The sequence below is a fragment of the Sarcophilus harrisii genome, chromosome 6 (genome assembly GCF_902635505.1).
Source record: "Sarcophilus harrisii chromosome 6, mSarHar1.11, whole genome shotgun sequence".
Classification (NCBI taxonomy): domain Eukaryota; kingdom Metazoa; phylum Chordata; class Mammalia; order Dasyuromorphia; family Dasyuridae; genus Sarcophilus; species Sarcophilus harrisii.
This window is the reverse complement of record NC_045431.1, coordinates 175953966-176196367: the sequence shown is the minus strand read 5'-3', so window position 1 is coordinate 176196367 and position 242402 is coordinate 175953966. Positions and strand designations below refer to the sequence as shown.

At 43.0% G+C, this 242402-nt stretch overlaps 1 protein-coding gene and 1 long non-coding RNA gene across 5 annotated transcripts; one reads left to right on the top strand and one right to left on the bottom strand.

Annotated features, from left to right (window-relative positions):
* Nucleotides 1-76253: 76253 nt before the first annotated feature.
* Nucleotides 76254-242153, top strand: RBPMS (RNA binding protein, mRNA processing factor). 4 transcript variants are annotated; one of them, XR_004230034.1, is made up of 11 exons: nt 76727-76785; nt 116736-116960; nt 157154-157231; nt 159783-159821; nt 161334-161396; nt 197254-197404; nt 217096-217226; nt 227008-227144; nt 229302-229371; nt 235767-235872; nt 241059-242153. XR_004230034.1 is itself a non-coding variant. In XM_031941626.1 (9 exons), exons 1-9 carry the CDS (start codon nt 76672-76674, stop codon nt 241062-241064), a joined length of 789 nt encoding a protein of 262 aa, XP_031797486.1. In that variant the 5' UTR covers nt 76254-76671; the 3' UTR covers nt 241065-242153. The 4 variants fall into 4 exon arrangements, 1 of the variants encoding a protein (XP_031797486.1); XR_004230032.1 differs by lacking the exon at nt 116736-116960 and having other exon boundaries at nt 76254-76785; XR_004230033.1 differs by lacking the exons at nt 76727-76785; nt 116736-116960 and adding an exon at nt 143514-143882.
* Nucleotides 146244-150092, bottom strand: LOC116419747. The gene is made up of 3 exons (XR_004230035.1): nt 148744-150092; nt 148448-148556; nt 146244-146889 (listed from the first exon to the last, which is right to left on the bottom strand). It is a non-coding gene; the product is annotated as an uncharacterized LOC116419747 (long non-coding RNA).
* Nucleotides 242154-242402: the final 249 nt, after the last annotated feature.

Sequence of the window (242402 nt, the reverse complement as noted above, 5' to 3'; positions counted from 1 at the left end):
TCCTGCTCATTTCACTCAGCATCAGTTCGTGTAAGTCTCTCCAGGCCTTTCTGAAATCATCCTGTTGGTCATTTCTTACAGAACAGTAATATTCCATAATTTTCATATACCACAATTTATTCAGCCATTCTCCAACTGATGGACATCCATTCAGTTTCCAGTTTCTAGCCACTACAAAAAGGGCTGCCACAAACATTCGTGCACATACAGGTCCCTTTCCCTTCTTTATAATCTCTTTGGGATATAATCCCAGTAGTAACACTGCTGGATCAAAGGGTATGCACAGTTTGATAACTTTTTGAGCATAGTTCCAAACTACTCTCCAGAATGGTTGGATTCGTTCACAACTCCACCAACAATGCATCAATGTCTCAGTTTTCCCACATCCCCTCCAACAATCATCATTATTTTTTCCTGTCATCTTAGCCAATCTGACAGGTGTGTAGTGGTATCTTAGAGTTGTCTTAATTTGAAATGCAAGCAATTCTAATGTAAAACCTCACACCTATCAGACTAATTATTATGACAGAAAAGAAAACTGACAAATGTCTCAAATTGAGACACTAAAGCACTGTTGGTGGAGTTGTCAACTGATTCAATCATTCTGTAGAGCAATTTGAAACTATGTCCAAAGTTCTATAAAACTCTTGGACCCACAAAGAATATGAACAGACAATTTTCAGATGAAGAAATTAAAACCATTTCTAATCATATGAAAAGATGCTCTAAATCATTACTGATCAAAGAAATGCAAATTAAGACAACTCTGAGATACCACTACACACCTTCAGATTGGCTAAGATGATAGGAAAAGATAATAGTGAATGTTGGAAGACATTCCAACAAGATGTGAGACAATTGGGACACTGGTACATTGTTGGTGGAATTGTGAATACATCCAATCATTCTGGAGAGCGATTTGGAACTATGCTCAAAAAGTTATCAAACTGTGCATCCCTGTTGATGCAGAAGTGTTACTACTGGGCTTATATCCCAAAGAGATCATAAAGGAGGGAAAGGGACCCACATGTGCAAAAAAATGTTTGCGGCAGCACTTTTGGTAGTGGCTAGAAACTGGAAAATGAATGGAAGCCCATCAATTGGAGAATGGTTGGGTAAATTGTGGTATATGAATGTTATGGAGTATTATTTTCGGTAAGAAATGACCAGCAGGATGATTTCAGAAAGGCCTGGAGAGACTTACACGAACTGATGCTGAGTGAAATGAGCAGGACCAGGAGATCATTGTACATGGCAACAGCAACACTATACAATGATCAATTCTGAAAGACAAAGTTCTTTCCAACAATGAGATGATTGAGACCAGTTCCAATGATCTTGTGATGAAGAGAGTCAACTGCATCCAGAGAGAGAACTGTGGAAAATGAGTGTGATTCACAACATAGCATTTTCACTGCTCGCTTGCATTTTGTTTTCTTATTCATTTTCTTTCCTTTTTGATCTGAGAATTGTATAAATATGTTTACACATAATGGATTTAACATATATTTTAACATGTATAACATATATTGGATTGCTTGCCATCTAGGGGAGGGGATAGGGGGAAGGAGGAGAAAATCTGACAAGATTGTAATACTCTCTGAGGCAGACAGGGAAGGCAGCCTTACAGTCCCACTCTTGTGGAGGTCTTGGGAAACCCTATCTTATGTAGCCAAGTTATGATGTCAAACCCCAAGGATTAAATTACCCCTATAAATCTGTCCATGGGCTACGCCATCTTTGCTGAATCCCTTTTGGAGTAGCTCACAGTATCTTTCTCCTTCTTATATCTAAGTCTTTTAAAGAGTACTAAACTCCTCTATGGATTTAGCCTGTCAGTTAATGACACACTCCAACCTCATGGTATATTCTTTTTCTCCTGGTTAACTGGGAACTTGTCCTTTCCATTGTTAATTGTTAAAACCCCCTTTCTTTGTTGCTATGTGTTCTCCCAAATCTATTTCATATTTACCATTCCTGGTATCTATTTTACCTCTTAATTTTGTCTCTAACCTCTTTCCTTAAATAAAGGTATCTTTTAGTAAAGAAAAAATCATTGTAAACTGTTCACATGTGCCTTGCACATTGTGCCTCATATTTTGAACTAAGGCTTGCTATCTGAGCCCCATCATTTGGTGCCATACTGTAAACTTCATCAAGTGGACTGGATTTGCAACCACCAAATTTTCATAAACCAGGTTTTGGTCAAATTGGGCAGGGAAGTGGGAGTTAAGATACCAGGAACAGGCTGGGTTTAGAGTCATAAGACCTGGACTTGAATTCCACTTCTGTGACTGTGCCAGTTATGGAGCACTGGGCAAATCCCTGCTCCTCTCTGAGCCTCAGTTTCCTCAGTTGTCAAAATAGGAGCTTGTTTTAGATAACTTTCTAGCTCATAATTCCATGGGGTATTCATCCTAGGAAGACCCTTTTCCCATTCCATCTCTCACCTTCTTGCCCTCTATTTCCTTCAATGCTCAATGTCCCCACTGGAGTACCGTTCTCCAAACAGAAATATTGCAGGGCAGAAAAGGGACAGCACTGAACTTACACTGAGCCCAAGGAAGCAATCCTAAAGGGTCTCCATGCTCACTACCAAGATCCGCCAGCAGAAACAGAGCTCAGTGGTAAATGGTCTTTCCATTCTTTACGATGGTTAGAGAGAAAAGATTGAGTTTAGAGTCACAGAACCATGGTAACCCTTATTGCCAGTGGCAGATTTCTGCCATACGCCCTCCCAGAGTCATTCCTAAAATGACTAAATTGAAAATTCCTAAATTCCTAAAATGAAAAAATTCCCAGAAGCAATCCTAAAGGGTCTCCATGCTCACTACTAAGATCCGCCAGCAGAAAAAGAGCTGCCATATGCCCTCCCAGAGTCATTCCTTGAATAGTCCATTGATAGCAAGGAAGCCCCAAAGCACTATTCCATAGTCAACTAAGTGTGCAATAGTTTTATGTCTTTAAAAAAATGTACATCCCTTAATTAAAAAATACTTTACCTGGAAAGACCTCTGTAGCTGATGCTGAGTGAAGTGAGTAGAATCAAGAGGACATTGTACACAATAACAAGATGTGGGTGATGATCAATTGTGATGGACTTGGATCTCAACAATGAGGTGATTCAAGGCAATTCCAATAGACTTGTAATGGAGAGAGCCATCTCCATCCAGAGAGAGAACTACGGAAACTGAATATAGATCAAAGCACAATATTTTCACCTTTTTGTTTGTTGGTTAGTTGTTTCTTTCCCTTTTGATCTGATTTTTCTTGTACAACATGACAAATATGGAAATATGTTTAACAGGATAGCACATATTTAACCTACATCAGATTGCTTGCTGTCTCAGGGAGGGGAGGAGGTGAGGAAGAGGAGAAAAATTTGGAACAAAAAGTTTTACAAAAATAAATGCTGAAAATTATTTTTACATGTATTTGGAAAAATGAAATACTGTTAAAAATAAATTTTTATTGCTAAAAATGTTATTCATCATCTGATTAATTGATTAATTAATCATCAATCTTCAGTGAGTTGCAATCTTTGCTGGTGGAGGATCTTGCCTCAATGTTGATAACTGCTGATTGATCAGAGTGGTACTTGCTGATGACTGAGGTTGTTACTGAGAGTTGGAAATTGAAATAAAACAACAATGAAGTTTGTTGTCCTGATTGACTCTGTCATGAAAGGTTTCAAATGCTTTTATAGTGTTTCATCCACGGTAGAACGTCTTTTAAAATTAGAACCAATCTTCTAAAACCAAAATAACCAAATTGCTTTATCAACTAAGTTTATGTAATATGATTAATATTATATGTAATATTATTCAATATTGTTGTGTCTCAAGGAATAAAGCGGCCCAAGGAGAAGGAGAGGAATGAGGGAATAACCAGTCGGTGGAGCAGTTATAACACAAAATTTTATCAATAAAATTTTCCATCTTCTATGGGCACAATTCACAGAGCCCCAAAACAATTACAATCCCAAAACATCAAAGACCACTGATCACAGATCACCGTCACTTATATAATCATAATGAAAAAGTTTGACATATTTTAAGAATTACCAAAATGTGATACAGAAATGTGATGTGAGCACATGCTGCTAGAAAATGTTGTCAATAGACTAGAAGCAGAATTGTTCCCAAATTTCAATTTGTAAAAAAAAAAAAAAATTTTTTAAGAATGCAGTATCAGTAAAGCACAGTGAAACAACATATGTCTGTACCTGACATGTAGCAGACACTTGATAAATGCTTTTTGATGGATTTATTGTCTTGCACACTGTAGGGTCTTCAACATTCCTTATTTTTAAGGATTTATTCATTTATTTTTAATTTAAATTTTAAGCAATAATTTTCAATTTTCAATTAAATTTATTAATTTAATAATTAAGGATTAATTAGCATAGGGTAGCCAGGTTTCTGAGAATTGTTTGTACAAGTTGGGAAAGGTTACTTCTCAAGAGATGGAGGAGTTGCTGGGCATCCCTTGCCTTGGCCAGCCAATTACAATTTATTCTCTAGTAGCCTCTCACTATTCCTCGAGTGAAGGGCCAAGGGATCCCCATGACTGAGTCCTCAACACATAGGACATTTTTTAGACTTTCCGTTGGGTAATCTGGGGACGGGAACTTGTAGAAGACCAGATCCAGGCAGCCTCCATTTCATTTTGGGAAATCTGTCGACTATAACAAGGCTGTGTCCTCCCACTGGCTCGGGAACCTCCAGTCAGAGAGAGTCACTCTTTCCCCTGGCATTTCAGGGGGAGTCCCTGTTTTCTGTCCTCTTCTTTTCAGTCTGTCTGAATACTCAGCCTGGCCATCTCCTCCTCCCCCTTTCTCTTTGGCTTCACAATAATCACTTCCTCCCATGAGAGGCAGCTGGGTTCCATCACCTTATCAAGCCAGCATTCAGAACTAATTAAACAGAAACATGAATGGAGTTTTAAAGACTAGAGATAAGTTTTGAGAAGGCAGCCCACTCTCCCTGGGAACAGGAAGTAAGAAAAAGTAAGTGAAGAGGGTGAAATGGCAGCAGATGAGAAAAAGTCATCCTTCTTCTGACGACTCTAGTCTCTGTCTCTCCTGTCCCTCCCCCATGTCTTTATATGTCTGTCTCTCTCTCCCTCTCTCTGTGTTTCTGGCTCTGTTTCTCTCTGTTGCTCTGCTTTTCTCTGTTTCTCTGTGTCTCTGTGTGTCTTTATTTCTTTCTCTCTCAGTCTCTCTGTCTCTCTCATTCCTAATGACATTCACATGGCTCAGCCACTCCTTCTCTACATCACTGTGCCATCGTGGAAGCAGCAGCAATAAGCCAGTAGTAACTGGACCCTCCCCTCCCCCCCTCTCTCTTTCCCTCTCTCCCTGTCTCTGTCTCTCTCTGTCTCTCTCTCTCTCCCTCTCTGTCTCTCTCTGTGTGTCTCTCTGTCTCTTTTCTCTCTCTGTCTCTGTCTCTCTCTCTCTGTGTCTTTCTGTCTGTCTTTCTCTCTCGCTGTCCCTGTCTCTCTCTCTCTCCAAGATCAACTAAACACGGGGCAGAGCTCCCACACCTCTGCAGGGGAGCTCAGGTCACAGGTCCACATCCTTGCTCATACATCCTTGCTCATTTCCCAAACTTCAGAGATTTCCACTTTCCAAAGCAAGAGAAAAAAACCTCCCTTTTCTTTGACTCTTGCCTTCCCTCCCTTCACTCTGTTGACAGGACACACCAAAGACTTCCCCTCCAAGCCAGCAGTCCTTGATCTCTGGTAGGCGTTTGTCCTTGGCAGGAAAGGGCACCAGGGTTCCATTTGTATGTGCTGAGTCCCAACGTGCTGGATGGGCAGAATGGAGTCTCCAACGCAGTCTCAGATCAACAAAGTGGGGCAGAGTGAGCAGAAAAACCCTGCCAGGGGTCTGGCATCCCAGGGATGTGCACAGCCACCTTCTCCCACCTTTAGTTTCTGTCAAGTAAGTTCACTCTCCACGTGGCTCCAAACACCTCTTGATGCCGGGGTCTGATCGGGTTTCTCCTTTGCTTATTCCCTGCGGGGGTTAAGTTCCAGTTCCTTTGTTGGCATTCGAGGTCCTTTGCAAACTCCAGTGTTATCTCCAGCTTTGGATGAATCCCTTCATTTATCTCTTCTATAAAATGAAGGGATTGGACACGAGGAGGAGTCCTGACCCCCTACAGGGCCCTGGACAGATTTCAGGGGCTGGTGAACTTAAGTGGGGGGAAATTGTGTTTTTATTTTAAGCTCTGAATGAAATATAGCACTTTCTTCAATTATGAATTAAAAAGAAAACGTGATGCTGAGAAGGGGCCCATGGGCCTCATTCGCTGCAGGGCTGAAGGCGTTAGTGGTACAAACATGAATAAGAATGCCCTGTCAGGCTAAGTTCTAAGGACCTTCCTAGCTCTGAACTGTATACATCTCTCTGTGTCTGTCTGTCTGTCTCTCTCTCTGACTTTCTATGTCTCTCTTCTCTGTCTCCTCTCTACCTTTGTCCATCTTTCTGTGTCTCTGCCTCTTCTCTATCTCTCTATCGCTGTCTCTCCCTCTCTGTCACTGTCTCTCTGTCTCTCTTTGTGGGTCTCTGTCTTTCTCTTCTCTGTTCTTCTCTCCTCTCTACTTCTGTCTCTCTGTCTCTGTCTCTGCCTCTGCCTCTCTTCCTCTCTTTCTCTCTGTCTCTGTGTGTGTGTGTCTCTGTGTGTCTCTCTGTCTCACTGTCTGTCTCTGTCTCTCTGTTTCTCTGTCTCTGTGGGTTTCTCTCTCTCTCTCTCTCTCTCTCTCTCTCTCTCTCTCTCTCTCTCTCTTTCTCTGCCTCTCCCTCTGTGATAGTCTCCCCTCCTCATTTATATCTCTGCCTCTTTCTCTCCTCCCTCTTCTTACTCTGTCTCTATCTCTCTTTTATCTCTCCCAGTAAGCACCCTGGTTCAGGCACATCAATAGCCCTTTGCCTCTGAACAAGCCCTGTTTTCTTGCTCCTTTGAGTGGTTGGAATCCTTATTTCACATCCTATCATTGATGCTTACTACCTAGGTTGCCTTAAGTCATAGAACTTCTTTGGACTCCGTTTCCTCACCTGTAAGATGAGAGAGTTGGATTACCTGGCTACTGGGGTCCTTTTCTGCCCTGAGTTTAGAACTCTATGACCCCACTCACATACACAGTTTGCATTTTTACCCATCCTTTCAAGCCCAAATCAAATATCACCTCCTCCAGGAAGGCTTCCCTGATCCATGCTCTTACAAACACCTCTATACCATCCCTTTCTAACTGATATTCTTATGGTGTTTGAGGATTTGCAATACTCTTTTTTTCTTATAATAGTATTTAATTTTTCCAAATGCATGCAAAGATGGTTTTCAACATTCATCCTTGGAAAACCTTGCTTCCCAATTTCTCTACTTCTTCCTCTGTTAGACAGCAAGTAATCCAATATAGGTTAACCATGTGTATTTCTTCTAAACTTATTTCCATACCTGTTATGCTGCACAAGAAAAATCAGATCAAAAGGGAAAAAGGTGAGAAAGAAAAAAAAAGCAAACAACAACAATAAAAATAGTGAAAACACTATTTTGCAATTCACATTCAGTCCCATAGCCCTCTCTCTGGATGCAGATGACTCTTCATCACAAATCTATTGAAATTAGCCTGAATCACCTCATTGTTAAAAAAATAAAAAAATAAAAATAAAAAAAAGCCAAGTCCATTACAGTGCAACGTTCTTTATGGACCAACCCATGTGAAGCAGATTATAGATATTATTATCCCCATTTTACAGATGAGAAAAATTAGTCTCAGAAGATTAAATGATCACTTGCTCTGTGGTAACAGCTAGAATAAATGTCTGAGGTGGGATTTGAACCAGATCCATGTTTAGCTCTCTACCCTCTATATCACACTACACATATTATTGTTGTTCATTCATTTCTGTCGTGTTCAATTCTCCATGGCCCCATTCAGGGTTTTCTTGACAAAGATCCTGGAGTGGTTTGCTGTTTCCTTCACCATCTCACTTTACAGATGAGGAAACTGAGGCAAGCAGGGTTAAATGGCTTACCCAGATTCAGAGAGCTAGTAAGTTGGTTTTTTGGTGTGTTTGTTTTTGCTGAGGCAATTGGAGTTAAGTGACTTGCCCAGGGTCACACAGCCAGGAAGTGTTAAGTGTCTGAGCTCAAATTTGAACGCAGATCCTCCTGACTTCAGGGCTGGTGCTCTATCCACTGCACCAAGTTTTTGTTGTTGTTGTTTGTTTTTTTAAAGAACATTTTTCAAATTTTCCAGCTTTCCTAGGAGGAATTCCAGCGTCTTTCCTATCACCACAAAAACTCATACCAAGATCTTCTGGACCAGCAAGATCCCTGGATTTGAACTCAGGTATTCCTGATTCCTGGCCTGGCGCTCTCTCCATTGAGCCACCTAGCTGCCCAACATACTGCATATAATAAGTGCTTAATAAATGCTTGTTGACTGACCAACTGTCTCCTCTGATGTAAAATAGAATTATAGATTTTTCACCAAAAGAGACCCTTAGAGATCCCCTATTCCAATCCCTTCATTTTATGGAGGAAGATACTGGGATGCAGAGGTTGACTCATCCAAGTCCACACGGCTAGCAGTTTCACTGATCCAGGGTCTGACCCATCCCACTTGACCACATTGCCTCTTTCCATGTAAGATAGGATTTTGCTGCTGTTTCTCTGAGTTTGTGTAGTATCCACCTCTTAGACGGTGCCCTATAGGAAATGTGTCTTAATTAACTCTCTCATTGCTGAGCCCCGGGCTCTCCCCACAGAAGGAGCTTTATCACAGTCTGCTGTTCTTCCTGCCTAGCTGGAGCCTAGTAAGGGCATTCTCTGGCAAGAAAGGCAGCCTGTGAGTCCCAAAATGGGACCTCAAGAGGGATTGCCTCTGATTGGCACAAAGGTCTTTGCCCTCAAAGATGCCCGAGCTTTGATCAATTGTCCTTAGCTGCCATCTGGCCAGCTTACTCTACCCCCTTCCCTCCAGCCTTTGGCTCTTACTGGAGTATGTGAAAAGCATTGAGAGAATCTCCTGGGAACAGATTTCCCCCTCTCCCTTTAGGCATTTTGAGTCACAGATCAGGTACCACTTTCTCTGGGCCAACTTGACTTACATGGATAAAAAAGATAATTGTGTTGGGTTTTTTAAAAAGAACATTTTTCAGACTTGCCAACTTACCCAAGGAGGAATTCCAATGTCTTCCCTGTCATCACAAAACTCATGCCAAGGACCTTCTGCACCAGCGAGATCCCTAGGCCCACCACAGTGAAACGTTTAAATTGTGGGCACCTGGGCCAAGCTTTCCTGAAGGTTTCCATATACTCTTACAAGAGCCAAAGGCTGAGGGCACTACACAGGGGGACCTTCCATTCTATACAGCCCAAGATTTGAGGCTCTGAAGGTCTTTTCAGACCACAGATGATTTTGGGTGGAGATCACAGAGATTCTAAGAATTCAGAGAAAGGAGAATTTAGCAAAGAATGACTTGCAAGGTTTAAATCACACAGAAGATATGGAATTGAAGTTAAGCCTTGAAGGATGAGTGGAATATCTCATCATGGAATATCATGCATAGAAAAGTGGACCACTCCACAGTGGACACAGTTAAGAGGTGGTGATTTCATCTCTTTTCTGGGGGACAGTGAGAAAGAAAGAAAAAAAGAAACAAAAGAAGGAAGGAAGGAAGGAAGGAAGGAAGGAAGGAAGGAAGGAAGGAAGGAAGGAAGGAAGGAAGGAAGGAAGAAAGGAAGGAAGGAAGGAAGGGTCTGGTTCTAGTGTCAAAAGACTTGGCTTCAGATCCTGCCTCTGATCCTCACTGATTGTACAACCTTCATTCACCTCTCTGAGCCTCAGTTTCCCAATATGGAAAATGATGAGGTTGGATTAGATGGCCTCAAATGTTCCATATGATCCAAAAAGAGAGAGATCCCTAAGGTACAAAAGTAGTCAGGAAAGCCTTCACAGATATGATGACATTTGAAATGGGCCTGGAAGAATGAGAAGAATTTCAATGGGCATAGAGATGAATAAGACCTTCTAGATCATCAAGGTTCCAGGTCCCAGACAGACTGAAAGTCTGAAACAAATGTCTGTGCTCAAGAATATCAATTTACCTATTTTTCTTGTAGTTCAATAGGGTCAGAGAACAATTTATCAAATTAGGAAAAAGGTAAAGATCATATTGTGGAAGGTCTTGAATACCAGACTAAGTAAGGCTTTGGGATTTTCTCCGATAAATAATGTTGATAGTACAGTGGGATGCATAGAAGTTCTAAAGAAGAATCAGGACCTAGTCAGAAATGTGTTTTAGGAGCTTTAGGACCAGCAGTGAGAAGGGAAAATCAGAGGGAGAAAAAAACTGGAGCAGGGATTTTATTGCAAATTTATTTGGGGGTGGGAGTGGGTCTAGACCTGTGTTGTCATTGCTATGGAGAATTCTTGGGTGAGAAAAGGCCTTCTACAAGTGTAGGTCTGTGAAAGTTTGCCACTGGTAAACTTAAAGGTGCTGGGATGTAGCTCCAGAGGACAGGAGAGATTTGGGTGGCCTGAGTTAGGGGGTATAGGTCATTCCTGTTGCTTCAGGCTACGGCTCCAGAAGAGAAGAGGTGGTCACACAAGACGAGAGGGACAAGGTGAGCCACTGAGGATCCTGCTTTTGATGGACAGAGCCTAGGGCTGGACAGCAGCCAGCAGCCATCATTCACCTGAGAGACAAGAGTGAGGCATAGGGGAGACCAAGACTGGCAAAGAAGAGGGAACCAGGTGTGAGTGAACTCCAGGAGGACTGGGCCTAGGGCCAGGAATTGAGAGTAGATTAGGCCAAAACAGCAGGAGTATTATGGTCAATAAGACACTCCAATCTGAGCCATGGCATTAGCGCTGGGTCAAGGAAGCTCTCTGTCCTCCCAATGACTTCTTGTTTCACCTCCATCTGTGAGGTGACAGATGGAAAGTGAGGGGACAGAGGAAAGACACTTGTCCCTCCTTGACTGTGGCCAATGGATTCAAAACTTGGAAGCCTTATTCTTTTAATTACTCTCTCTGTCTCTGTCTCTCTCTGTCTCTCTCTCTGTGTCTCTCTGTCTCTCTCTCTCTCTCTCTCTCTCTCTCTGTATATATGTATTTTTCTTGGGTGACTTGATTAGGATCACACGGCCATAATATATTCAGACTAGGACCACCTAGATTACACATTTCCTTTCATCTAGAAAGAGCTTCTAGTCAAACCTCTCATGTTCCTTACAGGGGAGCAAAGTACAGGTCCAAAGGGCTAATTGACTTGTCCAAAGTCTCATAGGCAGAACACAGCAGAGTGAGACATAAGTAAATATGTCCTTTCTAAAAATCAGAGTTGTCCATAAGTGGCATGGACGACCCTATGAGGTAGTAAGTTTCCCATAATTGGAAGTAGCAAAGAAGAAGCTGGAGGACTATCCTGGGAGAGGGACTCCTGCCTGGGATGGGAGTTTAGACTTTCTCCTCAGGTCCCTTTTCTTTCTCTCTCTTGTTTTCATGTGTTTAATCCAGCCCAAAGCCACTAGCCTTCCTAAGGAAATTGAGCCCATTTGCTAAGAAGATGGAGGCTGCCCTGGCATGTTTGCAGCTGCCTAGGACGGTTGTGTGTGGTGGAATCAAGAGACCCAGATCCCAGAGGAACCTGGACAGTCATCTAGCCCCAGCCCCTTTCATGAAGGGGTCCCCATTGCTTCTGGCTGCACCCTCTGGGACCAAGGCTTATTTTCTCTAGGATAAACATTCCCATTTCCTTCAACCAAATCTCCTGTAGCACAGACCCAATACCCTTCACTAGTCTTGGCTACCTTCCTCTGATACTCTCCAACTTATCAACTTATTAAGCCAGACTCCTAGCTGAGGTCCGCCAAGGGTGGAGGACAGAGGGGCCATAGTTGCCCTGCTTCTGCAAGCTCTGCCCCTCCTGATGAAGCCCAACATGGCATCAGCTACACCTCCCTGTTGATTCAAGGGGAGCTTGCGGTTCACTCAAAGACTCAGATCCATTTCAGCATGATGGCTTCCTCATCTTCCCCTTGGGATGCTTACTCTTTACCCCAAGTGGAGGACTTGACATTTGTCCTTATTGAATGCCATCCTGGTAGCTTCAGCCCAATTCTCTGACAGGCAGGATAATTTTGTGGATCATACAGATGCCGGCCTAGAAGATATAGGAGCTGTCCTCTAGCAAACTAGTGACAGAGACCAAATGTATTAACCAGCAGAGGGCTGACTGACAGTGAGGCTCAGTAACGTATCCAAAAATGAGTTCTTTGCTTTGATGTAGACTGTCCCTTAAAAGTTCAAAGACTCTATGAATGGAGGTAGCAGAGTTCGAGACGTGGACTGATGAGAATCCATTGACTTGTGCTCACCAGTGCTCAGTTGTCCATAGGAGAATAGGTTGACTTTTCCAATGAGCAAGTTGAGAGGAATGAGGGATGTGGAGCAAAACAGACCCTGTATCAGTCTGAAGCAGATATGGGCTGCAAAATGGATGTTTGTAGAGAAGGAGGTCCTGGGTATTCCCAGGGACCAAAGTTCATGGTCAAGTGTCATTCTTAGCTTCTCATTCTTATTTACCTCCCATGTCCAATCATTTGCCAAGTTCTATTGTTTCTATATTCAGAATATATATATATATATATATATATATATATATATATATATATATATATATCCCTTCCCACTTCCTCTGATACTCCCATCATCCCAATATAGGCCATCATCACCTCATATCAACACTGCTGGTCGGTCTTCCCTGCCCCGAGTCTCACCCCATTCCCATGAGCTATCAAACAGATCTACTTTAAACTCAAATCTGCCCATGGACTTGTTCAACAAACTACTGTGGATTCCTGTTACTTCCAGGATCGAACATAAAATCCTCTAGCATTCAAAGTCTTTTTCAACCTGTCCCCTCCCACCTTTCCAGTCTTCTTACACCCTCCTCCCATCTCCTTGTGCTTTATGATCCCAGTGACACAGACCTCCTTGCTTACCTAAAATATAATATTCTATGTCCTGACCCTGGAAATTTCACTTGCCTCAGATGCTTAGGTTCAGGGCAAGCCACAACCTCAATTTCCTCATCTGGAAAGTAAGGATAATAATAATACCACCTCATAGGATCATTGTGAAGATAAAATAAAATAATCTATGTAAAGGTCTTTGAGAACCATAAAATCCTTCATAAAGCTATCATTATTATTGTTAGGAAAGCTCACATAGTATAATCCCTCTTCTCTATCCTTTTTTTGTCCTTGGTTGCTGGGCCAATTAAGATGTAATGTATGTGTAATGGGAAAGGAATTCAAATTCAAGCTAAATTTCTCACCTCACCTCCTTCCTCTCCTTCTCCTTCTCCTTCTCCTCCTCCTCCTCCTCCTCCTCCTCCTCCTCCTCCTCCTCCTCCTTCTTCTTCTTCTTCTTCTTCTTCTTCTTCTTCTTCTTCTCTCTCTCTCTCTCTCTCTCTCTCTCTCCTCTATTACAGGTGTATATTTAGGGACACTGGAGCTTCTGATTGTCAATTTTTTGCCAGGTAATTTAGGTTAAATGAGATGTCCAAGATTGGATTTGAATTCAGGTCTTCCTGGCTTCAGGATGGGTGTTCTATTCACTGCACCCTTGGTTGTTAAATTTTCAGTGTGAACATTTGCAGAAACTGGCAAATGTTACAAATCAGAGTTTGATTGTCTAGATTTAAGAAAGTGATGAAATGCAATGATTAATAATGCAGAATTAACTTTAAGGCATATTGTGCTATATTTTTGAGAACTGGTTGTTAAACACTTACCAGCACACCCTTGCTTACTTACAACCTTAAATGGTTTAAAAAGAAGCTTCAGCCAGTCCTGCACAGTGTCTGGCACATAGTATGTGCTTAATAAATGCTTCTAGACTTGATTTCCAATCTAGCCACATTGTTTGATGATCCCTGGTCTCTGTGCAGAGTCATTCTGTTAGGTTTGTAAGATCCAGCTCCGTTCCCAATGTTTCTTCAATGATCACATAACCAAGGTGTGTACTTATTTAAAAAAAAAAAATGTACCAGGAAGAATGAATCAGAAAAGAAACAGAAGTGAACCAAACACCCACTGGGGAAGAGAGCTGACCAGCCCAATGCCCAAAGGCAGCCTAGGGTATTTGATACCGAAGAGATGGAGAAATATAAATGGTGCCCAGGGGAAATATCTTGTGGTTGGGTTGAGAAGAGTTGGTCATCACAGAATGATTTCAGAAAGGCCTGGAGAGACTTATGTGAACTGATGTTGAGTGAAATGAGCAGGACTAGGAGATCATTATATACTTCAACAATACTATATGATGATCAATTCTGATGGATTTGGCCATCCTCAGCAATGAGAGGAACCAAATCAGTTCCGTAATGAACTGAACCAGCTTCCCCCAGCGAAAGAACTCTGGGAGATGACTATGAACCACTACATAGAATTCCCAATCCCTCTATTTTTGTCCTCCTGCATTTTTGATTTCCTTCACAGACTAATCGTACACTATTTCAAAGTCGGGTTCTTTTTGTGCAGCAAAATAATTGCTGTTAACGTGTATACATATATTGTATTTAACATATTTAACATGTATTGGTCAACCTGCCATCTCGGGGAGGGGTTGGGGGTAAGGAGGAGAAAAGTTGGAACAAAAGGTTTTACAATTATCAGTGCTAAAAAATTACCCATGCATATATCTTGTAAATAAAAAACTATAATAATAACCAAAAAAAAAGAGAGAGAAGAGTTGGTTATGTCTTACGGAGCTTTAATAAAACAATGGAGGAGTTTGAAAACTGACATCTCACTAGCAGGCATCACTAAACTCTCTGAGAGGGGTGTGAGTGAATTTCTGCTGGGTACCTGAGCCGGGTCCCCTAAATCACAGCAGATGGAACTCCAGGAAGGGATAAAAGGTCTTCTATCTGATAGATGAAAGGTCCTGACTAATCCAAATGTCATCTCCAAGCTCCCGGCATCTTTGAAGAGATTTGAGAAGCATATTTCCTATATTTTCCAAGGCTTCTGTGACACTGCGCATTTGTGTTCTGGCCTTGGACATCCCACCCCAAATCCCTTACGTGAAGGAGGAGACTCATCCAGGCTGCTGATCTTTGATCAGAACAAACTCTAATCAATTCTGAAAAACCCAAAGTGGAGATGACACAAGCAAGAAACGTGTGTAGAAACCACAGAAGCTGACAGGACTACTCATCATAATGACTGACCACTTTACAAATCAGACTTTTGGTTAATGTGGTGAAATAAATATAAGCTGAACCACATGAGGAGAAGGATTGGAGCAGATGAAAGAAATTCCATCGCACGGCTTCTTTCACATGTCCCGTTGGTTTCGGCTCCCTCTTCAGACTTGAAAATCAATCAGCTCTTTGATCTCAGAACAGGAATTTTCCCTTGTACTTTAGGTGAAGCGGGAATGGAGGAGAATGTGTCAGCAATGTGTGCCCCAAAGATATCAAGGTTCAATGAGCAGATCGAGTCTATTTCTACACTGCTGCCAGACTGGGGTAGTCACATGAACCCTGAAGTCCTTGGACCCAAATTCAGGGAAACCTGAACCTAAAAACAAAGGCGTGAATGCTACTGGATGGACACCCCAAGAAGGATAGACTCCAGACCATGGAGACCCAGTCGCAAATGTCATAGGTAGAGAGGAACCATGATGCCTTCACTGAGCAGTAGCTCTGAGGCAATCAGCCAGAGGACACAAAATCTTAGGAACATGTAAGGAAGATGTTCGATGAAGATATGAAATAAGGTGCTTCAAACCCAGATAATTGGTTAAGATTATAAAGAACATGGGATGGCACTGAGTGATAACTGAGTGGTCCCATGGATCCAGCGGTATGCTGGAGTCAGCTAGTATCTACTCAGCACTTGACTGCTAAATTTTCAGTGTAGATGCTTATGCCTCAAAAATCAGCAAACACTATAAATCAGGCTTGATTTATTGGAACTTTTATTATCTAGAATTAAGAAAGTAATGGAAAAATAGCAATAACACATATTAAACTTAAAAGCAGCAGGCCATGGGTACATTTTCCTTCCAATCTACTTAGTCTATTTCCAAAGATGATTAGAGAGAAAGGAAAAGGACTTATATGTTCTACAATGTTTATTATAGCAGCTCTCTTTGTGGTGACAAAGAACTGGAAATTGTAAGAATGATCCAAGACAACTCTGAAAGATTTACGATGAAAAATCCTATCCCTCCCCAGAGAAAAAAACTGATGGTATCAGAATATTTTGAGTTGAAGCATACTTTTTAAAAACTTTTTTTTAGGATTTCTTTTTTTGCTCTCTATATTTTTCACAACATGACTAATGTGGAAATATTTTGCATGACTACATATGTTTGAGCTATATCAAATTGATTGCATTCTCAACAGGAGGTGAGAGGGAAAGGGGGGAAAATGGGAAGGAAAGAAGAGAGAGCATTTGGAATTCAAAGTTTTTTTATAATGAATATTAAAAATTGTTTTTACATGTAACTGAGGGAAAATAAAATACAAAATAAATTAAATTAAATAAAAAGAGAAATTATGAGCTAAATGATTTGAGAAAAATAATGAACAAAAGGAGCAAATCCAAGAGAGCATTGTATACAGTAACAAAAATATTATTTGAAGAACAACTTTGAGTGAATAAGTTATTTTGTCTATTATAAACATCCAAATCAACTACAAAGAACATATGAAGAAAGATGCTATCTGCATCCTGAGAAAGAACTGATAAATAGAGGTATATATAAAAAATTACATATGTGTGTATATGTATATAAATAGACATAATATGTGTGTATACCTATTTGTATTTATTGGTAGCCATCTCTAGGGTGAGAGTAAGGGAGAGGAAAAAAAGAAATTTACATCATAATTTTGTTGTGTATTTGAAAGAAATAGCAAGTTGTGCATAGTAGATTTGCAGTTCATTTACAAACATCTTATTTAGTGTGCTATATTATGGAAATACTTGCCCATAAATTTAAAATGAAATGACATAAAATAAAAATATTTTCTAAGTACCTTCTATGTACCAGTTACTGTGCTAAGCATTAGGGATACAAAAAGAGGCAAAAGACCTCAAAGAACTTACATTCTAACAGGGGATAAAAGAAATAGGAAATAATTAACAGTAAGAAGACACAAACATTAAGAGGGATTGAACAAGGTGGGATTTTTGTTGGGACTTAAAAGAAGCCAGAGAAGTCAATCAGAAAAAATGCCCAGAGCCAAGAGAAAATCTTTATTAAGGTCTTGTTGGTGAAATTGCCAGGGACCATGGAGGGAAAGAAGGGAAAGGCAGTGACCTGGTAATTAAAGTCCCAGGAAAAAGTACTGAAGAAACAGTAAAGGGATTAATAAAGGTAACATGCAGAACTACCGTATAAACATTTTCCCCCCTGAGGCAACTGGGGTTAAGTGACTTACCCAGGATCACACAGCTAGGAAGCGTTAAGTTTCTGAGATCAAATTTAAACTCAGGTCCTCCTGACTTCAGGGCTGGTGCTCTATCCACTGCGTCACTTAGCTGCCCCCATATAACATTTTAAAAAAAATATTTTAAAATAGTATTTTATTTTTCCCTCAATTACATGTCAAGAAAAATGTTAGCATTTATTTTTTTACAACATTTTGAGTTCCAAATTTTTCTGCTTTTCTCCCTCCCTCCCTTCCACTCTTCTGAAGATGGGAGGTAGTATGATATAGTTTATACATGTGCTATCATGTAAAGCATATCTCCATATTAACCACAGTTGTGAAAAAAGAAACAGATTGAAAGGGGGGGAAACCTTGAGAAAAAATAAAATAAGTAAAAAAATATTCTTTGATTTGCATTCAGAGACATTAGTTTTTTATGTGGTGCATTTTTGATTTCCTTCACAAGCTAATTGTACAATAATTCAGAGTCTGATTCTTTTTGTACAGCAAAATAATGTTTTGGTCATGTATACTTATTGTGTATCTAAGTTATATTTTAATATATTTAACATCTACTGGTCATCCTGCCATCTAGGGGAGGGGGTGGGGGGGGGGTAAGAGGTGAAAAATTGGAACAAGAGGTTTGGCAATTGTTAATGCTGTAAAGTTACCCATGTATAAATCCTGTAAATAAAAGGCTATTAAAAAAAAAAAAAAACAGTCTTTATAAGGCTTTTATTTTTTACTGGCTTTGGAATACTACTTTTTTTTTTTTTTGTCTTTGCCCTCAAGAGCCAGTTGAGAAGTAAATGGGGTTATGGTGGTGCTTATTTGTTGTAATCAAATTTTCTCAATAATCCAAATACTGTACTGGAAAGCTAAATATATATTAAATAAAAATTGTTATGGACCTAAAAAAAAAAAAAAGTTTTTTATGTGGTTATGGATATCATTTTACTTCGTGAGTTTTTTGTACTTGTCTTGGATCATTGTGTTGCTGAGAAGAAGTAAGTCAATCATAGTTGATCATCCTGCTATTTTAAAAATTTTTAAATAAAACTTGCTATTTTATAAGGTATCAAATATCCTGTGCCCCAGATGTTATGTTATTAGCAGCATCAAATTTTAATTACTATAAAATAGTTCTTCACGTCTAACATTCACTTATGTCAATAATTCTCCCTGTCCACAAAGGTGTGTAAAATGGTATTTGAAAAATCTATAAACAAAAGTAGTACAATGTGTAACCTATATCACACTGCTTGCTGTCTTGGGGAGGAGAAAGGTAAGGGAGGGAGAAAGAAAAAATTTGGAACTTAAAATCTTAAAAAAAAATGAATGTTCAAAACTATTTTTATATATAATTGGAAAAATAAAATACTATGGTAACAAAGTAATTATTGATATAGGCCTCCAAAGGAATGGATAAGTGGAAAGACCCTCCTTACCATGCTGCTCTCCCCAATTAATTTCTTTTCTCACTTCCTGCCTTGGCTCTGGGAACTCCTAAAATCCATCCCGAATGGTTGAGCAGTAGGAAAGCCACCCCGTGGGGTTATCCATTCCCCTTTGCCTTTCCCTTCATCTCCTCCCCTGGTCTGGGCATCCAGAATCCATCTAAGAGACTGCCTGAGTTCCAAAACTCAGGAACTTGGAACAAACTGGGAGTTATCAACTCTATCCTTTCCCCGGGGGATGGAAGACCACCAGTCCTTACTGTATGCCTTGTCTCTATGACCTGAAGTCCCCTAACACTGCCATTTTATCTAAGGCCTTCTGGGCCCCCCTTTTGAGATGGTAAGCAATTTTTTTTGGTAATGGTATTTTCTTTTTTTCCCCAATTACATGTGAAGGTAATGTTTAGCATTTATTTTTTTTAACAAGATTTTGAATTCCAAATTTGTCTCCTCTTCCTAAAATGATAGACAATTTGATATAGATTTATATATGTGCTATTATGTAAGACACATTTCTATATTAGTCACAATTGTAAAAGAAGAAACAGAACAAAAGGAATAAGAAAAACATAAAAAGAATAAAGTAAGTGAAAAAAGCATATTTCAATCTGCATTCAGAGTCCACCAGTTCTTTATCTGGATGTAAACAGCATTCTCTTTTATGAGTACTTGGCTTGAATGAATGTTGATGAGAAGAGCCAAGTCATTCATAATTGATCATCACACAATGTTGCTCATACTGGGTGCCGTGTTTTATTGGTTCTTCTTATTTCACTTCGCATCAGTTTTCCAAGTTTCTCTGAAATCTGGCTGTTCATCATCTTATTTCACAATAGTATTTCACTACATTCATATACCACAACTTGTTCAGCTATTCCCCAATTGATGGGCATCCCCTCAAGTTCCAACATTTTACCAGATGGTAAGCAATTTGATATAGGTTATAAATGTTGTGCTAACTATTCTTAACATACAATTTTAATAAATGCCTTTCCTGAGGACTAATTGAATTTACTGCTTGATAGTTAATAGAAAGAACATTGGTGGGGGATCATGGATTACACTTAGAAGTTAAGAGTTCCACCCCTGGAGGAACCCATTAGTGTAAATCCAAGAGCAGCCCAGAGGAATTATTGCACATACTTCAAGTAGCAAAAAAATGTTTCCTTCTGATAGGAAATACCAAAGACTATTGTAGGTTCATAGGCAGGCAAAAAAGAGAAGGAAAGAAAAAATATTGCAAGTCCAGCCAAACTCCAGGCATTTTCGCTGTCCTCCATGCCTGGAATGCTCTCCCACCTTCTGCCTTTTCTGACTTCCCACTAGCATCTTGGAATCTTTTCCAATATCCCGTAAGGCTAGTGCTTTCCTGCTATGATTTATTTCCAAGTTATATTGTTAGTATCTTATCTGTTATATAGTTATTTGTATGTTGTGTCCCCAGTTAGTCTCTCAGCTATTCAAGGACAAAAACTGTCTTTTGCTTTTCTTTGTATCGCTAGCACTTAGCATGGTGCCTGAGATATCATAGGTATTTAAAAAAAAAAAAAAAAAAAAAAAACTAAGTGATAATCAGTTCTTCTCCCAGATAAGCTATTTCTGAAGGACTGTGTTCAATCTAGGTGCCACATTTGGAAGAACAATGCCAATCTGGAGAGGATTCTGAGAAAGATGACTTGAATGGTCAAGGGTCTCCAGACCACATAGATACCTCCTGAAGGCATTGTTGTTGTTTAAGCTTGTGAAGAGGGATTTTGAAAGATAAGAGTATGGCAGGAAAGGAGGACTTGGCTGCAGAGGGAAAAACCAGGATGGGAGGAGTTATGTCCTGAGACCAAATCTTGCTTTTGACTCTACTTGTGTCATTTAAGGGGATTGGACTGGATGACCTTCAGCTATAAGATCATCTGACCTTCACAGACCATTTCAACACTCAGATTCAATGATCTGATAAGTGGCTGATTTTTTTTTTTTTTGGGGGGGGGGGTTTCATCCACTATATGTGTAAAGACAAACCCAGTTTGAATGTTCAGCTACAGCATTTACAGGAACAATCCTTCCTGGTAGCAGAAAGTACAGGCTTTCTGTGCTGCCCTTCCTATCCCCACTGTGACTACTCAGGTTGTGCTTTTCCCACGACCTCCACCACAAAAATATACTTCCCCTCTGGCTGCTATGTAATAAGTGCATTGCAATCTATTCTAGTTCCTTGCTGCTTCAGTTTTGGTCCATGGTCAACATGACCTCTGCTTGCTGGTCTTTTTTGGTAGTCTCTGTCTCAGAAACTGGGCTCTGGGGACAGATCCCTTTGCATGGGGCTCCCTGGTTGAGGCACACCCTTTGTGCTGCTCCTGACCATATGATGGATAATGGTCTGAGAAGCTGGACTGATTATTTTTCTTGGTGATAGAATTCTGTGGATTCATAGGATGAAGAAGACTGGGGATGGAGGGCAGAAAGATAGAATAGTAGAATCTAGAGTTGAGAGACCCAAAGGTCATTTAATTCCAAACTATAGGAGAGCAGAACCCTTTCCCCTTTCTTTCTCCTTACAACTCTTTGGAATCAGAGGATGTGGATTCAAGTCCCACCTCTGTCTTTTACCTGTGGTCCATGGGAAGCTTTACTACCTCTCTGGATCTGAATTTCCTCATCTGTAAAATGAACAGTTTGGACAAGATTATCTATTAAGTACTTCCAGCTCTATAATAATAAAGATTAATATTATTATTAATTTATATTAATATTAACCAAATGAGAAAATATTTATAAAACATTTAGCACAGAGCCTGGCACATAGTAGGTATTTTATAATGCTTGTTCCTTTTCCTTATTGACTGATGAAATACTGCCAAAGTATCACAAAGTGATACAAAGTTTTACAAAAATGAATATTGAAAACTATCTCTACATGTATACATGTAGCTAGTATTTACATGGCTATGTGCCAGGCACTGTGCTAAGTGTTTTTGGTTTTGTTTTTCTTTGGGGGGTGGGGGGTGTTAAATAACTTGCCTAAGTCATACAGTTAGTAAATTAGTGTCTGAGGCTGGATTTGAACTGAGGTCCTCCTGACTTCTGAGCCAGTACACTGCACCATCTAGCTGCCCCTGTGCTGTTTTTCAAATATTATTTCATCTGATTCTCACAACAACTTTGGGAGGTAGATGCTATAATTATCCCCATTTTACAGCTTTAGAAGCTGAGGTCAGCAAAGGTTAAATGATTTTCCCAAAGTCACAAAACTAGTAAGTATCTAAGGCTGGATTTGAACTCAAGTTTTACTGACTCCAGGGTCAAGCCTCTCTCTACTGTGCCACTAGGCTAGATACCCCACCTATGGTCATCTAGGTTTTGCTTAAAAGTTTCCAAAGACAGGGAGCTCAAAATAGCTCTTTCCAGTTTGGGAGAGCTCTCATTCGAGAAAGTTTTTCCTGACTTCAATCAAGACTAAACCTGCCTGAGGTTGAGGGTTCTGCCAGGACAGAATATTGTGTACCTTAGAAACCTTCACTGTGCCAGATGTTCTCGCTTATTTCTTTCTCATTGTCAAAGGGAAAGGCTCAAATATCTGTGATATAAAGACAAAAAATATCAGCAAAAAAAAAGTTTAAATAACAAAATGCTATATAAATTTAGGGTATTATTATTGACCTGAAAATATTCAAAGTATAATAAAAAAAAAAAAAGTTGATCAACTGTGATGGACTTGACTCTTTTCAACAATTAGGTAATTCAGGCCAATTCCAACAGACTTGTGATAGAGAGAGCCATCTGCATTCAGAGAAAGGATTATGGGCATCGAAAGTGGATCAAAAAAAAATTCATCTTTTTGTTGTTCTTTGCTTGCTTTTTTTCTATCTTATTTTTTTCTTTTTGGTCTTATTTTTCTTGTGCAGCATGATAAATATGGAAATATGTTTACAAGAATTGCACATGTTTAACCTATATTGGATTATTTATTGTCTAGGGGAAAGGGGGAAGGGGAAGGGAGGGAGAAAAATTTGGAACACAAGGTTTTGCAAGGATGATATCGAAAACTATCTTTTCACATATTTTAGTTTGCTTGACTGATTCTTGTCTCATTGAGTCATTCATTTCTATTTGTTCAATTCTGAATTTCAGTGAATTATTTTCTTCATTTACTTTTTTTACTTCTTTTTGCAATTGTCCAATTGAATTTTTAAATGAGTTGTTTTGTTCCTTGGAATTTTTTCCACTTCATGAATTCTGTTTTTTAAGGAGTTATTTTTTTTTTTCTGTTTTACAAATTCTGTTTTTTTCTGGGAATTGCTTTCTTTTTCCATTTTATCAAAACTATCTTTCAATGAGTTACATGCCTTTTCCAAACCCTCTTGCAAAGTTTTTCTTTCCTTTCCCCATTTTTCTTATAGCTCTCTTTTAAGATTCTTTATAATTTCTTCTAGGAGAGCCTTGTGTGATGGGGACCAGGTTATATCGTCTTTTGGGGCTTCATCTAGTCTCCTCAAGGTTTGAAATCTGTTCTTCTCTTTCACCATAAAAGTTGTCTATCATCAGAGTCCTCTTTACCTTTTTACTCATTAAAAAAAAAGTTAAGGTCTGCCTTTAGGGCTGGGGAGGTTTTCTAGGTGGCTGCAGCTGTGCTGGATCAGTGTTGATTCATTCTCCGTGCTAAATGGGTATGGCCAGGTCCCGTGAGTTTCTGGTATTTGGGGGTTCACTATTGATCTTTTGTGTTTGTGTTGGATGTTTTATAACTTCTCTGCTGATTTACTGGCTTGCAGCCAGGGCACAGTGGCCAACACTGGTGTAGATTCTCTGCCATGCAGAGACTGCACCATCCCAAGGCTCTGTGCTGTCTGCACATATGCACAGGCATATATACTCAGCAGCTTGTGCTTCGCTGCCTCCTTCCCATTTCCAATTGAAACAGACTTTTCTGGTGATCTTCAAAATTATCTTCTGCTGATAATTTGTTGCACTTTCAATATTTGTGGGTTCTGCCAATCCAGAGATAATTCAGAGACTGGATTTTGTAATTAGTATGAGGGTTGTAGAGATCAAAAGCAAACAGAGCATCATTTCTGTCATCTTGGCCCCACCCCCAGAAGTCCTTTGCATGTATTTTAAAAATAAAAAGCTATAATTAAAAATTTTTTTAAAAACCTGCCTCTGTGTCTCTACTGCTCCTGGCCCTGCCCTCTGAGGTCAAATCTTATCCTTCTTTATCAAGACTTCTCTTCAAATTCCTCTGCTCAAGTGAAATGTACTGTGGACAAAGTAAAAGTAATATTGTAAGATGATCAGCTGTGAATGACTTTGTTTTCTTAGCATTATAATGATCCAAGAGAATTCTGAAGGACTTCTGATTAGGAATGTTATCCATACCCACAATAAGAAATGATAATATCTGAATGCAGATTGAAATATACATTTTTTACATTATTTTTTTTTGTTTTTGTTTTTTATTTTATTTATTTATTTATTTAATAGCCTTTTATTTACAGGATATATGCATGGGTAACTTTACAGCATTAACAATTGCCAAACCTCTTGTTCCAATTGTTCACCTCTTACCCCCCCACCCCCTCCCCCAGATGGCAGGATGACCAGTAGATGTTAAGTACATTAAAATATAAATTAGATACACAATAAGTATACATGACCAAACTGTTATTTTGCTGTACAAAAAGAATCAGACTCTGAAATATTGTACAATTAGCTTGTGAAGGAAATCAAAAATGCATGTGGGCATAAATATAGGGATTGGGAATTCAATGTATACATTATTTTTCTTGAGGGTTTTTTTTTGTGTGTGTGTTTTCTTTCACAACATGACTATTATGAAAATGTTTTGCATAACTACACATGTATAACCTATATTGAATCGCTTGTATTCTCAATGGGGAGAAAAGGAAGGGAAAGAATCTGGAACTCAAAGTTTTAAAAATGAATGTTAAAAGGGGCAGCTAGGTGGCACAATGGATAGAGCACCAGCCCTGAAGTCAGGAGGACCTGAGTTCAAATCTGGTCTCAGACACTTAACACTTCCTGGCTGTGTGACCCTGGGCAAGTCACTTAACCCCAATTGCCTAAAAAAAAAAAAAAAAAAAAAAAAAAAATGAATGTTAAAAATTGCTTTTACATGAAATAGGGGAAAATAAAATGCTAAATAAAAAGTTAAAAATAAATACATTGAATAGGAAATTTATTTTAAAAATACAACAAATTCCTCTGCTCCTCATGGCCATTCTTAGTCCATAGTTTTCCCCTGGAAAGAGCCAACCAAAAGGCTTCTTTTGGACATATGAAAACCTGTGGTACACAGGTGTTACCAGGACCTGATAAACTTCAGCCCTGGGACTTGGTAACCTCTGACCCCAGAAGCAGATGTCAGTCCTATGAGTTGGTGGACAAGGTTTTTGCCCATTTCATGTAGAGTAGTCCTGGGTATATTTGAGTGAATAAAATGAAGTGAGGACAGGGAACAAATGCAATGATAATAGGCATAATTTAAAGCAAGGTGGGGAAAACTCTTATCATCTACGAGAGCATGTCCTATTTCAACCCTTCTGACAGGGGAGGAAACTGAAGTGAAGAGAGAGGGAACTCTTCCTAGATCCTATGCCTGGGATAAGTGACAGAGCCAAATTTCAGTCTAGATCTCTGGGTGCCAAATCAGGAGTGTGTGATTTAGCACCAGACCACTGTGGAGTATTGCCTCTGTACAGGAAGCCCAAGAAAATATTTCTAGAAAAACCTTGTCCTCTTTAGGGTCAGGTACCATGTCCCTTTGCTCAAGGAAAAAGTGTTATCTTAACCCCGATAAGGCTTCCCTGTTAATAGGGGTGCCCAGGCTCCTATTAGTTAAAGCATATCCCACCTCAGCATATTTGCTTTAAGGGGGAGCTTCAGGGAGGAGTTCAGGATATTTAATGCATTGGAACATGTTCTAATAAGGCCCTCTAATATACAACATGATATGATATAATGTAATGAAATTAATATAAGAATCTTCCAACATGTACATTAATGGACTAACTTTAAGATGACCATACATGAAATTATAAGCCGTGGTCTAGGCAGGGAAAAATCACTGAAGTGGATGGCTAGATCAATATCTTTTGAGGGTCTGTGGATTTCCTTGAGGACAATTGGGAGGACAAGGGAACTCAGTACCACTAACACAATGTCAACAGCAAACTGGAAAAGCCCTGCATCCATAGGGAGAGCCCATCACACACAGCTTATAGGAGGACTCCATCATAGGGACAGCCTATAAGACAAAGTCCATAGGAGCATCAAATGTTAAAGCTAGAAGGAAACTTAGAGCTCATCTCATCCAATTCCTTCATTTCAATGGGAAAAACAGAGCCCTAGCCAGAGGCATCCTCCAAGATAATGGTTCCTAACTTGGCTGACCACATATGTCACTAAATCAAATAAATTAAAAACATTAGTTAGGAGTATGGGTTCTTTCCACCTAAATTATTTGTCTCTCAAGAGCTGTGACCTTGTTGATTCTCATTTTACCCATGAAACTGGGGCAAGGAGGGTTTTCACTTTGCAGAATACATAGAGTCCATATTCTTCATTGTAGGCTGACTTCTAGGGAGCTTTCTGAAGAGAGTAGTCCTTCCCACCTCTGGGTCTCTATGTCCTCCTAGTAAAACAGAGGGCTTGGTATTGCCTAAGAGATTGCTAGTCAACAGATATGAACAAAACATTTCCCAAAAGAATTCCAAACTTAAGAACCACATGAAAGAACTCACCAAATCACTGATAATTAGAGAATTATAAATCAGAATAAGCCAGTATTCTTACTTCACACCCAGCAAATTAGCTGGTCTAACACCTGCCTCAATTCACACTGGTACCGATAGGTTGGGTCTCCAGAAGAGTGGCTGCTACTCCTTCCAGGGCCCTAGGTGGGAAACTGTGAGTGTTAACCTAACATTTGCTCATGTGATCCCATCTATGTATTTCTCTTTAATTAGTTAGATCTTTTTAAAAATTGTATTTTATTTTTAAAAATACATGTAAAGAAAGTTTTCAACATTCACCTTTGCAAAACCTTTTCTCCCTCCTTCTTTTCCTCTCCCATCTCCAAGACAGAAAGCAATCCAACATAGATTAAACATGCAATTCTTCAAAACACATTTCCATATTTGATAGACTCAGTTCTTTAGCAAATGTATTTACTCAAATGCCATAGCAAGGATAGTACTTATCTTTCATTTCCCCCAAACCAGAGACAAACTCTCCAATAAATATATGTAGAGTCCATTGAGCAAAGAGTGAATATGAACTACAAAGACGGGTAGAGGAGCACACAATAGCCAAGACAGCTTACTACTCTGGAATTCCTTTCTTCAGAGGGTCCTCTTAAAGTCCAAAATTGCTTCTCCTGTCTCAGAGTGGTTGTGAGGATCAAATGAAATAAGAATTGTAAAGCACTTAGCATAGGTCCTGACACCTAATAAGTGCTATATAAATGGTTTTTATGTTTATTTTAATATTTTTTATGTCTATCCTAAATCTTTGACTCCTTTTCCCACTCTAATCCATCCTCCATTCAGTCACCAAAGTGATTTTTCTTTATAAAGCACAGGTATCATCACATCACTCCCTACTTAACAACATCCAAAGGCTCCCTATTGCCTCCAGGATCAAATACAAAATGTTCTGTTTGGCATTCAAAGCTCTTCATAACTTGGCCCCCTCCTACCTTTTCTTCTTTTCTAACATGTCCTATTTGTTGCAGTGACATTGGCCTTCTGCCTGTTCCATGAACAGGTCACTCTCTTACTCTACTCTGGGCAGTTTCTCTGCCCTAATTTTTTTCTGAGGGACATGAAGGTGACCTTTAAGTTTCAGCTACAATATTGCCTTCTACAAGAAGCCTTCTCCAGCTCGTCTTTAAAAAAAAAAATTAATGGTATGTTATTTTTCCAATTATATGTAAAAATGGTTTTCAACCTTCATTTCTGAAAGATTTTAAATTCCAAATTTTTCTCCCCTTCTCTCACAAAACAGCAAACAATCTGCTGTAGGTTATACATGTACAATCATTTTAAACATATTTCCTTATGAATCATGTTGAGGAAAATCAGAACAAAAGGAAAAAGCCACGAAAAACCAAAAAACCAAACACAGTTCTTCTTACTTCCAGTGTCTTCCCCGTGTTAATTATTTCTTGTTTGTACATATTTGTTAGCATGTAGTCTCCGCTATTAGATTGTAAGTTCCTTGAGGACAGGGACTGCCTTTTGTCTCTTTTTGTATCCCAACTATTTAACAAATGCACATAGTAGGTATTTTAATTATTTATTGACTGACTCCTCACCAACTATCTGCCTTTTTTTATTCTTACTTACCAGGTTACCATTTTACAATTACTGTCTCATGATAATAATTATGATCTCCATTTTACAGACTAAGAAACTAAATTTAAGGGACATTAAATTACTTGTCCACGGTCACAGAACTAGTAAGTAACTGAGACTAGATTTGAATTCAGGTTTTCTGCCTCTAGGTCCGCCACTCTAACCACTCTACTGTCCTCCACCCCTTCCCCATACATCTGATTGACAGAGTGAGGGAGATGGTATCAGAATTCAGAAGATTTTTGCAAACTGACAAGAAAGCCTATGACCTTTCTGTTTGTCCCTCACTGGTCATAGTCCAATAAAGACTTTTTCCTTCCTTATGTCTCCTTTCCTATCTGGTCCCTCTTTCAAAAGAGTAAACTTTAAGTGGGCAGGGACTGGGTCTTATCTAAACTCCTTATCTCAGCCAGAGTGTACAGGACTGGCATTTAATCAGTGTTGTCAAACGGTTTAAATAGCATTGCTTTGGAGACAAACTTGTACTGCCATGAAGGTTCAAGATGTCAGATGTTGACTGAATGTGGATCAAAGCATAATATTTTCACTTTTTTGTTGTTGTTTGCTTGGGTTTTTTCCCTTATCATGTTTTTTTTTTTTCCTTTTTGATCTTATTTTTCTTGCACAGCATGGCGAATATGGAAATATGTTTAGAAGAATTGCACATGTTTAGTTTATATTGATTTGCTTGCTGTCCTGGGGAGGGGTGAAGGGGTAAGAGAGGGAGAAAACTTTGGAACACAAGGTTTTGCAAAGGTGAATGTTAAAAAATAAAATATTATCAAATAGTCAACTGTGATGTTATATAATAAGCCTGAATATGGAGTCCTAGTGCAAGAGTTCAAATCCTAACAAATTCACTGTTCTGAGCCTTGCTAAGTGGGGAGGGGAGCTAGACAAAATGATCTCAAAGATCTCTTCGAGTTCAACATTCAGTGATTTCAAATGAAAGAAAGCTTTTTATCCTGCTCCTTCCTTGGGAGATGTAGCAAAATTAAACTAAAAACAGATGAAATAAGTTTGGAGCTCACCAGCCATAAACCTGTACATGAAACAATGTCTCAAGAGTATGGCTTGCTGGTTTAACAAACTCACCTCCCTACTTATCTACATCTTACAAACTCATGATGTCCCCTATCCTCTCTGCCGCTGATGAAGTTGCTCTTCCCCTCACCAAGGCCAGCCCTCTTTATCAACCCTTGAGTCCATCCCCTCCTGTCTACAACAGCAGATTACCCCACGATGAAGATTTGTCATTTCTACCTTCATAAATGTGCACCTCCTCCTCTTCTCTGATACTACCCCCTCCCCTGGGCTCAGGCCCTCTATCACCTCACACCTGGACTATTCCAATAACTGCTTTGGGATCTGTCTGTCTTGAGTCTGCTGCATCCTCCATTTAACAACCAAATGATTTTCTAAAGACATTTTTGATCATCATCTCCTCTACTCAATAAACTCCAGTGGTTCCCTATTGCTTCCAGGATCAAATATAAAAATCCTCTGCCATTTAAAGTCCTTTCCAGTTTTCTTACATCTTAATCATCTGCCATCTGGCAATACTGATCCCATAGCAGTCCCTCACATAAGATGTCCCCTCTCCTCACTTTTCACTAACTCAACACTATTGTCCCTCCTCACCCCTGCTTCTAAGCTTCCCTGATTTCCTTCAAGACTCAACTTTCAAGATTGAAGCATACTATTTTTACTTTTTTTGCTGTCTTTTTCTTTCTCATGGTTTTTTGTTCTGATTCTTCTTTCATAACATGACTAATGTGGAAATATGTTTAATATGATTGTACATGTATAACCTAGTCAAATTGATTGTCATCTTGGAGAGGATGATTTTTTCTCTTTAGGGAGAGAAAATCAAAACCTTATAAAAGCAAACATTGAAAAGTAATAATTTTTTTTAAAAGACAGCTCAAAATCTACTTGTAGGAAGTCTCTTCTGGTCCTTCCCCTGCTAATGCCTCTACCTTTACCCTGCCCCCCACTCCAATATGACTTTTCATTTATACTACATATAGTTTGTAAGTTAATTGCATTTTGCATCCCTCTTGTTAATATAGTTTCCTTTTTTACCTTTTTTTTTTGTTTGTTTGATCCCCAGTGCTTAGCACAGTGTCTGGTGTCTGGCACATAGCAGGTACCTAAATAAATGCTTGTTGATTCACTAATTTAGAGATTTACTGACTGACTAACTGCTTGTCTGACCAGTATGCCCACTCTTTAATCTTCAACTTCAACCTATCTAAAGCTTCCTCTATCTGTAGAAAAAGGCCATCAGTAAACCTTACCATCTTCCCAAGGTACTGTTCTGTTTCTCCTTCCTTTTCTTGAAGCTGCCTGTTCTCATTACCACATCATTTCTCTCTCCTCCCTCATTTCTCAGGTCTCTCAAGTCTGCCTTCATCCACTGCATCAGCAAAGTTGCCAATGATTTTGTCTGGTCTGATGATCTTTCCTCAATCCTTCTCTTTCTTACTCTCCGTGCACCACTTGGACAGCATGGAACCTTCTCCTGTCCTAGAGAGAGTCTTGGCTTTCTGGAAATTGTGACTCTATCTCCTGGTTCTCCTTCTACCTGTCTGAGAGCTTCTCCTTTTTTGGCTTATCTCCATATCACACTCTTTAACTGTGGATGATTCCCAAGGTTCTCCACTGGATCCCTGCTCATTTCTTTCTACTGCATACACTTTTTAAAATGACTTCATCAGCTCACATGGGTTTAATTATCATCTCTGCTAATAACTCACAGATCTGTCTTTCCAGCCCTAGTTTCACTCTTCAGTTCCAATTCCATAGTATCAACTGCCTAGTAGACATTTCGAGGTGTATAACTCAGAATTGCATTGTTGGTGGAATTGTGAAATGATCCAGGAGAGCAATTTGGAACTATGCCCAAAGTACTGTCAAACTGTGTATGCCCTTTGACCCAGCAGTGTCTCTACTGAGTTTGTATCCCAAGAAAATAATAAAGGAGGGAAAAGGACCCACATGTGCAATAATGTTTGTAGCAGTTCTTTTTGTGATAGCAAAGAATTGGAAAAAAAGTAGATGTCCATCAACTGGGGAATGCTGAATAAATTATGATATATGAATATAATGGAGTATTATTATTCTATGAAAAATAATGAACAAACTGATTATAAAAAGACCTGGAAAGATTTACATGAACTGATGCTCAGCAAACCAAGCAGAACCAGGAATACATTGTACACAATAACAGCAAGAATGCATAATGATCAACTTTTAAAGACTTGATTCTTCTCAGTGCTTCTGTGACCCAAAGCAATCCCAATAGACTTTGGACAGAAAATGCCATCTGCATCCAGAAAAAGAACTAAGAAGACTGGATAAAAATCAACACATGCTATGTTTACTTCTTTTTTCTGTTTTTTTTTTTTTTTTTTTTTTTATCTCTCCCATGGTTTTTCCCTTTTGCTCTGATTTTTCTCTAAGAAATATAGAAAAATATTTGTGAAATAATTCACAAAACAATATGTATTAAAAATAAATAACCAAAAATAAACAAGAAAAGAAAGAAAGACATCCCAAACTGAACTCATTATCTTTCCCCTAACTCTCCCTCTTCTAAATTTCCTTAATTCTGCCTAAGGTACCACCACCCTCCCAGTCACCCAGGTTCGAAGCCTCAGAGGTGTCCTCTGCTCCCTATTCTCCTTCCTCTCATACACCCTATCACTTCCCAAATCTTGCAATTTCTAATTTTATATCATCTCATATCCATGCCCTCTTCACTGTGACTTGGCCTCTCATCTGGACTATTGTACAGCCTTTTGGTTATTAACGTCTTCCTAACTCTAGTCTCTCTTTTCCCCATTCCCTCTTCCACACAGCAACAAAAGTGATTTTCCTAAAAAGCATGTCAAGAGTTCTAGGAGGCAAGATAGTGGAGTAAGCAGTAAGTTCCCATAATTCTTCTATATTCATCTCCAAACAACCATAAAATAGCATCCCAAAACCAGCAAAAAGATGAGATGAAATAATCTTTTAGCCCAAGAAAGTTTCTGTCTTTTTACTGATGAGGAAACTGAGATACAGAGATGTTATTTGCCCAGCAAGTAAGATTTAAACCTAGAGTTTCTAGCCTTTGAATCTAAATGGAGCTAGGGATTCCAGGAGCCAGAGGTGAAGAAAGATAATATTCCAGGGACCGGGGAATAGCCTGCAAATTGAATATTGTGCATGGGGAGGGGCAGAGAGGGGGATAGCAAAGAGACTAAGCTCAATGGGATGTAGAAAATGTGACCAGCAGTGAGGTGAGATCTGTCTGAAAAGATCACTGGAGCTACGTTGTGAAGGGTTTTATTTTTATTTTATTTTTAATAGTATTAATAGTATTTTATTTTTCCCCAGTTACATGTCAAGAAAATTTTTAACATTCATTTTTATAAGATTTTTCTTATAATCTTTCTGAAGATTATAAGAATCTTCATTCAGTCCATCAGTTCTTTATCGTGATTATGAAAAGCATTTTCCTTGTGAAGGGTCTTATTTTTATTTTATTTTTAATAGTATTTTATTTTTCCCCAATTACGTGTCAAGAAGATTTTTAACATTCATTTTTACAAGTCCATCAGTTCTTTATTTGGTTATAAAGAGCATTTTCCTTGTGAAGGGTTTTATTTTATTTTTATTTATTTAAAAAAATGTTTTTTCTTATGAAGGGTTTTAAATGCCAAGCTAAGGAGGGTCAGCCCCTGGAATCACTGAGCAGGGCAGTCCGGTGCTCCTGGGACATCACTTTGGCCACTCTGTGTAGTGGATGGACTGGAGCGGAAGAGGCTTGAGGCAGGGAGGCTGGACAGGAGGCTATCATGCCCTTAGCCCCTGGCCCCGGGGGAGGCAGCTCGGCCGAGGAGGGCCAGGCCCGGAGAGCTGCTGCGAAGGCAGAAGGCGGCTGTTTGGCGTTAATGTAAACTCTAAGGGTGCAAGCCGGGAAGCAGGGCTCCCTTTCGGAGCAGCGTTCCGGTAGCGGCTCTGAGCTCAGCGGGGGGAGACTGCAGCCTTTACATTTCCTCCGCATTAGTTCATCTCAATCACTCCCTTCATGGAAATAATGGAAAACTTTCTGGTCCGGCATGTGGTGCGAGGTTTTCCCATGACGCAGAGCTGAGGGGGGTGGAGGAAGGGGAAGGGAGGAAGCAGCCTTCGGAGAGCCAAGGAGAGGCCCATGTATCCTGAGGGACCCGGCTGCAAAGGTGGGGATGGGGAGACCTCCACTTTCCTACCTGTGCAATTCTCCTCTACTGCCCTGTACGCTGCTGGCTCAGTCTCTTATTTCAGCTCTCCGAGAAGACAGGAACCTCCCAGAGGGCAGGGATAGACACTAATCTTGTTTGAATTCCCTGAAACTCCTGGGACAGATTCTTGTGCTTGGTAAATATGAGGGAGGAAGGGGAGGGAGGCAGAGACAGAGGGAGGGAGGGAGGAAAGAAGGGAAACCAGAGAGAGGGAGGAAAAGAAGGGGAGGAAGGGAAGAAGGGGGAAAGAAGGGAAAGAAGGAAAGGAAGGAAGGGAGGGAGGAAAGAAGGAAAGGAGGAAAGGAAGGAAGGGAGGGAGGAAAGAAGGAAAGGAGGAAGAAAGGGAGGGAGGGAGGGCAGAGGGAGAGAAGGGGGGGAATGAGACATACTGGGACACTAATGCACTGTTAGTGGACTTGTGAACTGATTCAACCATTCTGGGGAGCAATTTAGAACTATGCCCAAACGAACTGTGCATACCCTTTGATCCAGTGTCTCTGCTGGGCTTGTATCTCAAAGAGATCATAAAAAAGGGAAAAGGACCCACATGCATAAGAATGTTTTAGCAGCTCTTTTTGTAGAGGCAAAGAACTGGAAAATAAGTGGATGCTCATCAGTTGGAGAAGGGCTGATTTATGGTTATGGTATATGAATGTGATAGAATATTATTGTTCTATAAGAAACGATCAGCAGGATGAATACAGAGAGGCCTGGAGAGACTTACATGAATTGATGCTAAGTAAAATGAGTAGAACCAGGAAATTATTGTACATGGCAACCGCAAGATTATACCAGGATCAATTCTGATGGATGTGGCTCTTCAACAGTGAGTGATTCAGGACAATTCTAATAGACTTGTGATAAAGAGAGCCATTTACATCTGGAGAGAGGACTACAGGGGCTGAATGTGGATCACAACACATTCCTTTTTGAGTTGATTTTTCTTGTGAAGCAGGATAAATGTGGAAATATGTATAGAAGAATTGCATGAGATTGGGGGGGAATAAAATTACAAGAAGGTGGATTCCAGCTACAGTTAGGGGAAAGTTTCTAACCAGAAGAGCTGCCTAAAAGAGTAATGTCTTGCTTGCCTTGGGAGGTTGTGAATTCCCCATGAGTAGAGATCTGCAATACAAGTTAGATGATCATTTGTGGGTTTGTCATGAAGGAGATAAGGAGCGAGTTGGAATCAAATGACATCTGAGGTCTCTTCTTCCCTCAGATTTTGGAATTCTGTGATTTGTGAACATAAATTTTAGATGTTTTGGGATTGTTATCCCAACTAGTTAAGATGAAGCAGATTGATTTTTCTTAAAAGACTCATAAAAAGAATTCTGACACATCATGTTGCTGTTATAACATAACATTCTGATGAGTTAAGTGGTAAATGAATCAGAAACATATGGAATCCACCCCCCTTCCAAAGACATGAGTGAGCCTTCAAAATTGGAAGGGGAAATCTATACAGCACAGAGAAGCCTTGGGTCCCAGAATGATTCAGCCGCTCCAGTGGAAAGAGAATGGGTTCAAGGTCAGAGGATCTGACTTCATGGACATGCTTATGTGACCATGGCCTCTTCTCCTCCCTAGCCCTCAGTTTCTCTCTCTGTAAAAGAAGGGATTGTGCTAGATAATGTCTAAAGTACTCTGCAGTTCTAAAATTTTGTGTAATATAGACTTCAAAGACTTTTCAAAATGAATTAATCCTGGCTGTTCGCTGTAGTCAACCCAAATCATCAAATGTTAAGAAAGCATCTATTGTGGGAATTGATGTTTGCTAGCTAGGGCTCATTCATTTTAAATCTCGAACATTCTTGAATTTTTGTGTTTAGGAGCCTGAGCTCTAAAGACATAGAAGGTTTATTAAGTCTTTTTGTAACCCTACCCCTGGGCACAGAGCACTATACAACAGAACATGTGTTCAATGGATATTTGTGCATATTAATGGTGCTTCTGGTATACCTAATGCTGATCAGCCCTTCTTCCACCCTAGTCTTCAAGAATCATTGGACTTGTTATGTAGTCGCTCTTTTTTGTGATGGCAAAGAACTGGAAATTAAAAGGATTCCCCTCAATTGGTGAACCGCTGAGCAAGTTGCATATCATTGTGATGGAATACTATGGTACTATTAAGAAATGATCAGAGGGATGTTTTCAGAAAAACCTGGGAAGACCTATATGAGCTGATGCAGTATGAAGTGAGCAGAACCAGCAAGATTGTAAATGACGATCAACTGTGAAGGACCTAGCTATCCTGATCAATACAATGATCCATAATAATTCCAAACAACTCATAGGAAAGATGTTCTCCACCTCAGAGGGAGAATTGATGAATTCTGAGTGCAGATTGAACATATTCTTTTTACTTTCCTCATTTCTCTTGCATGTGTGTGTATATATGTATTTTCTTTTGCAACATAGCTACTATGGAAATGTTTTGCATGACTTCATATGTATAATAAATATCATATTGTTTGCCTTCTCAAGAGGTTAGTGGAGGGAAGGAATGGAGGGAGAAAATATGGAACTCAAAAAAATTTTAAATGAACATTAAATATTTTAATGTCATTAGGAAATATTTAATGAGACAAATAAAAATACATTTAAAAAAAAAAAAAGAATTACTGGGCTTGAACTCCAAGAAGAGTTGAGAAAGTGTACCTTCCCACCCTTCTTTGCAGAGGTGGGGCACGATGGGTGTGGAATGTTTATACAGACACTGTCAGACATAGTTGAGGGATCAGTTGATTCTAATGAACTGTTTTTCTTCTCTTTCTTTTTATTCCTTGTTACTAGGGATGACTGACTGGGAAGGGGTGGGGAAGGAGGGACATACTCAGAAAAAGATAATAAAAACACAGGGTGTCGATAAGCATAAGATTTCTTGAAAGCGTAGTCTGCAATAAATGTCACTAAACTGATCAAGCTCTGCCCCAGAGAAGAGATATGAAAAGGCACCTCCCTTCTCCCTTTTCTTTGTAGAGATATTAAGTTATGGATCTGGAGGGGTGGGAACATAAGTCAGACTTTTTCGTTATATTAGTTTTAATAAACTTGTATGAGGAATATTTAAGGGAGGAAGAGAAGGATTCATCAGAAATGTAATACATGTAAATACATATATTTAAATCACTACACTATGGGCAGCTAGGGGCACAATAGATAAAATATCAGACCTAAAATGAAGAAGACTCTTCTTTCTGAGTTCAAATCAAAGTCCATCAGACATCTACTAGCTGTGTGATCCTGAGCAAGTCACTTAACTGTTTGCCTCAGTTTCCTCATCTGTAAAATGAGTTGGAGAAGAAAATGGCAAACTATTCTAGTATATTCTCCAAGAAAACCCTAAATGGGATCACAGAGAGTTGGACACGACTGAACAACAAACAATAAACTAATCATACCCCTTGGATCCAGTCATCTCAATACAGGATATACAACCTGAGTCAAAGAGAAAAAGTTCCCAGCTATACCAGAATATTCATAATAATGTTCTTTGTGGTAGCAAAAACACAAACAAAAACAACCAACCCTAGAAATAAAGGGGATACACATTGTCTGAGAGCCAATTGTGGTATATGTGAAGGGAATGGAATGATGTAGTGGGAATCTTCTCTTCTGATTTCCCTGCATCTCTCTCATTCCCCCACACACACCCCGCCCAACCCCAACACACAGGCAGGTAAAGTAGCCAAAGTATGATTGACTCCCTCCTTGCTCTCAGAATTCTGAGAGGGTCCCCTGAAAGGTGTTGGGACTATGCTAATGCTATCTGCTAAAAGCCCCCATACTGGCATTTCCCCACATCATCAAGGGCTGCTAGCTACTGTTTCCCCAATATTACTGGCAAGTGATTGACATCTTTTAGCCTTTATATAGGGATTATTTGTTGAAAAGATAGAGAAAAAAAAAAAAAAAAAAAGAATCTCCTCCCCTCCCCAAACTGGGCTATACTTACCTCTCTATCCTCTCAATTCTTTGGGAGAGAGTTATGGGCAATGACTACTATAATATCAGTGAAAACATACTTGAATGAATGAGTGAGTAAATGAATAAGTGAGTGGATGAATAAAAAAGCATTTATTAAGTCTACATTATGCTTTGTTAGGATTTGGAATATAAATTGAAAACCAAAGCAATCTTAGCCCTTGAAGAGTTCACATTTTAACTACACTTAGGGCAAAAATATCCACGGAAGGAAAGTGGATAGAGATACTGGGCAATAGATGGACAGGAGCACATCTTTTCCAGACATGGTAGTATTATTCAGAATTACATGGTTTACCCTCCCCATCTTTCACTTGTTACTTTTTTCATTTTCTCTCTTTCTCTCTCTATTTCCTCTCCCCTTTTATTTCTCTTTCTGTCATTGTTTCTCTGTCTCTCTCTTTCTCTCTCTGTCTCTCTCTCTCCTCCTCCCCCTCTTATTTCTTTTTTTCCTCCCATTCCCCTCTCTCCTTTCTCTCTTCTCCCCTTTATCTGTCTGTCTCTCTGACTCTGTCTCTGTCTCTCTGTCTCTGTGTTTATCTGTCTGTCTGTCTCTCTCTCTCCTCCTCCCCCTCTTATTTCTTCTATTCCTCCCATTCCCCTCTCCTTTCTCTCTTCTCCCCTTTATCTGTCTCTCTGACTCTGTCTCTGTCTCTGTGTTTATCTGTCTGTCTGTCTGTCCTTCTCTCTCCTCCTCCCCCTCTTATTTCTTCTATTCCTCCCATTCCCCTCTCTCCTTTCTCTCTTCCCCCCCTTTATCTTGTCTTACCTCCCTTCCCCTCTTACAAGTCACTCTACTACCAGAGCAGACTCTCAGAATGAGGAAGCGCTGCAGTAATCAGAGACAACTCATTCTACAGATGAAGTGGCAGCCCAGAGAGGTTCCATCCACACAGCTGCTGAGAATTAGGAAGAAGCAAAAAGAGTAAGTCCATGGCCTATGACTCTACCTTGAAGGCTCTTTCCACAGTACTATACTGGTTCCCCTGAGCTCCTTATACTGATGCTCCTGTGGTACAAATTTCTGGTCTTCGATGTCCTGATTGCCTCTCCAAGATATCAGCATCATGGCCCCCAGAACTGGACATAGTGCTCCAGGTGTGGTTAGACCAGGGCTACGTGTTAGGGGCTTGTATCTCCCCTTGCCTTGATTACCCTGCCTTTCACCAAATTCTTTGACCCTACCCAAGTCCATTTCCAGTGACCTGAGGACCCACCCTCCCCTGAAAGGCTTTTTTGCTCTTCTCCCAAAGGTCTGGGAATAGCTAATAGCTTCTGGCCCACTGCCCCCAGAGCCTTGGGCCCTCTTACAGCTGTCCTTCTTGGCCCACATCCTCAGTCCCTAACAAAAGCTTCCTCAGTCCACCTGAGCTTCCCCTCCTCCTTCTCCTCATGTTCCAAGGCTGGCTCTGAGCCCCCGGGCCCCCTTTCCTCCTCTCTCTCTGCCCGGGCTTGCCCTCTGAGTATCTTCTTTGTTCCCCTTGCCTCACCTGGTCTTTGCCTGTTTTCTAGCTGTCCCCTCTGCCCAGAACAGTCAGCCAGCCTCCTCTAGGCCCATCCAAGGATAGTCAAGGCCTTCCATGTGTATAGATCCCCTTGACAGCCCAAGCAGTGCTGTTCTCGGGGGCCCTGCCCACTTATGCAAGCTTCCCCCTGAGCACAATCTCATCCACACACATGGGCAAAAGCAGAAAAAGGGCAAAGACTGCAGCCCAACTTTGAGCTGGACCTGCTGAAGTCAGGCAGGCTCACATGGCAGGTCCTTGGCTAAGTTTTAGGGATGCCAGGAAAGGCCAAAAGGGCGGGGAGCATGGAGGGAGCCTACTGCCCATGCCCTCTGTGCCCTTCTCCCCGCCCTCCCCACAGCCATCTCTTCAAGACAGAGTTTCAGAGGCAAGTCAGGTACCAGGAGGATCCTATTGCAAAGGGAAAGAGGTCAACTCTTAGGATGATCTTCCTCTCAAGGCATTCAAGTCCCCATGAGCTTATTCTCCAAGCACCTCCTCGCTTTCTTGCAAAACTGCCTCCCCCTTCTTTCCCTCCCTTTCTTTTTTATTTTTTTGTCATTATTTTTGAGCTGGCTCTCTGGGATGAGAGAGAGAAAAATGAAGGTGACATTAAAAATAAGATATTAATTAAATTAATTTTTAAAAAAGATTTGATTCTCCTGAGGTCATAAGATCATAGCTAGAAGAGATGATATATATATCAACCCACTAATTTTACAGACCAGGAAAATGAGACCAAGATCACACAAGTGTCATAAGTGAGACTGGAATAACAGCCTCCCATTCCAGGTCAGTGTTTTTCCCTTGTAGCTCCCAGAAGCACAGAGAGGAAGGGAGGGTAGAAGAAATCTTAGAGCAACTGGGCCATCCTTCAAGGGAAGACCCTGGCCCAGAGTCACAGAGGCACAGGTAGAATACAAGCCCAGCTTCCTGGCCCTAATTCACTTTATTTTAATTCAGTTCAACTGCAGCAACATTTAGGAATTCCAGGGCTGTCCTTCCTGATAGAAGGGTACCTTGCCCTGTGGGAGCTTTTGGGAGGGAGAGGAGGACCACAGATTGAAATCAGTCTCTATCCCCATTTGGCAGGTAAGCAAACTGAGGTTCAGAGGGACAAAGTAGTTTGTGTAAGATTAGCCAGACAGCAAGTATCAGAAGTAGGTTTCAAACCTAGGTTTCCGGACTATAAAGAATTATAATGTTCTTTCCACCATACCAGACTGCTCCTAACCTTAAGTTGATCCTGCTCTCTGCCCAAAGAATGGAAGGCTCACCACCCTGACATCATCATTTTCTTCCAAAGCCATCTGATAAGGTAGAAGGAACCTCAGAGCTCTTGAAAATGGGGACAGATTCTGTCAATAAAAAGTTATAAAAATAAATAAATAAATAAATAAAACAAACAAACAAAAAAAAAACAACCAAAAAAAAAAAAAAAGAAAGAAAGAAAATGGGGACAGATGTGTAAAGAGCTTTATTCAAGACCTGGCACATACCAGGTGCTGTAGAAATTCTTGCGTTCTCCCTCTCTGACCAAACTTGGCACTAGGATACAGAAAAGATTTCTCCTTCCCTTAAAAAAAAAAAAGTGTGGAGGGGAAGGGGTCTATGGGTGAAGAGTAGGGTATACTCTGGCAGACATGGTCAATGTTTTGGTTGGTTTTGCTGAACTGGTTCTTTTTTTTATTCTTTGTTTCTAGGAATGATTTTCTGGGTAGGACAAAAGGAAGAGGGAGGTATTTATGAAGGAATAACAGGTAAAAGCCAAAGACATCAAGAAATAATTAAAGAAAAACAAAAGCGATAGGTACAGGGATCCTGAGGGAATGGCAGATCCAGGTCTGGGACACAGCTAGACGCATTTAGGAAGAGTAACTCTCCATCCATGTGTGTCAGGCTGGCCCCGGGGCACTGAGCAGGCAGGAGCCCAAAGCAGAGCTGCCAATCCCTCTCTCCCTCCAAGATGACTCCAGCTTAGATCCTGCCAGACCAGGATGAGAATGTCACTCCCCCAAGGGTCTCATTTTTCTCTCCTTTCATAGGGTTAGCAGCAATGGCTCTTGTCCCCTGGGCAGCTGACACAGCAGGATTCCCACAGGGTTAAACGAAAGGGCACAGGACATCTGGGTCAACTGGGTGTGAGCAAAAGACCCTGTCTACACTGACCTTGACAAGCAGCCCTCCAGTGATGGGGAGCTCACTACCTCCTCCTTGAAGCCAGCTCTAGGAATTAGGAAGTTTTTCCTTTTATGGAGTTGGAATGTGTCTCTCTGCACTTCTGGCAGTTTCCCAAGCTCCAAACAAGGTGAATCCTTCTTCCATGTCAGCTCTTTAGACACTTCGAGTGTGATCCTCATCATCCCCATTGTCCTATCCTGGCAATATTATTCACCTAGCCATCACTGGGAGCCATCCTATATAGAAAAAATTGGGGGTCTTTTTGTACAGCAAAATAACTGTTTGGACATGTATACTTATTTTATATTTAATTTATACTTTAACATATTTAACATCTACTGGTCAACCTGTCATCTGGGAGAGAGGGTGGGGGGGAAAAGGGGAAAAATTGGAACAAAAGGTTTGGCAATTGTCAATGCTATAAAATTACCCATGCATATAACTTGTTAATAAAAAGATATAATAAAAATATATAATTTATATATATATATATAACATAATAAAAGATATAATAAAAATATATAATTTATTTATATATAGTATAATAAAAAGATATAATAAAATATATAATTTATATATAATATAATAAAAAGATATAATAAAATTAAAAAAAAGAATTGGGGGCAGCTAGATGGTACAGTGAATAGTTCAAATATGACCTCAGACATTTAATACTTACTGTGTGACCCCAGGCAAGTCACTTAATCCCAATTGCCTGGGGGAGGGGGGAGGAGAAACAACTGTAGTTAAAAGGTATGTACATATGTATATATGTTTTATGTACAAAAACTGTACATAAAAGATACTGTATATATGTTTGATCTATATTGGATTGCTTGCTTTCTAAGGGAGGGAGGTGGGGGGAAGAGGGAGAAAAATTTGGAACACAAAGTTTCGCAAGGGTGAATGTTGAAAACTATTTTTGCACGTATTCTGAAAACAAGAAATTATTATTTTTTAAAAGATATGGTATACATAAATATACAAAGTGAGGCACTTAATAAATTTGAAAGCCATGTGTAAGTGTCAACTATCATTCTTGTTGGTAGTAATCCAACTATCACCTGCATCTCTGGGACATTTCCCAGACCTTGAGAAGACCATCTCCACTTGGCGTTCACATTCTCTCTATTAACTCCCTCCTTAACTCTGTTCTCTGGTTTCCCACCTCATCATCCCACCAAAACTGTTCTCTCCAGTTACCAAAGATCTTGTTACCAGCCATATCTTAAACATTTATTCTCAGCCCTCATCCTTCTTGCCTTCTCTGCACTATCTGCCATTTTTCACCATCTCCTCTCTTCTCTGGCGTTTTTTGCTTTGTGGTTTCCTGACTCCCCTTCTACCTATCCGACTGCTCCTTCTCAGTCTCCTTGGCTGTCTTTGCCATCCATGTCCCATCTCCTAACTGTGGATGTCCCCCAAGGTTCTTCACTCAGCCCTCTCTTCTCTCTCTCTCTCTTAGTGATCTCATCCAGCTCCCATGGGTTCAATTACCATGACCGTGCAGATGATTTCCAGATTGAGACATTCATTCCTAGTCTCTCTACTGAGCCCCAGCCCCAAATCAAAAAATCGCCTCTGAGGCACATAGAACTGGCTGTCCCCCACACATCTCACTCAGCACAGCTAATGATCTTCCTCGTCCCCAAGCGTCCCCCAGATTTCTGACCTCCAGGTCATTCCGGACTCCTTACTCTGATTCATCCCTTATATCCATCATCTGTTAAGTCTCACCATTCCTATCTATACAACATCTATCCCTCAAGTAGGCTTCTCTCCATTCGCACAGCTGCCACTTTGGCTCCAGCCCCCATCCTGAGTGTTTCTGTAGCCTCCTATTTGGTCTCCCTATCTCAAACCTCTCCTCATTACAGTCCCTACTCCATACAATAGCCTAAGTGACCTTCTTCAAGTCCAGGTCTGATGATATCACCGCCATGTTCAATAATCTCCAGAGTCACTCAAGCGGCTCCTGGTTACTGCTGGAATCAAATGCAAGTCTCTTGTTTGTATTTGATTGCTTATTTAGCATTTAAAACCCTCCATAATGACTCCACCTTTCTTTTCTACTCTTTCATATCTCTCCCCTTCTTGCAGGCTGTACTCCATAGGCCTTTTTTCTTAATGGTGTTTTTATCTTTCACCTCGGTGAGTTTGCATAGATTATCCCTAATGCCTAGATTGCACTACCTCCTAGAAAAAAGCTTATCTGGGAGTGAGGGAAAGGCCATATAAGGGAAAAGCCAGGAAGCCAATAAGGGACATCTTACAGAGGCACTGGAGAGGCCCGTGGGGAATGGGAACAGGCAATTAACATTTGACCATGTGAGGACTAAATTTAGGGTAGCATTCTGCCTTCTCCCAGGTCCTAGAAGGCTGCTTGGCACAGTGTAGGTACTCAATAAATACTTATTGATTAATTGATTGATCTCTCTTGATCTACCCAATTATTGTCACTCTTTCTCTCTCTTGAAATCACTTTGTTATATTTTTTATTATTTACTTGTGAATATGCTGTATTCCCCTACCAAAGGATCTCAACCTTCTTGCTATCTGGACCCCTTTGGTAGCCAGTCTAGTAAAGCCCAAAAGGGATCCTTCTCAGAATCTTTTTTAACTCATAATTGAAGGAAATGTTAACTTTCAGTTAAGAGGTTAGTGAAAAATATCTAATTGTTTCCTATCCAAGTTCAAGGATCCCCTGAAATCTATCCACAGACTCTTTACAGGTCGGAGGATCCAAGATCAAGAAATGTGCCCTCATAAGATATAATTTCTTTGAGGATAGGGATCTTTCATCTTTGTTTCTGTAACACTCCCCAACACACACACGTAAATATTTCAATTCCAGCGGCTAGCATAGTGCCTGGCATGAAACATGTGCTTAATAAATCCTTGTTGGGAAGTTGGTATAATTTTAAAAGAATTCTTACACTACTATAACCATTTTAAGAACTTTCAAATTAAAAAATGAGCTGAGACTAGACTGGAATGCTAAGGTCAATTTAAAGGGCTTTTTAAAAGAAAAAAGTTGTCTTGGGAGTTAAAGGAGGGCAATACAAGGGATAGATTATGAATGAGCAGTGATAATGGATGACAGAGATGGACTACTCATCACTTTTGAAGATGAGATGAAGCTTGGAGGGCTAACTAACATATTGGATAAATAAATCTCCTTGGGGAAAGATCTCAGCAGATTAGAAACATGGGCCAAGTCTAACAAGATCAATCAAAAGGGGAAAATGTAAATTTATATATATTGTTTGCAAAAGTCTGACAGGGGAATCCCATTATCTTGAGGTACCCCATTCTACTTTAAGGCAGATCAGTTTTCTTTGTGTTGTCCATATACCAGCAAGTACAAGCCCCTGGCAGATGACTTTAAGTTGTCAGAAGATCCTCTGTTAAGCCAAACACTTCTGACCCAAGGCTCCATTCTCCTAAAAAAGTGGAAAATCAAACACAGTTATTCTTTCTAGTTCTCTATTTTCTTATTATGCTAACATAAAACACAAACAGCATGGAATCGGGTACAGCATTTAACTGGATTAAAAATGAAAATATAAAACAATAGAACCTTTTTCTGCACCAAGTCTTCAAATATGTACCCTCTCATTCACCATCCTCCCATAAAGCCCAGGAAAGAAATTTCTCTGTTCCATGGGCTCACCTATAAACTGGGAGGGAAGGGGTCAGATACTGGTAGTCTTTAATAGCCACTGTTGGGAGTTCAGATGCCCCTGGCAGCTGGTTGGCATGGATTGGTTGCCATTCTCCTCCTAACTCACTAAGGTTTGCCCGTATATTTCATCTTAGTTCTATTCCTGGCCAGCTACATGACTTGGGATTGTAAACTGCTTCATCATGTGACTAGGTTTCTATTTTCTTCTCCTTGCTATTTCTGATGTAATCACCCTATATAAAAAGTGACTAGTTCTGGGAACTGAATTCTTTAGAACCTTCATTAAGCTTGTTCTTAAATCCCAGGGCTTCATGGGAAATGTAGTCCTCTTTCTTGGATATGCCTCTATTTCCCTTAAATCACACCTTCCTCTTTACCATCTCCTCCTTTTGCTTTTACTTTTGCTCTTTCTAGAGAGCTGCACAGAGCAGCTCTCTCTGTCTCTGTCTTTTTCTTTGTGTCTCTGTCTCTGTCTCTCAATCTCTCTGTTTCTGTCTCTTTGTCTCTGTCTTTCTCTGTCTCTGTCTCTGTCTCTCTCTGGCAAAGCAATTGAGGTTAAGTAACTTGCCCAGGGTCACACAGCTAGTAAGTATCAAGTATCTAAGGACAGATTTTAACTCAGATCCTTCTGCCTCCAAAGCACCATCTCTCTCTTAACATACTTAGTACCTGAGCTCTAGCTGCTGGCCAGCTGGATGTGACATTTCTTAGCAAATGCCATCCAGATACTGAAGGATTGTTGGAGAACCAGCGGTAGAGCTCTTGGATTTGATTCATGAAGGGAAGTCCAACTTTTATGGGAAACAATTGTGGAAGAGGGATGGGAGGAAAGAAAAGGACTTGAGGGAAGGAAAAAATATAAATGTATAGGTAGGACTTGTAAGGAAAGCCAGGGACTGGACTTGGGGAAGATAAAATTGGATAAATTGAGGAATAATACTAAAAAAAAAAAGCTCATATTTTATAGTGCTTTAAAGTTTTCAAAGCACTTTACATAAGGCATTTCATTTGATTCTCATAGTTCAGAGAAAGAGATGCTATTTACAGGATCTCCATTTACACATAAACTGTCACTCAGAGAGATTAAATGACTTGCTTAATCACAAATCTATTAAGCATGATTTGAACCAAGATCTTCTTGATTCCAGTTCTAGCATGCTGTCCATTATACCATGAAAAGCAATCTCTGCAACTAGGCATTGATCCACACTTAACACCGTACACCAAGATAAGGTCAAAATGGGTTCATGACCTAGGCATAAAGAATGAAATTATTAATAAATTAGAGGAACACAGGATAGTTTAGCTCTCAGAGTGGAAGGGGAAGGAATTTATGACCAAAGAAGAACTAGAGATCATTACTGATCACAAAATAGAAAATTTCGATTATACCAAACTGAAAAGTTTTTGTACAAACAAAACTAATGCAGACAAGATTAGAAGGGAAGCAATAAACTGGGAAAATATTTTTACAGTCAAAGGTTCTGATAAAGGCCTCATTTCCAAAATATAGAGAGAATTAATTCTAATTTATAAAAAATCAAGCCATTCTCCAATTGAAAAATGGTCAAAGGATATGAACAGACAATTCTCAGATGAAGAAATTGAAACTATTTCTAGTCATATGAAAAAATGCTCCAAGTCATTATTAATCAGAGAAATGCAAATTAAGACAACTCTAAGATACCACTACACACCTGTCAGATTGGCTAAGATGACAGGAAAAAATGATGATTGTTGGAGGGGATGCGGGAAAACTGGGACAATGATGCATTGTTGGTGGAGTTGTGAACGAATCCAACCATTCTGGAGAGTAGTTTGGAACTAAGCTCAAAAAGTTATCAAACTGTGCATACCCTTTGATCCAGCAGTGCTACTACTGGGATTATATCCCAAAGGGATACTAAAGAAGGGAAAGGGACCTGTATGTGCACGAATGTTTGTGGCAGCCCTCTTTGTAGTGGCTAGAAACTGGAAACTGAGTGGATGCCCATCAGTTGGAGAATGGCTGAATAAATTGTGGTATATGAATATTATGGAATATTATTGTTCTGTAAGAAATGACCAACAGGATGATTTCAGAAAGGCCTGGAGAGACTTACACGAACTGATGCTGAGTGAAATGAGCAGGACCAGGAGATCATTATATACTTCAACAACAATACTATATGATGACCAGTTCTGATGGACCTGGCCATCCTCAGCAATGAGAGCAACCAAATCATTTCCAATGGAGCAGTAATGAACTGAACCAGCTACACCCAGCGAAAGAACTCTGGGAGATGACTAAAAACCATTAAATTGAATTCCCAATCCCTATATTTTTGCCCACCTGCATTTTTGATTTCCTTCACAAGCTAATTGTTCAGTATTTCAGAGTCTGATTCTTTTTGTACAGCAAAATAACTGTTTGGTCATGTATATTTATTGTGTATCTAATTTATATTTTAATATATTTAACATCTACTGGTCATCCTGCCATCTGGGGGAGGGGGTGCGGGGTAAGAGGTGAAAAATTGGAACAAGAGGTTTGGCGATTGTTAATGCTGTAAAGTTACCCATACATATAACCTGTAAATAAAAGGCTATTAAAGAAAAAAAAAGCAATCTCTGCGTCAAGATTCTACTTCTGGATTCTGTGAGAGAAGGTCAAAAAGAAAACACCAACTTCAAAAATGATTAAGGGATTGAGACCTGAAAAGAAAACCTTAAGAAAGAAAAAGAAAAGAAAAGGTAGCTGGCAAGGCTAAGAAAATAGGGAAAAAGAAGAAAAATAAATTGATGGTTAAACTAAATTGGTGAAGCAGATTGGAATGGTGGTGGAGCAATGAGGAATACTGCATGATAGAGGAACTATCCCAAAAGATGAGAGAACTAGCATATTAGATTAAATTGATTAAGGTAAAATTCAAGTGAAATAAATGTAAAGTCTTACATTTGAATTTGAGAAATCAACTTCAGAAGTACAAGGTTAAAGACCAGTTATTCTGAAAAAGATCTGGGGCTTTTAGTGAATTACAAGCTTCACAGCAATATAATGTAACAGCCAAAAAGATGAATGCATCTTGGGCTGCATGAGAAGGGATGAAAGTTCCAAGAAGAAGGAGGATACTGTCTCTCTGCACCACTGATCCATGGGAAATCTATATCTTGATTGTTGGGTTCAATTCTGGCCACCAAAACTTTAAAAGGATATTAATAACCTCATTCAAATGAGAATAATCAGGATGGTGTGAACCTTGCATCCATGGGCATAAGATCAATTGAAATAATTGACTGAAATTACCATAAATTCAAGTTTCTGAAATCTTATCATGTGACATAGGGAATAAACTTGTTCGCCTGTCTTCTGGAGGCAGAACAAGGGGAGGAGGTTCACAGATGTAAAAATAGCTCCAAGTCAGGAAGATCTTCCTAACCCTGAGAGCTACCTCAGAGTAGAACAGGTTGCCTTTGGAGGTGGTGAGCTCCCTGTCTTGGAGATCTTTACACAGAGGCTAGCTGGTCATCCAGCAGACAAATGAGAGCAGGTATTGCTGTATGAGATGCCACCTAGGTCTTTTCTAATGTTCGCATTCTGGATCTCCTGGCTTTCCACTCTATAGCCATCCTTATGACTACTGAATTTTGCCTCTTCTTTGAGCTCATAATTTCCAGGATATGTGGAGGCTGCCCCTATTCTTTCTCTTACCTGGGGGGCAGGTGATTTCAAGACACACCTGGGTCTCAGAGATAAAGTTATGGAGAGTTCCATATATCAGGAAATCCCTGGTCCCATCTCTACCCTGTAGTAATAATTAACACTTATCTGTAAGGTTTACAAAGTACTTTACATAGATGCTATGGTACGCTTCCCATATTCCAGACAAAGAAAATGAGACTGAGAGAAGGTTTACATAACTGCTTGACAGATCTTCCTGAGTCCAATGATTCAATTCCTATTGTGTCTCCTTTACCATTCTTTCAATCCATCTCTCTTTCTCCCTCCCCCTCTCTTTCCCTTTCCCTCTCCTTATCCTCTCCTTCCCTTCTTCTTTCCTCTCCCTCTCTCTCTCTCCCTCTCTCTCTCTCTTTCCCCCTCTTTCCCTTTCTATCTCCCTCCCCCCGCAACCTGGATGGAGTTAGTAAGAGTGAGAGAGAAAATGCTTGCTCTTCAGGCTTCTAGCTTCAAGAGAGAACACGTATAATTTCAATAGCCAAGCTCTCCTCAGGTCTCTGGAGGATCAAAAGAAGTAACTGCCTTGTTAAATCATGTCATTTCTACTGTCAAAAGTCTCACGTGTGTCCCATTTTCTCCATTTACATACTTGCCACTCAGTACAGATCATCACCTCATCATCACTTCATCCTTGGGCTATAGTAACTCTCACTGTTCTCCTTACCTCAAATATCTTCCCACTCCAATCCATTCTCCAATCAGCCACCGGTTATTTTCCTAATCGTCTCATCTCCCTACTAAACTGTAGTGGCTCCCTACTTTCTCCAGATTCAAATATCAAACACTCTAACTTTGAAAGCCATTCAGTTTGGCTCCTTTTTATCCTTACAGTTTTTTTTTTTTTAACCCTATTTCCCTGGACTATGTAATTTAACAACATGGACAAACTCCTTTTTCCTTCCATAAAACACTTGTGTCCCACCTGCATGTTTTGGGCCATCCTCTGTTCCTGCCTGAAATGTTCCTCTTTCTGTCTCTCCTTAGTTTCTTTGAGTTCCTTCAAAATTCAGCTCAGATCCTACCTTCTGTAAGAGGCCTTTCTGAGTCCTATTCCCTCCCACAGCTACTCCTTTAGAGATTATCTCTCATGTCCTCTCTATATTTTTCATGTAGTTACTTATATGTGATCTATCCAATTATTCTATTTTCTTTGAAAGTAGAGATTGTCTTTTGCCTTTCTTTGCTTCCCTTGAACTTAACACAATGTCTGGCACATAGCAAGCACTTAATAAATGTTTATTGATTTAAAAGATTTAGGAACTGGGATCAGTGATCACATCAATCACAAATCTATTGGGTTGATGATAAAGCATGCTACTTATCACCTGACACAGAGGAAAAGGACTAACTATGCAGGAGATATACATTCTCACTATGAGAATTCTGGGTTGGTTAGGGTTTGTTTTGTTTTGTTTTTTGTTTTTGTTGTTGTTGTTTTTGTTTTGCTTGACTATCTTTATTTTTACTAGGGTTATGATTTTATTTCTTTCCCTACAAAATTTTGGGGTGAGGTAGGAATGAGAGCAGGAATAGGGGTATGGGAGCAGGGAAAAAGGTAAAGAAAAAGAAAAGAAAGAAAAAAGGGTCATTCAAGCATTTTGTATTTAAAAAAAAATTTTTTTTAAGTGAAAATACTATGCTTTGATACACATTAAGTCTCCATAGTTCTCTCTGGATATGGATGGCTCTTTTCATTACAAATATATTGGAATTGTCAAGCATTTTAATTTTTTATTAAAACTTTTTATTTACAAAACATATGTATGGGTAATTTTTCAACACTGACAATTGCAAAACCTTCTGTTCCAACTTTTCCCTTCATTCCTCCTATCCCCTCTCCTAGATAGCAGGTAGTCCAATACATGTTAAATATGTTAAAATATGTGTTAAATCCAATATTTGTATACATATTTATTTTTTATTATAGCTTTTTATTGACAAAACATATGCATGAGTAATTTTTCAACGTTGACCCTTGCAAAAACTTCTGTTCTGACTTTTTCCCTCCTTTTTAATAACTTAAAAAAATAAAAATAAAAATGAAGAGGAAAGAAAGAGATGACCAAAAGGAATCACAGACAAGTAGGATAGCTTTCAAAGTTATATTTATTTTTCTGTTCTAACTATAGAAGGAAAGGTTTGTTTTATTTAATATTTACTAAGTTCAGAATAAAAGAAAAAAAATTGAAATGAAAGAAATGTTGACTAATTTAAATTCTGATTTTCCCTGGGAGATATCCATCTTGGTATCCCCTGTCACTAGATCCCCAAGCTAGAACGTTTAATATAATAATACCAGTTCCCTTATATACAATACTTCCCAACAACTCTAGAAAGGAGTTGGTGTGAGAGTGATTATTCCCATTTTACAGATACAGAAATTGAGGTTCAAGGAGTTTAGATCATTTGTCCAAAGTCACACAGATATTGAGAGACAAGAGTCAGCATTCAAACCCAGCTTTCCTGACTTGAAATTCTCCACAATTATTTTTTCAGTGAAATCGTTTTAGAATCAGAGAATGTCAGTCAACAATCATTTATTAAGTGCCTACTATGTTCCAGGCCCTGGACTAAGCACTAGGAATGTTATTTATCCTTTGTTTCTTTTTAAAAATTTCTTTCATACAAGAAGTTCTTCCCGACCATCCCTTGTACCCTAAAGAAAGGAACAGAATGAAAGGCAAAAGATAATCTCTGTTTTATTTTTCCAAATACATGCAAAGAGAGTTTTCACCATTTACCTTTGCAAAACTTTATATTCCAAATTTTTCTCCCTCCCTCTTTTACCTCCTCCTTTCCCCAAAATAGCAAACAATCTGATGTAGGCTAAACATGCACAATTCTTCTAAACATATTTCCATATTCATTATGATGCACAAGAAAAATTAGATTAAAATGGGAGAAAAACACAAGAAAAAAAAACAAGCAAACAAATAACATAAAAAAGGTGAAAATATTATGCTTTGATTCACATTCAATCTCCACAGTTCTCTAGATGCTGACAGCACTTTCCATCACAAGTCTTTTGGAATTGCCTTGAATCACCTCATTGTTGAAAAGAGCCAAGACCATCACTTGTCCTTTGTTTTGAAGAGGACCAATGATATCACCAGGTGATATCTTGACTCATCCATTTTTTAAGTGAGGAAGATTTGCACAAAGTCCTTAACCTTACTCTCTCTTCTAGTGTTGTCAAAGTCCAATGGAAAGGCAAAAGTCAAGATGACTGACAATGTCCCAGAATGCAAAGGATGACTCTACAGCACCTGCTTCTTGGCTACCTTCATGGCCCTTGGAACAAATTGTTCTCATACATCCATACTGCTCTATGAAGTCTTCAATGCTTGGGGCACACACACCCTTAATTCACTGAAGACTTTGTGGTTCATTGATTGCCCTTAATCTGGTTTAGATAGATGATATGGTTTAGCTGAAATGGCTTACCAAGAAGTGGCTGCCAGCATGCTACCACTTCTCGGAGCCACAGGGGAGAGATGCATTAATCAAGTGGACACCAAAGGTGGATCAGCAGCCCTCCTACAAGAGGTGCTAGTTCTCCCTGAAAATCCGATGCAGCCTAAAGAAAGGGACAGAATGAAAGGCAAAAGATAGTCTCTGCTTTCCAGGAACTCACAGTCTAAAGGAGTAGACAACATATAAATCACTATATACACATAAGATAAATATAAAGTAGCTGGAGTATTAGAGAGATTAGAGAGACTTTCTTATTTTATAGGGGACAAAACCGAGGCCTGAAGAGGTCAAAACATTTGCCCAATGTCGTGTGTCAAAGATCTTCAATGTGAAATCACTACCAATTGAACCCGGTTCCCTGGAATGCATCCCCTGATGATGGATGAGAGAATACCATCATCCACATGGCCCAGAAATAGACAAGACCATTTGGCCTTTGCTTTTTGCAGCTCAATCCTGCCCTGGAGTGCAGGCACCTGCTTTGTCTCACTTCACAAAGTCTACTCTGGGCTCTTTGTCGGCTCCGGTGCCTCCCGAAGACCTGACCTAGCTCAAGGCTGATTGGCTGGATCGATGCTGCAAAGTGATGTGGGAATCCCATTCTATCCATTTCTGTCCTGCTAAGTGGGATGAGGAATGTAAGGAAGAATGATGCTTAAGTCAATAAGCAGATAAGCATATGACTGTGTTTTAACAGAATCCAGATGTTTGGGCAGCCTGTTCAAGGAGCCCCACTTAACCCTCTGGGCTAGCTCCCATCCAGTCCCAGGGTTCCTTGCTTTCAGGAGCAGAGGGTTTGGTAGTTGCCCCTCCCCAGCAAACCTACCCCAGGCTCTTTCCCCTCCATGCATCTCCCTTTCTCTGCCAGGGGTACATCCATGCATAGATCTGGGAGATATGTCCTGCTCCACAGCCCAAATTACTCCTTGCTCAAAGACCTACAAAATCATCCCAAACTCCCTGCTTGGAATTTAAGAGGGTCTTCTTGTCTTTTTCACTTGGAGCTATGCCCAAAGTGCTATAAAACCGTGTATACTTTTTGACCCAGCAATTCCACTATAACCTAAGGAGATCAAAGAAAAAAGAAAAGGACCCATAAGTACAAACATATTTATAGCAGCAACTTTTGTTGTGGGAAGAGTAGTCCCTCAAGAGTCAGATCTGGACTTCAGCTACTCCCAAGCTAATTCTTAACTGTTTTCACAACAGTAACTCAAACCATTCTGAAGAATAATTCATTATTGTCCACTCTCTACCAGGAGATATGTAGGATTCTTTTAGAGATTTCCTTTTCCAACCCTTTGCTTTACATGAGAAAACCGAGGACCAGCCCAAGTAATGTAGGTAGCAGGTGGGATAGCTGGAATTTGAACTCAAGTCCTCTGACTCTTGATCCAGACACTCAACTACCCAGGTCTTTTTTACTCTCCCAGTAACACTGAGACATCACATTTATAAGAACAGTGATAAATTGTGGAAAGGGAAAATAGCAAAGGCTGATGAATTTGGAGTCGGAAAAGATCTATATTAATGAAAATGACAACACTACCTAAATTAATTTATGTATTCAGTGCCATATTAATCAAATTACCAAAGAATCACTTTACAAAACTACAAAAAAAAAATTAGTTTCTCATCTAGAAAAAAACAGTCAGAATTATCAAGAGAAATCAATACAAAAATGTGAAGAAATTTGGGACTAAAAATGTTTTAATTAAAAAAGAGAGAGAAGAACTACATTTAAATGTCAACTCAGACAGTTGACTGTGTGAGGTTTAGTGAAATCATTTACCCCTCTGAGACTTAGTTTCTACCCCTCTGAGGCTCAGTTTCTTCATTTGTAAAATGAAGATAATAAGGTCTACAATATTTTGGGTTGTCATGAGAATTGAGTGAAATAAGGTGTAACTAAAAATGTCATTTCTGATTTCCCCTGCAGCTATTCACCAGGATCTGTCCCCCATGGGTATTTGCCATCTGCCTAGTTGATACTTGCTTTTCCCTACCAGGAACAGAGACTCTGAATATGACCTCTAGAGACCATGTTGCCCCCTATCCATAATCCACCCACTATGGAGCATGTCTTGGGAATGAAGTGACCAAGTTGTATGAATCTGACCTAGTGAAAAGCTCATCTCAATCCACTGTAACCAGCCAATCTCAGTCCAAATTTCACATTCCATGCAACTATCCATCAGGATACCAAGCCCTACCCAGTGAGGGTTTGTCATCTGTCCCACTTCTTCTCTTCCCACTTCGTTTCTTTGCTGGGGATATTAATCAAAATAATACTGCCCTTGCTGCTGCCCTATAACTCTCTCATCTTCCTACCTTCCCTCCGCTGCTACCCCCTAATTCCTGTGATTGCCTAGGTCAAAGCTCCCTTGCTTGGTAACTTTGGGATGTGTTCTGTCCCCCGACAGGAAAGCTCTTTGAGGATAGAGGCTGCCTCTCTTATTTTTGTATCTCTAGTATCCAACACATAGTAGGCACTTGATAAATGCTTTTTTGGTTAATTATTTATAAAAATCAAGATTGCTACTGCTGCTATAGCCATAAGTCCCTTCTTCTTCATAGTTGTCTCTCAGATTGTGTATATCCCTTTAAGAATTCCTGGCCATCATCATTTGGGGATTGGTTGAATAAATTATGGTCTATGAATATTATGGCATATTATTGTTTTATAAGAAACGATCCTCAGGATGATTTCAGAGAGACCTGGAGAGACTTACAGGAACTGATGCTGAGTGAAGTGAGATCATTGAGATCATTGAATACAGCAGCAACAAGATTATGTGATGATCAACTGTGATGGAGGTGGTTCTTTTCACCAATGAAGTAATTCAGACCAATTACAATAGACTTGTGATGGAGAGAGCCATCAACATCTAAAGAGAGCACTGTGGGGTCTGAATGTGGATCACAACATAGTATTTTCGCCTTTTTGTTGCTGCTTCTTGCTTTTTTTTTCCTATCTTTTTTAATCTGATTTTTCTTGTGCAGTATGATAAATATGGAAATATGTATAGAAGAATTAATTGCACATGTTTAAGAGATATTAGATTACTTGCTGTCTAGGGGACCGAATAGGGGAAAGGGAAGGAGAAAAATTTGGAACACTAGGTTTTGCAAGAGTGAATGCTGAAAACTATCTTTACATGTATTTTGAAAATAAAAAACTATTATTAACAAAAAGAATTTGGGGGCATGATCAAGCCCACCTTCCAGTTCCAACAGTTCCACATTTTTCTCAAAATTAAGAGGGGAATGAATGCTTGTCCTTCTGAATTGCAAATCCCAGAATAAAAATCAGTTCTCAAACTCCAAACCCTTATTACACATATCGATGTGGGGTGGGTGGTAATGGTGGTGCTAGTGTATATCTATATAGTGTGTATACAAACATACATGTATATAGTATATATATATATATATATATATATAATGTATAATGATATATATAATCCATGTTCCAAAAGATATATTATAATATGTGTACACATATGTGTGTATCCTATTTCAAAAGATTCTAGTACAAGCTATAGAATTGATTACAGTCTTTTAAAGAGCAGAAATACTAGGAGAATAATAATTGCACCTACCATTCAATGGTTTCAATGGTAGTTATTAAAATTGGTAAAGATTTTTTTTCATGTTACAACAAGAGAGAGACGAATTAAGGGACAGAAAACAAGTGTGAGTATAATTCTTGTAAAAAAATAACTATACCCATTATCTTGAATGAAGCAAACGTTGTGGGACTGTGTTCTTAGAAGTGAAGAAAAATCATCTGCAGTTAGAAGGAAAGTTTGAAGTGACTCATCAATGTGCCCATTCTCACAGGTAGGGTATTGTAAATAATTATCTATATCTTTGTTTAATAATTGACACCACTGTTAATAAATTAAACATTTAGTAACCTTAATATTATTTATTTTGGGATTTAAAATAGAGATATGAGAGAAGTGTGCTGGTAAATGTTTTAACAGCTAGTTCCCCAGAAAACAATATATACATGACACTTTTCAATTTTATCTGTATTACTAACATTTTCTCTATCACATTCTTAAGTCCAGAAATCAACAAAAGAACAAATCAAGTTCTGATTTGTAACATTTCTGAGATATAAATGTTCCCACTGAAAATTCAATGAGTAATTCTCATGAGCCAGTACAAGCCAGTTCCAGCATCTTCCCAGATTTGAGTACCAACCATTGAAAAGATGTTTATTAAATAAATAATAACTGAGGTGAGGACCTAAGCTTGGGTGAGTAATTACAAGATTTGTTGGAATTTAATCAATTGATGAGAAAATGCAGAAATATAAGCTAGCTTACCCTAAAGCAAAAGTTCTCTGTAAGTATCCTGACCCCTTTGACAATCTGAAGCCTAAGGACCCCTTCTCAGGGCCATGTTTGTTTTCTACGAAGGAAAGATGACATTTCTGTTAGGGGTGAGTAAATATAAATATAACCCAAGTCCCCTAGCCCATTGGTATGAAACTATTTTCTCATTGGTGAAGAGCAATGTCCTTAGCCTAGAGGAGGGATGAGGCAACATGGACTGGAGTGAGAAAGAGAAGGAGTTTAGTCTCTTCAAAAGTATCTCTATGCTCTGGAGTTGTTTCAGACCATAGGGCTCCTTGAAGCACTTCTGATTTTCCATTTTGAGAGAATATGGAAGATCCTGACTCCACCTCAGGTCACTGAAGGAAGAATAAGACTCAGGGAAGAAACTGATAGGAGAGGAGCTATATATAGTAGATGTGAGCTGTACCTACTCATTGCCAATAATGAATTAACTCATGTGAATTCTCCCTCTCTGACTGAGATTTCCATTCATTTACAGGTTCTACTCTTGGTCATGACTTCCCATAAATATTCCACAGGAAACCACCTAATTGTAAGCTGGTAAATATTTAACAGTGGGATTTACAAATACACACACAAATATATGTGATACACATTTATATTTCATCTGCATTATTCACATTTGCTTCATTATTTTCTTTAGTCAATACAATCAGAAAATCAAGCCCTGATTTGTAGCATTTCCTGTTATTCAATGCTCACACCGAAGATTTAACTCTTGACTCATGAGCTGGCTCCAGCATGCTCTTGGTTTCTTCCATCGTGCTTGTTGGACATTTCTATGGCTCTCTTGACATTGTGTAGATGCCACTTAGTTATGCTTTATTCTCCCCATATGACTGACCCAGTTCCTTTTCTAGTCCCACATCTCTCTAACAACATCCTTTTCCTTACTTCCCCTGAAGCACAGGGCTTTATGGGCAATGAGCAGGTGTAGCCTGTCCAAACCCACTGGGCATCTCTCCATTGTTTTATTGATATACGTATCTAACAATAATAGCTGATGTCTACATCTTGTAAAACATTTTATATGTTTTATATCCATTTGGATATATTGACTCAGAAGGAAGCTGTGATGGGTAATATCACAGCAGAAGTGGAGTGGGCTTAGAGCCCTCTAGACCAGATATCTACCTGATCAAAAATAACCATAATGGTCCTGACAAGATGGGAGTCATTAGCTACTAGGGTGGTCCACTCCACTTTGGGATTGCTTTATAGCCTTCTTTGATGGGGACCGTACCCAGCTTCCAGCTAGCACAAAACTCTTCCTAGTACAGATGGCAGTCTCTCCATGTCTTAATTGTTGAGTGGAAGTGACTGAAAACATCATCATCATACAGATTCAAAATTTCATTCTGGTCTTCATGTGTTATTGCCCAGCCCAGACTTTAAGCCTGCCCAGCCTCCAACCAGCTTTATTAGTACAGATGGCAGCCACTCCATGCCTTAATTGTTGAGTGGAGATGGCTGAAAACATTCATCATCTGGTGTTCAAAATTTCATTTTCGTCTTCATGTGCTGTTGATGGGCCGAGACAATAAGTCTTCCTAGCCTGGGAGCTCCTATTGAAACAAGAGTTCTATTGGCCACTTCTACCCCACACCAGACTTAGTGGAAGTAGAGACAGAGACTGCAATGTACATGCCAACAAAGCTGAAGAACAGTTGGTGCTTAATAATGCTTTGTCAGCTACAAGTTTAAGTTTATTATATATACTTGAAAATGGCAACCCAGAATAACTTGCTATCAATCACATAGTATTGGGAACACAGTGTCCCATAATTCAGAATTTTTCTGGATTCAAAAGGAACTTTCTTCCTCTTTCTCATCAGTCCCAGTGAATTTTTATTGAACATGTACCCTACTTCACTGTAGGGCTAGCCCTATGGGTGATGGGGTATGGGTGGCTGTGGGTGTAACAGAGATGGGTGAGAAGGATTGGAATACAACTAATTAAAAAAAGAAAAACCATAGCATCCTGAGTAATTTCATTTGGACTGTCACTTTCCAGAAATAAATCTTTCTTTCCTTCTTTCCTCCTTTTCTTCCTCTTCCTTTCTTTTTCTTCCTTTTTTCTTTCCTTCCTCTCTCTCTCTCTTTCCTTCTTTCCTTCCTAACCTCCTTCCCTTTAACCCCATCCCTCCTTCTTGCTTTCATTCTTTCCTTCTTTTCTCCTTCCATTTCTTACTTTTCTCTTTTCCTTCTCATTCCTTTTTCATTCCTCCATTCCTCCTCTTCCTCCCTCCTTTCATCCCTTTCTTCTTCCTTTCCTTCCTTCCTTCCTCCATCCCTTTTTTCTTTCCTTCCTAATCTCCTTCCCTTTCATCCAATCCCTCCCTCTCTTCTTTTTTCTTCCTTCCTTCATCCTTCCTTCTCTCATCCTTCTCACTCCTCTTTCCTTCCTTCTCTTCCTCCTTCCTTTTATTGCTACCTTTTTTCTTTGCTCCCTCCTGCCCTTTCTCCCATTCTCACTCCTTCCTTCCTTTCTCTACCCCATCTTTATTTTCTAATCTCCTTCCCTTGCTCCCTACCACTTCCTTGTTCCTCTTTCCTTCCTCCCTCTTTCCTTGTCTTTTATCTTTTCCTTTTCCCTTCCATCTTTCTTTCCTTTTTTCTCTTCCTCTCTTCTTTTGTCTTTCTTTTCTCCCTACTTTCCTCTCTCCCTCCTTCCTTCCCTCTATTCCTTCTATTCATCCTTCTTTCTTGTCTTCCTCTCTCCTTCTCTTCCCTTTTCCATCCCTCCTCTTTCCTTTCATTTTTTCTTTTTTCCTTCCCTCTTCCCTTTCTCCTCCCTCCCTCCCTCCCTTTCCCTCCCTCCCTCCTTCCTTCCTTCCCTCCATCTCTCTCTCTCTCTCTCTCTCTCTCTCTCTCTCTCTCTCTCTTTTTTTCTTCTTTTTTTGTGAAGAAAAGTTTCTCTTTTATCAAAACTGATAAAAAATAACCAGATAAGGAAACATTCCAAAGCACAAAAGAGAAAAGAAAGTAATCTCATTTTGACCTTAAATTAAAAGGAGCAATTTCTGCTGAAAAACTGAAAAGCATTTTGGCAGAAACTAGGAATACTCCAACATCTCACACCATATCATTGAATGGTTGAACAAGTCATGATATATGATTGTGACAGAATAATAGTATGCTATAAGAAAATACAAGCAGGATGGTTTTTAGAAAAAACCTGGGAAGACTAATGCAAAATGAAGGGAGCAGAATCAGGAGAATATTATAGAATAGTAACAGCAAAGTTGTATGGCAGTCAAATGTGAATGACATAGCTATTCTTAAACTTACCATGATCTAAAACAATTCTGAAAGACTTATGATGAAAAAATGTTATCCATCTCCAAAGAAAAAAACTGATATATTTTAACTACAGACTCATGAATTATGAAGCATACTATTTTCACTTTCTTTGTTTTTCTTGGTTTTTTTGTTAAACATAGCTAATGTGGAAATATGTTTTGTTTGACTTTACATCTATAATTGACATCATATTGCTTGCCTTCTGAATGGGTCGGGGAGAGGCTGTAGAGAGAAAAGAATTTGGAACCCAACATTTTTTTAAAAATTCATGTTAAAAATAAATTGCAAATAAATAAGCATTATTTAAAAAGAGCACAATTTCAAATGCAAACTAAACAAAGCAAGCATTTAGCAGAGAGAAAAGGATTCTCTTGGGATTAGAATGGCTACTGTAACATCTGGATGGATATATAATTACTGTTACTATACTCTGTGTGTCAAGTCAGGTTCCTGGATTTCTCTCCTCTTGGCAGTTTCAGTCTTAGGAAACAATGAAGTTTGTCCATATGTCATCACTGGGAACATCAGAATTTGGCTCAGTTATATAGGATTAAACTATGATTAGTCCATAAAAGCTACCAATAGACATTTAACTTTGGTTGTAGTGACTAGACCTGGTGATTTCACTCCTTTGGAGAACTCCCCCATGAGGAAATTCCCCTTCCTTACCAGTGCAGGCAGGTACTTCCCTGCAAGGTGTCTCATAGCCAGTGGGTATCAGAAGTGGGCATGAACACAGATCTTCTTGACTTTTAGAGCTGGCCAGTACCACATTACAAATCACCCAACTGTGAATCACAAGGAAGTAAGACCAATCCCTTTTCCCACCAGGCATAAACAAAACTTGTATCACCAAGAAGAAAAGACTTGGGAACATTGGTGGAATTGGACATATTGGCTCAGGTCCATTCATGTCCAGCTGCTGGCCTGGGGTGATTTGCTTGCTTACATTGTCTCAATGTTTACTATCTTTATTCTGACTCCTGAGTACACAGCCCAGAAACTCCCAATCCTGGTTTAAGACTTGTCAGCAATTATTGCCTAGACCCTCACTTCTTAAACTGCAGTTTGTGATCCGATGGAGTCTCGTTACTCAATGTGGGGGTCACAAAATTATCATTTATTATCAGTAAATATTTGATTTGTATTCCTATTTTATATAAATATATACATAGCATCATGTAAAAATTTCTTGGGTAAAAAGTGGTTGAGAGTGGGAAAAGTTTAAGAAGCCCTGACCTAGATCTTTGCCATCGGTTTTATGTTTCAAACCCCATCATGTGGACTTACAGGAGTCCCATCTGGCCAATGCAACTCCTTTGCCTTCCTGAAATCCCTTTACCCCCCTATAAATCTCATTGTCCTCAGCTTTGCTCATATGCCCTGATACCCTAGGTATTATAGGAATTTGAGTGTTTTCCTGTAATAATACTTTTGTGAACAAGTGTGCACATACCCCCCCACACACACACACACACATACGCACACACACGCACTATCTAGCCCACACTGAAAGCCTTTCTAGCCAGTGAGACCCTGCCAGACTTTGGTTTCCACAGTCCCAGAATGTGATGACCACTGCCTCAAAAAGGGAGCTCTTCTGTCTTTACCATTCCAATGAATTGACTGTTTACTCTTTATAGAAATAGAAATCCTACTATCTAACCACCTCTCTACTTAGGATCAATGTTGTAGAGTAGTTCCTTGCTCAGTAATTATGCCTGTACAAAGAGGCGCACAGACAGTACTAACCAGTTTCCAAGTATGAATCCCCGTTTTTTTCCTTACATTTTGTTGTTCACTTGTTTTAGTTGTGGTCAACTCTTCATGACCCCATTTGGAATTTTCTTGGAAGAGATCCTGGAGTGGTTTGCCATTTCCTTCTTTAGCTCATTTTATAGATGAGGAAACTGAGACAAACAGGGTTAAATGACTTGTCCAAGATCACGGTGAGGCCAGATTTTAACTCAGGTCTTCTTGAATCCAGACCTGACATTCTATCTCTTGCATCGCCTAGCTGCCTCAATTTCTTTTTATTTATGTGATTAAGTCACTTAATATTCTTCAGTTTCCTCTGCTATAAAATGAGAATTAAATCTCTAAGGTCTCATTCAGTACTGATTTATATGAATAATATGTTTGACTAGTTGGCCTAAACCAAAAGTATGCCATAGTCAGCTTAAACTGGTTTATGAGAGCTAATTGTTAAAGAACATTTATACCTCAGAAATTAGCAAACACTACTAGTCAGGGCTTGATTTATTGATTTGTTGATTTGATTGTTTAAACTTAAGAAGACAAAAAAATAAAAATAAACCTAAGAAAACGATAGAGAAATATGTTAATAATGCAGATGAAATTTAAAGGTGTGACATGTGTACATTCCCCCTCCTCACCCCAGAGTTGATCATAAAACATTTACTCATCCATCATTATGAACTACCACCATCCTCTATGTTGAGACCAATGAGAGATGATACCAAGCCCTGGTGCTTCCCCCTTGATGTCTCCAAGTACTTGCCCATTCTGGGCCTTTATAACTCCCCTGATCCCTTTCCCCATGCCTTTGGAAGACATTTTTCTCACTCTCTCCCTTACTCCCCCTTTCCCCAAGACAGCAAACACAGATTTCATCTTCTTCATCAAGCCTTTCTTGCTTTCTCAGATTGTAGTCCTTCTTTCCCTCCTCTTGTATTATATCTTCATCCAATGGCAATATAGTATCCAAGTCCCAACTATTCCAACATTTTGGTTATGACACTTTGAGATATTCAGATTCTCAAGGATTGTCTTTCCCTTCCTACCCTTACCCCGATTTAAAATAGTAGAGGGAGTTTCCCCATCTGAGAGTTCCTAGGAGAAATCACAAGTCCAGTCTCTATTCTTGTCCCTAAGTGCATATTTTCTCTCACATTAAAATGCATATTCCTTAAGGACAGATATATTTCTATGTAATGGGCTGAGGTTTGAGCTGATGCACTGAGGTCCCAAGTACATGAGGCTAAATAGTAATTGGGCTATACTCTATTAATATACATGATTGGATAAAGAATGGTCCCTGCCCACTCTCCGTGCAAGTCCTGATGTGTTGTATAGGAAATGACGATTTTGGTGGGTGGAGGCAGAGAGAGAGGGAGGAAGACAAGCTGGGAGAGATTGGGCTGGGTTCGAGACTCCGAGCTGCTGGTTGTGTGGCTGCTGGTCGAGCTAGCTTCTTGACTCAGCTGCACACATTGCTATCGCCGATTCTCTTCCACCTCCGATCCTTCTTCACTGAGAATAAAGACTGACGATTTTCCCCTAACCTGAATTCCTGTCTCGTGCTGATCTTAAAATACACGATCTTCACATTTCTACTTTTGTCTTTGATATACAGTATAATAATACTAATATTAGTATTATTAAATTATAATTTAATAATAAATTCTTAGCATTTAGAAGGTGCTTAGTAAATGCTTGTTTGCAGAAGGTGCTTAACAAATATTTGCTTACATTGACAAGTTAGAGGACTTTCCCAGAATTATATAATTAATATGTGGCAGCAGTGAGACTTGAACACATATCTCCCTGATTCCAGATCCAACTCTCTCTCTTTACTATGCTGCCTCAAGTTTCTGTGCTTAACAAAAACTTGATAAATGAATGAAAGAATGAACAAATAAATGAATAAGTTCTATGTAAGGGTCGATGCTGTCAAATTATCTGTGCATATGTTTTGAAAATAAAAAACCTTATTAAAAAAACAAACAAGTCTATTGGAATTGACCTGAATCACCTCATTGTTGAGAAGAGCCAAGTCCATCACAGTTGATCACCACATAATTTCGTTGTTGCTGTGTACAATGTTCTCTTGGTTCTGTTCACTTCATTTAGCATCAGTTCATTTGGCATAAGTTTTTCCAGGCTTTTCTGAAATCGACCTGCTCATCATTTCTTATAGAGTAATAATATTCCATAACATTCATATACCACAACTTATTCAACCATTCTCCAAATGATAGAATGCTCTCATACTTCTGGAATAAGTTCTCTGAGCAGGAACACTTAAAATTAAGAAAGATATTAAAGTTTCAGCAGTTTCAGGAAAAGAAGCATATCTTTCTTTTCTATTCAAAAGTGAGAGAAATACACAGAGAAAAAGTCCCCTTCCTGAGCCTGGGTAGGGTGCCAGTCCTAATGCAGACATGTGTGTAAATGAACTAACACTTCTTCAGCTGGTCATGGAGTTTTCCCCACAACAAATCCCACAAAGCTGGTATTACAACATTTTCCCGCAGAACTATGGAGCTAGCATTGGAGGATTTAGGAGTGAAATTTATTCCTTCCAAATCTGAGATTCTGTGTCTGTAGGATTTTGCCTGGAAAGTAATTCCCCTAATCAGAAACCTATCCAGAAAGGACTGCTTTATAAAATGATAGGCAGAGACTTGGTGGTGGCAATTGAACTTGAGGTGGGCAGAAGGGGTAGTTAGTCATTGGAATAGAAATTTCTCAAAATGGCAAATGACCTGGACTTTGAAATGGGTGGGGAATTCTGGGGCCTTAGCTACCCTTTCAACACAGTACAGTTTTAGCTTTGTTGAGAGAGTGGCTTTGTGGGGCTCAAAGGCAATCTCTGTAAGATAGTTGAGATGAAAAATCCAATCTCAACTGTCTTACTATCAAGGTACTACCAAGCCTGGAAAGCAGAGTCATATCAAGACTCACCTGATTCGTATTGATAGCTTTACTGGAAATAAAAATGAAGTAACTGCCTGTTAGTTCACACCATGGATGTATCAAATAGCAAGAGAAAAGACTTGCAGCTAATTAGTTCCCAGGATGGCTACCTATTCATGTGCTAGGGGAGGAGGTGAGGAAGGACCTCCACTTGCCAAAAAGTAACCTTGGCAAGGAGAGTGAGTGGAAGTAAGATTGTAAAGGATTCCTAACATCCATACTGTCTAGAGATGTTGGAGTATACTGAAATGAGATTGCCCAGGTCACCACAGAGTACAGGATCTCCTGTGGTCCATCAGAGGTCACACCAGGGGTCAAAGTTGAATCAGGGCTGAGGAGTCAAATGAGGTGATGATTGTCATAGCAACACCCACACCAGAAGTCTCTGGGGGGAAATGCATGAGGAGCAATAATCTCTGGAGGGAAGCCCCCACAGAGGTGCCATACTCTAAAAAGAGCCAACTCTCTTGAGCAAAGAAACAACTCATCCATCATTGATGACATGTTCCAGAACAGACTTGGTGGTGACTCTGTAGGGAGACAAAAGAACTCAATGACTTTCAGTTGGAAGGCACCTTTTAGCTAAAAGTATTCTCTTCACATCTCTCTCACTTGTTTTTCAGCCTTTTTCTCAGTCATATCTAACTCTTTGTGATTTTATTTAGGATTTCTTGACAAAGATACTAGACTGGTTTGCCATTTCTTTCTCCAGTTCATTTTTCAGATGCAGAAACTGAGGTGAAGTGATAGGTTCAGGGTCACACAGCTAAATAAGGTTCAGATTTGAACTCAGGAAGATGAATCTTCTTGTTTCAGGCAGTACTTTCTCCACTGCCACCATTTGTATTTTAAGTGTGAGTCCATTCTCCCCAATGACATTGTACATGCCAGGAGAGAGTGTCTTAGGGAACTGTTTTTCTAGAGTTCTATGGGTTGACTGATAAAAAGAAGACCACTGTATAAGGGCTTGTGAGTGACAGAAACTAGAAACTTCAGAAAACTGAAGATCCTTCAAGATTACCTCTGCAACCTTGAGGGGGAAAAGTAATCATCTCCTGGAAATCCAATGGGTCAGTGTAAATTGGGAGAGTAACCTTAGGGGGGAAGCTACATACATTAATAAGACAATAAGCACAATGGCAAAGATAGGGAAAGGAAAAAAAAACCAAACCCTTTGGCTACAGGATAACATGGTATTAAAAATAAACAAAATAATCATTGCCAGAAATGTTTAACAGAGTTACATATTAAATGGAGACCTGGGAATCCAGTGGCCTAATCTTCATACCACAGAGAATTCTGTTCGGTGAAGGTGAGATATACTTCATTCTCCATACCTGTGTGCTCTGGTCTGTGGCAAAGGTGCCAGAGATGGGTCAGAAGCTGTACACCACGGTGCCCATAATCTCAGAAAGGAGGAAAGTCCCCAGCACAGTCATAGCTGACATGGGAATGAGGCATCTGAGTGGGAATGAAGACAATCCTTCAATTACCCAGAATCCTCAAAGTTGGAGGTACCTTCAGAAACTGTCTCAGAGCATCCATCCGTCTTCTACACTCCTTTTGTTCACTTGTTTTTTCCTCCTCCTCGCTCTCTTCTCTCGAAGTCACGCTTACTTCCAAGCCCTGGGAATCCACTGAGGTCCAAGCCCCAGTGATGCTGGCTGTGAGGTGTGTGTGTTTACACAAGCGAACTTCTCATGTTTACACAAGTGAACTTCAGTCCGGGGGTGAAATCATCACAAAAGAAAGGGCAGCCCTTATTGTAGAATAAAGATCTTAGAACCCACACTCGGGGTTATACGAATAACAATGATGCTAATAGAGTACATTTCCTTTAGCTCTTTCATCTTTCGATCAATCCATTAACATACATTTATTAAGCATTTATTATGGGCCAGCCGCTTTGAGGTACTTTCTTTATAATTCTGTGAGAAAGGGAGTGCAAGTATCATTATGCCCATTTTATATGTTAGGGAGACAAGTTTCTATGGGAGAGCTACATTCCCCATAAACTTGTCAGGATTCACAACAGATGATGTTACCTTGGAACCAACTGTGGTGTGATGGGACTATTGACCGCACCCCTGATGGGAAGCTGGTTGCAAACTGCCACAAAAGAGCCAGGATGCTGGAGGATTTGAACATAGCATCAGCAGATCCAGAGAGCAATGGACACTGGACCAGAAAGCTATAATCAGTGGCTATGAATAAATCCTGATGCTAATAGGCTTTGTCTCTTCAGGCTGGGAAGCACAACTGAGAAGACACCTGTAGTTATTGCTCATTAGCACAGAGGAAGTACATCCTCTGTTAACATTTCCTGGTCTCATGTCCATTTTTCTATTTTCTCTTTTCTCTTCCTACTCAAAACTTCCTGTATTCTAGTCCTCTTGCAAGAGCTCGTCCCTATCAGGCGTCCTGCGTCCAATCAGAATACATAAAGGAGCCAAGACACCATCTGCTGATCTCCACACAGGCTTTTAGGGAATATAGTTACCAATAAAAATGTGTTCCCTAGGCAAGACAGAAACCAGAGGCTCAGGGAGGTTGAGACTTACCCATCACATAACCAAGAAGTATCAGAGTGAAGAAGATGGCACAACTATTAAGAGTTTTAATGTAAAGGTGGGGGGAAGGAGGGGAAAAGTTGGAACAGAAGGTTTTGCAAGGTCGTTGAAAAATTACCCATGCATATGTTTTGTAAATAAAAAGCTATAATAAAAAAACCCAAACAAATAAAAAAGAGTTCTAACGTAGACTTCAAGGAACACCTAGAATGATCATTCCAAATCACTGGCTACTGTTGAATGTAGGAGACATGCTCCTGAGTAACTGGGAGGTCAATCTTCCCTATATTATCCAAAAATATATAAATATTTAAGAGTCAAGACCTAACATATAGTCTATTATCCCAGGGCTTGGAAGTAGGTGAGAGGAGGAAGAAAGAGTGAATGAACAAAAGAAGTGTAGAAGACCGGTGGACAGTCTTGTCTGAGACTGTCGATTTCTGAGAGTACATCCAACTTTGAGGATTATGGTTAATTGAAGGATTGTCTTCATTCCCATTCAGATGCCTTCATTTTCATGAAGGCTCTGACAGTGCTGGGGACTTTTCTCCTCTCTGAGATTGCGGGCACTGCTGTGTATAGCTTCTGACTCATCTCTGGCACAGTGGATAGTATGCTGGAGTAAGGCCTGGAGTCAGGAAGATCTGAGTTCAAATCCCATCTCAGACATTTACTAGCCATGTGACCAGGGGCAAATCTGTCTGTTAGGTTTCCTTAATTATAAAATGGGGATAATAATAGCATCAAGGGTAGTTGTGAAGACCAAAGAAAATAATATTGTAAAGCATGCAGTACAGTGTCTGGCAAGTAGTGGACTTTTAGTAAAGGTTTATTTAAAATAATTTTTCTTTTCTAAATGTTCATTTCCTTCTTTCCTGGTCTCAGCTCTGCCACTGATTCACTGTGAGACCTTGGCCAAATAACTTCCCCTGTTTGAGTCTCCGGGTTGCCTTTGATCTCCTTTAAGCTCCCTGTTCTCTCTAATCTGTTCTGGTTCTATATTCCAAGCCAAGGACCAATCAGATAGGCTGGGGCTCTTTGAACTGTAGATTTCACGGAGTGTGATCATGCATCTCGGGCAACCTCTACCTATTCCACAATTCATTTGTGTCTGTTAATGTTTACAGATGATCTATTTGCCTATTTGGAGACTTCCTTTGGTCATTCTGCTGTTTCAATATGGCAGATTGACCCAGAAGTTGAACCTGGGATAAAGAGATGCCTGTAGGTGAAAGGGCATTGGAATGGAAGGGGAAAGAGGTATCTGAGGAGATTTAAAGCAAGAATGTGACCCTTGTTCAGCCAGTTTGGAAGGATGAGAAGAGTGGAGCTAGAAGAGAGCAGACAAAGTAATAACATTCTGTTTTTCTTCTGCTTTCTCTACTCAGGAAAACAATCTTCAGCCTGGGAAGTAAAAATTAGTTACACATCCCACTTCCTTCAATCCATTGTCATATAATTTGGCAGACCCCTATAAGCTTTGGCCTAGAATCCCCACTGCTAGAACTTGACTATGAAAAGATCAGTGTTAGAAAGAAAGGTTTCATTGATCCACCTACTCCCAAATGTTTATGGCAGTATTTTTCCCTGTAGTAAAATCCTGGAAACAAAGTCGATTCTTATTGAATTGGGATATGGCTAAATAAGCAGTGGCACCTGGATGCAATGGAATATTACTGAACAATAAGAAACAATGACTGTAAAAAGTGAAGAGAAGTACATAGAAAGATTTACAGACTGAGGCCCTTTTTTGAATGGGTTATTTTCTACATACTTTCCATGTATGTACCTGTTTATATGTTATACATACACATAAGAAGAGAAGTTCCACCACGGCTGGGTTTTTTTCAATGTTGTCACTATGATGGAAAAGGGAGTCATTGAGTCACTCTTTCAATTGCCTTTCCCCCCCTTAAAATACTTGTCTTAATAAGGCGATAACTCCTCTATAGATGAAGCTATCATTAATGAAGAAAGGGCATTAGAATAGGTCCAAAAAGTTATCGAAAGGCACTGTATGAAGTAGATTGAGACACTACAGAAAGTTTGTTGAGATTAGTTGGAGAAATTCATTCTGTATGTAATAGCAAATTAGGTTGGGCATCTGGCAGTCCTAGGGCCCCTGAGAGAAAACTGTTGTGTGTGTGGGAGGTGTGAGTCAGGGAGGAAAGGAAGGAGAGCCCCTCTATCAACTCCCCACTCTCTCCTCCATCCAGGTGACCAAAGGAGACCTTATGAACTTTGGAAGGTTGGAGCATCTGTATATCCTAACAGCACCCCCAGAACAAAGAAGGAGAATTTGCATCAGGAGCGAGGTGGGGGTCGGGGGAGGCAGCCTCAGGACCTTTTTTAGGAGAGCTTCAAGGGATCCAATGCAAAGGGGAGAATCGAGTGTGAGTTGCCCTTTTGGTTCATGTGCTTTCTAAGCCTGAGGATTCTGTGTGTATCTGTGGTAGAGAGTGTCCCAGGCAGTTGGAGCACTGTTTTGAGCCAACTATACTTATGATACCACTTTAATTAAATCCCTAAGAGTGACCTAAGGCTCATTGATTTAAAAATATCTATTGATAATTGGTAGGGAGAAGAACAATAGGTTTAGAAAACCATTCCTTGGATCAAAGCATAGTATTTTTATCTTTGTTGTTGCTTATTTGCTTGTTTTTTTTCCTTTCTCATGATTTTTCCCCTTTTGATCTGCTTTGTGTGTGCATGCGTGCGTGCGTGTGTGTGTGTGCAGCATGATAAATATAGAAATATGTTTAGAAGAATTGCACTTTTAACCTATTTGTTTGCTTTCTGTCTTGAGAAGGGGGGAAGGGTGAGAGAGGGAGAAAAATTTGGGACACAAGGATTTGCAAAGGTAAATGCTGAAAAGTATCTTTGCATGTATTTTTTTTAAAAAATAAAATATTATTAAAATAAAAAACACTTAAAATGCAAAAAACTCCACAGTATCAAAAATAAAAAAAACAAGTCTTTATATTATCTATTCTACAAAAAAAAAAAAGAAAGAAAAGAAATAAAGAAAGAAAAGAAAACCATTTCTCCTTTGCTCAGCATCTTCTAGAACTCTGAAAGAAGAAGAAGCAGTTGTTCCAGGGAGTTAGGTGGCACAATAGCTAGAGTGCTGGAAGACCTGAGTTCAAATCCAACCTCAGACCTTAGCTGTGTGACCCTGAGCAAGTCACTTAAACTGTCTGCTTCAGTTTCCTCATCTGTGAAATGAGGATAATAGCAACTAATTCCCTATATAAACTATATAAATGTTTATTTCTTCCCCTTCCCCTTTCTTCTTTCGAAGGACCAAATCTCCCTGTTTGAAGTTGGGAGAATGAATCGAGATTATTTGCTATATTATCTTTTCATCCCCACTGTTTAGAGCAAAGCCTCGCACATAGTAGGTGCTAAATAAAACTTATCTGACACCTCAGAGTCCTCTCAGCTTAAACAAGCTATGGTTTTCTTTGTTTTCACGAGCACCACTTTCTTTGTTTCAGAGAAGCCGCTGAGGTTTGGATGGGATAGTGGACTCGGATGTAGTCACTAAGACTTCTGTTCCAATACTGCCTGGGACACCAGCTGTAGTTCCAGACAAGTTGCTTGACCTCTCTGAGACCATTTCTTCTTCTATAAAAGGGAGATAATAATACCTATAATACACATACTCACAGAGTTGTCCTGGGACTCTAATGAAATGTACAGGCCTAGGCAGATTTTAAAAACTTTATGTCAGGGATCATTACTAAAATCCCAATCCTGTCCATGCACAGATATGAGTTTAGGATGACCTTACCTACCAAATTTACTAAGATTCTGGATTCTCCTTTCTCCACCCATTCCTTTCTCCCACTGAGACTGCCCTCTAGCCTCTAAGCATTCTACATTTTTTACTTTCTCCCTTCAGGTTTGATGGCGGATAAACTCATTTACACTAATGTGTGAATGACTGATATAATGTGTTTTTGGGAAACGCAGTCTTTGATCGGCTTGGGGCAAAGGAATTCAATAAACACTACTCTCTAGTGTGCAAGGATAGAGTTAAAAGTCTAACAGGGGAATATGTACTGAAACACAATACACCAAATTACACCCAGAGTCCCGGGAAGAGCTGCTGATTGAGGAAGATCGTTCTAAGTATTGAATAATTTCTGGCAGAGGTAAGTGGAGTGTAGGTGTGGGTGTGGGAGGGATCCTGAAATCATACCCAGTGCAGTCTCCTATGCTGCTTATTCATGAGATCAGCCTGCAGTCGACCCCTCCTTCCCGCTCCCCCTCCCCTAGGTTTTTCAGAGAATCCTCTCCGACTTCTCTTCCCCCCGGGCACTGTCTTTCTTGAAGGAGAGCCCCAGAAATTATGTCACTTGTGATCAAAGGGAGGAGGTTTCATCGGGAGTAGGGGCCCATGGTCACAATTCGCCACTTGAAGAGTTCCTGATCCCTGGGGTTCCAGCCAAAATCGAGCTGAGAAAGGAGCCAAGTGATCTCTCTATCAGGCTGAACAACAGAGTCCTGGGTGTGAAGTCAGACAATGTGGCTTCCTGGACCATTTCGGCTGCTTTCTCTTTAAGTGATTAAGCCATTTAATCTCCGCGTTTTTTCCCTTGTAGAATGGGCATAATGATCTCTGCCTCGGCTCGCCAAGGGCATGGAAAGGGGAGTCACAAACTTTAAAGGGAAAGGTGGGGGGACGCGGAGGCCGGAGAGGTTAAACCGGCCACATATACATAATAAAGGCAGGAATGTGGCTAGGCCGGGCCGGAGGAAGGTAACCACTGAGTCCTGGGGCTTGCTCCCCTCCCCCTTCCTCTCTTCATCTGCGGGGGAAAGTGGAAGCTTTCTGAATGGGGAAACTTGGTGTTTGCTAAAAGCGCAGTCTTGAGAGGGGGCTGATTAGATGCAATTTAGCCATTGAGAGTAAAACTGGGACGTCCGTGAAACGCCCACCTTAACCTAGAGCAGTTTCCCGCAGACTCACAGGTGAGCCCAGGAAGCAGAAAATTCAGTCTGAAGCCATCGCCAGCTCTGAAGGCATTCTTGAACCTGAAGGAATCGCCTATTTAGCTAAGAGGGAGCCTTGTATGAGTTCCGAAAAGCTTTGGTTTCTGGGGCAAAGATTCACTAGGCTGTTGCGCGGTACAGAAAATAGCAGATTGAAGAGTCGACATACCCGAATTCAAATTCTGCTTCAGACACTTCTTAGCTAGATGATCCTGGGCTAGTCATATCATCTCTCTGAGACTTAGTTTCCTCATTTATAAAGTGGGGACAAAATAGCGCCTCCCTCCCGGTGCTGTTATAATAAATGAGAATATGTATAAAGAACTCTGCGAAACGTAAAGTGCTACGTAAACACCAGCTATTATTGTCAAAAGTCTATTCTAATCAAAATGCAGAAATAGCTAGATACTTGGAAAGGAATAGACCAGCCAGGCTCTGACAAATTAGCTGGGAAGGCTTCCCCTCGACACCTCTTCTCTCTCCACAAAATGTTATTGGTCAATGATTGGGAGTGAGGACTGATACTTTCTCCAAGAGCTGGGATAAATGCTGGGGCTTTATTAGAGAGCATGACACAGTCCACTCTTCCTAATCGGAAAAGAGCGCACTCAGGCTCTAGCTGAAGGCAGAAACTGGAAAGGGACAGAAGCTGCCCGGCCCCAAGCCTTAGAGTGCATCCTGTAGCCAGCAGCAGTGACTGTTCTTAGGGGGAATGTAGTAGGGGGCAATCTAGGGGAAGCAATTCTGTGAAAGTACCAGGGCACATGGGTAGCCTGGTGGCGTCAGAAGCAAGAACAGCCCTCCATGGTGTACCAACATATACGTACCCCTCACGAGTGTGTCCCGGCAACAATTTCTCTTCGTGTACGTCTCTCTGCATCTGTTCACTGTGCGTCCTCTCTCCCCACTGATGGTGTAGTGAGGAAAAGATACAAAGATTTATATAGCCCCTGCTAAGGGCCAGGTACTGTGTTAAGTGCTTTTCACAATGATTGCATTCGATCCTCACAACAGTCCTAGGAAGGAAGCGTTATGGGAGAGTCCTCCTCAAGTTTTTTTTTTTTTTCCCCAGAATTCATAATTTTTATTTTTTTAAAATATTATAGCTTTTTATTTGCAAGATATATGTATAGGTACTTTTTCAATATTGACCCTTGCAAAACCTTCTGTTCCAACTTTTCCCCTCCTTCCCCCAACCTTTTCCCCTAGATATGCCTCAAATTTTATGGGGGTAATAATCTTATTGCTAATTTTCTGCTTATGTTATTTCATTAGCTGTATTATATTACTAGTTTTGTTTTGAAGTAATTGTGCCTGATGAAAGGCAATCTATTGATGGGGGCTCTTGTGGCTTTCAGTAGATGCAAACCCTTACAATGGTGGATTAGTCCCAGTCTATTAGCTGAGGCTATAGAATATGAATTATATTTTTGGATCATAGACTCCTACAATATAGTGCTGGGAAGGACCTCACTTATAGAGCACCTGTTCATTTTTCAGTTGTGAAATTGAAACCAAGAAGGGAAAAATGCTTTGTTCACTGTTATATAGTTAGGTACTAGTATGGGCCTTTCAGGTTCTGACTCTCCTTTGCCACAAGGATTTGAACTCAATAGTATGATGTCCCCTAGTTGGGCTGTATTGCATCTTGTCACCTGGAGAATTAAGGTTTCTTTCTTGTACCATCTGTAGTCTTTAACAGTGCACTGAGCACATAGTGCAAGCTTGATAACTATCAGGGACATTTATAAAGAAGGAGTATAAGAAAAAAGGAAAGCTCAAGGACTGGTAAGGGTACCCTGCCATTTAGGCTGGGTTTGAGTCCTATTTGAACAGTTTCCAGAGGAATCAATCTGGGCATAGTACTATACCTGCCTGGACCTCCATTTGCACGATTGTAAATGGAGACAATTCTTTCACCGTCTGCTATGAACAGCAACATTAGGAGCTTCTTTTCTAGCAGTGGAAGTTATGATCATTATGATTTTTTCCAGAAACCAGGGGGTTTTCCCTCCTCAGCCGGCAAAGCTTTCCCTGCGTGGATTTCTCCGCAGGAGCATGATTTCTTGTCCTCTTTTAGGCTCATCTTTCTCTGTGCTCATGCCTTTTCCTCTATCCCCATGGGCCAAGTACTGGGCCAGGTTTAGTACTCTCCTCATGCCCAGCCGAGCCTTGACTCTGTCAATACAAGGATCTGATCACAATGTCCCTGCATCACCTCCTCCTCCCTGACCCTTGCCAATGACTACAGATCTCCCAAGGGGACCCAGCCCATGTACCACTGGCCTTCCACCTTGGTCTTGACCATGCTGTGACTACCAGGGTGGCCCTTGGGATGTCTGTCTGAGTGCTCTCACAATATGACCAGTTTTTCTGGCTGTCTCTCTTTCTTTTTAAAAAATTTCCTGGGGAAGGGCTTTTATATGACATGAAAATCACCATGGTGAAAATCACCATTAGTGATATTCTGCATCTGCTTGTCATGCATCTTTCCAGGGGCTTTTGGGGTGGCTCTGATCTGAATTCTCTGATTTAAGCAGCATTCTAGGCATAGGTTCCCCAGAGCAGTTCAGGCCTGCTGTCCAATTTTAGGCCCATTTTCAATGTTCAGGAGTACCAAGTGAAGAACTGATGTACAATGTGATTGCCCATCAGGCAGCTAGGGGAAGGAGTGGAAGCAATTCTAGAGCCAAATTTTGCCTTACACAGTCACTTAACTGTTCTCAGCCTCAGTTTCTTCATTTGCAAAATGGAGGTATTAATAGTATCTATCTCTCAGGGGTGTTGTGATGATCAAAGAAGATAATACAGCAAAGTGCTTTGTGAACGTTATAGGAATATCTAAATGCTAGCAATAGTATTGTTATTTTAACTATTATATCATGTGCACAGTAGGCATGTTTCATCCACTTGGTTTTTCCTCAGTGGATTGTTGGACAGAGATTCCTGTGGATCACAAATATGGAAGCTCCGGAGTATTCAGGTAATGGCAGTAACCCAGGAATGTGGGCTTCTCCAGCCCAAAGCTGAGGTCCCCTCTTACATCCCCAAACCCAATTTCTGGGTACTTGGAATCCAGAACCATGACGATGTTCAGAATCCGAAGGGTTAGCACAGTACTCGGCACAAAATCGGCTTTTTAATATTTATTGACTGATTGAGTGAAGAAGGGGCCTTTGAGATCATCTGGTTCTCCATCGATTCAACCTGTTCAGAGTTGAGTCCAGTTTCGGGGATTGGAGGGAGACAAAGCAGTGATTTTCTGAGGAATCACGGGATGCGTAGGGGGCCTGGAACTTATCTTTGTGAGCACTTGGAGGACCCCAGCTGGGATGGGGGAGGAGGAGGAGAAAGAAGTGGAGGAGGTGAAGGAAGAGGAGGAGGAGCCTTCCAGGCTCGGTCTCGCTCCCCCACCCCCAACTGCCTTCCCACCCCACCCATCATTACTTTCAATTTCCTCTGTATAAGTCTTTGGGTGGCGGCTTATTTGGGTTGCCTTATTTCTAGCTCCTTCTCTCCGTTGGTTACCTTCAATTTCTCCCGTCTGTATTGTTTTTATCAAGTTGGTGCCGATCTTCCCTTTCAGACCGGGAGATCCAAGAAAGCAGGGGCTGTCTTTTGCCCTTGCTTCATAATCCCTAGCGCTTAGTAGGCGCTTAAGATTGGATTATTTATTGACTGACTGCTCGTGGGTCCTTGGCTCTAGATGTGGTCCCTAGGATCTCCTTTGGTGTCAGTGTCCGGCACCTGGCATGGTGCCACCTCGAACCCAGGCGGCCTACACCCCACCAGTATGGAGCATCTTAAGTACGGGGTGAATTGCGCTGAACCGAATCGGGCCATTGCAGCTTAGGTCCGCTCTGGTCCGGGAATCCCAGACTTAGGGTTCAAGCTCGAGGAGTGCGCCCAGGTGACTTTGGCCCAGTCCCTCCTCGTGGAGCCCGCAGGGTGGGCCTCCAGGTTGGGGCACTCTTAGATCCCAGGCCCAGAAGCCACTCCTTTTCGGGGCGGCCGCGGGGGCCGGGCTTCGGACTTTCCGGTCCTTTCCCCTCGGGCCGCAGCCCCGGAGGGCGGGAGGGGGAGGGGCTGCAGGGAGGGGGAGGAGGAGGGGCGCTGGCTGGGGGTGGGACGCGACGACGCGGACGCGGCCGCAGCAGCAGCGGCGGCGGCGGCGGCCTGGGGGGCGGGAGGCTCGCACTCTCCCACTTCCCGGGGCTGGCGCACACTGGCCGGCCACAGCCGCCTCTCCCAGTCCCGGCGGCAGCGGCGGCGGCAGCAGCTCAGCTAGCTCCCGGAGCCCACCGCGCAGTTCTTCCCAGCCCTCGGGGCTGCGGTCACCGGCGCCCGTCGGCCCCCACCGACCCTGCGGGGCTCTCACCTCTCGGATCCCGGCCCTCCTTCGCTCCCTTTCTCCCCGCGTCCAAGTCCGGGCCCCGCAGCGGCCCCTCGGGGTGCGCGGACCGACGGACGGACTGTCGGGCGGCCGGCCGGCGAGTCAGACGGGACCAGGCAAGCGGGGACGGCCGTCGGGGGGCGAGCTCCGGGCCCCGCACCCAGACCCCCGCGCGCACTGCCGGCCGGCTGGGGCCCCCCGGGACCATGAACAGTAGCACCAAAGGCAGCGGTGGCGGCGGCGGCGGCGGTGGCAGCGGCAGCAGCGGCAGCAGCGATAAGGAACCCAGCCCGAGCGACGGCGGCCTCCCGGAGGAAGAGGTACGGGCGGGCGGACTCGAGCGCGCCCATGGACGGAGGGGGGGGGGGGGGGGGGGGGGGGGAGACGACTGAGCCGGGCCCCTGGGGCGAGAGGTCCGGGGCTCCCCTTTTCTGGCCGGATGACCTGGGGCTCTCTGGAGTTGGTACAGACGGGAAGGGACGGATCAGAACCGACGGGATAGGGCGCCCGAATCCGATGGGACGGGCACGGGAGGGAGTCGGGGCCTGGGCTCTTCACGGCCTAGACGGACTGACCGGCAAGCGGCCCAGCTGTGGGCTCCCCTCCTACCCTAGCCTGTCTATGGCTGGGGGAGATTGCCCCGCTCGCCGATCTGACCTTCGCGGATCTCTGTCGGCCGCCCGGAACGTGTGGTGACCCAGACAAGTGGTGCTGCGGTCACCCACGGGCATTTCCGTCGGGGTGCGTGTGTGTGCTTGTCCGATCCTGGCGGGGGCCGGGCCGGGCGGGCTGAACTTGGAGAGTCGAGCGCCTCTCCTTCCTCTTCTCTTCCCCCTTCTCCCCCCAGCACTTGGAGATTAATAGATAACTCATTAGGTACATTCCTCCCGGACGCTGCTCTGGCTCCAGGACCGCCGTCTGCGCCAGGGGCCTGGGGAAGTGCCGGCGCTGGGCGGGTGCGGGCTGGGGCTAGGCGGCAGGACGCCCGCACGTGGGAAAGCTCTGCCCTGCAGCAGGAGCCTGCATTTCCTCAGTCACTTGGAAACAGTGTAACTTGGACGCAACTCCCCCACCCACCGCCAACCCCTAAATGACTGCCTGGCCTGCGGTGCTCCGAGAGCTGACCCGGCGCTCCCCGGCTGCCCCCCGGAGACCGGCTTGCCCCTCGGGTGGAGCACTGTGTGTGGCCCCAGAGCCCCCAACCTTATCTTTTGGGCTGGCTTAGCTTCGGGGAAACTCTGCGCCCTCTGCTTCATGTTCCGTGCCTTTCCGATTCTTCTGCCTGCTCACCCTCGGGCAGAACCTCCACCACTGTAGGCGCAAAATAAATACTTGTAGTCGGAAATGCATTCAGCCCAAGGATTGACTGGACTAGATCAGACTATACTTTTCTTTTTTCTTTTCTTTTTTTTTTTTCTCAGTAGCATTTTATTTTGTCAGGTGTAAGGAGTTTTCAACATTGATTTTAGTAAGATTTTTCGTACCAAATTTTTTTCTCTTCCCCCCCTAAGACAGCAAGGAATATGATATAGGTTATACATGTACAATCATTGCAAATATATATTTCCACATTCAGATTATACCTGTAGCAAAGGGGATCCACCGGGGCTGATACCACCCCGGAAGAACTAAGTGTGTGAGGCTTGGGGGATAAACATGAACTGTATCTCCAGACTTAAGGGCCTGGGACTTGCCACTAAAGTCGTAGCTCTTCAGCTCTGGGAAGGTTGTATTGTGCTTGGAGATGGGGACACTTTTGTTGAGGGGGCCAACAGTTCCTCCCTAAAATCTGGCTTTTCTTTGGGAGGGGTCAGGGTAGGCCCCATAAATAGTCCCCTCTGGGAGTTAGAGGACACTTTAGCCTTTGCTTTTGCACTGAAGTTTGCGGTCAGACTTCCTGGGTGAGAGCTTCCTTCATTCTTATGGTCTCAGTTTGGGGCGGTTTTGATTTTTGTATTTTCCCAAGAGATGATTCCCACCCGAAGGTTACCATGACCTCACCCTGACTCCCCTTCCCCTCCGCTTCTTTTCTTGCCCAGATTTCCTCAACTTGGTATTACCGAGGTTTCTTCTTGGGGGTGAGGGACGCTGATGGTGATTGTGGGGAGTCGGTCTGCCCTTGGGTAGGAGATCAAATCCCCCACCCACCTGCCTCCAGCTGCTTTATTCTTTACCAATAATTACTTCAATAACTCTTTATCATAAAACGCAAATTTATGCCATCTTGGATTTCCCTCATAAAGGGATGAGTGGCGAATGGCTTCTTAGTCTCCCTGAAGCTGGCCGCTAGGGCTAGGGTGGATCTAAGAACAAATTGAACCAGATCAGTTTTCTCAATCTCTTTGTGTGTGTCAAACTGGACCACCCACTTCTGTTGAAGCCTGTGGACCCCTTAGGTGTTGGAATTCATAAAATAAGAGGATTACAATAGAAACCAAAGGTAAGTGAAAATTGAGTTTACACACTTTCTAAAATCCCTTCAGCTACCCCTTGGGAGTCCCTGGATCCCCAACAATGGGCCTCATTTAGTCAAATCAGTAGTGGGTCCTTGTCACTGAGAGGGAGAATGCCCAGGCTGGAAAGAATTTGGGACTGAGATGAATTCTGGGCTGAATTTTGGGGGAAAAAAATCAACCTTTGATTTCCTGAAAACATAAGCCCTTTAATCATATTTGTTTGAGGGAGAGATTTTTATTCCCCCCTCTGCCTTACTCTCCCTTGAATTTCAAAACTGGCAGTGAATCTTAGTCCTGAAGAAAAGTGAAAGAAAATCTGGACCCGGGTCCTCATGGATGCAATTTGTCCCCACCTCCTGCGTAAACCACAGTCTTTTGAGAAGTGTTAGTAAACCTTTACTAAGTAAATGGGTGGGTATATATTATACCGTTTTCTCTGCTTAGGAATAAATGTTTGCTCAACATAGGACTCATTTAGCACAATGAAGTCAAAGAAGCTACCAAGCACAGATTCTTAATCTGATGGCCATGGACTTTTTTTTTTTTTTTTTTTCCAATTTTGATAACTGAATTTCAAGATAGTTTCTTTTGAAATCCTATGTATTTTATGCATTTCAAACCAATATTCTACAAAAATATTCATAAGACTTTACCAGACTTATTCCAAGTGGGACCAGGATAGACATGGATACAGATACACACACACACACACACACACATATATACATGTTTAAAGGTTATCAACTCCAGGATCCTTCAGCCTCCATGGGGTATGGGAACTGACTTACAGTTAGCAAATCAGCATGATGTCTCCTTCCCATAAGGACAAGTCCTGCTGAAATGTGACCCCTTAGGGATATGTGGTGGGCCCTAGATGAGCCCTGCTGGTGCTGCTGTTTTGCGAGGGCACCAGGCCCCCTCTCCTTCAATTGGACACATACTTCAGACTATTCAGGACTGCAAATAGCTGATGCACAAATTTAAATTTAGTGGTGGGGAGACAAGCAGTGTCATTGCTTGGCAGTCAGTGATGGATTTGATAGTGCATCACCTCAGCGGCTTCATTTCTTGTAGTTTAAAAGGACCCAGATTTTTCACGCTCCTGTAGCTATGGCTTCAGAGTTCATGTACTTTTGGGGAATTCCAAGCCATTGGATGGGGATTGGGAAGCAGGGATGCTGGGAAATTTACCAAATTTCAGAAGTGTCAAAACAACTACTAAGGGCTTGCTGCTTTGAGGGTCTGAAGTTTCTTACACCTGGAACCAGGCTAGCTTGTATTTTACTTTGGATGTTGTGCTCAAATTCCGTGGGGAAAGAACTTTATTTTAAGACTTGGCCAGCTCGTTGTACATGATGAGGGAGAGGCTGCCAATCTCTTGGGCACCAATAACCCAAAGGGGTTTGTATGTGTGTGTGTCTGTGTGTCTGTGTCTCAAGACCTGTCTAGGTGTCTTGGTCTGTGGCAACAAGAGCACAAACAAATCTGAAGTTTATTTGTAACAAGTTAGGTGCAAGTGTGTGCAGCAAAATCCTCTTGGAAGTTGCAATAAACTATTCATAGATATTCTTTCACTTTGTCTTCTGGCAGAAAAATGCCCTTGAACATGGCCACATTGGCTTTTCATTGAGAACCCCTTGGAATTTTTATCAGATTGAAGGTGGTTTCTTGAAATTTGTTAATGATATAAATGATATAAAACTATAATGATGTAAGTTTATTGAGGCCTACAGTTTTTAACTTGGGGGCTGAGAACTTTTCAATATATACATATATATATATATATATATATATATGTATAATTTATTTCAGTATAATTAGTTTCCTTTCTAATCTTCTACAGTCAACAAATCAATAAGTTATCATAATACAATGATTATTATATTATTTTTAATATAATACTACTACTATAAGAATTATAGTAGGCATTATTTTATGCAATTATAAAGACTCTTCTGAGAAGGGACCTCTATTGATTGCCTACAGAGGTCCTCGACAGAGAAGGAGTTCAGAAGCTCTGGTCCCTGCTGTTCCAGAGCCTGAGCTGGAAACCATTCATTCCATTTTTCAGGTCGGTCAATAAGACCCAAATTAGCCAGGGTAATTTTTTTTTAATGGAATGTTGTCCAACAGATATTTCTCTCTCTTTTTGTTCCTACTTTTTTATTAAAGCTTTAATTTTCAAAACATATGCATGGATAATTTTTCAACATTGACACTTGGGAAAACCTTGTGTTCCAAATTTTCGCTTCCTTCCTCCCACCTCTTCCCCTAGATGGCAAGTAATCTAAAATATATTATACATGTTAGAATATATGTTAAATCCAATATATGTAAACATATTTATATAATTATCTTGCTGCACAAGAAAAATCAGATCAAAAAGGAAAGAAAATGAGTAACAAAACAAGATGCAAGCAAACAATAAGAAAAAGAGTGAAAATGGTATGTTGTGATCCACACTCAGTTCCCACAGTCCTCTCTGGGTGTGGAGGGCTCATCATTACAAGCCATTGGAACTGGTATCAATCATCTCATCCAACAGATATTTCTCAGTGGGGTTTTATATCTTTATCATTGCTGGCAAATTAGAAGACTGTTTAACCTTGAGTAAATTGGAGTTGATTGTGTTTCAAAACAAATTAGACCATATGGGCAAAGACAATGGTACTCTTCCAGGTTTGGTTCTGTAGTTCTCCAGAAATCCAGATATGGATTCCTAAGACTAAATTCTCTTTAAGAAGATGGCTTTTGGGGTGTTTGCAAGGATGGTGAAAATGTAACTGGCTCAGGCTTCTGGACTTCAGGGCCACATGCATACCAACCTCTCTGAGCTCTTTTGATGTTTTGGACTCTTGGCTCCAATGTATTGAGCAAAGCATGAAGGTGGGAAACCACACTATGGTTTTGCCCTCTAACAGAGCCTGGTGACATGGGATGCACAGCAGAGTTGATATGTGACTCCTTGGAAGCCTTTGTTGCTGGGACTTTGGAGGAGAGTCTGACTCAGTTTCCTCCGCCTGTCTCCCGAAGGCTGAAGCCAGTTCCCCAGGGAGATTCCAGGAGGGCTGAAAGATTTTCTCAGAAAGTAGAGATTCTTTCTGGGGATAAGAGTCTTTGAGATATGATTGGCTAAGGTCAGGGCAGGCTGACAATGGGCATCTCTGGCTCTCATGATGAAGGTATGATGTGCATATTTTAGTGATGCTGGAGTGGAGCTTGTGTGAATGCCATGGGCAGATGCCTTCCCTGGTGTGGCCCAGGGAAAAGGAATTCAGCCTGGGATCTCTCTTTAACCCCATGTGATTTCAGAACATCCCCTGAGACTGGGCGCAGGGTGGATGGCCCTGACTGGGACAGCCTTGTTCCTCTTTGTCTCTTCCTGTTCATTTGGCCACTGGGTAATAGAGGGCTGGAGTTGGAGTCAGAAAGACCCGAGTTCAGATTCCACTGCAGATAGTATGTGATCTTGGGTAAGCTGTCTCAATTTCTTCTTCTGTATGAAAAATGGGATGAGAGCATGTGTTTTACAGCGTGTGTTTTGAGAATCCCATTTGATTCAAGAGTTTTGGAAACCCTTACAGAATTAAATAATGTCTCATTATTTTCATTTTACTTTTAGTTTTGCCACCATGCTTACTGAGGATCTCATTACTTCATATCTGCACTGATAAATGAAGCATAACCTGACTCCCCTACTTCTGTTCATCTTTCTTAATATACTTTAGAAGGCATATGGCTTCATAGGGCATAGAAGGAAGCTGAGACTGGACAGATTAATCTATCAGGTGGCTAAGGAAGATAGAGCCAGGATTCGAATCCTGGTCTTTGGATCCAACATTCTTTCCTCTACATCATGCTATGCCTTCTTAAAATAGTCTTTGAACATAGAAATTCCCTCCACAAAAATCCTCATTGGCTCCCTATTGCCAAATGAATCAAAGCCAGCCCAGGGTGCTTACCTAGCTAGGGCCGTTGCTTCTCATTTTAACTCCTTTTGGGTCCTTTCCTCTTTCCAATCCTAGAAAACCCTGTTTCCTCCTTCTCCTGGTTCTGGGTTCTCAGTGTTTTTAGGATTCATAAAGCACAATCCAAATCTTAGAGTAGTGCATAGTGAGATGGCTGGCATCTGAGCCAAGTAGAGTTACCTTTCATCCATATTGGTCACCTCTCAGAGACCCTGGACAGCTCTTTAAAGTTGGACAATGTAAAGACAGTACTGTGGATGAAGTCAGGGGCCCTGGGTGTGAGTCCACTGAATTTTTGTGGAAAAAATCCTTACCTCTCCCTGGGGATTAAATTGTAAAATGGGGATAACAGTACTTGTATTCCTTACCTAGTACAACTCTTCATTTGACAGAAAAGGAAACCGAGGCACAGACAGGATAAATGACTTGCCCAGAGTCACAGAGTATCAAATATCTGGGGTTGGATTTGAATTCAAATCCCCCTGGTTCAAGGGCGGGTGTTTTATCCATTGCACTATATTTTCTTATAAAAAATTTTTTTTTTTTTAAAGTTTCATTCAGTCAATCAAAGACATGTTTTATTTTTTAATTCTTTTTATTCTAAAGCTAATGAGTGCCAAAAAAGAAAGGACATTTCGTTTCCATATACAAAAGAGGATTATATGTGACAGCACATCTCTATTATATACAGCTTGCTCTTTTTAAAAAGTTTTCTAATACATCCAACATGTTACCCTCAGAGCTGGCCTTCTCGTCGGGTGCTTCCTTACCAACGCCTTCTTTTCCCAGCTGTGGATTTTGAAAGCTGCCTCAATAACCCTCTTTTAGTCCTCCTTTTTTGGCAGGCATCATTCTTGCTAATTGTTCCCTCCCTAAATCACCACCCTAGAAAGAGGTAAAAAAAAAACAAAAAAACAAAAAAAAAGTCTTTCTCATAACTCATAAGCAGTCAGGCAGAACGGAACTATACACGGACCCTCTCCCCAATATGTATGTCTCAGTTTGCAAGTAGGCTGTGCCACCTTTCTGTCAGGAGGTGGGTGGCCTCTTGCATCATTGGCTCTCTGATTTGGGGCTTCCTTATTGTCATTGTGTAAGTCGTTAAGCCTTTCCAAGTTATTTTTCTTTACATCAGGAGCTAGAGACAAAAAGTGGGACCATCCCTATTCCCAAGAATTTCTTTTTCCCTCTCTCTCCCTCCCTTCCTCCCTTCCTCTCTTCCCCCCTTTTCTTCTCCCTTTCTCTCTCCCTCTCCCTCTCTCTATCTTCTTTCCTCCCTCCCACCTTCCCTCTTTCTCTTTCCCTCCCTCCTTTCCTCTTTCCCTCTCTCTTTCTTACTCTTTCCCCCTTTTCTTCCTATCAAAGTCAGTTCCTAAAAATCTTCAAACCCTCTCTTGGAACACCTAGGTGCAGTTGAGGCAAAACATCAACATATCACCCTTGTCTGACAACCTATGCCTTGTTCCCCACCTGTTATCCACCACTTGTGCCCATGGACAGTAGGTCCATCTGCCAGGGTCGCAGCTGGATGCCACTTGAGCACCGAGGTCAGGCTTGATATGAGCTCGCCTACCATGCCTGCCTCATAGCATCCTGCCATACAACTCATTCATTTCCTGTTGAAACAATTGTATATTCCAGTGCATCCCATTCATATGCCTTAGTTTGTTCAGCCCTCCCCTCCCTTGCAGGTCCTTCTGTGCTACTAGGAAGAGCAGCTTTAGGAGAGCTTTGGGGCACTGTGGGGTCTTTCTCTTGCCTTTGAGACTCCTTTGTAAAGGCTAAAAGTTGTTCTTCATCCACACAGTACCTATCTGAAGTATCTCAGAATTGATAGATGCTGGCAGTCGGATCCAGCTTCCAAAATTGTAGGAATGTCAGTCGGGAAAAGGATCTTGGTGGCTCTGGGCTCTGAAGGCCGAGAGCTCCTGGCCCAATCAATGCCCCCGTACCCTAAGACCCGTTTTCCCCTACTACTGGAATTTTGAGGCTTTCGTTTTGTCTGGCTTTATGGATGGTGCATGTTAGCTTGCAAACTTAGATAAAAACATCAATTCTGGCCTGTATTTAGTATATTTTAATGCTTTATTATAAAATCTCTCACCATCCAGTATAAATCATTTAACTGTCTTTGTAACTCCTTGCCATCCACTACATAAGTCCTCCTGGTGTACATTTCCCTTCTCCTGAAGGTGTCCATCTCCTTGGGGTCCCTTCATTCTCCTTCGTTTTCCCTTTCAAGTTGGCTCCTTTGTATACTTTGTCTTTGCCTCTGTCTCCCTGCCAAATTGGTTGATTTCTTTGGGATATCACTTAGAAAAATCAATGATAAACTTTCCAAAGTTGTGGGGAGAGTTCTGGGGTGTAGTTAATGGCCGGAAATGATCCTGGGGAGGGGACAAAAGAAGGACTTCTTCTTCTTCTTCCTGAATACCCGATCCCTTTGTGTTGGGTGAGGCCATATGCAGATAGCCTGAGTGAAAACAGGTCCCTGCCCCTCCTTAAGCTTTTGGAGGGAGAGGAAAGGAAGGAGAAGGGGAGGTAAGCCTCTCTTTCCCCTCTTTCACTGGGCTTTGCCGGGGCTCTGCAGGAATAGGATCATTGGAAGGGGACTTACAGTGAGGCTGTGGGAAGGCCGTCTCTGCGTTCTCATGCTCTCATGCCCATTAAGGGCACAAAAATCCACAATCACAAGATTGAAGCTATTGAGCAAAGTCAGACTTCGGCAGCTGGGCCCTTGAATGTCCTTCTGCTGGAATCTTTAGTCTCTCCTATGTCTGGCCTGATTGAGCTGTTGAGCAACACTTTGGATCATTCCTATAGATGTGCTCAGATGATCCATTTGGTTATTTTCTGGGGCTCTCCATGGTGTCCATTAGCCTACATCTTTTTTGTAGCTAGGCTGGTGTATTTTCTTTGATTTTTTTTTTTTTTTTAATATTTTCTAGTTAAATAACATTTTATTGAGCTCATCAGAACCAACCTGTTTACTTTCCAGCCTAGGAAACTGAAGTCTACAAAGTAGATGAACCTTTTCCTGGGTCATACAAGGCAAAGGGTCAGAGCAGGAATTTCTGGTGCCCCACACAGGCCCCACACACATTTTTCATGAAATCCCCTCATTTTATTTCTTGCCGTCGATGTTTTTTAAATTAACAGATCAACTGCTGGCCTAGTCAGGACCAGGACAGTGAAGTGTGGGCTAAGTTGGATTTACAAGTATGCTGTGGATTATTTCTCAGGAACATGTCCATCTTCTGTCTCTGGCTCCCCAACACTCCTGCTAAGAGCCTGTCACACACTTAGTACTTAATAAATGCTCTTGAAATGGAGTGGATCTTGTAGATCATTTTTGGAGATATGGCTCCTATTTTAGGGGCCGTATATGCTAGAGTTCTTGAGCAGTCTGCTATCACCCCACCCTGGCAGAGTAGAAGGCTACTTGCACTGGTTCAAAAGGAAGGCACTGTATAGGGTTAATAGCAAAGGACACATTAAAAAATGTTCCAGGGATAGTGCCTCCCTATCCCTCAGGTCACTGCATTTGACTCCCAGCTCTAAGGCTTGTGAGACCGAGAGTGAGGCACTGGGCCAAAATGATGCAGTTGGACCCTGTGACCTTAAGGTTATAAAAACCTAAACCATAACTAAAACTTTTAAAACATCTTTTTTATTTTTATTAAAGCTTTTTATTTTCAAAACTTATGCATGGATAATTCTTCAATATTAACCCTTGCAAAACCCTGTGTTCTAGTTTTTCCTCCCCTAGATGGCACGTAGTCCAATATATGTTAAATATTGTAGAAATCTATGTTAAATCCAATATATGCATACGTATTTATACAATTATGCTGCACAAGAAAAATCAAATCAAACTAGGAAAAAATGAGAGAAAATCAAATAAATGCAAGCAAACAACAACAAAAAGAGTGAAAATGCTATGTTATAAACCACACTCAGATACTCTCTTCATCACAAGATCATTGGAGTTGGCCTGAATGCAGGCCACTTTATTGTTGAAAAAAGCCACATTCATCAGAATTCATCATCATATAATCTTGTTCTCTGTACAATGATCTCCTGGTTCTGCTCATTTCACTCAGCATCAGTTCATGTAAGTCTCTCCAGGTGTCTCTGAAATCATCCTGTTGGTCATTTCTTACAGAACAATAATATTCCATAATATTCATATACCACAATTTATTCAGCCATTCTCCAACTGATGGGCATCCACTCAGTTTCCAGTTTCTTGCCTCTGCAAAGAGGGCTGCCACAAACATTTTTGCACATGTGGGTCCCTTTCCCTCCTTTAAGATCTCTTTGGGATATAAGCCCAGTAGAAACACTGCTGGATCAAAGGGTATGCACACTAAAACTTTTTTTAATGATAAAAACAAAGCAGTGTAAAAGTAAACAGGAAAGAGGGCTATTTCTGATTTCCTGATTTATTTTTACCTTTCCACATTTACCATTAAAAATATTCAGAGACACAGCCAAAATGGATTCCACTGAAAGCTGCCCCCATCCCATTACTAAATGGTTTGGACTGTGCGTAGGGTTAGTATGGAAAGTGACCGTTAGTTCCCCTGGGAGTTTCTTTTGTGTCACTGTGGATGTTCCATTTTCTCCACAATTGGCAGGGTTTGGAGGCTGTCTGTTTTCAGCTGACTTGCTTCCTGCCTCTGGGGTGACCTTCCTACCTGTAGGGTGCCTCTCCTGGGCCTTGTTTCCTTGGAAGGTTTGGGTACAGCTGGAATGTTGCAAGAGGAGAGATTTCCCTTTCCTGTTTGGAGGCAGACCCTCTCCCCACCTATTACACATTGGGTCAGGCCTTCTGGACTCTCTCAGGTCATCTCTGCAAAACATAAGTCTCTTTGAAGGCAGCAGGGTCTGTGACAGCTTCTCCCTATTTGTGTCTTGCATGTAGAAGGTGCTTGATAAATGCTTGTGGGATTGGATTGGGAATAATTTAGAAAAGAATCTGAGAGTTCACCTCATTTCAGTCACTGGAATGGAACCTCCTTTTGGGTAGATCCTATCTGTGTACCCCCAGAAAATCCTGGGGTAATATGAATTTCCCATTAGGTGCTTAGTAGCCAGTTATTATTTATTTTCCCTTTCAGAACTAGCCTGGAAGGAAGCATGGGAGGGGCATCCCCTTTTTGCACACGTCAGGTCCCAGAAGACTTTGGAGACCCTGAAGTAGCTGTGTGTAACTGGAACATCCTGCCTCTGGGTTAGTCTTTCTGAATTGCTTATCCTTGGTTAGGATAGCAGAGAAAGTTTAGCTTAAGAGCTTACTTTTTCTCCTTCTCAGTTTCCACCTCTGTAAAATGGAGATAATCCTTGCATCTATCTCACCAGATTGTTGTGAAAATCAGATAACATTTGCAAAGTACTTTGCAAAAAAAAAAAAAAAATGCTAGCTAGGGTAGAAGGGAAAACAGGAAAATTTACGTGATAATTTTGAAGTATATTTGAAAAGAATAGCAAAGTTGTGTTTAGTAGATTTGCATTTTTGTGTACAGTCATCTTTTTTTATTGTACTGTATTATGGAAATGCTTGTTTTATTTCATAAATATGTATTAATGTAAAAAAAAATTTGATTTACTTTTTTATATCACCAATATTTCTCTTCCTTCTCTCCCCTCTCACCCTCCCACCATCCCATGTAAAAAAGAATATTTTTTGGGAAAGAAAACAAAAAACTCCCAAACAGCCAAACAAAACAGATCAGTATATTGGAAAAGTCTGAAAAATCTACAGCATGCTCATCCGTGGACCTCCTACTTCTGCAGAGCAGTAGGAAGATCGTACCTTCTTCCATCCATTTTTGGGGCCAGGCTTGTTCTTCTTAATTTTAATGTCAGCTATTAGTATTTTTATTCTCTTCTTTCTAATGTTTTTCTACCCTCCCCCACTTTATTTTGTGTGTGTGTATGGGGGCATTTTAAAGATGAAGAAACTGAGGTTCTGAAAGTGTTGAGCCCAGATCCCTGTCTGGGTTTCCTGATGCTAAGCTTTAAGTTTTTCCCTCTCCTTGAAGTTTCTTGGATTTCTTTATTAGCTTTTGCTCAAATTGATGGAGCTCCCACAAAGCCTTGTTGGTTGACCGCTGTGAACTTCTCCTTTTCCAAGGAAGCCAGGCCTATCCGTAGGAACCGCAATCTCCTCTCTGATAATTAGAAACATGGCCTTATTGGTGGAGAATGTCTTTGGGGGATGACTGGTAACAATGGAGAAAACATACTTGGATCAAATATAGAAACATAAGTCATTCGCTAGCTCCCTATTTTTAGATCTCATGTATATAAAAGCAGAATGAAGACCATCCATAGATTTTATTCTGTTTTTTAAGGAAGTTGAGCTGATGGGTTGAGGGGGGTGCCTAGGAGAAGGCTGCTGAACGACGTAATTCCAAGGAGGATTCTCCGAAACCTTAGCCCAGGGCTCTGGGGATCTAGAACTTGGGCATGGAAGGAGAAATTAGCTTTGGCTGTTCCAAGGTTTAGGGATGAAATGGTTCTCGTTGAGAGTGCCTGTGTCTCTCAGACTGCCTTCCCAAGAATACCGTAGGGCCTGCCTTGGTTTCATTGAGGCTGTTTTAGAGATTCCAATCCAGTTGTGATTGTTGCCCTATCTGCTTCTAAAAAGGCTGTGAAATGATGGAGTTAGAGGCTAAGAAACTGGACAGATTAAAATACTTTCTTCAGGATCCCAGGAGGCTGCACTTTTGTCAGCTTGGGATCTCTTTGTCCCTGTCTCTCTCACACCCTGAAAAAGTCCAGAAAGTCCCCAGTGGGCTCAGCTTTGGACTAATTCTAATAAAATGAAATTTGATAAGACATAATGGCTTAAATTAAAAAAAAATTTTTTTTTGCTTGAGTATAAGATGGGAAAGGTGTGGGCCGGACAGCAGTTGTTTAGAGAAAAAAATCTCCGGATGGACTGATTACAAGCTCAGTAGGAGCTGCAATTTGGGTGAGCATTTCCTCTGAGTTTTACCATTCTTTAAGATGGCCTTTTAAATACAGGAAGATGGCTGCCAGTACCCGTTCAAAATCCAAATGTGGATCAGAGAAATAGAGTGATTAGATTAAGGTGACACAGTGGTCTGCCTCAGACAATTACTCTGTGAAGCTGGGAAAGCACTTAAGGACCCCCTCCCATTTTCTTTTTTTTTTTTTTCTTTTTTTTTTTTTTTTTTTTTTCTCTTTTTTTTTTTTTATTTATTTAATAGCCTTTAATTTACAGGATATATACATGGGTAACTTTACAGCATTAACAATTGCCAAACCTCTTGTTCCAATTTTTCACCTCTTACCCCCCCCCCACCCCCTCCCCTAAATGGCAGGATGACCAGTAGATGTTAAAATATATTAAAATATAACTTAGATACACAATAAGTATACATGACCAAAACATTATTTTGCTGTACAAAAAGAATCAGACTCTGAATTATTGTACAATTAGCTTGTGAAGGAAATCAAAAATGCAGGTGTGCATAAATATAGGGATTGGGAATTCAATGTAATGGTTTTTAGTCATCTCCCAGAGTTCTTTTTCTGGGCATAGCTAGTTCAGTTCATTACTGCTCCATTAGAAATGATTTGGTTGATCTCGTTGCTGAGGATGGCCTGATCCATCAGAACTGGTCATCATCTAGTATTGTTGTTGAAGTATATAATGATCTCCTGGTCCTGCTCATTTCACTCAGCATCAGTTCGTGTAAGTCTCTCCAGGCCTTTCTGAAATCATCCTGTTGGTCATTTCTTACAGAACAGTAATATTCCATAATTTTCATATACCACAATTTATTCAGCCATTCTCCAACTGATGGACATCCATTCAGTTTCCAGTTTCTAGCCACTACAAAAAGGGCTGCCACAAACATTCGTGCACATACAGGTCCCTTTCCCTTCTTTATAATCTCTTTGGGATATAATCCCAGTAGTAACACTGCTGGATCAAAGGGTATGCACAGTTTGATAACTTTTTGAGCATAGTTCCAAACTACTCTCCAAAATGGTTGGATTCGTTCACAACTCCACCAACAATGCATCAATGTCCCAGTTTTCCCGCATCCCCTCCAACAATCATCATTATTTTTTCCTGTCATCTTAGCCAATCTGACAGGTGTGTAGTGGTATCTTAGAGTTGTCTTAATTTGCATTTCTCTGATTAATAATGACTTGGAGCATCTTTTCATATGACTAGAAATAGTTTCAATTTCTTCATCTGAGAATTGTCTGTTCATATCCTTTGACCATTTTTCAATTGGAGAATGGCTTGATTTTTTATAAATTAGAGTTAATTCTCTATATATTTTGGAAATGAGGCCTTTATCAGAACCTTTGACTGTAAAAATATTTTCCCAGTTTATTGCTTCCCTTCTAATCTTCTGCATTAGTTTTGTTTGTACAAAAACTTTTCAGTTTGGTATAATCGAAATTTTCTATTTTGTGATCAGTAATGATCTCTAGTTCTGCTTTGGTCATAAAAACCTTCCCCTTCCACAGGTCTGAGAGGTAAACTATCCTATGTTCTTCTAATTTATTAATAATTTCATTCTTTATGCCTAGGTCATGAACCCATTTTGACCTTATCTTGGTGTACGGCGTTAAGTATGGATCAATGCCTAGTTTCTGCCATATTAGTTTCCAATTTTCCCAGCAATTTTTATCAAACAGTAAGTTCTTATCCCAAAAGCTGGGATCTTTGGGTTTGTCAAAGACTAGGTTGCTATATTTGTTGACTGTTTTATCCCGTGAACCTAATCTATTCCACTGATCAACTAATCTATTCCTTAGCCAATACCAAATAGTTTTGGTAACTGCTGCTCTATAGTATAGTTTTAGATCTGGTACAGCTAAGCCACCATCATTTGCCCTCCCATTTTCTTATCTTTAAAATAGATATAATAGGAAAGATAATAATAGGAAAAAAAAAAATAGAAAAATAGACGGTGCTTTTCACACTTTAAAAGGCTATTCTTCATACTGAATAATTGTTATTCCAGAGGGCCCAGGAGTCCTGCCTGCCCTGATGCAGGAATCTCTCCTCTAAGCAAGGAGGACTTTAGTGAATTGTCGGGAGCTTCAGGGGGATGCCGATGTTAGTGTGAAGGCAGAATTGTCCTTTCCCCAAAGGCTAAGGCTTTTGAATGGTAAACATCCTACCTGGAACTGTCTGTCCTTTCCCCTCATGCCCTTGCCTCATCAAAACTGGGCTCTGCCCTTTCCCTGGCCACCTATCTCTTGCCACTGGGTTTTCTGCAAAGGAGGGCAGGAGAGAACAGGCTTTTATTAAGCAACTACATACTATGTGCCAGGCATTGTGCTAAGTGCTTTAAAATAGCTCATTTGATGTTCACAACAACCCTTCAAGACAGTGTTATCCCCATTTTACAGTTAAGGAAACTGAGGCAGTCAGCAGTTACATGACTTGCCTCGGGTCACTTAGTTAGCGAGAATCAGGTCTTCCTGACTCTAGGCCCAACACCATTGGCTGTGGCGGCTCCGAGCTGCCCTTCCGGAAGGAAGGTTAGCATCTTGGATGCTGAAAGGGACCTGGAGGCGAGCAAATACAGCTCACCTGGGCTGGAATCTCCTCTGCGTGTGACGTCCTGAGGATCCAGGGGTTGACCGGCTTTTCCTTTAGGTCTGCAGCAGGCAGTGAGAAGAGGAATGATTTCGACAGATCTGCTATAATCATCCCTATTTTACAGCCAAGGAAACTGAGGCAGGCAGAGATTAAGTGACTTGCCCAGAGTCACACAATTAGTAGGTGATGACAGATTTTTTTTCCCCCTGAGGCAATTGGGGTTCGGTGACTTGCTCAGGGTCACACAGCCAGGAAGTATTAAGTGCCTGAGATCAGATTTGAACTCGGGTCCTTCAGGACTTCAGGGCTGGTGCTTTATCCACTTCCCCACCTGGCTGCCCCTGAAAGACAGATTTTAACTTAAATCTCTGACTCTAGGTCTAGCACTGGGCACCCAGCTGATAATGTGCAAATAATTGGGAACATGGAGAGTAGTGACCTGTAGGTGAGGGGTCCTAAAAGGTGGAGGGGAGAAGGGCCATTTTGGGTACAAGAGACAGACATCCCATGCTAAGGATAGAGTGTTGTGTACCGCTGTTGTTTCTCAGTGGGTTCAGTGATCCCACTGGGATCTTCTTGGCAGATATTGGAGTGGTCGGCCATTTCCTTCTCCAGCTCATTTTATAAATGAGGAAACTGAGACCAAATGCCTCATTCAGAGGCCCCAGCAAGTAAGCGTCTGATGTTCTTGCCTCCGGGCCTGGTGCTCTGACCACTGCACACCCCGGCTGCTCTAGTATCCTGGACAGGGAACCGTAAATAGGCCCATCTGGCTGCAATGTAGAATTCGTCATGGAGTGAGGGTGAGGGAGGGGAGTAGAGGGAAAAATCAGTGTGGTGAGATAGGCTCGCTTCACTATCGTTCGTGGACTTAGACTCCTGCACCGGGTTTCTTTTAAGTGCTTGAGAGTGGGGGTGGGCAGTGATGGCTGGTGTGGGGAGTGGGGGATGGAGAAACCTGCAAGTTGGGAGGTCTTGTGAACATTCCAGAACTCTCAGACGGCTGGTACATGCAGTTCTGCATTTCAAAGTTTTTCAGAACGGGGAGGAAATGAGCAGGAGAGGAGGGAGAAATGCGGAGGGGGAGAGAAGGAGGAGGAAGAGGAGGCTTGGAGATGGGGGAAGAAGAGGAGCAGTAGCAATCTCCCGTCTTGCACCTTCTTCCCTTGCAGTTTCTCCAAGAAATTTTACAGCAGGTGATTGTAAAGACAGCTGTGGCTGGACTTGGGCTGGAGATTAGGGGTGGGATTTAAATTCGGAGAACTGTGATCAAATCCCAGCTTTGATATCTACAAACCGTGTGACGTTGGACAATTCACTGCGCCTCTCATCTGCAAAATGAAGAAGTTGGTCTGGATAGCCATTTAAGAACGGTTTGGTCTCAGTCCTTCTTTACAAGCCATTATTGAGTACATCCCATCCCACACATGGTTTACATGGGTTACATTTATTGTATTGGAAATTAAAATGCCTTATTCTTGTTATTAAATAATTATGACCTAGCAGAATCTTGGGAACCCCTAAGAGTTCCCAGATTCCACTTTGCGAATCGCTGGCCTCAGTCGTCTCTAAAGCCCCTTCTCTTTTTCTTTTTTTTTTTTTTTTCTTATTAAAGTTTTTTATTTTTCAAAACATGCATGATTAATTCTTCAACATTAACCCTTATAAAACCCCATGTTCCAATCCCTCCCCCTTTTCCCCACCCCTTCCTCTAGATGGCAAGATGTCCAATATATGTTAAGCATGGTAGAATATATGTTAAATCCAACATATGCATATATATTTATAGTTATCTTGCTGCACAAGAAAAATCAAATCAAACCAGAAAAAAAAATGCCCTTCTCCTTTTCCACCTAGGTTCTTTCACCTCTCTGAGCCTCAGTCGCCCTGTCTGTAAAATGAAGATCAGGATTCTTGAGCTGCTTGCCTTGTAGAGTTTTTAAAGAATTCCAACTGTGCTCTAGAAATAACCCACTACACATCTCTTCTCTTCCATGCCAGAGATGGCATCTTTGGCTGCTTTTTCCAGTCTGAAAATCTGAGCTTCCATATGTATTCATTGGCTAGTAATGACCAGTGTTTCTGTGAATTAGCAAAACCTTCACTATGGAGAGAGGAAGCAGATTTTCATTGTAGAGAATTAAGGCCATATCCTTTTATAACAAACTCCGTGATCCTCCTTTTCTTTTACTGGAATTGTCCTTGCTTTTTCCAAGAAATGAGCCATGTCCTGAGACTGGATAATCTTTCCTTCACACAAATTGTATTGGTATTTGAAAATACAGAGGCAGTTAGCAAGTGAAATCAAAATTACAGTAACTTTCTCTTTGGATTTTCCTTCTTTGTAGGGGATGAAAATGGAATCAAAAGAAACTGTATTTATTTGTGCCCAAGTCTTGATGACTTTTCAAAACTAGTAATGAGCTAGTCTTTCCATTTCATCTCATGATCCCGACAACAATCCTGTAAGCTATCATTTTTATAGATGGGGAAACTGAGGCCTGAAGGGGTTATGTTACTCATCCAGGGCCACGCAGCTAATGAGAAACTGAGACCATGTTTGAACTTGAATCTTAGGTGGGCAATGTGTCCCTCTGCCACCCTGGACCAGCCTGATTGAGCTCGAGAGACCCTAGCTTGGTTGGCCATGAATTTTTTGTCCCTTGACATCTCCTGAGGTCATCTCCTTAATGGTCAAGAGGCTGACCCAGAATGACCCGAGCCACCTTCACCCATTGTATTGCCAGAGATCCCCATGGGCTGTCTCCACACTATTTGCAGTTATAATTCCTTGCCTGATGCCCCATCCATGAATTCCCTCTCAAACTTAGGGAAGGTGTAACTACATGTTGCTACATTGATTCCTCCATGTAGTCAAGCCCTTCCTCTCCCGAGAAGCTATCCCAGCACCTTCTCTCCTGTCCCAGAACTTTCCTCCCTTTGTTCTCTGAGCTTCTCAGAGTGGCTCTTGGGACATATGAAAAGGGCTTATTTTGGGTTCTAAGCGTGGAATCTCAGGAGCTGGCTGAGAGTCCTTAGGGGTCTCCTGATCCTGGGCTCCTCTGCTGATAGAGCAGGGATACTGTTTACTTTTTAGGTCCTGGAGAAGTTACAGGGTCAGCAATTGAAGGGTCCTTAGATGTCATGTATTAGCCATATGACCCTGGGCAAGTGAATGGACCGCTCTCTTTACTTTGTTCCTTTCTGTAAAATGGGGCTAATAATATTGCCTAACTCCCTACTTGGGGAGTTGTGAGAATCAAATGAGTTAATGTGTAATAAGGGCCCAGAGATCTCATATGATCATTAACTTAAGGCCTTAGGCCACTAAGTTCAACGTTTGTTTTACAGATGGGGAAACTGAGGCTTGGGAAAATTGAATGACTTGTCCATGGTCTCATAAATGGTGATGGCCATATTTGAACTCAGATCTTCCTGCTGATTTGGGGATTTTTGACCATTATCAGTGAGTGGTCAGTGTGTTTGGTATACAAGCCGAGCACATTTACCATCCAGCTCTGAATTTCCTGTCTGTAGTCTGTATTCTGATGGTTCCCGTTAAATCGCACTCATTAGGACAAAATTGCCTTGTTATCTTTTGGGCTTAGCTTAATGGGCCTGCATGGACCAGGGCCAAGACCTAGCCCTGCCCATGATTGGGGGTACAGCTGGCGGACCCTGGGGAGGGGGCCGGTCTCCTTTCTGAAGGATGATGGAATCTTTGTGAGCATGTGCCCAAACCCCGACTTTTGAACATAATTAGGGAAGAAAACTTCTGTGGAGGTTAGAGGAAATGGAAAAGGACTGGCTGGGAAGGAAGCTAGAAAGAGACAAGCCCCCAGAGACACACACACACACACACCAAATAAAAATGACTCCGCTTTCTGCAGATCGGGGCCACCCCAGGGACAGTGGAATGAATCCTCCTCCAAAGCCCCTCCTTCCCTCCCTCCCAGAAGGACGCCCTCGGCCCAGGCCACTCACCATATAAGGCTGTGGACCCTGCAGAGAAGATAACAGCGGGCCAGGCACTTCATATTTCCAACGTCCCAAGCAGAATTAACTCATTAATTCTCCTAGGCTGAAATGAGGCAGCCCAGTGTCTCAGGCAGGCTCCCAGAGCCTCCGATCGGCTGGGCCCTCAGTCACCCCCTTGCCTATCACTGGGGACCTGAGTTACCTACCCCTGGCTTTCACTTAAGGAATCCCCTTCCTTTGGGCCCCCCACCCCCTTCCATGAAGGGAAATGTTCCCTTCTGGGAAAAAGCTCTTTGTTGTTGGGAACTTGGTCCTAAATTATCATCTTTGGGTCTTGGACCTGTTCTTGCCCTTTGGTGCCAAACAAAGCAAGGCTAAGCTGTCTTATCCACCTTGCATCCACTGGAAGAGCCTCAGTTTCCTGGCTATGCCCTCTGGGGCCAGATAGAATCTAAGTTACCTTCCCCAGTACAGCCATACAAATACTGGAAGATGGCTGTCATATCCACCCAAAGAATAGCGGGCCCAGGTATTAGCTCCCTGAGTTCCTCTCCTGGCTTTCATTCCTCTCTAGGCCCCCCCCCCCCCGCCCCCGGATCTCTAGGGTCCCCCTGGTACTTGACCCCCTCAGCCATCTCGCACAAGCATCATTTCCTTATCTGTGTGCAGACTTCTCCCCCTGACATAAGACCTGAATTCTTAGCATTAGACCTTACACACAGTAGGTACTTTTTCAATGTTGTTGACATGTCAACTATTTGAATGGTCTCCCAGAGTTTTTTTTTTCTCAGAGGACCTTGGGAATTTTTTTTCTGTACGGTCATACTTCCACACATAGGAGGTGTCTGGGAGGACAATGGACAATATAGAAACAGATTCTGAAATAGGAACTATGAAGGTTCATCGTCAGCTAGATTTTGTGCCCCGATAAGGTCATGTCCACGGATGGCTTAGTGACACCATTTTCTGACGTAGTGAATGAAACCTCAGGGGTAATGTTTGTGCCCACAAAGTACGAAAGTTAGAATTTGGAGACTTTGGTTGTGTCTGGTTGGCTGGAAAAGGGATGTTGGTGGGTGATCAAAGCAACTAACTGGGCTAGAAAAGGCTTTTTCTTTCTGGGCTTGTTTTAGTCCCAGTTTAGCAGAAGATAGAAAAATTTCAGGGAAGAAAGCCCAATTCTGCTTCTGTATGTTATAATTGTGTCATTCATTTGGGGGGCCAGTACGTCCTCTGCTGGGGATGGGAGACTGGTGTCTGGGACTCTTCCTTTAATTGGGGAAGTGTATTCTTGGGGGGAATTGGGAGGACGGGGCAAGCTTTATCACCTTTAGGGGAACAAAGAGATGAGAGACAACTAGATGAGAGACAGCATTTTAAAAGAAAATGAAGGGATCAGTGCCCTGACACCTAGTAGAGTGTCTTATGTGACATGCATGGATTCAATGGGAAAGCCATTTTAACTTTAAGAAATAAGTATTTTTGTTGCTATCTTTCATGTATGTGTATATATAATACACATATATGGAGCCTTGTTCTTTCTAATTGGCAGCGATCTGTTTCCTTGTACCAAGATTGTTTCTTTCTGTTCACATTGTCATGTAGTCAAGGTGTGTATTGATTTCCTGATACCTTCTGCTTCCCTTTTCATCAGCTCCTATAGACTTACCAGAGTTCTCAGTGCTCATCAATCTCATCACACATACAGACCAGTAACAGCCTGCTATGTTTCTGTACCATAGTTTGTTTAGCCATTCCCCAGTCAACGGATGTAGACTTCTGTGTCCGGGGCTTTGCTGCTACAAAAAGTGCTCTTGTAAATATTTGGATATATCTGGAGACTCTCTTCTTGGTATGGATACATACTTCCTGGAGGAATAATCTGTAGGTCAAAGAATATGAATATTTCAGCTTCTTGGTTTGCATAATTCCAAGTGGCTTTCCAGAATGCTTGTACCAATTTACAGTTCCACCAACAATGTATCATTGAGCATCGGGGATTTTGGAGTAACTTTTGTTTTTTTTCCTCCTGAGGCAATTGGGGTTAAGTGACTTGCCCAGGGTCACACAGCCAGGACGTGTTAAGTGTTTGAGGCTGGATTTTGACTTTTTTCTTTACCTGATTATTTATAAATTCATCTCTGTCAATTTTTTTGGTTTGTTTGCTTACAACATTTCATAGGATAATGATTTCAGAGGTGAAAGGAATCATTAAACTCACCTAGTCAGAGATAATAGATTTAGGGCCATTGAATCCAGCTCCTTCATTGTACAGATTTAAGAAACTGAGGCCTCAGAGAAGGGAAGGCCCAATGTTCTCTTTCTCTGTTAGTCTCACCTTGTCTGTCTCTATGTGATTGTGTGGATGTCACAAACATACACGATCCTATCTTTAAAAATCACCTCCTGGCTACTTCCCCCATCCCTGTGCCATCCCATCACGTAGCTTTGCCTGGGAAGCAGGATGCTGCAAATGAGTGCTTCACTTGGGGCCTGGAGCCTTGGGTTTGCACCCCTTCCTAGTTCTGAAACCTTCCCTTCTCTGAGGTGAGGATAGTATAGTGTCCGCCTACCTCACAGGGCAGGTGTTGGGAGGATGCTGTTGTGAGTTCAAAGAAACCAGAGGAACTCTCCCCCACCCTTGTCTCAGTCCCCTAAACATTGTTTTTTAATTCATTAAACAAATGAGATAGTACTAAGTTCAAAACCTGGCTCTTTATAAGAGAAAGGCTCTCAGCCTTGTCCCTTTAAGCACAAAGTCCTGGGTGGAGTGGCTTGGTGGTGGTGGGGATTTAAGAATTATGGGTGCTCATTTCTGGAGTTGTGACTCACAGAGCATTGAAAGTGAGCAGAAGTGACTCTATCTTCATCTTCCTTCCCAGTTTTGTGTCAGGGAGGATGAATTGGTGGGGGGACCCTTAAGAGAGCTGTTTCCAACAGCCTCACATTTTATAAATGAAGTAACATGCTTAGAGAGAGTTTAAGTAGCTTACTCTAAAATCACAGTCAGTAAGTCACTCAGAGTATTCAAACCCTAGTTCCCTCTTAGGATTTAGGTTTAAAAGAGCCCTGATATATTCTTAGCTGGGGTCTGGAACCTCTTAGTTTTACATTTTACAAATGAGGAAACTGATGACCATGGAGAAAATTTAAATGGGGCTTCCAGGTTTAGGCAGATAGAGTGGATTTAAATAGTCCAGGGATTTGAATTTGGCTCCTCTGAGATGATATCTGGTATTCTGTACCCCTCTCAAAATAGACAGGAATTATAACTTTGAGGACTTCCTGGTATAGAGAGTCCCTTTACTAATGCAGATGGACCTTCATGCCTTAAACCCAGATCTTACCCTGGCATCTAAGAACTTAAAAAACTTTTAATAACTGATTTCAGTATTATTGGTTTCCTTGGCAATCCTATGTATTTGAGTACATCCATTTGTGGGCATGAGTGTCACAAGATGTTCCAGAAGAGCCATCAGACTTGCAGAGAGTGCCATCGTGACACAGAAAAGGTTAAAGCTCCCTGTTCTGGGACATGGCGTCATGAACTGTGGCCCACAATGCAGTTCTCCTGTCCAAATACAGAGATGCTGTTAAATCCAAGGCCAAGGTCATGAGGATGTTTTTAAAAATAGCAGTTGACTTGGGTTGTTGGATAGAAAATGAGACTGAGCAGCCCAAGCTCCCCTGTAGCCCCCAAATCAAGCAGAAGACCAGGGTAGACAAGAGGGATGGGCCACAATGGGCCCCTCCAGCTCTGGCTGCTTTCTCTGCAGGCTTGGAATTTGTTCAGGCTCCCCTGTTTATCCCACTTCTCTGATCTCCTCTAACCAAGAAAACTTTTTTTTTACAGGCAAGAAAAATTGTGGTTTCTAAGGAGTTGTAAAGAATGATTTTGAGGGGGTTAAGGGTTTTCTTTTCTGATATTTTGGATCAAAGTCATGGCTCCTGCCATCTTGTCCAACCCATATTCTATCTGGGGCAGCTAGAGGTGGTACAGTGACTACAGTTCTGGTGTCAGGAAAACTCATTTTTCTAAGTTAAAATCCTGTTTCAGACATTTATTAGCTAGGTGACCCTGGGTAAGTCACAGGTTTGCCTCAGTTTCTTTGTCTGTAAAATGAGCTGGAGAAGGAAATGGCAGACCATTCCAAGTATCTTTGTCAAGAAAATCCCAAATAATGGTCATGAAGAGCTGGACACAAGGGAAATGACTCAACAAAAAAATCCTCTCTACCATGATGGAGCAATAGTACTAGTACAAATATGAGTACTACTACTACTAGTAGTAACTAACCATCATTACCATTACTACTACCGCTATGACCACCACCACCATTATTCTTACTGCTACTATATCATCTCATTTTTGTTATTTCAATGGGGTTCAGATGGAAACAGTGATGGGAGGAGTCAATATCCTGATATATTTGTTCTTTGTATTCAGTGTTCCAAGGACTAATTGCCCAGGTGTGCCAAATAACTGTTTGTGGTGAAATAAAATGATCAGGATGGAGGCTGCTGTTGCTCTTCTTTTCACCACATAACATAGTTGATAAGAAGAGCATTGAAGTTTGTGTCAGGAAGACCGGGGTTCAAGTCTGTTTCTTACACTTACTAGCTTTGTGATCCTGGGGACCACTAATCCTCTCTACTTCAGTTTCCTCACTTGTTGTAAAATCTATTTTTGTATCCCAATGGCACCCACTATACAGGGTTGGTGCAGGAAGTAATGTCTGCAGTATACTTTGAAGATGTTGATGACCATCATTTTAATTTTGTTTAATGTACCCAACTTTCAAAGCCCAACTTGAGTTTCATGACTATAGGCGCTGAAAGGGACCTATCTAGGTCAGCTTCAAATCAGTGGTCCTTCCCAGATTGGTCACCATCCTCTTAATTCAGAACCCAGTGAGTTTTCCTTTGCACACAATAGAATCCCTTGGTTATTTGCTTTCTTCAGCTGAGTGCAGAGACCTGGAAGGTGTCTCTTGTGAAAGGGGCTGGACGGGGTAAAATGACAACAGAGATGGGAGACTTCTGGTGATTGCTCTTTGAATCTAAGAAGACTTCATTTGCCTCAGGGTATGATCAGTCTGGTCACCTAGGTGTCACATTCAGAAATACCAGAACCCTTCCCATGGCTGATAAGGTCTAGGCTCCCCTAAATGCAGGGGGGGGGGGGGAACACAGGCAGCCCCAATTGATGAAGTAATTCAAGAGCCTTTTTGCTATGTCTCCCAACAAACATTGGTTTTTCCTCTCAGTGTTCGTTATCCTGAAGCAATGGAAAGGGCAAGAGAGTCAGAGAATTTGGGTTCAGGTCCCACTTCTGCCACTGATTGTCTTTGTGATTTTGGACAAATCATTTTGCTTTTCTATACCTAAATTTGGCATCTGTTAAATGGCTATAATAATGCTGCTAGTAGCTATCTCTCAGGGGTGTCCTGAGACTCAAATGAGATTAATCATGTAAACTCTGTGGAAGTATCAGATTCTTTTACTATTATTTCATTTCTTTGGATCTCTCTCATTGTTAGGAAGAGTCTCCTTTACATCAAGTGAAATCTGCCCCTCTTCTTTCTCCCCCATGGCTCCCACTTAAAAATTCATTCCCTCTTTTTCAATCCAGCTCTTCCAACTTTGAAGAATAGCATTCTTGTATTAAGAACCAACATCTCTTTCAAGTCATCTGCCTTTGGTGTGGTTTTAATCCCTGATTATTTTTGTGGTTGACCTTCTCTGGACTAGAGGTAGCTTGTCTTTCTCTGACATAAAATGTGGCATCCAGACCTGAACGTGTTATTCCCTTGGTAGTCTGACCAAGGCACCTGTTCACATGGAGTGACTTTTAATACTGGAAGCTATACATTGATATATTGGCTTTTTTTGGCTGTGATATCACACGACTGCCTCATGGAACTTGTGGTCCATTAAAACCCTTGGGTCCTATTTGTTTGGGGATTTTAATTTTTAGTTACATAATATCTTCTTCTTTCCACTCCTCCTCCACTCATCCAGATGGCAAAAAAATGATACCCGTAACACATATACAATCATGCAAAACATTTCTATATTAACTACATTACAGAAAAAAATAAAGGAAAAAAATCTGCTTCTCTTTGTACTCTTGATTTCATCAGTCTTCAGACTAGAGGTGGATAGTATTTTACATCATGAGTTCTTTGCTACATTGATTGATTTCAGTTGTTTTGTAATTAACTATAATCTAGGCACATTTGCCATATTTTTATACTTGGAGTGTTGGCTTATTTATTTATTTAAAATAAGTCTAACACTTTTTGCTTACCTCTATTCACATATTCAACCTTGTCACTTCTTTCTTTCTTTCTTTCTTTCTTTCTTTCTTTCTTTCTTTCTTTCTTTCTTTCTTTCTTTCTTTCTTTCTTTCTTTTCTTTTTCTTTCTTCCTTCCTTCCTTCCTTCCTTCCTTCCTTCCTTCCTTCCTTCCTTCCTTCCTTCCTTCCTTCCTTCCTTCCTTCCTTCCTTTCTCCCTCCCTCCCTCCCTCCCTCTTTTCCTTCCTCCTTCCCTCCCTTTCTCCCTCCCTCCCTTCCTCCCTCCCTTCCTTCCTTCCTTCCCTTCCTTCCCTTCCTTTCTTCCTTCTTCCCTCCCTTCCTTCCTTCTCTTCCTTCCTTTCCCTCCTTTCCTTCCTTCCTTCCTTCCTTCCTTCCTTCCTTCCTTCCTTCCTTCCTCCCTCCCTCCCTTCCTTTTCTCTCTTTCTTTCTTTTTTTTTTCTTTTGATATAGCATGTTTGTAAGTTTGATAAGAATTCTGTTATGTCTTTTCCAGCTCACAGTGCAAAATATGAAATGGTACAGGTCAAGCACAAATCCCTGAGGGACTCTCCTGGAGGCTCTTCTCCAAATTAGCCTGGATCTATTAACGCCTCTGTTCCCTACTGATCTATTTTAAAATCCACTTGACTCCACTATCTTTTAACCCTCAGGTCTTCATCTTTAGAAAAGACTTTATCAGTTTGTTTGTTGTTTTTTTTAATGAAATCCAGGCTGACTGACTATATTGCGTTACCTTGATGTCTCAGTGGAGTAAACCTACCCCCTTGTCTGGCTCCTTTTGATTGCCATTTCTTTTTGTAAGTGTTGGCTAACAAGTCCTTTAAAACAAGTTTCTAGAATGTATCTAGGAACCAAATTTAATCTGGGGCAGCTAAGTGGCACAGTGGATAGAGCACCAGACCTGGAGTTATGAAGATCTGAGTTCAAATTTAAACTCAGTCATTTACTACCTGTGTGACCCTGCACCAGTCACTGAATCCCATTCCTTCACTTTGCTCATCTACAAAATGATCTGGAAAAGGTAATGGCAAACCATTTCAGTATCTTTGCAAAGAAAATGCCAAATGGAATCATAGAGAATTGGACATGACTGAAAAAACTGAACAACCACAGAGTTAAGCTCATTGGCTTTTAGTCTGGAGATGCCATTTAAAAAAAAAACTTTTGTGAAGATTGTGAGCTCCCTTGTGAAGTGCACCCCAAATCACTTTGTTTCAGAGTCTTTGCTACTGTAAGGTACAGAGATGTAATAGTAACACAAAATAACAGAACCAGGCCCTGCCCTCAGGGAGCTTACATTCCTTGAGATTTGGGGGTGGTGGTGGAAGGATGAACCCCTGGATTCTCCTTGTTCCACCAGATGCAGTCCTACATAGACCTATCTCCTTGTGAGGCTCTTTCCAGGATTTCTGCCTTGAAATAGCCTTCTGGGTCAAGCATAATGTTAATGGAATAGGAAGAGACTCCTGAAATCCCATAGTCCAGCCCACTCTCCCTTGTGCACATCAGGAGCCAGGAAGTGATATGTGTTAGGATACACAGCTTGCAGAGGTGAGGTTTGAATCCAGAGAATCTGCTTTTTTCCAAGTTCACAGAATGTAAGCTCTTTGCACTATTAGGCATTTATAAAGTGCTTAGCATGGTGCCTGGCACATAGTAGGCACTGTATAAATGTTAGCTATTATTATTATGAATAAAAATAATAATAATGATTGCTTACCCTTTTGATAGCTTTTTTAAAATTTTTATCTCTGTATTTCTGTCTCTGTCTCTCTTTCTCTCCCCCCTTCTCTCTCTCTTCCTCCTTTTCTTTCTCTCTCTGTCACTCTTTCTCTGTATCTCTCTTGTCTCTCTATGTCCCTATCTCTTTGTCTCTGCCTATCCCCTGTCATTGATCTGTCCCTGTCCCTGGCTGAGTGGCCCGGGACTCTGTTTAGCATAACATTAACCTCATCTTGTAGGAAAAGAGATGTGCGGTTGTTCTTTGTAGCCCCTGTTAGAACCACATTGCAGAGATGATGATTTTCCCCATAGGAAATGACTTAGTAGTAGTGCTAAAAAAAAAAAAAAAAAAACAAAAAAACAAGAAGCCCCCCCTGCTAATACTGGCATTTGAAGGAGACGTTTGAGATCTCAGTGGTTTAGCAGTAGATTGGAGAGAGGAGGAAGGGAGGCTGGAAAGGGATGAGTAATGGTGGGAGAACCAATAGCAAGCATCCAAATCAGGTTGACATTCCTTCCTTGTGAGATGAGGCTGGCTTTTGGTCCATAGATCTGTCCTTACTCAGCCCTTCCCCAGCTTTTGGACCTTAGCACGGCTTGTGATCCTCCGCCGTAGTTATTTATCTCGACTAGTCCAGTCTGGGAGCCCCAGGAAGGCAGAAGGCTTTAGCAGAATTTTCTAGCTGCCTCAAACAGTGTTTGTGGCCTGGTCTGCTAAATTAGTTGTGGGGTACGCAGGATGAGACTTGGAAACAAAATAAAACTGAAGTCTATTTTTGTGGGATGGGGGTAGGGGATTGGTTCAGAGCTGTGATTGCATCAGTGTAGGCAATACCTACTATGGGGAGGTTATTCTCTGAGGCAGATAATGTGTAATTCATATGTAGCTTCCTCCTAGAGAGCTGTCTGGAACATTCACAAGTTAAGTGACTTGTTTAGGGACACAGCCTAAACTTGCCCAAATCTGACCCTTTATTCCCTCAACCAACTACCTCTGATTTCTTAGATCCAGATAACATCTGGAGACTGTCTAAAGTAGATGAAGTAGACTGAGAGACCTCAGTTTGAATCCCACTGGAACACTCAACTTCTTGAATGACCACGATGAGAAAGTCATCAAATATTTTTTAAATGCCTACTATGTGCCAGACACTGTGCTAAGCCCTGGAGTTCCGAAAACAAAAAACACAGTCTCTGCTTTTCATGGAGCTCACTGGACAATGGATAATAAGAGCAAGCATTAGTGGAAAATTCTGTGTCTCAATGTCCCTATCTGTCAAATGGGGGTAGTTTCACTTGTACTGTCTGACTCCCAGAATTGTATTGTTCTCCTTGGGTCCCAGAGGATTTCTGTGGAGTAGGGTAGCTGCCCCAGTCCTGAGGAGGCCCCAGGAGCCCCCAGGGCTAATCTCTAACCTGGCCTGCTCCCTAGGGATGAGTGTGGGTGCGGGGCAATCAGTCATCCTTGTAATCCCCTGGTAGAAGATTAAGGGGATGGTCATTGGAGTGTGCTGGCTCGCTCTCTAAATGCCCCTTTCAGGCTTGTCGGGAGCAGAGAAGCCGACCTCCTGGTGGGTACTTAATGAGAGGGAAGGCTTTCTCGGGAGAGTGGGACTCCATACCCTAGAAGTGTGTACCCTTCCTTACCCTCCGCCCTCCCACCCTCAGCTTATCTGACATTGAAAACACGGGGGACCTGGCAGCCGCCTGTAATCTGACCTAAGTGGAGTTGGGCAAACACAGCTATCTGCCATCTCGCATGCCAGGGGAGCAGGGCTGGGCCTCGGGTGCTTGTCTTAGTTCAAGGAAATGCCCAGGCCTGGGTTTTGGCCCTGGGGAGAGGGGGCAGGCAGGAAGCAAAAGATCCCGGCTTATGTGTGCATGGGCATGGTGGGAAATGGGGCGCTGGAGGAACCCTCTCCAAGGGCCCTAAAGAGCTGGTGCTGCCAGGCTGGACAAAGCAGAAACCCCTCCTCTGTCCTGGGCCCAGGTCCCATTCTCTGAGGCAGTATTACCTGCTCCTGCCCATCTCTGCCAGTTTTGCACCATTGAAAGAGACCTGGACTTGGGCACAAGACTTGAGTTCAAATGCTGGTTCTCTCACTTGTGGGGTGTTGGACAAGACACCTTCTCTCTCCAGATCTCAGTTTACCTAGCTGTCACATGACACTCCAAGATTCAGCTCTTGAGCTATAATCCTGTTACCTCTTCCACCCCCTCCTTTTCCTTTTCCTTCCTCTTCCTCTTTACCTTTGTGTTACAAGTCTCCAGAAGGGCTTGAAGAGGGCAGTCAACAGTCTGGAGCTGGGCCAGAACAGGACTGGAGGTGGAAGCTCCCAGGGGTCCCAGGCCTGGGCTTTGTGACATGGGAGCGGGGGGAACCATGGAAGCTAGAGTTTTCTGGAGACTCCTAGAACACATGCAGGCAATTAACAAAGAACTTTTGATTTTAAATCATCCTGATTCCACATTCATGGCTTCTCTCATGGGGTACAACCCCATGAATTAGCTGCAGAGAGAGGGAGGAAGTAATGGTCTGAGGGAGAGCTTATCTCGGCTGGGATTTCAGCTGGCTGGGCCTTGGAGCGCTGAGGAGCAGGTGCTGGGCAATCTGGTTGTCAGAAAGGGGTGTCTTGAGTGAGAGCTGGAGTAATCCTTACTCTAGAAAAATCAGGAAGTTTCTCGGAGCTCCCTCTACAGCTGAAAAGCATTTGGGACACAAGACATCTCCTGTAGCCAGGCAAAGCAAGTAAGCCACTTTGAAGGCCATTTTATATTTTTAAAAATTGTTGTTGATTTTTTGGAGGAGGATGCATCATCTCTTTCCCAGTGTATCTCTTCCTTTTCCCAAGAGCCATTCCTTATAACAAAGAATAGAAAAGGGGGCAGGAAAAAAACAAAACAAAACCTATTTAAGTAATACTTGGCAACCTTTCAAAAAAGTCGGACATTATTTGCAGTATTTCTCACACATAATTCCCCACCTCTACAAAGAAGGGGAGGGGAGACACCTTCCCATATCTCTCCTTTGGGACCACGTGTGATTGTATAATTTCACAGCATTCAATTGTTTGTGGTTCTGTTTACTTTATAGCGGTACTTTTGTACAGTTTCCCCCTGCATCAGTTCATAGAGGTCTTCCCAGGCTTTTCTGTTCCTTCAGTCTTGTGGTTTCTTCCTTGCTGGCAATGTTCCACGATCTTTCCAAATCCCTCATTGCAGTTTGTTTAGCCGGGGTTTAGTATCACCTATGTTTAGAATTCTTTGCTCTCACAAAAGATGCTTCTATAAATAGTTTGGTGTCTGTGGGGCCACAGGCGCTCTCGAAACATTTGCCAGGTGAAGACCAAGAGACCAGCATCTTGTAAAATTGGATGCGGGATCACCAGGTTTGAAAATGTCTTGTGCAGTGCGCTCATTCTCTAGATAAGGACATTGCAATCTGGAGAGCAGGAGGAGTTGGGTCATAGGCAAAATTTGGTCAAAGATTATGAAGTTCATGTTACCATGGTAAATAAAAAGATGTGGGGCATTATGGATCCTGGGATCCTGGAGCACTATGGGAAGGGCAAGGGAGAGGTCGGGGTAGGCTAAGTTGGAAGGGATGGCTTGGCAAGGTTGTGGTTGGTGATTGATTGATTGATGGGATATTGGATCTTTAAAACTTGGATCCCAGTGGCCAAGGAGACCCTCAGGTAGCATGGCAGCTCATGAGCTCTCTCTGAAAGGTGTATTTAAGAGGTGTTGGGATGCTATCCCTTCCTAACTAATAGGATCTACTTCCATCTCATTGTAACATCCCATTCCACCCCTATGGGGGATCCTAGCCCTATGAGATAGATCCTACCTCATCCCATTCCATCTCAGCCCATCCCCATATCATAGAATTCTACCCCCAAACTTTCTTATCTCATTGCATGCTCTCCTACCCTATTCCATCTCTTATTCCATCCCAGAGCATCCTTTCTCATCTCACTGGATCCAATTTGTTCCATCCCACTGTATCCTACCCTATCTCATCACATCCAATCCTACCCCACCTAGTTTAGCAGTAAGTCTAGAGCAGCTGCCCTTGCCTGGGACTCAGCTTAGGGAGTTCCATAGGCAGTAACAGACAAAGGAGAGCCTGAGTTTGCCTTTGCCAAGTGCTAGTGGGCTTCTCCTGGAGGGAAGCATTTCCCCCAAGGATCAGGGGTCTCCAGTCGGATGCCTTTATCCTGCTCTGCCTTTTTCTTTTCCCATTCTGGAGTCCAGGACTCTGTGATTATGGTCATGATCCTGGCTTTCATGAAATCAACTGACTTTTACGGAATTGAAGGAAATTCAAGTTTTGACATCTTTCTGGAAGGAAGGTGTAGTGTAAGGGAGTGAGTTAGTCCTGCCCTTCTTCCCTTCTCATCTTTCCTCTTCTTATCTGCCCCCCACTCACTCCCATCGCCAGTCACACACAAACTTCCAAGACCCAAAAACCATTCCCTTCCCTTGTACACTCTTGCTCCTCGGGAGAAACAAGTCCCATGGGCCCTTCAGTGCAGGCTCCGCCTTTTCTTGAGTTTACCTCAGAGGGAAATTCCTTGGGAGGCTAAGTTGGAAGCCCTGAGATAGACCCATCAGACACTTAGACAGATGGATGCTTCCTTTTCCATCCAGCTGAGAAGCAGTAAGGCATGAGCCAGCCATCCCCCTGGCCACAAACCCTCACCCCCAGGGCCTTGCCTAATAGGGCAGGGATGGGTTAGGCAGGGCTAGGATTTTCCCTGTTGCAACTTGGCTGACCCAAACATGAACTTTCAAAGGAAATAAGAGCCGTCACAAAAGAGGTGCCCTCTTTCTTTCCTGGGCCCAACTGAAGGTGACTTTTCAGAGCTAGAACACAAAAAGGATCATCTGTTGGGAAACAAGATAAACATTTATCCGATGAGCTTTTTATATTTTCCTTTGCAAAAATCTCATTTAAAGGATTAAAACCCCCCAACAACTTCACTTTCTCTTTCCATACTGTTCACACAGAGTTTACTGTAATTTGCCCCATCCTGTCCCCAAGCAAAGGACCGGATCTTTGTTTCCATGAAGAATGGTGCTCTGAATGTTGTATGTGTGGTGGGGAGGTGGGTGAGTTGGGGATAGAGGATGGAACCTTTCTTCTTCTGGTTAGCCTTGTTGGGGCTACAGAGCTGAGCGGCCTATGGTTCATGGGATCCAGAGCTCTAAAGAGGACCCTCAGACATCTTATTTGACCCTGTCATTTTACAAAGGAAACTGAGGCTCAGGGAATTTCTACTAGTATTTGGTAGACTCTTTCCTGACCCACACTCAACAAACTCTGCCATTTTAAAATTCTTTGCCTTTCTGTAAGGCTGGCATGGGAGAGAGAGAGCTGGTCTTGGAGCCAGGGTTTGATACCTTTGCCCCCTTTTTTCTCTTTCCTATCCTGACTCAGCTATAGGCTATATGACTCTGGGAAAATCCCTTTATTTCTTAATGCTCTGGGTGGCTATCTTGGACTCTAGAGTTGCATGGGAAACAGCAGCAGCCTCATCTGGAAGCTGTACAGTGAACACAGTTCCAGACCCTAGCCCATCCCATCCCTTAACTGAAGGAAATAATATTTATTTGCCACATGAGTAAAGTCTCCTTCCGTTCATCATCTATCTACATACACACGCAGAATTCTGGGTAGTACACAAGTATGTATGTGCAGATACATATGTGTGAAGAGTTAGCATGAAAATGTACTTGGAGAGCAGATGAGCTCTTCCATGTGTATGATTGTAACTGCTGATCAGAATCCTTCCTCTTCCGTTTCAGGATCACACATTGGCCTGAAGCGGCAAAACAAAGCCTGCTGATCTCTCTCCCCTTTTTTCTTTTCTCTCCCTCACTATTGCTCTCAAGGCTTAAGTGTGTCTTTTAGAGGGGTTGATTTTTTTTTTTTTTTTGATGAGTTAAATACTTCATGCATCTTAAAGTGTTATGTAAATACTAGCTATTGCTTTTCTTAATAATAATAATATTGTTATGAGAGGCAGTGGAGTGAGCTGCCCCCAGAACCAAGAAGGACCTGGGTTCAAGTCCTGACTCAGAAACATCCTGACTGGGTCTGGGCAAGCTCTTTTAAGTCATGGTGCCTGAAGGCAACTCCCTAGGATCATAAAGTGCCCGTCTGCTTTGGGAGAGTTTACTTTCTTAACTGAAATCAGCAAACCCATTGATTCAGTGCCTATCCTTATGCTTATTGTTTTGTTTTTCCCCTGAGGCAATTGGGGTTAAGTGATTTGCCTAGGGAGTGTTAAATGTCTGAGACCAGATTTGAACTCAGATCCTCCTGACTTCAGGGCTGGTGCTCTATCCACTGTGCCATCTAGTTGCCTAGCTTATTGTTTATTGTTTGGTTATTGTTAAGGAAAAGGAATAAATTATTAAAAATAAGATGCATGGAAGTGACTAGAAGAAAAGTCCTGGAAATAGTCAGGATGGAGATTTGGGCGGGGTTTCACAAACATCATTTCCTGGAAGCCTGTAGGGTTCTCAGGACTATAGCATTTAGAGGTAGAAGCTTCTGGGGGAGGTCATGCAGACTCAGATCTTTAGTGGCCCAGAGAGGGTAAGGGGTTTGTTACCTACCATTAATTAGCCACTGTGTCAGAAGTACTGTGTAATCCCTGGAGAGCCAAAGCAGCCCAGTCCCCGCCCTCAGGGAGCTCACATTCTAATTGGGGAGACAACGTAAGAACAACAGAGTATGAACAGGACATGTGCAGGATGAGTGGTGGCCCAGACAATGTCTGCCTGGCCCTGATTAGAAGGTTGCGTTACCAGCTTGTTCTCTGTGTTTTTCATTCAGTGCCTTTCTCCATCCCCTCTCATCATCTGCCTTTCCCAGAGTCCATCTACCTTATGGGATATGTCTTACCCAACTCATTCATTCAGCAACTGTGTGAAGGCTCTCTGACAGTGGGGGGTCTTCCTGAGCACTGAGGCAGACACAGCCCTCACTTTCCAGAGCTCACAACCCAGTTAGGCCCAAACTTCAGCCCTGAAATGTGCCAGTAAGGCCATGCAATGTTCAAATGGAGGGGCTGGGCTGTCTTGGGTGGGATGGATAAGTATAAGAGCAGCCCAAGGAGAGCCAGAGTTCTCATAGCTCTTCCCATGTCTGTTCTTCTTCATTTATTCCTGCATAGCAGTGAGAGACCATTAAATTTGCCATGCCCTGTCCAGCGACTTTCTGGTCGATGAGCATTTGTCTAACTTTATTTCAGATCTTTGTTTCCATGAAGGATGGTGCTCTGAATGTTGTATGTGTAGTGGGGAGGTGGGTGAGTTGGGGATAGAGGGTGGAACCTTTCTTCCTCTCATTAGCCTTGTTGGGGCTGCTGAGTCTGAGAGGGGGCAAGACCCCCCCCCCCCCTTTCCCCACATACTACCCAGTGAATAGGTGATTGAACAGGACTAGAAGCCAGGTCTCCTCTCTCACTCCCTCGTTCGGTACCAGTCCTGGTTCTGCTGCTAGCCATGTGGCCTTGAACAGCTCACACTCTCCGGGACTCAGTTTTTTCATGTGACATAATAATAGCCTTAGTTGAATGAATGAGTTGGGTAAGACGTATCCCATAAAGTAGATGGGTCCTGAGAAAGGCAGATGATGAGAGGGAACGGAGAAAGGCACTGGATGAAAAATACAGACAACAAGATTGTAACTCAGCCCTCTGATCAGCTCCAGGCAGACATAATAGCAAGTACCTATCCTTCTTGCCTGATGAGATTATTGCAAAGATAATATACCCCATGATGGTTTTGGAAGGCTCTGCATGATGTGTCCAGTGGAACACCCCCATCTCCTTTGGAGACAAGAAGACCAAATTCATCCCTGCTCCTGGTGCTTCTTAGCTAGCTGTGTAACTGTGGGCAGATCCCATCCCTGGGCTGAGGCTCCAATCGCTAAGGCTTGTTTACGGTGCCCTGGATGGGCTGATGGAATGCTGTGATCTGGGTGATTCACAGAGATCACAGAAGGAGGCCTTGTACGGGGCTGGGGGCAACCATGCGTGGTTCATGTCTTCCATTTGCTTGGCACTCTGCTTGTGAGGGGATGCCAGGGCCTCGGCCCACCTGGGAATAACCCCTGAACAGTCTCCTTCCTGTGGTAAGCATGGATGGAGCGAAGCACTCGTGGGGGTTTCTGTTACTTGGGAAAGTTAAACAGTGAGGTTCATTTTAGCCTCTGTTTATATGAATGAGTCCATAGGAAAGGCATGTTGAGCATCAAGCTAGGAACCTGCCCTGTCTTTTGATCTTTCTTCCCTCTCTGCATTTCTAATGCTGATAAAACTCTTCCAAGATTAGCCCAGTAGAGTGCCAAGATTAGCCCAGTAGAGTGCCCACAATAATAGTTTAATAAATATTTGTTCTGCTAAATTTGTCTAATTTGTAGTGGAGTGGAAAGAACTGAATGCTTTCTGAGTCAGGAGACCCGGGTTCAAACCAGGCTTTGCCATTGTTCCCTGGAGGTGCTTGGACAGGTCCCTTTCCCTCTGAGCCTCAGTTTCCCTTTTGTGTCAAGGTGAGCTGCTCTCCAAAGTCCTCCCCTGCTCTAAATCCTATGGCCCTATGGATATACTGATAGACTCTGAGACGGTGAATTAGGGCCCCTTTGAGGAATAAGGCTAGCCTTGGAATCATTCTGAGCTCTGCCCCTAACTACTGGCAGGATATTGGACAAATCATTTCCTTGTTGCTCTGAACTCGGTTTGTGCTCTGTGCAGTGGAGCAGGGATTGTGGAGATGCTTTCTCCCTCTAAATCCTTTTGGTTTTCCCCCTTCATTAGCACAGTGAAAGTGATTTGAGAGTAAATGGAGGCAGGTGACAGGTAGCTTTTGTGTGTGGGCAGGGTGAGAGACAGGTGACAGGAGCCAGTAATCACACAGTTGGGTAATTCCAAAGTGTTGAGTCATCTCTTAGAGGGAAAATATATTGTTATCACAATGGGAAATGTCGCAGTGGGAACTTAGGGGGTTGCCACAGTGCACAGAACACTGGATTTGGAGTCAGAAAAACCTGAGTTTGAATTCTGTCTCAGACCTTACTGGCTGTGCTTCTCTTGATCTCCGTTTCCTTTTCTGTAAAATGGGGCTAATAATAATAGAGGCACTTGTCTCCCAAAATTGTTGTGCAGGTCAAATGAGGTAATGTTTGTAAAGTGACTTGCACACCCTGAAGAGTTGTATAAATGTTAGCTATAGTAACAGATGAGGATGAAGGTGATGAAAGTGTGGGATTTGGAGTCTGGGAACTTGGGTTAGGATCTTATCTCTGAAAAAGTAAAATAAGCCCTTTACTACTTATTTGACCTGAATGAAGAACCTTAGTTCTCCCATCTGTACAGTGGAGTGAATAATCCCAACTCCATAGATCACATGTGGTGAAAGAGCAAGGGCAGCAGCAAAACCTCTAGAAATGGGAGCTATGTTATTCCCTAATTGTTATTTGCACTACTGAATTCTTGGCCTGATATTTTCCTCCCATGCTTAATCTTTGGACATTTCTGATCAGGATATTCATACTTAGAACCCTTTATATCTTAGCCAAGGGAAGGGAAGAGGGGGAAAGGAATAAGCATTTATATAGCACCTACTATGTGTTAGACTCAATCTAACTGCAGTAACCACTTTATGAATACTCTCATTTGATCCTCACAACAGCCCTATGAAATAAGTGCTGCCATTATCCCCATTTTACAGATGAAGAGACTACGGTACAAATTGATTAAATATATTGCCCAGAGCCATACAATTATTGTAGTATCTAAGGCTAGATTTGAACTTGGCTATTCCTGATTCCTGGCCTGATGCTCTATTCATTGTATCATAAGCTTCCTGTAATGGAGAGATAGTTGAGGTTGGAGTCCGAGGCTCTGGGTTTTTATCCTGGATATGAACCGATCATCTATCATTTGGGTGACCTTGAGCAGATGATTAATCTTTCTGGCCCTCAATTTCCTCTCAAAATGACAGCATTGAATTAGATGACCTTGTGGGTCTCTTGCCCCTCGAACTTGGAAGCCTAGTGTTGAGATTTTGAGGGTTGAGTCTATGGTAGATGTTCCATGGAGTGGGAAGGGAGAGGAAGCTTTCGCTGCCCCTATGCTAGCTGGATCATTGACATCCAGGCAGATATACAGATGCCAGCTGTCTCCACCTGCCCATTCTGTTCCGCTCTTGCCCACATATTTTTATCAGTCTCCCAGAGAATATGAACTCATTGCGGTGGGACCTTTTCTAGTTCCTCTTCTTTCATTATGTGAGCTTTACATAGTGTGCCCCTTATTACTTATTTGACTTGAGTCAAGAACCTCAGTTCTTGTCACAAGGACCGCTTCATACGGTGGTCTCGTCCTCATTGGCTCACCTTCTTTTCTGACCCCTCTGTAGTCTAGTTTCTTGTCTAGTTGCTAACTTGCTCCAGAATATTTCCATCTAGCATCTGGCTACCCTGCTCTGTAAGGGACTTGCAGCTGGTAATTTTCTGAGACACCTGTTCACTTTGTGGTCCTGTATCCAGAGAGTTACATGTTCTAAACTTTGAGTTCTCTTTTAGTTCTTGGACCCCTTTGATAACTAAAGAAGCATCTGGACTTTATGTGCAGAGTTTGTCATTTTCATTGAATATGTGGGGAGCTACGTGGTGCTGTGGACAGAATTAGAAGGACCAGAGAGTCCTTATGGCCCTGCCAGGAGATGTAGGAGCAATGGGTACACTCGAGGAGGCTTAATATGGGATAGGATTGTGAGTTAGAATGCTGGCTTTGGAGCCAGGAAGACCGAGATTTAAATCCAGCCTGAGACACTTACTAACTGTGTGACCTCAGAAGAATAATTTTGTTTCTGGACCTTAATTCTTCCCCTATAAATTGAGGACCTTCTGAGGTTCCAATTGTGAAGCTAGTTGCCATAGCAGCAGATGTAGACTTGATAATGGGCTGCTAGATGACCTAGAGCCAGAGACTAGTCTGGATCCCTGAAGCTCCTTCTTTGGCTCAAATCTGGGTTTCCAGAAATCCAGGGAACAGGATGAACATATCATGTCAGTGCTTGACATTTCAGAGCATCATTCAAAATAGAAAACAGATCTTTCTAACTTAGGTCAAAAGGGGTGGGGGGGGAGGGGAGGGAAGGAAATGTTTAGTGGTTTCTGACAGCTTTTCTTTAAGCTTGGGCTTACAAAAGCCAGAGATGGAGACTTCCTCATCATCCACCTAGCATCTAAACCTCTTTTTATATGTTATCTCCTCCAACCAGAATTGAGAGCAGGCACTGCCTTACTTTCCTAGCTGTGGTCCCAGGGCTTAGCATTGCTGTGCTAAGTGAGCCTCTTAATGCCATCATGACTGTCCCCATTTTCTAAATGGGGTCAGAGAACCCCAAAGAGGTCAGTGACTTTCCTGAAATCACTAGTTTATAAGGAATGAAAGCTGCCTTTCCTTTTAAGCTCACAGAATGTTCTCATTATCATTCCCATTTTATAGAAGAGGAAACAGAGGTCAAGAGTTGATGTCACTTGCCCTAGTTCACACAAGGAGTAATTCCTATTTATATAATGCTTTCAAGTTTATAAGGTACTCTCATTATCATTCCTAGCTTATGGATGAGGAATTCAAGGCACAGAGAAGCCAAGGGATCTGCCTGAGGTCATACAGGTTGGGCACCCTGTCCCAAGGCTCATGGCTTGCAGTTTGTCAGAAGCTAATGACAGCCAGCAATAGTTGGGTAGTGTAATCCAATGGCTGGGGCAGTATAATCCAGTGGCCAGAATGAGCACTTAGCATGAGGAAGACCTGAGTTGGAGCGTATCATAGTGCTGATTCCTGAACTCATAGAGGGATAAGGGCAGCGAGTTGCCACCATTTCTCATGATGTCCCATTTGGTCTAATGCACCTTGTCTCTCCTTGTGTCCCTGTTTGCTGCTGCCTGCCACTCTGTCCTCTTCATCTGTCTGCATGGTCGGTCCTCCATCCTTCTCCATTGCCCCTCCTACACTGCCTTCCCTTAGTTCAGTTCTGCCTTCCTCTGCTTCTGTGAACCTGTGCAGCTTCTCACCAGTCTCTGTGGCCTTTTGACTTGGATGATGTTGCCCCCGCTCGCCCTGCAGCCTTCCTGCTTGGCTAACAGGCCCACCTGTTTTGGCGAGGTCCTCATTTCAGTTTTCTTTCTTTTTCCTCTGACAGATGCATGCTCTGGGGTGAAGATCTGTGTGTGCTGGTCAGCGCCAAGCGGAAGTTGGGATGATGTGTACAGTCTAACTTCCTGTCTGTCCTGCATGCCTGGGACTGCAGCTGTAACACTAGTGGGGAAAGGAAAGAACCGGTTGCTTCAGGGTGCCCCTCTTGTCTGAGCATGGAGCAGCAAGGCCTGGGACAGAAGGGGGAGGGCAGAGCGAGCAGAGAATGCCAGTAAGGGACTTTCAACTCTCTCCTTCCTTGGTGGGTGGGGGTGGGTAGACTTGGGTAGCTGGGGCTCTAGACCTGACTAAAAGGAAGAGTTAGTCAGTGGCTCTTCCCATTCTCAAGATGGTTGAGCAGATGTAGAACTGTGTCAAGGTGTCCGCAGTGCTACCAACTTATGTGGTGTAGTTAAGTCAAATACACTTTTTATGCTTTTGAAAATATTTTCTTCCTCTATCCCAATTTGAAATTGTGGACAACATGATAGCTTGGAAATGAAGAATTGCAACACGTGTTCTTTTTTCCCCTGAAAATAGAACAAATTAGTCTTCCTACATAATCTCAGCAGCATAAAAATATAGGCTTTATAAGCTGCTTGCATTCATATTTTTTTGTCATTGTGGCTAGAAAGTCTATCAACTTTATTCATAGGTGCTATATAGGCTAATATGGCTCCATGTTGGAATAGCTTATTTCTGGTTTAGAAGAATGGTCAAACATGATTCCTGATCAAAGATGCAGTCGAATGGTGAAGAGTTTCAAATTAGCCTTAGTTGGATTTTCCAGTGTAGATTCTGTAAGGAATCACTTGTGAGAGAAATTGTGTCAGAAAGGAAGTCAGGGGTTGAAAAGGGCAGAGAAAACAGGAGTGGGTCAAAGCATATACTCAGGATATGGATGGTAACCTGAGTTATACCTGAGGGCTTGGCCAACTGAGTGACTCCTCAAGGAGACAACTAGAATGAATGACAGACTTTTCTTGGAATGCTGAAAAACATGTTTCACCTCCTCTTTCCTCTTCTTGTGGTTTGTCCCTTATGCTTCAACATGGCTCCACTTTCTGGAAGTCAAGGACATTAAAACTTGCTCTTTTGGGCTTTTGGATCTTTTGTGGAATTAGACCACCCCCGGAATATCTTTGGACTCTGAAATGGCCTAAGGTTTTCCAGACTTTGGAATTTCCTTGTAGATATTCTAAAACTTCCATTAAAGGCAAGATATCTCCTTTGACCTGTGGGGTATGAAGATTGCTCTTGATCTAAACACTTATTGCATGCAAAACCTTGGAATTGACCTCTTCCCTTCTCTCAGCCTCTGTTTACTCATCTGTAAAATGAGGAGTGGAATTAGGTGGTTCTCAGGTTCCTTTCAGCTCTTAAGTATGTTCTTATGACCTTAGAATCCAGGAGCTTCTCCTGAAAGACCCCTCCATTCCCCCCACCCCCCTTCTAGAATTGATTGTTAGTAGAACCAAGTGGCCTGTGTTCATTGTTGCCCAGCCCATTAAAATGGCTAAGAACCATGGGCATCAAAGGGAGCTGAGAATGTCTTTCTGGAAGAAAGAATGTTATGGGATTAGATCTGGAAGCCAGATACACTGGTTCCCCCTCTGGACACTGGGTGGAGTGATGAATTTTCTGTTGCAAGTGACTCATCATGGGGAGAGGGGAGAGGTTTTGAGGTCTGTTTTAGTGCTAAGATGGCTCCCATCAGTGGGATCTCAGATCAGCCTTCTATATGCAGAAACAGTCGTGTTGAGTCAGATTGTCAAAGTGGCCGAGTTTTATTTAGGCTGCTTAGTGTCTTAGGCCTTGTGAGAAAAATGTCAACTTGACTGTTCTATGTCATATTTGTTAGATTGGATTTTCCTGGAATTTCTGCCTAAATTATTAACTCAAATGCTTGGAAGTAGTTCTAGTTCCTGGAATAAAAACTGATGTTAGAAAAAAGGAAAGTGGAGGAGCATGTTTCCTTAGCAATCTCCTCCTTTCTACTTCCTTGAGAGGATGGAGGATAACCAATGGAAGCTTCCCTGATTCCTTAAGGCTTCTCAGCATCTTTAACCATTTCTTTCTTTCTATGTGCCACTGATCCCAAACTTTTCCACTTCCTTAGATCCTTGGCTCCTGGACTGTTTTCTGGCTTTTAGGCCACTCTCCCTTGCCATTGGCTTCTTTGCATCTGACTACAGATGTAGTCAAATCTCCCTGGCTAGGGGGAGGGAGGGAAAGATCTCCCCCAGATAAAAATATCTGGTCTTTACCTTGTGCTATCCAATCTTCACCCCTTCATTGTCAGATTATTGAAAAAGCTGGCTATAAATGCTGCCCCCATTTCCTCACTCCCTACTGTCTTTTCCACCCTTTCAATATAGTGTCTCTTTACATAATTCTGCTGAATCTATTTCTCATTGCCAGAGCCTCCCTTCTTTTTTTAGTCTTACTCCACTTTCACCATTTTGCAGCATTAGATACTGCTTCCCATGATCAGGATCTCTTTGGATCCCTCAGAGGAGATCTCCCTGTTCCCCTTTTACCTTTTCAAGCACTCAGACTCTTTTACTGGCTCCTGGTTCTTTTCCTGGTCTCCTAATAGGATGTTATGGATGTTTCCCAAGAGTCCGGCCTTGGCTCATTTCTCTCTTCACACCCTGTATGCCCACAGCTTCAACTACTACCTTCATGCAGATGCTTTTCAAATCTCCATCTTAACAAACAAACAAAAAAGGGGCATCTAGGTGGCGCAGTGCATAGAGCACCAGCCCTGAAGTCAGGAGAACCTGAGTTCAAATCTGAGCTCAGACTAATACTTCCTAGCTGTGTGATCCTGAGCAAGTTACTTGACCCCAGTTGCTTCAGCAAAACAAACAAATCTCCATCTTTAGTCTTGACTATTCTTCTGAGTGCCATACCTACATTTACCATGTCTTGTTTTATTGTATTTTTATGTTTTTGCATATTTATTTATTCATCCATCCATCTATTTTTTTCAAGATGAAATTTTATGAAGAGCTCTTGGCTTTATATCACCTAAATTTCCCCTTCCTTCCCGCACGTCTATCCTCTCCCTAAGAGCCAGCCTTTATAACAAAGAATTCTTTTCAAAATTATTTTTATCTATTTCATTAAAATTTCTCAATTATATGTAAAAAAGTTTTGAATTTCAAATTCTTTCATTCCTGCCTCTCTGCCCTCTTTGAGAAGGAGACAAAGAATTTTTTAAAAGCTGTGTCTTCCCATATCTCTTCTTTCTGACAGTATCTTTCAATAATGGTGTCTTTTCAGTGCTATCAACATGTGGTATAGTTCAGCCAAATACAAGGTCTCACATTCAAAAATATTTCCTTTTCTCCCATCTCAATTTGAGATTTTGGATAAGATCATGGACTTTCAGGTGTAGGAGAAATGAAATGTAATTTTTTTTCCCCCTCTGAAAATAGAACACAATTATTCTTCATTTGTAATTTTATTCATAGCAATAGGCAAAAGAATATGGTCCTTGTGAGCTGCTTGTAGTCATGGTGGGTTTTTTGTTTTTTGTTTTGGTAATTATAATTAGAAAATCATCAACTTCATTCACAGGTTTCAACCAAGCTTGTTCTCAGTAATTTTGCACCATTTACATGCTGCGAATAGTCACATTTGTGACTGTTACTCTTTCCATTTATTTTGTTGCAGTCCTTGGGTACATTGTTTTTCCAGCTCTATTTTTCTTTCCTTTGCCTCAGTTCAAGTATGTCTTTCTGTGCTTTTCTGTATTCCTCCTTTTCATCCTTTCTTACAGCAAGGCAATTTTCCATCACGTTCATGCCCTTTAGTTTGTTTAGCCATTCCCCAATCATTGGGCGTCTGCTTTGTTTCCATTTCTTGGTATAACAACATGGGCTGCTAGAAATATTTTGGTACATTTTCACCATCTTCTGAAAGAATTGATGGATGTGTTTGGTTTCAACCCAGCAGACACTGTGCTGTATAAACACCCAGTTTCACTCCCTATGAAATCTGTTCCCTGAAAACAGTTCTGTGCAACTGCCCGAGGGCATGATTGGGACAGATGGTGCATGTGTCATTCTCCATTTCTGTTTCTCATTGATCCTTACTGAAAGGACATGTCTTTTAACTGATGGTATGGCAGCAATATGGATTCTGTATGTCACACGACCAAGCTTCCTTGCCTTTCAGAGTTGGCTTTATTTAGATCTCTATAGTTTGTGGACAACTTGCTTTCCTTCCATTGATCATTTCTTCTTCTTTTTTTTAAATTAAAGCTTTTTATTTACAAAACATATGTATGGGTAATTTTTCCAACATTGACCCTTGGAACCTTTTGTTCCAAATTTTCCCCTCCTTTCCTCCCACCCCCTCCCCTAGCTGGCAAGTAGTCCAATACATGTTAAATATGTCTAAATATACTTTAGATCCAATATATGTATACATATTTCTAAGCTTCTTGTTGCACAAGAAAAATCCGATCAAGAAGAAAGAAAAAGAAAAGCTGAGAAAGAAAACAAAATGCAAGCAAATAACAACAGAGAGAGTGAAAATGTTTTGTTGTGTTCCACACTCTGTTCTCATGGTTCTCTCTCTGGGTGTAGATGGCTCTCTTCATCACTGCATAAATGGAACTGGTTTGAATCATCTCAGTATTGAAGAGAACCATCCCATTGGTCATTTCTTACAATACTGTGTTATTCTGTTTAATTCCTGTGGCATTCTTCAATTTCAACTCTTCTCCAGCTGTTGAGTGCCTTCAGTTGTTTGTTACGACCATGTGTTTTCAAGTTTCTGGTGCACCAGGCCCCACCAATTCAAGATAAATTTTCCCCCTTCCCCACATACCTTCTCTCTTTACACCCAAGTCACCCAATCTCTTACTTGGAAAAAATTGGGGTGACCCTTGACCCTTCTATCTTGTGGCTTTTCTTGTCTAATCAGTTTTCAGGCCCTTCCAGTGTGATGGCACTCACATCCATATCTCCCATCTTTCCAGGATTATTGTTGCTCTTCAGGGCCTCATTGATTACCTCCTGAACCATTGCAGCAGCTTCTATCCAGGACATCTATCTTTCCTTCTCTCCCCCTCTAATTCCTCCCTCATCCTCTCATTGGCTATAGCTTCCTTATGTTTACATGTGATCATGTCTCTTCTGTTCAGAAACATTTAGTGCTGCCCCATTGCCTATCAACTAAAGTTCTACCTATTCATTTCCTGAAATCCACAGCCCTTTGCCATCTGCTGAATACAGTAGTCTCAGGCCCCGAGTTTGAATCCTAGCTCTGCCATGTGTGATCAGGAACAGATCATTTTATCTTTAACCCTCAGTTTCTTCCTGAATAAAATAAAAGGATTGGACTAGGATGTTTTTAGTAGTCTTTCCCCAACATGAGATCTATGAGCCTTACTCTAACTTTATGATATTCTCTCATTATATTGCTTTACAGTTAACTAGATATGATGACTCTTGTCTCTTGAACATATCTTGTGATTATCCACCTCTGCCTTTCCTTATGTTTTTTCTTCATTCTTTGAACACTGTCCTTTTTCTTTCTTGCTCGTTCCACTTCTTCCAGCTTCTTAATGTCCAGTTCAGACGCTACCTTCCCAATGAAATCTATTCTGATCTCCCATAAATAACAACCAAATGCCTGAGAGTTCACTAAGTATCCTGTTTGGTGTTTCCTAATGCACATGTGTATAATTTTCAGTTCCACAATTCTCTTTGTGTCTTTCTCCTCTGGTAGATGGTGAGCTCCATGAAGTGGAGGATTGTGTCTTTTCTAAATCTTGTCTCCCTTCCCTTGTATTAAATGTAATGCTCTGTACATAGAAGGTAGTTAATAAATGCTTGTTGTCTTGATACATATGACATAAATGAATAACTTATCTTTGTCTTCGGTATATCTTGTGAGTAGATGTTAATGGAATTTTTGCAGAAGAAAGTGGGGTTTCTCTCCTGGATCTTTTCCTTTTTTCTCCGCAGTTTCACTTAGTGAACTCACCAACTCTGAAGGATTCAACTATCATGTCTTTATAAAGGATTTCCAGATCTACATATCCAGCCCGTCACCCCTGAGTTTCAGTCTGAAGTCACCCAATTACTGCTGGCCTATGTCTATCTTGACACGTCCTATTGGGATCTTAAACTTAGCATAGAAGTCTAAATTTATTTAGTCTAACTTTCTCTATGTTAAACATGCACCTTGTTCTGGTTCCCTTCCCTGACTCTTCCCCTCTCTCTAGTAAATGTGATAAGTTTGTAAGTAAGCAATACAATTGTGTGTGTGTGTGTGTGTGTGTGTGTGTGTGTGTAAAATAAATATATTAGGAAGCAAGATTGATTGCAAAGTCAGATTGATTGCTAAGAAGTCAATTATAGACTGTCCCATAGATTAAGGAACCATAATGGTTACTTGCAAATTGCTTCATAAATTCACTAAAATCCACGTTCTGAGACTATGCTAAATCAGGGAAGTCATTTGGCCCTATTGTCTATAATTCTCAGATAAGCTCCAGACAGTCATAGTAAGACCGATAGAACACCAAATGTATAGAAATGATGTGTATGTGTTACTGAACGAACCCAAGGCATGGGTAAGAATTAGTCTGTCTTCTACAAAAACCCTACAAAATGAGAGCCCAAACTCTGCCACAGATTGTGCTGCTTGAATGATCCTAACATTAATCCATAGTTACGTAAGTGACTCTCTGTGCCCTTCTCCAACTCTGTTTTTTCCCTGCTGGCCTCCTTCCACCATTATATCCCTATCTTTAAATCATCTATCTAGCTTTTCCCCCTCTCTTCTCCGGCACACTGTTTGTCTCTGTATTCTCTGTTTATTAAAGCGTGATTGCTTTACTCCCTGCTTGCTGTCATTGTGGTTTTTCCTGATGAGTATCCAAGGCACTGGGTGTGCCTGCCCCCTCTCCCTCCCCAAGAATGACCTCCTTATACTTCCTCCCATTCCTTTATTTCATCAATTAGTTAGCAATTCACCCTCATTTTACAAGTGAGGAAACAGGTTTGGGGAGAGGAAATGGCTTGCCCAAAGATACACATATCAGAAGTGAGACAGATCTAAACAGAATTTTTTATCTTGCCTTTAAACTTAATTTTCCCAATTTCTGTTGACAACACCACGGTCCCCAGAGTCATCTTTCAGACTTCCTCCCCATATCCAATCAGTTGCCAAGTCCTATTGTTTCTGCTACTAAACTATCTCTGACATTTATCCTCCTTTCCTCTCACCTGGACTTTGGCAATAGTTTCCTTGCTTCCATTTTCTTCCTTTTCTAGTCTGTCCTGAATTGATAGCTATTCCTAGAACACTGATCTGACTACATGCATACACATACACAGACCATCATACATATTCATTCTGTCTCTCTGTCTCTGTCTGTCCCTGTCTCCCTGTCTCTCTCTCTCCCTCCCTCCCTTCACAAATCTTTAATGGCATCTTCTTGCTTCTAGGATAGAATGCAAGTCCTCAATCTAGAATTGGAAGTCCTTTACAATCTGGCTTTTCACTGATGTTTCTAGTTTTCTTTCATCATATTTAGATGATTTTCATTCCAGTCTAATTGATGTGTTATATGTTCATTCACAATATTCCATCTCCCACCTCCAAACTTTTGCATGCGTGGTCCCCCACATCTATGGCACATTGCTGTGCTCACTTCTACCTTTGACTCCTTCAGGGTACAGCTCAGGTGCTCCTTCCCAATTCACCTTCCCAGCTCCCTCAGTTACTGGCACATTCTTCATCTGGATATCTCTTTGTACTTACTTAGTGTATCTCACACATGTGCATTAGGAAACACCAAACAGGATGCTCAGTGAGCTCTGAGGCATTTGATTGTTACTTTGGGGAAATCAGAACAGCTTTCATGGGGAAGGTAGCATCTGAACTGGACATTAAGAGGCAGGTAGAAGTGGAACGGGCAGGAAAGAAAAAGCAAAAGGGAAAAAATGCAAAGAAAGGCAGAGGTGGATAATCACAGGATTATGCTCAAGAGACAAAGAGTCATCATGTCTGGCTAAGTAGAGTATGAACTCCTGGCAGGGCCAGCTTCAGTTTTGCTTTGTATTCCTAGCTCTTAACATCAGATGTATGAGTTTGTTAGCAGTTACAGAACTTGTGTTGAGAAAATGGAAGACTAGTGTATATCACTAATAGCTTCCAAATTTAATTTAGTTTATTTTAATTTAGTAGCTGTTTCCACATTTAATGTCTTAAGACAATTGACTGGGAGGGAAGTGACTTATCCAGAGTCATACAGGCAATATATGGCATTGCTAGCATTTGAATTCAGGTCTTCTTGAGCCTACCTCTCTCTGTCTACTATACTCAGGCTGTCTTTCTCTTCATACATAGGAGGTGTTGAATAAATATATGATGGATTCATTGAGATGCTTGGGGGCTGTATAATTGATGAGCAAGACAGTTGGCCCTTACTTACTTGTGGGACCACAGGTATATCTCTGCCCCTCTCTGGAGCTCAGTTTCCCCATTTTCCAAATGAAGGATTTGGCCTGGAACCTTGCAGAGGCCCCGTGTAGCTCTGTGTCTTCTCATTATTGACTTGATTCTCCTGCTGAGAATGGGGAGCATTTTTTAAGAGTTGTCCAAGGAGGTGGTGGGCTGCGGGCTCCTGGGGATTTATTCCTTCTTTAGTGGTGATGAGCATCTCCTGGAGATGCTAACAGCAGTTCATTGGGATCAGCTTCTTTCTTCTCTGGAAAGTTTCCTCTTTGCCATGAGCAAATAAGTGACTTAAGCCTTCATATATTCCAGTGCTTTGTGATTTATCAATGCTAATATTCTGTCCAGTGGTATAGATGGCAGCCCATCCCTGCCTGTCTGTCCCCTGTGAGCCCCTCAAAGAGTGAGCTGATTATTTAAATGTTCAAGGTGAGCATTTACTCCTCAGAAATGGGCAAATGCTTCATATTGGGAGCAGTTCAGTGGTGAAGTGGATAGAACACTGGACTTTGAATCAGGAAGACTCATCTTCCTGAGTTCAAATTCAGCCTTAGACACTCACTATGTGACTCTGAGCAAATCGTTTAACCATGTTTGTCTGTAAAAATGAGCTGGAGATGGAAATGGTGAACTACGCCTGTATCTGCCAAGAAAACCTCAAAATGGGGTGACAGAGAATCAGATATGACTAAAACAACTGAACGACACATATTAGTGCTTTTGTTTATCGTTTTGTTGATTGTTTAGACCTAAGAAAGTGATGGTGAAAATGTTAATTAACCTTCAAAGTGAGTCCCAGGCATATTTTTTCCCTTGGAGAGCTAGTTGTTAAACATTTACCAACATACCCACTGCATGGGAATCTTGTCCATGTCCTCCATGAATATGCAGCAGTGAGTCTACCCAGCATGCTGGAGCTTTCAGGCTGTCAGGCTTAAAGAATAGGAGAAAAATTAGAATCAGTCATTTTGCTGTCACTTTGATTGGATCTCAGAACTGATGAATGTCTCTGAACTTTTTCAGGCTAAGGCCACCTGGGCTTTTAGTCTCCCAGAGCTGATTCTCCTTGCTTCAATGGCCAGAAAAATGGGGGGCCAAAAGGAACTGGAAGCTGAGTGTATGTCCATTAGTTGGGGTGAATCAAGTTCTATAAGAAACGACCAGCAGGATGATTTCAGAAAGGCCTGGAGAGACTTACTTGAACTGATGCTGAATGAAATGATCAGAACCAAGAGAACATTGTGCACCGCAATAAGATTATGTGATAATCAGCTCTGATGGATGTGGCTCTTCAACAATGGGGTGGTTTGGACCAATTCCAGTAGATTTGTGAATGAGAGAGTCATCTGCATCCAGAGAGTGGACTGTGGGGACTGAGTGTGAATCAAAGCATTGTATTTTCACTTTTGTTGTTGTTGTTTGCTTGCTTTTGCTTTTTTTTTTTTTTTTTCTTTTTTTCTTCTTTGATCTGATTTTTCTTGTGCTGCATGATAAGTATGGAAATATGTATAGAAGAATTGCACATGTTTAATAGATATTGTGTTACATTACTTGCTGTCTATGGGACAAGGTAGGAGGGACAAAAATTTAGAACACAAAGTTTTGCAAGGGTGAATGTTGAAAACTATCTTTGCATGTATTTTGAAAATAAAAAAACTATTATAAAAAAAAAAAGAAATGGGGGGCCAAAAGGGGATAAGAGGTTACCTCCCCTTGTGGCCCTTTGCTGCCTGAGCTGGAAATAGAAATGTTGTTTTACTTCCTTGGCCACAAGGTGTTGGTTCTCATTGAAGACTCATTGACTTTAGGATTGTAAATCCATTACAGATAATTCAGTCCAATCCCTTATAGAAGGGAAACACTGGGGAAGGGACTTGGCAAGGAGAGGGTAGATTATTTGATAGATCTTGCTCTAACAAGTCTGGATGATTACATGTGATTATGAGTGTCCACAATTCTTTTTTAGGCCTCCTATCGGGGGGTGGTGATGGGATGGGGGAAAGCCTTTAACATCCTTGCTTTTAATATAACTGATTTCAAACCTGAGTGTTTAGATTTTGAGCCTGCCATTAATGAGTTACATTTACCTAATTTGACATACTCCAAAAGCAGATGTATTTGTATATTGGAAATAGGATTTTGAGATTATTTTAGACATATTAACCAGAGATATGTTTCTTCCTCTACAGTCTCATAGTACCCCTTAAGTCAGCAGAGTGGCAGTCCCTTCTCTCGTGTTTTTGGTTCTGAGCCTTCTAAAATGGCTAGAACAGATTGAGTTTTTGATGGTTTTAAGCATTCCCCCACTCCCATCATATCTTTGCCCTTTATTTTTGCCCTCACATGTCCTAATCTTAGCCTGACTGTCTAGTTCCTGGTTGAAGGCACCCTGGCTAATAATGGCTGGGATGTTTGCTTTGGCAAAGGATGCTGGGATGATGTCCCGAGGTGTTCTGAATACCCTTAGCTGGGCTGCTCAGTCTCCAGTGTCTTTCTCCCCACAGTGCTTCCTTAGGCTGAGTTAGAGAGAGACAAATAGAGGCAAATGAAGAGAAGAGACAGAAAAGCTGGCTTTGTGAGATTGCTTCAGTGAGTGGGATTTCCCAGAGGAATCTGGAGGAGGCTGGGAGTTGCCATTTATACTGACAGTCTGTTTTGGTTCCGCAGCCAGCTTTCTAGAGCCGGCACTAACTTGGACTCATCACATTTCTCTTCTGCCTCCCCTCCTGAAGGGCTTCAGAGGCATGGATTGGTCCCCCCAGCCCACACCCCTCACATTCTCTCTGGAGGAGATAAGACCCAGCCCTGGGACTCCTTCCCCACCTTGCTGTGTCTTTCAGACAATGTGAATCACAGCACAGTCCAAAAGTCTGAAGGAGGCTGTGTTCGGGGTTCAAGCTGATGCTGTGTGAGTGCAGACAAGTCACGTCACTCCTAGATTTTGTTGCTACATTGTGAAAAGGAGGACATTGAATCACATGACCTCTGCTGTGTCTAAATAAGCTCTCTGGCTAGAGATTGATGGACCAAAATTAGGACCTTGACTAAATTAGGAACTGAACAAATATCTCCTTACTCTAGGCTCTGTCTTCTAGGCAGATTAGCTCTTTGAGGACTTTGCTGTTGTCTCAGAAAGGGCTCCCTTTCTCCACCCTGACATACACAAGCACACACTCACACATTTTGCCATGTCCGATTTCAGTTTACTAAAAAGATTAAAACACCTCCTGATTCTCCAAGCTTACTTCCAGCTCTACTGGCTATTTGTTAAAAGGAATATGCTGTGGCCTGACTTGGCTGTGTAAATGGAGTCCTGAGGCCTTTCCTGGATGGTCTTTGTGAACTGTCACACGTGGCTGAAAAAAGTCCATTACCTGGCAGGCCCGAATCGGCCCTGGGACAGAACTCTAAACCAGCTTATTCTGTCCCCTTGTCAGGAAACGCCAAAATGAGCCTATCCTATTCCTATTATCAATTGTAATTGCACATAAAAAGGTCAGCTTTCCCAGACTGTCTTATTAGCAGAGTTAAGATAGTCATAATGTGAACTCTTATCATCAATCATAATCACGTCCGTTTTCTCAGACTGTCTTGATAACAATCTAATGACATGAAGTTGGATCTTAATAAGCTCACCTGGCCTCTATTGGTAATAATTCTACCCATTCTGTCTCCAACCTCTGAGACTCTCTTAATTAGTAAATCTTTAGATGAGTCTTTTTTTTTTTTTATTTAAAAAAAATCTTTTAAAAAATTTTTTAGATTAGCTTTGCAACCCAGTCACAGCTTCTTGATTCCCTCTCTGATCTCTCCCCAATTCCTCTCACACTACTCCCCTTACCCCTTGACTCTGTCCTCTCCTTCTCTTCTCTGAGAGTTTAAAGATTCTAGAACATAGAATTAAGCTGCTTAATCATCATGATTCTGCCTTGCCTAGTTATAATTGTTAAATCCATGATAATGGGTTTATACTTATTATGTTATTGTATGTTATATAATAATATAAAAAATAAAAATATAATAAATGGCAAATCTTTATTACCTGTGATTGTTTCATGTCCTCATGAATCATTATGCTCTCCCAAATCTATTTCATATTTCTACTTCATATTATCACTTCAGAATGACAATAATTTTATTATTTATTGTCATAGCTAGCATTTATGTAGAACTTTCAGGTTTGAGAAGTGCTTTACAAATATTATCTTAGTTGATTCTTACAACAATCTTTGGAGGTAGGTTTTGTTATTATTTCCCATTTTACAGATGGAGAAACTGAGGATGGCAGGGATGAAATGACCTGCCCAGAATCACACTGCTAGTCAGTGTCTGAGGCATAATTAATGTTTTTCAGGCCCCAGGTCTAGTGTTTCATCCCTTGCCCCACCTAGGCTTATTAGCTGGTTCACTTGTTGGTGTTTCTACTTCCCTGGCAAGGTTTCTGAGAGCCTAGGAGTGTCCTCCACACCCTACCTGTTCTGTCTCTAGGGCAAAGAGAATCATAATACTCATAGTATATCTCTACCTATTCAGTGCTATGAATGTTAGAAGATCCAGACAAATGATAGGGCACTTACCTTCTTGGAGTTTTCACTCTCTTGGGGCCATATATTCTGCATACATGTAAATATGGAATATTTGAAGGTAGGGCTAATGTGGCAACCTCAGTGTCCCATGGGGGTGGGTCAAGGGCATTTGAGCTGAGCCTTGAAAGGAAAATTCTGACTGGTGGAGGTGATGAGTGAAAGCCTTCCAGCCATAACAAGAGCCTGAGTGCTGAAGGACTGGGGAAGGTAGGCTAGAACTAGCTTGTCTAGGTCTCTTGGTACCAAACAGAAGAGTCTAGTTGTCCTAGCAGCAATAGGGAGCCCCTGGAGGTTGGTGAGCAGGGGAGGGGCAGGGTCAACCCTGAGCTTTTTAGAATTCCAGTTGAGCAGCTGTGTATACAGTACTTTTTTGATTTATAGTGCTCATCAAATCTATAAACATTTACTAAGCACTATTATGTTCCAGGCACTGTGTTGAGCCTTGAGGATAGAAAGGCAAATATTAATCCCTTCTTTCAAGGTACTCAATGTCTCATGGGAGAGAAAATTTGCAAATACTTGTGTGCAAACACGATCAAGAAAAAATCAATTGGTGAAATCTGCGAGGAAAGGTCCTTGCACTAAGGAGTACTGGGAGGGACTTCCTCTAGAAGGTGGAATTTTAGCTGAGACTTTAGAGAAGCCAAAAGGTGGAGATAAGTATTCCAGCCTTGGGAGACAGCCAGCGAAAATGCTGTCCGGAAATGGAGGGTCTTGTGGATGACTTACTGGCAGGGCCGATGTCCCTGGATTGTGACATATGGGGACAGGGTAAAGGGAAGAAGACTGGGGAAATAGAAGGGGCCAGCCTAGGAGACCCCAGGTTAGGGGCTTTGTAAGCTAATCAATCATAGGGTTTTATTTAGGATCCTGTTGGTGATAGGGAGCTTTTGGAGTTGGTTGAATGGGGAAAGAGGGTCACACTTTCACATTGGCCATTGGAGGATTAATTGGAGTCTGAGTTAAAGTTAGATATAGCTTCCTTCTTCCAGTGAGGGGGACATTACTGGGAGGTAAAGATGGCCCTGAGTTGTGGCAGGCCATGGGACATGAAGAGTCCAGAGGATCCCCAGCTGCATTTCTTTGCCTCAAGAGACACTGATGAAGCCATGGGATTAACATGTTCTGCTGTGTAGGGATTAACTGCTTTGTGCTGGAATATTCTGGGTCAACTGGCCCAAGCTCAAGGCAGCTGAAACTTGTCCCAAAGCTCCTTGGTTTCTTCTTTTCTTAGAAACCACAGACACAAGTGGAAGTATTGCTTTTGCCTTTGAGAACCCGCTTTCACTCAGATGATCTCCTGGTCCTACATATTCCCCTTCCCTTCCCTGTTCCTAGTAGAATGTAAGTTTTTTTTTTTTTTTCTTTTTAACACTTTAAAATAGGGTGTTTTTTTTTTTTTTTTTTATTAGTTCTGTATCCATACTGAATAATAATAAATTCTCAGCTACATGGAATGGAAAATTTTCAGAGTAGATAACAGAGGAGATCAAAATCATGTAGAATTTCATCAAGTAGGCGTTCAAAGAGCCTACAAGATAAGTTTCCTAGAATGTAAGTTTTTGAGGTCAGTTTGTCTTTGTATCCTAAGCACAGTGCCTGGCACATAGGAGGTGCTTAATAAATGTTCGTTGGATTGGATTCGAGGGAAGAAATGATTATTATTAAATGCCAGCTAAATTCCAGGCACTGTCCCAAGGGCTTTATGTATATTATCTCATTCAGTTTCTGCAGTAATCCTGATTGGCAGTAAAAGTCATCACCAGGGACCAACTTTTCAATTTCATTTAAGATGTATTTTTAAACAAATACTTCATTTCTTTCTTAAATATGTTTATTAAAATGTTTTGCTTTTCTTTTACATTTCACAATATAGTCCCTTTCCCTATCAGTTGGGCAGCTAAGTGTTTCAGTAGATGAAGCACTTGGATCTGGAGTCAGGAAAACTGAGTTCATATATGGCCTCTGATATTTAGTAGGTGAGAGTTAAAAAATCATTTAACCCTGCTTGCCTCAGTTTCCTCATCTGTAAAAATGACCTAGAGAAGGACCACTCTAGTATCTTTTTTCAAGAAAACCCCAAATGGTGTCATGAAGAGTTGACAGTATTGAAATGACTGAACAACTACCACCCTAGAATCAGAAAGCGTTCTTTAGTCTGCTGACCCCTGTTGTTTAGGTCTGGGGGTACTCAGATGGAAAGAGGCCACTGTTGCCAATCTTGCTGGTGATGAGGGTTTGTCTCCAAGCTTACTTGGACTTCTTCTGAGTCTGAGGTGGGTATCATTCCCAGCCTAGCTCTATGGCTCTCTATAACCTGGGACATCTCCATCCCTTGGAGGACCCTCCCTTGGTAACTTGTCTTTTAAGCTGCTGAAAGTTTCATTGACTCATCAACTCAAGTACAGAAAGAAACTCAGAGATGTGTCTAGTTTTCACTGGAGTTTAACAGCCTGTTCTAGAACCTTGGTGTTAACAAAGATTTTTATTTTCAAAACACATGCATAGTTTTCAACATTCACCCCTGGCAAAACCTTGTTCCAGAGTTTTTTCTCCCTCTCTTTCCTCTACCCCCTCCCTTAGATGGCAAGTAGTAAATGTTAAACGTGATTTTTCTATACCTATTTCCATAATTAACATGTTGCAAAAGAAAAACCAGATCAAAAAAGGAAAAATAAATGAGAAAGAAAACAAAATGCAAGCAACAACAGCAACAACAACAACAAAAAAAAAAATGGGGAAAAAAAGTGATCCACACTCGGTCCCCACAGTTCTCTCTGGGTGCAGATAATAATTGGAACTGGCCTGTATCAGCTTGTGTAGCTAGTATTCTTAAGATTTCAAAGGACCAGACCACAGGGTTGCCTTTCTGGGTGTGTGAGAGGGATGATTCTTTCAGGGAGATAGTACCAGTTATTACCATTTCCCAGGCAGATCTCCAATATCAAGGAGGCAAAAGGGTCTGTAGCTCAGTGGAGGAGTGTGTTTGAGAGAGGTGGAGGCCCTTTTTTTAAATCCATGAGCAAGGTTTATCTGACATTTCTCTTTTCTTAATTTCTGCGAAACATATCACAGATAAGTTCTCTGTGATCTCCGAGCCCTGGCAGTATGCATGCTACCTGCTTCCATGTTACAGATAGCAGTGAAATGAGATAGCCCTTGTTTGTCAGTATGGGGTACGGTCCAAGAGACAGGGGACCACAGATGCAGCTGCCGTGTGTTTGTGTGCATGTTGTGAATGCATGCTTGTTCTTTCAAGGCATGACCATCCTTATGTGAGAACAGTCAAAAATGTAAATTGCCTCAGCTTAGCCAGAGTTCCTTGTCTGACTTCTTAATGTATTGTGATCGTATCTTTTGAAGCAATAAAAGATGGCAAAAAACATGTATGTTTGGAGACAAAGTATCTGAGTTTTCATCCTAGCTTTACTGCCCAACCCCAAGCCAGGGCTAGGTGGTGAGGCAGATAGGATGTTGTATCTGGAGTCAGGCAAGCTTGGGTTCAAGTTCTGCCTTGGACATTTCTGTAAACTTAGGTCAGTTACTTTGCAAAATAAGGATAGTAATAGCACCTAATATTCAGTGTTAGGAAGATCAAAGGAGGTAATATGTCAAGTATTTTGCCAACTTTGAAGAGCTACAAATGCTATAATAATAGTGTTATAACACAATGCAAATTAAAGTATTGTGTAACATTATATGATATGATATTATTATTAATATTATTATTATTATCCTAAGGTAAAGCAATTTATGTGTGTCATCTCCTTTGGTCCTCACAGCAACACTGAGCAATAGAGCTCTCCTCATTTTATGGTTGAGGAAACAGGCTGACAAAAGTTTAAGTGATAGGGTTGAGAATACTAAGGACATTGAAGCCCAACTCTTTGAAGCTTTTCAAAATCTGTGTAGTTTATATTCAATATTGGAGCAAAATGAGACACTCATAGATCATTCAGCAGTTAAAAGGAGGTTTACATAGACGTAGCAAGAGAACGGCAATTAAACGAGTTTGTTCTCCAGTTTGTTCTTTTTAACTAATTCTCCTAACTCTGAGTTGCCCTTTTGTCATCTGACAGCCAAAGCCTCTGAGTTAACTCCAAGAGCTCCTCATGTTTATTTTGTAGTCAATCAATCAGGAAGTACTGTCCAGAGTTTCAATACCTTTTAAAGAAATTTTGCACCAGTAAAGCTGGTGGGACCCCTCTTGCTTTGTATTCAGATTTCCTATGCCACTTGTGCTGTATGCCTTTTCATAACCCTTGAGTTGTCAGTCACTAATTGATAGGTTATTGTGGTGACCCATGATTTTAGAGTCATGAAACTGCCCCCAAAGATAATCGTTTCAACAAAGATAGGAATCTGGGGTCAGAAGGAGGTTTGCTGCATCCAATTCCCCTTTGATGTCATCTTCCAGCAGTGTTTATTAAGCCAGTCTTTCCCAGATCAGCCCTTCTCCCTCTGGCCATGCTCAGTATTCCCAGAAGAGGACAGGTGTGTTTTTGTATAACTTGATGACATTGGTTGGTTAGTTGTCAAATATAATCACCAGTCAATAAATACATCTTTCTCAGTGTTAATAATAGACATGGCAGAGATTTTTTTTTTTTTTTTTTTTTTTGCTTATTATACAGATTTCTCTTTCTTTAAGTAGCAAGTATTAAGTACTGGCTGAGGATTCACCACTGGGCCAGGTGTGGTTAGGGAGATATTGAACAAGTGAGACATTGTCATTCCACCAGTTCCCTCAGAGTCTGGTTGGGGGAATTAGATGAATAAAGCCTATGAAAAAGAGAATTGAACTTCATTGATCAAGAGATCTGTTTTCATTCATTCAGATACTCTTGCTATATCTTCTTCATGTCATAGTAGGTTCAGAGTGTTCCTGGAGTGTGGAGATTGAGAAGATTCATCAGCCAGCTGCACAGGCATCCAGTCTGGGGATACCATCTCAGACTTGGGCAGGCTGGGCCTTCCACAGGAAACAAAGCCTCTATCCCTCCCATCCCACTAGACTTCGGACCTCCCCGATGTCCCCTTTGAATCACCAGGGTCATTTCCACATCAGGATATGAGTCACAGTAGACAATATTGACATGCTAACCCAGATGCTACCGGCTGCAGGGACTGTGGAAAGTCAGGGAAGAGAGAGAGATGGAAGAATGACCTCATGAAGGAAGTGATGCTTGAACCAGACCCCTTAGAATGGCCACTGTTTATAGCGGCAATTATTTCTCTAGGATGAAGGCGGGGAATGAGCTCAGGATGTTTGCAGCATAGTTCAAGAGACCTGAATAATGAAGGATCAGCTTGTACTTGGGAGGAAAAGGGAAAATCTGATGGGGGTGCTGACAGAAATGCTGTGATCCCACATTGTAGATGGCATGATAGGCTAAAGAATTGAGAGTTAATGTTGATGTGGTAGGAAGTTGAACTGTTTGACAGTTCTTACATACACACACACACACACACACAATTTAGATTTCTCTTGATATAGATACATGCATTCAGATATGTCAAGAGGGGGAAAAAAGAAAAGAAACTAGGAAAATTAAATTGGAAAATTCTCAATGTGTCTGTAAGCTTCAATTGTAGTATCCTTAATCACAACCAAAAAGATCTGTATATGGACTTGATTACAGAAGTAGTTCCATGGTTTATGTTTCAACTGCCCGAAAATTTCTGTCTTTTCTTTCCATCCGCCAACCCCCTCCCCATGATTATTTATTTAACATTCATAAAAAATTTTTTTTGAGTTCTAGATTTTCTCCCCTCCAACCCCTCCCTCATTCATTGAGAAGGCAAGCAATATGATATCAATTATACATATGAAATCATGCAAAACATATTTCCATATTAGTCATATTGCAAAAAAGTGAAAATGTGCTTCATTTTTCACTCAGAATTCATCAGTTCTTTGGAGATATGTGGCTTTTCCATCATAAATCCTTCAGAACTGTCATGGATCATTGTCTTGATCAGAGTATCTAAGTCTTTCACATTTGATTATTCTTATAGTATTGCTGTTACTATTTACAATATCCTGGTTCTGCTTATTTCACTCAGCATCAGATCATGTAAGTCTTTTCAGCTATTTTCTGAAATCATCTTGCTCATCATTTCTTATGGCACAAAAGTATTCCATTATATACATATACCACAACTTGTTTAGCCACTCCCTAGTTGTCGGCCATCCCCCTTGATTTCCAGTTCTTTGCTATCACCAGAAGACCTTCTTTCTTATGTAGTTGTCATAGGTTTCTTCCTGCTAGTGTATAATATTTTATTTACTTCTATATTTAGCTGTCTTTACTCTGTATCACCTAAAATAAAATCCCATATTTATTTAGCACCATTTGTTTAGCCATTCACTCCCTAATATTTTGGCTCCCTAATTTCTTTTACGTTTTACTCTTTAAAAAAGTGATGCCATAATGAATATGGAAATATGTTTAGAAGAACTTCACATGTTTAACCTGTATAAGATTGCTTGCTGTCTTGGGGAGATTAAAAAGGGGGGAGTGGAGGGAGGAGGGAAAAAAATTTGAAGCGCAAAGTTTTGTGAAGGGGAATGCTGAAAACTATTTTTGCATGTAATTGAAAAAATAAAATACCATTTAAAAAAAAAGTGATGCTAGCTGTATGTTGGTACTTTTTTTTTTTTTCCTTGTTAAAAGCTTCTTTGGGTGATTGTCCCATTATTAGGACCATCAGGTCAAAGCGTATGAAGATTTTTATTTCTAGTTGGTTATTCCATATTGTTTTCTGGAAAACATAAACCAGTACTCAGTACTCAATCCACCAACATGAAACATTTTCCTTTAACAGCTACATTAACATCATCAAATTTGCCAATTTTCTGGGTGTCAGCAAATTGTATAGCCTCTCAAGATTCTTTTAATTTGAATTCCTCTGATTAGAGATTCTAAGAACTTTTTTGGTAATTAATTACTATTCCTTTCTTTTTCTTTTTTCTTTCTTTTTCTCTCTCTCTCTCTCTCTCTCTCTCTCTCTCTCTCTCTTTTTTTTCTTTCTTTCTTTTTTTTTCCCCTGAGGCAGTTGGGGTTAAGTAACTTTCTTAGGGTCACATAGCTAGGAAAAGTATTGTGTCTGAGAGGCCAAATTTGAACTCAGGTCCTCCCTACTTAAGGGCTGGCAGGACTCTATCCATTATGCCATCTAACTGCCCCCTTATTCCTTTCTCACTGATAAAAATTTTAACCAAACTCATAAATACAAAACAATCTATAATTCTTGAAAATCATTAAGCCCCAAATCCCCAAGAATGTTTATAAGTAACAATGTATGCAATCTGTTGGAAATGTGTAATTGCTAAACTTTTGTAATTTGTTGATTTAAAAAAACCCAAACTGGCCACTTCTGCTTAAACTTTGGCAAAGTTGCCCCTTTGTTTTACCCTGTGTTTAATCTGAGTCTTGGTTCAAATAGCTGTCACCAATACCAGCCTGGTTGTTCCTCTTGTTTCAGTCTGAGTCTTCCCAAGAGTTCTTGGAATTCTGGATGTTTGTTTTTCCTCTGGGCTGAATTTGGAGAGAGGCCTCTCCTTATCTGTTTAATCCCTTATCTCCGAAGAAACAACAAAGGGCCCCCTTTGCCCTGATACATTTGAGTCATTTTTTTTAAACATTAGCAGACTTTTATGGGAAGTGTTTGACAAAAATATATTTTCCCCAGAGTTGGTTCTTTATTCTAGGGGCATTGTTTTTTATAGTGCAAAAAAAGTTCGATTCTTTTTATATATTCATATTCATCAGTTCTGTCTCAGAATCTCTGGTGAGTCATTTGCTGCTGACTGAATTTATTCTCTGACTTGTGAGAGGTATTACTTCATTGTCCTGGCCTTTTTTTTTTTTTTTTTTTAAATTTTTAACTTTTATTCATAGATTTTAATTTGAGAGGTGTACCTTAATTTTCAAATATATTCTTTTCTTCACATCTCAGGAGAAATTCCTTGTATCAAAAAACAAAGAAAGCAACCAGTCTTGCACATTAACTGAACCCAACAATACATACCCACAGCCCCCCACCTCTGCATTTTTTTCATCTTTTTCTCTGTTGCCAAGGTTAGTCATTCTAGTCATACAGCATTCATTCTCATTTTATCTTGTTCTTTCTTGTTCTTTGATTGTTTTCCTTGTTGTGCTTATTTTGCTTTGCATCAAATCTGAAGGTTATGTATATGAGTGTGGGTATGTGCAAATCTGAGAAGTGTGTTGCACATCTGTGGGTGTGAGTATGGATTGTGCAAATCTGAGAGGGTGTGTATAAGTGTATGTGTCCACAAATCTGACAGGGGATGTGTTATTTATCAAAAGCTATCAGGTTTGGCAGATGAGGGCCCCATTAGGATTATATATAACATAAATCTATAGAGCCCTGTCAGTACACTTAGTGATTTCCTTCAGCTTTGTTTGGCAGCAAGGAGCAAAACAGATGGATGGATGATGGTAGCAGACCAGGGCTGGAGTATGGTCAGGTGTGTTTGGTTTTTAACCAAAAGGTCAAGGGATTTGAGACCCTGGAGATGATGAACTGGTTCACCAAGGGGTCAAGATAAAGAAGGGAAGAGAATTCATCCAGTTCAAGTGATGGTCTGGGAAAGAACTGGGGGATGATGAAATTAGGGGTCCTGGTCAGGAAGAGAATAGGGTTAGGAGTTATAGGGTGCAGGGGAAAATGTAATACTATAAGATTATGATAAGGTAAAGGGATTTGTGAATTGGAGAAGATGGAACCGGCAAGGGTGATGGCTAGGGGATATGAGGCTTACTAAGTGTAGGAATAGGTTATGGAAACTGAGTAGATTAGGGAAATTAGAGTACTGGGAGGAATATCAAGTCTCCCAGGAATGAAAGCAGGATTTAGGGAGGAGAGAACGACTCTAAGCCAGGCAATGAACTCATTGTGAATGGAAGGCGAGTGTCCTAGCAAGTCAGTAAATAATGGCTAGTCCAGGATCTGGCTTGCATGTTTAATTTGGGTAATGTAACTCTCCAAGAAAGGGAAGTTTCTGAGTGATAGTAGAAGAAGGAGAAAAGGCTGGAGAATGGTCCCAGAGACCATTAGGTTTTAGGGTTAGGGATTCTAAATGGGGGTTCTCATGAATGTCTTTTGTAGATGAGGGAACTAAGGTTAAGTGATTTTGGGGGGCAATTACATGTACATAAGATAGAGTACTGGTCTTGGGGTCAGGAAGACTCATCATCTTTCAGATCTGGCCCCAGATACTAGCTATGTGACACTGGGTAAATCATTTAACCCTGTTTGCCTTAGTTTCTTCATCTATAAAATGAGCTGGAAATGGAAATGGCAAACGATTCCAGTTCTTTTGCCAAGAAAATCCCAGGTGGGGTCATGAAAAGTGAGATCCAGCTGAAAGAACTCAACAACAACAGCAAGTGATTTCCTCTGAGATTGTAAATGGCAAGTACCACATATGGAATTTGAAATGAGTTGATAGATTGTTTTAAATTTTAAAAAAAAATTAGCTTTTCATTCTTTTTTCTTTCTTTCTTCCTTTTTCTTTTTTTTGCTGAGGCAATTGGTTAAGTGACTTACCCAGGGTCACACAGCATCTGAGACTAGATTTGAACTCAGGTCTTCCTGACTTCAGGGCTGGTGCTCTATCCACTGCACCAACTAGCTGCCCCACTTTTCATTTTCAAAATATATGCAAAGATAATCTTCAACATTCAACTTTGCAGAATCTTGTGGTCCAAATTTATCTCTCCCTTCTACCCCCTCCCTTAGACAGCAAATAATACAATTTATATTAAATATGTGCAATTCTTGTATGCATATTTCCACATTTATCATGCTGCACAAAAAATCAGATCCGAAAAGTAAAAAAGAGAAAGAAAACAAAAAACAAGCAAATAACAAAAAAGGTAAAAATGCTATGTTGTGATCCACATTCAGTTCCCACAGTCTTCTCTCTGGGTGCAGATGGCTCTCTGCATCATAAGTCTATTGGAATTGGCCTGAATCATCTCATTGTTGAAAAGAGTCATATCCATCAGAGTTGATCATTCCATAACCTTATTAGTGCCATGTACAATGTTCTCTTGGTTCCATTCATTTCACTCAGCCTCAGTTCATGTAAGTCTCTCCAAACTTTTCTGAAGTCAGCCTGTTGATCTTTTCTTATAGAATATTTCATCACATTCATATACCATAACTTATTCAGCCATCCCCCAACATTTGGCCATCCACTCGATTTTTAGTTCCTTGCCATTACAAAGAGGGCTGCCACAAACATTTTGGCACATACAGGACCCTTTCCCTTTAAGATCTTTTTGTGATGTAAGCCCAGTAGAGACACTGTTGGATCAAAGGGTATGCACAGTTTGATAGCCCTTTGGGCATAATTCCAAGTAGCTCTCCAGAATGGTTGGATCAGTTCACTGATTTAAATCTTAAAAGGATCTTAGAAATCATGATTTTCAACCTCCAAGAGGAAACTTGAGGTCCTGGACTTGGTTATGCCGGTCAGTACTGGAGGTAAGATCTTTGGTCAAGGTCTCAGAAGCGTCAGCCAGTTGTGCCATTGACCAGATGACAAGTAATCAAGATGACAAAGAGATCAAAGAACTTACAAAGAAAAGCATGGAAGTTTCTGTTTATCCTGGATGAAGAAAATTAAGGAGCACATGATCACTTGTCATGGAAAAAGCAGCTATTTTAGGACCTCCCTGCTGAACTGTGCCTTTATGAGCATCCTACACTCCCCCTCCCAGTCCTAAAGTCAAGTCATACAAGGTCACTAATAACACTTGGATACCCAGAAGTTTTCATCACAACTAAGTGATAAGGCAGGCTGAGCAGATGAGGACGCTGAAGCTCTGAAATCGAGTACATCCTTGACTAGTCAAAGACTGTTTGTCTTGGGGTCTCCTGTTTTGGTAAAGAGGAGCTGGGTTCTTAGAAATAGCCATTCAGAATGGGAATGGGGAAGGAGAGAGAAAATTTGGAACTCAATTTAAAAAATGAATGTTGAAAATTTTTTACATGTAATTGGGGGAAAATAAAATACTCAAATAATTTTTTAAAAAAAAAATCATCACTCATTTTAAAATGAGAGAGCAAGAAGATGAATGAGAAGAAACTGGTGAGTTTAAGAACAAGACTGTTTTTAGTAGTCTTTTGGGGGTCCTAATAGAACATAGATACCCAGTTGCTTTGGGATTAGTTTTAGCCCTACCCCCCACTGGGAGATGAGAGAGCCTGTTGCACCTAGTTCAGAAGAAGGCCTTTGGCCATTTCCAAATACTCTCTGTCTAGGTCCTGAATCCCTTCAGGACTTCTTTAGGGGATGGAGGCAATCAGTTTTGAAAAAAGCTCGAGCTATTTGGAATTTATAAAAATGGAAAACATTAAATCTGTTTCTAGTTTCATGAAATAATGCCAATAACTTTTTCCCCCCATGTCAGCACTGAGTATGAGGTGCTGCAGAATTCCTCATTCTCTTGAATTGGGTAATCCTTAGAGAGCATTTTGTGGCCTTCTGCAGAATGGGCTGGACATTATTAACACTATCATAATCCTTCCGGCTCACATTTCCTGAGTCCAGTAAAATTCACAGCCTGGCTACCTCCCAGCTGTGCTGAAGAAAATTCATTCTCCTTTCCCCTTTAGATGCTTCCTTGACTGTCCCATTTAAGAAAATTCACACCAAGAATACAGATCACAGCCTCTCTACACCATCTCATTCTATTGTCCAGGACCTTCCTGAAATCCTTCTAAAGGAGTGAGTTTCCTATACATCTATAGCTGTTGGGTGGCTCTTCTAGAACTCTTCATTATTTATCCATCTTCTGAGATGACTAGTCTACAATCTTTTCCATATCTGACTGCAAAATGTCAGCTCTGTGCAAGAAGCCTTAAACCTGGGGTCTTTTCTGATCACATATTTCTCAAATATCTTCTACTTTTATCTAGTCTCCCCCCTTCCTTACTCTGTTGACAACAGTGGGCTTGCTGCCTCCTATTTGGCACTCCTCCACTGACTTGCCTATTAGCTGACCTGTTTCTTTGGTTCTTTAGAGATTTTGGTACTCCTAGAATTTGTACCCCTAGAGCCTGGTCAGAAAAAATCCTGGTAGTGTTAAAAAAAAAAGGGGGGGGGGTGTTACTGTGTCCAGGAGAAGGTCCTTTCATTTTTGCTGTTCTGAGCCTAGTCCATGTACAATGCCCGCACTTGAATTCAGGTCCTACTTCTGAGCGGCCTGTCACCTCAGCCCTCAGTGCCCCAATCAACTTTCTGATAAATCTCTAACACGCTAAAAAGGGACAATGATTGATAGAGGTAGTTTTGTCTCTTTGGAGTTAGTTCTCTAGGTCTCAGCTTCTTAAATTGTGGTTTGCAACCCCATATAAGCTCTTGTAAACTGAATATAGGGGTTGTGAAATTATGATTTTTTAAAAAAATCATTAAATGCTTATTTTCTATATCTATTTTCTATGCCTATTTACCTAGGGTCATGTTAAAATTTCTTGGGACAAAAATGAGTAGTAATAAGTAGAAAAACTTTAAAAAGACCTACTCTAGTCAACTCAGAAGTCCAGACTCTATCCTGGTTATCAACATCAGAGTAATTAATTTCCAGTGTTTGGTGAAACTACATAGAGAGAGACAGACAGAGACAGAGAGAAAGAGACACAGAGACAGAGACCGACATAATTTCCAGTGGTTGGTGAAACCATATAGAGAGAGATAAAGACAGAGAGACAGACACACAAAGAAACACAAAGACAGACACACAGAGATAGAGACAGACATAGCGAGACAGAGACAGAGAATGCTTTTTTCTTTTTAACTCTTCTCAGGAGCCATAAGAACTTCCCGGACATGGAGAATTCTTTTTTTTGTTTTTAATTAAAGCTTTTTATTTACAAAGCATATTCATGGGTAATTTTTCCAACACTGACCTCTGTATAACTCAAACATTATTATTAATTTTTTTTAGCTGAGGCAGTTGGGGTTAAGTGACTTGCCTAAGTTCACATGGCTAGGAAATATTAAGTGTCTGAAGCTGGATTTGAAACTTAAGTCCTCCTGACTTCAGGGCCAGCACTTTTATCCACTGCACCATTTACCTATCCCCTGACAGGGAATTCTTAATTCTCCAGAAGGGGAAAGGTAGGTCCTGGGAGAGGTCAGTGAGAGTGGGCTAGAGAGATTGGTGAATGGGTGGCTGCTGTACCCCTGTGATGATGGGCTGGGTCCAACTGGGTTCTGGCCATTCTGAATAGTGTCCTTTTACTAGGAGTCCCAGGATATCAGATCCTTTATTAATTACTACCTGAAGGACAAGCAAGCATTCACTCCTAATGATAGATAATAGGATATAACTTCTGAGCCTTGCATCTCTGTGTTCCATTGCTTTTGGTGGCACGCCAGGGAGAGTATGATAGAAGAGCTTTCATCCTTGGGAGCTGCCATTTGCTAGCTCTGTGACTTTGGGCAAATAAGTCACTGAAGCTCAGTTTCCTCAGCTGTAAAACTGAGCTTTTTTTCAATTATGATATTCCTTCTCTGCAGCATTTTGAAAGGAAAAAAATACTTTTTAAACAGTTAAGTGCTTGTAAACCTAGTCTTTCATTAATTTTTCCATTTATTCATATGTCAGCTCATTCATTCATTCATTTGTTGATTCATTTATTATTAAATGCCCGCCACGTATAGTGTACTGTACCAATTATCTGGAAAAATAGGAAATATAGTCCAGATCCTTGTATAGAGTAAGAGGATGTGAGCCAAGCAGAGATGACTGATACATTGTTACATCACAAGGGCCAAGTACAGTGTTCTGGGAGATTGTCACAAATATAGTCAGGACCCTTGTGTAAGAGTAAAAGAGGATGTGATCCAAGCAGAGATAACTCTGATACATTGTTACATCACAAGGACCAAGCACAGTGCTCTGGGAGATTGTCACTTACCTGGTTGCCTTAATCTGGGAAGGTTTCCCGGTGGAGGCGGCCTTTGATAGGGCCTTCCAAAGATGAGTGGGGATTCAGCTGGTGCAGAGGGCATTCCGGGGGGGGACTGCAGGAGCTCCGAGGTGGGACTGCCCAAAGGTCCTTGGTGTTTCTATTGAGTAACTCATCTTTTAACTGTTTGGTAAACATTATAGAGAAACTAACCAACCTTGTTGGTGGCCATAGCCTCCTTAAGAAAGAAAGATCTAATTGTGAAATCAAGTAAGAGTTCTGTGGTTTCCTCAGGTCTCCCAGGACATCAGCTGCTTGTGAACTTCTTGCCTCTGGGTCTTCCCTATAAAAGCTATAGATGTGAGACTCCCAAGTTACTCTGGAAATTAATTGTTTAACTCTGTGTACCTTCAGGTTTCACACTCACTCTTGGGCCCTAATGATGATAATCATGACTAATGTTTCTATGGCCTTTTAAGGTTCACAGAGCACTTAGACACATCATCTCATTTGATGCTCTCCATAATTTTGGCATTTTAGGTGCCGTTATTATATCTTCATCTTATAATTAAGGAAACAGGCTGAGAGAGGAGGCTTAGGGTCTCATGGCCAACATGTGTCTGAAGCAGGATTCAAATTCAGATCATTTTCACCAAATCTAGTGTTCTATCCAGTGTTCTATCCATCTCAATGGAGAGGGAAAAAGGCTTCTCTTCATGAGGCTCACGTTGGCTTCTGGAGGCCCAAGACTTGGCGGCTGACAAAGGTGCATTGTGGGGTTGGATGTGTCTTAGGCTGGAGGGAGGTAAAGGTTTTTAATGGATGTTTACTCCGTACTGGAAGTCTCCACTTTTCTGCACTTGGCTTTTTAGTGTTTATAGCAAATATGTTGAATTTTGTGTTGCAGGAAGTCCCTGATGTACAAAAGGGTTGGGTTCCAAAGGCCTACGCTCAGCTGGGTTTAATGCACTAAATATTTATGGAACAAATGGATGAATGACCTGTTCAGAGGCATTTTGGTAAATGGTGGTTAGCTCCTCCTGCTACTTTCTCCTCTTGCCCTCTCAAATTTGTTTAAGGTTTATAACCAACAGGACTATTGTATATACTGCAAAGAACACAGGAGGACAAAATCTGACAAAACCTGGTGCTTAAATGGACAAGAACTCATCAGTGTGGGCGCTACATCTCGTGATCCAGATGGAACCCATTTTTGCTGTCTGTCACAGTTTTTGTGATCCTAATCCTTATTTCTCTAGGAATTCTCCCTAGTGAATCCATCTCCATGTTCTGGCCTACCTCCCTCTCCTTTTCTATGTCTATGTCTACGTCTACGTCTATGTTTCTGTCTTTTCTATATCTCCTTTTCTAAGACAAATGTCTAAATGATATTGTAGAGTATCAGGCCTGGAACCAGGAAGATTCCTGTTCCCGGGTTCCAGTACAACCTCATACACTAAGTAGCTGGGCAAGTCAGTTAATCCTCTTTGCCTCAGCTTCTCATTTATAAAATAAGCTGGAGAAGGAAATGACAAACCATTTCACTATTTTTGCTAAGAAAACCCCAAATGAGATACAATTGAAATGACTAAAAAACAATATCTTTGTTGACCTCTTTTTCTCTTGAGTATATCCTTTTCTCTTTTATGGTTCACAGAGGTGCTTGGGTTGTCTGCCATTTTGAATCTACTGCAGTTCTGGAGTTCAATGGACTTTTCTTTTCACAGTTTGATTGTATCCTAAATAGTGCCCCTGTGCCTGCCAGTCCTACTGAGTGTTATTCTTTGCTTCACCAATGCAATAAAGAGAGAATGAGAGAACTTTCTGGGGGAAATCTGAATAAAAAAAGGAGAAAAGAAGGTATCTCTATATCCAATGGAGAAAAAGGATCTAAGAAGGAATTAACTGTGTTGACCTAGGAGAAAGAGAGTGATGGCAAATACCATAAAAATGCCATATGCAGTAGTCTCCTGAAGAAGGGGAAGGGGAATGACAAAGAAGAGTCAGTGGATCAGAGAGACCCAGATTTTTGCTGAAATCTGCTAGTCTATAAGTCATTTTCATCTTTCCTTGGAATTTAATAATAAACTTATGATCTTCTTCATCCATATTTGCTGTTATACCAAGTCACTATTATGTTCATGTTGGTGACCTTTGGAAGTCCCCATTCTTTAAGGTCAATGCCTATCTCGACTCCTGTGGCCTCTATCTCCATCCTACCTTGGCTACCTCAACTCCTGTGGCCTCTATCTCCATCCTACCTTGCCCTCCCATAGGATAGGTCACTTATTAGATCTCTCCATCTCCTATGACACATTCTGTGATCCTGAACTTTGAAATTCCCCTCTCTGGTTGTAACTACTTGCTTTCTTCTCTCTCCTCCCCCCTCCCGTCTGCTGTTCTTCATCTTCATTATGACACCTTAGTTCTTCTAGTCCTCCCATTTCTCCCAGGTCTTTACTCATCTTCTGGTTTCCTTTTTCTTCCTTCAATCTTGCCCTGAGGTAGAGGTAGATTTTACTCTGACCCCCCATCAGCTGCCTTCTCTGTTCCTACCCTCAAGAAGCCATAATACAATGCTGGCCGGGATCTGCTACTAGTTCATGTGGAATGATCTCAACCAAGTCCTTGCTGCCTTTTGGAAATGCTTTGATTCTTCCCTTTTTATTCCTTTATTCTCCCCACAGAGGCTGTTTTAAACCTCCTTTCTCTAAGTAGACAACCTTGACTCCCACTTGACTGGGAAAATCAAAGCAATTTGTTATAAACCCCCTCATTTTTTTCTGCTCCCAATCTCAAGAGTCCATCTTCACCCCTTTTCTCTCTTTTGCTTCAGTCTTAGAGGTCATCTTCCTCATTGCCCAGCCTCCTTACATGTATCCTTGATCTCATCTTTTCTCTGTTCCAGAGATTGCTCTCCTCCCTTCTCTGTCACCCTTGCTCCCTCTCTGCTGGCTTCCTCCCTTCTCCCCCACTTGAAAACAACTCGTTGGGCTCTGGTTTGCTTTGAAGTGGTCATTCCAGAACTTTTCTTCCCTTCTCAGCCAAATTCCTAGAATCTACTTTCTCCCATCTTTTCCTAGTCTCCAAGTTAATCTTCTGCCTCTCCTTAAGAAGCTTCTTTGGTTCACCCATTACCTTTAGGGCAAACAAAATCCAAAAGCATCTGTTAGACATTTTAAGCCTTTCATTATTTGGCTCCAGCTTATCTTTCGTAGTGATCACCCTCCTGGGGCACTGTATATACTCTCTCTAAACCAAGCCTTTTATCCTACATACAGAATATTCTACCTCCGCCTCAGATTCTTCTCTCTTTTCACTTCTGCCTCTTGAAATCAGACCCTAGTCCCTCCCTTCAAGGCTTAGCTGGAGGCCACCTCTTTTAGGAGGCCTCTTCTGATTTTTTCTGGTGGTTCTTAACTTTCTTCCTCATCATCCCTGGAGATTTATATCCCATTACTCTGCAGTGAATCCTCTGATTCTTTCTCTGGCTTTTAGAAGATAAACTTGTCTCTGTATCCCTATTGTTTGTTACTTTGTCTGATACCCAGTAAATGCTCAAATTGTCTGAATCCTCTCCCCCCCTCCTCCCATATATACATATATATGTGTAAATATGCATTTTACATGCATACACATAGTTGCTGATCGCTAAAGCTCTTGGAATCTGTCAGTCTACTTGTACTGAATCCTTTCTCTACAACATTATTACTAAAAATCAGTTAACTGGCCTCTGAATTCCCGCCCCATGGCAAGTGGTTCTTTCTGGATGCTCCATAGGTGTCTCACACTCAATTTGTCCAAAAGGAAATTTATTGTGTCCCTTCTGAGAACTATCTCTTAGCAGTTTCTGTTGATGGAACTCATTTTCCCAGGTACTCAGAGTCATAATCTCTAAGTTAACTTTGATTTCTTTTCCTTTCTTACCCCTAAATGCATCCAATTACCAGGTGCTGTTTGATTTATTTCAGTGCTTTTCCTCTTATCAAGCTCCCACCCAGCTCAGGCTTCTTTCCTGAATTCTGGTAATAGCCCATTCATTAGTCTCTCTGAGGTCACTTTCTTTACCCAGACCACCTGCAAAAAAAATCTCTCAGACACATTTGCTTCCACTGCTCATAGACTTTCTGTGGAAAAATTACCTTTTGAGATAAAATAGTTTGGTTTTAAGGAGCTTCATTCATTCTCTGAGTCCTGTGGACTTTTCTGGACTGGTTTTATGTTGTTTATGTTTATGTTATGACTCTAGGTTGTACAGGGAATAGAGTGAAGGCCAGGAGTCAGGAAGACCTGAGTTCAAATCCAGACTTAGATACTAGCTAAGTCACTTAATTTGTGTCTGCCTCAGTTTCCTCAGTTGTGAAATGAGGGAATAATAGCACCCACTTTCCATGGTTATTGTGGAGATGAAATGAATGTGTGTAAAGTCCTTTGCAAGCCTTATATTGCTATTAAAATGCAAGTATCAATAATAATTTTAAAAGTATCATTCTATAATTATTACAATAACATAACATATAATATTGTAATTTTAATATGATTACAGTTATATGTAATAATGATAATAATATATTATTATTGTTCTAGTTTTACTCTTCCTTTTAACCAAACTAGACCACTCCCATTTCCTGGTATTAGCCTTCATCACCTACCTCTGAGTCATTGCAAAGACTCTCCCACTGGAATGCTCTCTTACCTTTGTCATTCAGAGTCTTTGCCTTTCCTGTTCAGCTTTGGTTTCCCTTCAGCTCTGCTTTATTGCATCCCCACTCTTGAGTGGCTCCTTGGCCATGAAGGCTGCTTGTCTTTGGGTTTAAAAGGAGAGAGAAAGCAGAAGTTAAAGAGTGTGGTTCCCAGCCCAAGTCTTCTGGCTTATATGAGGGCTAGGGGACTTGAAGACATTATTTAAGAAATCACTGCACTTGCATGTACTTTGCTTGTTGCATTTATAATGAAAACTTTAAAGGTCCCATTTTCATCTCACCCTAGTACCTTTCCTTCAGGGCCTTCCTTTCCTTCAGCTCAGGATGGCTGGTGTTCTTGGCCAACCCCTGTGTCAAGGAAGAGAAATGGGACCTGCATTTCCTTCTGTTTTACTCATGGAGACATTTGTAGATTCAAATTGATAGGAGCTGTTCTTTGTCTGGATTTCATTTCTGTCTCCAGCACTTTCTTTGGGCAGTTATTATGGAAACCTTGTTTTTGTCATCTGTAAAATAGTAGTGGTGAGCAGGTAATAAAATATACACTATTTTCCTCCTATGGTTGGTGCAAGGCTATTTGTCATGTCTGAATGATCCCAGGATCTCAGGGGTGCAGGGATGTGCAAGGTATCCATCCATGCACGTGATAGGCCTTGTGTGCAATTAAGCCCAGACTTGATGACAAGTCCTCCGAGGCACGGTAGGGCCTTTGTGGAACTTTGCAGGTTCTTGATTGGACTGGAACCTGTCTGCTTCTGACCTTTTCAGAAAGGACCTTCCCAGATTACAGATGCCATCCTCCTGGTCCGTGTCCCTTTGGTGAATGCTGGTGTTCCCCTTGAGCCATCCCTCGGTTGTGTCTTATTTTTGCTCTATAATCTTCTCATTTCCTCTGTGGACGATGCCCTTATGAGACAAAATAACTGCTCCTCTTGAGTGGTTTACCTTGCCTAAGAGGTGGCTGCCTCATACCCTCAGGATACACAGTTGGGAATTCTGTGGTTCATGCTTTAAATGTATTTCTGTGGTGTTAGCATTAGAAAAATGTCAGCTATTCTTGGTCAACCAGTGACGACCTTGCTCTGTAAGCCTGGCTGGCCAGCCCCTGGGGAAGTCAAAGCCACTCCAAAGTCATAGGGGCGTTTTGGGGGGTAGGAGCCTTGAAGTGACTTCCCGAATTGTGAGAGTTTCCTGTTGTGACAGGTTATCAGGCCTTACTTAGGCTTGGAGAGTTACCTACATGCCCTGCTATGGAAAGCAAAACATAGGACTGGCTATTGATGATGTCAGGTGGTAACTTGCAAGGAGGTTGGGTGGGGTTGGATGGGGTGGAGTTATTATGGATGATTTCAAACAGTATAACTGGTCCAGAAGGCCAGGTAGGAGCTTCTTCTAAGTGGCTGCTAAGCCGGGCTTGCTTTTTCCTTGAAAGGTTCTTTTCCCTAAAAATGACAACCACAGAGCTTGCAAGGACAGAGAGGGGAAAGGCTCTCCATTAGCTGTGGGCCCCAGAGACCTGGCAGTTCTGATGCAAGGTTCAAGGTGTCAGTTTGCTATGTTGAGCTTATTTCTTTGGACAGGTGAAAAGTTTCCCGAAAAGCCTTCCTAAAAAAGCTATCTTATGAACCTTCTTATTGAACTGTGCCTTTTTGAATATCCTACACTCCACCTCCTAGTCCTAAAGTCATTGCCATTATGGTCACAAATGATCCTTGCATCACAATAAGGCTATTGGGTGTTCTGGCTGGTGAGGATGTTGAGACTGAGCAGTTCACTCCTTCAGTGAGTTCTTTTCAAGGTAATCCCAGTCCTGGACTCCTTGTACTGCAGCCCGCTCTCATTTTCCATAACATAACTGGTTTAATTTGGATTAATGGAATGGATTAATGTGTATTCTTGATGTGAATGGTAAACACACTGTAGGCAACTTTCTTAACAGTAGAGCCTTCATTTGGTAGTTTGTGCAGCCATGCAGTGGCTGGGTAAAGGCACGTGAAGAGATGGAGCTGCAGAATTACACTCAGATTTTTAAACTGTTGGTCAGTCAGTTGGTTAGCAAATATTTATGAAGCCGTTATTATGTGCTAAGCTTTGGAGAGGCAAAGAAAGGCAAGAAACCGTCACTGCCCTAAAGGTGCTGACATTCTAATAGGGAGACAAGCTGTAAATTACCATTTATCAAGGTACAGAAATTGTAAAGGGTCACGCTATCAGGGATGAACTGAGAATGCTTTTCTGTAGCAGATAGGATTTAAGATGAGCCTGGAAGAAGCAGGGAAGCCAAGAGTGCATTCCAGGCCTGAGGGACAACCGAGACAAAGACATGGAGATGGGACGTGACTATGTAGACTAAACAAAGCTGAAAAGAGCAGAATAAGAACATTGACCGCCCAGTCAAGAGGTTTATGAAGCTTCCAGGATAATCTTTATAACTTATTATAACCTGGTAATGTTATTACTCAGAAATCTTCAGGGCCTTCTTACTGCTTCTTAAGTAAAAGTTCAAACTTCTGACTTGCATTCAAGGCTCTCCACAATTTTGTGCTACTTCATCTTTCTGGCCTTTCATCTGATGCATTGTCTTCCATTGAAAGTGTTTTGCTTTGTGTTTCCTGGCTATATCCTGCGATCTCTTGCCTCCGTGTCTACTTACGCCAGGCTCCCTCCTGGATCCTTCTCTGATCCCTGTAATTGTTGGGGACATCGCACCAAACACTTTGCCTCCCCCCATTTTGGTTCCTCAGAGAAGACCAATTGTATATAAGTTCATTCAGCAGTCACTGTCCGATATAGCATGGAAGTAGGATGGCTTTGTCTGGTGATGGAAACCTGCTTAATTTCCCTAAGGAGACCTAGGAAGATGTCTTATAAATCTCAGTATGATTTCTCATAGTGATGTCCCCGGGGTCACTGTCACAGGGTCCGTGTCCTACTTGTGCACATATCCTCCCTTTCCTGCTCCCTCACCACCCCTCTATTCCTTTCTCCTTCCCCTTCTCCCTCCCTCTCCATCTTTTCCCTTTCTCCTCCCCTTCCTTTCTTTTTCCTCCCTTCTCTTCCCTCTCTGAAGCAAAGTTGTCCTAAAAGTTGTTGGCTTGTCCGTAGCAGCAACAGGTAGTGTTTTGTCTACAGCATGATAAAACAAAGTGGCCACATGCCCAGTGGTTAGAGAGCCTGCCTCAGTGTCAGGAAGGCTGTTCTAACTTTCTCCTGTGATTCTGACAGGCTCTGTGGCTCTGGGCAAACCTAACTGAGTTGTGGAGGGGGAGCTGACTTGCACTGGGAGAGAGGGAGTTTTCTTGGTGGGAGGGGAGTTCCCTGGGCTATTGAAATCAGAATTCTGCTCCTTATCCTTGTCCCTGTGATGAGAAGGGTGAGAGGTGTACCCCAAGATCTTGCCTAAAGGAGAGGTCCTCTCAGGTAAGGAGATGGTCAGGAAGATGTTGGCTTGGGAGGAAGACGTCATTACAGACACAGGTGGGAGGTTCTGGAAAGATGAGGCACCCTGAGGAGGAAGGCTCTGATCTGCCCTTCTCTTGGCCATCTCCCTTTGGCCTGCCAGCACCTTCCTGAGTGACCTGATTTGGGCTCCCCGGTACTTAGCACAGAGCCTGGCTAGAAAGCCCTTAATAATTGCTCATTGACTGACTGACAGTCGTGTGTGCGACAGGGGACTGTCCTTCACTAGGAATCCTCCGCTATGGTCTGCAGTGCCCTCCTTGACATAGAGAGCCGAATTGTGTGTGTGACAGAAAATAAAGAGTCAGGGTGTTCTCAGGAAGTACGCAAAGAATCATGCTAATGCTGAAGCCTCCTGGCTTCTGGAAACCCAGCAGTCCCTCATTGTGGCTGAGAGTCCAGCTTTTAGTCCAGGCAGTAAAATACTCATTGAGAAGAGAATGATGAAGTGAGCACTTTTTTCTTTTTAAATAATAGCTTTTTATTTTGAAAATATGTGCAAAGATAGTTTTCAACATTCACCCTTGCAAAAACCTGGTGTTCCAAATTTTTGTCCCTTCCTGAGGCAGCAAATAATCCAATATAGATTAAACATGTACAATTTTTCTATACATATTTCCACATTTATGCTGCACAAGAAAAATCAAAAAGAAAAAAAAATGAGAAAGAAAACAAAAAACAAGCAAACAACAAAAAAAGAGAAAACATTATGTTGTGATCCACACTCATTCCCACAGCCCTCTCTATGGGTGCAGGTGGCCCTCTCCATCACAGGTCTGTTGGGATTGCCCTGAATCACCTCAGTGTTGAAAAGAGCCACGTCCATCAGAGTTGACATCACATAATCTTGTTCTTGCTGTATTCTACTGAAATGAACTCTTTTAACAACTTCTGGATTTGAAATTGTAGGCTTCCTTTGGAAGGCCCCTTTGACCTCAGATAGGAATTCAGTGGAGGAGGCCATACAGGGAATCAGAGAGAGGTTGAATCCAAAGCTGGGCCTTGGACCAGGGGGAAGTGCACAAACTAGATGTCATCCTCTGAGGATGTCGGGTTTCGTTCCAGATGGGCCACAGGCTACTCTATTTCTGGGCCAGAACTGGAGGTCAAGTAGCCTTTTTGAAGGTGGGAATGGGGGTCACTGTGAGGTGGATGAATGCTGTCTGTTTTCTGGTACAAGCCATGCTAGCGTGGGGCTCCCCCTGTCCCTTCCCTGAGAGTCATTGTAACCCTTGGATATTATCTACCGCTTGCCTAGTCAGCTCAGGCTGGAATGCAGCAAAACCAGTCTGAGTGGGCTCTGGGAAAGGAATTTGCAGTGTGAGAGCAGGTGAATTTGAAGGCGCTGGTCTGTTGCTCCTGGGCACTTGTCACTAACCTTTTGATCGTGGGGAGGACTTTTCTTTTTTCATTTAAAAAATGTTCAATCGATGATCTTGTTTAAAACATCACTGTCATTGGCAGTCATTACCAGTGACTCTGGGGGTCCAGGAGAGCCCTTTCCTATTAGAAAGGATAAGTTGACCAAAAAAAAAAAAAAAAAAAAAAAAAAGAAAAAAAAAAAGAAAGAAAGAAAGAAAGGAAAAAGAGCTATTTCTTAGCCATTTCTGACAAAATATGCATCTTTCTTTCTGGTCTGTCTTTTAATTCCAGACTGGTCACTTCATTGTTTTGACTATATTTGGCCATTGTGTGGATTTATCTGTGGATTTCTGGTTCATACTGGAAATGTCTTTTAAATATTAGAACATTTCTTTTGTACTCACATGATAATAGTTGTATTTTTAGTACTCATGACTTGAGAAAATTCCTAAGTGCCAGTGACTGAAGATTATGATGTGATGTATCATTCAGGTCATGTAGTGAAGGAAATTCAAAGCCAGAATGACAATGTTTAATGCTCCCATGATGCAGTGGATCCATTTTAAGACCAAAGCTCTGTGGCGCCTAGGCTAGAATGTCTGTTGTAGAGATCGGAGCCCCAAAGAACCTTTGAACACAAGAATACATGGGAAGGCTTTCTAATCTGCTAACAAACTTGTGTCCATGGACCAGTGTCAACTGAGTGAGTTCCTAATGGTGAAGTTAAAGGTATTTGTGATATGGAATTAACACAAGTAGATCAGCCAAGGAAGCATCATCTTTGGTTGAAGAGGAGAGTGGGAACATCCCATCCACCAAGGTCTGGTGAAATCTCTTGGGGATGGAGTGCCAGGACCCTTCTCCATTCTAGAACCTTTATGAACAGGGCCTGATTGGATTTTTCCCCCAGGCAAGTCTTTATCTCTGCTATGAGTGACACAGGCCTGGGATAGTGATTACCTGCTTGCCCTAGCCCTTGGGACTTTTCTGTGCCCGTAGGAGGGTTGGCAGGATGGAGCAGGATCTGGCATCCATGCTGAAGAAGGGTCAAGTGAAAGGAACTGGAAAATTTAGTCTGCAGAACTTTCGTTGTCTTCAGATATTTAAACGTTTGTGATATGGGAGAGGGACTGAATGTCCTCTGCTTGACTCCTGAAGACAGAACCAGGAGTGGCAGGTGTGTGGAAGTTACAAAGAGAATGATTTTGGCTTGACAATAGGAAGACCTTCTGAGCCTGAGAGCTGCCCAGATTGGAATGGGCACCTTGAGCAGTTGTGAGGAGATTCCCTCTCTTCGGAGGAAGGACAGCAGAGGCTGGACAACCACTTGTCCAGTATGTTACAGTAGAGATGCTTTTTGTATACGGGCTGGGCTGACTGACCCTCCAGCTTCCAAATTCTTTGATTCTCTGAAATCAAAATTTAAGGCTTTTAAACATATGACATAGGAGGCACTTGCCCAGTTTGTGGCTTAAATGCCATCTTCTATAGGAGGTCTTTCTAGTCTCTCTAGCTTCCAGAGCCAAATGTCTAGTAGAACCACAAAAGAATGATTCTCGGGTTTCTTTCAGAAACTATTATGGTAAGCTGGACCCCCCCAGCACCTACGTGCTGGACAATGGACAAGTCATTCACTTGTGTCCAACTCTACACAACCTATGGTATTGTTGGGGATTTCTTGGCAAAGATACTGGAGTGTTTATTATTTCATTAGTGTGTCCCCATTTTACAGAGTGGGATTGAGGGACTTGCTCAGAGTTAAACAGTTGCAAGTGTCATAGATTTGAATTCTTATCTTCTTGACTTCAGCCTTGGTACTCTGCCCATTGTGTCACTTCACTGCCCCTAATTTATACAATAAGTGCTAATTAAGTTGTTGGGGTATTTGCCATTGTGTCTTAATTGCCGGATGGGGACTTTGGAGTTAGAATTCTTAGTATGAGCTGGGAGGCTATAAAATAAAAATTCTTTTTAATAACTGCATAAAGAAGTAATATCTCATTCTATATTTCCCTAGGTAGGCCACTTAAATTTTTTTGCAGTTATTAATATTTGATTTTTTTCTAATTAAATGTAAAGATAGTTTTCAGTATTCATTTCTATAAGATTTGAAGTTCCAAATTTTTCCTCTCCCTTCCTCCTTTCCCCAACACAGCAAGCAATCTGATATATACATGTATAATCACGTTAAACATATTTACATACTGATCATGTTGTGAAAGAAGAAACTGAACAAAAGGGAAAAACAATTCTTTCTCTGGATGCAAGTGGCATTTTCTACATTCTATTGCTGAGAAGATCTAATAGGCCTATCATAATTGATCATTGCACAATATTGTTGTTTCTCTGTACAATGGTCTAATTTTGCTCACTTCACTCAGTATTAGTTCATGTAAGTCTTTTCAAGTTTTTCTGAAATTTGCTCATTATTTCTTATTGAATGATAATATTCTAGTACTCATCCTTTCTTGCCTTGAATACCACTTCACTTCCTGGTAATGCCATGATATTGCACCCTTTGAAGGCTCCTTCTTCAGCTCCTTTTTTTTTTTTTTTAAACTCTCCTGACAAATTTAAAATAAACTTCAAATTCCTTAGCCTGGCATTCAAGGCTTCCAACAACCAGATCCAAATCTATTTCTGTCCCTCTACGCTATATGCTGTTCCTCATACCCTTCCTCTTTTATCAGTAGTTTTAATCTTTCTTGAAAATTCTTTCACCCTACCCAGATCTATCTCTATCCTTCAAAACTCAGGACTAGTACCACCTCCCCATTACCCCAGCCTCCTTTGCCTTCCATCAAATCTTAATTTGTATTACTGACAGTTTGTCTGACATTTTCTGTCTGACATGGTATTCCGAACATTTGGGTCCATCTCCCTTGTCTCTTCCCTATTTAGCTCTAAACACCTTGAGGGCAGGGGCACCTCATCTTATACAATTCTGTATTCCAGTCTATGCCCATAGTAACTAATGGAGAAATGAAAGATTAAATGAAGGAAACAGCGTCATACTCTAAGAGGGCATTAGCAGTGCAGTTGTGCTGCTGCTGAACCTTGAAAATTTAGATGTGAGTAATTTTATTCCTGTTATAACTCTTTTGAGTGTTAAAATGGCTCTATTGGTGACAGCACCCCAGCCTGCTGTGGACGATGTGGGTTCTGGTAAATGTCTGAGGAACATGTCTTGTAGGTTTTCCGTACTACATGTCCATCACAGACTTAAAAAAATTTTTTTTTTACCAAATAAAAATTTATTTTCTTTCCTTCTCACTGCCTCCATTGGAGAAAACAAAATCAAGTCTTGTAACACTAGCATAGTCAGGCAGAACAAATTCTTGTATTGATCATGTTTAAACACTATATGTCTCATTCTTAATCCTTGGTCCACCCACCATTGCTCTGTCAGAAAGTGAGTAGCCCACTGGATCCTTTGAAATCACTGTTAGTTCTTCCAGTCCTCTTCTCAGTACTCCACACTGCTTTTCAGTTGAGAAAAACATGGAAATTTGTAAAAACCTTAACTTTTTATCATTTATGAAAAGGTCAAAAACATACATGAAAAGAATTAACAAACTTTCTTTTACTTCTTTGTCCCTGCCGATCTTTTGCATCCAGGAACAGTTAGTGTTTGTTGTAATGCTTTGGTATGATTCTACCTCTTTGTATTCTATATGATCAATGTTGCTTAAGCCAATACCCAATCAACTGCCTTACATCTAGCCCCACTGGTCTAGCCCTGACCTGGAACCCCAAATATTGCTTGGTTCCTATGGTCTACACTAAGCTGTGGGAGGAAGCTTTTTGTTCAGGGTTTTTTAGGTTTGATTTTTGGTTTCTCAATCTCATCTTAATGACCTCTCCTTTCTTCTCTACAGGTCCGGACTCTCTTTGTCAGTGGTCTCCCTCTGGACATCAAGCCTCGGGAGCTTTATCTGCTTTTCAGACCATTTAAGGTATGCATGAACTGTCTGTCTCAGACTTGGTGTAATTCCTTATAAATGGGATAGGTTGCCTGGAAGAGACACCCCTCTCTCCTTCCTCCCACACATTCTCCACCCCGGTTCATCTTCTAGGCAAATCAAGCCTTAACCATAAAACCCAGCCCTGCTATTTACTATTACTTAACTGTTCTGGGTCTCAGTTTTTCTGCATATACAGTGAGAAGTTTGGATGAGAATGCTCTTCCTTTCTTCCTTCTACTGAATCCTGTGATCCTGTGGAGACTCTCTGTGCTCCCCCAAGTTGGGACTGGAAGAAGGGTGGTTGTTCTAGAGAGGTTCTTTCCCTCATGCACATGGAGAGCCTGAGTTAATAAGATAGCAGAGCCCAGGAATTTCTGGCTTGCTCCTGCCTCTGGGAAAGCAGGTTCTAGAATCTCTCCCTTCCTGCAGGTAGGGAAAAGGAGGAAGGAGATGTGCTTCTGGCATTTTTCATGTAAACAAGGTGAGATGTGCTGTGACACACTCAGAATCATTTAATCCCTGCCCCAAGAAACTGCTCCCTCACCTATGGAGAGGCTGGGGGCCAAGCTAGAAATCAATTAGAATCATAGGAGCCTCCTCGGAAGAACCTCAAAGGCCATCCTTTTATGGAGGGGTAAACTGAGGTACAAGGATGGCAGAGGGTCCTAGCCCTAGAGTCAGGAGAGACCTTTCACACAGACCCCCCCTCATTGTGCAGAGGAGGAAATTGAGACCAGAGAAGGAAAGATTTGATCTAGAAAGAGAAATAAAGTGAGATTGAAACTTAATTTTTAAAATGATGAACAAGCTGACTTTAGAAAATCCTGGAAAGATTTATATGAACAGATGCTGATCAAAACAAGCAGAACCAGGAATACAGTGTACCCAGTAACAGCAAGATTGTGCAACAATCAACTATGAATGATTTGTAAGGAGACTGAATGTAAATCAACATACGCTATGTTCACTTCTTTTTCCTGTTTTTTCTGTCTCATGATTTTTCCGTTTTACTCTGATTTTTCTCTCCCAACATTTATGATTCATAAATGTGTTAAAGATTTAAAAAAAAAAAAGGAAAGAAAAGCTGGTTGAGCTGGATTAGCACACAGATTTTAGGTAGGGCTAAGCTGAATGGGGGTAGGAAATTGGAAAGTTTGAGCTAGGTGGAAATTTTAGTATCCCAAGGATTGAGAGAGAGACTCTGGTGGGGTACAAGGGTTCCTTTGTCTGGGGGTTCTGCCCTTGGGAATGCTGTTATGGCAGAGCAGATATATCTGCTTTCTTGCCAGTGTTTGGAAAGAGTAACATTGGCCTTGGGGTCAGTGACTTCCTCCTGGGGGGGGTTTTGGGGCTCAGTCTGGGTCATTGCTGGAGGGAAGGGGTCCTGAAGGGACATATGTTCTTACTGGGTGTTGAGAGAGTCCTATTTGTGATTTCATGGGATGGAGGAATTCCCCCAAATGCAGACCAGCAGCTGCTTCTCGTTTGGTCTTAGCCAGTCCCCTTGGCAAGGATTGAACCCACCACACCTGTGGCCCTCTAGCCGCCATTCTGTATTGTCTCTTCATCCAGGAAAGGCTGTTAAAGGCCCCTCTGCTCCTTCTCTTGTGCTGTCCCTTGCCAAGCAAGACCCGCCTGCTTGTTCTCCCTGGGACTCCCCTGTCAGTTCCCTGGATTCCTCAGCTTTGCCTCTGATTCAGCCCTCATCCTCTCTCTCTCACCCCAGTGAGAAGGGCTCCCAGTGGGAAGGACAGTTAGTCATCAATCAGTAAACATTTATTAAGCATCTACTAAGCTGAGGATACAAAAAGAAGCAAAAGTCGGGCCCTGGTCGCAAACATCTGATGTCAGCCTTGACCACCCAGTGGGTTCTTGGGATGGCTTTACAGTGGAAGGAGTACGCAGATGACTGGGCCAAACCCTGTCTCTGATGCTTACTGTGTGATCTGCTCCTTATCTGAAGAATGACTGGATTGGACCAGATGGCTTCTGCAGTCCCTTCCAATTTGAAATGTCCTTGAGTCCTTAAGCTGTCCCCTATAACAGAATAAACACACGGCTGGCCAGATACAATCCTGTTTCTCTGTTCTTTTGTATCTGGGAATGTTCAGGTTTGTTGATAACTGTCAAATTCATAATAAAAAAAGTTCTTTAAAAAGATTCTTGGTTTTAAAAAAAGAAAAGTAAGGAAAAATGTCCTAGTAACCCTGGATATGCAGATGTTACTGGGAGGCTTTGAGGAAGTATAAGGTAGCACGATCCCTTCTGACTGGTCAGATGTTGCAAGGGCGGCAATTCAGGACATTGGAGCTTGAGTTGGGGCTTCTCCATGCCTTAGCAAGCCCTTCCTGTCTCGGTTTCCTCCTCTGTCAAATGAAGGACTGGATTGTTGTGCCTAAAAGATTCTGCCAGCTCAACCATTGCATGATTGTGTTCCCCAAATCTCATCTTACTGGGCACACTTCTGCAGCTGCCAGGTGGGCTCTGTCTCCTCCTGCTGTGGTCTTTACCTGTCTGACACCTCTTTCTTCTCTCTTTTCAGGGCTATGAAGGTTCCCTAATAAAGCTGACATCAAAGCAGGTAAGAGCCCCCACTATGATCCACTTTGATATGATAGTTGCCCAAATAGGTCCCTCAGAACACACCTGGGAATTAGCTGTTGGGTCTCGTTGCCGGGGCTGGGATGGATTGGCCACCATAAATAATCTGGAGAGCGTATTCCTTTTGCTTCCCTCCTCTCCTCTCTGGCCTCCAACAGTGGACCCATTAGGGAGATGCAGAATCCAGCCTCAGCTTTGTGCTCTGCCTTGAGGGTTCCCATGTGGCTGTCAGATTTACAGTATCAAGCATTGCTTTCTCTGTAAATGCCGGTCAGAGGATCCGAGACCTTTAGCTGGGAGCCAGCCAGGCTCCTGCTTCTGCTCACAATGGCCTTCATTTTCCCCTACATTTAGGGGTGATGATCAGTTGTTCTTCGTAACTAGTGAATTCTGTCCTTTGGACAGGTTGCAGCCTAATTGAATGCAAACCTCTGACTGGGACTTGACTTCCTATCCCATTAATTTACTTTCTGATCTGGGCAAGTCCTACCTTATGGGGAAAAGGAAGGGGTTGACTTCCCTTCAGCCAAATTATGATTCCATTTGTCCACATTTAAAGCATCTCCAAGATGGAGGGTGGGGATCACGTGGGGACATTGGTCTGAATGCTGGCTCTGAAACTTAGGAGCTTTGGATTCTGAGCAAGTCCTCAGCCCTCTCTGAGCTCAAAATGAGGTGAATCCTTCACTCACTACCTGCCTCCTGGAGGAGTTATAAGGCTCAACGGCGTTATAATAACCTCTGCTTCCCCTTCCCTTCCTTCCCTTCCCCCTTCCGCATATATAGAAGCCTTAGCCAGAGGTGGGTAAAGGGACAGAGTGCTAGGGGAGTGGCTGGCTCATTTTTCAGTTGACTTAGCATACAATAGCTCCCTGCTTATGGAAGAGACTCCGAGTCACTCCTGTGTGTTGTCCCATGCACACTGAGCAGTTCATACGTAAGCAGCCAGTAGAAAAACTATCTTGGAATCATTGCTGTTTTCTTTACAGCTGGGAGAACTCTTAGATACGCATCTAGTCCAGTCCTTTCCTTTTGTAGAGAAGGAACAGCTTCAGACAGGAAGATTTGGCCAAGTGCTCACTTAGTTGAATAACTAAGTGAGAGGACATGTCATCTGGGAACAAAGGCTATGGGTCCTAAATGTGCCATGGAAGTCTCGGATGTGGTCAAGCCATTTTTTGCTTACCTTTATTTCTTTGTTACAATGGAGAGATCTATTTGGAGGAGGGGTAAGGAGAATTATCAGCAAAGAATTAAAAGATATAAAATCAATATTTAAAAAAAATTGAATGGGAAAAATGGGAAACATCCCAGGGAAGGAACCACGGCTTGCCCAGTGGCACTCTGTGAGTGGGCAGGGCTTCCTCAGAAGCTGTTTCCACCCAGTAGCTCTTCACCACCGATCTCACCTCCCCATCTGAACTCGGCCCCTTGCTGCCCCCCAGCCTGCTGGCGCTGACCCCATCCTCTCTCTCTGTTCTTGTTCTCGCAGCCTGTTGGCTTTGTCAGTTTTGATAGTCGATCAGAAGCGGAAGCTGCTAAGAATGCGCTGAATGTAAGTACCAGTTGGATTATACAGTTGAGACTTTATTGGGGATTCATGGTAGGGTGGGGGAAGGAAAGCTCAGATCACAAGCCCACATCATCTTCCTCCTGAGGGTCAGGAGGACCCTTCTAGACTCTCTACTGCTCAGGATCATTTGGGTCCAGCGGGACTCGGTGTCTCCTCCACCTGAAGTAGTCTGTTGGGCACCATTTTGAATTTTGGTAATGTTCTCTGGCAAGCTCAGAAGCACCTTTGAGGGCAGGAATCCTATGGCTTTAATGTATATTTATTCCTAGCCTGAGCATAGGCTTTTGTAAACATTATCTGCATAATGATTATTGGTTGAATGAATGGAATGGGCACCATTAGGCTAGAGAAATAAAGGGAAGATGCTCGTGATCCATGACCTAGCCAGGAACTTTTTCTTTTGTTTAGGAAATTCCAGGATTTTTTCTATCACACAGAAATCCAGTTGCGTCTTGCCTACCATATGCTTTTAGAATTGCAGATTCATCACTGTGGCATCCTTTTTCCTTTGCTGAATGGAAGGAACTGAGGTCTGGACCTGGCTAATGAGAAGGGCCTGAGTTCCCTCATCTGTAAAACTAAGAGCATCAGGCAGGATGATGGCTAAAATCTTTCCCAAAGAAGTGAATTTTTGGAACTGAACTTTCCCCCATTAGGCATCGAGACTTTCCCTTGCCTCCCCAGGAGTACGCCCTTCTCTGCCTTTGGGAGCATAGTATGCCAAATGTAATTCAGCTCTTGCTGACTCAAAAGCCCAGTTATGATGAAGAGAAGACAAACTCAGGAGTGGGATGATCTGGGTTCCTGGCAGAGCTCTGCCATTCTTTGGGCTTCTCCTGTTTCCTGTCCTCCCTTCCCCTTCCCTTTCCTTCTGCTTAGGAGGAGCAGTGACCAGTAACCAAGGCTCCTCCGCAGTGGAGGGCTGTCTGGCCCACCAGCCGGGATCCCAGCCAGTTGTTGTCAGGGATCTCCTCATCTATGAACCCTGGGCTTTTCTCTGGCCATGTGGCCCCCTCCAGCAGGTGCTCCTGTGCACAACACTGAGGACAGTGAAACAGCCCCCGCTTTCCTGAGTGCCCCCTGCAAGCAGCGAAGGGCTGTGAGGGAAGTAGATCAAACCCCCTCCCCTCACAGAGTCACTGCCAGCCTAGGGTAGACCCCAAACATTGCCTCCCTGTTGGTCTCTCTGCCCATTCTCCTCCCAGCTGCCAGAGGGAAAGTTTTAAAATGCTAAGGGAATCTTGGGTCTTCTGTAAGAATGTCAGTAGCTTAAGGACAGGGATTTCCTAATTTATCTTTGTAGCCTCAGGACCAACTACAGTGCTCAGCACATAGTTAATTTAATCCTTGCTTAGGTGGTTAGTTGGTTGATGCCATAGTTTTAGTCATTTTTTACTTAACCTACAATTACATTGTCAGTGAGAGCCAGATCATGGGATCCTTGATCTAGAACCCGAAAGGACCTTTTGAGTTTATCTAGTCAATCAATCTATAAATATTTATTAAGTGTCTACTGTGTGCCAGGTATTGTGCTAAGCATTGGGGATACAAAAAAGAGGCCAAAAACAGTTCCTGTCCTCAAGGAGCTTATAATTGAGTGGAAGAGACAGTATGTAAATAAATAGTCCAACTCTCTCATTTCACCAAGTTGCTCAGTGACTTGCATTGGGTCACACAGTTAGTGCCAGGGGTCGAATTTGAACCCAGGCCCTCTGCCTCCAGGTGGATCTATTTCACATACAGTTTTAGGAGTCTGCAGGTGGCTCTGGAGCCTGGGGAGTGATGGAGACCAGAGTGGCCTGCCAGAGCAGCAGATGTGAGCCAGATGACGGAAGAGGAGGAAATGGGGTTGTTGGAGATGGGAGGTATTGCTGCTTGAGGGGGCGGGGAGTCAGTCAGTAAACAATTGCCTGTAGGAGCAAGCAGGCCCTTCCATGGACCAGGAAGACCATTGCTGGGACTGGAGGCTGAGAAGGGACCAGCCCACACTGGTAGAGGGATTTCTTCTCCTGGGAGGTCCCTAGACCTGGACTGACACTACAGGCCTAGTCCCTATCCCTGTTTTAGGTCTTTGCTGGGTTTTAGGGATTCAAATTGTCCCAGTTCCCAGGAACATTCCCAGTGAGGAGGGGAGACAACCTGGACATAGGGAGGGAATACAAAGGAAATAAGAGGTGCTTTTGTAGGAGAGCTCCAGCAGCTGGGGGAACGGGGAGAGACCTGGTGGAGGGGGAGCGGGTTCTTGAACCACATCTTAAAGAGGTGGAGGTGAGGAGGGGGAACATTGCGTATAGGAGGGGGACTGCCTGGGCCAAGGCATGGGGTGGAGATAATCTAAGCCAGAGAGAATGCCTGGAGGAGAGATGGACGGTCATATTTGTGGGACAGCCAGGAGCCCAGGGTCGCTGGATCCAAGGGTACATGTTGGGGAGTAAGGTGTAAGAAAACTGGAAAGGTAGGAAGGGGCAAGTGATGAAGAGCTTTGAATGTCAAACAAAGCATTTTATATTTGATAATGGAGGTAATAGGGAGCTATGGAAGTTTGATTATCAGGGAGTGGGAGGGGAGGACAAGACAGAATCTGTGCTTTAGGAAAATCACTTTGGTGCTTAAATGGAGAATGGGGTGGATGGGGCAGAGAGACCAAGGCACACAAACCCCTGTCCCCCAGCAGCTATTGTAATAGTCTGCCTGCATTTGAGTGTCAGGTACTTTTCAAACTTTATAAAGTGCTATGTACATGTTACTTATCTTATTTCTAAGATGCTTTGAAATGTTAATGCATTAAATGTGTACGTATATGTGAGGGGGTGAGTATCATAGGAGGGCATATGTATATGAGTGCAGAGATAGTGGAACCAAGCCAGAAGGAGGCAGGACCTGTGAGGGTCATCTGGTCATCTTCACTATTTTCCTTGTCCTTGCCTGACCCGTCCACTTCTTGGCTTGGTCCTCCTTGGCCAGCGGTCAGACATTGAGCATGTGACAGTGCATGGCCTACGATTTCTCCTTTGATTGCTGTTTGACTCTTAGTTAGCCTGGAATCCACCACCAGATTCTCAGATATGGCCGAGCCCTGGCCCTTCTGGCCGTCTTTGATGGATATGCTGCCTCCACTTCAGTCTTGCTCCCTCTCTCTGACTAACAAGTGAGGAGACCTTTCAGGTGATCCCTCCACGTTGTCAAATGCAGTAAAATTTTCCTGTTTTCCACTATGGGGACAAACTATCCAAATAGGGGAAGAGCAGAATTGCCCCCATTGAACGTGAGCCTGATGTTGACAAAGCCGTGTTCCAGGAATCAGGACCCTCATGATGCTTCGGGACCTTGCAGGGTGTGGAGGGCAGGGAGGGGCAGAGCATGGCTTGATTGGGTCATTCCCGGCATTCGTGTATATGAGTACATTCATCATCATCAGCAGTGTCCAAAGGTGCTGCCATGGGTGCTAGTGGGCTTTTCATTGGCTGCTATAGGTCATTGAGGCAAAACAGGAGAACCCATTGTTGGGGATGATGGAGGATGGGGTCTTTTTTCAGTTCGAGCCAAGGTGGGCTTCTCAGGCTCCTTCCCACAGAAGTGCTATGGTCTGGATCTTGCATTTGGCTTACTTTTTCTATGGGATAATAATAGGGGGTGGGGTTGGTAGACAATACTTTTTTTTTTTTTTTTTTTTTTTGTAATAGCTTTTTATTTTTGAAAATACATGCAAAGATGGTTTTCAGCATTCACCCTTGCAAAACCTTGTGTTCCAAATTTTTCTCCCCCCTTCCACCCAACCCCTCCTCTAGACAGCAAGTAATCTAATATAGGTTAAACATGTGCAGTGCTTCTATACATATTTCTCCAATTATCGTGCTGCAGAAGAAAAATCAGATCAAAAAAGGAAAAAAGTGAAAAAGGAAAAAAACTAGCAAACAACAAAAAGATAAAAATACTATGTTATGATCCACATTCAGTCCCCATAGGCCTCTCTGTGCAGATGGCTTTCTCCATCACAGTGCTTTTTCAGTGCCTGCTCAGCGCCAGGTATTTTACTATGCACTTAACAACTGTCATCTCACGTGATCTCATGGACTACCTTAGGAGGTGGGTGCTACTGAATTTCACCTACAGTTTAACTTTCTAGAATAGGTTTATGGAAATTCATTATATTCATATATTCTTATTATATTCATTTTATGAAGTTATAGTGAGGATCAAAGCAGTAACATGTAAATTGCTTTGCAGGCTTTAAAGTGGTCTACAGAAGTTAATATTTTCATTATCATATTTACCCATTGCCATCATCTTCTTGTTATTTTCTCTCTCTCTCTCTCTCTCTTTTTTTTTTTGCTCTTGCACATTCATATCAGGCACAGTTCTCCCAGTCCATTTGGCTTCCCCTAATTAGCAACAGATTATGCTGAAGCCCATGGAGACCAAGGGCTCTGGAAGGCCTTCTTCCTAACATGGATGAATCCACAGTGATCCATGTTATACTTTCGTCTAAGTTCGTTTGTTATTTTTCTTTTCCTTCTTCCCTTTCATTAGGCTGGCAGCCAATATGAGGGCAGAGACTGAGCAATAGGCTGTTGGAATTGGAAGGGACCTTGGCGATCAGTTTTTTAGCTCATCTCCTATTTTACAGATGAGAAAGCTGAGACCAGAGGGTGGGTGGGCCAAGTTCCTTGATAAAGAAGATCCAGCAGAGCTGAGATTGTGGCCCAGAATCTTCCTGTTCTGAAACTGGGTTCTCTTGACTATTCCATAATATGGGATGGTCCCCACCCCCAGGCCAGTGGCCCTTGGCTGGAGGCTTTCTGAGGAATGTTTGTGGATTTTCCTGCTGACCTGTCAGCTCGAGGGACAGTCGGTTCTGAGTTGTTGTTCCCCTACCTCCCCAAGCTCCTGGAGAACCCTCCTGGACTTGGGCCTTTTGGCCCTTTTGACAAAAAGCAGCACCTCCCTCTTCAGGGATGCAGCTGCCACTGACAGCGGCCACACCTCCAGTGCGGAAGCCAACACCCCCTTCTCCCCCTAGTGCAGGCCCCAAATAGTCCAAGTGTTGTTTTTCATACTCCAGTGTGTGTGACGCAAGAGACAAGGGAGCAAGGGGTTTTCTCAGGTTCTGAGAGTGTGGGACTGGGGAGAGAAGGAAGATGGGAGGCAGACATACAGACAAGGAGAGGAAGAGAGAAAGAGACAGAGGAAGAGTCAGGAAGGGGAAGGTGGAAGAAGAAGAGAGAAAGAGAGAGATAGGGAAGAGGAGGGAGAGAACAAAAAATAGGGAGAGCTATAAAAAGTGTTAGGGAGGGTTTCTTTGCTTGCTCTAAGGACCTCTGGGGAGGTCTTTAGGGGAAGCTGGTCTAGGGTTTGTTGAGGATGCTAGAAGAAGCACTCAAATATGCATCAGACTAGGTGGCCTCCAAAGTGTATTCCAGTTCTAATTCTGAAATAGAATTAAACCAAGGTTTGAGCCATAAACCGGCAGTTGAACCATCAGGAAAGGCCCTAGAAATAAAGTGGCATTAGAGCACACCCTCAGGGTAGGGCGTGGTGTGACCAGGGCACTTCTCACTCTAGTGGGTGCCCCATTTCTCTCTTTGAACCTGCCACTCCCTGCTCTATCTTGAGCTACAAAATCCTAACTTGTGAGAAAACGGAATGCCCAAAATTGGGAGGGGCTTAGACAGACAATGTCAGATCCAGGGGAGACCCAAATACTGAAGATGTTGGAGCTAGAAGGAACCTGGAGACACTGAGTGCCCAAGAAGGGATTGTAGAGGATAAAACTGAGGGCGGAAGAAGTGAAGGGCTTTATCCAAAGTCACGAACATCAGTCTTTGGGAAGCTAGTAACTCTTTAAAAGATTGCACAATGCCGACACCCACGCAAACATACAGCTCCACGTGATTACACAGCTGGGCCTCCATGTTGTCAGGTGGAGGAGCAGCCCACGTGCCCAGCCTCTGCTTGGTCCAGGACTGTCACCTCTGAGGCAGGCGGGGATGACAAAGGCCCAGCCTCTTGCCGATTGTGCTGATGGCGGCTAGATTTGGTTCATCAAAGACCTGGGTCTTCTCAGTGCCTCCAACTGGCTCTCAGATACTTTTGGCTTGGTTTTGCAGCTCAGCACTTGGAAGCTTGTCGACAGGCAGAGCTCATCGATTTCATGAACTTTTTCCTATAATGCCGGAGTCCAGAAGGCTCATTTCAGCCTCTCTTGGAACCTGCCAGGTCCATGCAAACCTTATCACTGTCTTCTGCTTTCTCCCCAATTTCCTTTTGGGGTCTAAGATCCTGAGGACTTAAAGAGGACAGGGGAGCATGATTCCAGCTGTGGCTTTTGGCAGACAAGACCTGCCAAATGAGATCATGCTCACAATCTAGGATTTATCCCTTAAATCTGTTTACAAATGCTAACTTTCGACTTGAAAGTTACTTTGCAGTAAGTGGACATCACTAATTCGATGCTTGAACCTGTGCCAATAATACTGAGCTAGGACATGGCTCTTGAGGCTCCTCTGTGGGGCTGAAGAGCTGAGCTCTAGACCCTCTCCTTAGGTCTCCTTAGGAAGGAGCTATGATGAATGCCCAACTGTTAAAGTTGAGCCAAGTTACTTAATCTTTCTGGGGCCTCAGTTTCCCCAACTTTAAAAGACAAGCATTGGACTAGATGATGGCAGATCCCTTCAGATTCTAAAACCTGTGAACCTCTAAGTTCCAAAAAATATCCAGATTCCCTTCACTTTAAAAGCTTTTATGTTATTATAAATAGCTGTCTAGGGAGGTCTAGGATCCAACTGTGAACTCTATGTTGTGCCCAGCCTGCAGCACTTGAAAGAACACTGGACCTGGGACTCAAGAGACTTTCTTGTCACCAGTTAGTCGCTTCCCCAATGTAGACCTCCATTTTCTTAGCTAGTAAACAAAGAGTTTGGCTTCAAGAGATTCAAATTTGATTCTGATACTTTCTGTTTGCCATTGGGCAAGTAACTTTGTCACTCTGGTCCTTAGTCTCCTCTACTGAAAAATGAAGGATTTGGACTAGAAGGCTTCTGGGGTTTCTTCCAGCTTCCAGTCTATTCTATGAGTCTATTTTTCTCCCCATTTTACTTTTCTAATTACATGTAAAGAGAGTTTTCAACATTCATTTTTATAAGATTTTGAGTTCTCAAGTTTTTCTCCTTCCCCTTCCCCAAGACTGCAAGCAATCAGATTCTATTTTCTAAGGGCTCTGTAAGTCCTTAAATGTCATGGCCTCCACTGCCCAACACTTCTCCCTAGACACTGGGACCACAGATTTCAAGTACTTCTGAGGAAAAATTGCCTTTTTCTCAGAGAAGGCAACATCTTTCTATAGCTCCTTGGAAAGAAGTTTGTCAAGGTTCAGAGATCAGAAGAGGGACAGAGAAATGTTCCTATTCTTCTCATATCAGCTGTATAACCTGGAAAATGTGACTATAGGAAAGGAAACAGGGAGGAAATACAAAGAACGAAAGTGGCCAGAAATGTTGACCTCCATTCTTCCCGAGGGGAAGAGCAGGAAGTAGCAGAGGCACAAACACATTCCCTCTCTCTCTCTCTCTCTCTCTTTCTCTCTCTCTCTCAGAGGCTTAGAAGGGCTTTCAGAAAGAAGGCACATATAAACTTTTTCTTTGGCAAAGGGAAACTTGAATTTTGGGTTTTGTGACTTTCTTAATATGTGACTTCAGTGATGAAAAGTCCCTTAGCTTAGTTCCTATCATATTTACTTTGTGCCTTATTTTCCCTATCTATAAAATGGGCAGAAGATTACATGAAATGCATCTTTTTTAGGGTTTTGAAGAGAACATGCTTTACTAATAAGGAGCTCTAGAAATAAGAATTTGTGTTAAATCTATTTTTAGGATTTCTTCTACAGAGGTGAAAGATTATGCTTTGTATCTGCACTCTCTAGTATGTCTTTGATGGGGAAAAACAATTCTTTCTAGTCAGTAGGCATTCATGAATACTTAGTATATGCCAGGTACTGATATGAGCCCTGGGAATACAAAGAAAAGCCAGAGATAGTCCCTACTCTCAGGAAGCTCACAGTCTAACAGGGAAGACAACATTCAAATAATTATATAGAAAGAAATATACTAAGGATAGACTTGTGAGAATCTTAGAGCGAGGGCACTTGGCATTTAAAGGAGATTAGAAAAGCTTCTTGCAGAAAATGTGACTTTAGCTGGAACTTGAAAAAAGCCATAGTGAATAAGGTGTGATAAGACTGGAAAGAGATGGGTAATCTACAGATGATAGGGAGTCAGTGAAGCAGGGAGGGGATATGACTGGACCCGTGCTTTGGTGGCTGGATTGGAATAGGGAAAGACCAGGTAAGCTTATTCACCAACAAGCTATTGCAGTCATCTCCATTTGAGGAGATAAAGCCTTATACCAGGGGAATGACAGAATCACAGGAGGAATGAGGGCATATTTAAGAGACCTCACAAAGGAAAAATCAACTGGCCTTGGCAACAGATTGGCTGTGGGGTGTGTGTGTGTGTGTGTGTGTGTGTGTGCATGTGCATGTGAATCCAAGATGACACTTAGGTTGCAAATTGGATGATTAGATGTGGTGCCCTCAGTAGTAACAGAGAAATGAAAAAGGAGAGGGTTTCTGGGAAAAGATGAGTCTGATTTTGAGCACTTCAAGTTTAAGAAGCCTATATGCCATATGATTCCAGTAGGCAGTTGGAAATATGAGATTGAAAGTCAACAGGGGTTAAGTCTGGATTAGTAAATTTGAGACATGATAATTCTTGAGATCTGAGCAGATCAATGAGTGAAATAGTATAGAATCAGAAGAGAAGAGAACCAGGCCAGTGGGATATTTACAGTTGGGAGGATAATCTGAATGGAGATCCAACAGCAGAGACTGAGAAAGAGCCACCAGATAAGCAAGAAAAGGGACAGATTAGTAGGACAGAATATCAAGAGAAAAGTATTAGAGGAAAGAGGGTGGTCAACTTTGCCCAAGGCTGCCAAGAGGTCAGGAGGGCTGAGGGTGAAGAAGAGGCCATTAGATCTGTCAGTTAGTTAATAGATCATTAGCATCTTTGGACAGAACACTTTCAATGGAATGATGAGGTCAGAAGCCTGACCAGAGAGTACCTTCTTTATAGATGCCTTCTCAAGATAGATTTCTTGATTAGGCAATATTTATTGGTGTTTTTGGTTTGTTTTTTAAATTTTCAAAATTGTCAAAAGATAATTTTCAACATTCATTTTCACAAGACTCTGTGTTCCAAATTTTTCTTCCTCCCTCCTTCTCTTAACTCTGCCCTAAGACAGCAAGCAATTTGATAGATTAAATAGGTTTAATTCTTTTAAACATATTTCCATATTTGTCATATTGTATAAGAAAAATTCAGACCAAAAGGGGAAAAAACATGAAAGAATAAGTGAAAATACTATGCTTTGATCCACATTCAATCTCCATAGTTCTCTCTCTCTGGATGTGGATGGCACATTCCAAGTCTATTGGAACTGCCTTACATTGTTGAACAGCTAACTCCATTATATTTGGTCATCGTGTATCTTTTTTCTGTGTACAGTGTTCTCTTGATATTTCTCACTTCATTCAGCATCAATTTATGTAAGTCTTTCAGGCTTTTTTGAGCAGGCAGTATTCAGTCACAAAAGAGAGGAAATACTTGTGCTCATAGGGGGATGGGGTGGATCAAATTAAGGTGTTTTGAGGGTGGCAGAGACATATGGATGTGTATAAACAGTAGAATACTAGCCAGTAGTCTGGAATATGAATGACAAAGGGAAGAAAGTGAAGGTAGTGTGAGAGCAGGGATGACAGAGGGTGCTGTATATTGGGATAGAATGGGATCCTTGTTACATACAGAAAAGAGACTTGTGAAGGGGAAGGGTCACTTCTTCATGTGAAATGGGTGAAGGAGGAGAGATTGACAGAAGGCATCTGAATGATGTGAGATGAGGATGAGAGAAGAGAGAGCTCACAAGAAATGGCCCCAACTTTTCAGTAAAATATGAGGCTCTCAGTTGAAAGACTGAGGGGAAGAGGAGCCATGATAGGTTTGAGGATGGATGGAAAGATTTAAAAGAGCTGTTGTGGTGAGTGGAATAAATAGTTGATAAAGAAGGTATAGTAGATTGCCCTGCAGCAGATTGTCTGCAGGTATTAAATAATTTAAATTTGTAGTGGACACAGTGTGTTTATTTCATGACTTTCTCCATTTTCCTTTAGTAGCACTTGAATAGGAGTAAAAGCCACAAGTGTTGGAAGTGTTTCAAGACTAAATCTTATTTATCACTGTGATTTATTAATTTATTATCCCTTTATAACAAAAAGACAAATTGAGTAGACTCATTCAACAACCATATTTGTTTGTAGGTACAATGCTTTATACCCAGAATTCTCCCTCTTTCCCCAACTCTGTAAAAATGGAAAGAGATGGCATGTTTTCATCTCTTTTCTGGATCCAAGTTTAGTTCTTAGTATTTTTTCCCATATATTCACACCGTTGTAAGCCTTGTGCATATTGTTTTATTGGTTCTGATTATTTTACTTTGTATCATTTGCTATGTCTTCCCATTCTTTTCTGTATTCTTCATCATTTCTTACAGCACTAAAAAAAAAGAAAAAGAAAAGAAAAGCTAAACAAATCATGCTACATGAATGTAAAAGGTGATTTTGATGGGCACATGGTTTGTTTACCTGTTTTTATCACTACAGCAAAGCAGTCTTGGATCCAGCCTTGATTTTGGAATTGGACAGTGTAAATTAAATCCAGCTTCAGATACTTAGTAGCCTGTGATTCTGGGCAAGTTACTTCATTGCTGTTTGCCTTAAATAGGAATAATATCTAATGTCTACCTCCTTGGATTATTGGGAGAATTAAATTGATATTAATCACTTTGTGATCTTTATTACATTTTGCAAAATAGATCATCTCACTTATATGAAGTTGAAAGTCTTTTGGTCAAATAAAATTAATACAATTCAGATAAGAAGGAAAGCTGTTTATTGAAGGAAGAAATCTTTTCATCCAATCTCTCTGATACACCAGGTGCTATTCCCTAACAAATAAGTTGTCAGAAGATAAAAAGAGTTCACATGACCATTAATGAACATATGAAAGAATGTTCTGCCTCATGAATAGTAAGAGTCCAAACATATCTGTGCTTTTATCTTATCACCAGCAAACTGGCAAAGAGAGGTAAAAAAATGGGAATAGCCCTTGTTGGAGAGGCTGGGGAAAGACAGGCACATAAATATCCTGGATCTATAAATTGGTCTTCCCATTCAGGAAAGGATTTTGGACTTGAGCGAAAAAGATATCCAAAATGACCACACACAAGAGAACCCACAGCTAACTATATACCCTAAGGAGGTCAGTGACCCAAAGAAAAGTCCCATATAGACAAAAATAATCACATTTGCTCTTTTTGTCACAGTAGAGAATTGGAAATAAAGTAAATGCTCATTGAATGGATAATAGTTGAACAAGTTCGTAAAATGTAACTGAACTAGAGCTAGAACAGATAGCTAAGAAAAGTTTTCAGAAGTAAGGGATAACTTATATAAACTGATTCAGGATGAAGTAGAGCCAAGTAAACAATATACATAATGACTACAACAGTGTAATTGGAAAGAGTTATACAAACAAAACTTACATCTGAACCCTATGGGATTATAGTGGCTAATCCTGGCCCTGGAAAGGAGATTAGAAAACATGCTTTCCAACTCTCCCTTCTTTTAGAGGTGTATATAGCAGGAGGAGGTAGCCTGGGGAGAATATAATGGGGACTGGCGGATTGAATGGGTACGGGTTGGTTAGTTTTGCTGAACTGCCTTTTATTTTTCTTATTCATTCTTTGTTTCCAGAGATAACTTACTGGCTGGGGAGGGAGGTATTTGGAAGTGAGGTAACAGGAAAATGAGGAACATCATTTAAAAATCCAATGAAAAATTTCAAGCCTCAAAATGCCATGAAATGTCAGCCCTTATTAGGAGTATTTTTTCTTAATTGTATCTCAATGTGGTCCGGCCCCACAAGAAGCCCTCTTTGAGTCAGGCAGTTTCTGGTGGATCTGCCACTTCAGACTTCACTCTTCCAAGATCCCTACAAAATAAAAATAGCAATAATAATTGCCACTTGTAGAACACATTAAAAATTTTAAAGTGTGTTCCCAGAACAAAACTGAGATCATGCAAGTATTCGCGATATCTCACATTCCACTTGACCCACATTATTTCTTTTTTTTTTAAGCTTTTTATTTTCAAAACACATGCACAGATCATTTTTCATAGGCTTGTGTTTCAGATTTTCCTCTCTTTCCCCCTACCCCTTCCCCTATTTAAAAAAAATTTTTCATTATAGCTTTTTATTTACAAGACCCACATTATTTCATTTGATCTTCATAAAGGCCAAGGATGTAGATGCTCTTATATCAGATGAAGAATCTGAGGTTGAGAGAGATGATGGGATTTGCCCATTAAGTGTGTGAGGCAGTGTTTGAAGTCTTCCTATTTCCCAAGGGCCAGGCTCTTTTCACTGCCTCTCATTAGATGCCTATTGCGTAAAAGCCTTCTCTGCTCTGATGACCTTAGAAAGATTGGTTTAGGTTGCCCCTTCCTCCAGGTTTCATGGGATGTTGGAGCTGAGAGGATGGGAGTGTTCATCTCATTCCCATTCTGACACATTTATAGCCAGGGATATAGGCCCAGTGAGAGGAAAGTACTTGCCCAGTCAAAGGACCCCTCTTCTCATGAAGGGGTCCAGCGGGGATTTGAACATTGGTCGCCTGAGCTTTGCAATACAGTTAAACTCCTGCCACAGGCCTCTGTAGTGTTTATTTGGGAAGTGTGTGCAGAGAATGCTGAGCTTTTCTGGAGCCTATAAATTGGAGGCATTGTTATCTGTAGACCCACAATGCTTGCTTACCAATACACATGTACACTCTCTCTCTGTCTCTGTCTCTGTCTCTGTCTCTGTCTCTGTCTCTGTCTCTGTCTCTGTCTCTGTCTCTGCCTCTCTCTGTTTCTCTCTGTCTCTGTCTCTCTCTTTTCTCCCCAACTTAGGGGCCACACTGCCTCCACTGAGGATTGTGTGTTCTTTCAGGTACTGTCTGATGTGAATGAATAGTCCCTGGACCTTGTAGCCTGGGGGCCCCTCATGGCTCCCTCTCTGATTTTAGAGTTTAGATAATCCCAGTGGATTGGAATTCTGGGATGATGAAACTAAAGCCCTTTGTTTTTTTTTTTGTTTGTTTGTTTTTTGTTTTTGTTTTTTTTTTTTTATTTGAAATCAGAGCAACCAGGAACATTTTTAGAAGTTAGAAAAAAAAAAATGGACTTGAATATTTCAGCAAAACATCTGTTGATTATTGTCCTTGATACTCCCCCATGTGAACTGGATGAGATGGTTTCCTTCCCCGCCCTCCCATGTGAGTCAACAGACTTTTCCTCTGATTTTGTAGACATGTCCAGTGATCATTACAGAAAAGAAACAGATAAAAATTGGTCAAATGAAAACGACAGAACCATTAACACTTGAGGCTGAATTTCCTGTGTCAAATCAAGAGCTGGCGCAGAGGCAGTGGTAGACAGTGGGTATCTAAAAATACCTCTCCTGTTACTATAACACAGGTGCTGTAGGAATGGGTGATTTTGGTTTTGGGGGAGGAGGTTTCCAGAATTGCCATTATTTTGATGGTCAAGGTTATTTTGGTTCATGAGATACTTGATCTCTCATCTTCTCCCCCCAAAGAGCAGTTCTGAAACAATTATTGCGAATACCTCCACCCTAGTATAAGTCAGGACCAGTGTAGACTGCAACTTAACCCTTTACACCATTCATAGAATATAAATTGAAGATGACAGCACAGGGAAGCACTGGCATTGAGGGGTATTGGAAAGCATTCCTGTAGAAAGTGGAAAATTAGTTAGAACTTGAGGGAAGCTAGGATGCAGAGAGCAGAGAGAACAAGCCAGGTGTGGGGGACAAGTAGATAAAATGCTCAGGAACCTCAAGGAGGTCAGTGTCATTGGTTTGAAGAGTCTGTGGGGTTACTTGTCAGTGTCATTGGTTTAAAGCATCTATGGGATTATTTGATTGGGTTGGGAAGGAGGGAGGTTGTTGGATATCATAAATAAATCATCATATAAATGGCAAGATTCATATTCCTAGATTAAGAGGATCACATGTACATGCTGAGAGAGGGAGAAGAGGGACAAGCCTGTGATTTCATTGGTGTAAGGAATTCCTAGGGAAGGAAACATCCACTAATACAGGTTGGCACCTTCTCTCTCAAGTTACAGTTCTAGGGAGATGCCTAGAGCCCTAAGAAATTTAATGTTTTTTCTGAGCTCACACAGCCAATTATGGGTTAGACCTGAGACTTAAAGCTACATCCACCTGGCTTAAGATTAGTTCTTTGTCCACCGTGTCACACTTCCATAGGTACACTTATTGTTGAAATACATAGAACACTTGTTAATACATAAATGTGTTTATTATTTTTATTATTGTAAACATAAATGTGTTTTATTATTTTTATTGTAAACATCTTGCATTGGACAGGGTGGCATTTCTTTTTCCCCCAATTTTTAAAAACATTTTATTTAAAGTTTTGGATTTCAAATCCTATCTTTCCCTCCCTCCTTCATCCCTCCTTCCCCTCCTTCCCTCCTTACGGTGGAAAGTAATTAGATATAAGTTATATAGGTGCAATTATGTAAAGCATTTCTACATTAGTCATTTTGTACAAGAAGACTTGAATAAAAGAAAAAAAAAGAAAGTAGAAGATAGCTTCAGTCTACATTCAGTCAATATCAGTTCTTTCTCTGGAGGTGGATAGTATGCTCTGTCATTAGTTCTTTGGGATTGTCTTAAATCATTGTGTTGCTGAGAATAGCTAAGTCATTTGTAGTTCTTCATCTGACAATATTGTTGTTACTGTGTACAATGTTCTCTTGGTTTTGCTCACTTCATTTTGTACCAATTCATATAAATCTGTCCATATTTTTCTGAAATCATCTTGCTTGTCATTTCTTATAGCACAACAACATTCCATTACAATCATATTTCCATAGCTTGCTTAGCTATTTCCCAATTGATGGGCATCCCTTTGATTTCTAATTCTTAGCCATCACAAAAGGAGCTGCTGTAAATATTTTTGTACAAATGGGTTCCCCCCTTTTTGGGGGGATATCTTTGGTATATAGACCTAGCAGTAGTATTGATAGATCAAATGGTATGCACAGTTTTTTGGCCTTTTGGACATAATTCCAAATTGCTCTCCAGAATGGTTTGACTCAGTTCACAACTCTACCAGCAGTGCTTTAACGTTCCAGTTTTCCCATGTTCTCTCCACCTACTTATCATTTTCCTTTTTTTTTTGGTCATATTAGCCAGTCTGATAGGTATGAGGAAGTACTTCAGAGTTTTTAGTTTACATTTCTCTGATCTGTGATTTAGAGCGTTTTTTCATATGACTATAGACAGCTTTGATTTCTTTGTCTGAAAACTGCCTATTCATATCCTCTGACCATTTATTAATTGGGAAATGACTTTTGTTTTTAGTAATTCTTATTAAGGAGATTCTTATTGCAAAATCTCCCCTCTCCCTCAGTTTCTGCTTCCTGTATAATTTTGGTTTTGTTGGTTTTGTTTATACAAACAGTTTAAAATTTGCTTAAAAAAAGAAACCAGGTCCATGATATATTCCTGGAGAGATTGAACGATCACAAAGTGCACAAAATGTTTTCAGGAGAAGTTGAAAGCCGCAGTGGAACATGAAATGAAGGCATATTTGAAAGGCCGCCAGATTTCCAAACATGAGCACAAGCTAGGATGAAAGACTAGGGGCAGACAGAACACAGGAGAGGAGGAGGAGAAATCGGCATTATGCCTGTTCATAGGATAGGGTTGGCGGCTACTCCACTTGTTTGGAAAGAAAGATGGATGGATGGATGGATCTTGAGTGTGAAGCTATGAACAATATGACCTGGGCCTCAGTCTCCCCCTTTGTAAAATGAAGGGGTTGAACTAGATGACTTATAAAATCTGTTACAACTCTGAATCTTAGACTCTGAAATGTAAGAACATGGTACAAGAAAAAGGGGATTCCCAGTAAAATAATACTATTTTTATTATTTTTATATTTATGTTTTATTTAGCAAGTCATGTTCTAAACCCTTGAATACATGGTTGTTATTAAGGCCACATTAGGTGGATATTGGTCTAGAAGGAGAAATGGGAAATTAAGGCTCCTAGATGTCAAGTTTTATCTCCTGAATAACAAGGAAGAATTGGAGTTCCAGGGATACAAGCTAAGCTATGGGAGGCAGTGGAATTGGTGATAAGATTTTTTTTTTTTAATGATAAGCTTTTTATTTTTCAGAATATATGCAAAGATAGTTTTCAACATTCACCTTTGCAAAACTTTGTGTTCCAAATTTTTCTCCCTCCCTTCCCACTTTTCCCCTTGCCTAAATAGCAAGTAATCCAGTATAGGTTAATCATGTATAATTCTTCCAAACATATTTTCGCATTTATCATGCTGCACAAAAAAATCAGATCAAAGTGGGGGGGGGGGGGGGAATGAGAAAGAAAAAAACAAGCAAGAAAGCAAACAACCACAAAAAAGTTGAAAATACTATGTTGTGATAGACATTCAGTCCCCACAGTCCTCTCTGGATGCAGATGGCTCTCTCCATCCCAAGTCTATTGGAATTGTCCTGAATCACCTCAATATTGAAAAGAGCCAAGTCTGTCATGATTGATCATCACATAATCTTGCTATTATTGTGTATAATGTTTTCTTGGTTCTACTCACTTCACTTAGCATTAATTCTTGTAAGTCTCTCTAGGCCACTGATTTCTGGGCCTCCATATATTTGTGGGTTTGGTAGAGATTGTCCCTGAAAAATCATTTTATCTGACTTTTTGACCCCACCTAGAGATTACTTTGGGAAAACCTCTGAGATTGTTCCTAGCGAGGTCTCCAAAGAGGTAGGTAAAAGGGTCCCCATGTACTGTATAAAAGCAATCAGGGTAACTCAAGAAGGGGATACTTTTATTCAACTTTAAAGAATATTTTTCTTCTCAAATGTAAAGGACTTAAAAGATCTCATACTCAAAAGCAGAAACCTAGAAATAAGCAATCTGCTTCTCCCTTTCTGCTTGTCCCAAGGCTCAGTATCCTCCAGACTCATGGAAACCTACTCTCATTTCTAATAAGAGAAATGACCTGGACAACAGAATAAAGTATTTGGAAGCATAGACTTGGACTGAAGAAGAGCTTCCTATCTGTGTGACTAGCAAAATCTCTTCATTTCATCTTAAAATTCAGAGGTTAGGTTTGAGGATCCTTCCAGCTCTGATTAAGAATCTATATATCATCTTAGGCTGTCACTTATCCTTTATGTGCCTCAGTTTCCCTACTCTGTAGAATGAAAGGATTCCGTTTTATGGCCTCTCAAGTCTTTTTCTATTCTATATATTCTAGCTGCTCCCTCAAGACAAAGCTGTTTAGAGAAAAACTCTGGCATTGCTGTAGCAAATTAGAATTCAAATACCTCCTATTTGGGCAAGAAAGCAAGCTCTAGGAGGGGCTTTCTGGCCTTCCAGCTCTCCCTGTGTTGAGCTCTATGCTCTCCCTAGTGGACCCCCAGCCACCTCTGGGCATCTCCAAATTAGATGCAGAAATATCCCCTTTCCTGATCACTTCCTTCTCCTCCAGGAATCTTCCTAAGGGCCTTGACTAGGGAATGAGGTTAGGGAGTGGCTGGGGTGGGGTGGCCTGAAATGAAGTAGTTAATGTGGAGAGCATGTATCCTTAATGCCAGAAACTTGAGAGCCTCGGGCTGCCAACGGCCCAGGCTGCAGCCATTGCCCTTTTATAGTGTTCCTTCCTCAGTCCGTACCAATGTCACCACCTCTACCCTCTGAGTGACTCCATGCAGGGTGGATTTGGAGGGAGATGTGACCATATAAATCCTGGAATTCTTGTGTGTGCATATTCTCACACACACACACACACACACACGCGCGCGCGCCACTGGCCAAGGCACCTGTCAGAACCTGGCCACCACCTCCAAAACTGTGCCTTTTTCCTGTGACACATGAAGCCCGAGCTTCGGCTCTCTTGGTCCTGGGCCAGCCTTTAATCAAAGCTCACAAGCTTGCAGACCCCAGAAAATGAGGCTCAGTGTCAATGTGACGTCACACTATGGGGGCTGAGGCTGAGATCTGGGGACCTCAGACCCTTCCCCAGTGTTTGCAGGGCTCTTTAACTACTGATCATGCTCTGATGTCATTCCCTCAGAACAAGTTAGGAAACATGTGTGTGTGTGAACTTGAGACTTATCCAGGCTCACACAGCTATGAATAGTTGGAGGTTAAATTTGAACATGGGTCTCTCAGGTCTGTTTTTACTTCCAACATGTTTTCCCTTAAACTTCACTCAATAAGCATTTATTAAATACCAACTAAATCAATCCACAAGCCATTATTAAGCACCTTTTCTGTGTTAGATTTTGTGCCAACTAACCACTGGAGATAGAAGGGAAAGTAAAGATTGGTGAGGTACACAAAATTCAAACAGCTGTGTATAAACAAGCTGTAGACAACTTGTACTGGAAATAATCAATGAATGAAAGACACTAAAATAAAAAGAAGTTAGGAGAGGTTTCCTATATATAATGGAATTGTAGCTGGGGCTTGAGAAAGTAGCCAGCAGCAAGAGCAGAGGAGGGAGAGCATCTCAGGCAAGGGAAACAGCCAGAGGAGATGCTTGGAGGTGGGAGAAGGAGCGGTCAAAGGGGTGGGATGAGAACCAGGAGAGATGATGTCCTGGACACTTAGAGAATATCTTATGGATAAGAAAGTGACCCATAGTGTCAAAGACTCGTTGTTTCTAAAACCTGGTCCTGCTTCCAGGACCGACTATTGCCATGGGAGGAAGGAGAAGTTAGGTCCCCTGGGGGTGGCAAATATTTAGCACCCCATTTTGCCTGGACAGACCGCAGTTTGCACTGGCCAAGGCCAGGAGGGTCGCCTCTCCCTACCTGAGAAAGCCTCGTGTGTCTGGTAGCCCTAAAATTGGGGTCAGTGCAAATCCCCAGCTCTTGGTACCCAGTGGATTCCCTGCAGGGCAGGAGTTACCTGGATTAGTCTGAGTGGGTGTGACCTTGGGGATGCCCTGATGCAGATGGAAGCTCCCGGGGGGCATGGAGTAGGCACTAGGAAATTCTTCCCTCCTCCCACACCCCATTGAGCATATCCATGACTGTTGATGGTAGAGGTTGGCTCCTTGATCTCTGAGGTCGCTGGACCTCTAGGCAGAAGTCTCTGGTGACTTGCAAAGTGATAGCTACGAACGGCTCTCGGTCCGACTCTTACGTGTACAGATTGAGAACTACTTGGGCCCAGTGACTTTCCAGCTGCCCCAGAGGCTCTTGCTGAATCTGGAGATCCACTGCTCTGTCCAATGTGTCAGACATGGCCGTTTCATTTTTTTTTCCAACCCAAGGAAGCTGCTGCCTTTAAGAGATTAGAGTCTGGGGACTTCTGGGAGCCTAGCCGTACCGGGGGGGTTTGGGCACAGATATCGGGTATTCCCGGGAAGTCTGAGGCAGCTCACTGACCTCCCAAGGCAGAGCAGTAGAGAGGTGAGGGCCCAGCAAGCCGAGCCCCCTTTCCCTTTCTCTTCCGGGCAATGGCATCTCCAGTTCATTCCCCATGAAATACGGCTTGAGTGGAGCGCACTGACCTCACTGCTCCGGAGACGGGGCGTCCCTGGCGCGGGCAGGCACGGCCCTTTCATCTTCCCATCCTGAAGGGTCTGAGAACATTGTGGCCAAGTTCATCCCCCTCCTGGAACATAAACTGTTCTGACCCCTTCCCCTTAGGACAGATGGGAATGGAGATTTATGGTCTCTTCAAAGGTCTGGAGTGACCTTATAGTCTGTTCTTTCTACGCCAGACATACCAAAGGCATCGTGGAGACTATGGGGAGACTTGTCTGAAGAAGGGAGGTGCTAGGGAACCTTTGTGGGAGGAAATGGACCCCCCCCACGGAAGAGCCCAGGCTTCCACTAATGGAGATACTCCTCCTCTCCCCCCCCCCACCCCCCCAGTGCAGGGAGCAGCCCCAGCCAGACCCCCAGCTTGCCTTTGCAGGCAGAGTGTGAAGATTCCCAAGAGCCCCTTTCCTCAGCTGGCTAACTTCAGGGAGAGACCATATCTCAGTGAGGGGCTTTAGGGGACACTAGTGGGAACGTATGGGTGGAGTCCTTCCTCCAGACTTATACTGACTGTTTAACTCTGGGTATGTCACTCAATGTCTCAGTCAGCAAGCATTTATTAAGCTCCTACTGTGTACCAGATATTACTGTACTAAGTGTTAGGTGGGGAAGTGGATACAGTGCTAGGCTTGGAGTCAAGAAGACCTGGGTTGTGTGATCCTGGGCAAATCACTTCATCTTGCTCTCTGCCTCAATTTCCTCATTTGTAAAATTAAGATCATTATAATCCCTACCTCCCATGAGAACACATGGTGCTTGCTTGTAAAAACTCAGAAGGGCTCAACAAACCCTAGCTCTTATTATTTTGTGATTATTAAGTGCAACAATGGCCAGATATCAGGGGGCCAGGGTCTGAATCCTGGCTGTGCTTTCACATCCGTGTTTTTCAGAGCAGGAACCCGAGTCTGTCTGGCCCAAGGGAGACTCCCTGGGTGCAGACCTGGCAAACGGTTAGCGGATGAATCAATGCTTCCTGCTTGCTGGGGATAAAGAAGTCCCGTTGTTCCTGCCCACATGCAGGCATCTGCCTTTGACCAGAGATGCAGTATGTTCATTGATGAGTCAGTATATATGATAAATACGTGGTAATGGGGGAAGGGAAGAGGCAGTCGGAACAGGGCTCCTCGAGCAGAGGTCCTTGAGGTTAACGTAGAAGTGGGAAAAGGGAGGGATCCCCAGGCACCGGGGAGGGCCCAGAGGCTCGCAGAGTTAGGAGATGGGATGGTTTGTGAGATTAGCAGTGGGTCCTTCTGGCTTAGACATACAGAAGCATGAAGGAAAAAATAGGTAATTAGTCTAGAGATGTAATATACCCATTTAGGAACAGCTAAAGGGAATGTGGTCCGCAAAAATAATGGACTGTTATTGGGCTGTAAAAAGTGTGGATATGGGGCAGCTAATTGGTGCAGTGGATAGAGCTCCAGCCCTGGAGTCGGCAGGACCTGAGTTTAAATCTGGTCTCAGACACTTAACACTTTCTGGCTGTGTGACCTTGGGCAAGTCACTGAACCCCAATTGCCTCAGGAAGAAGAAAGAAGAAGTAGAAGAAGAAGATGATGATGATGATGATGGATATGTACAAATCAGAGAAATGGGAAGAATTCACATATGCATTTCTAGAGTAAAATAAACAGGACCAGGAGTATTAAAAGGCGGAACTGAGTTTCAGACCCGAAGGCTGAGTGGCCATGCTTGGGTCAGGACAGGGAAGGAGAAAATAAATGGTCATCAGTCCGTCAGGAAGCATTTTATGTAGCATTTACTCCATGCACAGTGAGCAGAGACAATACTGGAAGGGGATTTAGAAGCCACGGATCCAACCCTCTCTCTTTACAGATGTGGAAACTGAGTCACAAGAATGGTCACATGACTTATCTCCAGTCATACCTGTCTGAGGCAGGGGTGGTTGAGCCCAGGAGTCCAGGGTCAGTGCCCCCTCCTGTCTGCGAATGGTGGGTGTGGATGGAAGGAGTTAATCTCTGTGAAGGGCTTAGCACAGTTTGGGGCACATGGATGCTTAATCAATGCTTCTTCCCTTCCTTCCTTTCCATATGGAATATGGTGTGTGTGTGTGTACTTAGATAAAGTTGATGTTTGATTGTTTTCCCAGAATGTTCTCACACCCTCCCCCCCTTTACTCTTTTACTGGAAGGAGGTGGAAGATAAGTTCACAAATTAAATGTTATGTAAATTTTAAAAGTATAAACAAAGTGTTTTTAAGGCAGGAGGGCTGGTCAGATTGTCCCGGACAATAGGTGCCAAACAGGGAGAGGAGTTTGCTTTAGGCCCCACATTGTGGGCAGAGAAGCTCAGAGCTCTAACTGCACTTTGGAATAGCCCTTTGTATGGGCTGGGAGGCTGGGGAGGAGGCTCTCGGGCCATGGAGGATGACGGGGAAGCAGGGGCTTGTGTGTGTGTGTGGAGAGAAGCACAGAAAAAGGTTTGTCCAGCTGTATTTGAAGAGTGTTGTCAGGTGAGAGAGAGAGAGAGAGAGAAAGAGAGAGCCCTCCTCCCCCAGAGACAATTCCAGTTATTAGGGAGTTTGTTCTGCCATCAAGCCTAAATGAGCAGCTTCCGTGTCATTGCTGTTAGGAATCCTCTGTTAGGATTCCTCAGACCCTCTTAGAGCTCCCCTCTGCCCCTTCCCAGGCTTTTTCCCCTTCTCTCTGCCCTTCTGCTTGTTTCAGGGGATGGGTCCTCATGGGATCTGAGCACAGGGGGATAAATAGGGGGATACCTCTTCCCTTTCTGTGCCTCGGTTTCTCCATCTGCATGTTGGGGCTGTTTCCAAGGACCTCCCTCCTATGATGGGGAGATCCCATCCTCCCCAGGTAAAAGCAGAGCTGTCAGAGAGGTGGGTTAAGTGGGAGCATCCTGGGTTTGGTGCACTTCCTCTGCGGGCAGCAGGCCCAGGACCCTGGCATTTGTATTAACAGGCCTCCTTGCTGTGGGAACTGTGCCCTTATTTAGGAGAAGAATGAAGCCTGCGTGTGTGTGTGTGTGTGTGTGTGTGTGTGTGTGTGTGTGTGAGAGAGAGAGAGTGTGAGTGTGAGTGTGTTTTGTTCTTTTCCTGATGAACTCTGCCTCCATTTCTGAGAGAACATACAGAGGGAACAGAATGTGTTTATGTGGAATAAGTCTGAGAAGGCAGGTAGGAGGCTCTCCGCGGGGGACCGGGGTTGCCAGGCTGAAGAAGCTGTATTTGTTGTATGGAAGCAGCCAGGGGAAGCCGGAGTTTCAGCAGGGCTGAGGCCGGTCACGCTTGCGCTAAATTTAGGAAGATTATTTCGGTGGCGATGTGGAGGCTGGATTGGAAAGGGTGAGAGATCAGAGGGAGGCCGAGGATGGGTAGTGCAGGACTCTGGGCAAGGAGTGGGGATGACTGAGCCAGGGAGAATTGTGGGAACAGAGAGAAGGGGAGACAGCCAGGCAGACCTTCAGTCTGAACGCCGGGTTAAGCACTGGAGGTATAGACAAAAGCAAACAACCCAGTCCCTGCCCCCAGGGAGCAGGTGTTCTAATCAAAGAGGGTTGTTCCTAAAGGGGAGCCGGGAAGAAGGGGTCACGTGCCCACTATGGACGACATGGCTTGGAGTTCGGGTCAAGGGAATAAGAGACTTTTTTCTTTATTAAAGCTTTTTTTTTTTTTTTTCAAAACATATGCACGGACAATTGTTCAACATTAGCCCTTGCAAAACCTTGTGCTCCAATTTTTCCCCCATTCCCCTCATTTCCTTCCCTAGATGGCAAGTAGTCCAATATATGTTAAACATGGTAGAAATATATGTTAAATCCAATGTATTGTACATATTCATACAATTATCTTGCTGCACAGGAAAAATCAAATTACACCAGTGAGAGAGAGAAACAGAGAGAGAGAGAGAAACAGAGAGAGAGAGAGAGAGAGAGAGAGAGAGAGAGAGAGAAAGGAAGAGGAAGAGGAAGAGGAAGAAGGAGAGGAAGAGAAACAGAGAGAAGGAGAGAGAAACAAAGGGGGGAAAGGAAGCAAAATAAAAATGCAAATAAACAACAACGAAAAGAGTGAGAATGCTGTGTTGTGAACCATACTCACTTCCCACAGGTCTCTCTCTGGGTGTAGATGTCTCTCTTCATCACTGAACAATTGGAATTGATTTGAATCTTCTCACTGTTGAAGAGAGCCACATCCATTGGAATTGATCATTGTATAGTCTTGTTGTTGCTGTGTATGATGATCTCCTGCTTCTGCTCATTTCACTCAGCATCAGTTCATGGAAGCCTAAGACAGAGACTTGACTCGGTGTAAGAGAAGCTAAAAGCTCACCAGGGAGGGCCCGTGGGCTCCTAGAACAGATCCCAAGTTTCTGGTAGGGAGGAGATGGGCTTGAAGGCTGGAAGCAACAAATTGCCTAGCCTTGTCCTTGACCATGTATTGAAACTTGTTGAAGGGAGCCAAGGTGAGGATGTCCAAGATTTCTAGCATGGGACGCCATAAAGAATGGTGGTGATCTTGCTAGAAACAAGGCAGTCTGAGTCATGGAGCATGTTGAGGGGAGAGGAGAAACATGGAGCAGTGGAAAGGGCTGGATTTTGGAGTCAGAACGAGGGTTCAGATCTTGGCTGCCCCTTTGGAAAAATGATTTAATCCTAGTTCTTGTGTCCTTTTCTGTACCAAGAGAATTGGACTAAGCGTCCTCCTGGGGCCTCTTCTCTCTAGGAGTGTGACTGCTGATCATCTGGTGAGTTCTGACCCGTGGGCAGTGGGAGATGCTGGGTGAGCAGAGCACTCTGATAGTGTCTGGAGGGGGATTGCACTGCTGGTTTGGGAGCACCTGTTGGGAGCACCTACCACCTCTTCCAGAAAGCCTTCCCTGATGCACTGTAATTCCTCTCTTACCCCATTGAAGAGAAGTCACTTCTCTCCCCTCCCTCACATTTCCCAGAGTGCTTGTCTGGACCTCCCGTTCACAGCAGTCACTTTTTGCCTGGTGTTGGTTCTTGGGGGGAGGAGGAAAGTCTTCTCTCCCTTATGAGAAAGAAGGCCAGAATCTCAAGGACTGGAATGTCCTTCAAGCCTCTGTATTGTTCACTTCAAGCTCAAGACCATAAGGCACCTAACGAACCCTACAATTCCAGCTGGAGCTGTCGGTGCCTTTGCATTTTACAGGCCCAGATCGGTTTGCACAAGGATCACTTCCCAAAGTAGGACTAACGCAGGGGTCCTCAAAGTGGAGTCCAAAGCATTATTGGGGTCTCTGAAACCCTTTCAGAAGGTCTACATATTCAAAATTATTTTTTATTTCTAATGTAGTAAATAGCTGTAAATATAACCCATGTGAACAAAAACTCTTTGAACAGATCTTTGATAGTTTTTTAACAACATGAAGATACTGAGAACAAAGGTTTGAGAACCACTGGTCACTAATGGATCGTTCAGTCCTGGGCTAATCTGGGGTTCAGAGCAAAGCAGTCCTTTGTCCTCGAGGTCAAGGTAATATCCTCCTTCCAGAGAATGGACTGTGCCACATTTTTTTTTTTTTTTGTCCTGCTCATTTTGACCCCCCAATGTTCCTTCCTCATGGAGTGGGTCTTCCCTTCAGTGACCTTGATAGCGTCTCTTGCCCTTTTATCTGAAGGTTAATAACTTTTGCTTCAGTGACAACAGAACAAAAGAGAAAGGGATGGCAAGGGAATGAGCATTTATGAAGCACTCTGGTGTGCCAGAAACTGTGCCAAACACTTTATAAATATCTCATTGGGTGGAAAGATATTTAGAATTGCACGTTTAACCTTTATTGGATTTGTCTAGAGTGAGAGGGAAGGAGAAAAATTTGGAACACAAGATTTTGCAATGATGAACGTTGAAAACTACCTTTTGCATGTATTTTGGAAAATAAAAAGCTATTATTATTATTATTATTATTAAAAAACTTAACAAACAAATATCTCATTTGATCCCACAACAATTGAGGGAAGTATTCATATTATCCTGATTTTATAGTTGAGGCAGACAGACATGAAATGTCTTGCCTTAGAGCTTGAGGTTCGATTTAAACTCACATCTTCCTGTTTCTAAATTCAACTGGACCCATGACCTGCCTCTAAAAAGTATTGAGCTCCAAATGATTACCTAAGCCAGGGGTCCTCAAACTTCTTAAATAGGGGGCCAGTTCACTGTCCCTCAGACTGTTGGAGGGCTGGACTATAGTAAAAACAAAAACTTTGTTTTGTGGGCCTTTAAATAAAGAAACTTCATAGCCCTGGGTGAGGGGGATAAACGTCCTCAGCTGCCGCATCTGGCCTGTGGGCCATAGTTTGAGGACCCCTGACCTAAGCAAAGAGAAAACATTGAACTTCACAGAGTGTGAAAAGTGAGTGCTCTCTGGGTGTGGGGCTTCTCTTCTACCCCTTTCTGCCTGTGGCTGGGCTGGAGGATCATGGTCGGGATCTCTGACGGCTGTTCTCCTCCTCTGGGGTGGCCATCCGGGTGGCTGCTGTATTCCTGGGACAAGTGCCCCTTGCATCCGGGTTATTTCACAGTATCCTCAACCCTTTGCCAGTGACTGGAGCGCTCTTGGTACTCCCAGGATTTTGCTCTCGCTGGCAGAGCCGCTGGAGATCTTGCGGTACAGATTGCTTCAATGTTTTCCCTTTCAGTAATAACCTCCTTTGGCGGCGTTCCCAGGAGCTGGATCAGTGGGTCCGAGAACGCGGGCTGTTCTGTGGCTTGATCGCCTCCAGCTGGTCTGTCGGCTGCCCGGCTGACTGGCTTTGTGGGCCTTATAGTCAGTGCCCACCGACGTGCAGCTGTGTCATTTCAACTTTGGGGCTTGACACTGGCGTCAGGGGGCCGGCCCCCTGGAATGCTCTCATCGGCATTTTGCTAGTTTGTAGGGAATAGGGAGTTTCATTCATTCTCTAATGTAGAATTTAATTATTTTTGCTTCTTTAAAAAACGTCCTGGTAGTAGCTTGAAAGCCTTGGGCAAAGATGTCCATGGAGAAAGGGAAAGGAGATGAGCATTTATTAAGCACCTACAGTATGTCAGACAATGTGTTAAGTGTTTTAAAAATATTATTTAGGAGAGAATATCAGGACCTCAATTTCCTCATCTGTAAAATGAAATCCTTTCCAGTTCTGAGTCTATGATACTGTGACTCATAAATTGAAAGCAGTCTCTTAGGGATTCTAATTGGATGGAGTAACTCAGCATGCATTTAATAAGCACCTACTGTATGCTAAGAACTATATGGGGATACACAGAAAGGCCACACAGAGACACACACACACACACACACACACACACACACACACACAGTCTTTGTTCTCAAGGGACTCACAATGTAATATCTGTGCCCAATTTTCTTCCACCTCATTACCTGACTCTTGGAACCCGTGGCACCAGCCTCTGGCTGTTCCATCTCTCCAGACATTCTCTTTGGCTGCCTCCCAGGCCTGGGATACTCTTTCCTCCTTTAATTTGACAATGGACTTCCCTGGCTTCCTTTGAGTCCAGCTAAAGGCCCTATCTTTTATAGGATGCCTTCTCAACCCTCTTGAGTCTAGTGCCTTTCTTCTCAGTTACTTCTTATTCATCCCGTGTATACTTCGTAGATTTTTATTCTCTTGTTATGAAGATTAGATTGTAGGCTCTTTGAAGGCAGGAAATATCTTGTTGTTGTTGTTGGTTTGTTTGTTTCATCTCTAGCCCTTAATACGGTACCGGCACACAGTAAGTGCTTAATAAAGATTGATTGATTGATGATAGAGGAGACATGACCATGGTGAAGAAAGATCTATACACAGTAGAATTGAATCATCAACAAAGGGAAATCAGTAAGATTGGGGCAATTGAGAAAGACTTCTTGAAGAAGGTGAGATGTTGGCTGTGACCTAAAGGGAGCCAGGAGGTAGAGAGGCAACAGAAACCATGAGATTAGATCTCTGGGTCCTAATCAATTGATTGTGGAGCTGACAAATCTCTGACAGTTACCTGTGCCATGAGGCTAAGAACCCGCACATAAGGCCCTCAGGACTTAGGGGGAGAGAGGAGGAGGGGAAGGAGGAGCTAACAATGACTGGAAACGTTTCAGTAATAGATCAACTGAGAAAAAGTGGATTTTGAAAAATGATTTCCTTCATGGCTCTTTCCAACAATGAGACGATTCAGACCAATTCCAATGATCTTGTGATGAAGAGAGCTATCTATACCCAGGAGGACTGTGGGAACTGAGGATGGACCACAACATAGTATTTTCACTCTTTTCTCAGTTTTTTTTCCCCCCTTTTCTGGTCTTTCTTGTGCAGTATGATAATTGTATAAATATTGGCTTTAATATATATTTTGACATATTTAACATGTTTTGGATTACCTGCCATCTAGGGCAGGGGGTGAGGGGAAGGAGGCGAAAATTTGGAACAAAAGGTTTTGCAAGAGTCAGTGTGGAAAAATTACCCATGCATATGTTTTGTAAATAAAACGTTTTAATTAAAAAAAAAAAAAAGAAAAAATGGGATCCTTGCTGTCTCCTGGGAGTGATGTTGAAGGAGTGATTAAGTCCTCTGGACCTGGATTTCTTTAAAGTGAAACAGTGCACCTCAGTGATCTCCAAGACCCCTTTCTGGGTTCAGGTCTATGATGTTAGAATCTCCCTCTAATCATACTCAGTATAGAGAAGATCCATGATTAAGGTCCCATCAGAAGCCCCAGGCAGATTCCTTTTCTAACCCTTTCTCTACCTTTCCCATCTCCTTTCCTCATCCCCTTTTTGGCTCACTCCCCAGGCCTCCTTTCCCTGTTGTACATCTCCACAGTTTGGGGCCTGGCTAATCCCGAGGCAGGATATTGATTGCCTAATAAGGCTTTGCTGCTGAAGATGGGAGTGGAATGTGACTGGGTTCTGAGCCTCTGGCCCCTGCCTAGGCTGCCAAGCAAATTAGGTCATTTCAGCGAAGGAGCTTTTTTTAAAAGGATGTTGGAGCCTAGATGAGGAACACAATGGTGGGGTTGCTAAAACGGGCTGCGAGAGAGAGAGGTGGGGCCCTGGAGAGGCAACCGGGCAGCTTCTCAAATGTTTGCTAAGCACCCACTGGGATCCAGGTCCTAGACTGGGAGCTGGGATACAGTGATGGCAAACTGCTGCTGCTGCACCCTTGCCTTCACAGAGCTGACGATTTCCCGGGGGTCTGTGGTGGCTGCTCCAGAGAGGCATAGGAAACAGGCAGGATCTGAGATGGCACTGGAACTCCCATGAGAGGAAACAGTCCCACCAGTGCTGGGCAATTCTTTCTGCTACATTTAGCCTGGATTCTGACAGGGAATGATTTGTGGAGGGTCATACAACCAATAGGGCACAGCGGTGAGCCTTGAACCCCGATTTTCTTGGCTCTGAGGCCAACTTTATCCATGAGCCCTCAATGCCTTTTACAAGCTCCAGAGAAATAAGTTACAACTTGGAATATAATCAGGATAAAAGAGAGAATCAAGTCCAGTGCTTCTGGGAAAATGGGGGAGGAGAAGGGGAAAGGACTCCTTTAGAATGAGAGCAGGGGCTGTTTCTGCTATTTTGATTTATTTATTTTTTTGTTTGTATCTCTGGTGCTTTGCATGCAAAAGACTTAATAGTTTTTTCAGAAATGCTAGTTAGTTGATCAGTTGGGGATCAGGGAAGATGGGACAAGTGGCTTTTGAGTAGGAAAAAAATAATTCTGACAAGCAGGTGAGGAGGGAGACTATTTGAGACCTGAAGAGCTACTGGAGCAAATCCAAGAAGGAGTGTGAAAGAATGGTCAACCCTGGGGAATGATGGGAAATCTGGAGTGTTACATGGGCAGGGTCTAGAAAAGTGTCATAGGTTCATAGACCTAGAGCTGGTCAGAAGATCAGAGGTCATCCTAGCTCTAGAGTTATGGAACGTAAGGAGGTCATTTAGTTCAGTGTCATTCTATCGTGGATGTAGAAATTGAGGTCTGGGGATTGGAGAATGTGGGATGGGTATGGAAAACTTGGCTCAGTTCTCTCAGGTTTTCTTTGTACAGTAACTGGGGCGAGACCTGGAATTCAGGTAGTATGTATTCAGAATAAAGGACAGACATAAGAGATGCTAAGGGTAGGGGGGAAAGGGCAGCTCTACTGTTAGTGAGAGGAGCTAGAAAGGGTCAAGTAAAAGATAGCAGTCCTGGTGCATGAATACTGAGGGCAGTGTTGTCATTGCTATGCACCCTGTGGATTGTTTGGCTATCCTGGGGACTGATCCTGTAAGTCCTTATGAGCATGGGGCACTGGTCCTAAAATACAGGGACATTAGGAGTCCTAGAATGTAAAGTCTACCCTCCTAATGTCAGCACAGGCTTTGTGCTCAGCAGCCCTCTTCCATATATGGAAGGGGGGAGGTCATGATATGAATAACCTAAGGGTCCCCATAGGAGCCAGTGCTATTTCAGATTTAAAAGGTTCAAAAGTCCTCCCTGGATAGGTTTCTGGCAGCACAGCCTGGGCCTCTTTGAGATAAAATAGCTGCGGCTCAGACATTAGCCACTGTTGGCCTTTGTGCCTACAAAGCAGCCACCCTCTGTCTCCCTCAGTTCCCTCTTCTTCTCTTTCCCTGTCCTTGGTGTCAATCCCCTGTCTCAGCTTTTCAGTCTGGCCCTTGTTGTCAGCCCCCCTGTCTCAGTCTGTCTTCTTCCACCTCCCACCAAGGATGTGACACCAGCAGTTGTGTCTATCTCTACTTCATCTCCATTTCTTCTTATTTCTGGTCTCTTGGAGGTATAAGTTTTTCCATCACTGAGAGACCCAGGTCAGGGCCTTTCTATCCAAATAGGCCTAGTCCTGAGCTTCTTAACTGTTTTTGTGTTATGAATCCTTTAAAGGGCAATCATTCTGTTCAGGTCTAAGGACCCCTTTCTGGGTAAGGGAAAGCAAGAATGAAGAAGGGGCTTTGAGAGACAGTCCTTCCCCTTCTCCCCACTCCTACAGACTCAGTGTGTCTGCCTGGGCCAAGGAGATAAAAAGACAGGACCAGAATATGATGACATTCTCACATTATCTTGGCTAGAGGCTTTGTAAGCCACACTTATTAGAGACAAAATTGTGTAAAGCCTTTTGGGAGTTTCCAGGGCTCCATGCCAGAGGGTAAGGGCCCAGATGGGGCTGCCCTCTGTGCCATTGCAGAATAGAGCCAACTTCTAGACTTTGTGTTATATTGGAGGAGAGAGATGACTTGAATTCAGTGAAGAGGGAAGAGTCCTAGGCTGGCATTGGAAGAGAAATACATATAAGATATCATACCTGTCCTCAAGATCTTTAAAAATCAGCAAGTATTTATTTAGTGCTTACTATGTGCCAGACACTATGTTAAACATTGGAGATATAAAGAAAGGCCAGAGATGGTCCTTGCCCTAGAGAAGCTTATAATCAGTCAGGGAGACAATGGGCAAACAAGTGTGTACAAAGAAGCTTTAGAGTGACGAGAGATTGGCACAGACTTCTGGGATTTTAACTAGGACTTGAAGGAAGTACAGACAGCCAGGAAGAGGAGATGGCAAGGGTGAGCGTTCCAGGTGTGGGAGTACAACCAGAGAATATGCCAGGACTTGGGAGATCTTCGTGTATTGTGACAGGAGAAGCCAAGGGGCCAATGGCACTGGATCAAAGCATCCATGTGGAGGAGCTGCACTATGAGGTTTAAGAAGCCTGGGGAGTGAGGGAGGCACATGAAAGGCCTTGAATGCCATGCAGAATTGTGTGTTTGATCCTTGAGGTGAGAGGGAGTCCCTGGAGTTTTGGGGGAGGGGGCAGAGAGGGGTGATGACATAATCTGTGTCATGGATGACCTGAGATTTAGTAAAATCACTTTAATGGCTGAAAAGATAGATGGGTCTGGAGAGAGCCTTGTGGTAGGTTGACCCAGCAGCAGCTATTGCAATTGTATACATATTAGGTGATGAGCGTGTGCAAGGGGCAGGGGTGAAGGCAGTATCAGAGGAGAGAAGGGGACGATTTCAAGAGATGTTAGTGTCATCACTAAGCCTTAGCAACAGATTGAATATGGGGATGGAGCTGAGAGATAGGAGTTGAGAACACCTGGGAGGCTGGTGGTGCCCTCGATAGTAAATGGGAAAAGTAAGAACAGGCTAAAGGATCATGTTCATGTCTATAGGACATCTAGTTCCAAGATTTGAAGTTGGAAGCCAGTGGAGAAGGTAGGGCTGAACAGATCTGAATTATCTACTAGATAGGTAATCAAATCTGTGAGAGTTGGTGAGCTCAACAATAGAGATAGTATAGAGGGAGAAGAGAAGAAGACAGAGGGAAGATTTAGGTGTAGCCTGGCTGAAGATCCTGCATCGGAGAAGGAGTACTCAGGGAAGTAGAAGGTGAACCAGGAGAAAGTGGTATTCCAAAAACCCAGAGAGAAGAGAGTCTCAAAGACCAAGGGAGTGATCAACAAGGCTAAAGGCTGCAGAGAGGTCAAGGAGAATGATGATTGAGAAAAGGCCCTTATGTTGGACACTTAAGATCATTAGTAAGAAGTTTTGGAGAGAGCACTTTCTTTTTTCTTTCTTTCTTTCTTTTTTATTATTAAAGCTTTTTATTTTCAAACCATATGCATGGATAATTTTTCAACATTGACCCTTGCAAAACCTTGTGTTCCAAATTTTCCCCTCTTTTCCCCCTCTAGATGGCAAGTAATCCAATTATATGTTAAACATGTTAAAAAAAAAATAAGTGGTCAATCCAACATATGTATACATATTTCCACAATTATCTTGCAATTATCTTAACAAGAAAAATAAGATTAAAAAGGAAAAAAAAATGAGAGAAAACAAAATGCAAGCAACAACAACAAAAAGAGTGAAAATGCTATGTTGTGATCCATACTCAGTTCCCACTCTTTCTGGGTGTAGATGGCTCTTTTCATCACAAGATCATTGGAAATGGCCTCAATCATCTCATTGTTGAAAAGAGCCAATCAGAATTGATCTTCATATAATCTTGCTGTTGCCATGTACAATGATCTCCTGGTTCTGCTCATTTCACTCAGCACCAGTTCATGTAAGTCTCTCCAGGCCTTTCTGAATCATCCTGCTGGTCATTTCTTACAGAACAATAATATTCCATAACAGTCATATACCATCACTTATTCAGCCATTGGAGAGAGTGCTTTCAGTGGCATGATGATTCTGGAAGCCAGAATGAAAAGAGCGACAGGAGAGAAAGTAGAAGGCAACCTTCATGAAAAGGAGGAGATCCAGGTTGATGGTCAGCAGGAATGGCTGGATCAGGATTGGGCATAGGCATGAGTATAGGCAGTAGGGAAGAACCACTAACCAGGGAGAGATTGGAGATAAATGAGATAATGGGATGGATTAATTTAAGAGAAGGACCATGTCATATGTGAAAGAGGTAAAGGGGGAGAAAATGGTAGAAGGCACCTGAATGATAGGAAAAGAAGAAAAGGGAAGCAGAGGGAGCTTTTAGTGAATGGCCTCCATGTTTTCTGTAAAATGGGAGGCTGCATTCTCAGCTGAGCAAGGAGAAGGAGCCATGGCAGGCTTCAGAAGCAGGAGAAAGTTTGGGAAGGCAGCTGTGGGAGAAGAATGAATCAGTTTAGAGCAGTGGTTCTCAAAAACTATAAACCACATAAACAAAAACTCTTTGGACAGATCCTCAATCATTTTTAATAGGATAAAGATATTGAGAACAAAAGTTTGAGGACCACTGGTAGGAGATTTACAAGGGTTGTTTTGCTATAGTCATATTGTGAGCTCCTTCAGAGAAGGGACCTTTTTTTTTTCTTCTTTCTTTGTATCTTTACCACTTGGCACCCTATCTAGCACTCAGTATAGTGATAATGCATTGGCCGAGAGGGTCTGTTGGAGATTATGTAACCTAATGTGGTAGGAAATAGAATGTTGGAGTGACAAGTGAGAAAAATGTGAAAATAGTTGGCAAAGATAAGCTGAAGCTAGACCTTGAAGGATTTTAAATAACAGGCGTTCTAAAGGCAGTAGGGAGCCCCTGATGCTTCTGGAGCAGGTGAATGGCATGGTCGGATTCATGCCTTAGAAATATCAATTTGGTCACTATTTGGAGCATTGATAGAAGAGGGAAGAGAAGGAAGACAAGATAGCTAATGAGAAGGCTCTTGCAGTCAGCAGTCAGATGAGAGGCAATAAAGGTTTGAGCCATGGGTTGGGGAGGGCGGGAACAGATGCTGGATTATATAATATATAAATTTAGCAGCAGATTGAATTATATAAATTATATATAATTAAATAATATATAAATTATAATATAGAGGAATTATATTATTGCATATTTCTAGAATATTAATATGATAATCTATGACATAGACATTATTATAGGGCAATAGAGTCCTGGGAGATGCTCGAAGGACAGAAACTGTTTTTGAACCAAAAGATCAGGGAGAACTTCTTTGTACTTGAGATGGGCATTGATGGGTTTTGTCAGGTGAGCACAAAGAGGGAGAGAATTATATTAGTAAAAATAAAGATACTGGGGCAAGACCTTGGGATCATCAAAAATTCATTTTGGCTGAACTCTGGAATCTAGAGAGAAGAATCGGCAAATAAGACTAGCAAGATACATTGTAGGCACATTGTAGAAAGCCTGTATCAGTTTCCTTAAGTGTAAAATAGCCCCTACCTTTCAGAGGTTTTGAGGATCAAATGAGATAACAGGAATAAAAACACTTAGCTTAGTGTCTGGCACATAGTAGGCCAGGGGGAATGAGTGCTTATTCCCCTTCCCCTTCCCTTGCCCGTTGTTCTTGTCCTAACTCTTCACAGTCGCTGCTTTTTGCAGCTCAAATGTGGATGGGCTCAGCTTTTCAGATGTTGACGCTTTCATCTGTTGCCCTGGATGTAAGAGGGAAGTTTTGAAATCCTTTTTAAAATAAATATTTTTTTCCTTATGGCCTTGAACAAGTCATCAACAAACTTCTCTGTGTGTAAAGGACAGAGGTAAAAGCATTGTATGTAAATTGATACGTCTGCCAAGTACAGTGTTGTTTTTTTCTCCAGCGTTCATCACACTTAACACATTAGTCCCTACACTGCCTTCCTTGTCTGTTTTCCCTTCTGACCTTCCCACTTCTTTTGTCTACGTTTTTATTGATGTTTTATTGACTCTTAGCTTAATTTGGGGGGACCATCACTGTCCCACCCCTCTACAATATTACCAGCTCTCCCAAAAAAAAGCCATTCCTTGTAATAAAAATCAATCCTAATTCTGAAGTCCTTTCAAGTTGTTTTATTTTATTATTTTATTATTTTTTTCTTTTTAAAAAAGTAAATTTTTTTTTTAATTGACAATATTGAAATCATTGTATAATTCGTTCTTTGGCTTGCTTCATCCCACCTTAGTTCTAACAAGTCTTCCCAGAAATCTAATTTAAAGCATCAATGTAAAGCATCAATGTTCAAAAATGGGGGGAGGACCCCTAAGAAAGCATGGTATCTGGATGGAAGGAAAGGCCCTGCTGCTCTCTTAGGAAGGACCAGTGTGAGGAATGTGGGGGAGATGCCCTCAGAGATGCCAGGGGAAAAGAGCCCTGCCAAGGACACCCGCAGCCCCGTGGCCTTACAGGGCATGAAGGTAGCTCTCAGAGGCCCCAGAGCAGGGATGGCAGAGTCAGCCCCGCCAGACTCTGAGGGTTAGAAGCGAGCCTGACCTCCCTTCTGCTAGCCCTCAGTTAGGAGGCTGCTGGGAGGCTGTCTGAGTCTTTGTGGGGAAGGGTCTGGTGTATCAGAGCATCCTCATTTATTTTTTAAAATCTCATTTTAAAGCTTCATCTAAACACAAAAGTAGTAAAAGGACGTTGGAAGGAACAGTAAAGTCTGTGTTCCCGAAAGTGCAGCGAAAGGGTGCGGAGGGTGACGCTGCTCGGGATGCCTGAACTCCCTGCGAGCTGATCCCCCGCGGGTCACGGATCATTGAAGGCGTGCCATGCGGGACGTCTTCTGGCCCCGGTGGTTGTTTTTCTGCTCTTTAGGTCGGATTCTAAGACGGTGAAAACACCTCCCATTTGTTCTTTCTCCCCGCAGGGCATTCGCTTCGATCCTGAAATTCCCCAGACGCTGCGGCTAGAGTTTGCCAAGGCAAACACGAAGATGGCAAAGAACAAACTCGTCGGGACCCCAAACCCCAGCACTCCTCTGCCCAGTACCGCCCCCCAGTTCATCGCCAGGGAGCCATGTAAGTTGTGAGCAGCACACACACACACACACACACATACACACACACACACACACTCTCTCTCTCTCTCTCTCTCTCTCTCTCTCTCATGGTTTGACTGTTGGGGCCAGGTACCATGGTGAGCAGTGAATAACCGTGTTCTCCGATTCCTTGTCCCATTGTGGAACTGACCCTGGGGTTCCAGACACCAGGCTAGTCTCGGATCAGGCCCCAGGACCGGGCCCAGGACCGATGAGCCCTGCTGAGCCCACAGCCCGATGGGGGACCCCTGCCCCACAAGGTGGGCCACCGGGCTGAGCATTCTTGGGCGGCAGCAGGCTATGAAGCAGAAATAACCTATTAACTTGTGGCTTTTTATACCTCCTGGAATGGGGAGAGGGAGGAGGGAGGAACCTGTTTGAGGGATTTGCTGTCTGTGGAGATCTTGGCAGTTGCCTTGACAGTGACCAGGAAGATGAAATTCTCCGGGCCAGCCCATAAGCCCTTCTGAGTGTGGTCCATTTCCTTGGAGATCTAGCCCCTTTTAGCCATCATTGAAACCTGTTTTGTTCCAAAACCCCTTGGGAGCAGAGTTGCCAGTTTGGGAAATTCCTGATTTAGACTGAAGAGAGATTGTCTTACAGAGATGGGTGGTTTATCTGAGAATAATTCTGTGGCTCACCACCAACACGGGGGAACCAGTTAAGGGGCTCCCAGAGGGAATCTCGGTGCTCCTCAGTAATCTCCATCATGGAGGCGATGATGGAATCCAGGGCCTCTACAAGGTCTTTCCAGACCTCAGCTGGTAACTCTGATAGTGTGCTCCTACTCTTATACTCTTGTAATGCACACTGAGAGCTGATGTTAATGTCGTAGGACTTATGGGGGCTTTGTGACTTGGTCTTCCCAGCCTCCTTGCAAGAGCCGGTGCTCAGGCTCTGTTATCCCCATTTCACGGTTGAACAAACTGATGTTCAGTGGAGTTGAGCAATTGACCACAAGTCACATAGCTGATAATTGACAGACCAAGCATCAGAACCTGAATCTTGCCATTTCTCCTTCCCTATCTTTTTCCAGCTCTGTACCGGAATGCTCCCATTTCTCCTTGTATGGCTTTTGAGTATGGCCAGGTCCCCATTGGTACAAATGAGGGATTTCACCAACTGGTCACACATATTTGAAATCACACTATTTTGACTCATAATTAGACAAAATATGGTAATTGGTTCCAGGACATTGGGAACATGAAGTCCAAATTTGGATAATGAGACTGCTACATGGGATTTTTCATTCCCACTGAGTGGGACCCATCCCCTAGACTTCTTTCATTTGGTCCTATGCGCTTCCTTCAGTGGCGAGGATTGGGACTCGAGATCCAGCTGTTTCCGTCTGGTCCTTATTTCTTCTCCCTCCTCCTCCTCCGATGGCCTGCCTGCTGTCAGTGCCACTAGATCAGGTTAAGAAGATCTCAGTCTCTTCCTAATTTTTCCTGCACATCAAGGGTGATGGCAAGATGGTCCCGAGGGCCCCATCTCCAACATCCCTTTGACAGAAAGGACTAGCCATCCCGGGTTCCTCCTTACCACCATCATCCCCTCCATTATAAGGGCCTGCCACCCGGGGGTTCCTGTAGAGAGTGCCTGCCCCCTCCTCTGCCCACATAATGGGCTTGTGCCTGTCTAAGTGCTCTTACCCTCAGCTGCAGCATGAGATGTGGAGCCTTCCCCTGTGGCTCCCCTCCTGGGGTCCTCACCCAGTGTCTCCTTGGGGGGGGGTGGGGTGTGCAACAGGAAGAGAGAGCTCAGGGAAGCGGGTATGAAATCTTGGTGTCCCCGGACTTTCACTTTCCAGGCCAGTGGGCTAAGTGAGGAACTGGAACTCGGGAGAGCATCGTAGCAGAAGGCCAACGGCCTTGAATCTGCAGGATGAGAATCGGGTCAAAGATATGGGCCCGGAGAAGGGGGAACTTAGTTGTCCATAATCACCATCTTCCAGCACCACTGCTTCACTGAGGCAGGCTTTGTTGGTTTAAGGTTTGGGTTAGAAATACATCAAGCGAAAGAACATTTTAAAAGCCTATCGCAGGGACTGACGTGTCGTGGGGGCCCGATAAAGGCTTGTTCCCCTTCTTCCTTCCCTCTCCCACTCTCCTCCATCACAGATGGCAAGTCTCCAAGGGCCTCCAGTGCCATATAGTTGAACTCCTTTGTTTTATATGTGAGGAGCTGAGGTCCGGGAGGGTCACCCAACAAGTGGACTTTGGCTGAGTTTGAACTCTCTGGCCTAGAGCTGGTGGTTTCTGAAAATACTTCCCTTGTTCTACCTGGCCCAGAGGACAGAACCATGGAGGGAGAGACAGGCAAGCAAACTGCAACTCTCCCATTAGTGAGAGCTGTAAGATTGGTCAGTCGCCTGGCCAGAGTGCTGAAGAAAGGACCTGCATGCAGGGACAGGATAGATGAACTGCCCTCTCCCCCCTTGGCAAGCTGGGATTTCCTAGGGCCCAGATATCTCCTCTGGGATTTAGCTGGCTTCACCAGGAATCCCCTGAACGCTGCTGCCCCAGAGGGAATGAACATGATAGCCTGTCAGAGGTGAGATTGGGAGCCACTCTGGGTGGGCACAGGGGTGCTGCCCTCTGCTCAACCACTTACTGGGCTGAAGAAATGCTGATAGACTCAATGTGGGGAGTGCGACCCTCTGGGAATCCAGAGAAGAAGGCCCAGAATCAGAGACAATCTCTGAGGATCTGAGAACAGACGGTCAGTGTCTGCCAGGTCCTCAGGCCCCTCTCTGAGTCCAGAAGGAGGACAGCTCTCTGAGTCTTTCCCTACTGCCTCTTTGGCAGGTGCTCAGAACCTTAGACAACTCCTGAGGCTTCTTGGCTAGAAGTAGCTCCAGGCGTGGGGTTCCCATCTTTGAAAGGCTTAGAGATTGGGCAAGATAAAATCTGGGCTGTAGTCCTGCAGGATATGTCCGGAACCCGGCCCCAGCATTTCATCCTTGGACTCCATAACAGAAAAGGCATGCTGACCAGTGATGCTCTCCCATTGCCATCTCTCGTCAGCTCCCTCCAGGAATATGACGATAAATCTGTACATTTCCTTGGCTGAGCATAAGTGCAAAAGCACTGGATTTGGAGTCAGAGAACCTGGGTCCAATCCTTTGGGTCTCACTTTGGCTGTGTGTGAAGTGAGAGTTGGCCCGGATGATACTGAAGGTCAGATTCAAACCTGGGACTCTTCCAACAGAGTCTTGCTTTTCCTCACTCCTCCCACATTGTGCTGCCTCAAATCAATGACTTTTTTTCTTTAAAGATTCTTGGCAGATTTTCTATTTTCCACGGTTAAAAAAAGGTCCGTAATAGATTAGTGGTGGAACCCAAAAGCATTTGTCTTTTCTCTACCTGTGCGTCAGATACCCAAATGGAAAGTTTTGTTTCTGAATGACTCCTCCATTAGGAATGCTGTCTGAGTTGGGACAAATGTTATTTAGAATTGTAACATTTTCCTTCTAAGGAGGTTTATACTTCTTTCCAGTATCTTCAATTATAAAACAAATGTCATCTAACATTTTAGTGGGCATGAAAAATGTCACCTGGCCATATCCTCCCATCAGGTCAGTTCATTATGTAGAGAGAGGGGAAAGTATGTTATTTGAGATCTCAGAAGCATGCTTTAAATATAGCACTCAAGGAGACAGACAGTACCATGATTTTGTTCTTTTTTTTATTTTATTTTTTTTTTTTACTATTACAGCTTTTTATTTCCAAAACATATGCATGGATAATTTTCAACATTAATTCTTGCAAAACCTTGTGTTTCAATTTCCCTCCCTTCCCCCATGCCCTCCCCTAGATGGCAAGTAGTCCAATATATGTTAAATGTGGTAAAAATACATGTTAAATCCAATCTATGTGTACATATTTATACAATTATCTTGCTGAACAAAAAATATCTAATCAAAAATGAAAAAATAAAATGTAAGCAAACAACAGAAAGAGTGAAAATGCTGTTATGATCCACCCTCAGTCCCCACAATCCTCTCCTTGGCTGTAGATGGCTCTTTTCATCACAAGACCATTAGAACTGGCCTGAATCATCTCATTGTTGAAGAGAGCCACGTCCATCAGAATTGATCATCAAGTAGTCTTGTTGTTGCCGTGTACAATGATCTCCTGGTTCTGCTCATTTCACTTAGTATCAATTCATCAATACCATGATTTCCGAATAGACTTCTAGCTACAAGGCCATGATCCTCTGAAGCTTTGAAAAACAAGGTTTGTCAGGGAAACGGTCCTCCATCTATTGCTCTACCACTTTGTTCACTTTCTAATCTGGACTTTCTGGACTTGCACCCTCTCCACTTCAGGAATAGTATGTTCATTCATCTCAGCCTCATGGATTGCCCACCGAATCTCAGTATCAACCTTGCACTGTGTGGTTCTACCTCCCCCGGCCCCCATAGTACTGAGCAGCTAGCCCTTAGGAGGAGTCCTGGAAGGATGACCAGAGAGAGTGCTGGACAGTGTCCCTGGTCACAGTGTGGTAGGGCAGTACAGGAAAGGCAGTTAATGACCAGAGAAGTGGGTCAGTGAGTATGGCCCCCCCCATCTACCATCCCCACTCCTCTATCTACCCACTGGAAGTAAAATGCTTGTTTTGTTCCATCTAAAAGATTCTTAAATCCCCACCGGGCACATGCCCCTTTAAGGAAATGTGAAATTGTTTCCTTGTTTGCTTTCAGTGTGCTTGACTTGACCCATTTGTCTAGTGCTGTTTTACCCTGGCTGGCATCCAGGCCTGAGACTCGGGGGTCAGAGACACTGAATGTTGAGGGGTCTCTCAGAGCTGTGTTTGCTGTGATGTCCGGAGGCTGTCGGTGCCCTCTGCCCTACCCCATGCCCGCAGCCTTCCCAAGGAGGGAGTGTCAAAGGGAGGATGCCCCCAGTCCTTTGGAAGACTTCCAACTCCACCCCAGAAGGCCTACATATGTTGAGAGCCTGTTTTGGAACATGGAGGGGGCGAGTCATGTTGGGCAGCCTCCTGCTGTAGAGGTAGTGGGAATTTTGAGGTTTGCCGGCTCTTTGGGTTGTGATATTGTCACGGTCTCAATCCCTATTTCCTTTACAGATACTGTCTTATAGAACAGGACTCTAGATGTTCCTGTGGTCCACACTGGTAACACTAATTGATAGAAAGGGGATCCAGTCTAGGGTAATGATGTACCCCTTTAGGAGGTGAGATATCGGCAAGTTTAGGACTCATCCGGAGTTGGTCTGTGATATACCTTCCCTGGAGGACAAACTTAGAACAAATTCAAGAAAGAGGGAGAAGGAAGCATTTACATAGCATCTACTATTCGCCACGCACTATGCTAAGTGCCTTACAAATATTTTATTTGGTTTTTTCTTCTTAATACTATTTTATTTTTTTCAATTATATGTGAAGATCGTTTTCAACATTCATTTTTGTAAGATTTTGAGTTCCAAATTTTTCTCTTGCCCTTCCCAAGACAGGAGCAATCTGATGTAAATTATACATCCTTGGTTTTCAAAGAGGAACTTGACATCAGGGAAGTGATGCTGTGACATGCAAGTGAATTGGAATGAAGGAGGGCTGTGCAAGGTCAGCAGGCTTATCCCACCCACCAAGAGCCATCTGGGTCCGGGGGCCAGATATAGATCAGGATGACTCGGGCTGCCCTGGATGTAGTGGGAGACCTTGGCCTTTTTAAGTTACGTCTTCACCAAGTCTCAGTTTGACTGAGGCAACACCCATTCAGTGATTAAGGGTAGGTAGGAATTGAGGTAAAGAATCTTCTCTTTCACCGAGTCCAAAAAAAATAAATGAATAAACTTGGTGGAGGGAAGACCCTCAGGGTTTCTGGCCAAAGCAGAAATGACTGCTATTTGCATTCAATCTGCATCAATCAAGACCCAAACTGTGACCAAATGGGGCTTGGCCTAGGACCTATTGGTGGTCATTTAGAACTAGATTGATTTTGGTTTAAGACCTGCTCCTTAAGAAAGAAATTTAGCCAAAAAATCCCAAGATATCTTGGGAGAGTTCAGAGATGCAAAAGAAAAAGACTTGGTTAGTGGATAGAGTGCTGAACCTAGAATCAGGAACATCCAAGTTTAAATAGAGGTTCAGAGACTTTACTATCTGGGTGACACAATGAGCAAGTAAAAAACTTAGTTTCTTCCTTTTGAAAAAACCAAGCAACCAAAAAAAAAAAAAATCATCTTTTTCTTCCTCACTGGCAGCTAGACCAGAGAGTATCTGGAGAATGTGAGAACTACTGGACTTTTTGTTGTACTTTTCTTTCTTTCCTCTTGCTTGATGTCCTTTCTGGTGTTGCTATGATCATCAAAGAAAGAGGCAAGCTATCGAGAACACTTGAAGCTCAAGTTTTACTTTTATTAATGGGAACATTAATAGGAGAGAGATGATTTTGAGAAATTATATAAAGATAAAATTGATAGGCTTTAGCTACAGTGTGAATATGGAGGGTGATAATGAAGAATCCATCATCTGTTCTAAATTGGGAATCTGGTGGACTGGGAAGATGCTGCTATCTTGAACAGTACTAGGGAAGTTGAGGGAGAGGAAAGAGTTTGGGAGAAAGATAATGAGTTCTGTTTTAGATATATTGAGTTTTCGATGTCTAGTGGAAATCCTGTTGGAGAGGTCTGAAAGGCATTTGGAGATGTGAGATTAGAAGTCAGCAGAGAGTTTGGTGCAGAATAGGTAAATTTGAGAATCGTCAGCATAGAGGTGGTAATTAAAATAAAATGGAGCTGACGAGATCATCAAGTGATCCAGAGGGAGAAGGGAAGAGGACCCTGAGCAGAGCCCTGAGACACCCACAGTTAGAGAGCATGATCTAAATCCTGTGATCCAGGATCCTCATTATAATGATTGAACTTCATTCCAAAGGTGAGGGCTAGAGATGTGGAATATCACATATGCTTCTAGAGCTTGTTATGGTTTTATGGAGCTGTTTTCTCTTTTTTTCTGTTTTAATCCCTGTTTCAAGGGAAGGCTCACTGGGCCAGAGAGGGGAAGAAAGGGTTGTATTCAGAAATTAAAATGATATGAAATCAAAAAGTTATCAATTCATTTCCTTTTTAGAAAAGAAATATCCCCAAGTCTTTTGTCAGATTTTTTGGCCAGTAGAGGCTGGATATTAGGTCTGGCTCTGTCTCTCAGAAACCAGAGGGAAGACAGGTGTGACAGCAGCAATGTGATGTGGGATGGACTGAGGCCTTCCAGTGGGGAAGACCATTAGATTTCCCATCGGAAGCCCTTACTTGGATCTTGACTTGCCTCTGGTCTATGGTGTGCATTTGTCTGTTCTTGGGGTGTGTTTGCTTGTGAACTCATGCTCTGATTGTGTTACTGGTCAGCCTTGTTTTTCTATTATATATATTTATATAGACACCCCTTCCCCTGTTCTTTCTATGGGGACACAAAGGAGGTGGGATCTTCTCTTTCAAGAAGGACAAAGGCAGTGGGCCAAAACACTTGGGCAAAACCACCAGCTCACCATGGATCATTTTGGACATCAAATGCAATATTCCACACTCACAAGCACCTATAATTCCAGTGGAAAAAAGATGCACGTTTTTCATCTCCTTTGGGGCCAGATTTAGTCCAAAGGTGGTCCCCCAGCAGCTGTTTACTCACTGTACCAGAGATCATCAGCCCAGGCTGGCCTTCAGTTGGCTTCAGATTTGTGAAGAGTTAATATACTTTATTTCTCTAAATGTTTCTTTTACATCTGTTTCCATGAGCAGCCAGCCTTCTTCAAGGGGCTTGGGTTCTAGTGAAGGGTGTGCCCTGTCCTGCCCCAGCCTCTGTTTTACTCCATGTCTTGGGCAGGGGGCATCCAGGCTCCTGCCCTATGAAAGTGTGGAGTGTGGGCACGGGCAGACAGAATTGGCTTAATTATGCACGATCCCTAACATTCAAACCGGGGCCTGAAGGAATGGCGACATGGCCACAAGGCCAAATTAGGTCGGAAAAGCTTCCTTGGACACGTTTAAAATTCGAAACTCCTCTTTTCTCCCCTGCCCCTTATTCCCATTCACACAACAGGACGCCAAAAGCAGATCATCTCTGACTGAGCCCTCCCCTGCACGGCCACTGCATCCACTTGCTTTTAGGGAAAGCTGAGGGTTATATGTAGACCTGAGAATTGTCTCCAGGTCACATAGGCCCCTGTCAGGGGGGAGCTTCCCAACAATGGCAGTCTCCAAGCAGAGGCTGGATAACTAGATGTGGGGGATGATGATCATTGGGGAAAGCTGCCCGATGCTGGGATTTCTTTTCAAGTCCACATTCTTAGGAAATTAACAAAATAACCATTTAAAAAACCAAATCTCCATGTTGTTCTGTGGGGAAGGACCCGTCCAGAAGGCTGTAGATCAGGTTGCTATCCAAACAACCTCTTGAGGAACACCTGGGTAGAGGGAAGGGATAATGGGTTCAAGTCTCTCGGCCTCTTAATTTGTTATCCCAGGGAGGTTGTTGGGGATTGGGTTTGCCAAGCCTTTGTAGCTATTGAAAAGGAAATTGCATGTGGGTTGTGGGATTTTGTAACTGGGAGGGACTACATTTTACAGATCAGGACACTGAGACCCAGGAAGGGACCACCCGGTGGTCTACAAGCCCCTGCGGGCTCCCGAGTCTGCATCTCTTCCATTGTACGGAGTTTCCTCCCGGGCTGCCCCTTTTGGTATCAGATTCATGCCTGAGACCCTGAGTTCTGGGGAAGGTTGAGCAGGGGGTGGGGACAGAAGGAAGAGGAACAAGCTATCTATAATCCGTAGCAGAGGATGAGCTGGACAAACCTGAGGGCTGAGGGGGCTGGGGAAGCCCCAAAGGTCCCTACTATTGTGGAGGGACCAGAGGTAGCACCCCACCTTGAACTCAGTTGTGGGGGCCAGACCAGCTCAGCACACTCACTACCAGAGAGTAACCAGTGTAGAATGGTTATTTATATTTTATATATTATATTTGTTTATATTTATATAATATTTACATATTTTAATTAATTAATTAATTATAAGGGTATTTAAGGTTAGAAAAGTAAGAAATTGTAGAGCCCTTCCATGCTGTCTAAGGAGTTCCTTCCTATTGGTACCTAGAAGCAGTAGGGAGCTACAAAGTTCTCCAGCAGAAGTGGGGGGAGAAGTGACAGTCACAGTGATAGGAAGGATTGGAAAGGGGAGAGACCATTGGGATGCTCCAGGTGAGGGTCTGCCCCAAGGGGTGGGTGGCTGACTGTTTGGAGGAGGGGAGAGAAGAGGCCATAGAGAATGGGTGTGGCAAAGGTAAAAATGAGTCTGGCAGCTGATTGACTATAGGAATAACTGGGAGGGAAGTTGGGATGGAGCCAACCTGCTCGTTCATTGGCTCTCTTGGGTAGGGTCATGTGTCCATTGAGGTCCATTGGCCAGAAGCTCCTTTGTTGTCCCCACTTCTCACTCCAGATCAGGAGACTGAGGGCTGCCTGGGGGAGCTGCCTTAGAGACAGCCCATCCTTCCCGAGCCAGGCTCACTGACATTTTTTGTGCCTTGGACCCCACTTTGACTCGATGGTCCACTGTGGGAGCCTGTGAGCTTTTTCTCAGAACCATGTTTGTACATGATGAAATTACATAGACTACAAAGGAAAGCAATTAGATTGAAGTTCATTTGTCCAAATATTTTAAGAACAAGTCCACAGCTCCCGGATTAAGGACTGTTAAGCTTACTCTGCCGTCTCTCAGGGTGGCCTCTCATGAAACTGGGTTTGGGCTGGATGTGGGAGTTCATAGGCAGCTAAATACCCAGGATATCCAAAGCAGGGGAGTTTCCAGGAGGGTAAAGGTGAAGAAGAAGCGCCATGGCTGGAAGAGAGCTCATCACTTGGCAGCTCCGTGGCACCTCGCTTTGTGAAGCTTATTGTATTTGGATCTGCTCTGTGTGTTACACTAATTCCTTGTTTTCTTGGTAGGAAAACCCCAAGTGAGCCAGGGAAGATGGGATCTATTTAACGGATAGATGCATGTGGGGTGTGAGGTATACCTGGGGACTCTCCAGGGGTCTGTTTTCTGCTGAATTGTCCAGGTTTTAATAAAGCGCTATTCTATTTGGGAGGGGAGAGCCGGAGGGTAATTCTGGGTCTTCTCATTTGAATCCTACTTCTCCAATTAATTTCCCTTTCCATTTGACCTCCCAGAGTTGGAGTCGGGAAAATCTGGATTCAAATCCTGCCCCAGCCCATTACTAGTTGTGAATATGAGCAAGTCACAATGCTTGGGACTTGGTTTCCTCATCTGTAAAATAGGTTTACTGATGTCTGTAGGTTCCAGGAGCCTACAGGAGACTGATTTTTTTGGTTAAAGGGGACTCTTTCTGCCAGTGCAGGTTGGTACCCTCGCTATATCTTACAGTGCTCAGGAACTGCCTAGGGCATGGAAAGGTGACTGCTAGGGTCCCAGAGCCAGAACGTGCCTTTCTGAAATCAGCTTGTTCATCACTTTTTATAGAATAATACTACTCCATTACCTTCATGTACCAAGCTTGTTCAGTCAGCCCAACTGATGGGCATCCACTCATTTTCCACCACAAAAAGAGCTGCTACAAACATTTTTGCACATGTGGGTCCTTTTCCCTCCTTTATGATTTCCTTGGGATACAGACCCAGTGATGGCACTGCTGGGTCAAAGGGTACGCACAGTTTGACAGCCCTTTGGGCATAGTTCCAGATTGCTCTCCAGAATGGTTGGATCTGTTCACAACTCCACCAACAATGTATCAGTGTCCCAGTTTTCCCGCATCCCCTCCAACATTCATCATTATCTTTTCCTGTCATTTTAGCCAGTCTGAGAGGTGTCAGATGGTACCTCAGAGTTGTCTTACTTTTCATTTCTCTGATCAATAGTGATTTAGAGCATTTTTTCATGACTACAGATAGCTTGGATTTCACCATCTGAAAATTATCTGTTCATGTCCTTTGAAAGAAGCTTTTTCAGAGTGTTTTTTGCTGTGTAATGGGCTTGAATAAGTGGAATATGAAGGAAATGCTCTCGCTCTTCCCCCTCTTCTTTTTTCTCATTTTCTCTCTCCTCTCAAAAACCCGGAGCTCGCTGCCGCTGCTGCTGCTGCCCTGGGCCTCCCTCCGCGTCTTGGGCCTGTCGGATGAATAAGCAGATGAGAGTTAGGACCATATATAGCATCATGTCCTCACATCCCCCGGTACAGCCTGAGGATCAGCAGGAGAGAGTAGCAAGAACGCCCGCCAGGAGGTCAGGACGCCTGGATCCCAGGTCCAGCTCCTTCCTCAGTTCTCCGGCTGAGTCGCCCACGCTCTCCATCGCCTCAGGGATCACAGGAACCCCCTCGGGAAGCTGGGAGCCATGCTTGTGGGGCTCCGGCCCTGTGGTGGTGGAGAGGAGGAGAGACCTGCTGGGATGGAGGATACCCAGAGACCCGCCCCGTGTGCCTAGGAAGGAGCTCGAGGGTGGGCCGCCTTAGCTCAGATGCCTGGTCCTGAGTGACATCATCGGTGGATAAGCGAGCAGGTGTACAGAGTCGGGATGCCCCCTGGCAGCCGGAGAGCCCCCACCCGGTGGATGTGCAGGCCGGTGCTGCCAGGCAGAGCCCCGACTCAGAGACCCTGCTCTCCCGGCAGAGCTTCAGGAATCCGAGGGGTGGGAGCAGGGCCAGGCCGGGGTGGGGGTTGTGGACATTGGCCGGCCCTGCCAAGCACTCGCTGTTTATCTAACTGGAGAATGAGCGGGGCAACCTATTAATCTTCTGCATGGTTCCAGTGAGGCTCCAGGCCTCCTGAGGAAGCCCTTCAGAGTTGGAAGGAACTTCAGAGACCTTCAGGTCAGCCCGCTCCTCGGCAAAAATCCCCCCACGATGGAGCCAAGTGCGCCTCCTCCCTCGCAAAACCCTCTCCCCGTGAAATCAGACTTGCGAGGAGAGCTGGCTAGCATTTAAGATTTGCGAAACATTCTACAAACGTTGGCTGGCTCATTTGATCTTCGCTACAACCCTGGGAACTGGAAGGTGTTATTATTCCCATTTTACAGATGAGGAAATTGAGGCAGGCAGAGGTTAAAAAGGACTTGCTCAGGGTCACCCCACTGGGAAATCTCTGGGGATGGATTTGAATTCGGATCATCCAGAGTCCAGGCCCAGCACTCTATCTATAGTGCCTCCTAGCGACCGCTGAACCACACTTACCCTTCTAAAAAGACCCGACCCGTTCCACTCTGTAGTGGCTCTGATTCTTAACAAGCTTCCCCACTGCCTTAGCCTCCATCTTACCTTAGTCCTCAAGCTTGATTTCTCTTTCCTCCAATAGCACGGTCTCTATTCTTTCCTTCGTTTTTTTCTAGCAAAAAAAAATTTTTTTTAAATCTTTAAAAAAAAAACCCAAACTCAAATTAGCGGCGGGAAATTTTATAAACCAAGGCTCTTTTATTTTTTTTTTTTTTTTTCCCTTTTGGTTAATGATTTATCCCACACCGGGTGTTAATTCAGAAACCTTTGAACTGGGGTTGTTCCCTGGGGAAGCCCAAAGTTTTTTTAGAATTTAATTTCAAGGGTTTCTTCTGTTTTTTTATGGTTCCCCTTTTCCCCCCTTCTTTCCTTCCTTCCCCTTCCCCTTCCCTTCCCTTTTCCCCCCTTCCTTCTTTTCCCTTTCCCCCCCCCTCCCCCTCCTTTTCCTCCCCCCTTTTTCCCCCCTTTTTCCCTCTTTCCTTTTTTCCCTCTCCTCTTTTTCCTTTTTTTCCCCCCATTTTTTTTTTTCTTTGCCCTTCCCTTTTTCCCCATTCTCCCCTTTTCCTCCCCCCCTTTTTTTTTTCCCTCTTTTTCCTTTCCCCCTTTTTTTTTTTTCCTTTCCTTTCCCTTTTTTTTTTTCCTTTTTTTCCCCCCCATTTTTTTCTTTTCCCCTTACTTTTCTTTCCTCCCTCTTTTGCTTTCCCCCTTTTTCCCCCCATTCTCCTCCTTTTTTTTTTCCCTTCCCTTTTCTTTCCTCTTCCCTCCCTCCCTTTTTTCCCCCCTTTCCCTTTTTCCTCTTTTCCTTTTTTTCTCCCTCTCCATCTTTTCCTTTCTTTCTCCCTCTCCATCTTTTCCTTTCCTCCCTCTTTGCCTCCTTCCCTTCTTTCTCCCCATTCTCCCTCCTTTCCTCCCTCCCTCCCTCTTTCCTTCCCTTCCTCTCTTCTTTCCTCTCTCCCTCCCTCCCTTTCTCTCTCTCTCCTTCCTTCCTTTCTCCTTTTCTCCCTCTTTTCCTTTTTTTCTCCCTCTCCCTCTTTTCCTTTCTTTCTCCCTCTCCATCTTTTCCTTTCCTCCCTCTTTTGCCTCCTTCCCTTCTTTCCCCCCTTCCCCCCTTTTTTCTTCCCCTTTTTCCCTTCCTCTTTTTCCCCTTCCCTCCCTCCTTTTCTCCCTTCCTTTCTCCTTTTTTTCTTTTTTTTTTCCCCCTTCCCATTTTCCTTTTTCCCTCTCCACTTTTCCTTTCCTCCCTTTTCCTTTCCCTTCTTTCCCCATTCTCCCTCCCCTCCCTCCCCCTTTTCCTTCCTTCCCTTTTTTCCTTCTCCCCCTCCCTTTTTCCCCCTTTTTCCCCCCCCCTTTTCTCCCTCTTTCCTTTTTTCCCTCCCTTCTTTTCTTTTTTTCTCCATCTTTTCCTTTCCTCCCTTTTCCCCTTTCCCTCTTTTATTTCCCTCCTTGCCCTTTCCTCCATTCCCTTTTCCCTTCTTCCTTCTTCTTTTCCTCTCCTCCCTTTTTCTTTTTCCCTTTTTTTTTCCCCTTTTTTTTTCCCCTTCTCCTCTTTTTCCTTTCTTTCTCCTCTCCCTTTTTTTCCCCCTTTTCCTTTCCTTTTTCTCCCCATTTCCTCCCTTTCCCTCCTCCCTCTTTCCTTCCCTCCTCTTCTTTTTCCCTCCCTCCCTTTCCTTCCTCCTTCCCCTTTTCCTTTCCCCTTTTTTTTTCCCCTCTTTTCCTTTCCTCCCTCTTTCTTGCCTTCCCTTCTTCCCCCCCCCCTCCATTGTTCCTCCCTCCTCCCTCCCTTCTTTCTCTTCCTCCTTTTCTTTCTTCCTTCTCCTTCCCTCTTTGGGGATCAGCTCCCTGTTCACCATTTCTTGTGCTTTCATTTCCAGTCTGAGGAACACTGTCCTCAGAGAAAATGGAAGCATAATTGGAGGTTGAGTAGTTCTGCCTTCTTGCGGCCGACATCCCCCCCATCCCCTGTTCCCCGGAGCAGGAGTCCCAGCCTCTCTTTCAGTTTCTGCTTTTTCCAGTGAAACTTGAGGAAATGCACATTTTTGGTCAGGATTCTCTACTTTCTTCTTAGCCGTCAGGGCTGTTTGTTGCTTGTTGCTTTCTGGTCTTTGGGGACTGTCCCTTTTGTGGGTTCCCAAAGTGTGGGGGTCAGGAGCATGTAGCTTTGGAGCTGGAAAGAGCCCATGGAGAGAGAACTTCCTTTTCTCCCCATTTTACAGGTGAGAAACTGAGACCTACCTGGTTGGGTAACCCAGAGGAAGAAGGACATTTGGCACTAAGCAGGACTAGAGGGGGTCTGAGGGCTGCCCCGATCTCCCAGGAGGCATAGCATCAGTTCTGGGCCCAGAATGCCCTCCCTGCAGCTCCCCCGTGATGTCAGCTAGGAGGCAGCAAGCCTTTGTCTCAGTGCTTAAGGGACCAGGCTGTTCCTTGCAAAAATAAACAAACTGGTCCCTTCTCTGGGAGCCAGTGCATCACGTTCCCAGAACCCTCCACCTGGCCTTGGGCAGCCCCGAGCACGCAGTGGATACCGGTGCTGGAAGAGGAGGAGGAGGAGGAGGAGGGGAAGGGGGAGGAAGAAGAGGAGGAGGGGGAGGAAGAGGAGGAGGAGGAGGAGGAGGGGCTGGCATTCTTGGCCTCCACCTTCCCACCTCCTGCGTGACCCTGGAGGTCCCCTCTCCCCTCTGGGAATTTGATGATACTATATACATTCCAGGGCCCTGAGCCCTGGGTCCCTGCCTCCTGCTCCGGGCAGGCCGTGGCCAGTTTTGAGCAATGTGTGGCCCTGAAAGGGAACAGAGGGGAGTCCCATTGGATCATCAGCTCACTGTGCACAGGTTTTGAATTATTTTCCCCTCTGCCGGGTAATTTGTATAGAACACAATTCCCTTTTCATTTTATTTTAAAACTTATTTAAAAACTATTTCCCTCCAAATTATATAACCTTTCTAGAAGCAGTGGGCCACAGCAGACAAGAGTCGGCCTTGGAGGCATGGAAACCTGTGTTCGAGTCCAGCCTCTGGATGAACGGCCCCCTCCTGTTTTTGCTGATGGGGTTCCCTATACTAAAAACACAACAAATCTCCCCTAGACACTATAATAAACTTAAATCTCCTTTATCAAAAACATTCTAATCAATTAAAGAATAATATTACGTTTGAAGCTGGACTCCTCACCCTGGTGACATGTATGTTTTTTAGCTAATTGGAAATGAATTTCCACTAGACTGAGAGACTATTTGGGCACAATCATCCCCGCTGGGTAGGAACGCATGCTGTAATTCCTGCTTTTTACCATCACAGATAGCTACGAGGTATCTGCTCTTTCCCCCCTTTAATAATATCCTTAGGATATAGTGCAGGTAAAAAATAATCAATGATTAAAGGGTACGATCAGTCTTCTCTTTGCCGTGGCACGTGGCCGGATTGCGTTCCAAGCAATTGCACCAATACTCAGCTCCACCAACAATGTAATTGTGTGCCAATATTTTTCTAAGATGAAGCTATTCACTTGTTTCCCCAAGATAAATACGAATTTCTGTAGGAAGTATTTCCAGTTGTGCTCTTAGGCTTGGCTTTCTCATGTGATGAAAGACAGTCCTTGGTTCTTCTGTTTTTCTTCTATGTCTCAGTGGGTTGAGAGCTGACATTGGGCCCTTTTCAGTTAGTCAGTAAGCATTTATTATTGTTATTGAGTCATTTTCCAGTCACGTCCAACTCTTCGTGATCCCGTTTGGGGTTTTCTTGGCAAAGATACTGAATAGTTTGCCATTTTTTCCTCCAGATCATTTTTTACAGATGAGGAAACTGAGGCAAACAAGTGAAGGACTCGGCCAGGGTCACACAGCTAGGAAGTGTTAAGTATCTGAGACCAGATTTGAACTCAGGTCCTCCTGAGTTTTGTACCCACTGTGCCACCTCTCTGCCTCTATAAAATGCTTCTTGAGTTGGGTCCCTGCCTCAGTTTCCCTCTGTGTAAACTGCGTCTGTGGGTCTGGGTGACTTCAAAGCCCCTTCTGGCTGGGACTCCTTGGAGCTTCCCCCCCCAGAGGAACCGCGACTGCACCCAGGAATCCTCCAGCTCTTTCTGAGGCCTTGTGCAGGGGGCAGGCCCAAGACCTCCCCTGGCTAAGAGGCCAGTTTGTTTTTCTAATTTTACGATGGATTCTTTTTTCATTAAAAATAATTGGAGTGGAATTTTTCATCCGGCCAGGCTTTCTCAGCCGCTGCCGTTACTGTTCGAAGCGAGGGTTTTTTCCTCCGTTTGTCTGTGACTGCCTTCACGTACCCCCTGTTTTCAGGAACATGGAAACTGTTTTGCAAAACGTCTCCCACAAATTCACAGTCTTCTTTTAGCCGTACCTTGAGCCTGTGACGTGGAAGTAAGTGGGGGTATTTAGTAGGCAAATGGGAGGATGCTAGCCCACAAGGGAGAATTGATGTACCCGGTATCACACTGCGCGTGAATGGCAGCCCTTGGATGAGGACCCAGTGCCGCTCAGGACCCCACCTCTTTTCCTGGTGGGTGTGAGGATATCGCCAAAGTGGGTCTTTAAAGGTCCGGATGAGGAGGAGATGTGTTTGTTCCAGTGCAGGGGTCCTGGGGTCGTTGTGTTCCCTACAATAACCCATCCCAGCTGAGCCAGCCAATTTAACTTAGCCAGGACAAAGCACCACGGGAGAAACAAGAAGTGGCCGGTACCAGCCCCTACTCAGGGGCTCGCTGTGCCCTTGGGCAAGCTACAAACCCAGACAGTTCTGATACCCAGAATCCCATTCTAAGCCACTGAAGGGATTAAGGACTCTGAGGGCAAGGGAGTCATTAGTGATGGGATGGAGGCAGCAACAACCAGATTCTGATGTCCACAATGAGGCGATTCAGGCCCGTTCCAGTGGACTTGTGATGGAGAAAGCCTTCTGCAGCCAGAGAGAGGCCGACGGTTACTGAATATGGATCCAACATAGCATTTTCACCTTTTTTTATTGTTTGTTTGCTTTTTTTCTCTTTTTGATCTGATTTTTCTAGTGCAGCATGAGAAATGTGAAAATACGTTTAGAAGAATTGCACATGTTTAACAGATAGTAGATCACTTGCTTCTAGGGGAGGGAGAAAAACTTGGAGCACAAGGTTTGCAGAGATGAACGCTGAAAATTATTTTTGGGTATACTTGGAAAAATAAAAAGCCATTATAAAAAAATAATGGGATAGAAGGGGCAGGGAGGTGGCTCAGTGGGATAGAGCACAGGGCCCTGACGTCAGGAGTTCAAGTCCAAACACAACTTGAGGCCACATTGCATGTTTGCAAGCCTTTATCTTCATGTGAAGAAAAACCCAACTGTAGGAGGCCATAAGACGGTGGGAGCAGGAGGCAGGATTTGAAGCCAGATCAAAGGTGGCCCCGGGAACCCATGAGAGGTGTCCCCGTGAGCCCGACATTGAGGGCTCTGGGGCAGAAACAGACTTTCCCAAAGACAACGGAGAGCTGGTCAGGGGTGGGTTAAAGATTGCTTCCTGCTTCCTGGGACTCTTCTCGATTTCTTGTTAGAGACCAAATATCCTAAAATAGCAGGGTGGCTAAAATTAATAATCTGTAGCTGAAATATCTTTGTTTTTGGAAGCAGGAGACTTGGCTCTCCCGGGCTGGTTTCCACTGGCTGCAGCTCCCCTGAGAGCGGCCTGCCCCACTCGGGGTGGCCGGCTGTGTGGGACTGTGACCGGGAACGCGATGTCCTGGGCGCCGGCCCAGCCCCTGACCGGTGCTTCAGCCCCTGCGGGGTCCCCGGGCCGGGAGCACAGAGCCGGGAGCACAGAGCCGGGAGCACAGAGCCAGGCTCCCGGGAGGCAGAGGCTCTCTGCTCCTGACCGCCCGGCCTTCACAGACACACTCACGCTGGTCCCCAGAGGAAGCCACAGTTCTCGGCCCCTTGGAGCTAACGGACCCACGGCCTCCGATGTTGTGGGCTCCTGAAAGGCGCAGAGAAGGTGGGGCCGTCCCTTCACTCCACGAATGCCCCTGGCTTAGTCTCCTGCTTTCCTGAGCTCCGGCCGGCCTTCTCTGGGCCTCGGCCACTCCCTGACCGCCCTTTGACACTCCCCGCCTTCATCTGCACAGTTCGGCCTCTGCCTCCCCAGATTTGGTCTAAACCCCCGCTTGCCAGCAAGCCCCTTCCCCAAAAAGCCTCACGCTCCTGTGCGGTGCTCCCCAGCCCCTTGCCCGGAGCACTCGTGCTGCTGAGTCAGCAGCAGCCGTCCGTGGGAGACCCCCGGGCCTCCCCTCCCGCCTCCCCGGGGAGCCTTATTCGTCCACTCGGCTACGCCCTTCCCAGTCATACGCCCACCCATTAATTGCTTCCATATTGGTTCCCTCACTGAAAGCTCTGCTTACCACAGACAGTTCCAGACTGGGACGGCGGGGATAATCCACAGTCCTTGGAAGGTGGAGGACTTCCTTGAGGAGGGACTCTGGCCCAAAGTCACTTAGCTTGACCCGAGTCCCCTCTCTCTGCTGACTGCTCAGGTTCCCCGTCTCAGCGGGGGTCCGCAGGCGATCGGATCCCCCCTTGGGCTCTGGCCATTCTCTCCGGCTGCCCCGGGCCTAGAATGCTCGCCCCACTTCCGCCCCAGCTGCTGACCTCCCTGGCGTGCTTCACGCCCCAGCTCAAACCCCACTTCCACATCGGAAGCCTTCCCCAGGCCTCCCTCATTGAAACGCAGTCACTCGCGTGTCAGGGCAGCCCCTCCCTGAGGTCCGGGCCCTCTTGGAAAAGCACAGATGAGATTTCTGCCTGTGTCTGCCTGTCTTTTTCCGACGTTTAGATTATAAGATCCTTGAGGGCTCGGGGCTCCCTTCTGCCCCTTTTTGGTGTCCCCAGCACTTAGCAGAGTGTATGGCAGGTGATTAACAAATGTTGACCGATTCATTCCTTTCAGACTCCAAATCATCCAAATATCAAATATGGCCGCAGTGAATGGGATTGTCCTCCTTAATTTTTAAACTGGAACTGATGCTTTGGGGTTTTGTGTGTGCCTTTCCCTGCTCCCCAGCCTGTGCCTCCGGAGGCCCCCAGAATAGGGCTGAGGAGGACAAAGGGAGCGTGGCCTGGGCCCGATGGCGTGTGCAGCCTCTCGCGCCCCTGGGCCAGCAGGCCTCCACGACTGGCTGTTGTACGACCGGGCCGCCACTTGTGGCTCCCCAGAGACCCCAGCCCCTCCTCTCTCCTGGTAGCCCGAGTCGTTCGTCCTCTTCTCTCTCTTGTCCCATCTCGGGGGGCTCCGTCTCCTTGCTTGGTACCCAGGGGGGTGAGAGGAGGGCAGCCGGCGGTTGGCAGGCCCCTCACGGCCAGAGAAGCCCCCGCTCTCGAGGGTGGTGGTTGGGCGGGGAGGCCCTCGCTACCAGTGCCCGCTAACCCTGTCCTCCTTCTTCTTCTCTTGCAGATGAGCTCACAGTGCCTGCACTTTATCCCAGTACCCCTGAAGTGTGGGCCCCGTACCCTCTGTACCCAGCGGAGTTGGCGCCTGCTCTGCCCCCTCCTGCTTTCACCTATCCCGCTTCACTGCATGCCCAGGTAATTCGGACCCATCGCCACGACCTGACTCACTCGAGCACCAGTCCTCCCAAACTTGCCTCCCTCGAGTGCACAGTGTACAACTAACCCTGTCCCGCTAACAGATCCACCTCGAGAAAGGAATGATGGCCTTGCCCTGACTGAAGCCATCCCCTCCCGAGGCTTGGGGGGCCCGACCGACAGAAGGGATGTCTGTCACCCACTGCCTGATACAGTTTCCGACACCTTCTTCTCCCTAATGATCTCACCTTCATTCTCACCTGAGGGGCTGGGACAGGGAAGAGAACTGCCAGGGAGCCAGAGGCCGTCCCCCAGACAGGAGCGTCGCCACATGGGGTACATGCACACGGAGGGCAGCGTTTCCCAGTGTGTGCAAGGTCCCTTCTCCTCCCAGCTCATTTCCAGAGCCACTGAGGTGCAGAAAGGGACTTGGCCGGAGAAGGATAGGGTTTTGGGGGTGCCCCTTTGAGCTGTTTCACAGAGTTTAAAAACCAGGCTGTTTGTCATGATGATTTTGGGGGTGCCCCTTGGGTTATTTCAGAATTTAAAGACTAGGCTGGTTGTTGTGGTGATTTGGGGGTGTCCCCTTGGGTTATTTCAGAGTTTAAAGGCCAGGCTAGTGGTCATGATGATTTTGGTGTGCCCCTTGGCTATTTCAGAGTTTAAAGACCAGGCTGTTTGTCGTGATGATTTTGGGGTGCCCCTTGAGCTATTTTTACAGATTCTGGGGGGATTCTCTGAGATACTGTAGACATATCTTCTCAGGGCTGCAGTCCGACCACGTTCCTTTCCATTCTCTGTCTTCTTTAGTTTGAAACAACCCACTGATGGGTCTGTTAGGAACCAGAAGGCCTTATCCCCCTCCATCTGAGAGAAACCCAGCACTTCCCTTGCCCTCATTGCCCCGGTGAGCACATAGCCATCCCAGGAGGGAAGACTTCCCCGGGTCACACAGGGAGTGTGAGGTGGGCCAGCTTCAGTCCCCCGATCATGGCCTGCCTTCCCCTGGCTGCTGACCGCCTCAGAGGGAAAGCTCAGCCAGTCAGATGGCCCTCCTTCCTCCTTGGCCCACCCCTGGGTCCCCTTCTGGCCCGCCACACCTGCTCTTTGTCCTGGGGGTCACTGACTCACAGAATCCTGGGAAGAGCCTTAGGCCTTGGAGTTTTCCTCCTGCACTTACAGATGGTCACAGAGCCAGCAAAGCCAGGTCTCGGCCCCTCGGGGGCTCCCCAGGCCTTTGGGGGTTATCTCAGCACCGTTACTTTCCTGGGTGCTGGCTCCCTAGCTCTGCCGGAGCCCCTCGGCTCCCAGGACCCTTGAGGCTCCTCTCCTGACACCCACGACCCCCCTGTGACAGAAGACAGAGGACTCTTATAGAGGGAGGGCTTACTGACCATCAAAGGAAGCCCTCAGAGGCCCGGGAGCTCTGCCTCAGAACTGTGGCTTGTCTGTCTCTAGGGACTGTGGGAGGGCTTTGGATGAAAAAAATCCTAATTTGGACTGGAAACATGCACGGCACAGTCATCACAGCAGCTTCCGGGGCCTGTCCGGGGCCCTGTGTTTGTTTTCTCCAAGTAGAGATGGTTTGTGTAGACAGGAAAGGGCCTGTCCCACGAGTCAGGGATGGACTGGCTCCCCCCAAACCTCCCTGAGGTTCCTGGGCCTTGGAAGCTTGCTGAAAGCAGCAAACTGGTGACTTTCCCCACGGAGCCCAGGAGAGACGTCCTGGGAAGGACAGAAGAGGAAGCTGGGAGACCCCTCCTTATTTACCTGGAGGTTCAGATTAACCCCCACTCAGGCCATCCTGGGCTCCAGTTTTTCCATCTGTGAATAAATGATGGTATTGGGTACTGACTGGGTGCCGTGGATCTGGATTGGAAGCCGCAGCTTATCCTGGGTGCCCTAAGATACTAGGAGCACCTTGGTGTTCTTGTATCAGTGCTGAAATACAGACCCCCCAGTCCTACCCCAGAAAGCCCCCTCCCCGGTATCCCCAGGCCCTGCTCTCTCTACAGACGACCCCTCCTCACCTTCCTGAATCTAACCTGCCCTCTCTTCGACTTCCCTTCATTTCCAAACCTTCTTTTCCATCCCCTTCCCTTTACCCTAGAGTCAGGTGAGAGCCCCCTCTTGCTCAACCGTGTCTCCAGCTGATCTCACCCCTTCCCCTGCCATCACGGTACTCCCTCCATCATCCCCCTTTCCTCACGCTCTTTGAATCTTGCCAGCCGATGTTCTTCCCCCTCTCGTCCGCTGCCAAACTCCTTGAAAGAACTGTCCGTACTCTTTATTTCAAAAAAATTTTTCATGTTGTCTGTGTGTTTTGTTTTTACATTACAAACATTTCCAGATTACCGCATTCCCCAAGAGTTCTCTTGTAACAGAATAAAACAATTAGGCAAAAAAACTAATAACACGGTGCCCTCATCTGCACATCTGTCTTGCCCCTGCTCACTTTCTATTTTTTGTGTTTTCTTTAATTAGCAGAAATTTATTTACTCTTCCTCCCACTCCACCCCCACTTACCCCATTGGAAAAAAGAAAAACAAATTCCTTGTTTAACCAATAAACCCAGGCAGGCACAAGCAATTCCCTCGGAACCTGTCTGCCCCAATGCATTTGTCACAGTCTGTGCCCTACATTCATCCCCTCTGCTTGGGAGCAGGGAATCACGTTTCATCATTGGCCCTTCAGAATCGTGGGTGGTCATTGTGTTGAGCAGTTTTTGCAACTTCCACAATTATTTGCTTTATTTACAATGTTGAAATTGCACCCAGCTGTGCTTCTGGTTCTGCCCATTTCATTCTTCATCAGTTTATACAAGTCTTCAAAATGGTTCGTGTTTATAATATTAGAGTAGAAACTGATCTCTTGATTTTGCCCCTCTGTTTGGTATCAGTTCGTACAAGTCTTTCTAGATCCTTTTGAAATCATCTTTTTTCCTTATTTATTAGCACAGAGCACACCACCTCATAAAAACACAATCCCTTAGGCCATTTATCTGTGTTCATAAAAGGCAGCCTGCAGGAGTTCTGGAAGCCTGTCTTGAGCTGTGTGAGCGACCAAACTCCTCTGAGTTTCGGTCTCCTCCTCCATTAAATGGGAGAGGTGATGGTACCCCTGGTGATACCCACGGCCCCTTCCCACTCTGGGTTATTAGGAGGCTCAAATGACAGATTATACATCAGGTGTTTGCCTCCTATAGAAATAATGTTACTTTGGTCCTCACTGCTTTGATTTCCCCACATGCTTATATTCTGGCTTTTGTGTCTTAACAGTCTGCCAGGGCTGCTTTCTCCAAGCTTACCGATGGCTTCCAATAGCCTTTTTCTGTCTCCCTGCCTTGGCTCTCTCCTCCCCTGACACTATTTTCCCCCATTTCTTCTTAGCTTTCTGAGTGTTCCTTATGAAACTCAGCTGCTGCCCCAAACCCAACCCCAATAATCCTGTCTGTCCGTCTGGGTCTCTTTTTCTCTTGTTCTCTCTCCCTCCTCCTCATTAGAACAAAAGGGCTTTTTACTTTCTTCCGTGGATACCTTATCTGAAATAAGACTAATCGCAGGGACTTTTCTGCCTGCACATTCTTATCTAAGATTGCTCAAATATATACAAAGTCTCATCTGAGATTATCCATTATTTCATTTTCCATTTATCTATTTTCCATGTATGTGTGTGTGTATGTACATATACACACACATATACATGGGAAATGTATATATATGAAAAAAATATATATTTATACACATATACACATGTATATGTAAACGACTTTTCTGTATATATAAACTGTCATCTTACTGTGGTGACTCCTTCAAGGAGTACCTCTGAGGATGTAAACATCATTAAGTGCCTTTACTTGATTTGGGAGATGACCTGAGTCTTAATTCTTTCAAAACACCAAGCCCTGGTACCCCAACATTTTGGGTAGACCCCAACCTTCCTTCTGTTTCTCTACTCTTCTTCCTTCCCTTGTATCCAAGGTGTCATCCTTTTTCTGATTTTCTTTTCTTTATATTATCTCCTTAAGCAATCGCATCCATTCCCATAGCATCCACTATCCCCTCAATTCTCAAAAGATTATAGATTTTTAGAGATATTGGACTCATCAATCTAAAGATAAAGAGGGAGGAGAGAGAGCAGTTCTCGCAGAGTCCAGAGTTCCCATAGGTGTCTCTTCCCTGTGTGGATGACTCTCATCCCAGGCTCTTTGTTAAATGGAAGTCCAGTCCCATGCTTTCACCTGGCTGACCCTCAGCCAGTTCGGTCCCAAACTCCCCCACTGCTACCTATAAACCCACCATTGTCCTCCCAGTCACCCAAGTTCGTGGGGTGGGAAGTGCTATCATTGGTTCTTCCTTCCGTCTTTTCCCAAGTTTCTTTTAATTCCCTCTCTGACCAATTCTCCACATCTCTCTCTTTTCTATTCATCCAGCCAAGTTTAAGCCTTTCCCATTTCTTGTCTAAACCCAAGGTTTCCATTTATGGCCTAAGGCAGAGCTTCTTAAACTGTGAGTCACGACCCCATATGGATTCACGTAACTGAATGTGGGAGTTGTGAAATTATGATTTATTATCAGTACGTGTTTGGTTTGTATACCTATTTTATATATGTATGGATCTACGGTCTCAGGCAAAAGGGCTCAAGAATGGAAAAAGTTAAGAAGCTCTGGTCTAACGGATTTGTGTTAACAAATCTTTTATAGCATCTTCATTAGTAAATTAGTAAAATTAGTAAAGTATTATAAAGAACAGTAAATTAGTACATCATATTATTCTAGGGTAACTTGCCCAGTGACGTACATCTAATAAGGCTGGAGTCTGAATCCCAAGTCCTGAGCTTTCTGTCCTTCTTGTGCTCATAACACATCGTTGTTGCTGAGTTTTGCAGAATGAAAATGTGGGGAAGCACTGGACTGGACAATTAGAGCAGCTTTCGCATTTGTCTCCCTGACTCTACTCTCCTAGTATCCCCCAAATTCAGTAACTCTCCTAGTATCCCCAAAATCAAATATAAACTCTTTTGCCAGGCAGTTGAGATCTGTCTGCCTTTAGACTATTTTCCTAGCCATATTTCAGATGACCCTCTTCCTTCTGGCCAGACGACTTTATTTGCCCTTTTCCAGACTGGACATTCCATCTCTCACCTGCGTGTATTTACACTCAGCATCTGAAAGGCCCTCCTTTGTCATCTCCATCTCTCAGGATCTTCCTTCAAAGCTCAGTTTAGGTACCACATCTCAACCTTTCCTGGTTTCTGCCTTCCCCTCAGTTGTCAATGCTTATGCTCTCTCTTTCTCCCCTTTTCCTTCTTCCTTCACCTCCTTCCCATCTCTCTCTCCTGTTTTCTCCTTCCTGCTCTCTTCCTTCCTTTTTCTTCCTCTTCCCCACCTTTTCCCCACTCACCATGCACTGACTTAGCTGCTTTTCTTTTTCCAATCTGGCTTCACGTACAGCTCTGTACTTTTCGTCCCTTCTCTGGCACCCAACTTAGGGTCTTGACTGCAGTAGGTGCTTAATAATTGGGCATTGACATGAATTGAGTTAAAGCCTCGAGGGGAGACTTTTTTTTCCCTCTGTGAAATGGAATTCCAGCATCCTTGGGCATTTTCACCGCATGATGAAAAAGTCTGTTCGGGTGGGACGGGGCTGACCCTCTAGCTCATCTCCCATTGGCTTTGATAAATGATAATAGGGTTGTGGTTGAACCTCGGGCCAGACTGTTCGGCCCCCTCATCTAGGCCCAGAGAGTTGAGGGCCTGGCCCCGCGTCACCTGCTCAGGTCGGACGCCGGACTTCTCCTGCACCTGCCACGCTGCTCGCTTGCGCCTTGGCCACGGGTCGTGCGGGCTGAGACACGGCCTCTTCGTTGCATCACACTGTTTTTCGAGCATATTTTACTGGCCTCCGTTCGTGGGCACACAAGTAAGTCCCTGGAAGTTCCCGAAGTCTTTTTGCTACTTTTGGAAATTGAAGCTTGAGGGAAATGAAAGCAGTCTGCGAACTCGCCTTTGAAGAAGAGTGATGGTGACAGGGTGGAAAAGACAGGTCCCCTCCCTGCGGAATCATGTTTTATTCAGGCCCCGGGATGCCATCCGGCGTCGGCGCCCGCTCGGAGAGCCGAGCAGCGGGCCTGCGAAGTGGAGGGCCGCGGTGGCTGCCGGGGCTTCCCGCTACCAGGCACTTCTTTCCTGCTCACTGAGCCCGGCTCCCCGGCCCCGCTAATGGCCCTCGACAGCAAACATAGTTAAAAATTAACTAAGGAAAATATTAAATATGGATAACCAGCTCTGAGCACGGCCTCCGTGTGCCACAGGGGCTTACACGCTCGGGTGCGCTCACCCGGCACGCCTCGTTCCCGGGTCTCTGTCACGTCCTCATGGATTTTATCTGCTTCTGTGCAAGCAGCTGCTGGGTCAGCGGGTCCAGCTGGGATGGACCAGGAGGTGAAGGGCTCCAGAACCAGGTCCACAGAACCGGGCCCACAGAACTGGACCCACAGAACCGGGCCCTCGTTTCTCAGAGCAGGAGAAGGAAGCACAAGGTGAGCAGCAGGGACAAGTCCAGAGTCCACGGTCAGTGCCTTCCCACTGCACCACACTACCTCCACGGATCCACCTTCAGGGATGGGGAAATCATGGAGAAGAAAAGGGGCCTTCAAGACCTTTCCTCATGTCCTTTTTCCTGCAGCAAATGAATTCTGGGCTGCTGGCTAGAGATGGAATGTTTGGACCTTGAAAACGCCACATTCATTCCAAAGTAGAGAAAGGGTTTGGATCAATCCAGCAAGAATTTATTTAGCACCTTCTGTGTTCCTAGCCTTGATTTTGGCACTAGATGTACAAGCATTTATTGAGGGCTCTCTCTGCACAACATCAGCTTATACTAGGCTAATAGGGAGCCAGGGGAGGGAGTTGCACTGTGGCATTTGTGGGTTCAGATAGTGCTGAGAGAGCAGACTTAGGACCGGGAGGACCTGTTGGTTCAGGGCTTGAGCAGCTTAGCTAAATCCACGGAGCCAGAATTTGAACCCAGGTTTTCGTTCCTGCACCATAACCCCGTTTAATTTTTCATTTCTTATTACAGAAACAATAATGACACCAGCTAGCATTGTGTAACATTTGAAGGTTTAAAGCACTTTCCAAATATTCTCTTAATCAAAAAAAACCACAAATATTCTCAGCCATAAAAGGTACCTGCACCTTATTTTTAACTGGCAGGACCCAGTGCCGGCCTCCCCTGGATCACTTGGAGAGATGACCACCGTGTGGTTAATAATAATAGCTGCCAATACTTGGCCTGGGATGTCTTGCAGATTTCCAGGCAGAAGACCCAGGCTGGGAGCATCCTTTCCCTTAGGTCTGGCTGATTGTCTAGGTGCAGCTGGGGGAGTGGTGCATGCTGGGCCTAGAGCTGGGAAGACCGGAATTCAAATTTAGCCTCAGGCACTTAACAGCTGGAGGTTTCTGGGCAAGTCCCTTACTTCGGGATGCCTCGGCTTCCTTCATCTATAAAACGAGCCCCTTTCCTGGGTTTTTGTGACGACCAGAGCTTTCCCACAGCGCCTGCTTCCTTCCTTCCCTCGCTCGCTGCTGGGAAGGGTCCCTGCCGAGAGCTGCCCGTGTCATTGTGAGCAGAGTGTAGTTTCCTCCCTGATGAACGCCTGTAATCCATAGTGTGGGACATGGGCAGGGTGGTTCCTGAGGTCCCAGGCTGGACCCATTTGTGCGCTTAGAACGACCCCTTAAAAGCATTGGGAACTTTGCTTTGGAGCAGCAGCGCAGACAGGATGGAGAGGGGCTTGGATTCAAGTCTTGCCTTAGGCATGTGCTCCGACTGAGTGACCCAGGCACAGGCTTTCGCTGGGGTGACTGGGCCTAGCCCCTGCCCTGGGGCTGTCTCCTCTCCTCAGTCGGCCCATCTGGCCCTGGATGGCAAAGAGACTGGTCACTCCCTGACAGACCTATGAGAACCGCCGTCCCCTCGGCTGCGGTGAGAAGGAGGCAGCGAGGATGGGAGTGCGTTGTCTCATCGTGGGGAACGAAACCTTTTTAGATGGGACTCCTGTAACTTCCCCCAGGTGTGAACAAGTGAGAAAAGACCGTCTGCCTCTTGTGAGTGTGTCCGGCAGCAGGTGATTTCCTCCACAGGGGAAAAAGCCTGGGGCAGGTGGGTTTGAGAAGGCAAGAGCCCGGGCCCTGGAGGAGAGCCCCCTGCCTCAGGGGCCAATGGAAAGAGCCCACCCAGGGGAACCAAGAAGCTCCTTCAAGCTCCAATCAGCCACGGGCTCCCTTTGGACGAGTCACAGCCTCCCAGGATCCCCAGAAGGAAAGGTCTCTCAGAGTACACTGCCGTGGTGTTGGCTGTTCTGCCCCTGCCTGAAGACTTCTCGTGAGGAGAACTCAGTTCTCCAGAGAATATCCCGCTCCAGGTTGGATAGCCCTCCTTAGCTTGAGCCAAGATCTCCCCCAGGGCAGCTTCCTAGTTTTGTCCTTGGGAGTCATTTGGAAAATCTGTTAAATGGGTCTAGTGTTACCTTCAAGGATGTCTGGAGAACTGCAGGGAGAGGGAAGGTAGTGTCCGTGCTGTGGTCATTCACACGCCCTCAGGACAAGGGGCACTGAGTCCTCTGTGCGAGCCCTCTTCCTTCTTGTTGGTGGCTTCCAAAACCCCCTCTGGCCCTTCCATCTGGCAGCCCGCGCCCATCATGCAGGCCCTCCTTGGCCTCTTCAGGGCCCTCAGCCAGGTGCTGCTTGGAGAACTGCAGGGACCAAGAAAAGCCCTTCTGCTCCCAGTCAAGCAGTAGGTGCCCAATGCTGGCAGCCTGAAAGGGAATCTGTACCCATAAACCCCACCCGTTGCCCCTAGATAGTTTATAATTCAGAATTGGAGGCCATCTGTTAGCCCATTCCTTTATCTTAGGAGGGGAAACAGAGAGGGTCCTAGAGACCCCCTAGTCTCTGCCTTTCATCCAAGGCATGGATGGATGGAAACCAAGATGGAAACCGAGACCCAGAGAGGGTCTCTGTGGATGTGCCCAAAGTCAGCCCGTACCTGCCCTGCCCGGAGCAAATAAATGTCTCCTCGCCGCTCCCACAAGCCACTGATAGAGAAACCCTGTGGCCTCCTTAGGTTGTGGCCACGAAGACCTAGGTAGCCCCCTTTCATCCTTCCTGTATGCCATTGACCTCTCTTTCCCTCTGGACACCGGCCACCGGTGCGCCGGCTACCCCACAGTGTGCTTTCAGAAGCTCCGGGGATTCCAGGAGGAGCTTGTGGGTCACACCCCACGGGCCCTGGCTCCCACTCCCAAATAAAACCCCTGACCTTTATTGGAGGACCACTCCTCGGCCTTCTGCGTCCCTGTGAGGGCAGCCCAGGCCAGCAAGCGTTTTGCTCTGTGCTGGTCCCTGGAGGGATGCTGGCAGAAAGGAAAGCCAGCTAAAGCAGTCCTGGCCCGGCTCAGACCCGGCCCCTGAGAGCCATCGCATCTCTGTCCCTGAGCCCCTGGGGCTGGTAGCAGGGAGGCAGGGGCACCCCAAAGGGCAGCATGACCCAAGAGAGCCAGGTGGGGACGGTCAGGTAAGAGAGCCCCAGGATCACACTTCCTCACACAGAAACAAGCCCGTCTTCTTCCTCCTTTCTCTCTCTGATGCCTTGATCACATCAGGTGCGGGGGCACCTCAGCCGTTTCTCAGGGAGGCACCAGATATCACAGCCCTGCACCAGCCCTGCCCTCCGATGCACCTAGAACCCCGTCCCCATTCTCCTGTGTCACCCCTAGGTTCCCTGGCCCCAACCTGTAGTAGGGGGTCTGTCCCCTCTCCCCTTCCTTCACCACCTGTCCCAGGAAGGCCACTCCAGCTCTGCTCTTTGCTTAATGAGCAAGTGGATTCAGATGCACAAAGCCGTGAACCATGGGTAGGTACTCGGTTTCTTTCTTTCTTTGTTTTCAGAAACAAAGCTTCTGGGAAGCTCGGACTCTGGTTCCTAAGGGGTGCCCTCTTCTGAAGGGTTTAAAACTTGCCCGTGATGGTGTTAAATGGGTGTGGGTCTCTACAGGTGCTCTCCCAAAGGAAAGAAAGGCCAGCTGGGGCTCTCTTCCTGGGCCACTTTTTGGCCCCCCTCTCTGATCCTGTTAAGGTTTCACTGCGATTGTGAGGCTAGAACAAGAGCCCAGAAGTTCATCTTGGCTGAATTCTTCCCTCGGGAATTGTGGCTTAACTTAGGATGAAGAGAATGGCCAGCCCAGCTCCAACCTCCCCTGTTCTAAGAGCCCATTTCTACCCGTGATCCTCCAAGGTTTAAGGGTCCTCCTGAGCTCTCCCATTTCTACCTATAATACCCCCAAGATTTAAGAGCCCTTCTCAGCTTCAACCTTCCTTGTTCCAAGATCCCTTCCTTTTCTGATGTTCTGTAGATTCTGAGTGCTTGCCTATGCTTTTGAAAGACGGCTCTAACCAGTTGAATCAGTTCAACAAGAGGGAGAAGTCATTTTTATTCCTGGCCTCCCCAAAACAGGATTCTCCATCCCCACTGATCACTCCAAGTTGGAAAAGGGCTTCAGAAATCATCAGCCTCCGGTCTCTCCCAGCTTTCTCCGCTTCTCCTTCTCTAACTTGGGTTTCGGTCAGTTCATTTATCCCACCACCTCCCAGAGCCACTTCCTGTTCTCTTTGTTCCCATTCAACCAGCTGTTTCTTTCAGGAGGCTCTGGCTGGGCAGTCAGAAGGGGGCTGTCTTTCCTCCAAGGGCAGACCTGACCAGGGTCTCCAGCCCTTGACCCACGGCTCACACAGATAATGGGGCAATTAGGGAAAGTGCCCCTTCCCCTCGCTGACCCGAGACCCCTCCTACGGAACTAGAGAGGTCAAGCCCCACTAGGAGTGCTGTCCCAGTCCAGGAAATCATTGGGCTTCCCCTAATCACCCTTGGTGGACTCAAAGGTCCCTTGCTGCAGAGTGGGGAAGGATGTAGAAAATTCCCTTTAGTTTCCTAGCCCTGGAGCTGGCTGCCTGCTGTCCATCTTTAAGATCGTATTCCTTTCAAACCCAATGAGATGGGATACTGCCGACATCAGTGGGTGGAATAGACATCCTGCCAAAGGCAGTAACTGCTTCCTTTTCAGGGAACAAATGACCCAGGGAGTTGGGGGCTGGGGTCAGAGAGAAAGATAGTCACAAATCCCAAGACAGGAGCAGTCCTGCAGAAGGACCTCTGGCTCTGCCCGCCGCTGGCTGTCTGGGTGACGGACTGCCTCTCCTTTCCCTCTGCCTTTCCCGGTTACTTACTTGGGTCCCTTCCAGGAAGCCCTAGCTTATCAAAGTGGATGCATTTTTCCATGATAAAGCAACATCCTGCTTACAGAAATCCCCTCGCTTCCCTCCTCCAAACAGGCAGCCCCCTGGTTCCTTGCCAGGTCATCACTTTGGGAAAATGGTTTACGTGAGCTAGCTGTCAGCCCTTCTAGTCTTGGTGACTCAGGAAGCGGATAATTCCCTTTCTCTTTAGGAGCAAGGGATCTGGTCACCATCCCTATTTTTCCAAGACAGAGAAGGGGCACAGATAACTCTCTGAAGTGTCTGAGAGTGCTTTACGACCCTGTTAGGACCTGTCTGGAGAAAGGGACACTGGCAACAGTTGAAGAAGTCCTCTCCTCCCCATTGCCCTTGGTTTGGCTAAGAGAGCCGCCCCAGAATTTGCCAAGGAGCCATTGGAGTTGGTGGAAAGAGGGCAGTCAAGAGTTTGGGGTCCAAGTCCTTCCTCTGACTTACTCTCCCTTATGGCTATAACTGGGCTTAGATTCTGTCTGTAATAAGGTGTAAAAATGGTTCCCCTGCCTCTCTGCCACGAGGAAAGAACTAGGGGAGCCTTAAAATTCCAGGGAAACACAAGCTGGAATTAGTATTTGGGGGGGGGGGGTGCGGCCTAGTTGCCATGCCCGGTCACTCCTGGCTCAGGGCTGTTTCTCCCCCTCCCACCCTGCCAGGGACTCAGCTGGGGCAGGGAGGCTGGGCAGGGGCCCCATAAGGCAGCACAGCCTGGCTCACATTTCACTCTCTCCCTTTGCCCCTTCAGATGCGCTGGCTCCCTCCCTCCGAGGCTACTTCTCAGGGCTGGAAGTCCCGTCAGTTCTGCTGAATACTGTGTAAGTAGTGCCCTTGCCTCCAAGTCTGGTCTCCCTACCTCCCTTTGGCCATCTTGTCCCTTCTCTTGAAGCAGAGACACCTGGGCAAAGCCAGGGCTGGATGCTTCTCATATAAAAGATATGGATGAGCGTTTGTGAGTGCAACCTGGTAGGTGCCAGCTGCCTGGTTCTGGGGCCAGGGGACAGGTTTAGGGGCCATTTCCATCAGGCGTCCATCAGCAAAGAGGGCAGACCTAGGGCAGCTGCCCCAAAGAACCACACGTACCCTTGAAGAAGTCTCAGATGGCTCGGCCATTTCACTTCATTTGGCCAACCTTACTTGAGCCTTCTGTGCTCTAGGCCCTGGGGATGGAAAACAGCAATGAACCTGACTCTCCATTCAAGAATCTTCCATTACACAGAGTCCTAGTAAAGGTCTTACTTTCCATTTCTGTTGGGGTCTAGTCCGGCTAATGTCCTGTGAGCCAATTTTCTGCTCCATAGGATGTGATTGGTTCTGGGTGTGCCCTTTTTTGGGAACTAGATGGAATCAGCAGACTCTACTGGTCCTGTTGCCAGGGTTTTATTATGAAATGACTTTAAAATATTAGCTATCATCCCAAAGAGATCATTTGGGTCCCTTCTCCATGCCCCTCATTGAGCCCTGCAAATGGTGCTGCGGAAGCCCAGTTAACCGGATCTAATAACAGCTAGGAGAGGTAAGAGAAAAGAAACAGCAATAATTCCAGATCACAAATCTGGGTCACTAGAAGGAGGATGGTGTCCCTGACAGAAACAAAAATGTTCGGGTGGGGTTAGAAGAGAAGGAATTCATTTTTTATGTGTGTTTTTTAAGTCTTGGAAGAACCAATGAGATGTACAGAGAGAGGTGCAACCAGATGTTAGTGATGGAGTAGAGCTTGGGAAAGATGTGAGGGCCAGATGTATAGATTTAGGAATCATCTAAGTAGAGAATGATCAATCTGTTTCCAAGGAGCTGACCAAGATGATCAATGTAGAGAGGCAAGAGAAGCCAGCTTGGAACAAAGCTTTGGGGTAAGCCCTCTTAAGGGGGTGAAGATAGATGATGATTCAACCAAAGAGACTAAGAGGAGGCAGTCAGGGAGGTAGGAGGAGAATCAATCCAATCTAGGATGGATTTAATAAATGCCAGTTATGTGCAAGGTACTGAGGATTCCAGAAGGAACAATGTCAGAGGAACCAGGAGAGAAGAAAGGGTTGGTGGGCTTGACAGCTTCTAAAGCTACACTGAGGGCCAGTATGATGGAAAAAGAGAAATCGGACTTCACAGTGGAGAGTGATTCTTGATAACCATGGAGTTAGGGCCAGCCTAGTGGTAGAATCTGGAGTCAGAACATAAGGCATTAATAAGTGGGAGGTGAAGAAATAAAAGCAGGGTAAGTTATATGTGACTGTCATGAACGAGCAAAGTTTATTTTGTATTGATCTAGTGTAAAGTATGTGTCTTATGTAAAATATATAGTAAGTTATTGGTGACAAGCTGTATGCCCTCTCCAATTCCAATTTTGATGTGCAAGGACTGAAAATGTTGCTGGGAGAGAGAGATGGGCATTTTATTTTATTTTTTTTACTAAAATGGACAGGAAGAGCACATTTTGTAATTTGAGAAGGAAGAGCAGTGGTTCTGGGAGGACCAGAGTTTTCATTCAGCATGCCCCAGGAGAGGCAAGAGTACTTACTTCTGATGGGAAAGATGACTGTTTTTAGCCATTTTTTGTTGGGAAACACTGAATCGAAGAACTGTTTTGGGAATGTGAGACTGTTGTATACTGCATGTGTCTTATCTGAGAGAAATATGCATTTGGAGGTTCTCATCCCAAGTTAGAAATGAGTCATCACATCTGAGAATTACATTGCATTGGAACTGGGATGTAAAGGAGGGAATGGGGCAAGAGGGTGGCGTGCAGTTTCCAGGTGTTGAGCACAGAGGCAGAGACACATAAGGATGGCCTTGGCCATTGTATGGACATTGAGAAAGGAAATGGCAGCTGGATTCTGGGAAAGAGTAGTCCAGTTTGGTTGGAGCTACTTCATGAAGGGGAGTAGAGCAAACTTAATTTGGAAAGGTAGAAGGAGACAAGTTGGTAAGAACAAGTCTGGGGGGTTTCTGCAGGGAATCTCATCAACTGTCCAGGTAAGAAGATGAAAGATTAAGGCCAGTTCCTTTACAGATCTACATATATGGAAAACTCCATGAATTTTCAGATTTTTTTTCCTTGTATTTATCCATTTTGCTGGTTGTTTTTTCTCTTCCTTTTTTCTTAGGAAAAAAAAATCTTTGTTATAGGGGATGCTGCAGGGGGGAGATACAAGAAAAAATATAGGTGAAATAAAACAAAATATATATATATTAGAAAAACTATTTCATACTATAGGAGGGAGGTGAAGGCCAAGAACTTGGTGTGAATGGCGAGATAAGGGTGCATACAAGCCATGAAGTGAATAGAGAATCAGTAAGACTCATTACCTGATTGGATATGGGGGAAAGGGTGTGCAGAATGAGTTACAGTGAAGGTTGTGAACCTGTAGGATGGGGAAATTTGTGGTGCCCCCGATAGAAAAAGGGAATTTTGGAGGTACTTTTTAGTGAGGAAGAAGATGATATCAGGTTTTTCAATCTGGCTGCATCTCGATCCGAGTTCCTTTCCCATGAGGGATAAAATTTCTCTTTCACAAATCTAATTTAGTAACTGCAGCTGAAACATAAATATTCTGGTGGGGGTGTGGGAAGACAGGCATGCTAAGTCATGGCTGTGAATAGGTCCATCCAACTATTTTGAAGAGCAATATGGAATTATTCAAGAAAAGTTACCAAATTGCATCCTCCCCTTTGACCTAGTGATCCTACTAATGGGTTTATGGCCCAGGGAGCTTACTAGCAGGAAGAACGGGCCCATCTGTGCAAATACCTTTACAGCTGTTCAATTGGGAGTAGCAAAAAGTTGGAGAGAGGCTACGTGACCAACCATTAGGAAAAGACTAAGCTAACTGGGGCATGGGAATGTAATGAAATCCTGCATTGCCAATAGGAATGGCCAACAAGAGGGTTTCAGACGAAAATAGAAAGATAAAGTATGAACTGAAAAAGCCAAGAAAACAGTGGAGAATTGTCAACATCCCGGTCAGCATCACCTTGAAGTCACAGCCCACAGCCTTCCTTTAGCTCAAAAATCGCTCAACTACAGAAATGCCCTGGGCTCTATCAGTCTCAATACTTGGCACTTGTACTCAGGGGTTTTTACGAGTGTTTATTTAGGGGTGTCCACTCTGGGAAAACAAAATTTAATTTATCAATTTATTTGATATTATTGATCAATTAATATTATCAATTTATCAATGTATAAAAATTAATTTATCAATTAAAAAACACAATTCTCAAATCAAGACTCATTAGGATAATTTGGTGCTTTGGTCTTAGTGACTCAGAGGAGTTGTTCTAATTCCCTTCCGTGTCCAAAGCGTAAAGCCACGGAAAGAATGTTGGGTTTGGAGTCCAAAGACCTGGGCTTGAATCTCAGCTCTTCCACTTACTATTTGATCGTGAGCAAGCCCCCTAATCTCTTTGGGCCCCACTTTCCTCCTCTATAAATAATAGAAAGGGTTGGACTATGTGGAGGTCTGAGGTACGTTTGCAGAATATCCCTATAAATGTTGTATGTGCTCTGCCCCTTTTTCCATTCGAAAAATGGAGAAACTAACCTTTTGGAGGTATTCTCTACATTGTCCAGGCTGTACTGACATTTATACCTGCTTCTGGATTTTCAAGGACAGGGTGGATTGGAGAGGAGAGATATTAGAGGCAAGAAAACCAGGCAGGAAGCCATTGCTTGTAGTTCATTAAGAAGTACACAGTGATGATGTGAACGAAGGGGACAAATACAACATGACTGGCAATTGCAACAGCCTTTGGAATATCCATTTCCCCTGAGGACTGAAACCTGGAGAAAGGCCTGGTCACTAAATGATGCAGAGAGCACCTTCAGTCCTGTCATTTTAGATGACTTTCATGAGTCTTAAGGCACTGAACAATATATAGGATGGGAAAGGTGTGGTCAGATAAAAAGTTCCCCTGGATTGATTATTAGTAAGAGTTATTGATCTCTGGGAGTCCTAGATGACTACGAACTGACATCCTTTTAAGTTGCATTAAAAGAGGCCTAGTCTCCAGAGGAAGGGAAGTGGTTGCTTCCACCACTGTTTTCCTTGGTTAGACCACATCTAAATTTTTGTATTGAAACCTTAGCATCATTATTTTTTCAGAAATTTATCTATTTTTCCAAATAATTGATGAGAGTAAATTCTGAGTGAATATGATAGCCTATTTTCTTTTCACTTTAATTTTTCTTGGTTGCTTAATGCAAAATGCCTGGTGTGGAAATATATTTTGCATAATTTCATGTATATAAGGGCTATCATATTTCTTACCTTCTCGGTGGGTAGGAGAAATGGTGGAAGGGAAAAGGTGGGGGGTAAGAGAATCTTGAGCTGAAAATAATTTTTAATTAAAAAGAATCAAAGTGACAAAGTACCATATTGTGTCATAAAAATATAATGAATATTGACTATCCAGAGAAGCGGATAGGAAGATAGGACAGTGAATTGATGCAAAGAAAGTGGGACAAAGAAAATAACACACACACTGACACCAACAATTTAGTTACTAAGATCAACAATAACAAAGAATTGAATGCAGTATTATTATAGTAGCCAAGCTTGGTCCTAAGGAGACATGAAAAGGGGTGCCTCATATACTTCCCTTCTTCCTTTACAGAAATGACAGCCTTTTAGGGGTAGAACAGTGCATTTAATTTTATTGTATTATGGTCAGTTAAGGATGTGTTTAATATTGCTGCTTTCTTCTGTAGTTGTTTGCAAGGCTTTTATGCTCTACCATATGGTTAATTTTTGTTAAGATGCCATGTATATCTTTTTCCCCCCTGAGGCAATTGGGGTTCAGTGACTTGCCCAGGGTCACACAGCTAGGAAGTGTTAAGTATCTGAGGTCACATTTGAACTCAGGACCTCCTGACATCGGGGCTGGTGCTCTATCCATGCACCAACTAGCTGCCCCTGATGCCATGTATATCTTAAAAAAATGTATACTCCTTTCTATTCCCATTTAGTCATTACCAGAGATGTGTCATGTTAACTGAAGAATTCTGTTCAGTTCCTTCTTTCTTATCTTTTGGTTAGATTTGTCTAGGTATAAAAGGAAAACAATTGGATTATTGAGACAAAGTTTTTTATGCTTTTACCTTCTCTGAGATGATTTACAACTAAGGTTCATGCCTCTCATATTTTTCAAATTGTACCTTGAGTTACACAGCCTCTATTAGATTGTTTGCTTTTTTATTATGGTATTGCATTTAAAATATATTTTTCTACCTAACAGTATTTTATTTTTTCCAATTACATGTAAAAATAGTTTTCAGCATTCACTTTTATAAGATTTTGATTTCCATTATTTTTCTTCCTCCCTGCCTTCTCTCCTCATTCTCTAAGACAGCAATCTGATATATGTTATATATGTTCATAGATTGTATGCTTTTGAGGGCAGGGGGCTCTTTTATATCTCCTCACATTTGCTTATAAACATAGGGGACTTTTTGTTAATTTCAAGTAAAACCAGGAAAGGACAACTTGGATTGCCTGAAACTGGTCTTTCTCTCCCCTCTGATAGCATATTTGACCCATAGTAGCTAATAGATATTAAGGAATTCCAGATATTTGGGGTTGTTTCTCTGTATTTGTATTCTTTGTATTTCTTTGGTAAGTTTCTTTGTATTTAATTTGAAAATATTTTGTATTGACTTCTCTGTGTCCTTGTTGTCTTCCCACAGTAGAATGTAAACTTTTTGAAGGCAGGGAAGGTTTCATTTTTGTTGTTGCTTTCCCAGAGTCTAACCTAGTTTGGGACACACAATAGGTGCTTAATAAATGATTTTTAAAATTGAATTAGGACATGGTGCAGTGGAAAGACTGCTGGATTTGGAGCCAAAGTACTTGAATCCAATTGCTGGCTTAGAGACATGCAGTCTGAATAGTATGTATACTCCTCTATGACCTATGTGACTTCCTCTTCTGAGTCTGTGACCTTATAATCATGGGGCCCAACTTCCTCACTTTACAGAAAAGGAACCTAAAAGCTAGAGGAATTATCTGACCAACAGCGTAGAGGTTCTCGGTGGCCACACTGGGATTCGGACTCTTGGTTCTCTGACAGTGAATGTAGAGCGCTTTCCCCATGCTTCAGGAATGTTTTCAGACCCCTCCAAATCTAAGCACCCCTGGTTTAAGACCAGGGATCCTGTGGTGCCTGGAGAGGATTGCCCTGGTGACTTACGTTCACAGGTACATCTCTTCCTCCTTCCCAGGTACCAGGTGTGTGATGGCGGCTACACTTTGTCTTGTGGGTATTGATACAATCTTTGGCAGTGGCTGCTGGTTTCATGAGCTGTTTTGTAAGACTGCAGCTTACTGGTGAGTATATGGAGCGACCAGCCAGACCATTCCAAAAGGTTTTATGAAGGAGAAACTTTCCTGTAAGAAGAGCTGACTTCTTTCTCACAGCCCTGCACTTGGTTAAAAAAAAAAAAAAAAAGATAGGAATCTTGCCTCAAATGCAAAATACGGTTAACAGCTTTTTAGCCTTGGTGTCATCTATAAAATGGGGATAATAATAGCACCACTGTGGTTGTTGTAAGACTAACTGAGATATTTGTAAAACTCTTTGCCAACCTTAAAGTGCTATATAAATGCTAGTTGTTATTAGACCTGAATTTGAATCCTGCCTTACTCACTTGCTAGCTATGTGACCTTGGCAAGTCATTGGTCTCCTCTCAGCCTGCTTCCTCCTCCTATACTGACGCTCGGAATTGCTATCACGCCTCCTTCTCAGAGATGTGATGTTTAGCTGTAGGGAGATAGCACTGGCTATGGATGTTATGTTTCTTGTTATCGGGATACCTTGTCCCTAACTGCACCAGTGCAGGTCCCCCTCCAGCCTGCTTAGGTTTTTCCCATTACAAGGACAGCTATACCTTACTCACCATAGCCCAGGGACTTCTGGTAGCCAAAGTCTCATGGGTGGCACACTTTAAGATTCACAAAATACCCAATACCCAGAATCTTATTTGATCCTCACAATCCATCACCCTGGGAGGTTGGGGCTATGGTTATCAGTCCCCTTTTTGCAAGTCAAGAAAACCTGAGCTGTGGAGGGACGTGAGTAATTTTTCTCGGGGTCTCACAGCTAGTAGTTTTTCTCCTTCAGTTCTGCTCAGAATTCCAGCCATTCACCGTCGTTGTGGATTTTGACAGTGTCGTCCTGCATTGCTCTCCCTCCCAGCATCCTGTAACTGCCAGTTTGATAAGCATTCTATTGGTGCCTCCTTCCAAGTTATTGATAACTGGGTGGAACAGGACAGAGCCAGGAGCTAGTGTCCTGGGGCACTCCACTGGAGAGCTCCCTCCCAGAGGCCACATCCTGGAGCCATTCAGTCAGTCCCAAGTCCATCGTTTTTTTTAGGCTTTGTTAAACTCTTTACTAAAAATCTGGCTAAATATTTCTTGTGGCATTTTGCCAGTTATAGTTACCCTGAATGCGAGGGAAGTGTGAATGCAGTCTGGCCCCAGGGGGCCACCAGGTAGGTACTGCTGCCCTTCTGGAGATTTGTTCAGCCCTTCTCACCATCCCCACTCCCCTTACAGGAATACACTCTGCCAGTTGTGCTACATTTCCCATCCTTCACGTTCCCTCTCCCGTCCTGGATAGCAGATGGCTAATTGTGTCTGTGTGCTCTTTCAGTACTTGAGGGTGGGGTTCATCCGCATTCCTTCCTGTGCTGGGGAGTATATTGGGAGTGGGGTGCTCAGGGAGCAGGCAAGGAGTCTCTGCCAGAAAGGAATGAACTCCAAAACATGTTAGTTTTATAACTGTAAATGTTGGTGGAGAAAACACTGATGGCACGCTGCTGGCACTCCTCAGGCCTCAGTTTCCTTCTCTGTGAAATGAAAAGGTTCCACCTCTGGGATGCTATGAATTCTCTAGCTCTCAATTTTCTCTTCTGTAAAAGAAGGGGTTGTATGCTAAACTCAGTATTGAACTAGATGGCTGCCGAGGTCTACTTGTACCTCTGTCTGTGAATCTTTGATTTCTTTCTTACCTTCCAGAGAAAAGGCCTCCTAAACACTTGGCAAGAAAGGCTTTCAGAAAGCTAGATGGAGCAAAACCTCCTCCTGCTAGAGAAAAACAGTCTCTTCACAGGTTAACATTTACAATGTGGAAAGGGTTTGACAAGAATTGATATCCTAAGTTATCAGATGCTTGCTGTGAAGCGGGTGGGAAGAGCCCTGCAGTCACACAGATAGTGACCTCCACGAGATCAAGTGTGCAAGGGGCTGCTGACTCCGGCCACTGGGACAGCTGGGACAATTACCTGGCCACGGTCTCTTCCAGGCTGAAATCCACAAAAGACATGTAGTATTTTTTTTAAGTGACCATCCTATTTGCTTTTAAGTCAGAAAATTGAAATGGCACTTTGAGGATCCTTCCAGCTGGAGAGCTTTGCTGTTTGGGCTGAGAATCAAGTCTTAGCCATAGAGGGTACAGAAGAAGAGAGAGTGAGGCTGATGACCTTGTACACCTCTTCCTCATTTAAATCCAATTTATGTGCAAACCAAGACATCACACAGACCATTTTGCCATCTTTACTTACCTCACAAAGTCCAAAGACGAGCACATGATGAAGCAGCAGGTATGGTCACAATCCTGCCCACAGCTAGCCCAGACTCTAGCACCAGACAGAAGCAGCAATGGGATTCGGCAGCCCCCTGGTGTCTGAGGAGCCTTTTAAGGATTGCTGCTTCTCTCCTGACTTGAGGAGGCAGAAAAGGTGCCCTAAAATAGTCTCCTTCACCCAACCCTGGCCTGTTTACCATGGCAGGAGGGAGAGTCCCACCCTATGGTCAAAAATAGTACAAAAACTTTTGTTTTTGTTGCATGTTTCCATGCAATGTGTTACTCACTTAAGGACAATATGAAATCCAGTAGATCTGAAGGATGAACAACTCTTATTGCTAGAGAACTGAGCAGGTTTAATATCTGGGTATAGCAGCCCCAAGTGAAACAAAGCAGGCAAATGAAGGCACAACTGGCTGCAGAGAAGGGGACTGCTGCGAAGCTGATAAAGGTTTTGCAATCAAAATATAATCTAGTCAGCAAGCTTGTATGTCTACTAAAAGGAGTGAATGACAGTCTCATGATAGTGCAATTGCCACTTGCAGGAAAACTCCACACCACCACCATTAATGCCGAGGCTCCCACTGTTACAAGCCCCGATGAAATCAAATCAAAATTATATAAAGACCTAGAATCCCTCATTAGTGTTCCAAAAGAGCACAAGCTGATAATTCTGGGTAATTTTAATGCAAGAGCAACAGACTACCAGATATAGCAGGGGATCCTTGGGAGGAATGGAATTGGAAATGGCAACAATCATGACTTACTTCTGAAGCTTGTACATCTGTTTACTTAAAGGCATTCTCACAGAAAACCTTTGCTTTTATACTTTTTCATTGTAAGGAGAAGAGACAGACAGGGGATATGTGAGTGAAAAAGGCAATATGTGGTACAGAGTGATGAATACATCAGAGACTCGTTCTTTTTACACAAAATATTTACATTCAACAAAAGTGGTGGGCCCAAGACAAGGTGACTACCAGAAAACTTGATTAAAGTACTTCTCCAATGAGGAAAAGTTTGTTGCAAACTTGGAGGGAAAGCTGAACCAACATACAGTTTGCAATAATAGAGTTGAAAAGAAGTGGGCAACTTGGAGATGTAGTGTACAGCACTGCATTTGTAAATCTGGGTCAGAAAGCTTGATGAAAAGGATGAGGAAATTCAGAAGCTGCTAAATGAAAAACAAGAACTCCATGGAGTTTACCAGCACGATGGTTTATCCATCTCTAAGAAGGCAGAGTTTAACTCCATCAGAAGTAAAGGGCAAGTGAAGCCTCAAGAAGGGCAGGATTCTTGGTCTGGTAAGAAGATAGATGAAATTCATTTTTACATTGAGAACAACAATCCAGAGCACTTTTATACTGTCCTGAACCTATGGGGCATCTCAGCTACTCGCTGCTGATGGAGTGACATTGATTAATGATAAGGACTAGTTCTAGAGAGGTAGACTGTTCTGCACCGATCATCATCTGTTTGAGTTGTCTTGGCAAGATTCTGAAGGCCCTTGGCAGGATAAGAGATCAGACACTGAAGCCCTTTCTTGACTGAAATGCCAAGCATTCGAACCCTACTGCAGGGATGAGGAATATCTCTGATGGGCTGGCCCTGTTGTTCAGATGCCAAACGTGCTTGCCTAAAAGACTTTTGTGGAGAACTCACACAAGGGAAGCGCTCACAATATGGTCAGGAAAAGCGATACAAGGAATTCCTAAGGTTTCTGAAGAAATTTGCAGTTGATTGTGAAACGTGGGAAACAACTGACATAGGACCTCTCAGCTTGTCCTTCCTGTATGAAAGGCGGTGCTGTGCTTTGTGAGTAAAGCACAATTGCAAAACTCAAAAGACATCTGAGATGTGCAAATTTTATAAATTCCCCTTCCAAATGGTTGTATGGACTATTGGTGCCTGGCCTGTATTATTAGAGCCTTCCAAGCTCCTATTGATCTGATCAGGCACAGTCAGACACACTGTGCTTGGACTTCAATATAGTGATTTCATTTTGGTCTTTAAGAATTAAGGACAACTATTGTCATCTTTTCTATTTATAGTTTGCCTTTGTATCCCTAGTGTTTAACAGTGTTAAACCATGGCAAATAGTAGGCCCTTAATAAATGCATCTCGACTGACTGGCTGATAAAATTGTATTTCTTCTATGTGTATATAGACATATATACACACACATTATTTATGTGTGTGTACACTCTTGATTCTCTATAGGCAATGACAATATGTTAGACCAGAAGTTAAAAAGACTTCCATTCAAATTCAGTTTCAGACACTTAATAGCTATGTGACCCTGTTGTTTTCAGTTTTATTTTTTTATTCTGATATGTGTTGATGCATTAATTCATTCATCTCCTAATTTCTTGAACCATAAATGTAACCCTTAAATTTTCTTTCTTAATAAAAGCATCCTCTGATACAAATTTGCCTCCAATTACAGTTTTGGCTGCCTACCATATAACGTGATATCATATATTTGTTATCTTTACCATTGGTTATCATCCTTGTAATTTTTTGTTTGTCCTGAACATTTCTCATAGCCTTTACATAGCATTTTAAGGTTTGCAAAGAGCTTTATAAAACTCTAACTCTAGGAAGTCAGTGCCATTATTATCCTCATTTTACAGACAAGGACATCAAGGCTGATTTGAGTGACTTACTTGCCCAGTGTTGTGTGGTTTTGGAGGATTTGGATTCAGGTCTTTCTAACTGACCTTGCCCAGTGCTCTCTCCTATTTCTTGTGTGATCCCTTGAATCCTTACCTTGTTTTCTGACCAACCCAACCAACACCAGAAAGGAAAGATGGAATAAATATGTCATCTCCAAGCAAGTAGCAGAAGGAACACTGGGTGGACAAGCAGGCAACTCATTTGGGATCTGCAACTTCTTCCTAACCTGGTTCTTGCTTTTCTGTTTCAGGCTTGAATGAAGCACCACCTGGTTTTGATTCCTCCAAGACTTTGCCACAGCCTCTATCACACATCTGTACTTGTCGAAGAAAAAGTATAATAATAAATAAAAATGTTTTTTCTCTTTTACACTGTATAATGTAAGAAATAGTGTTTCTGTGAATGCGTGGTCTGCCATCCATTGCTGTAGAGTTTAAAAGGAAATTTTAAACATCACCTAAACACGCAGCAGGAGAGAGTGTTTTTTATGCCAAATATTATAAGGATGCCTGGATTTTCATACACTGGGTTGGATCACAGTTTTTGTGTTTGACTTTTGAATGCTTAGAATAAGAATTTTTATTTTGTATCCCTTTTAAGCTGCATGTTTGGGGAATTTTTAAAAATCTTATCAAGCTCTTTTGTATTGTGAGTTTATGTATTTTTGTTGTTCTGGCTCAAGTCTCGGGGAAGATCCCACATGGTGTGCATGTCAGACACAAAGTTGTATATAGTTAGGGAGTTAGCGTTTAACTCCCAGTCCTACTGGCATATTTAGGTAAGGTTGTCTGGATCCTTGGCTAGGGGAGTTTCTCTTCTTGGTCTGTTCCTGGCTAGCTGAGCTGAAGTTTTCCGGGTCTAGGTCCCAGAATTAGGGACCTGGGCCAGTAACAAACCACAGGGTCAGCCAAACTGAATGGGGAGGGGGAGAGGAAGTGCCTTGCCCTTCCGTGTACTGTCACACCCCTCGAGGAGGAGCACCTAGGGGAAGAAAGGGAAGAGCGCTTGCTTTCCTTATGATCAGAAACCTTGCTCAGGGTTGGAGAGAAGCTGACCCAGCCTGTCAAGTCTCCTGCAGGTCACAGCTCTGCAAAGGGATCCTGCAAACACTAGGTTAGGCTTCTGGATCTTTGGCAGCCCGAGCCAAACATAACCGTTTTCTATTCCTAAGACAATGTCAGCTCAGCATAGGAGGAGCCGCTGTAAACTGTACGGAGCTCCGTGTCTTCACACCTTTTGTCGAAAGAGACCTCAGAATCCAATCGTCCATCTGCTTTTGGTCCTACGTTTGTTTTGCGTTACTTGTCTGATACTTTAGAGGCTAATAAACATGTTCACCATTTTATCATAGGTGTGTTCATCCTTGCTTTATTATTGGGTTGCTTTTTCCTAGCCCTGCAAGCTGGAGCTCTGCAAGCAAGGGTTGGGAATTATAAGAATGACAGTAAAGAAACCCAAGCTTTCTTAAGTCACAAAAATCACAGTGAGGAAGAGAGATGAGGTGGAAGGTATCCTTCCTATAGTGAAAGGGAAAGCTCAAACTCAGGATACCTCATGTGTCACTGCTCTGAAACAATCTGCTGGGACCTTCATG

Coding starts and splice junctions, on each gene's coding strand:
- RBPMS (XM_031941626.1), top strand. CDS start 76,672: ATGAACAGTAGCACCAAAGGCAGCGGTGGCGGCGGCGGCGGCGGTGGC. Junction 159,822..161,333: donor TAAAGCTGACATCAAAGCAG/GTAAGAGCCCCC, acceptor TTGTTCTCGCAG/CCTGTTGGCTTTGTCAGTTT. Junction 161,397..197,253: donor CTGCTAAGAATGCGCTGAAT/GTAAGTACCAGT, acceptor TTCTCCCCGCAG/GGCATTCGCTTCGATCCTGA.